This window comes from Melospiza melodia, chromosome 3, assembly GCF_035770615.1.
Source record: "Melospiza melodia melodia isolate bMelMel2 chromosome 3, bMelMel2.pri, whole genome shotgun sequence".
Taxonomy (NCBI): Eukaryota; Metazoa; Chordata; class Aves; order Passeriformes; family Passerellidae; genus Melospiza; species Melospiza melodia.
In genome coordinates this window covers 60,550,661-60,838,244 of record NC_086196.1, presented here as the reverse complement: position 1 = coordinate 60,838,244, position 287,584 = coordinate 60,550,661, and the positions used below count along the sequence as shown (strand labels likewise).

General features: G+C 47.1%; 1 protein-coding gene across 1 annotated transcript; it reads left to right on the top strand.

Moving 5' to 3' along the window:
- Positions 1-54,896: 54,896 nt before the first annotated feature.
- MDGA1 (MAM domain containing glycosylphosphatidylinositol anchor 1) lies at positions 54,897-202,679 on the top strand. Its single transcript, XM_063152001.1, has 17 exons — positions 54,897-55,071; positions 102,005-102,144; positions 104,872-105,046; positions 109,386-109,582; positions 112,377-112,509; positions 117,203-117,472; positions 117,863-118,192; positions 121,479-121,772; positions 146,467-146,736; positions 150,463-150,614; positions 167,484-167,661; positions 168,715-168,738; positions 176,023-176,175; positions 177,355-177,489; positions 191,645-191,775; positions 192,425-192,533; positions 193,655-202,679. Exons 1-17 carry the CDS (start codon positions 54,945-54,947, stop codon positions 193,744-193,746), a joined length of 2,910 nt encoding a protein of 969 aa, XP_063008071.1. The 5' UTR covers positions 54,897-54,944; the 3' UTR covers positions 193,747-202,679.
- Positions 202,680-287,584: the final 84,905 nt, after the last annotated feature.

Sequence of the window (287,584 nt, the reverse complement as noted above, 5' to 3'; positions counted from 1 at the left end):
CGCTCCTAGGGAACATTTCGACTGACCTATATTAAGTGCCTGTTTAGGATGAATCATGCCCCAGGACCGCTATGTTTTCTCTGCCTTGACAACAAAAGGCTCACCAGATGATGAGCTCAGAGGGACACCTCTGTGTCTGGTCAGATGGGGCCCAGGCTCTCAGCCTGCAGGAGGGACATCAGCTGCTGAACCCTCCAGGTGATTTAAACCTTCCCAGGCTGATGAGAACTGGGGATCTGCCTGTGTTGCAGAGCCCTGGTCCCAGGCTGGCACGAAAACCCTCTGCAGGGTGTCTCTCCGTGTCACAGTCCAACCCCTGCAGCCTCTGGATGCAGTGCTGACTCCTTGGTCCTTCCCTGGGGCTGATGGGGACAGGATGGGTGAGGGTTGTATGGGAAGGCCAGTCCACAGTGACCAAGGTTGTGTGCATGGGTGATAATAGTGGGACCCTACAGAGACAGCACCAACCCTTGGAAAGGAGTTGAAGAGGATGGAGGGGAGCAGAGACAAATGTGACAGGAGGTCTTGGAGGCACTGATGGGAAAGAGCAGCAAGCCTTAGTGTTGTGCCTGTGGAGGGGCTCTGGACTGGAACACCAGCAAGGGAGGGAACATGACTGGGAGCACAGGGACCGAGAAAGCAGAAAGGGGCACAGGAGATGAGGAACCCAACCGTGAAGGCAGCAGAGCAAATACCAAGGAGAAAGGAAATACTGAAATGCTATTTATTAAGTTTGTGCTGCCTACCTTGTGTAGTGAATGAAACAGGGCCCTGCAGGGAAAACACTGTGTAGCCACATAGTTAATGCATAAGGGAGCAAACTAATGGTTGCCTGAAGATCTCTGCCTTTCCCTAATTTTTCAGTGTTTGACTTTGTACTGTCATTTTAATAAGTTTTGTTATGTGTCAGATGTACATACTCTGCTATAATGTTTCTGGAATGAGTGATGTGCATCCTCATTCTCACCCTGTTGCATCTCACAATGTTTCTCTGTTTAATGCTTGGTCCAAAAAGCAGCTTATCCCTCCAGCCTTTTCCTGCTTTCCTACTAGCAGGTATGAGCTTGAAGGAAAATACGGACCTTCAATGCTGCTGCCTAAAGGCAGGAACATTGCCCACTGAATTTCGCTGTCATTTAATGCCTTATCCTGGATGCAAATGCTCGCGTGGTTTACAGAGCATGAACCAGAGCAATAAAAACCAGAAAGAAATCAAAGACGTATTTCTGTTTTGTTTTTGTGTTACTGGTTGTGTTTAATGCAGTGCACTTAAAGTGCCTCTAGAATACATTAGAGTGGTTTTGGTGGTAAATTTAACTGCCAAACTATTGCCTGCCTCCCTGGGATTCCTTCCCATCTTCAAATCCATATACTCCATGTCTCACTTCACTAATGGGAGAAGGGTGACACGTGCTGCCAGCCTAGCAAGAGCAAAGCCTGAGGAGCTTGGAATTGTTCCTGGGCTGTTCAATATCACCCAGGAGACAAGGCTTGTGCCTGTGCACCAACCATCACCCGGTTAACGCAGAAGGACTGATGCTGACCTGTTATTTTCTTCCTTGGCAGATCTCGCTGAATCACACGGCACAGAAGTTCACCTGGTGATTTGAGAATTAGCAGCCATGATACCAAGCATGGCTGACCAGAAATGGAGATAAGCGGCCATCGATATCTCTTCTTCCCCTCATGCACATAGAAAACCTGTGATGAATGTTTTAGGTTCAGTAACTCTGGCCCAGGGGCCACTATTTTGAGGGAAGCTCCAAGGCTAGGGCTTAACCCTCAGTCCAGGTTTTTCTTGCCCCATAAATACCACAGACCAATAAAAACATAACACAGCAATTTATTAAAAACTTCCAATGAAACAAATGTTCTTAAAAACAAGGAAAAATCCCCTTTTGGAACTTGCAACACAAATGTTACTCTGTTAGTGCACAAAACTCAGAGTAAACCTGACTAGAAACTGAAGTGCAAGCCAGATGTCTGTTTCCATTGTCCATCAGAGAGAAATGCCAAGGAACAAGGAAACAGCAGAATGTGAAAAGCAAATTGGATTATAAACAGCCTTGCAAGTATAAGCTTTTGAGGGATCCTCTATAAATCTGAGTACACCATGTTTAGCATGCCAGCATCCATTCAGGTAAATTAGACTGGAGTCCTGTGCCACAAGCTGTGTGAATAACCTAAACTACAACAAATGAGTGAGTGGTACCCAGATGTCATAGGAGAAAAAATACAAATGTGAGTGCAGTGGGGCTGGTAGGGCTTGCACCTTCACAGAAAATAAGGATGACACTTGCATGCAGTGGCCACTTGATTGTGGAGGAAATGTTTCTCACATGCACAGCACTTTTAGGAGTCCCAGAGACCAACCTTTCAGGCTGTACTGGTAACTTTTTGCCTTTATTATTAACAGATGCATTAGGAATTGCAAAGGAGAACTGTTCTGCCTGGGTAAAACGTATCTGTGAATGGCAATGCAGAAATGAGGGTGTAATGCAATGCAGCTCTGAGTGCCAGAGGGAGATGAGCAGTGGCAGGACTGGACACCAGGTCTTGAGGACTCTGCCAGGCTGCCCAGAGATCTGAGGTGGCAGACTGGGTCTACCACAAGAGAGGGGGAAGTCACATAGCCCAGGGATCTTCAGAAGCAATCATATTTTGGTTAGCACTGAGGAAAGAAATAACATTTAAAGTTACTGCCTTCTCTCTAAATAGAGTTTTAATCATTGTGGAAGTAAGGTGGACAGAAGGACTGGATAGCTCAAGGAAATGGTCTGAACTGAGTCAAACTCAGCAATGATTAAAAGCTGCTACCACTTACAGCAGTTCAGGGGATATTTGAGATGAGCCGATAGATTTCACACCACAGGCATTCACATCTTTGCAGCACCACCTAATTGGCTCCCATGTTGGCAGTCTCAGCAGTGATGCCGTAGTTTAAAGGGGTTGTGGGGGGTAAATCCACTGCTCTGGGTGGGGAACAACCTGGGATGCTCTGGAAAAACAGGGGATGGAGGCATAGGTAAGCTAGTCATGCCAGTGGCTTTTTTTTATTGCTTTGAGGAGAAATAAAAGCTCCCAGCAATTCCAGCCATCAGCCTAGTACTGCTCAGAGTACTGAAATCTTTCCAATAAAGCAAGCCAACAGCAAGGCAAGAATTTGTAGCCCTGCTCCTCTAATTGCAAGGCTCTTCCCCAGCCCCATTAATTTCCTGTGAAACTGAGAAGTTTAGTCAGCATTAAATCTGGGAATGTTGCCTTCCACTGGGGCTCTCTGTTACACAGCAGACAGGCTTACATTTTTGCTGTGACAAATATTTTATTGACATTGATACAATATATACATTGCAAAAGCACATTCAGGATAAAGTATTTCTCTGTTTCAGTGGGGAGACACGTTTCGTATACAGATGGCTGGAGTAAATCTGGCCTCACAATTAAAATCTGTTTAGAGTTTGTAGTGAAGTGACTGATGGATTGGGCTCAGTGCTCCATCAATCCCCCCTCCCCACGTCTCTCCTAGAACAACATTGATGGCAGGTCATAAATAGCCATTTGTACAAAGTGCAGGAACTCTTTAAGTATCATTTTATAGCTAGTATATATATTCCAAGTGGCTGGCAAAATGCAAAATGCTTGGGGTCTTAAGTAGCAAAGGCAACAGACTGTGGGTGGACAGCAGTACCTTTCTAAATAGGTACCAAGGGTGCCTATTTGAACCTTATATTTGTGCCTAATATGGAAATGGGAAAATTGTTGATATTCTGGTAAATTCTTTATTTGTTACATACACAAAATGCAGGTCCTTTTCTAAAGAGAGAAACCACTGAACAGGGGTTTCCTGTCCACATTGATGCCTGTATAATTATATGATCGTTAAATCTCTCCAACACTTCAGATTTGTGCAGATTTTCACTTTGCTTTTTGTCCTATATCCTTGCAGCATTTTAGTGGACACCACAAACAGCCACTTTTTCTCTTCTCCACAAGTTTTTCATCTCAAGGCTGGGGGAAAATCAGGCTCTGTTAGAAGGTTCTACCAATTATGAATTATTTCAGTGGTGCCTAACACCGTGATGGAAGGGTCCAGTTGATCATCAAGCAATGTTAGAATTAAAAGCTGTATAAAAAGGTAAAATACTAAGGTAAGAGCTCTCTGCAGTAGCAGTAACCACATGTTATGGACAGGGGGGTAGCAGAGGCATGGAGCAGAACTGTGATGCAGCCCCTTGTCTCACCAAGCAGAGGAACATCTTGGGCAGCCCTGAGCAGGGAGAGATGACCTGGGCACCTCCCTTGCTGCAGCAGGACAGCTGTGTGTCCTCACAGGTGCCCCTCTCATTACCCTGTTCCTAAAGGCAATCTTAGCCAAGAAGACATCTTGGCAGTGCCCCTACAGCATGGCAGCTTCAAGCGCAGCACCAGGGGCTACTGCTGTGCTACAGATGGATGGTAGCAGTGCCTGTGTCTCCCCTGGGGGGACACAAGCCAGGTTCCAGCTGCACATCTTCTGTCCTGCTGACAGAGACCATGGAGAGTGCCCGCAGCTGCCAGAGAGGAGCCTGCAACAGAGGAGGAGGTTGAGCGCTGTGGAAACCTCTCCTTCCAGGGTTTGCTGTGCAGAGGCAATGCTCACATGGCCAGGAAATGTCCTTGTGCTCACCTGAGATGTGAGGCCAAGAGTAAACAACTGGTGATCAGAGCCTGGACAACAAGGTAAGGAGCTTTTCAAAAGTACCTATGAAGGAAGAGGGCTGTGGGTACCAGCAGCTCCTGTTGCCAGCATGACAGAGGAAAGGAGAGCTTCAGAAGGAGGTTGTGGTTTGGATCTCATGGCTTTGGTGAGGCAATGATCTTCTGTAGAGCACCCCCTCACTCACTAACTCCTCCATGGGTTAGTGGAGTTAGTGAACTTATGGGTTCAGCTCACAAGCTCAGTGCTTCCAGGCACATTGTCCCTGCATTTGCCCCAAAAGCCAACAGTGACCTTAACAGGTGAGGGAAAACCTCAGTGAAGTTATGAAGATTTTCATGTTTTATGAAGTAGTAATGATATTCCAACCACTTGTAGTTAAGAGACAGAAATTAAAAAATACTGAATTAAAAAGAGGGGGGCACATCCTTTTCGTGGAGGAAAAGGAGTTCTGCCATTTATTAATTTTCTGTAACAATGAGTAGTATTTTCTTTGAGGCAGAGAGAGAAATTGTCATCCTTGACCTGTTATGGCCTGACAACAGCAGCAAACCTTAGCTGAGGAATAAACATGGAATTACTTATTTGTTCTTGGTTCAATTAATTTCTGGCTTGGAATCTCAGTGCAGAAATCAGGCTATTTTCACATGTCCAGTGTAGTAAAATGGTGTCAGGCTGAGCCATTCCTGGCAGTACCTCCTGCCTGAGAATTAGGAGGGAACCACTATATTTGGAAATAGACAGAATCCTGTTATGGCACTGCAAAATACATTCCCCTTACAACAGGATGCAGAAGACTCCAACAGTGAAAAGCCTAGGAAACCTGATGCCAGGAAAACCCATCTGCTTTCCTAGGATTCCAGTCCAAGGCATAATCATGGGTGAGGTTAAAAACATATCTGCAGAAAAACATGGAAACTGAATTTTAGGTCCTGTCACTTTTAATCATTTTAGCCAAGCTCAGCTGCTCAGAAACACCCTGAAATCTGTCTCCAACAAATGCATCTCTTTTTAATTTGAATATTTTTATTTTTAAAGGATCACTTTTTTGTTGGTAGATGAGCAATTCAAACACAGGTGTGGGTGACCTCCTCCTTACACACTTTGTTACAGAGCAGGCTTTAGAGATGACACCCATGTGAGCAAATGTCTGCTCCAAATACCTGTCTTGAATGGAGGAGCTGGAGGATGGGGAGCAGAAGGCTCCATTGCTCCAGTGATGGCTTTCAATTACAGATGCTTTTGCACCAAGAACCTGGATTTTCTGCTTTTCCTTGATGTGAGAATGAAAATCAGATTGCTGTGCTGGTTTTTCATCCTACCAGAGTCAGCTACATTCTAGTGAAAGGAAGAAGTAGGGAAAAAGAAGGCAGGTCATGAAGGGACCAAGTATGAGGAAAGGATTGTACAAGGACAGGTTGGGATGCCTTCCAAGCAAAAGTACAGATGTATGGATGCACACTCTCCTGCTGCTTTGGTTAGCAGACAGAAAGCATCTAGTCAGATGCTGGTCACCTTTAATTCTGCTCCCAAACCATACAGCAAAGAAAAGGCTGCATGACACTGACCTGAGCACTTCTAGCTATTGTGGAGATGGGGCCTGGAAGCAAGATGGTCTCAAACACTGGAGGTTTTGGAAGTTCACATAAAAAACAAGCATCCTAAACAGCCCTTTAGGTTCATCTTTGCTAAAAAAACCCCAAAACAAACAAACAAACACCACATGAAAAATGCTGGCAACTCTCTGGATCTGTGCATTCTGGATGGGTCACCTGTCCATTGCTATCACTGAGGTAGCCAAACCTGTCTTAGAAGCAGTGGCAAATTTGGGCCAAAAAGGCTTTGGACAGTACTTGCTACTAGGTATGTTGCCTCATTTTTTTCAGCTGATAGACTCTGAAGGGGCCAGGGCAAGGCTCACAGTGTTGCTGCTGCTGTTGTTCATTTCAGGCTATTAGCATGAACAGCAACAGCCATTTCATGCTGATGCCACAAGATTTTCAGCCATCTGTAACATTTAAGCCTTTCTCAATCCACTATGAAAAATAGCTCAGGGAAGACAGGTAGGGGAACAAATCCTTCGGCTCATTGTAACAGCCAGGAAAAGGTGATAAGGCTTGGAAGGAAGGATTGCAAATGCTCTTCTCTTCTTTAATGCTTCACTTCTACCAACCCACTGGGGCAGAAATCCAACTGAAAACCCCTCTAACATCCACAGTTGTTAGTAAAAAGGTCATCTCTCCAGCTTGCCAATTCCCAAGAGACAGAGCTCCAAGGGATGAAGGACCCTTTATTCTGTCAGCTCGGGTAGAGGAGGAAATGACTCTGACTATTTCCATTTTTATGGATTCCCTACTCATAGTGCTCTTTGTGACAGGGCAATAAACCACTATTACCTGGGATTATAGATTTGTAAGATAAAGCAATATTGATTTTCAGTTGCAGAAAATGTTTGTGTTTGGGGGTAACAATTAACTGCCCACTCACCATGTCTCCCTGGGTGCAGGTAACAGGATAGAACTGCTTCTAACTTGGAGCACATCGTGTTTACTCATGTCTTGCTCCTCACCTGGGAGTACCAAACCCTTGATTTCATCGATCTCAGTCCTTGCTTGGCTAAGCACTTTTAGCTTTCATCCTCTAAGTTTTTGCTGCAGAAGATATAAATCAAGGAATTCAGAGAGCCAACAGAGATGGAAAGCTTGACAATGACAGCTGTTACAGACTGTAAGGTGAGAGTTGATGATCAGGGCATTGTTAAAGCAGAAAAGACTCAGGCAAATCCTCTCTGTATGAATGCTAATTGGGGTGAATAATTAGCTGGATTAGCTTTCAGACAGCAAAGGCAGGTTATTCTGTGGGAACCTGGCTGGTATGCCTAGTCATGAGTGGAGTTTGGGAGATGGGTGTCCAGAAACCCTAAGGACATCCTCATCAGTGTACAAAAAAGTAATTTGATGAATTGACCCTGTCATTAGGGATCCTGGAAAACTGGGGGTTTAAGTCTCTGCTGGGACTGGATTTTCCTCAGATTGTGTGTGTGTTCTTTCTCTAAATAAGATTTTTGCCCTTGAAGAGCTAATGTCAAGGGCCAGCACCTTTAGCTTTATGATCACCAGGATTGCAGTGAAAAACTGGCTTCCTTTGGAGGTGCAGATCCACCACCAGAAGGAGGAGGAGGGCCTGGTGCCAGGAAAGCACTGGCCGGCAGCAATGGTTTCCTCCTTTTAGCAAAAGATCCCAGAAGGTGTGACATGAGGAGGTTTTGTCTGGCCTCCAGGGCTGAAATTCTGGCCAGTCTCTCAACACCTGATATTACACATGGTCAGAAAACATCACTGAAAATCTAGGAAATCTTGCTTTTTATTACCCTGGTGTTTTCAGTAACAGCTGTGCAGTACCCTGGACAGAGACATATGGTTTACAGTAGAATATCCATCTACATAGATTTTCCCATGATTATTTATCATATTTGTCCTATTTTTAGCAGCACAACCATCAGTTATAAGCAATGTAAAGGAGCAGGTAGTAAAGTGCCAAGTGCTATGCCCTTGTCTTGCCAGCATCAGGACTGCTGATGGGACCATCTGGCTCTAGGGCCCTGTTTATTGCATTAGACACCAAGGGACACCTCAGGATGAAAGTTAAAGTCCCCAGTAATGGACAAGTGTGAAACAGCAGGGCTGAGGCAGAATGGTGGCATTCCTGCCCCAAACCCTCCAGGCTCAGGGGTGTGATGTTACAGAAGATGTTACTGATCTGTTCTCCCCTTCTGCCCTTCAAAACTTCAACACAGCATCTTTAAAGGTTGATATCAACCACAATTCTGGTACTTTATCATTCAGACACTGCACATTGCCTTAGAAATCTCAAGGCAATGTATCTCAAAACAAGCCCATTTTTTCCATCTTCTACTGCTCATCCAGTAGTTCTTCTATCCCAATTTTAAAAGGTCATGTGACTGTTCTGCTTCTTCTCCACCATTGTCCAATGCTTCACCGAGGAGCTCTCATCCATTCATCCCACACTCTACTGGTCAGCAGACAAGCTTCATGGCTCCCAAGTCTTAGCTCCATGGCTCATCAGGTTACAGGCAAACATCTCTGCTTCTCTCATAACTGTCTCCTTCCTCCAAGAAACTAACAGCATTTCTAGGAGTCTGTTTTTTATGCATTAAGAGAAGGAAGGAAAGGAAGGAAAGGAAGGAAAGGAAGGAAAGGAAGGAAGGAAAGGAAGGAAAGGAAGGAAGGAAGGAAGGAAGGAAGGAAGGAAGGAAGGAAGGAAGGAAGGAAGGAAGGAAGGAAGGAAGGAAGGAAGGAAGGAAGGAAGGAAGGAAGGAAGGAAGGAAGGAAGGAAGGAAGGAAGGAAGGAAGGAAGGAAGGAAGGAAGGAAGGAAGGAAGGAAGGAAGGAAGGAAGGAAGGAAGGAAGGAAGGAAGGAAGGAAGGAAGGAAGGAAGGAAGGAAGGAAGGAAGGAAGGAAGGAAGGAAGGAAGGAAGGAAGGAAGGAAGGAAGGAAGGAAGGAAGGAAGGAAGGACGGACCTCAGTCTGTGTGTGACAGAGAAAGGCTAGTGGTACTTTTCAGGGCTATAATATCAAAAACAGAAGTAAGAAGTTATATCCATATTTAGTTTGTTCTTTATTTTTTCTAGAGTTTTTTCTCCCAAGTTTCTTGGGAGACTGCCTGTAGATATGCCATTATCCTGGTGACCTCTGGATTTTGGTGCCTTTTACATCTGTTGTTCTTAGTGCTCTTCTGCTTTCTTGTGTGTCCACACCTAGACTTTCCTACTCATCCTCCAGTCAGACCAGTCTCACTGCCACAGTTCTCTACACTGCAACCAGCACACAATTTTCCCTCCAGCACCACTGGGGCCATGTCCTGTTATTGATGTCCTGGGGCAACCTCAGCCAGTGGCACAGCTTCAGTCTGTGGCTTCCAGGCTTTCCTGCAGATGTATCCTTGCTATTGACTGTCCTCATTCTCTGCTGTCCAGCCCTGAATCTTTCTGAAGTAGAGATTGGCACCACAATGGTGGCCGAGATGAGGCCTGGCTCTGGCCAGGACCCACATATGCAGAAGGAAAAGGCATTAACCTCTCCTGGCCACGAGCTGGCTCTCATTTCAGGCTTGGTTAGAGTTGCTACAATGTCAGTAGGTGAACTGTCAGTTTGCTTCCCAGCTTCCTCTTGATTCCCAGCTGCAATTTGCTGTTTATTCAGAAGGACAGAAGGAACCAATAAACAGATTGATATGAGAAGAGGCAAAACCCCAAAACACTATGCAGCCTGCCTGAAAATAAAATTGTGGGTAATTAAATTGGACTCTGGGAGAAACACTGAGACACAAGATGAAAAAAAGAAAAACCAACTGAAAATGAAGGTAGAAGACTGCAGGAAACATTTAGATAATAGGGGGAAAAAAACTCCACACAAACCAAAATGAACCCTGGAAGCTGGAAAGGAAGGGAGAGTGCAAATTCTTTGATTCTGAAGATGCTTCTGAAGATAAGGTTTATATTTGCTGTGCTTGTAAGGTCACTTCCCTACTTTCTTTCTAAGCATTTGGTTTTGTCCATTGATGTTTCTCTGTGGAACATCAGTTGCGAGACCAAGAGGAACATTTGATCATAGTTGTGGTGTTGGTAGTGCAAGCAGAAGAGACAGAGTATCTCCAGGAAATTTGGGAGAATTGCTCTGGCTTTACATCCTTACAAGCAAGAGTAAAATCTTGCAGATGGAGACTTCGTACAACAAATGGTTCCATCTGTGAGTCAGATGCTAGGCAGGAGGCAGGTGTGACATACATCTGAGCAGTGGCAGACAGCCAGTCTTAGGGGGAGAGGGTTTATCTGCCAGCAAGGGAATAGAGAAGACCAGAGTTCATTTTAGAGATCTAAGAAATTCTGGGAATGGAGATGAGCTGGGGTAAGCCCCAAAACAGAGTCTGAGAAAGAGGAGGAAGAGAAAAAAGTCAGTCCAGCAAATCCGGGTGGGAGAATACTGAGAGAAACTGATTCTAGAAAAACATCATTTTTATGATATTTTATTTACCCCCTATCCACAGCTCAAAAATCAATTGGAAAGTACCTTGTTGTGACAGCTCTCATGCAGTATCATGTGAATGCACTTTTGAGTCGAAACTGGGCTGAGTCATACGTAGGTCTAGACTTGCACCAAGCTGAAAGATATTTAGCTGATTTAGCTGCAGATGGAGGTAAGGGAGGAACACAGCCACCACTGTACCTATTGCTCCTTGAAGAAGTGAATGAAGTCCTGGAGGCTTGGCTGCTATAAGACCTGTGTCCTTTTTTTGTGTAGAGAAACCTTATTGGACAGCGCTGGTGGGAGGAAACCACTCTTGACTAGAAACAGGCTTTCTCTCAGGGTTGTAAAGTGAGATGTTTGTTAGCTGGAACTTCTGTTTTCCTCCTCCTGAGAGTCTCCTCTCCTCCATGCAACGCTGGTATGGAAGGAAGCTGTTTTGTCATTTAAAAGAAAGAAACAGATGGAATATGTGGCAGTGTTAAAAAGCTCCAGCTTGTTGCCACGGTAACTGAGGGGGATATATTTTATAATTATTATTTAAAATTCTTCATTGTCTTCATTAAAGGTAACAACGATAGCAGAGAATAAACAAAGTGATGCCCTGCTGTGCAAATCAGTCCCTCAATAAATAAAATTAAAGAAGTGCTTTGCATTGCAAATGCTGATACAGTCACCAGAAGGGTGGAAGGACTGCAGGTTATCTGAGGATGATGAATTATGCATGCTGGCACATTAAGGACGCAGCAGGGTCATTTGGTACCTCTACCCTTTAACTTCTGCTGTGTGGGTTTGAACAAGTCTTCTGGAGCACTGGACAAAGACTCAGCCAGCTTGCACCATGGAATTGACTGATCAGCTTCAGGAACCCCCAGACATTTATCATATTGCCCCAGCAAGCAGATGCAGTAGCTGCAAGGTCCTTGTGAGCCCTTAAGCACTGGCACTGTGGGATGGAGGATGTCTGACATCCTGAACTGATTGTCTAAGGAGTTGTGTCTCAGTGAATGATGAGTGAATATCTTCTACCCAAGCTGTCTCACGAACTTCACCAACTTATTACCTACCTTGAGGTACCATTCTGCCCTGCATTGCGATCTAGTCACAGCCTTGCTGTGAACTGCAGCAGCTGCCTTTCAGTTCTTAGGTACACACCAGATAAGTGTAAGAAGGAAAGAGTTGCTCTTGGCCTTATAAGATAATAGGATAAATCCAGAATGGACTGCAACTTTCTGACTTGGTATCTGGTTCAGGCACAGAAGTAACAAGATAGTGATCAGACTCAACGGCGGTTTTTATGGGACATCTCATGTTAAAAGACAGCATCTCATGTTGCTTTGACCTTACTTGTTGACTCAGAGGGAGTAAGGCATCGACAGATTAAAGAGGTAGTTACAAGGGCAAAGTGTTTAGGTGGCTGATTAAAGGACACAGCTGTGACAGGCCAACTTTGAAAGAAAATGTTTTTCTCTTGATGAGCCCAAGGTCAGTAAAGAGAATGTGTGAACACAGCTCTAATTTGATCGAGAGATTACATTTCATGATAACAAGTTCATACACAGAAAAATCCCTGTTATTACTTCTTCTGACCGTGTTTGTTATTGCTGATGGAACAGATTAAAAATACATCCAAGCCTGAGGAGATTCTCCCTGGGGATGAGATTGCACAGAGGTCCTCCAGCTTTCCTGCCTTTGCCCCCAGTTCTTTCTCAGACTTTCTGTGTGCCCAAGCATCCAAGCGTGAGAGAGACAGCTCAGATGTGGAATCCGGGGCACAGGCAGCTGCTCACTCTTCCTTCAGACAGCAGAAACGAACGTCGTCTAAATTTAACACTGCTTCTGCTCCCTGTGTTTGCAGTGAAGTCTGAGTCTCCTGGGGCTGTGGAGTTGCCACCAGCAGGGACAGCACAGCAGCCCCAGCTCTCCCCAGTCTGGGTTTGCCTGGCAGCTTGAGGCAGAAATTCCCTTAGTTAAATAAATGGACAAGGGAGGCCATGACCTTCTGTATTTGCATCCCCACTGGGATGAGAGTGAGTAAACATCAGTGGATTATCATCTTTTCTCCTCTGCAGATATCTGTATACTGGCAGGACCAGGTCAATTATAAAGGCATAAACAGTCTTTGGAAGATGATAGCTGTTTCTGAAATAAAGAAAACAAGAACAAATCTCATAGTTTTTACTGGTTTTACCAGTGAGTGACCTAGCTCTTTCAAGTACAGGACTGAGACAGAGATGTCCAAGGGTCCCCTTCAGTCACTGTCTGGGTCCTACTGTATTCACCACTATAGGTGGCCACTACCCATTAAGCAGACAGAAAGAAGCTCTAAGCTGCTCTCCTTCCTCCAGAGACAGAAATGAGGAGGGATCTGTCTGCTCAGTTTCTCATGACTACAAATGCATCAGCCAGCCAGACCATATCACTCTGGGAGTCTTCCTGTCGCAAGGGGAATAGTATTATCCATTTTGATAGCTGTTCACATGTCATTTAATCCTGACTCTTTTAGTAAGTCTAAGTATAGTATTAAGCATAAGAGAAAGTAGGAAATATGATACAATAATCATTAGGAAAGGAATATGATAGGAGTATAGGTAGTAGTTTTGCACGTATGAGTACCCATTACCAAGACAGCTTTTGTCGGCTCAGCATTAGGCAGGCTAAGTGGAAGTTAAATGTCCAGGAAACATTGGAGGTGCAAGACAAATGATTTGAGGCTTTCCACAAGCAAAAGGTCAGAAGGAATGGCCTCATTGCCAAGAAGCAATTTTTCACTAAAGTTGCTTAGATAAAGATAAGATGGTCTGATTGTAATTCTATCGTATTGCTCCTGATTTACTTGCGGTATCACATTGTAAGATTGATAAATATGTTTCTTTACACAAATTACAGGAAATTGTGGTTTCATAGAGGAATTTCTTTCACCCCTTTGCTGCTGATATCTGTGGAGTCACACAATGTAGCTGGGTCCAGCTCTTCTGAATGATGCAGTGTCTGTCCTCACATACATTCTGCTGCTCTTTTATCTAAAAACTCATTTGTTTTTCACCTTATACCTTGTGGGTTTTTGAGAACTGGCTGAAGGAGGGGATTCAACTCATATCTGTGACAATCAAGTCATGGTTGCTGATGGGCTCTTCCCACAGCTACTGATTTGCCCATTGCAGCTTCTGGAGGCAGGTGGTCCAACTGTCAGGAAATGTTATTTCATCCTCCCAGCACCTTCAGGATTTTGGAAATACCTCTGCTTCATGGGAGAAAAAGAACAGAAAGGTGAACTTCCAATCTATCAAGCTTTTTTGGTGAGAGGTGGCAGACTGGGAGTGGACACTCAAAACAGAGCTTATGTGCAAGAGGCTGATCAGCACTGATCATGGATGAGTAAAAAAAATGGATCAGGTTCAGGTTTTCAGAGTCAATTGAAAAAGCCATGGTTTTGACAGCTGGGTCCTTCCCATTGAGCACTATCTTGTGCTGAGCATTCTGAGCATTGCATGTATTCATTTGTACTGTTCTTCTCACAAAAGTCTTCCTCTTAGAAATGTCCAGTTTAGAAATCTCACCCAGGAGCCAAGAGACTGCTTCTGAGTTTGGGATGTTCTTCTGGAGATATTCAGTTTTTCAGAATTAATAATTTGTTACAAAAAATTTTTGCAGTTGCATTATTCATCCCTCCAACAGCTGATTTGAACTTCGATACTGCTTTAGGAATTGGTCTAACTCCTGCAGGGTGGAAAAGATCACATCTTTTTCTTTCTCTGAAACTAGATTTATTGTTTATCTTATGTATGCATGTTTTACATGTCTAAGACATATGAAACACACATTATACAAAAGTATATATATATCTAAAAAACCCTATTTATATACATGTACTGTAAATATGTGTAAACACACAGAGTCTACACTGAGATTGCCCTTCCCTGAGATCAGCATATGGTCCTCTGTTTCAGCATTCCCCTGGAGCAGTGGAATAAGCTCTAGAGACAGAGATGGATTAGTCTTGGTATAAATGTTTTTTCCTGGTCTTTATTTCCTGGAAGGCCCATCCTGTGCCTCCATCTGCCCTGTGAGCTTGAAATTTTCCATGTGGATTCATTCCCCAGGTTCTTCCAGAATGGTGCTTACAGGGAAGTGCAAATGAGTGAGCTGAGAGAAGAGAATGCATTTTTGATCTCCTTTTTCCCCTGGCCAATTTAAATGAAAGAGCAGTTTTTGGAGGGTGGAGCATCTGACCTGTCTAATTTTATCTGTAGGGATGCAGATCCATCTTTTCAAAGCTGTTTTCAAAGTGACTCTGATAACAGGACTGCCTACAGATAGGGCTGCAATGATTATTCAGAACATTAATCAGGGAAAAAAATTATGCCAGTTACTGATTAACTAATTACTGCAATCAAATATTCTCTTCTCTCTTTGGAACGTTGGGCATGGCACTGGGAAAAAGCAACAACAACAACAAAACCCCTCAACACAGAAAATAGTTTCTTTATTCTTTTGTGAGCTGGGGGAGAGTTCCAGCTGCAGGAGACAAGGAGGGTCCCAGAAGACCCCAGAGGGCCCAGCTGGGGCCCCTCTTTCCTTGTTTCCATTCCAGTGCATCTTTGCCTGCTCCAGCTTGTGATTTAATGAAACACCAGGAAGGAACAGCCAGCATTTCATTAAGGGAGAAGCATTTGAAAGTGACCTCTGATAATGGCCATGAATTAAGATTCAACAACACCGCTCAGCTCCCTGCTTCTGCCCCCTGGAAGCCACAGCAGAGGCTGCATCCTCCCCCTGCACTTGCAGGGAGAAAACTTTCCAGGAATCTTCTTTTGTCCAGATTTCCCGCTGTGGCCTCTGGAGGGTATAAAGCAGGAATAGAGGGTAAAGGACAACTGACTGGAGTCTGTGCCACACTCTGAAGGCATTGTCAACACCCCTGGTGGCTTCAGAGGAGGTTTGAAAAGTACACTTGGAGGTTATACGTGGAAGAGGGGCAGAGTGTGGTTTCCTTCGAGCAGGCAGCAGCTGGTGTTGGTCTATTTGCATCACTTGCTTGGTGAGGTTAATGCATTTTAGGATCAAGTGGGCGGTGGTACTGCTTCCTCTTCAGGAGCAAAACTCCCATCAGTCCTCCAGCAACAACACTTTCTATTAAACAGAGGTTAATAGTGGAGTGTTTTGTCTATTCCAAAGCTTTCATATCTGGCTGAATACGGGTCCAACAGCTGCTCTGCAGGTGGTGTTCCGTTCCACATACATCACTGCAATCGTTTTCAGCCTGAGCTCTGCAGATTCCTGGAAGTTCACAGACTGCTCCCACAGGATGTTCAGATGATAACAAAGAAACATGAATGCAGTCTTACATTTGTTCTACAGGAAATAAATAACACTTACACTGGATTTTTATTTAAGGAGCTCATAAACTGAAAAGAATGGTTTAAGTCATTGATGTGGATGTTTCATCTCATGTTCAAGGCTTTTTTTCTAATTGTAGATGTTAGACATACTGACTGAAGACATTAAGGGAAGAAGATGGGTCAGACAGGATTTTCTAGTGAAAGAAAAATATACCACCTGAGAATTAGGGGTTTTTTTCTTTGATAACTACATTTTCACTGGTTTTCTGTGTGGTGTCTCCTACATCAGTATCACAGATTAGGAAGGGTAACCTGAAGCTCCAGCTCTCCATACTTCATCTCCACACTGCCTTTTCCCACTTTCCAGTCTTGGTGAGAGCATCCCACATCTTCTGATTCAGGCACAATTTGGAGACTTAGCATATGCTCTAGTATCACTGTCAGTGAACCACAGAAAGTAGAGCTGTTCAGGTACCACTGGCAGTAGAACATGGTCTGCAAAACTTTGCTACAGGTCTTATTGTACAAACAAGGGGATAAAAAAGTCTAAACTTGACAGTGAGGCACTATAATGAAAAGCTAAAAAACAAATCAGCTGCAAAGTCAGTATGAGATTTGCAGGCATTTGACACTACAATAAATGACAACCCACAAGTGGTCAGTTCTTGTCAGTCCAGGAAGATAAAGCAAAATCTCAAAGCTGGATAATGTGCTTTGGATTTTTTTTTCATTAGTAGTGATGTAGAGATCTTGACATTCTCTTCAGAGGTATTTGAATTTCAGAATGGTTGAAGTTTGTCAGTTATCCAGAAGTTGGGAGGCAAGAAAAAGAAATTAAAGGAAATAGAAAAGCCTTAGATGTTAATTGCTATTTATTCAAAATGTAATAGCTGCAGAGTCTGAAATTCATACCAGATTCAGAAATGAGAACATGCTTCGTAGTAATTGCTATTTCATACTGCTTGATCCTTAATGTTTTTTATTTTAAAAAGCAGTAAGAATTCCTTTCTAGTGTTACTGACACCCACTCAGCTACCTACTCACATCCCACAAGCATATACACACATTTGGCCCTTAAATTTTACTGGACATTTGAAACCTCTTCCTTTTTTTGTAGCTTTCAAACATTAATTATTTCATGTGTTTTAATTTTTTGTATCAAAGGAAATTTTTTCTAACACTCAGCAGTAAGTTTTTCCTTTTCTAACATGTGTGCAGTGCATAGAGCAGAACTGCAGAGAACACATCCGTGGTGTGCCCCATTTATTAGGGGCAGATCTGGGAAGCTGAGCTGACTATCAAGCTGGAGGAAGGGATCAGTCCCTCCATTTGGCACTCATGAGGACATGCCTAGTGTCCAGTGTCCAGTGTGAGATTGCTCTGTGAAAGAAGGAGCTTGGCTAACTGCAGGGAGTCCAGTGCAAGGCTGACAAGGTGCTTGGAAGGTGCAGCACAGAGTGCAGAGAGAGAGGCTGAGGGAAACTCAGCTTAGGCTTAAGCAGGGAAGAGAAACAGGAGATGCAATTGCTGCCTTCTACTGCCTAAAGGCATTGACAGTGAAAATGCTCTTCCCAGAGGTCAAAAGGCACAAGGCAGTCATCACACATGAATTGCAGCACACAGCATTCCAGTTGAACAACATAAGGAAGAAATTTTTCACCAGGAGGATGATCATGAGAGAGGTGCCCAGCAAGGCTGTGGGAGCCCCATCCTTGAAGATGTTCGAAATTCACTTGCACAAGACCTTGTATAACCAACTCAGCTTTGAAGTTAGCAAGAGTTAGAAGGTCACTTCCAACCTGGATTATTCAGCAATTCTTCATTTTGCTCCTTTCTCCATCCAAGGTTGCCATTACACAGTGCTGCATTCGTGGTTGCACAGAAACTACTGAAAAGATGCCTGTCTGAAATGCCATCCTGTCTTCATCCTGGGAGGCAGGACCTGAGACTGAGTTGTATAAAACCACCTTGAGACCACCTTACAAAGTGGGAGCTTTCTCCATACGCATGGTTGATTTTGCAGAAAATTGAAAAGGGTTATGTAATCCAGAGAACTTGTGAAGAGAATGTGGTTCCTTTGTCAAGTCTCTGGAAGCTAACACAATCCCCGATAAGCCTATCAGATCCCAGAGTGAGATTTATCTGAATCCATCCTTTGCAATTGGGATTTCTTTTTTCCCAAATACACTCAAGTACTCTCAGAAGCAGAGATGCAGCATGTTGGTAACTTCTTCCCTCTCCTACCAGTTGCTTGCAGCTAGCCTTTGACTACTGAGAAGGAAAATAGACCAAGTTTGCTTTTAGAGAGTGGAGAAGGCTGCAGATGCTCTGCAGGTGGCCCATTCCCATATATATATATATATGTGAGATATATATATATATATATATGCGTGTGTGTGTGTGTATGTGTGTGTGTGACCTTTTGTTCACAGATATTACCTGCCTAGAAGGAGCATGGCTTGTTAATTTTGATTATAATCACAACTGTTCATCAGACAAAGGGAAAAAGGTTTGAAAATCAGACTGTTGAAATCCTCCCCTTTCTCCACACTCAAAGGAAAATGTTCCCACTCCAAAATATCCAGCACATATCCTAGGTGCATATCCAGCATCCTCCATTAGGAACACACTAATGCCTCTGCCTGTCCTTCCCTCTCTCTGGCCACTCCAATCCATCAGCAATCTGTCTGTCCTTTCCCACTGTCCTCAGTTCCCCCTCACCCAGCCTGGACATCCGTATTTTTCATACCAGCACTGGTATGTGCTGGGAATTCCTGAGTGGAGCCTGACACTTGAAAATGCCTGGGCAAGAGGAGGACAGAGAAACTGTCTGGGTAATGCAGAGGTTTCTTGAAGGGAAGCTGTGATCAGTGCACCCTGTCCCCTCAAGAAGAGTAACTTGCTGAGCCCCAGGGAGACAAGGACATGGACTGTGCTGCAAAAAGTGTGAACTGTTTTTTTTCAATTTTAAACAGAGCATTACTGGATTCTAAATCCATAATCTCTGCATGATCCTGCCTGTGCAGTCAAGGGGAGTAAGAATATGAAATATAGCCACAGCTACAGCTTAAGCAGAATATATCCTTCAACAGAGCTCCATGGGGGTACATCTGTGGCTGCCCCTGACAGGACTCCCTCATGTCCTGGGTATAGCAGCACACTTGCCATCCCACTGGGGAGGAGGGAGGATCTTGGCCTTTTGGAGCCACATTTGGCATCTGCCCTTTCTGCACTGCTCCCTTTTGAAAGGCGCTGTAGAAACATTAGGGATTATTAGAGAGGATGAAACTGCATGAGGGAGTATTAAATATTTATTCCCTTCTATTCTTCATTTGGATTATTTGAGAATTCTTTCCTTAATTGTCTTATTCTGCTCTCAAAAGTAGGGCTGTGCTGCTGGCTGTGGCTCCCTCTTTACTGTTCTTCTTTCTGGTTTCTCCTGTAGAGCAAGGCCTTGGTCAGAGCTGGGGCAGATTGCACAGGAGACCCTGTAGATACAAGTAAGAAGACACTGCCCTTTTGCTGCTGCTACAATTCAGACTATAAAAACAAACAGATGGAGCATGGCAAAAGGGGTCACAGTGTACAATCAAAGTGATCAGAGCTGTTGCTGGCAGCCACAGGGACAGCATAATCATAGACTCATTTTGCCTTTTCTTTTCCCTAAAGATACATTTCCATTGCCCACCATTTGGAGTGTTTGCCTGTATTAGTCAGAGACAGAGAAGGATGTTCAGGGACACTTGGAAGGAAAACAGCAGAGAGAGGAGATGCAGGAGCAGGGAGCAATGGTCAGGATCAGGTAACCAGCAAATGGACAGAGCTAAGGAGAACTAAGGCCATGTTCCAGCTGCCAAGGTGAGTAAGGCAGCTGAGGGAGTGGTGATGCTGGGCCTGCAAAAGGCTGAGAAAAGCTGCCAGGTTCAGTACAGCTCATTCTAATGGACTTGAGAGTCCTGGAGCCTCCATTTCATGGTCCAAAGCTGCTTTTGGCCAGAAACAAGCACGGATGTGTAATTGTTCTATAGGACATCTACCTGCATACAGGTTCTGCCTTGACCCTTGGCCCAGGATTATCAAGCACAGTGGTAAAAGCCCATGAGACTCCCTCCAGTTGTGTTGGAATGTGCAAGAGCACCAAAGTCTTCAGGCATGGTGCTGTGCATGGGACAAACATGGACCCAGGGGGATGAAACAGAAGGGAGTAAGGAAGGAATAAACTGGGCATTAACTCAGGTGAAAGGGAACATCTGAAGGAAGGAGGTAAAAGGACATGGAGAAGTATCACACTGAGGTGAATGGGAAGGCTCTGCACTCTCACCCCAGCTGGGAAAGACTGGCAAAGTCCAGCGGCCAGGAGCTGAAAGGGACAGTGAGTGGAAAGCATGGAAAAAGCTGGAGAGGCAGAAGCTTACTGCAGTAATAAAGAGGAAAATGACAGATGAAAAATAAAGCCCTAGAGAGGGATGAACAAGTTCTTTAACTAATCAGCTTGTCCAGATGAGCAGGAGGGTTAATCCAGCTATGACGGAGTGAAAAGGCTAAATACATGGGGCAGGGCCAGCCTGGCTGGAGAGGCACTGTTTAATTCCCCTCCAAGGGAGAAGATAGTGGGGAAGGCAGAGCCAAGGCAGGGCTGTGAACACCTCAAAGACCCAGAAAATGGGGGTCTTCTTCTGCTCTCTGAGGAGCATGTGGCTGCACCATCACAATGTGGCTATGGCCCTCCCTGCCTGAGCAGCAGGCAAGGCAGAACTTTTCTTCACAGCTGGGAGAAGATGTTCCTCTTCTGGAGTCTCTTGTAGCTGCTTTTCTGGGTTTCTTCCTGGGCAAAACAGAAGTTACACCTTGTAAAATCTACCTCATGCATTATAGGGTAAATGATCTATTTGCCCGGGGTATCTGGGCAGTGCAGCTGATGGAGTTCTTAATTCTCTGTGGTAGCTGCAGGTAGCTGCCTATGGGCTGGGCTACCATCCCAGCTGCTTGTACAGACATGGCAGTGCTCAGGTAACTCCAGGACATCTCAGTTTGCAGTGGTTTCTCATTTCAAGCACCTAGGACATGAAACCTGGCAGATGGGAGAAAGGAGGGATATGTAAGAGTAGTTCACAGTGGATATAATAATAATTGTTCTCACACGTGATAACGGGTTTGGTTTGGTCATTCTCCTTTACAGAGTTCTCCTTCATTTCCCCAGAGAAAAGTTCAAGGACATAGCCTCAAGCTGTACCAGGGGAGGTTCAGACTGGACATCCAAAGGACTTTCTTCACAGAAAAGGTTGTTAAGCATTGGAATGGACTGCCCAGGGCCCTGGTGGAATCACCATCTCTGGGATGTTTAAGACAAGTCTGGACATGGAATGCAGTGTCATGGTCTAGTTGACAAGGTGGTATTTGACCGTAGGTTGGACTCAATGATCCCTGAGGTATTTTCCAACCTAAATGATTCTGTGAGGCTAAAGGGGTCCTATATCAGTCACCCTGATATCGCTCCAGATTGACTTCAGATTGGTAGGAGGACTTGGCTGCTTCTGCAAGCAGGACAAAAACCAAAGGTGAGGGCACAGGAAGGAGCAGTCTCACAAGACAAAAAGGAGAAGGGAAAAGGCACTGCCTTTGGAAGGACAGTTGCCAAAGAAGAAATCTGACAGCCAGTCAGTCTGCTATTTCTCTGGCTCTGCAACAGCCAAAGGGAAGAAATCCTCCAGCAGGGAATAGGGGAAGGAATGGTTATAGTTTTGTTGCTCTTTTGTTTTTTCTTTTTTCTCTGATACCTATTATCAGCTGCGTTGAAAAGGCAAAATTTACAATCCTGACTCAGGATATGGGCTGCATCCAGGTGCATAACTATTCCTAATGCTGAAAGGTAAGATGTAGGAGATATAATTATTTTGTGTTATGGTATATTTTTACATTTGCTGCAGGAGATGTGTCAGAGAACTGGAAGGCTGAATTCTGCATTCTACCCCCCTGGAATATATCCATCAATTGCCAGCAAGACTGCTGCCCATCTGCACCACAGTTAGCAGGAGCAGCTCCTTGGTACACAACATTATGGCAGCAATGAGGTGGGCAGAACAACACAGTGAAGGAGAGGAAGCACTGTCTGCAGCAGCTTGAAACAAAGAGCTGGATCTCAGTGGCCCGAGGCTGCAGCCCCTGCGTGCACAGGGGACAGGGCCCCGTGGGTGACTTTTAACACACGAGTCACTCACCAGTAGATAATGCACAATTTTCTAATAATGGAGCCAGAAGCCATCCACAGAAATGTTTCTGAGCACAATGGCATGCTTCTGTAGTTGCAGCCCAGGAGGCATGAAGCAGTGAATTAGGATGAGAATCTCAGCAAGAAATTCTCTCTCTGGAAGGCAGGCTGCAAGAGAGACAGATCCTCTTATTGCTGTTAGTACAGCCTCTGAAAGGTTATCAGACCTTCTGCATCCTGTTGTCCTGCCAGTGGGGATGGGTACCTGACTGCTGAGGAGTTCCCCATACCCAGCAGGCACAAGTCTCATGTATTAAGTCATCCTCAGTCTGTCCCTGGCACTGAGCATATGAGGGATATGGGAAAAGTGGGAAATCACCGAGGTTTCACTATCCTCTGCAGGTGGATAATCCCTAAGGGATTACTTAAATTTTCCATTGTTAGTGATCCCCAGGGTTTCTTCTCTCTGCTCCAAGACTACAAGCAGTGAAAACTTGGTTAGAGAATTACTATGGTTTAGCCTCTCCTTCACTGTCTGAGTTGTCAGAGCTCATCTGCAAACCTGGGTCAATACATTATCTGCCCTCCCTTCAAAATCTCTGTGGAGAGAATACAAGCAATGCCATCCTTTTCTTACAGAGGGAAAAACAAAGGGCACACTGTGTTTTTGTCTGATGTCATCTGGGAAGTTGGTGACAGGGCTGGGAAACAAGTTTTGCAGTCTGGATACAGCTTCACCATCCTCATGACATGGTCCTTGCACTTCAATTAGACGTGGCAGACAGCAGGTAAGAGGAATGAAAGCCACAGGGATTTCAAAGGAAAAGCTCCCTGTCTTTACATTTGGTCTTCAAGATTTTTGTGACAGTTAGGAACAACACTGAGGTAAAAATGCCTGGACCAGCAGGGCTGTGCTGCATATGGACCTCTGTCCATTCTGTAGGCATGAAGAGGTTTAAAAGAGTGCAAGTATGACATAGCAGGAGATGGGTCACAGGTTGACAGTGGAAGCTGCATGGCTATAAACCACTCAGCAACAGCCAGTTAAGAAATGCAGCTAACAACTGTTCTGGAGCTGTTCAAAACCAGTGATCTTGGGTGACTAAGAGAACAAGGAACAAGTATCTATACACACATAATACATTTGGATGTAATGCAGGGGGCAGACCAATGAAAAAAGAGCAAGGTATAAAAAAAGATGTGTAAAATAGACCCCAACAGGACCCTAGAGTGAGGAAAAAGGAAACATCAACATTAACATCACATTTTTCTGGTGAAGCACTCCAGATGTTGAAGACACACCATGACAAACCCTGTCATTTTCTACCAGAGAGAAAGCACCACCATCAAGACCTGGAAGAACAATGGAAAGGGGAGCTCAGGAGCAGGAAAAGGGGTGCCAACTCAGAAGTTGTGAAGTGCATTATTACTATTATTGAGGGCTTTTTCTGTACAGAAGTAAGCTTCCTTTTTGTGTTGCAGTCAGATCTGGAGTGTTATTCTTGGATTACACTGTTAAGACTTTGATTATACCAGCAACGGATTCTTGGGTTTAAACACATCTATAAAAATACATGTACATGTGCTCGCATTTCCGTTGTGCCTATAAACAAGAACTAGCATGTAATATTTGATTTAAATTTCCTGCAGATGGAATATTTTTCTGGAATTTAAATTTAGTCTGTTTGCTACAGTCTAACTATTGCATTCAGCCTACGGGAAAATCCAAAGAGGCATTACATCACTAAAAGAGGAAAACTGGAAACTGGAAAGAACTTAAAAGGTAAACTTTACCTGCTCCCTTTTTTTAAGAGAATCGAATAGAAAGTGTGTCTCAGAGTAACCTTTGCACTTTCTCTGAAAAAACATGGCTAGATAAAGGTGAAAAAGAGCAAAAATCATCTGCCTAAGAGCTTAAATGGAATAGTCTCCAGCCTTGTGCAAATTGAAACATATGCCATTTAGCCAAAATAAATTCCCTAATACTCTAGTTATTTTGACATTTAAATCCTCTATCACATGCATCTGAAAGTTCTTCTGCCTGGTGCTGGGAGGAGCCCAGCTACATTTAAGCAAGGTATGCCAGAGTCTGCAGTGGGCTTTCCAGGACAAAAGTGACTTAAATAAAGATTTTGCTCTGTTGCATTTCAGTCACTGAGTAAGGGTCTATTTTTGAGTAAAGGAGGCATAACTACAAACACCTCCAAACACCAGTGCTTCATTAAAGATTGCTCTTCTAGATTATCTCATGAGTGGGGCATCCTTACTGCCTTGCAGGAAGCTGCTCCCTGACTCTAACAGCTCTCATCACAAATTTCCCTGGTTGGATTTCAGTGCTGTGTAAACTGACTGCAGTGAAGGCAGGGACTCAGGGTTGGGGCACTTTGATTTCTCCAAACACCCTCTCTCCTTGAGCTGACTGCCGAGGAGGCAAGTGGCTTGTGGGGGTAATTGGACCTGTTTGCTCTCCATCCTTTGCTCCGCTCCTCCTTGCTCTTTCCCTGGCTGTGCCCTGCTGCCGGGATGCGGTGCGGGCAGGTGCCTGGGGATCGCTGTCTGTGCTGAGTACCCGGGATCTCTGTTGGTGCTGGGTGCCAGGAATCACTGTTGGTGCTGGGTGCCAGGGATCTCTGTTGGTGCTGGGTGCCCGGGATCTCTGTTGGTGCTGGGTGCCCGGGATCTCTGTTGGTGCTGGGTGCCCTCCCTGTGGCTCTCCTGTCCCTTCTGGAAGCAGCCAGGCAGACGGCCCAGCCTCTCCCGCCTCCGAGCAGCCACCCGAGCGCTCGAAGCGTGCCCGCTGTCACTGTAGCTGTGTGTGGGAGTGGGGGAGAGGCAGGAAACATAATGTTTGGGCTTATCAGAGAGGCTCGGTGTGATAGCAGCTGAAAGGGACGACGTTTGTACACAGAGTGAGCACACACTTGTTGCACTGCATGCATTAACCATGAGGTGGGGAGCAGGGGCGTCCTGGCGGCTGATGGATGGATACCGGCTCGCTCGGATGGAGAGCTGCTCTGCCTCTTCCTTTTGAAGTGTATGATAAGAGGCTGCAGTGCTTGGTGGTCCACAGAGCCAGGCAGCAGGTGAGAGAGTCAGACTCTTCCCTTAGCCCTGCTGCTGAGTGACCTCGCACACACCTGGTCAAGACCACCCCTCAGTCATCCAACTGCATCATTTTGGGGGGGCTGGCTGCATGGAGCCCCGATGCTTGCTGGGTGTCCTTCCTTTCATACCGGACAGCCACTGCAGCAGAACCTGGGCTTTTAAAATAAGCCTTTCTCTGTGTGCCACAGTGTACCACTTGTCAGCCAGCTTGAGAGGGAATGAGCACTTTTCAGCACAAAGTGCCTTCCTTGAATGTGTGTGTACATGTGCACGGGAAGAGCTGCTAGGCAGTGGCTTATACTTCTCAAAAGAGAAGCCATGAGCTATCTCAGAAAGGTCTCCTTAAATCTCTAGGTAAATAAAGACTCTAATGTCTGTTATCTGACTTCACAGCCTTTCAGTTTCATTAAGTTAATAGCCTCCACCAAGGGGCCAGCCCGGATGCTTGCAGTTGATTTAAAATGTGTGAATTCATCAATCTTAAATTGCACTTCAAGCAAAGTCAGTGTACTGCACCCTGGGGACACATGGAAGCCCTACTGCTCAGTGCAGGACTTTGATACCAGTATAACAGGGACCAGATAACCAGGGTCCTTTGTGCAACCTTTATCTGGGCTTCTTCAGCTGAGAACTTCCCTTGCTGTGCTGGTTGGCCACGTTTCCCTGGTAGACAGTGGGATGTTTTGTCTTTGCAGGCAACATGCTAAACAGACAGTCATGGGGGGCTGTGCTTGGAGACAACTACTTCAGGAAGCATGAGCAGAGGTGGACATGTCTGGAAGATGGGTCAAATTTGTATTTTCTGAGTCAGCTTTTTAGTTTAGATCTGTCCAAATTAGCTTTGTCTCTGACAAAGATAATGCTCTCTTCTCTCACCACATAAAGAAGGCTAAGGCACCTTTGTATTCTGTACAGGCTTTGAGAAATTATTCTTGTACAGATAGCAGTGTGACTCTTTGTCACAGGATTTCTACAGAGATGCAATTGCTGGGACCTAGAATGAGGGACAACAAGGATCCTAGAGAAACCTTGGAAAGCTTATTATTCTTGGTTTAGCTAGGCATACCAACAACACAAACTACATGCCCTTTGGATAAAGCTCTGTACTTTTAGATCTGCACCAGCAGGTGAGGCCACAGCTGGATTGTGGCAACCCACAGATGCCAATGTCTTGTCAGTCAGGACATTACAAAGACAATTGGCATTACAAATCCCTTTCTTAGCACATGGCAAGGACTTTTAGAAGAGAAGCCAAGTTTATATATGGATACATAGGGTAAAACATTAATTATAAGTGACCCCCCTACTTAGTTCAATGAGGAGGATAGGTTTCTGCTGACAAACCTTGTCCTAACTTGACTGAGACTTAACATTTTTCACCCCTTCACTTCTGTATGTGTGCACGTCCTTCTGACCAACTGGATGATTGAGACCCAGAAGAGAGATCACTGCAATCTAGCAGAGGTCCCCCCTGTTGACACTGAGGCATTTTGGTGCTTGTACATGAAGCCCATACTGCCACTATGAATACTAGGGCTACAAAAGTAATCATTATCTTGTCCAGATCCTTTCAGGATCTATCTCTTTTGCAGAAATTCTCCACCTTCAGTCCCACTTCACTGATGGATTCAGAGGCTCAATCTAGGTTTTTGGGTGCACTGCAGAAAAAGAGTCAAACTGCAGACGGAGTAGAAACTCTGGAGTGACTTCAGTCCTGGGTCCCTTGGGCTATTGGTATTGCATCTTTCAACAGGAACAGTGAAACAAAATCTGAATTGGAAGAAGAAAGAGATAGAGAAAGGGAGGGAAGGGGTGAGAGGCAGCCAATTCCGTATCAATCCATGTGCAAAACTCATTATGCGAGCTCCAGACAATTCTGAAAATGTCCAGGCAGAGAAGAAAGAAGGAGTGGTATGTGCCTATGGTTTTACCCCAGGTCTTTCTAACTTGTCATTTGTAATGGCATATTTTTTATACTTGGATGCTTTCCCTCCTTGTGGAGTCCTTGGTATTGCCTGCATTTCATAGCAAGGTCCTCATCACATCAAGAATTCATAATCATCTAAAAATATTCAATAGGAATATAAAATATTTACATGTGAAAGACTGTAAGACAGAATGAGTCACTTGTGTTACTCTTTTGGAAATCGTTCACTTGGAGAGTGCATGAATTTTGCCAGGGCACAAGGCAGTGTGACTCTGGATGAGCGCTGTGGGTGTGGTGTGGATGAGACCCCAGGGTGGTCCTTGTGGCTCCAGTCCTTGGCTGCTCTGTGGTGCGTGAGGGTGGCTGGGAGCCAGGCCCAGAATCTCTTCCAGGATGGGGCAGCTCCAGGTGTCTTCGCACAGCGAGCCAGACCTTGTTCTGCCGAGTGCAAAGTAACAATATAAGACAGAAGGAGGCCAGGTGGCCAGGCTTGAGTCGGATATCTGACACAACCCGTATTTGCCACCCAGATTCTCACCTTCTTTAAAGTACCTGGCTGATTCTTTTGCAGCATAGATTCACTTCCAATATCCTTCATTTCTTTGCTGAATCTGGCCCATGCACATACCTTTCTCCTGCAGACTGAAATCCCAACAGAGGCTGTCTCCGGTCTTAGTCTCTTTTCTAAGCTCTATTTATGCTCTAACTCTCTTGAGCCAGCCCTTCTCCTGTAAAGGCTCCTCAAGACTGTTGCATCCTCTTGTAATCACCCTCTTTTTTGATAACCATATCTGGATGCTGCACTGTTGTCATGGCATGAGCTGGGAGGAATAAAATGACTTTGGCAAGTGACCTGAGGGCACGTCCACACTGCAGAGTGCACTGCTGTGCTGAAGCGCTGAGGGAGCCCAACAGCAGGGAGTGGCATGGAAACATTAGGTCAGGTCATGGAAGTGGCACAGCAATGCCAGCACACTGCTCCCAGCAGGACCAGCTCCCTGCAGCCAGCACCACACAGTGAAGCTCCAGTGCCTTTGAAACCAAAGCAAAATCATGGCGTGCAAGCCTGGAAATTTCCGCATGAGATGCACTGCGTGATGGGCATATGCTCTGTAGTGTGAGAGCAGAAGATGCCCTCTGTTTTTGGGCACGCAGTCTGGGATCCATCCATGTGCACTATCACAGCAATAAATAAATCAGTTGTAATTCCCTGACTGAACACACTTGGTTACTGCTTGACACTGGCCAGCTGAGATCCTTTTATAAACCAGATGTATACAGTTAAATGGCAGGAACCCAAATGCTAATCAAACTGGATCATGTCTGGGACAGTAGTCTTGGCCATTTTATATACTGGTTATGGTATTTTGAAGTTAAGGGTGTTCAGAGTGCCTCTCTGGAGGAAGCTAACCAGCACAGATGTGTTTCAGTACAATAACTGGTAGTCTGATAAGAAAGAGTGAATGGTAATTGCTGCTGACTATTGGAATTATTTGTAAATACATGATTTCAAAACAGAACGAAAATGCATCTCTATAAACTGGTCATCTATAGTGCAGTTCCTGCTCCCATTCCCATTCATGTATTAAATAGTGTGAGGGTGGTGGGGCAGCAGAACATGTTGCCCAGGAAAGCTGTGTTCAAGGCCAGGTTGGATGGGGCTCTGAGCAATCTGTTCTGGTGGAAGGTTGCCTATGACAGGGAGGCAGGAACTAGAGGGTCTTTAAGGTCCCTTCCAACCCAAGCCATTCTGTGAGTCTATGAATGTACAAAGAGAAACAGCTGTCACAATTCTTTTCATGAGGCTATGCAGGCTCCTGTTTTCATCTGTATGTTTGACTTTGACAGAGAGAAGGATGCATTCTGGAATAAATACCCTCATGCTACAATATGGAGGCAATAAATCCCATCAACATGTAAGGGGAGAAGGGGCCAAGAGGAGATCAGAATTCCCAGATATCCATGCTGTGTAGGATTTGAAGGACTCCTCTGTTCCTACTGGGCTGATATGGGACCAGTATTCTGTCATGGACAAAGATTCATCAGTAGTTGAATTTTACTCAACCAGTCCCCAGAGAGGATTTAAGCATTTGGTCCCGAAGGCAGGAGACTCATTTCACCCACTGTAAGCTTGGCCAAGTCCCTTAATCCCTCTGTGCCTCAATTCTCACTGTTTAAACAGATCCAAAGTTGCTGTGATAAGGTCTAAAGGTGCTCTGCTGGTAAAAAGGTGGTGATCATTCAGACACTACCTATAGTGCATTAGTATCAGAGCAAGTTAAAGAATGGGTTTTTTCAGGATGCTTCTAGGGGGAAAATCCTTGTTCCACAGAAATTGGTATCTGATATTTTCTCAGCATCTTCCCTGAAGATTTCAAACTTTCTTTTGCCCTTTCTCTAATGAAGTCTGGGAGCCTGGAAGATGCACATGCATATCTTCATACTCACACACATGGGGGGGTTTTTTGCTACAATGTCAGTAAAAAAGAGACTGTGCAGCAAAATGGAAAAGACCAAGGGATTTATATTTAAGAGCAGAAGAAGAATAGGGGCGGTGGAAATCACTCAAGAATATATTATAATGAACAATCCTGTGTTGACAGAGGGATGAACTAGTTGACCTAATAAAATCTGTTGTTACAGATTTTTTCACTTCTGTCACATAATAGAGGACTTCAGCCTCCACAGCTGTCAATCCAACAGCTTTCACTGGCAGAAGTATTCACTCAAAAATAATCCCGGTGAAAGGAGAGAACCTCAGTTAACTGCTAGCCTGGGGCAAACAGAGCGCAGCCAGGAGGCTTGTTCTGCAAGTAATTATAAATGCACTTTTGCTGCCCAGGTGCAGAAAGCACAGCTTAAGCTTTTACTCATTAACATCATTAAAATTTCCATTTCAGCTGTTGCTCTGGCAGTGACAGTGTTTGCAAAATTGTGACCAAGTCAAGTCAAAATTGGCAGTGAGGCTGATGCTGGGCACCATGAGTTCAATTGCTTAAAAGAGCCAAAAAGCCACCAATAGAAATGTTAAATGATTCAACTGTACCTCCATGCACTTTAGATGACAGGAAGGTTGGCCTTGATGACAGAAAGAAATAGAGGAAAAGAAGGTTCAAGAACACAGGAAATGCCACGTCTGATCTGGGCAATTATTCATTTTTTTGGTATTTTGTCTTTGATATTGATGTGTACCAGAAGTTACAAAGGAAGGCTCACAGAATCTCATGCTGAGCAGTTAAGGATAACCATGGCTTAGGGAAACAGCTTCCCTAGCACCCTCATTAGTGGTTGTCTGACATGCTGTAGTGTGAAGCCGTGAAGCTTTTATATTAATCATTTGTATCTTAACTTCTATTGTAAATCTGGAAAATTTCAATATCCACAAATATCTCTTTCTTATTTGAATCCTTCCACATCCTGCACCTCAGAGATATCTTATAGAAGAGATTTCCACAGGTGAATGAGGACGCCTGAGGAAAAGTATTCCCTTTGATGGAATACTTTCCCTATCTCTCAGTTTAATGAGATGTGCCTTTGGTGCTAGAGTGTGAAAGACAAGGTAAATAGGAACATTGAATTTTCTTTTCTACATAATTTATTCTAACTATTTTGAATGCCTATTTTATTAATAAGGTTTCTAAAATAAATACACCTGCGATTTAATTTGCTTCGTACATGGAAGTCATGCTATTCCTTGAAACAACTGTGTTGACTATTTCTGGACCCTGTTGATTTCTGCTATAATTTTCTTTGAATGCAGAACTGAATACAGCAATCCAGACATAATGCTCTTTCCTACTGATCTCACACCATTTTTAGTAGGAAACTCCACCCTATTCTCTATTCATGCCCCAACAAATGGAGAGCACTGTTTGACCCCAGAGTAGCATGGTGCTACAAGGATGTAAACTGCAGCATCAGAGGACTTCAGATCCTTCTGATTTTGAACCTAGGAACAGATATGGATACTTCAAATGAATCCTCCCAATGTGCATTTGTTACCAGGAAGCTCTGCACCATTAAATGTTTGATTACTCACATCTTTTTCTAGGTTTAACAAAGAATATTTACCATTTGCAAATATCCCCACCTTACTGACTTTGCCATTACCACATTGTCCATTAATCTACAAACCAACAGAGATATTTCTCAGAGATAGATGCATGCTGCTACTAGTATTTTTCTGCATTGGAAATGGCAAACTTGATGCTAAATGACGTAGTTGTTTTCCTGGATGCTTAGCCAGCTTGTCTGTTTGCCACGGCATGATGTTCTCATTAATAGAGTACCTGATTGCCTACTCTCTTGTTTGGATCCTGTCGAGAATGCTTTGAAAATCCAAGTGAAAACAGGCAGACAATTTTCATTTGTGCCATGTTTGCTGACACACTCAAAGAGTGCTAATAGATTGAAGTGGTTTTGCAAATGCCCTTCCAGAGTCCCTGTTATATCTGCAACTTTCTGATATTTTGTCATTCCAGTCTTGTTTTCATCACAGGTAACTAACACTTCCTGCTCTGCTTTCCCAACACCTATTGCAGAGGGCTGCTGCAACATCTGCCAGCCCCTGATTCTCCTCAGAGCTGCTATCAGACATGCTGCATACTTTCTTTTTAGCAGCTCCCTCCTTAAATTCATTCAGACCATTGGGTGTACTGCTTGACTTTCATCAAATTGTTTAACTATTCTGTCTTGTTCTTTCCCCTCCTTCCCCTTTGTATAACAAGGGACAAGCAGTTATCTCCCTCACAGTGGGTTGGAGAAAGTTCCTTCATTCATTTCTGTAAAGTTCTTTGAGTTCTTCACAAGGAAGTTGCTACAATAGTGCAAAGTACTATTATTCGAGGACTTACATTGTATTCCTAAAAATATGTATTTATGTATATATATTGGAAAATTTCAGTCCACCTTTAAAAATGCGAGTGAGTTCTATATGAAATGATTCTATGATCAGCTCTGTTTCCAATGCATTCGCATAATACTATGCTTAGGAAAGAATTGCCTCTATTTGGATGGATGCTCTAGATTAATTGTTTTATCCTAGCCTTTCCCTGCAAACATCCCTTACATATTAATATGTAATAACAAAGGGATTATGATCCCAGGCCAACAGCAACCTCTGGTTTCAATTTTTTTTTTTTACATAATCTTTTCCTGTTGTTTTGGGGTTTTTTGTTTGTTTTTTTAAATTCCATTTTTAACGTCTTTCCTTTCCTTTTCTGTTATTTTGTGCTGCTGTGTAGATTATGTGTTTTCCCCCCTGAATTTCCAGTGAAGATGAAACAAGAATATGATTTTTGCATTTGCTAATGCCTGCGCTCTCACAGCAGCATCCATGACAGTGTTCAGGGAACAGGGTTTACTGTGCCACTGTACACACTGGTTCCTGAAAGTTACTCTAGCCCAAATCAACATCCCTTCTGCAGAACCTCCTCACATTATTCTTCTCTTGCTAACGGCATGTTCCAATAATCCCTCCTTTGTATTTACACATTGCCCAACAACTACTTTTTAACCCCAGGAGAAATTTCTTTTCTGTTGTCATCTCTACTTCTCTGATAATTGCTGTGGTAATTTTTCCTGAGACATCCTCTTGCTATGTAGTAGAGACACTGACGACCATCAGGTCAGATCCCTGAAAACTTACACCTCATTAATCAGATGAATAGGCCTATTGCCATTCTCTGAGTCTCAGACAGATGTCCAGTCGGTACAGATGATCTTCCATCCAGCTACACCCATCTCTGGGGCTTCTTCCAGAAGCCATTTCTCAGCTGAAGGCTCTTAAAACTGGAAAATAACTGGCTTGTGTGCCCTGCAGTCCTCTCTGTCTGGGCTATTGCCCCTGGCAGCCAGGATTAACCGTGATTAACAAATCATACTGGCACTGTTCCATCACACAGCACTGCCCAAGACCAGACTGCAATTTAAGGAGTTTGTTCCACCCTCAAGGCTTAGCTTGGGCCTTGCTCCACAACAGCTTAGCACTTTGATTTCCCTCCAGTGCTCTGCAGCAGCTTTCCAGACCACATGTTTTCTTCCTGTTGCTTGAGAGGGGAAGTTCCAGTTGTTGAACTGAGAGCTTATTGATGTGCTCAGACTCTCTGGGCTGGCTGCAGGGAGACCCTCTGCTCCTGAGTCCCTGTGCCACATGCTCTCCTTCTCACACCATCCCAAGCCACACAATCCTCAGGGACTGGCCAGCACCAGCTTAGCAGTTGCCTTTTATGGCTTTTTTGTGGTAATTCAGTTAATGATATCTTCATCCAAGCTCCTTGAAGAAATGTTTCCTGATCCATCCATCCCTCTCACAAGTGGGATAGATGGAAGCAGGAAAAGCCAGGTGCATGTGCCACCACGAGGCAATCTGTGAACTGTATTTTGTCTGTTTACTTGAAAGCACAAAATTTGTCACTTGTGTGAGTAATTTACTGCTAATTATGAGCTTACAATCTGCAGATAGAAAAATCAGAGCCAATGAGCATTTTCAGAGGAAAAGGAAAATTACTCCAAGTACTATGTAATTATGCACTTAGCTGGGACCTGCTCCTGAGCCTTTGTAGAACATTGGTTTTCAACTGGAGCAAGCCTACATATAATTGCAGTAACATGTATGTGGGAAGGGAGGGTAGCATATGCCAGAGAGAACAAAACCCCAGAAGACTAATGGCAGAAAACCCAGAAAAATGAAACTCAAGGTGGTAAGCAGCTAAAATTTCCTTCTCAAAGCCCAGCAGAGCAGTAATTCTTGGCTGAGACTGAGCACCACTGTGCACCACTGCTGTACATCCTGCAACCCATTCACCTTTTGCTATTCCAGCCCTTAGCTCCTCATTGCACAAGTCTTCCCCCTCCTCTGGCCCATGCCACAACCTGCTTCTTCCCATCCCAAGCCATGAATGCACTCTGCTAAACTCAGCCCCATTTGTTGTACCTAGCCTGTGAACACCAACAATGGAAGGTGAAACCTCATTTTCATTGCTGCATTCATTTAATGCAGCATTGAACTGGGGTCATCAGAGCTGACAGAGCAGCAGGGTTAATCTCCTGCAGCACACAGCTGGGCAGTCAGCAGCTGGGCTAGGTTAATGCCCTACACTGCAGCTGCATTTTGTGTCTCCTTTGCAAGAAAGAGAGAATCCAAAATATTTCAGTGGATTGAGTCATACACCTACTGAGTTAATAGTCTAAGGGCAAAGAAATGGGAGCAAGAGAGGCAAGAGATGTTGTCAACTGAGATTTGAAATGGGATGAAGAGTCAGTGAGGCAGGGAGCTACAGGAAGGAAAATGTTAAATACTTAATTGAATTTGTGTGAGTGATTCCTTAATGATAAACTAGGGATAGCAGAGATAGGTAAAGCAGAGAAATTAGAGATGGAAAATGCTTACTAGGTCCTCTACCCCCATAAAACTGTTCAGATAAAATAGCAGATAAAATTTCCTGCTCACACATACCCCCACTGTGATTCATTATTGCTCATTGTCCAGTTTGCCTACATATACGAATCCCCTAGATTTCACTTGTGTTTCAAATCTAATGGAAATATTTTCAGAAGTTTTTATTATTTATCATTTTTCTTTAAACAAAGAGAATGTTGTGCAGAATTAATCAGCATCCTCAGAGATGGGTGTTCTTTGCTTATTCCTACTACCAGAGCAGAAGTAACATTATTTGTGCCTCCTTGGCTGTCTGTCCCTTCCACTGCAAAACAGCTTTCCCTGGATGTGGAGACTGAAGTGAGCAGGAGCCTCATGGCTCGGGCCTGTTGAGATCCCTGGCTTGGCAGGCATCTCAGTGCCAAACAGGGCTTCTGCTTTTGCTACACAGACATTTATCTACCTGGAAATGGGCAGACAACCCAGACAAAAACCATTAGGCACAGGCCTCTAAGAGCCATAAAATAATCAGGATTAAGGCTTCCTGCTGAGTCAGTCACAGGGATGGTTTCTGGGCACTGGAGCTCTGTTGTTACACAGGGATCATCATCCCTAGACCCTTGCCAACAGCTCCAGCCACTCGGAGAAATCTGGTTAACTTTTGCAGAGGTTTCATCTGGGAGCCTGTGGGAAGGGCTGTGCCAATTCTCCTGGGCATCTTTCATGAGCCAGAGTCTCTCTGGGAGGCTCTGGGTCTGCACAGCAGAGCACATATGTTTGGGCACTTAGCAGAGTCTGCAGGGATATTTTTGTTTTTCCCAAGACAATAATCAGCGTCTGGATAAAGCATCATCTGTCAGGTTTCGCTGCAGAAATATGAATGACTTTAACAGTTCTTCTCCTTCCCACTCATCAGAAGGGCAGTTTGGAACAATGCCAGCTTCACTGGGGACAAGCTAACACAATAAACTAATTTTTCATTAACAATGGTCTGAAATTTTTAATGAATCTTCTTCATTCATGTTCACTCCAGTTTTGCCTTCTACTTTGTACCCATGCTGGGTAAGTGGGGTGAGCTGCCAGGTCTACCTGGGCAAGAAGAAATTTTTAGCAATTATTGCAGAAGAATGATGAGATGTTAAATTTAGATTCATAGAAATAGTACTTGAGGAAGTAGTCTGATATCAGAAGCCCACTGGGAGATGACCTCCCCATCCAAACCTGTTCCCATTTTGTGCAGTGTCTCCTTTCAAAAAACTGCCCATGCAAGGGGAACCATGGACCAGGTTTATTCCAGTAACTTCAAACTGTAAGTGCATTTGCAAAAAGAACAATCTGCCCATTAATGGCCTGAAAGAAATAACAAATTAATTGAATGAATGATTGATTATGAATTATTCTCCCAGTCCTTCAAATCTCCAAATGCAGTGTTAGTCCTTTCTAACCAATCTCCTCATCAAATCCTCTCCCCTTTAAAAAGCTGTTGTATTATTTGCCTAAATTATTCATGTGCTGAAATAAACGTGCCGGTTATGGAGTTCCCCCATCTCCCTTTCCTTCTGCTGAAAATATTATTTAACTTTAAGGCGACAGTTATATAATTTAACCCTTGCCTTTCATTATTAATGAATTTTAACATGAAATATGTAGGCTTTTTCCCTATTCTGCCATATAGAACCCTGGCCATAATTATGTCAGATGGAATTTTTTCTCTTTTTTTTTGACAAAGTACCTATTAGAAAGTGTCGTCCATGGTGCTGACAGAGGAAGTTTAAACGCATGAGTTATTCTGCCTCCTTATTTTTAGTCTTCTGGTTGGCCATTTTCAATAACAGACCTTTCCGCTGCCTTATGGCTTGTTGGCTTGAGTCCTACTGATCTTTCTGTGGTGATGGATCTCGGCCCCTGCAAGAAATTCTTATCAAATCAACAGGCACGGTAGTGAAGGCGAGTTTGGCCGGACCCTTTCCTGAGTTCCCTCTGTAATTTTCTTACTTGATACAAGGATATGGTCCAAATTTTATGTGTCTGAAATGGAGCATGGGAAAGTGATATGCCCACTCACAGTGCTGGCAACAGCACCTAGGATTTCTTGTGACCCATCTCCCTCTTCTCATGAGACCACCCTCCTTTTCCCAGCTATCAGTCTTCCCAGGACCTGGAACTTTCCCCACTGATCATCCCTTTCACTCCTGGTGCCTCTGTGCTGCCACAGTCTTTTCCTCTGCTTTCTAATGTGATTATTCTCACTCCTGTTTGCACACATAGATGGAGCTCAATGGATCCCTAATAGCGTCATTTACTTAATTAACATGCAATTAGCTTAATGAATATTTTAACCTCATTATGTAGTTACTAATTTTTATCTGTTGTGGATAAGTCTAGTGCCCAGCTCTGGACTGTTTATAAGGACAAACCAAATTAGTCCAGTTCTCCAATTATGTTCAGGGGGCCTCTTCATACAGTCTTTTCTCCCTCCCTTTACACATCACATGGATCAATGGAAGGGCTGGTGTTTATGGAAGCAGAACATGTCTTTTTCTTCATCTTCCCCTGAAGAAATTTCCTTAGAGATGACAGAGAAGCTGAGAGTGGTGATATTGAATCCTTTTGGGTGGGTACATGGTCTGACTTGGTCTGGATGAAGGCTCTACCTACGGGACGGGCTTTCCTGGCAGAGACATTTCCCAGCTGTGTGTCTTTCCTTTTTTCAGGCTGCTGTATGGTGTACTGCTGTGGTGCTCACTTCACAGTTGGCAAATGCCCTTCCCCATCACGTTCCCCACACTCAGGATTTGTACCTTGGCAGAAGCATTATCTGTGCCATGCAGTTGTGGGATTGATGCCTAGAGAGGCTGACCCAGAACAGAGGCTAGAGAGAGTTAAATAATAAAGTAGGTATTCATTAAAAAGCCTTCAAAGGATACACCTTGGGCAGTAAAAAAGCCTGGCCAGGGCTACATCCAAGATGGGCACAAGATGCACGACTGGTCACTGGGTCTCACACTTTTCTAAATTTTGGTCTATGTACATATTTGGTTTAATAGTCCAATTACAGCTTCAGCTTACGAAGTCCCGTCCTCCCAAATTGCTCTCCTCAATTTGCCATTGGTTGCACTTTTTGGGCCCAAAGATGTGACGGTGTCCTTGGTTCTCAGGCTGGAAAAGGATGGTTTTTTCTAATTAAACTGTGAAGAGAACTTGCTAACACCCCACATGAAGTTCAGAGTCACACACAAAGGCAGTACAGAATCTGAAAAATATAAAATCTAAAACTTAAGGTGTCAAGATGGTTGTCTGTGAAGCCACTGACCAGCATGTGGAAGCACACCTAAGGCTGGCAAGGAAAACACAGTCCTTTGGGCTCAGACGAGGGAGGAGATAGACTCTTGTCCAGAAGTTCTGTAGCAGGAATGGAGAAAGGAAGGGTGTCTGCCTTACCTCAAGTGATCTTGTTGGCACATTTCACCTTATTCTTCCAGGCAGGTATCTTAGCAGAGCTTGACATGAGCCTGCCTTAATGTGAAGTTCCTATCACCTCCTTCTCCAGGCAATCAGTTTCTAACTGCAGTCAGGGGTGAGGGGAAACAAGTGTGTGTGGGGAAAGAAAATTTCCTTGAGTCAAGAATGACCTTTTGACTTGCTCAGTCTTACTGGATGGGCAGAGCAATATCCTAATAGATGATGCCATCATTTTCTAACTGGGACATGTGAGGGAAGATGTTACTCCCACCATCTTCTGGGAAGAAAACAAAACACATCTCTGTGCTCACTTGTTTACTGCTGTCAGCTCAGCAGCCCCCTCACTGACTCTTCCTTCTTGCTTTCACCTGGGGAAGGCAGCCATGCTCCCCACCCCATGGAGGCCTGGGGAAGAAGGCTGGGAAGTCATTTGGTCTCAGTGGGAATCCACACAGAAAGAGAGGAATGGACTTCAAAGGTCTTAGCAAAAAGAAAATATCTCTGGGAAAATGCCATTGGAAAGTTAAGAAAGCACTGAGCACTATTTCCTTCAGGCTATGCTTTTTGTTATTTTGAGTCAGCAAGGTTAACCAGAGAAATAGAGCAGAAAGTTGAGATTATTGGGAAAGGCTCCAGTTGAGTTTTCAAAGTCTTTCCATGTACTTTAAAGAAAAACAACAAGCTTCATTTACACAATGCATTCTCCTTCCTTCTTAACCCAAAACTGGCTGTGCAGAGCAGAAGAGAAGTGAAATACTAAGGGGGTGATGGCAAAGAACAAGAATAGAAATAATGAGGAATGTCTTAATGAGCTCCTCCACAATGCCAAGGCTCCTGTCCATCAGGGCTGTCATGTTCTTCTTGAGGCTGCATCTTTTGACAGGATGTACCTTCCTGCCAAGGCAGGCCCTGAGCTCTCAGTCAGCTCTTTCCATCTCTGACTCGGCATGTCACGTTCGAATTCTGTCGAGGTATCACCAGGCTCCTGTCCTCACAGAGCAGCAGCCGTGTTCAATGAGGTAATGAGCTGAGAAGATTTGTGGGTGTGCATATTGCAGCAGGGTCAGCCCCTGCAATCCATGTAAAGAGCACTAAGTCTGCATTATTTGTCTTAATCTGGTGCTCTTACAGAAGCAGCTGTTGCTGGGCCTGAATATTTTATCGAAAGGACAAACACAGCTAGAACAGGCATCCATCCCAAAGTCAAGTGGACAGACTCCTATTGCTCAGGGCTGCGATTGCTGAAGCCTGAGAATCCAGTTAACATTCCTTTGTCCTCATCCTTTGGCTTGACTGAAGCAGCCTTGTGTTCCAGGATTAATTCAGTCCCCACTTCATCCTGTAGATACTGTGAATAGTCCCCTGTTCTTCCCCAGAATTAGGGAGGGGAAGGCACTCTGTGCCCTCACTCAAGGTGAAAGAAAAGTATCTTTCCAGAGACAGAAGAGGTAAGTGATAAGATCCACATGTTGCAAAACTTGAAGACCATGATCTATCCTTGTCATTGATTCCTACATGGGGCTTCCCAAAATGTTCCTGCTAATGTGGTGTGCCTGAAACAAATTCTCAGTGGGGGAAACTGAAGTAGAACAGTCAAGTTGCTGACTACAGCGGACTTGAGACACTTTAGTTCCAGGCAAATATTTTTAACTTAAGACACAAGGCAAGACACCCTGCCACAGTAAGGAAAAGGACTGAGTGTGTTGCTGCTGGAGACAGGGCTATATCCAGCTGGCAATATTTGTGCACGTGCCAAAGGGAGCAAATACCCCCACTCTTCTAAGTCAAGAGAGTAAAGATCTTCATTTTGGGTGTGAAGATCCCACCATGCAAGCTGTTTCATGAACCTTGGGTGTGACTCCAGAACCAGCTAGGTGCTGCAACCCTTTGTCTGTGAATGTGACCCAAAAGAATTGCTGCCTTTTTAAGTGATTTTAGGTTGTCTGTGTAGAAAGTTCACAGGGATTCCATATTCATAGCTCCTCTATACATCAGCTGGCAGGCTCAGAGGATGACGAGGGCTGGCATCCTCACTGCTGGCCCTGGCTGGGGAATAATGGCAGAGCCCTGTGTGAGAAGCTGTTCTTCTCCTACCCTCTTGATAGAGAGAGGATGAGATTATTTTATTCACCAGGGTTGTCAATCTAACACCTTTCAGCAGCAGGAATTCTGTTTAGAATAAAACAATAGACCCAAAGTTGATAATCAGATGCAAATTATGTACCAGTATGCAGAAGATAAAGATAAGATTTGCATAAAATGTTTGTGTGACAGCAGCTAAGTACCCCTAATTTTTTCCCAGAAGGTATCAAAGAACAGAAAACAATAATTCCTCATCCAGATCATCTCCCCTCCTTTACTACAGCCCTCAGCCTGCAGTCCTGTATTTGAAGGCAGACACCTTTATCAGAAAGGTGCCCCCTTTCCTTCCCACCTGCTGAAGGGAGCAGCCTGCTGCAAGGAAGCTCAGGTCAGGCTTGGTGGCAGAGATTGTTTGCTTCTTTCCTCAGGAATCTCTTTTCCTGAAAGGGAAGCCATTAGCTAGGAAGGCAAAATGAATTTGCTACTGCTCTTCTGTATTTACAGAGCTTGTTCAACAACTGCTCTCTGTGGAGCAGCTTAAAATAGTCTTTTGAGGATAGGAGACATCTCAGCTTCAATCCAACATCTATGTCTTCTGTAAAAAAAAACAATCCAGGGTGCCAGTGCTGGCATAGTTTCTCTTTTGCAAGCAGGCAAGAGCTTCTCACACTGTGGATGCTCTTTGGATGCTCTCACGCTGTGGATGCTGTTTGGCCAGGCTCCAGCTCAAAACACTCTCCTTCTGCTTCCACTGCTTTGTTCAAGTTTTGGGCCACTGTAGCTCAGGGGCTGCAGTGTCTCCCAGAGCCAAAGGGGACTATTCACCAGTGCCAACAGGTAACACAGGTTTCAGTGTGTTGACCAAATCCTGAGGCTCTGCACTGTGGATCCTTGGGTGCAGGTGTTCCCAAGGAGCACAAGCAAGATGGCTCCAACGTGGGTGTCCTCAGTGGCTCCTTCTCTGCATCTGGGCATCAGCTGGGGACTTTTGGTGCACCACTTGGAGGATGCCAATATCAGCCTTGCTTGGAGACAGTAGAGATCCCTCCTGCCCTCCCTGCTGCGCTGGTCAGGGCTGGCCAGACCTTGGGCACAGGGAAAAGTAAGTGCAAAGGGAAAGGGTGCTCCTAGGATGTGGGGGCTGTGTGACTCTTTTCAAACCCTGAAGCAGTGTCACACAAACGAAAGGGAAAAGCTGGGGTTCTCCAGAGATGCCTGCACACACACACGAGTCTGACTCATCTGTGGCTGCCCAGGGGCCCCTCTGTCAGATGGAGCAGAGCTGAGCTGTGGCAGTTGCAGCAGCGGCTGCGGCAGCAGCAGTGCCCTGCTCTCGTAATTCATCGCCATCTGCTTCTCCCAGTCAGAATCTATAGCTATTTTCCCCCCACCAGACGGCTAAAAACATGCCCTGATTTTTGTCTTCCATGCAGTATTTTGTTTATGATAGTTCTGGACCTATCTTAATTATGGTTCACCAAGGGAATTGTAGAGGAGTCCCACCTTCTCCAGGTCTAGCTCCACATATTAGCTATTTTCTTCCAACAATAATAGATATGTGTAGATGTAGCCTCTCTCTTCCCCTCCCTTTCCTTTTTTTTCCTTTCTCTCTCTCCCACTGGATGTGTGTATTTATGTGAACCAGGGAAAGAAACAAAAAAGCTGATGCTTGAAACAGATTAGTTTGCATTACACAGCTGACCGGCTGTCTTAGAGAAGGCTGGATACTGGGAATTCAGCATTTCCCCTTTGATTGATTGCCTCTGCATCTTGGGAGATTAGAATTTGGCATTTTGAGTCACTCATGACAACTCTAAAAGTAACAAAAATGCACCCGTGACATAAAATCAGACCTAAGATAACTTATCCTTTCCTTCCTTGGCTTCATAAATGTGCCTCTTTCATTTGCATTGCTGTTTACTTATGTAAGGCAGACAGGGATTGTGGCATTTCTCATCACAGAGCATTTGATAAAGTACTTTACAAGAGGTAATGCAGCGGTTGCCCAGGATGGACAGTGTGCCCAGGACTACAAAACTTCCATTAACAGACACTGCCTTCCAATGACTCCACTGACAATGATTTTGTATTCTTTCTGCCACACAAAATATTTTTAGATTGGTATTAACCTCTCTGTGCTTGTGTGGGTGGATGCATATGTGTGTGTATATTATTACCCTTGGTATTAACAACTGCAAAATGTACCTGCTCACTTTGCTTTATAAACAAGCAGAATGCACTGAACATCAGTGAGCTCTGTGCTGAACGCAGGACAGGCTCTGTACCTATGAGGAAAGAGGAATCCCAGCTATGAGAGATGTGTAGTCATGCATTCATGTTACTGCTTTTAAAATGTAAGAATGAGGTTACAATCTGTTTCTCTTTTAAAGGCCATTTCAGTTCCTCTACAATTTTGTCTTGTGAAATGTGTTTGGCTTGAAAAAGACCAGGCTGGCTCTGAAAGCAAGAGAGAATATTTGTGCAAAATCTGAAGGAGAGCTTATCAAACAATATTGGAACAGTAGTTTATTAAAGATTTAACCCATTTGACATTTTCATTTTTGTTTACTGTTTATTCACATCCTGCTAGCTCAAGGATATACTGTTTATTGTCCTTCAGATTTTCTGTATCATTAATTCTGGCTGGAGGCTCCAGCAACCGCTGTATTTGAAGAAACTAGATTATAATTGAGAGAAATTATTAATGATTGTGTTGATGCCCTCTTACTTTCTTATTGATTTCACTGGAAATCATCATCTTGATAGTATTCCCATGGAGCTCAAATGGAAAGGGGTCGTGTGTGTGACTGTCATGGTCTCCTGGAGTTTGGCTGTGTGTGCCAAGGGCAGAGAAGTCCTCTCCTGCTTGGGGTGAGCAAGCCACCCCCAATTCCCAAGACTCCCCTTTCCACCCTGGCACAGTGAGATCCCATCATGTGTGCTGACTGCTGTTTATAGGGCAGCAGAATTTGTTTTCTACCAGATAGCCCAATTATCTGCATCCTTGCATTGAAGTGGGAGGCTCCATTTGAGCTACAAGATAATGATTCCAGACTCAGCTCTGCAGATACGAGTTTCTCTACCTTATTACAGACAAGGCTGGTTTACAAGCATGGGCAGAGCTCTTGGCTGCCACAGGCAGGAGCCTGCCAGGGGCTACCAGCAGCCTTGTTTGCTTGGCTGGAAGAGCTGGGGATGGCTGTGGCTGCAGCAGGCGTGACCACACTGTCCAGCCCTTCCCCTCCAAGCTGCGTGCTATAAAGAGGGTAGAAAAGAAGAAGCATGTCTAGGGAGGGACCAACTCTGCTGCTGCCACAAAGCTGACTTGCTTGCCCAAGGGTGAAGTGAAAATCTTTGGGCTGCAAAATTAAATTTTACCTACCCTGCTGATAAGCCTTGAGCCAACTCTGACTAGAGGTGTCTTCACCTTCTTCTATTTTGACTACAATGAGAGGCTTATTGAAAGCTTGATTTTGATCCCTGTTAAGGAAAAAAAGTAAAGGAGAAAGACAACAAAATTCTTGCCCCAAGATTTTAGAGTTAAGTCTAACTGATAATACAATACATTTTGAAAGCATTACTTGAGGAGAAATATTTTGAACCTAAAATAATTTATATTATCTCCGCTGCAATATGTTCACCACTTTTTTGTGAGCTTCTCTGAGTCCAACATAAACACATTATCCTGCAAAATCTTAAATAAAGGTAGGTTAGACATTGTTTCTGCAAGAGGCAATTTGCTAAATCAGGGATGATAAATGTAGAACTGCGGTTTGAAAATGAAATGTGATCCTCTAGCCAGACAAACAAGGGGGGGAAAAGTGCTCATATGAGAAATTTTTATTGGTAATTCCTTGATTAACCAATGCTTATTTTCCAGAGAGAAAGGCATCTATTGGTTCCTGTAAAATATTTTTTCTCAGGCATCTTTTATCAATATGTCTGCTATTTTCAGGGACTCAGAGGTATATGGGGAATGCAGAAGAGTATTTAAGATGAGACATCTCACACAGGATGTTTGGAGCAGGGATGAGCTCATCCCCTGTCAGCTGCAATGACCCAACTCCATGTTACTCCCAAGACTGGGTGTGCCCAGGACACCTGGATTGGATCTTAAGGCACAAGGAAACACTTCTTACCTTATTCTTTCCTGATTCCCCCTTCATATCAGCCCTTCCTACCCCACTGGCTTCATTGCAAAGGCAGGACTGTAAGGGAATTAAGGCAGGGTGTGAGGGAAGTGAGGGGGTGCACAAAGATGGAAGGGAGAGAAATAAGGGCTAGCTGGGCAGAAAGGAGGGGCAGAGCTGCCAGGTCCTGGGGACCCTGCCCAGCCTCCCCCCAACAAGCCTCTCCTTGCCAAACCCGTGGCCCAGGACCACATTTCAGCCCAACCACTCCCTGCCCCAGGAAGCAGTGCCTTCTTCATTCCAGCTTTCCGCAAGCTTCAGTTGTGTACTTGCTCCCAGAATCTTTCCAGCAGTCCTTGTTTCCCCTTCCATGCTTCAAGCTGCACCAGTGCCCCTCTTTCACCTCTCCCCCAGGCCATGTTCCAGCCCCTCCTTTGTCTTTCCACACCATTAACTCCCGAGTCAGTGCTGCCTGACTTCCCACCAGCTCCTCCCTCTCACCTGGATTTCGCTGGTTCCTCCAGTCCTCCCTGAAGCTGGGTGGAGTGCGGCACCTGTCTCACTCATTCTTCACACCAAAGACCAGGAAAAATCAGAGTGGGAAAGTCAGAGACATCAATTCCTCAGTGCCAGCTTCACATGCCATGAAACCTTCCAGCAAGTCAGATACTGTGGTCTTCCTGCAAATCTGAGGGCTGCTGAAGAGCTGTAAATCTGATTCCAAATGGGTTTTGTTCCTTCAGAATACTGGTTTGTGCACCCTGATGGAATATGGCACTGCTCTGTGTGAAATAGAAATGAATGGTTTATTATTGGCTTATCAGAAATCAGTACTGGAGGTTGTTCCTCACAATGCACTTTGATTAGAACAGGAGATCAGACCAGCAGTGTTTCCTTCTGTCTGTAATCGAAATGATTTGCTCCATCTGAAAATTATGCAATTTCCCACTTATTTTACTGATTGACACAGCTAATAGGGAAGTTGGTTGCTGCTGCTCAAAGCCCTCGACTGCTCTGCCTGGGGAAGTTGGGATGCAGGGCTTGGTTCGGCACGGAGGAGCTCCTCACCCTTGAGTGGAGGGCAGCCACCAGGGGAGCTGCATGGACAGACCTCTTTGGGAACCCACAGGGTGAGTGTGCAACACTTCAGACATGAACTGATATGCCTTAAAACACTGCAGTGACTGGTTGGCCCCTAGAGGGAGGTTGCAACAGAGGGGATTAAGTTTTTAAGCTTTAGGAAAAGGTCACCTAAACAATAGGTAAATCAAGCCCTGTCTTGGTTCCAGTGGTCCTGTATTTGCCATTACCTCAGGCTGACACTCCATACCATAGTCCTCTCCATCTGTGAGGTTCCAAGCAGTGGTGTGTGGTAAGGTTGGTTGCTCCCAACATCTTTGAGGCTTGGTACAAGATCACCCGTGGGCCCAGCACATCACTCTGGAAGCAGCAGTAGCAACAGCCATCAAAGTCCCTGACTTTAGTGTCAGGCTAGCATGATTAGCTCTTTTCCTCTTTCTTCTGAGGACTAGATGTAACTGAGAAGTCAATTAAACTTCAACCTCTGACAGGCTACGAAGGGTGGAGAAGGTGGAGGTTCCCAGCAGGTTGTATGATCTGGCATTTCTCTGGTCTGAAAGGCAGGAAGAGGAGAAATGTCTTTGTTCCACATCCCAAATAACTTTCTTGGCATAATGAGCCAGCCAGCTAATAGGCAAGTAATTATACATTGGAATACACAGTTCAGTGGCAATGCTGTCTGTCTGCAGCCATGCTGAGAAATGAGGCAAGCAAGCACTCTGCTCCAGCTCTGCTCATCTCTCTGCCTGGCTGTCTGAGCTTGGTGAGTCACACCTCAGGTCTGTGTCTCAGCCCCCTCCTCACACAGGCCAGTGCTCCTTCATGCTCGCCTTTGATCAGAGTTGCAGCTCCTGGCAGAGACAGCCATGCCAGCAGAAGCCCTCTGTGGGAGTGTAAGTCGTGCTGATTGGAAGCAGGGAGGAGATGGAGATGGGTGATCCTGGCAAGAGCAGCTCTGCTGGTAAGCTGCCTCCCCAGGAGCAGCGTTTCAGTGCTGCACACAACTCACACACCTGTCTGGTGTCCCCAGGTAGCTCCAGCCCCAGCTCCTCTAAAATGATCAGAGCAACTCCAATGAAAAATATGTTGGTAAATGGGGTTGGTTTTTTCTGTAATTTGCTCTCAGTAGGGTTTTTCTCTTAATTTCTTGCATGTAGCATCTAGTGTTACTTAGTTTTACAGTAATGGTTCTTCTAACTCTGAATTGCTGTACAATTGTATTATAAACATGTGAAGTTTAAAGAGGGTATTTCACCATGGATCTACTAAAATGGATCCATTTACATAGGGAAAACAAGGATGCTGCTGTGCCTTAAGGATGTGAGAATATTTAAGCATAGAGGCAACATGGAATTTTGTTTCAGACTCATCCCAAAGATAAAGAGGGAGCAGCAATCCTTGGTGCATGTGTGTGTGTGCGTGTGTTTGTGTGTGTGTTGTGTTTTATATCCTTTCAACAGTTCTGAATATTTTCTCTTCTTTCAACATTTCTTTTGCAACTTCTGGATTTGTGCAATGAATTTTAAAGATATTTTCACTTCAACAGGCAGTTTGTTAAAAATGTAGCTGTAGCATATCACTGGACAGAAGGGGAAAGGGCATGTGTGTGTGTGTGTGTGTGTGTGTGTGTGTGTGTACATAGAAGTTAACACAAAAGAAAAGAAAAAAAGTCACTGGGTCCTTGAGTCAAGTACTGCAGCAGTGGCAAACAACACCTGAAAATGAAGAGGCAATAGCAACATTTAAGGGTAGCTCATGGACTGTATGTAATATCCAACAAGGAAGCTACTTCTGCACAAGGTAACTGTAGGGGCTTTATTCTCAAACTCACTCAAAGAAGCTGAGCCTTGTGTGCTGCTTTTGCACCATGAGCTAGATTTGGGTCATGAGAAGGGAGTGGCTTTCAGATTAAGTCAGAAGGGCCAACTAGCCATGACTTTCTTTGTGTTCTCAAAGCACTTGGACTTCAGGCATCCAAGTCTTCCTAATTCCTTCAGGATCAAAACACTGAGATGAAATAATGTTTTTATACAAGTGGTGTATGCACAGAGACTGCTGAGGAGCACAAATGAGAGCTGGGAGACCCTGTCCTTGCAGAGGAGCTCAGAGCATCCTCCCTGATGGAAGTAAGATTTGCAGCCCTCTATCCCTCCAGATGTCATCAGCTCACAGAGCCAGAGCAAAGAAGTTCAGTGGCACTGGGACATGTGTTGCCCAGTAAGGCAGCTCTTTGCATTCTCTCCTTAAGCCTGGAAACCCTCTGATGCATTCACCTGCCACCCTGAGCTATGGGTACGAGCAGAGCAAGGAATGACAGAGAAACAGGCCATATAAGTCATTTTGAATTAAAACATAAGTGTCCACATCCATCTTTGGATGCCTCTGGAAGAGATAAGTACACAGAGACCATTATATTTCCTACAAGTACTCTGGCCTCAGGATTTCCAAAACTCAGGTCAAAGCCGTGTTTATTGATAGCACTCCTGGAAGGAGTTTGGGCAGTGGGAAGATGGGTCAGCCTTGGAGAGTGGATTTGTGATAGTGAAGGAAAATAGCAATGGGCTGGAGAGCTGCCAAGGAAAGAGTAGGAGGAAGCCTCCACCAGGCACTGGGCTGACTCAGGTGTCTCCAGTCAAAACAGCCAGGTGAGCTGGGGACTGCACAGCCATTCTCCTGGGTGGAACAAAGCCCATCCCAGCCTAGGTCTGACTGCCCAGGCTGTTCAGACTCTGGCAGTGCACATTGGCTTTGGCAGCTACAGATTTCCATTTTATTTCATTGTTGTGCAGTGAGAGGCTGGTGGAGAGCTGCACCTCTGAACAGCAGGGTATAGTCTCCCAGGAAGCAGTGGGGCTCCTTCAGGCATTGAATGGGATGTTCTTCTCTGCAGCCAGCCTGGCACGCTGTTGGATCTTTCTGCAACCAGCTCTGCTAGCTCTTGTGGTCTAGGATGGATAATGAAAAGGGATTCTGGCAGAAAAATCGTTTACTCTGCAGTTACTTTTTAATATCCAAAACACAAATGCTGAATTCTTGAAGTGAGGGTGGTTCTGTCTAAGGACAAAAAGGGACTGAGGAACTTCTTGTGTGTTATTTTAAATCACTGTGTGCTGATAGTATCATCTTCCCAAAAATGAGTGTGGCCACTGGGCAACTGAAGTGAGAACACCAGCTGGAGTGTTTTCTCACCAACTGGAGGTTTCAGGACATGCGAGCCACAGCCTCACCTGAGTGCTTCCACAGAAATGACTCTGCAGGATGGCTTCCTCCTCTCACCAGGGAGACATGATGTGCCAAAGGCTGCCTCCACCAAAGCCTGAACAGGAAGGTCCCATGAGTTTATTGGTTCATATTGTATGACCAATAAACCCTCCCCGTGCTGTGAGTGGTGTTTAAAACCCCTCAAGGGAAATTCAAGCAGCACATTCTCCTGGGAGTGCTGACAACTGGCTCAAACACAGCCCTCTGAATGGAGGCATCTACTTCAGGAGTAGCTCCTTTGCTGTCACCTGCCCCACCACCTCCACCTCAGGGCAGGGATCAGCTGCCTGGCCCTGACAAAAGCTGCAATCGATGCACCTTTTGCCTGTAGTGGCAGAGGGCAGAAACAGGGGAGAATCATGCTTGAACCCTTTGTCTCTGCTCTTTGTGGAAAAGTATCCCTCTCCAGCACAGTCTGGGAGATGTGGACTAGGAGAGGGCACCGAGGCAATAAAAGGAAGTGAAAGAAAGGAAGAACAGGTTCCTTTGACCAGCACCAGCTTGACATTTTCTCAACTTGCTTTTTACACATGAAAGGGAGGGTGGGAAAGAAGAAGAAAGCATGAATGTAGAAGGAGAAGCAGGCAGAAGAGAAAAAAGATCAAAGAAAAGGTGAAACAAGAAAAGATGTTCCCAGTGATGCTGAGACACTTGTCTGCGCCCCTATACCAGCCCAAATCTGTCCTAAAGCATAAGAGAAAAAACCCCAACCCAGCAGGATCTCTGTCAAACTAGATATATAGGCTAAAAAGCATAGAGATTGGTAGGAAATGATGTGTTAAAAGCCTCTGGGTTTAGTGCACAAGCAGGAAGCGGGAAGCGGGGAGGGCGCAGGGTGAGCACTTGAGCTAGGAAGAGTGGCCACACATTGAGATCACAGGGGCAAGGGATTGCAATGGCTTTCAAATAAGCTTTAACCAGGAAACAGAAGTGTGTCAAAGTATAGCTGGGTGAAGGAGGAGGCAGGAATCTCATACAATAGCACCCAGCTGTCAGAAATCCCAGCACAGCCCCATGACTAACAGTGTCTGGGAAGTGCAGGGAGGAAGGGTCGTAACACTCAGGTAGGATGAATACCTTGGGTGAAGAACAGAGATGGACTCCCCTCTCCATCACTCCTTTCAGTACCAAACACTATCTGTGATGAGAGGAGATAATAAAAAATGCAGAGAATACACAAGAGGCTCAGAGGCACCACTAGTGGTGTAAAATGCATCTGGGAAGAAAGTGAGCACAGCATAGGTCTATTCCCTGGAGTGCAGATGAGGAGAACTGAGAACAGCAAAGCAGAACCCTTGGGATTTATAGCCCTATCTTGGCATGCTTCATGCTGAAAGCAGGAGATACCCAGGAGAATCTAGGACTGCAACAGCACCAGCTTGGTGTTATGAATAATGGGAAACACTGCTCTAGGCCAGGGGAATTTTTTTGCACAGAGATTCTGATTCCAGCACTTCAGAATGAAAACTAGGATTTTTTAATGTAATTTTTTTACAGTTTTCCTGGGAAGACCAATTAAACAGAAAGAAAAGGGACAGCAGACTGTTCAGCTGTATCCTGTCATTGTAGCTTTGCCCAGCTTCTCATCTTCCAGGAGTTTGTGTGTTGCAGAGTTCCTGATGCTGTTGTGGCTGGTTTGTTTGCAGCAGTTTGAGAGGGCTCCCCTTCCTCACACACACTGGCTTTCCCTTGTCTTTCCCAGTTCCTGCTCTTTGGCTCCTTTGCTGCCCAATTTCTCTGCCTCATGTCAGCCAGGTGCCCTGCTCCACACTGCTGCAGAACCTGCTCCAGCTCAGAAGCAGCACAGGAACAACTCTGTGTGCTCAGCTCCTTGATGCAGACGTATGATGCAGTTAGAATTCCCTTGTTTTCCCCTCTCTCTGCTAACATCTCTGCTGCAGTGCTACAGAGTCCTCCAGCTTTCCCCTTCCCAACTCTCATCTCTCCTGCAGCATTTGGAGTCACCCTGGCTTTGCCCATTGTCTCTAAGGTGCTCCATTATGTTCCTTTTCTACTCCTGCTTTCTATTTCTACTCCCTTTCAGTAGGCACAGCGAGAGTGATGTTGCGGTAAAGCTTCCATATATGTGTGGAAGAAGGGAGGGGAGGAAGAGATCAAACTTCATAGATCCTGGAGGCATTCTTGGATGGGTTGCTGAGACGAAAATGAACAGGAAAGAGGTGATAGAAATGTCAGGCCACAAGCTGAAGAGATCACCAGGGCCCAGAGACAATTGCATCATCCCAGGAAAGAATGAAATGACAGACTGCACCAGAGTACAGCATGAAAACATTGACACAGAGATAATTAATGTTCGTGCAACTGGACCTTGGCCTCACACAGCTCCTCAATCGCTTCCTGCCTGGTGTCATGCTTTGGATAATTTGCTCTCTTTGAACACAGCAGCTGTCCCAGACTGTCTACCTCTTAACAGAGCTGTGAAATATAGGTGATGGAGTATGTATAAATATTTCAGAGACAGGACTCATTTGACAAGTGGGGTCTTGAGAAGTGACCGGAGACACTGACTCCCAGATGGAAAGATGGGACAAATATGTTCTGTGGAAGCAGTCAGGGGGAGGAAAGGCATCCTTCATCTTTGCTTTCTGACAACTAGAATCACTACAGGGTATGGTTTCCCTACAACAAGTAGCTTGCTTAGCAAGTGTGCATGGGAGTGCTGCCTTGCTGTCACCCACTGGAAACTCCATAATTATGAATGCTATGATTTATTAGGCCTCAAGCAATAATTATTAATTACCTTACTTTTAGCAAATGCAGTTATGTTCTTGTGTTTTGGCAGTATCTTTTCCTACTCGGAATATACTTTGGCAGTTTACTTTGAAATTCATCTTTCACAAGCATTTGTGCCAGTGAAACATGAGCGTGTGCATTGAATACTAACACAAAAAGGGGTGTGAAGCATACATTTTTTGAAAATTTTTTTACTCATTAGCCAGATACGTAATTCATACTCATTCAAACACCGAGGCACTAGTCCATAATTCAATGAGAATCCCCGGAAGAAAATAATGGAAGGGCTACAAAATGCCACATAAATATCCTTATTTCAAAATTATGCATAGAAAAGAACAAGACTCATGTCTCCACGTTTTTTTTTTCATCACCACGAAGCTTCCTGGATCTGCAAACATCTCTTCATCTTGTTTTCCTTGGGTTGCCTTCAGCCTGCTTTGTGGAGATGTAGACAATTTTATTCTGTCTCCTTATCATCAGCTCCTGCTTCTCCTCACGTTGTGGCAAAGAAGTTGATCCACCTGTCCTCCTGGTGCTGGCTGCCCCCTTCTACCTCTGCACCCTTTATTAACATTGCAACCACCCAGTGCAGGAAGGATTAAATACTTCTCAGATAAGGGTTTATTGTGTTAAAGAATAAATTTGCTCATATCAGGTGCTTTCACAGGTGCCCTGCTCTATGCTATCAGCTTTGGAAAAGGCATCTTAAGAGTGTGAAAAACACAGTTTCTCTGCAATTTTTCCCTTAGTTATAGCAAAAAAAAAAAAAAAAAAAAAAAGAAAAGAAATACAAAGGAAAAAAACCCCTAAATGACCACAAAAACAAACAAAGCAGTTTTGTACTGGTGGTATCCTGATAAGTGATAGAATAGAGTCCAGTGGAAAATTGCTTCCCACGTGCATGGATGCCGGGCGCTGCGGGGACCCAGGGCTCTGGGTGATGCTGTCCTCTCTGTGTCGCTGCTCTCTTCCTGGGGCAAGCTTCTGCTTCTCTTTCTGACTGAGCGCCGTTTACAACAGGAATAACTACTTGCTAATTAGGGGCTATATCTATTAATTGCCTGTTTGTTAGAGCACGACTGAGCAGCCAGCCGCTCTTTGGGCCATAGTTTTTGATTATTTTTTTTAAATTACATTTTTATCCAGGGAGTGACCTGTTCACACGACAGCTCAGTGCCTGCCGGGTCCCGCACCCCTCCCTGGACAGCTGTGGATGGGAGCCCGCGGGGCAGCGCGCCGAGCCCACGCGTGGCCGCGGCGGGGGCGCGCAGGGGCCAGCCCCGAGGAAAGCCGGAGAGGAGTCGCTGTCGCTAAGGGACACCCGCACCAGCCCGGCCCGGGAGCCCCAGCTGAGCCAGCGCTGGGCTGGAGCCGAGCCGGAGCCCGGCTCCCGGGAGCAGAACGCGCCGCTGAGAGGGATTTCCACGGCGCTGGCTCATTGCTACGGACCCGGGACAGGCACGGGTGGGCTCGCCAGCTAGGGGGCGAGCAGATCTGGGCTTCCCAGAAGCAGCGTTTTATCTCCCTAGCAAAGCAGACGGAGATAGAGATGCTAAAGCAGGGCCCCGCGTAGCCCGCGCTGCCGGTGGTGATGCTCGGGGTCGGTCAGCATCCTCCTCCTCCTCCTTCCTCTCTCCCGGGCCCTACGCGGGGGCGCAGGAGCGGGGCATGCACAGATTCCCCGCGGCCCGGGCCGGCAGCCACGCACCGGGCTGGCCCCGCACAGCCCCCCCGCTCCCCAGCAGCATGCACCAGGCAGCCCCGCCAGCTGCAACCTACCTGGGGGACCCCAAAAACTCTGCTGGCACCAGCGAGCACCAGCACGGGAGGCACCCCGGAAACCTGCGCTGTCCCCCAGCCCTTGCCACCTCACTCAGGCGCCAGCCGGGAGAAGCCGACCTTGCCGCGAGGGTCCTGAGGATGAGAGAGAGCACCCCGGACTGACAATCGGGCTCCCGCCCGAAGCAAGTCCCTCTTTCTCCCATCCCTGCGGGCTTGTCCATAATTGGGCCGGGGCGAGGCGCGGGGAAGCTCGCGGAATTGGGCAGGAGGCAGGGCTCTCCCAGCACGCCCGCTTTAATTAGCTCTTTTTTTTTTTTTTTTTTTTTTTGGTAAAGGGTAATGAAATGGTGAAGAGGGTGGGGGGAATGGGGGGAAAACCTGGAAAGCCAACAGAGTAGAAAATCAGGCGCGGCTGGCAGAGCCACAGGCAGGAGGGAGGGAGGGAGGGAGGCGGCCTCGGGCCAGCCCCGCCGGCGGGCGCGGGAAGCCCGGGACGCCCCGTCGGGGCCGCCTGGCGATCCCGGAGCGGCGGCGATCCCGGCAACTTCTGCGGGAGATTTTGGCGCTTCAGGAAACAGGGGTGGAGCAGAGACCTCCCAAGCGGTTTCCAGCTGGCAGGAGTAGCTCAACTTTGTCCGTCTTCTTGTCCCTCATTGCCGGCTACCTTCCAGTTGCAGCCCGTTAGTTCCCACTAGGAGCTCCGGCAGCCGTCGAGGGAGAGAGACACGGGCCCCTGTGCAGCTGCAAATCCTCTGCGAGGCGGGCGGAGCAGGCAAGCACGGAGGCGACGCACCCACACGAGGCTGGCACACAACATCAGGGAAAGTTTTGAAGGGCGAAGGACCTGGCAGGCTGGGGAGGAGGCGAGGAGTGCCGGGCTGAGCTGCAGGCGCTGCGAGGGTGCGTGGTCTCTCTGCTCCTCGGCTGCTTCTCCCTTCAGGCTGGTTGGGGCGGTGCAGTGCAGCTGGGCGAGCTCTTGGGAGCCGCTTTAAAAAAAAAAAAAAAAAAAAAAAAAATCCTTCCTGGATTTGATTAATTACAACAATCCCCTCCTCAGAAGATCTGGAAAAGAGGAGCGAGAATCACCTATCCCTTCCTCCGCCTTTCAGCAGCTGGCTCCTACCCCCCACCCTCGCTTCCCCCCTTTTTCTCCACCTCCTTCTCCTTCTCCCCGTCCGCTCCGGGGGCTGCGGCCAGAGCCTCGTCAGGAGGAGGGAGGGTGAGGACTCACTCAAGTTGGCCCCAGTTGGCAGCACTTGGGGCAGCGCGGGACCGGGGCAGCGCTCGGCAGCTCCCGCGGAACAAAGGAGCCCGGGCTGGCCCGGGTCCCGCTCCCGCCCTGCCCGGTGCCGGCCCGGTGCCCCCGGGCTGGCCTTTCCCCGTACCCCGAGTGCGGGTGCGGCCGCCTGTTCGCCTGGAGATCCTCGAGCAACCTGGAGAGGGGAAGCGGGAAGTGGTACTCCGCGTTTCTGCCCTCCTGCCTGCTTCTCTCGCTCTCTCCCTCCCTTCTTTCTTTATTTCTTTCTTTTTTTTTTTTTTTTCCTATCTCCTAAATTTTAAATTTTACCCCCAGGTGGCCCCTGTGTGGGGGGTCCCTTGCTCCGCCCGAGGGGCGCCGGTGCCCGGCGCGGAGCGGGGCGCATGGGGCGGCGTTTCGGGAGGCTTTCGGCTGCTCCTCGCTCCCCCGCCGGATGCTGCCTGAGCTGTTTTGGCTGTTTTTCTTCGCCGGCGATGAAGGCTCTGCCTTGAAGATGGACATGATCTGTATTTTATTCCTGTCTCTGGTGCCGGTGTACAGCAGGGGACAAGGGGTGTACGGTAAGAGACGCTGTCGCTGTTTGCGAGGGAGGGGTGGGGGGCGAGGGCGCAGACGGCGGCGGTGGGATCAAAGTTAAAAAGCACCTGCAGGAGAAAGTAAATGATGCCGCCGAACCTCGCCTCAGCCTGAGCGGAGAGACTGACGCAGCAATAGGGCTTCCAGCGCCTGCAGCTACTTCATAATTTCTCGCCGTAACCTCTGGCCGCCTCCCATGTACGAGTGGCCGCGATGGCACGGAGGGAGCGCCGGTGGGACCGCCGCGGGGAGCGGCTGCCGGAGCCCCGGCCCTGCCTCCCCGTCCCTCCCGCCGCGCCGGGGGACGCCGCGCTGCTCCGGCGGGGGCGGCCCTGGGAGCGCCTCGAGTTGCCTTGTCTTTGGGGCAGGGGGAGCACGGAGGGTCCCTTCTCGGCGATGCGCTCGCAGGTTCCTTTCTCTCAGGAGCACGGGAAGCAGGGAGAAGGGCGTGCGGGCTGCTCCCTCTCGTTCCCGGCGTGCCGGGGGCTGCTCGCTCTCGTTCCCGGCCTGCCGGGGGCTGCCCGCTCTCGTTCCCGGCCTGCCGGGGGCTGCCCGCTCCCGCCGCCGGCACGGCTCCGCCCGGCTCGGCTCGCCACGGCCGGGCTGCCCGGGTGGGGGCGAGGCGAGGCCGGTTTTGCACCCTGTGGAACTTCGCGGCTGATTTTCTTCTGAAGGTGATGGAGATGGGTGGATGGTGGTCTGTGGCAGGGATGATGCCGAGCTGCTTGATTTTTTTCCCCCCCTTTTTTACTATTATTATTTTTGCATTTACGGAGCTTACTTCCTCTCCGTGTTTGCAGGCAGGGTGGCGAATGGCGAGCTCGGGTGGTCTCCTCGGGAGAGGTTCGGCTCCCGCAGCCCCTCAGTGCGAGGGCAGAGGCGGGGGATGACGCCCGTGCCGCCGAGCACAAGCCCCGGGCTGAGGGAACAGCCCGGGTTTACTTTAGCCAGACGTGCAGCCCCCCTTTCCCTCTCCCAGCCCCCCCTGAATTCTTGCTTTACAAGATCTGCATTTCCAATACACTGGGAAAAAATAAATAAAAGCAACCCACAAGACTTGTCTCTCATAACAAGCCGGCTTTATCTTGGCTTACAACTCAGTTGTGCGTTGCTGTTAAGTCCTCCTGGAAGGCATGCCGCTGCCTCTAACAAGCCAAGCTCTCTGAGCTCTGAAGAGAGACCCCAGTGAGAGAGTCCAGCCCCCCCGCTCCCTCTTTTTTAACAGCACGCAGCCAGTCTCTTGTGTGAGCTCTGGCAAAGATCAGTTCAGTCTCACTGACTATGGGTAAGTCTTTGTAGGTCACTTTTTAATGATGTATTTCTTTAATGGAAACAATTCCTCCTTTCTCCTTGAAGACTGGGATGTTAATTTGAGTTTGGGTCTGTTTTGTAAAATAACCATTTTAAATAGAGAGTGTTCAGCTTCCTTTATTTTTTTCTTTCTTCTTCTCAGTATTTGTGTTTTGTTCTCCCAGTCTGTATATCCAGACAAAAATTCTATGATCCTTGAAACGCTGGAAAGATGAGGAATAGAATGAGTTTGTGGTACAGAAACCTGGTCAAGGCATGTAATTTTATCTTTTAAAACAGGTAATCTGCTTCTAGCTGAACTTTTATTATTTCACATCAGTGTTTTTGCTGTCAGCTGCTGTAGAATGGACTCACTGCCTAGGATTGTAGCAAAAGGGACAGAGCTTAAAACCAGGTTTGCTTGAATGTGCTTTAGAGTGTTGTCTGTTGTATTTTTTCATACACTTCAGTGAACTTGCATTTGACAGAGTTGCTACTATTAGATCTCTAGAATAACTTACTGATGTTTTTGTTTTTTTCTCTCAGAGAGAGATTGAAGAAGCTGTGTACAAAAGAAAGCACAGATGCACACATACACTGAGATGAAGGCATCCTTTTAAGCCAAAATGGTCCACTATTTCTATCTGTTCTCTTACTTAACTCCACAAAGGGGAAATCTAGTGTCTCCCTTCCTCTTCCCACCCCTGCCTCTTCAAACTGTGGAACAACAGGAGCGTTAATGCGCAGTTGTCGCGGAGTGCAGCCCAGAGCAGTGTCTCGTGGAATCAGCACGCTGCAAACTTGGACGGTGACTAATAGTTCTCATATTGTCCTCACCAATTCTGCCTTCAGTCCACTACCCTGGGCCGATTCCATGCCTTCTGCAGCCAGCACTGTTTCTTTGGATGTGAGGTTGCTGTTGCTGATGGCTCAAGCAGAGCTGCATTAATATTGTTATATGTGCAAGGATAAATAAAAAGCAGGATTAGAAATTAGTCCCACTGCCCCCCCTCTACTTGGGTTTTTCCTCTGTATTGGTCTCTTGCCATAGCTTTAAGCTGTACTTCAGCATTCTGTGTTGTGAATGTCAATCTCATGTGGCACCTAATGTAAAAATTATGGGAACTCGTGTGTCACGGTTCAGATCTCTTTTCCTGCCTTTGCCTATTGGCAGTGGAGAATGGGGGAGGCATCTATATGGGTCTATAAATATATTTTACTTTAGCAAATCTCCTGAGATTAAATCAGATTAAACAAGATAAAGTATCCATGTGATGTACCCTTTAAATAATACACCCACATGGATGCACACAAAAGACCTCTGTCTGGGAAAGCAGAGTCGTTGGAGAGGTTTATTGAGATGAATGGTATAAATAAAATGTGGATAAGGGGGGTTCTGGGAAAGAAGCATTTGCAATTGAGGTGCAATTTAATTAGGAGTCAAGGTGCTTTTTGCCTGCTACCTGAAGAGGCTTGTTATATAAATTGGCATTTGTTGTAATGACTGAAGTGTGTCTGAAACCCTCTTCTCATTAGCTGATCCCATTCTTTCAGCCTTGTTTGTTGCAGTGAGACAAGGCTGGCCTGATGGGGAAGGCAATTCAGCAGGCTGCCAAGAGGCAACTTTTATCAGCCTTTTGTGGTAGCCTATTTCCCAGACTGCATGTGCTTTTCAGTCCTGGTGTGTTAATGCTGCTGGTCAGGATGAGAAGCCAACTGTAATAGATCTCTAGAAAATGTCAAAATTGAGGAGGAGGAGGAGGAGGAAGAGGTAAAGAGACAGGGGACTTGGCTTTCAAGGCTTGTAGTTATCAACACCTAAAGACTGTATGTTAGACTGAGAGGGGAGGATTGGGGCATGGTGGTGGCATTCAGAGGGAAAAGCCTGCCTCTTGCCTCCCACTCTGCTTTCTAGGTCCAGGACTTGGGTAGCTCTGGTTTGGTGTGCAGTGCTGCCGCTGTGCTTGCTCCATGTGCTGGGTATAATTAACATTTCTGGGTTGTCTTGCAATTGGCACAGTCCCATGGATCAGCAGCAGCCTTTCAGGCAGAATTAGAAAGTGGGATGTTTTGCCCCCTGCCTCTCCTAATTCACCTGCAGAAAAGACATTGCAGGAATGGGCATCGCTGTGTGTGGTGAGGGGCTACATACAGCAAGGTGATGGAAAGGGAATGAAAGGAAATGTTTAGGTTGGGCAGCAAGGAAAGCTGCCTGGCACCATGATCACAGGGATTGGATGGGCTGCACTTGAAACTGGTGGGATAGTCCTGCCCTTGCCTTTGGAGATGGGGAATAAATGACCTGTTAAGGCTCTTTGTTTTAAGAGACACCATCACATTGAATCATCCCTGAGGTGCCACTTCAGACAGCAAGAAAACCCCAAAGTAGTGGAAGACTGTTTTCTTGTGTCTGTGATGGAGGAGTGTCATAGTAAAACATATCTGGTGTTTAGGCTATAAACATCCATACTTTTTCATTTCATGTACACATGACATGATTTGTTTCCTGCTCCTTTTACCTGTTTTTTTTTTGTTTGTTTGTTTGTTTGTTTGTTTGTTTGTTTTTTAAGTAAAAACACTTTTCCTAGAGTTTTTTTTTTAACATAGACTGCCTCACACCCTCTTGCGACCTATATGCACCCATATCTTCTGCTGACAGGGGCACAGGCACTCTAATGTCACCGGGAGCCTGCTGATCTGAATCCATCCCTCTCAGGTTCCTATGCCGAGAGCTATTTTGCCAGCAGTAACAGGGGGCCAAGAAATGGAGCTCCTCAAGTACCTTGCTATCATCTCAGTGCACCCTGTGTCTTCAGAAATAGCTGAAGAGATTGCTGGCTAAAGGGATGATGGAGCTGGCTCCTGTGAGCCACTTCCTGGCTGATTTTGTTGGGAAAATGCAATGCTTGAGCACAGTGGCCCTCCAAACTAAATATGTGTGTGTGTGTGTGTGTGTGTGTGTGTGCATACACACATATATATATATATGGATGTACACACATCCTTTGTGCTCAATCATTTCTCTTTGCTGTCCAGCTCTTAAATCTGTGTTGGCCTAGGCTGTACAGTCTTTTGAGGAATGAGTTCTCTAACTGCAGCGCCATAGGAGTAATTTCACCAATGGACTGGGTTGGTCCAAGGTTTGCATAGTTCTTGATCAGCTCTTATAGGTCAAGGCATTAAATCTGTCCAGCCTCAGAATACCTTGCTGTTCTTTAGTTGTAATGTGTCAGATTTACTATTCTGTGACACTAGAGCCTCTGGTTTTAGGTCAGGTCAGTAGCTTCACACACCAGATAAGCCCTCAATTGACTTTAATATGCAGTTCTAGAAAACTGACATTATCCTCTTGACAGGTTGTTTGCAACTTGCTGGATGAAGTCAAAATATTTCACTATAGGTGTCATCAGAAACCACCATCCTATGCTAATTTTTGTGGGAACATGAAGACAGATGTTGAATAATTTGACATGAGCAGCACAGCTTTTAAAATTATCACCGTGTCAGGTTCACACTGGAGTTTCTGATATATATATATATATATGATTTCAGATGAGTTTGAAAGAGAGGGGGAGGTGGGTGTAGTAAGTGACTCCCAGTAAGTGGAAGATGCAGCAGAAGATGGCCCTGGAGGTTCAAGACAGTAATTCAGCAGTGGCAGAAAGGGGTGCTGTGCTGCTGAGGCTGCTGTTCTTATTTTGAAGTAAATATAAAAATGATTTCCATCCTGGTAACTCAGGGATCTTGTGACACTTCCCATCAACCAGAAGCCTTACAGTTTTGCCTGTGTTTTGATGAGTTACTGCCATTCTGCTTGCTTGAATAGTGTGATTTCAGGCTTCCAGTCCCTCCCTCCATACACACTGTGCTCTCTTGGTTCATTAAGCATAGTCTATTAGCATTAAGCTAAGAACCATGCCTGCATGGCTATGGCTTCTTATCAGGAGGGCAGAGGGGGGTGGGGGAAAATTGCCTTCTGCCCAGTGTGCTGATAAAAGCAATAGAGAGAGATGCCTTTCTACTTGTGGAAGACAGCTTGGGGTGGAAGGTGTTTCTCACTCTGTTCATGGAAATGTCCCAAACCCTAACTGCAGAAGGCTTCTTTAGGTATAAGGTAAGCCCACAGGCAACTGGATTGTGTGTGAGCTCTGCAGAGACAGTTCATAGGTAAAATTCTCATCAGGTGAGATGTTGGTGGTTTTTGTGCAGAGGAGTTGCTGTGTTGTGTTGTCAGAAGGGGCTGTGCTTTGCTGTGGGGAAGATGAGCCCTCTAGACAAGAGACAGTGGATAATGATGGTTTGTTCTTGGAAAGGCTGTGGGTGCCCACATCTGGTGATACAGTATGTGTTTCTTTAGGCCATCCCTGGTAGCCCAGAACTTAGGTATGCTGAAACTGTTAAGAGAACTTTGAGACCATTTCTGCTTTCAAGCAGTCAAGGTGAACACACCACGTGCCTGTGTCCGTGACACTTTCTGCTGATCATCATCCTCTGGTGTGGGACAGGTTAAAATTCAAAAGGGTAAAATGTGCCAGTGTCCCCTGGGCTTGTGGAGGAAAGGGGAGAGCCATGGCATTGACACCACCCAGCAGAATGCTGATCTGGGGAGGCCTTCAGGATCTACCAGAGAGAGTGATGTGTTGAGAAGTGGAAAAGGAGAATCTGTGCATTTTATGTCTCTGTGCCCATGTTACACTGCTGAGATCTCTACTCTGGTAGGATCCATAGTACTTCAATTTGAAAAGAAAAAGGGCTCTCATCTGTCCCTAATTGGGGAAGATGACTGAAGAAACAACAAAAGTTTGTTTCTTGTAGCTAAGCACTTTGCCTACTGTTTAAAAGAAGAAATTAAATGTGTGACAATCCATGCAGCTGAGACTCAGAAGTGCTGCATTAAAGAGCTAGGAAAGAGCTCGAGAAGTGGAGGAGAAACGGAGATCCCGGGCTACGGCTGATCTGGTCCCAACGAAATTCAAGCGTGAGAAGGCTGTTACCACCAGGTTAGCTGGGAGAGCACATGATGGGAGGCCGGGAGCCTTTGTGCCCGGCGTCAGGCGTTTCTCGGAACGAAGGTTTAGACTCCCGCTTATTTTCTGTGACTTCTGCCCACGCAGAAAGCGCCGCCGCAGGCGGTTCCCGCTTCCCCTCCCACCCGAGGAAGAGGCTGCCCGTCCTTCCCCGCGCTGCCGGCGCTCCCCTCCAGCTGTGGCTGCGGAGCACATCTGGCGGCGGGACGCGCCTCCAGCGCCGCCCGGCAGAGGGAGGCGGAGCGCGGCCCCGCCGGGCTGCCCGCCCAGCGCCCCTTTCCCGGGAGAGCGGCCGGGATTGCCCGGGACACGCTCCCCGTGGGGCGGCGCCGGTGCCGAGGGGCGCCCGCAGGCGGCTCTGCTTCCCGGGGCCCTTCCCTCCGGGCGGGACCGCGCTGTCCTTCTGTCCTTCTGTCCTTCTGTCCTTCTGTCCTTCTGTCCTTCTGTCCTGCTTCCCGGGGCCACCTCCGGGCGGGACCCCGCTGTCCTTCTGTCCTTCTGTCCTTTTGTCCTTTTGTCCTTCCGTCCTTCTGTCCTGCTTCCCGGCGCCTTCCCGGAGCCTGTGGGAGCGAGCGCCCGGGACGGAGCTGCCGCGTCCAGGTTTGGCGCTGGCTGCCTGCGTGTGGCCTTGCGTCTGTCCCGGGTTTATTTGGGATCTGGAGCCCTGTCAAACTGTACCCAAGCGCTACATAACCACCCCACCCCCCGGGTATCTTTTTACCATTTCCTCTTTTTTGTTTATTTTCCTCTCTCTCGTTCCATTTTCTCCTGGATTATGAATGTGCTATTCTTCCACTCCTTCTTGCCCATTTCCAAAGAAAGATGTTTCAAAAAAGTGAGTGCAGGCCTCTTAAATCCTTCATTAGGTTTTCCCTCATTTTTTTCTTTTCTTTCTTTTCTTATTTTTATTTTTTTTTTCCTTAACATATCTGTGAAGTTGTGGTTTGGAGACTTATGTTTTGTTGTTTTTTTCGATGTTTTTTTGGTTTGGTTTTTTTTTTTTTTTAGGCTTTTATTTGGTTGGTTTTTGTTCTCAAAAAGGTAGGATTAAAGCAATCTGAATGGATATGAGGGAAGAGGGGTACTCATGCATGGCCTTGCTCTGGGAGAGGAAGAAAAGACAGCAAGGTGATGTCTGACTGTTGGGCTTTATAAACCTCTGTTGAGATCATTAGTGCTGTGAAATATCTATAGCCCTGATTCTGTGATGCAGCAGAGCTGAGTGGCCCACAGCAGAGGTATGGAATTGATGCTGGTTCTTTGGCCCTTGGAAAACACGGCTTACAGGGGCCCTAGCCTAGAGCAATGGCATCTTCTGAGCATTGTGGCTGCCTGCAGGGAGTTCTTTGCACCACTGTATTTGCCACACTCTATCCAAGGTCAGCTTCTGACTACTAAAGTTTTCATTTTAATGCCCAAATACTATGGCCCGTGGCTGGCAAAAGGAGACACTCAAAGTTAACCAGGGAAGTAGAGAGGCAGCTGAATATAAATAATCAGTTCTTTTAATTTTCCATTTGTTCTTCTAGACTAGGCAATGTGGTTACTCCAGTGTGTGCTTGTGACTGTATTCCCAAAGTGAAGAGAGAGCTTTATGGTTCTAGTAATGCTTGAACTCCTCTGAGAAGGATGCTCCTTCTGCAGAGCACTCAGTGTCCTCAGCATTGTGCTAGCAAGGAACAGCTGTGTAGACACAGTTCTGCATTTCAGTGGTTGTGAACAGAGCAGGACAGCCCACTGGGGACAGCTGTGGTGCTGGAGTGGCCTGGCGATGAGAAGTCACCAGCGCTGCTGTGTGAGCAGGTCACGGCTCTGTGCTGGGCTGCAGGCCTCCAGGGAGAGGGTGCATCGAGGCGGCAAGCAGGGACCTCGAGCAGCTTTCATTGCTTTCATTGCTCCAGCCAGCCTCTTGCTTCCTTGTGGCTCCTCTTTCACTCCTGCTGCAAATCACTCATGGCTGTTACCCTTTGCTTTAGCTTGCATAAGGGAGACACCACCAGTGTAACTAAAAATCCTCCTGGCTGTCATCTGCTGGCTTGTAGTTTGTCTCCACTGTGAGCTGTAACATAGGACAAATGGCATCCACATACTTTTGCTGGGTTCCTGTAAATGGAAATGGCAGGGTGAGGATAGCAATTGACAGAGGTGCAGTAAGGACGGCAGTTTCTGAAGACAAATAAGCAAATGTTGCCTAAAGAAGAACTGACAAAACATTGAAAGCTGAAGTCAAGCTGTGAGAAAAGCTTTAGGATGTCTGCAGGTGGACATTTAATACAAGAGTAACTGCTTGCTATTGCTGCTCCTGTTTCAGAAGGAAATGGTCCTTCCCTAATTAGCGTAAATTGTTTTAAAATAAATGTGGATGGGAATCTTGTGCCTCTCTTGTGTGCCTTTGTGATGATATAAAAAGGAAAAACAAAGATGTGATTCAGACAGATGTTTGAAAAACGTGTCAAAATGGGTTTTGCTTACAAATACTGTTTCACCTTCTGGTGCTTGTTGCATGCCTTGCATAGCAGAAAAAGACATCTGTAGATTTAGAGTGAAGAATGAGAGTCTTTTCCTAAGTTTAATAAATGGATTATTCTGACTTGGAGCATTCCTCAAAATAGCAGAGCAGTGAGAACTTGAGGCTCATAAAAGTAACCTGAGCAGCAAGAGCCAGCTGGTGATGGGATGCTGAATTCCCCTACCAGTCATGTGAATACAGCTGGGGTGTTAAGAATATTTAACTGGTAGGGGCATCTGCAGTTGATAGACCTGAAAATCCCTCTCACAGTGTACATGTAGGATTCCTTGTGGGCTTATGTGTCTCCCATCCCTTTAATATCTATGAGTTCCACCTTTACAATGCTTCTGCTGCCTGGTTATTCCACCATGCATGTGGGGAAATGAGATGGAGATAAAGTGATTTGCCGATGGCAGAACGGAGAATCGAACGTCAGCAAAGTTTTAACCATCCTTTTCTCTCTGGTGAAGTGCAGTTGGTATTAAGTGCAATCCTTGTGCCTGATAGATCCAATGTAAATACATCCTAAAAAAGAGGGCATTGAAAATAGGCTCTTATCCAGTTATCACTAAATCAAGTTTTTTTAGTAAGAAAACAAAACCATGTTTTGTCATTCACTACCAATTTAGCTCATCTTTGGCATGGCTTAGAATTTATTTTAGGACACCCTTTGGAGGTCTTCTAGAAGTTGAGCACCAGAGAGACAGAAATGTTTCATTTGTGGGTACACACATGGCTTTGCTGTGCTTGGATCTGCAGAAGGATCAGTTTTGGAAACTGTTGACTCACGGCAACAATTTAAATTATTTTGCACTTGATCAAAGAAGCACTGTTTCTTGCTATGGAAAACTTCTGTCATGGATGGAGGAGGTTAAATGACTGTTGATAGTATCTAGTGGAAAGACAGAAAGGCTGTGTTTGTCATGAAGGAGCCAAGATTTGGGATGGGAAGAAAAGCAGGTACATGATTAGGGACAGTGCCTAGGACAAAGGAGGAGTTGTGATATCAAGTGTTATGACTCTAAAATATGGTTGGGTGCCAGAGCAGAGCTCAGCTTTTGAAGAAGCAAAAGGGATATATGAATATTCCAACACATTTTGTCATTTTAGGTATGTACTAAACCATATTGTTAGTTTTCTTACAAGTATGAAGACAGGGAGAAATTTCTAGTGTTTGTTTCCCAAATGGTAATGAAGACCAAAAGGACTTGGGGTCAGTGGAATTTGTTTGACAATTTGACTTACAGTGCACACACACTAACGCCTACGGAGAAGTAGGGCTGCGACTTGTGGGTGCACTCTTGAGCTAGCTTTAAATTCACAGTTTTGGTTGCTGATGGCAGTGCAGCAGTAGCAGCTTGGAGCTCAGCCTGGCCTGTGCTCCAGCCCCTCCTGCAGCACCCTGAGTGAGCCCCAAAGTGTGTGCTGAGCCCCTGTGCCTGGGGGCAGCGACGTGCTGTGCTTGACCCTTGATAAATAAATCTGGGGCACCTGCACCAGGTCCATGCTTCCTCTGGGTTGCAGTGAGAACAAGCAGAGTCGACTCAACTCCTGCTTGTGCCACTGCATGAGAATCCTGTAAATCCAACTAGCTGGCGTGTTGTGGGGTGCAGTTGGAAGTTTGATGGCTGCAGCGGTTTAGCTGCTGCAGTCCCACAGCTGCAAACCCCAGCAAGACAAATGCCAGGGTTCTTCTTGATCTAGGGTGTCTTTCAAGCAAGCAGAGATGCAGGAGTGTAAACTGGCTTAATGCAGTTTGCCGCATTAAGTGGTGAAAGAGAACCTCTGAACAGCAGGTCTGGAATTAATCTTTAATTTTGAAAAGCTATTTCTGAGTAACTCCTTGCATAGACAAGCCCTGCATTTAGCTGTGATTAAGTTTCTAAATTGTTTTTTCAAAATAGGATAGTCAAGCTCCTGTACTGTGTCGCTGCATATGAAGATGTTACCCATAGAAACTAAGCCCCAGCTTTGGTTAAAATAGCACAATAATAGTTTGTGTTCTGGCTGGTCAAACGATAAGCAGCTCAGCACTTTCATCCTTATTTCAGCAGAAAAATGCAATTGACAGTAGAGAATGACTGTTTACTATGATGTGCATGATTAATACCATAAATCTTTCATGTTGGGATGTTGGGTGAGAGGCATGAATATCACCACAACAAATTGAAAGAAGCAATTTGTTATGTATTTGTGGTTGGTAATCAGGCTTGGAACTCCATGTAGAAGAAGAAATTAGCCAGAGTGGATGTTAGTTACTGAAACCAGAAACCACTCTGGCATTTGCTAAGCCTTGGCAAAGATGCCATGCTGATTTTTGCAGATCACAATGAGCATATGTACCTACTTGTGGCTGATGGTTATTCCAAGTGGCCAGCAGTAGTGTGTGTGCTACTTGACAAACAGTTCTGCTTCTTGGATTATCATGGAGACATTTCAGAGTATGTTTGCAGCATATGGCTTGCTGAAGGAGATGGTTTTAGATAGGAGACATTGGGTAAAAGACAGTAGATCAGCTGCTTCTCACTCAGCTTCACTTGGGTCAGCAGGGCATTTTGTGCAGACACTTAAAAGAGCAGCAGAGAAATATGAGGAAGCAGCCCCACGTCACAGCATTGCAAACTTTGTTTCCTTGCACAGAACAGTGTGCTGTAAAGCTCCAGCAGAACTGATACTAAGAGACAGAGGTTAATTCAAGAATTACATTTGATTGTCTCAAAGCAAGTCTAGACGAAGCAGAGAGTGAGGATGTTGGGGGAAGGAAACCGTGCTTATGAGATTTCTGCCTGCTCTAAATCAAAACTTTGCAGAAGGAGGAAACAGGGTAAAATGCCAAAAAGTACAGGATCTGTGATATCCTTGGTGAGGTGGACAGGGAAATGAGAAGGAAATGTTTCTAGCTATTGCTGGATTTAAAAAAAAGGAAAGGAAAGGAAAGGAAAGGAAAGGAAAGGAAAGGAAAGGAAAGGAAAGGAAAGGAAAGGAAAGGAAAGGAAAGGAAAGGAAAGGAAAGGAAAGGAAAGGAAAGGAAAGGAAAGGAAAGGAAAGGAAAGGAAAGGAAAGGAAAGGAAAGGAAAGGAAAGGAAAGGAAAGGAAAGGAAAGGAAAGGAAAGGAAAGGAAAGGAAAGGAAAGGAAAGGAAAGGAAAGGAAAGGAAAGGAAAGGAAAGGAAAGGAAAGGAAAGGAAAGGAAAGGAAGGAAGGAAGGAAGGAAGAAAGGAAGAAAGGAAGAAAGGAAGAAAGGAAGAAAGAAAGAAAGAAAGAAAGAAAGAAAGAAAGAAAGAAAGAAAGAAAGAAAGAAAGAAAGAAAGAAAGAAAGAAAGAAAGAAAGAAAGAAAGAAAGAAAGAAAGAAAGAAAGAAAGAAAGAAAGAAAGAAAGAAAGAAAGAAAGAAAGAAAGAAAGAAAGAAAGAAAGAAAGAAAGAAAGAAAGAAAGAAAAAGAGAAAAAGAAATAAATGGATGCTGTTGATGGTGTGTAAGTTTGAGGAATGAGAATATTTCTTTCTTTCATTGATCTCACGATAATACCCATGGCATTGTTGCTGTTGAAAATGAAGGATTGGAAGAGCAAGTGAGAACTGCCATCCCCATCAGGCAGAAGCCTTCCCTGAACAGGATTGCACATCTGCCAGAAAGCAACAGCTGTAAGTTCAGGGTCACGTAAAAGGGGTTTTATCTTAGCACATCCATTGCAAGAAAAAGGGGGATAAATGCAGCATTTGTGTATGTAATTCTAGACACGTTTTTTAGGGTCCCAGATGCTCTGGGAGCAGTGCTGCTGTCTGTGGGTAAGCACACGTGGGTGACACCAAGGCTGGAGCCCAAATCCCAGGGTGGTGTCAAATGGGTGATAGTTTGTAATTAAGGGGATCAATGGCTGAACTAACTGATTTTTCCTGCAGTGTTTTTCTCCCTCTTTGTCTGATCCAGTGAGTCATTGTAGTTAGTTTTGGAGGCATGTTTGGCTGATTGGATTTTTGCTGATATCTTAGCTCTCATATGTGCTTTGTCACACCTGCTCACCTTGATGACATGGATGACTTTTTGTTTGTTAGCCCAGGAGTGATGCTGCTGTGGGGGTGTGAGCAGGCAGCCCTTGTGCCTGTGGTCTGCCAGCAAAAGCTGCTGGCCAAACTCTGACTCAGGCTTCTGCTACTGCCTGACCAGGAGAAATGCTTGAGTTTCCTCAGATCCTCAGGGAAAAAAGAAGTTAGAAAAAAGAAGCAGGGTGGAGGAAATCTTAGAGGATTCACTTTCCTGGATATAGTTTTTGGCTTTGCTGTGCTACTCTTGTAGATAGTATTTTAACTCTAAGACAAGGGAGTTAAATCCGACTGAGCTGTTGCTCTCATAAAAATGCTGGCCTGAAATGCTGCACATAATGACTTAGATCCTGTTGCTGTCAGTCTTTCTTTATGACATTTTTATTTTAAAGACTTCAGTGTAAACCAAGTAGAAGAAAACCCCAAAACATAACAACAAGCAGAAACAAATAAAGTCACTTTAAATCACAAAAAAACGTTAAAATCTGTTTGTTTCTTCTGCCCTTCTGCCTGTGTGAATGGAAGGTGGTGTGCCATTTGTCTGCCTCGGAGATTTTGGAGATGAAGTTGGTGATTTCAGTGAGGTCATTTCATCAGGATGGGAAGGGAGGGGGCATAGACAGGGCAGCCACAGTTTTTGTGTGCTGTCCTGCCTTAGTAGTGTACAGTTTTCATGGACATCTGATTTTTTTTTTCCCCCACCCAATCATCATTAAATTTTCACTGAAGACATTTTTAAACTTCAGTACAGTTTCCACTTGGCTGATGTTTCCATTGGTGAGCATCGCTTCATCACTGCCTGGTTGCTGTGGTCGCTGCTGTGCTGTCACTCAGGCACTCCCTGAGCTGCTGCTGGAGAGCCTGACCACAGATGTGGCATCAGAGCTCAGCACATCCTGCAGTGTGATCCCCCTTCAGAGAGGGTGCTGCCTTTGGCTCACCAGAGCGCAGTGCCTCGAGGCTTGGCTTGCCAGGAACGTGCTGCCAGAGAGCCCAAGCACTGGCATCACCAGTTTTTGGATCTGCTTTCTGAGATGGTCATTTCTGCAGGGGGATTTCTTGGCTTGAAAAGTGTCTGGGCACTTGGATTTCAAACACCACTACTCTGGAGGACTTGGATTGTGCTTGTGATTATTCCAGAATGGGATATATCTTATAATTGAAATACAGAGGTTAACTCTCTGCAGGTCATGCCCCCACTGCCATTGGCCAGTCGGGAATAATGGGAAAAGCAGTCTTTCCTACCCCAAGAGTTTTTTGGCTCTTTTATCTGATATGTGATGCCACTCAAATATCCTTTTCTAGTTATTGTAAGCCTATCTCTCATTGATGTTTTGAAGTGAATTGGAAGTTGCTGGCGAGAGTTATTTTGGATTTTCTTTTTGTTTTCTCCATCCTTTGCTTTCCCACAGGATTTTTATGCCAGAATAAGAGGAAATTTTCCTTTCTATTGATTAATTGCACCACAGTTGTTGAAGTTTTTTCTCCTTGTCTTTGTCACCTGTGTTTGTTCCCTAACTTTTCTGGTGTCCTTAAACAGTGTAGCTAGAAGGAAGGGACATAAATAGAGCTGGTGTTCAGGATCTCACTTTGTTTTTGAGATAAGGGCCTGCTGGGGGGGAATCTTTGTCCCATTGTCAGTGCTGTCTTCCCATCTGCCTTCTCTCTTTCCTCAGTTCCTGTTGCTTCCCCTTTGGAATTCTTCCTGAATTCACTGTGCTTAAAATAATACTTGTTTGAACAATAAAAACTGTAATAAAGGGGTACATTATTTTAAATACACATATTGGATTTGTGAGAGAGGGGTTTGCAAAGGAGGGGACTGTATGCTTTTGCACATAAAATGAGTATGTCAACAAAATCCTGTAAGAGGTCCGCAACAGAAGAAAACCCTTTTCCCCTGCTTCCTGCATGCTAATTCCAGATACAATGGAAATTCCTACAGCTGAAGCAGCAGCAAAGAAAACCCAAGTGATGCCTTTATATTGAGTTGCAACACTGAAGGCAAACAGCAGCTGGAAGCTTGGTTTGATCTTTCTGTATGAATAAGATTAAATAGCAGGCACGGTGCTCATGAAGGGTATTTCCCTGACCCTCTTCCACAAAGCTTTTGAACACTTGTGGAGAAGCACAGAGTGTCTTCAGCACCTGCTAAAGGAATGGTGACTGAAAAGCTCAGCACAGCAGAGGAACAGCTGAGAAAGACCCAGGAATAATGAGTTTATATTGCCCTGCTGACCAGAGTGGATGGACTTCTCTGCTGTGTCCATCCATGTCTCTTCTTTCCTTTCTGTTAATGTTTTTGTATTTATTTGAACACTTTTGACATTAAATGTCTCATCTCACTGGGGTGAGAACCTGACCCCGCGGTCATGAAGGAGCTGGGGGTCTGGGCTTGAGGGCTCTGGGTCTCTTGGGGACTGTGTGTGAGATCAGATGTGATCTGAGGCAGGGCTGAATTCTTCCAAGGCTGCTTCTGTAGCCACAGCAGCAATCTCTGCTGTAGTGTTTGCTGGTGTGAGCTTTTGTCACTGCTTCCATTTTAGAGCAAGACTGAGAGAGCAAACTTGCTGTCAGCTGCTTTGGTTTGTTTTTTTTTCCTGTCAAATAGCTTTTCAGATTCCCAGTGCTCTCTTATTCTGCCTTCCTTCCTAGAGACTTATCAGCTTCACCTCCTTCCTTGTCCAACTAAATGTGTTGATTTACATGCACAAATTCATGTGAAGTTCATGATATTCCTAACACAGGCATTATTGCTGCTCTTGACTTTATTTTATTTTAAAAAATGTTTTTGTTGCCTCTTTCTTGGGCAGATACATTCCCAGGTCACTTGTCCATCATCTCATCACCCTCCAAGAGGAAGTGTGGGCTCTAGGTCTGTGAGTGCTCCTGGAGCTGGTGTGTCTCCTGTAGCCCTGCCCTGCCTGGAGGGGCTCAGCTGGGCCAGGATACCCCTCAGCCCAGTGCTGATGCTGGAACAAAGCCAAAACTCAACTTCCACATGTTCCAGGACAGCTAATGTTCACTGCAGCTGGATCAGTGTGCAGTTGTTTCTTGGGTAACCAGTGAGCAGTCCATCCAGATCTGCAGTTCTGCTGCAGCAGCTGGGGCTGCTTGGGTTGGGTAGCGATAAGCGCAGTCCTTTTCGCTGGAGAAAAGAGTTGCATGGGGCTCTCACCTACTTAAATCACAGAATGACCTTCCTTTTTTATCTTCCAGGAGCCTCAGGAATGTGACTTTTCCCCTTTCCTAGCTGCTCTGCTCTTCCTCCCCAGTGTTTGGAGGCTCTCCCCCAGGGATTGTGCAGCCCCTTGGATAGGAGCAGCCAGGTGCCTTGGATGAGCAGTGCAGCTGCAGGGACTGCAGCAAAGGCATCACTCATCCATTTGGGAATAACTGCTTTTGTCTCTGATAATCTGCTAGATTTCTCTAGAATCCCTGCCTGGGGAAAGCTGTGACATTTTGTGTTGTGTTGGGAGCTCTGTGGCCACCTTCCCAGAAGTTCTTTCTGCATTTTATGGTCCTCAAGGAGGGATATGGTAGAGTAACTTCCTACTGGGGAAAATCAACACTGTAAACAGAGCAGGGAGGGAAATATATGTTTGTTTTTAAAGGAAAAAAAGTTCTGTTTCTTTGTGACTCAGCTTGCAGCTAGTTAATGGTAATTTTCCATTCCTCTTCAGTTTTTTCTGGGAGATAGCAAGGTCCCGAGATTTAAATCTGTGGAGATTTAAATCTCCACCAAAGTAATGGTAATTGAGGCCTCAGTCTGAATCTCAGTGTAAAGGACTGACAAAAATTCCTGCTGCCTGGATTGAAGCTTGCTTTAGAGGCCCTAAACTATAAAAACCCTTGTTAATTTCTGATAGAATCTGCAATAAGGGAACAAATCTTAAAAATCAACCAAACCAAACCAAGTAAGTCATAAGAAAAATATATGCTAACAAGTCTAATGTCCATGGTAATCCTCTTCTGTGGTTTTGGTGTTTACCTTTTTTGATACATGACTGAGTTTACAGCTATTTTGTGTGTGGTTACTTCATGGAATGATAAAGGTTGGAAGAGACCTCTGAAAGTCACCAGCCCTCTGCTCAAAGCTGTGCTATTTTGATGTTTGAAGGTAAGATAGGATGTTAAATACCTCATCCCGCTGAACTTGATCTTCCCCGAGGAGGGAGGGTCCACACGCTTTCTGGGCCCCCTGCTGGTGTTTGACCAACTGCATGGTGATATAGATTCTGTCTTTAGAAATGGAGATTTCCTGTGTTGTGTCTGGTGGGTTTTGCCCTTCTTTTACCATGCACCAATGAGGAGAGTCTGTCTCTGTGTCCATCTTACCTCCACCCACCCCTTCCCAGTTAAGCAATACCTGTAAGTTTTGCCTTGTCTTTTTTAAGACTTAGGAAAAAAACCAAACCAGCCAACCACAGAAACCCACCTACATTTTTCTCAGCTTTTCTTCATGCACTACATGCTCCACCTGCCTGGCCATTTTGGTGGTCCTTCACTGGACTTGATCCAGTATCACATACTGTAAGTGCTGCTTTCTGAAAAAATGTCTTTTCTATTTTCTTTCATTGAGATTGTCTTTGCTACTTGGTATTTATGGCCTATCCTCCTCTTTAGAGTTCCTTGATTAACATGCTGTAATTAGCAAACTCCTGCTGTAGTCTGCTACAGACAAAGAGGGAAACTGAAGATGTAGACATTTGAACATATTCCATTATGTGCAGCATAATGTGTGGTGACGGTTACACTTAGTAGTCTTTTGTGAGCATAACATAAAGATTAAACAAAATATGGGGTTAGAGACAGTGGGGAGGGGTATTAAACCCCTTGACCACATATCACAGGGAGTAAAATATCTCTGTGTGTATGTATCAATGTCCTTACATGTGTATTTGCCTGTATATATAATATATATATATTTACTTATTTGACACACCAGTGATTTTGCAGTTTTGCCCTTGGGATACCCAGTCTGTTTCCTTGAACAGAAAGCAGGGAGTGTCCAGCAGGTGCTCTGTGCTGTGTGCCAAGTGAAAAGGAGAGGGTCCAGTCCCCAGTGGGTAGGAGTAAGTGGCTGGGTAGGAAGAAAGACATGCAGTTTCTCAGGGAAGCATTATAAAGAGGATAGTGTGAGGTTCTGCTCAAACTGTTTAGTTGGAAGCCCCTTGTGGTGTGTTAATGTAACAGGGGGACCTCAGCTCACGTTGAATGCTCTGGGGTTTCTTTGCACTTGGAGTTCTCCATGGGTGCCCGGCTGGTGGCTTTGCTTCACAGCGTGGTGTGCAGGAGCAGGAAGCTGAAGATTGAGTCGTGCTTTCTCTCTTCATTTGACACAATTGTAGGTGGCATGGAGAGTGGGATGCTGGGGTAGGAAGTAGAAGGAATTATTTTACTCCCACTGAATTTTATCTGGGCAGCATGCCCTATCTGAACAGTTGGTTTGGCTGCTTTTTTTCTTTAATGTGCTTAGTATCTGTGATCTATTTCTCTGTCTCTCCCCTTCTTGTAGGGCCATTCCCAGATTAAAATGAAATAGGCTCTAAACCAGCAAGAAAGGATTAGGAAGTTGGGGTGGTTCGTGTGTTCAGCTGTCAGAAGCACAGCACTGAGTCTCTGTGAAAGGCAGCATTTTACTTGTCCCTTTGCTGGTGAAGTCTTTCAAAGAACAGGATGACTTCTGGTGTCTGTGTAGCTCTCTCTGCATCTGAAATATTGCCCAGGTGTGGTTACACATCCCTGTTGCTACCAACACCGAATGAAAGGACTGAGCTGTTGTTGTTGTTGTTGTTGTTACTATTATTATGTTAAATTCCTGGCACTGAAACCTTGCTACTGACCTCTTGAATTTGTTGAGAGGGAGTGTGCAGCTGAGTCTCCATCCTACTTTGAAGATTTTTTTTTTAATTGTTTGCATATGGCTTTTTTGAGGGGGACGTATAGAAATCTCGCTGTTGCTCCTGAACTGTTCTCCTCTGAGGGAGCGGTAGCGCTGCAGTGTCACTAGAAAATATTAATGCATGTAAACATTCTTCAAAAGGCATTACATCTTCCTGCACGTACTTTATTATATTCCCACAAATCTGACTAGATTTGATAGATAGGTAACCAGGGAGCAAGGATGGGGGAAGCATGCTAGAGAGGGAAGGAGGGAAGAGGGAGTGAAATAAACACAAACCTGCTGTAATTCAAAACAAGGTAAAATCAGATTGTGTGCTTTGGCTAATTTTCTTATTCAGGTATTGATCCAGTGGCTGCTCCAGAGTCTATTAGCAGTCAGCCAGTGAAAATATTTCCCATCGGGGGCTCTGACCTGAGACGGGGGTGAATCTATAGCAATTTGTTCAAACAGAGGAAAGCTTTTTCCTCTGATTTGTATTCCAATTTGCACAGCCTACAGAGGGGGGCCCCGTTGTGGGGGTGTGCTGGGTGGTGTTTCTCAAGTGGGAATCAAGCTTGAGCCAGGTAACTGGCTGAAAAAAAAGCCTGGATAAACTCTGGGCTGGGCACCCCCCGTGTGCCTCCCTGGCTGTGTGGGTGCTGTGCAGGCTTGGCTGGGAGGGCAGGGGGGCAGCTTGCTGCATCCCCTCTGCATGGGGAACACAGGCCTGGGAGGGCAGGGGGGCAGCTTGCTGCATCCCCTCTGCATGGGGGACACAGGCCTGGGAGGGCAGGGGGGCAGCTTGCTGCATCCCCTCTGCATGGGGGACACAGGCCTGGCACGTCCACGCTGCCCTGGAAAGGAGAAGGCTGCCCTCCCTGCAGCCTTTTAAAGAGTGGGGAGGGAGGGCAAAAGTGGTTTCTGCCTCGTGCCCGTCCTTCCCTCCACGTGTGGCCAGGAACAGGTTTCCTGTGAGGGGGCTGGATGGCTCTCTCCACAGCTGGGTGTCAGCCTGGTTCAGCTCTGCTCTGTAACTGGTTTGACCCCAATTTGCTCCTGCGGGAGAGGGCCAGTGTGAATGGTGCTTCTCAAGTTAAGAGCCTGCTGCAGGGGTTGTTGGATCCCCAATGCTTTCTTGGAGTCTGACAGAAGCCGCCAGATAACAAGAAGCTTGAGGTCCCAGCTTTCACCCAAAGCTGTGCTGAAGGGGCCATAGAGTCATGGAACTCCCCTTCTGACTCTTCCCTGTTGGCTGCCTGTTCCATGGTTGCTTTGGGAATAATCCAGACAAGGAAACACAGTCTCAGTGTCCCTTAAATTCCAGAAATCTCGGTGGTGAAAAAGCTGATGAGGTTAGCAAGACTCACGGCTTCCCCTGCCTTTTGGGTCTGATGCCACCTGCTTCCTGCCAGCTCATGCCAGCTTGGATATCTCCAGGCTTGGTTTAGCCTGTCTGTTGTGGCATCAAGGCAGTTGTAGAGCTGTGGTTGGAGGGATGTGCAAATGTTTTGGAAAGACCTTTATGTGCATACAAGCATCCGCTCTGCCTCTGAGAAGGCCTGAAGCAACAGGGTTGTGTCTTGAAATACGTAAGAAGTGTTTTTCACTTCTAAACTTAGCTCCCTGACCAAGCTCCTGGTCCTTAAGTCTGTATTGGGCTTCCACATTAATGTGTGACACCATGCTGCCTGTTTTCCATTAATTGCCCAAATGTGGGAGCATGAGTTGGAAAATCTGTTTAGTAAAGGTGGGAAGAGGGGGAAACCACCCTTTGTACAAAACACAAGGATTAGAGTAGGAGAGAGTAACGGGGTAGGAGAGATGTTGCTTTTAGCTTTCCAAATTAGCTGGAATTCTCCTCAGCCTTGTTTATACTTGCTTTAATTTAGTGTTGGTCACAGAAACACTTAGAGGGAGGAAGGAGGCAGGAAGGCAGAAATAAATAATGACTTTAAATCTTAAATCTGTGCGATTTTTAAGCCGCAAATTTATTTTTGACTTGGCCATAACTTTCAGGGAACCAGCCTGAGTACCAGGGAGAGCAGTAACTCCAGCTTTGAGAAAGAGTGGGAAAGTTTATGAGATTTTAAAGCAGTCAGGAAGAGATCCCTGCAGTTGATGGCATGAGGGGAATGTGCATGGGGACAATGACAGCAGCATTTTGTAATATTTAGGAGAGTATTTAACAGTGCTGGGGCTGTGGAATGAGCTGATGCTGCTTAGCAGAAGGCTTGTTATGGTGCTGGAGGGGAGGGTTGGCAGAGAACAGGCTCCTCTGCCCAGCTGGCAGGGGTGCTGGCTGCTGCAGGAGGGCTGCCAGTCACATTCCCAGGGGAAGGAGAGCCCCATTCCTCCAGCTTGTATCATGGCTTTCTGGACAACAGGCAGAGCAACTGCTGTGCCAGGCTTTCTGAGCAGGCTACAGGGAGACAATTAAAATCCAAGGTACCACTTGCTTGACATGCACCAGTGATTGGCTCCCATTAGGTGCTGGATTTTAAGCCTTTCATGCCAGCTAATTGGTCCAGTGCCTGCCCTAAGCATGACCAGTGCCCGGGGCTTCAGCAGAAAGGGGAATGACTCATGAAACAGAGCTGTCAAGCTGCAGGTCCTTGGCCTTGCTTTCAATGTGCTGCCCTTTCATTCCAGTGTCTCCTTCCTCCTGGGCTGTAGCACAGGCTGTAGGAGGGAACTGAACTGTCTCTGTTAATTTTGCAGTTTTGGTTCCTGTAGCAAAGCAAGCAAGCAAGCTGTGCTTTGGTAGTGTGCTGAGGAGATGGAACTCAGCTGGTATCAGGTTATCTGTTGCTTCCATGGGGGAATGTGGCAGCATCCCAAGCACCCAGCAGCAGCCTGGCAGGAGAGGACTGCTGGGATAGCACCAGGCAGGAAGGTGCTTGGGGACTGCTTTTGTTGTAGGGAGAAAATGCTGGGAGTGATCCTTGCTGAAGAAAGGGGGGTAGGGAGGGATAGTGCTCACAAGTTATCAAAACTACTTAGGGAAACTGTTTTCTCCAATTAACATTTAAAGTTTTGTTGCATATATTGTGGAGTATGGCTTGGAATGACTACTGGGAAAGTAATATGAGGTGTGTACAGGAGCCAAGTGTGTCCCTGGGATGCACAGCACAGTTTGTGACAGGCCCCCAGAGGAACACCCTCTTGGTGTTCCTCCTGCTGAGCAAGACAGATTCATCATATTTCTCCTAGAAAGGGCATCGGGCTCTGTCTGGTTCAGGACTACAGCAAACAGCACCTGCTTCCTCCACCACCCCTGCAGATGTCTATTCATGTGTCCCTTTTAATGTCTTGCACGGTGTATTTCTTTTTTACGAGGTGACACCACTGGCAGGGTTCTTTCCCCAGGAATATGAGAGGAAGTCTTCCTTACAGGCTCCACTCACATCTGCCTATTTATGTGCTCGCCGGCCCACATTGCTGGGGATGTGGTGTGACTCAGGGGGAGGGCACTGCTCCACTCAAAGTCTCTTCCAGCTCTGAGTCTCATGCTGCCCAATATGTGTATGCACATGTGGGGCTGCCTCTCCTCCTTGCCCGGGTCTGATGCCATGGCACCAGAGTGATAAACTCCCTTCAACGCCCTTGCTCCTGACCCTGTGCCATGGTTTAACCCAGCCAGCAACTAAGCACCACAAAGCCACTCACTCACTCTCACTGTGTAGGGAGGGAGGGAGACCTGGAAGAACAAAGAGGAGGAAACTCATGGATTGAGTCAAAGGCAGTTTAATAGGGACAGTAAAAACTGTGCATGCAAGCAAAGGAAAACAAGGAATTCATTCACTCCTTCCCACGGGCAGGCAGGTGCTCAGCCATCCCCAGGAAAGCAGGCTCCATCATGCATAATGGTGCCTTGGGAAGGTAAACACAGCAACGCCAAATGTCCCCAATTCCTCCTTCTTCCCCCAGCTTTACACACTGAGCACGATGCTAGATGGTGTGGAATGTTCCTTTGGTCACTTGGGATCAGCTGTCCTGGTTATGTCCCTGTCCAACCCCATTGCTGGTGATGAACAGGAAGGACCTTGATGTTGTGCACTGATAAGCAATGAAGAAAACATCCCTGTGTTATCAACACTGTTTCCAGCACAAACCCGAACCAGGTCATACCAGCTATTATGAAGATAATGAACTCTATCCCAGCCAAACCCAGCACATTCTTCATCCTTTAAAGATACTGTTTGTCATGCTCAGGTCCCATACCATCCATTGCACCCCCCCTCCTACCCTTTGGTATAATTCACAGTTACCATTCCCATAGCTGATGGACCAGCCCCATGAAAGGTCTGCAGAACGTCCATAAATGTCTACACATTGTCCATTGAGTTCATTCAGTCCATGACTCCTGGCTCCATCTGTTTCAGTGGTGGCTTGGGACAGGAGATGTGCTGTGTTCCATGGATTTACTGGGCACCAAAGCCAGCTCAGGTCATGGCACTGCTTCATTTGCCCTGTTCCTTGAAAGGCTTGTCTTCCATTGGTTCAGGTAGTAATTCCTGTTGTAGTGATTCCTCTGACATGCAGCTAGAATCATGTTACCTTTAAATCGTTGCAGCCCATTGTATTTCCATTAGAATCTCTATCAGAGCTTTTTGCTCCCAGCTTGGATGCTTGCTGCTTCTTCACCAGCCTTGTATCTGCAGAAGAGGCATGATTTAGTTGTGGAAGGGATTGTGGGCATGGAGGGAAGAAAAAGGTTGGAGAAATGTAATCCAAAGAAACTTAAGGCAATTCTCATGCTACAGGATGAAACTTGCTCTTTATACTACATTTATTCTTGTCTTAGATACAGAGCACAGAACTGAGTTTTAACTATTCTCTTGTCTTTCAACAAAATATCATCCCCCTGGTGAGCAGAGACCTGCTTTTCCCCAGGCGGGTCTGATGCTGCTCCCTGTTGTTCTCTCTCTGAGAGTAACCTTAATTCTCTCCAAACAACTGAAGCAGGCTATTCCTTTTTTTTTTTTTTTTTCACTACTCTTTGCTGAAACTACCCACTCAATTTCCAGCCTCATTTGGGCTTGGCAGCCAGCAGCATTAGGCAGGAAGGTATTGGAAGGAAAGCAGCATGTTTGCCTTCAGCCAGATGAACCTGGAATTTCTACTTGTCATGGTGCCCTGAGAGATCTGTTTACAGACCTGGCTGCTTCAGTGGCCTCCTGAGGTGAGTCCTTCCCAGAGCACTCACACACCCCAGGAGAATGAACAGCTTAGGATGGGGCTGTGTCTGGGCTGAAATTCCCCACTGCTTCCCACCCTCCTCAACCCCTGGCACCAGCCATCCCTTAAAGCTACAGAAAATGTGCCTTCCCTGGGTCTGTAACTCAGGCCTTTTATGAAGGAACTGGTGTCAGGTACCTGCCCAGCAGCAGCACTGCCGTGGCTGCATAGGTGAGGGCACTCCAAGCCTTGAGCCATTAGCTGCCAGGTTGGTTTTTCCACCCTTTCTTTTTTCAGCTGTAAGAAACCCATTGCTGAAAAAATTGTGTGGGACACCTTGTGTTTTCCCTGGTGAAGGATCCAGCCTACTGTAATGAGTGTTATAAGGTTACTGGGAGGGCAGTGCTCATGTTTGCTGCGGGCATGGGCAGTCCCAGCAAGTTCTCATCGCTGGGCTGACCATGTGTCTAGCCAGGGTAGGGTAGGTAGCTCCTGCATCTCCAGCTGCCCTTTCCCCTTGAGTCCTTCCTCCCTGCCCCTGGGTGTTTCAGGCAGTGCAGCCCTTCCTGGCAGGCAGCATGGCCTGCAGAGCTGTGGGGATGTGAGACAGGGCTCAAGGAGACTGAGATGCTCCATGAGTTTGGGCAATTTGGAAGTGAAAGACCTGCAGCCATGTGGGCTCCCACCTGGCATTCCTGTGGGAATCAGGTGTTTGCACCAAGAGTGCTGGTTTCTGCCTCAAGGCAGTGCTTTGCTGCTTAAATGCCACCACTGCTGAGGAGGTGACTAGCAGACACTATTTTAATAAACACCAAGAAGGCTTTCTGTCTCAGTCTCCTACTGCCTGCTCATCACTTCTCTCCCTTGTGTTATTCCTCAGGGGCTGGATTTCTCCAGCAGCAAATCAGGTTGCTTATGAGTGGAGTAACCCCCCTTCAATCTCGTAGCACCTCTTTTTCTTGGCCCTTGGGCTGCTGTGGGGTGTGAGCTGTTACCATAGGAATGCACCAGGCAGCCTTTGCTAACCTGTGCTGGAGAGCAAACAGAAAACAGACCCTGGGGGCCCTGTTGTTTCCTATACTGTGATTCCCTTTGTGGAAGGCTGGTAAACGTGTGACTGGGCTGTTGGACTGGAAATTGCAAGGATGAGCACCAAAGTGTCTGTTCCATGCTGTTTGCTGCTGAAGACTGCCGTAGCCATGGGAGCAAATTAATACAGTGAGCTCCTGGACTGAACAGCTGACTCCCTGAATATCCCATCACAATCCTTAATCTCTCTGTGCCCAGTTCCTTTACTCATGCAGCTGCTGACCAGCCTGCCAGGGGGGCATGAGCATCTGTCCCTTTCCAAAGGACAAGGGACATCTGTCCCTTTCCAAAGCCTGTAAAAGGCTGAGAGGAAAGGCAGTGATCTGAATCCCTCCAGTCTAAGCACTTGCCCTCCAGAGAGGAGAGGTGATGTGTTTGTTTCCCTTTTCTCCCACCTCCCTTTCTCCAGGTGTGATGCAGGCTCCCCCCAGGTGCCACAGTACCTCTTTCAGCTGTCTGCCTTTGGAGAGAAGCAGTAGGTTGGGAGCAGGATTTTCTCCCTGGAAGCTGCATCCACTCTTGTCCCAGTGGGCCACCATCACTGTGGCCCAGAGCCAACAAAATAATGCACAATGGTGCAGTTTGTGGCCAGTGTGCTGCTAAACAGTGTCATTTCTGTACAGCAGGAACAATGTCACACATGGTCCATAGGGTCCCCTGGGGAGGAGTTACTGCAAATGGACATGGGATGCTGAACTGAACAAAGTTAACACTCTCTGAATGCTCTGAAGGGAGGAGGAGACAGAGGCTGTGTTCTTTGAGGGAACAGGGATTGCCAGCCAAAGTCTTGCTTGAACACTCTTAATTCGTCTTTAGGACTCTAGGACAGCCTTTGGGTCTGGAACAGGCATTGCCATGGGATTGCCCTGCTAAGTGAGCCCCACTGAGCTCCCAGGCTGTTGGCCAGTGTGGCTCCAGTTTCAGCTCCCCACTGGTGCTGTGGGGATGCCTCGTGCTCTTCCAGCATGTTGAGTCTTTCCATGACACAGAAAAGAGTAAGTATTTCAGGAGAAAATGTGTACATGCTTCTCCTCATGCCTCAGGTTTTTTCTGCTCTCTCTGTTGAACTCCCTCAGCTGCCAGGCACCCGCTGGCTCCAGCAGCAGCAGCCTCTTGCCTTTGACTTGTGCTCAGAGGCTCAGCAAGGGGAGTGTGAATAGAACACAAACGGGAGCAAAGCTGAGGAGTCTTCCCATTTCCCAAGAGTACTTTGATCAAGGTGCCAGGATCAAGTAGTGAAGTGTATCTCTATGACCTTTTGCAGCCCCTGTCAGGCACTTCACAGCCCTCAGTGTGGCACTGGCTAAGCTGCCGAGCTGTGTCTCAGCAGGTGACAGCTGCTCCTGCTGCTGCCTCACTCCTTCTGTCTGTCTGTAACGGGATCTCCTGCTACACATCGGTGCCTTTTCACTGTGACGAGCAGAGCTTGCAGCGTAAAGTCAAGCAGCTTGATGTGAAGCTTGGGCTCAGCTCTTAGGTGGAAATTGTAGCTCTGTGTACACATAATGCCTTTTGCATTTTGCCCAGGAGCAATACAGTAGCGATAAAAACATCCCTTAGGTGTCAATTCTCATGACGTTAGTCCCTAACCTGCCTGGAAACATCCTGATCTGCAATGCTTCTGGCCCAGGGTAATTTAGCAGAAGCTTGTGATTGCACTGAGCTCCAAGCACATCCGAGCTTTGCTCAGTGAAGCAGTGTTTGTGGAATCTCAAACTTCATTATCTTGGGGTTTGCTGGATTTTTATCTGAAGTTATGTGGGCTGGAAATCTTGCAGGTCCGGGCATGTGGGATCACAAAATCAATTTGTCTGTCTATTAAATAGGTGTAATTCCCATCAACTGCAGTGACAGTTGCCATTTTCCAGCAGAAGGTGGAATTGTATCCATGCATATTTGACACGGAAAACCAATCCTGGGCTTCCACTGGGCCTTTTTCCAAGGTCAGTGCACTTTCCAAGTGTCTGTGACTCAGTCTGCAGTGGACAGTGTCTCCCACCACCCTGCTTTACCATTAAGTGTGGCAAGGTGGAAAGCAAAGGCTACATCCAATAAATTTTGTTCCTTTGTTTGTACATGGGTTTTTAGTGTTAAGTGTTTTAGTTTCTGACAGTTTCCATTCTGTGAAGGCTTTTTTGAGGTTTTATGGATTTTTTTATATTATATTAAGCATTAAAACTGTTGAAATTATTTCCTCCTGGCAGACCTCTCTATCCCCCCCAAGCTAGCTCCAATCCCACCAGAGATGTCGTCAAAGCTTTGTGACTGCTACTGAATAGCAGAGATGGTGGTGGTGTCCTGCCTGTCCCCTTGTAATCCTCCTGGTAGAGGACTAATCTTCAAGCCCACGTTGGCATGGCCCTTGCAGTGCCTGTAGCTTGTGATATCCACTTATTTCCATGGGCTTAAACACTTGGTGCTGGTTTGTCTGTGTGTGCACACCTTGCTGTAGTAAAGCACGGGCATGAATTTCTTTGCAGATCAATCAGCCTAAATGCTCAATCAGCCCAGCATTAGCTCTGTCCTTGCTCTTTAAGAGTGGGACAAGGCTGACATTAAGGAGTGGATGAAACAGGCACTTGGCCAGGACAGGTAGGGATGATGAGGGCTGTGGCCTTGGTGATCTCTTTGTGCCTGTCAAAGCTCTCAAAGTTAGGGCTGGCAGTGGCAAGACCCTCTTCAGGGGAACAGGAGAAGTGGGCTTTGCTCTCCATGGTCTTCTGTGCTCTCCAGCTTGTTCCTGCCAGGTCTGCAACGGGAACAGCGAAGGCTTCATCAGAGCTGCATTTCTGGGTAGGCTGAAGCAGAAGGGGACCAGCCTTGTCTTTACTTGTTCACAGATACTTGTAATGCTCGAGGTGGAAAAGGAGCAGTCTGGCACTGCTGACAGCTTTTCCCAAGCACTGTTTTAGCTATGACCTGTCCCATATGTGGACTTCATGTGAGCTGCGGGCAGCTGTGCAATGTTTCAGACCTGTGTGGGAGTCTGCTCTTTAAAACAGACTGGGTTTGGCTTGGATCCTTCTCACAATTTGTAACATACCAGGAAAGCTTCAAAGTAGCCATGTGCCAGAGCTAATGAGAGTGAAATCTTTCCTGCCTTGGTAATGCACACTTCTCTGGTCTCCTCTCACTGTGCCTCAGGACTGCTGGGACCTGTACCAACATTGCTTTGGGGATTTGGGCTTTGAACAATCCTTTTGCCACCAAGACCTCAGCCAGGGCACAAGCCCAGGCCAGTGCCACTGTCCTGTGCCATGGATCCAGAGCTGTGCAGCTGGCACCTGGCCTTAGGAAACCTGCTGTTCTTGCATGGGTGCTTTGTGAAAAGTCTTGTGGTGGCAGATACAGAATATTCTGAAAAGCGTTTGGCTGCAGTTGGTTGTTAATGTGTATTTGATTTATTGAAGATTTGGTGGAGGATTTCAGAAATAGTGAAGTTCAAGGACTGAAAATCTGCCCATTCCCAAAGCTGAGGTCAGCTGTGCAATGTGAGACATGGTGTCCTCTGTAGCATAGTGTCACAACGTAATCAACAGCTACTTTTGGTGTAAAGCCAGTGCATTTTTCCTAACCTCAAAGCTGCTTCTTAAAGAGCATTGCTAGTGTGAACAAAGTTAAATGTATGCCTGCACCACTCTGGAAAGGAATGGAACACCAAGTTGCAATTTGTTTGTGTTCATGAAAAACCAGAATCACTTTTTTTTTTTCCTATTTCCCATGAGTCATGGCCAAATTCCAACTTAGGTTATTATATTCTGTTCCCTAATTCCCTCTGAAGCTTCAAATCAGTTTAGATTGCTTTTCCCTTTCTAGCCTGAGCAATTAGATAATGTTCCTGAGCCCTGTTAACCAGCTGTGCTCCACCTCAGAGGAAGCTGTGCTCTGTTTCTCATGAGAGCAGCCCCTCTTCCCCAACCTGTGTACATATGAAGTCTTTTTGATATGACAAATTATAGGAAAATATGAGAAAAAGTGACCACTTCTCACAGCTGGGGTGTCAGGCATCTCCACAAGCTGCAGAAGGTGCTGAATTCTCTCATGGCTCTGCAGCCTGCACAGCTGCCCTGGATGGTTTTGATCACAGTAACTGATGGGAAAGTGGGGGATGTTTCTGGGGTGGAAATGGTAATTTGGGGTGACAGGTGCAGAGGAGACAAGAGTTAAAAGCAGCATTGAAGGGGAGTGCAGTGCTCATGACATGGGGAATGATGAGCTGCAATATGGGGAGGTGCTGGTGCTTGAGGCAGTTCTTCCTAATGGCTCCACACTGCATATATGCATCTAATTTTCCTTGTTGCACGTTCCAGCAGAGCAGCTGGTGATGCTAATCCTTTGCCCTTATTGCTCATGTGTAGCAAGGATTAGGAGAGCTTCCTGCAATGAAGCATGCCCCCTCCAACTTCTCCCCTGTAAAACCAAAGATGGTGAAGAGACATTTGGCTGGATCCTTTGCATGGGGCAGGGAGAGGAGGTGTGTTACACTGCTCTGAAGCACCACATGCTTTGGATTCCTTTTGAGCCTCAAGTGAGTCAGTGTAAGTGGTTTCTCAGGATTTAAAAGGGAGTAATGAGGGAAGTCCCACAGGTGAAGAGAGGTGTTTGTTTAGTTTCTCATGCTCCCATCCCATCCCATCCCAGGGACTCCTGTGTGGCTGTTGTCATTCTTGCTGTGGTGCAGTTTGCTTCCCATCACCGCTTGGTGGGAAGAGAAGGGATGTGTGTCTTGCTTGCTGTGGTGGTGTATCAGGCACCACCACGGTTATTGGTAATCATACCTATTACTCTAATACCTGATGTGAGCTCAGATCCCTTGCTGTGTGCCTTCAGGTGGCAATCAGAAAAGATGTCAAGTCTCCTATAGACAGGGCTTTGGGTGCTGTTGTTCCAGCCTCCCTCGGTAGGGACAACTGGGGCTGAATGCAAGAACAAGGTCCTGATGCAAACGTGAAAGCAGCTGTGGAGATGTTTCTCTGGGGATATTTTAGAGCTTGGTTGGGCTGATCACTGTGGAGCAGCCTGTAGGGAAGTCTTGCAGATGACCTGGCAGTATGCTGGGGCTCTGTCTGAGATGTGTGTGGTTCCTTGAACTCTTTCTGTAGCTTCTCTGAGTTTTACTGTTGGCTTGGAAAGTGTTGACATATCTCTATACACATATTCAGGGGAAAGCCAGTATTGCTTTCATCCCTTTGGCATTAACCAAAGAGAATTGGCACCAGAAGCCCGTGGCATGTGGGCAAATGCAGTAAATAAGACTGAAGCCTGATGAACAGTCTTCAGTGCTTGGACATCCTGTTGATTTTGGAGTCTGCCAGGGAGCTACTGTTGCAAGCTGTGTGTGTAAAGGCAGGATAGCCCATATCATTTTATACAGTATACAAATAGTACACGTACAGGATATAAATAGTACCTATCTCCTCCCAAATACAGGGATGTGTGATGTGAACTCAGTCACATGAAACATCTGGAGGACTGTTTGCATGTATGGACACACTGGAGGGAGGTGCCCTGGCTGCATCTGCTGTGCTGGGGAGAAAGCTGGTACTTAAGGAGTTAAAGCAATTGCCAGCAATTTTCCTTCTCTGGTGGTAATTGTTCTTCAAGAGACTTTCCAGATGCTTCTCCATCTATGTGCACTTGGGAGTAGCTGTACTGCAGAGCACTTCAGCAGCCACCTTTCCCATGCTGAAGAAATTTGAAGCTGGTATGTATTTTTGCAGAGCCACTGAGCTGGTGGCACTTGATGCATAGGACTGTTAGCTGCTGGTGCTGCAGGGGCTTGAATCCTGCACAGCCTCAGGAGGGAAATTTCTCTGCACCTCCAAGCTAGTGACTGGAGACCAGAATTTTGGGTGTATGGGAGTGGGACCCTGTGGCTTTACAGCTTTCTTTCTGCTCTCTCCTAGGTCTCTGAGCATATCTCTGAGCATATCTCATCTCTGGTTGCTGTCTACCCCAGCAGCAGTTCCTCTGTAAAAGTTGTGTGGTCAGAGCTGTGCTGCTTTAGATGTGTTTGGTATTTGTCACTGCATTGAAAGTGTTTCTGCAGTGCTCAAGAGTTCTGGTTACCCAAAATCAGCCTGAAATTGAATGGTTATCACCAGACGCAAGAAAATATTTGGCAGTGTCTTGGAGACAGATGATTTTGGGTTTAATTAATGGAGAGCATTCTGTCCCCACATGCATCTGTCTCTGCTTCCTCATCCTTCCTATTGGTATCAGCTTAGGTTTGTTTTTAATTATTTTTTAAAGTGTTGCACAGAGCAGTAAAACCCACATCAGATTACTGAGGATATTAATCCTTCACACTTCTCTAGCACATTACATTTCATCCGATAACAGAGATTTGCTTTACAAACATTAATTACAAAGCTTCATAACCCTCTTGTGAGGAAGGTAATAACCACAATAAGACTTAGCATTTATATGATTTTTGCATGTTCAAAAAGTTGCATAAACACTAAGCCTTAAAGTACCCTGCATTACACGGTAGTGCAATCATTCAAATAATGCGTGGTGAGACAAGGATGCACCAAAAAGGGGAGAAGCTGCTTGCCCAGAGTCACACACCAAGGCAATTACTAAGTACTCATTGTAGATTATTCTTGGTTTTGGGGTTGTTTTCTCTCTGTCTTCCCTGGTGTCATGTCTGAGCAGGGGTATATGAAGGTGGTAGAGGGTGAAGACCATAATCTGAAGACCATTAGGTCTGTGGCAATGAACAAAAATAGTGGAGGCCATGTCTCCTGGATGGAGTTGGGGTAGTTTGAGATTAATAGGGTCCTGAAGAGTTCACATCAGTGCTTGATGGTGACTGCTGGTTTGGAACATTGCTGCTGCAAATGAAATCTTTGAAGGGCATTGAGCAGCTCTCCAGCTTCCTCAGATGACTTTGTGCCTCCTCTGTGGCAGGCATCAACACAGAAAGCACATAGCTGATAACAGCCTGTTGTTCCCCATGTGTTCTGATATGATATGATCAAACAGGGAGTGAAGTCTGGAGGCATGGTGGTTGTAAGATACGACAACAAGCCACAAGAGTGGCTCATTTTTGGGTGTTCAGCAGCATGTGTGCTTGTTGGCCTGTGGAAGGAGCAGAAGTCCTGGTTGTACCCTCTGCAGGAGCAAGACATGACCTCTTTTTTTCTGCCCTAGTCAGTTTCCTGAATTTGTCCAGGCTAACTTCTGTCCCTCCAGATGAGGATTAGCAAAAGTGGTTTGCAAGACTCAAAATGGTTCTTGGTCGTTTCCCCAAAATTTGTACCAAGCAACCTTTCATCACGTTGAGTTTCGAAGTGCCCCAAGACAGGTGTGCAGCCCATCTCAGTGATACCAGCTGGTGGTGCCTTGCTGGTAGGTGACATGTCCTGTGGGACAAACTCTGGGATTAGCTTCACAGTCCCTGTCAGCCATGTGGGCTGCTGGAGAGCTGTGCTCCTCTGGGGCATAACCAGATCCAGAGTCTTTACCCTCAGTGCAAAATTGGAGTAGACTGATGCTGGGGCCAAAACTAGAGTTTAGAAAGTAAACCAATTCTTTGCCTGATGGGCAGCACCCAAAAAAGGATTTGCTCATCTAGAGGATGGAAATTCCAGTAAATTCACATTGTCAGAAGCTGTGCATCCTTCACTCTGCAGACATTTAGTCTTTTAAATGGGAAGCCCACTCCCTAGTTTTGTGTTCATTTGTCCCAGGGTGTTCTGCAGTAGGCTGGGTTGGTTGAGGTCTTCTAAGAAAGGAGGCTGGTTGCAAGACTTTGTGTGGTTTGCTTTTCTCCTTCAGAGACCAAGGGGTCCATTTCGTTCTCCAAGGGATGGACTGCTCTCTGTCCACATGCAGCTGAAGGGCCAGAAGTGTTTTAAATAAGGTGAAATTTCTTACTAATATCAAGAGAACATCAAATGGAGCTGAAGATAAGTGATTTCAAAATATACTGAGGTCTTAGCCTGCCCTTGGCCTCGCCTAAGTAGGCCAAAGCTTTTTCCCTTGCAGAAGAGAGCTTGAGAACAAAAGTCTTTAAAGAGCTTTCCTCTTCAGAGATGCTTCAGCTTTGAGGCTGGTGCCTGTCAGCATTTTAGTCTCTCATAGCTTTATTTCCTTCGTGTCAAAGATCATCTTACTTCCCTTGCAGAGCTGTCAGCCAGACCCTGCCTGCTTTGATACGGCTGCATTAGTCCCCGAGTCCCCTGTTGAACAAGCTGCTCGACAATGTTTGCACAAATGCATGATCTTGGGTAGAGAATTAATCCCTGTTCTTACCCCCTGTGCAGCCAGCCAGCTGAGAAATTATTTTAAACATTATCCCATGTGGATTAGTGCTTTCCCAATTTCCTCTGCAAGTCGTTGGTGTTTCAGACGATCTTTTGACTCTGCACAGATGCCGAGTAATAAATTCATAACCTTGCTTTGTGGAACTTTTGCTCCTAAGTTCATTGCTGTTGGTCTCTCACTGGGGAACAGCCAAGCCTTCATCAGCCTGCCTGTATTTCAGCTGTAATCAGATTTTTTTTTCTTTTGCAAAACTCTTTGCTAATCTGTTTTCATTTTTCCTTTTTCCCCCCCTTCTTCCCCCAGTCTGATTGTCTGAGCTGCTGCAGCTGTTTGTCAGAATGAATTCCATCAATATAGCCAGGATGTGGCATTGCCAGAGTTACCCTTATTTTGCAGGGTTTGGGGGATGTTCCAGAGGCCAACATCTGGCACTTGTGGTTGAGAGCTCTTTATAGTCACAACCCAAAGTTCATCCCATTTGAGATGAACTTCCAGTAGTGTGTTAGTTAATCACAGTAGTTCCAGTTAATTAGTCACATGTACATCCAGAGTGTGGCCCCATCTCACTGGGAATAGCTGCAGGTGGAAGGGAGACTACTGTTATGATCCCACTTCTCCCATGAAAATAGTGCTATGATACACCAAAATAATGTTAACTTCTGATTATTAAAAGATGCCTCTGCCCAAATTAAGTTGCAAACGAGACTATATGCCAAAGTCAATAGTACAAATTTTATTTAACAGTAAATGTGAGGTAGAGAGAGATATAGGAAGGGGCAGATGGAGGGAAGGTGTTAGAGAGATATAGACACAGTGTAGTCACCACCACAGGAGTTCCTGCTGGTCTTTTCTGTGGTGGGAGTCCCCAGGTTCTGTGCAGTCCAGGTCACAGATATCCAAGAGCTGTATGTGCCACTCCCACAACTGGGGAGTAAGTCTGTAAGCAGCTGCTTCCTTTCCTCACAGTTTGCCATGATGGGAATTTTTGTCTGGACAGGCTACCCAGATCCACCTTACCAGGCCTGGCATCTTCCTGTGTTGCCATCTGCACTTTCACCCCAGTATGCATGGTGGAATGTCATTCATTGTGCCAATTCCAAACCTTTCACATCCATGGGGGCCTGAAATTAACACCCTCCTGTTTCCTGTTAGCCAGTTGTGGTGGTTTATCCTGAGGAAACTTCCTTCTTTGACAGTGCTCTGAGTCAAGTTAACTGCGTTCTTTGAGTCCTGACAAGTACACAGGGCCAGAGGTGGCAGCTCAGAACTGAAGAGGCTGCAAGTGAACCTGGGTTTTATCGCCTCTGAAAACGCCTGGAAATGCCACTTGTCCACTGGGCATTTGCTCCCTTATCACCTCCTAAGCCTCCTGAGCAACAATAAATGGAAAATTGGAGCAAGGAGTGCCTGCCCAGGAGAGGCAGTGAGCCAGATGTGCTGCACAGCTGGAGAGGAGTAGATGGATATTCTGTTAAAGGGAAACAATGCAAACTGTTGTTACGGTGTCAAGAGTATTTCAGTGCACGAGCTGCATGTGGTGGATGTGGGGTGACGGAAAATGCTCCCTGTGCAGAGCCTTACAGAGCCAAGGGGTGGCTCCCCATGTTCTGCCAAAGCGATGGGCCGGGGGTAACCAGAGCCCAAGGGGGCTGTAAAAGACCTTCTTCTAGATTTGTGTGTGCAAGGGGAGATAAAGCAGCAGTTCCTGCAGCTGAATTTCACCACCTTGAAGTCAGTGCTAAAAGTATGATGTGCAGCGCTGCCTTCTCCTGTGCGCAGGGGGATGCTGGTGTGTGAGCAAGGCTCTGTGTGTCTTGCACACCCCTGTCACTTCTGGACAGAAGGACCAGTGCTCTGCCCTTTCCCATGGTCCTGAAGTCCTTGGGTGCCTTGGCATGTGAGGACACCCTTTGACATGATGTCCTGCCTGGCAGCTTCAGAACAGTGGCTCAGTGTTTTGTGGAAATGCCCCTAGCAGATCTGGTAGTAAGGATAAACTCAATTTTGCGCATAAACTGTGAATTTGATATTTTTGTTATGTGTGAAAAATGCAGCTTTCCCTCTACAGATTTACAATGCGTAGTCCTCTGTCAAAGAATGAGTTTGCACAGAATTTGCAAGTCAATATATTAATTGACTTGAATTAAGATTAATTTTTTTTAAGTATCCTCAGTAAGGAATTTAGTGTTTGTCAGTCTGTTTCTTTGGCTGGAATTAATAATGTAATAACACAGGCTCTTCAAACATGGCATATAATTAGAATTCATTGAAATCTTATGTCTAGGCTAAATTTGAAGAAAATAGGTTGTAATTAAACTAAGTTATTAACAGTTTCTATATCTAATTATTGTGACTATGTGGTTCTCCTCTGGGTTAGGTGGGAAATCATTATCCCAAACTCAAACCAATTGAGGACTTCAAGTGAGCACTAATTCAGAGAGGAGGTATGCACAGTTAAAACATTCCAAATAATAACAATATTCACACCAGCAACATTATGACTAAGATGTATTACTGCCATCGGCTCCAGCTGAGATGGAACTGAGGTTTAAAGATACCATGTATTTTCCCTCTTATTCTGAACCTTTGGCATAATGAGCAGAAGAGAAATGAGTGCTCCCTTACCCTGCTATATATGGGATTTCTTTTTTTTTACCAGAGTAATATTCAATTAATTTTCTGAATAAGCTATTCCTGCCCCAGGGAATAATTGCAAGATTTCTGTGCTGTTTGTAACTCTTCAAATAGCTTTGTGCACTGCTGCCTTTTAGCTCTGTTTTCACCTGGATACAGGTCTTGCAATAATGTATCAGAAGGCTTCTGCATCCACATCTACAACATTTCACATGGGTCCTGGCGCTTCTTATGGGGAAGGATTTTCATTCTACCCTCTGCCCCTCCTTCCACTCCCCTCTGTCTTTACTGGGAGAAGAGGAGAAGGCAGAGAAAACAAAGAGTTGACAGAGATGAATATGCCCTATGAATCGAAGCTTCTGGAAATGGTTCTGTGGGTTATTTACCTTCCTGGTGAGAGTAGGAGACTTGTATAAAATTTCTGTTGAACTATTCTTTTCCATCCCTAGAAAAATGCCAAGGAACTTGGACAAGAGTATTTTAAATGGTGTCTATCTAGCACTCCTTTGTTGCCTATTTTGTTACAGCTAATTAAAAGAGAAAAGCCTTTTAATATTTAAGCACCATTAACTCGGCTGAATTATTAAATGTCAATTTGCATTATGTGCATAAAAGGATCAATAAACAAAGAGAATAAAGCAATGGAGGTGGCTGGGGCTAGAGAGATGTCAGCTCCTCTTATCGGAACCAAAGGGAATCGCTCGCCTGTCTGCCAGTTTTTGGTTGTTAATTATTGGTTCTCCAGAGGGGAAGTACCAGGGACTTTCTAGGGCTCTGCTCACCAAAGGCACTGCAGGGACGTAGAAGATGCTGTCAAGATAAAACATTACTTGGCTTGATTTCCAGGGGTGTCACTCAGCCTCTGTTGCCTCGGTTCTGTTGACAATTTGCTGGCATTTGCTTTTGATGCTCTCTCCCTTCCTTTCGGGTGGAGCTTGGCCTTTGCATTGTAGACTGGAATTAGGTATGGATTGATCCCTGGCTGTGCTTTAGGCTCCTGTCCAAGGATGGCAGAGGGCAATAGCAGCCCTTCCCCGCTTAACAGCACTGCCTGGGGGATAAAAGCTTGGGTGTTTTGTGAGAGCCTGCACTGGAACTCAGTCAAGCACACAGGCTTCTCCCCACGGAGGGGCTGTGTCACAAGCAGCCTCCATGCATCATCAGCAGCCTCTCCAATCCTTGATCTTGTTGGGAGCAGATGGGTACCCAGCAGAGGGGTGCCAAGTCTCTGTGGTGCCCGTGGTGCTGGGCATCTCTGCCAGGTTTGCCAGTGAGTGGCTGTGCTGGGGTCGGTGCCATGGCTGCCTGTCCTGTCCCACCAAGTGGCTTGGAGCTGAGAGCTGATCTTTTGATTTGATCACCTGGGAGGTGACTTTGCTGCAGGGAACCTGGGGTGTATGTGGGGTGGGCACCACTGTTCCTAGAGCTTTGGAGAGAGACAAGTCCCTGCTTCCCACCATTTTTCAGTAGTAAAATTGGGCTTTAGGCAGTGGAATTAAGGGAGTAGCGTTTGTACTTCCATCTCTTTCTATGTTTTGTTTTAAAATGGCTTTCAGTGGAATTTTCTTCCAGTGGCTTTTTCTTGTGCCTCTTGCCACTCTCTCCTGCTCTCATTCCTCTCTCCCCCCCTCCTACCCTTTGTTTCACAGTTGAAATAGCCTTTTGCTTTCCATGGAAGATGGGGATAGCAGAAGGTAAACAAGGACATCTGTTGAATCTTTCCTCTCCTGTGTGAAGGGAATGTTTGCACTGCCATCATGGTGTGATTGCCCTCACATCCCCAGCTCTCTCTGAGACGTATGGATGGGGCTCTGGCAGCAGTGGAGCTGTGACAGGTGAGGATTTAGCATTGATTCAGTGCTTGAGTATTTACCCAGCTTCACAAAGCCGGGCTTTGTGGTCTGCACAGAGCTCTGTGCCTCTGCAGAAACTCTCCTGGCAGTGGTGGGTCTGCTTTGGTCACGTACAAAGGGAGGTCTTTGGGAGAGTTGGGGCACCAGGTAGTCAGTGCCTTGCTTTGCTGCCCCGTGTCCGCCCCTCTCTGGGGTGAGCAGCCCTGAGCGTACATCATCCCCTTTGCTCTCCACATAGAGAGAAGTTCTCTCCTCTGAGACCTCTTCTCTGCCAGTCCTCCTCCTGCCCACCAGCCTCCAGTTTCCACCTCAGCACTGAAGAATTTGCACCTCAGGGTTTAGCATTTTGAACAGCATCAGCTGGTGTTGCGTGGAAATGATCCTATTCTTACACAATTTCTGATAGTGTACTTTGATTCCATACTGGTTTGGTTTTTCTTCTATTTTTTCTGTTATGTTTGGGGTCTTTTTAGTATACCTGGAGCTTGAATTTGTTTCTCTTCCTGTGTTTCCAGAGTGGGTTTTAGGATGAGGGTGTGACTCTGGCAGAGTCATCGCCAGCAGAGTCTGGAGCATTCTCCCTGTGTCCCACTAGCTGGGGAATGCAGTTTGAAGCCACTACCTCTGCTTTGCCTTATTTTTCATGATTCAGGAACAACAGCTGTCATCTGATTTTTTTTTCTGGTTTTGATATGAAAAGGATCCTGTAGTTATTCATTGATTTGAGTTCATGCACCTTTGCTTCTAATCTAGTTGACAGATGATTAGCAAATTGACTTTTTTTTCCCTGTTTTGAAGGACTGTCTGTGTTGTGCTCTCCTTTTATGTCCTATGTCAAATGGTCCAGCCATGAAACAACAGATGAGTTTCAAAGTACTCTGGTTTAAAGATCTGTGCACATGGACCTCTTTGTTGAAGAGTTTTGTTGTACCAAAGGAGTTCAAAGTATAAAAAGGGAGAAAAAGCAGAAGAAGCAGCACCAGTGGTGCTTCAGAAATGAGCTGATCTTGAATTCAGGGGAGAGAGGGTAAAGCCCTTGGGACCATTCAAACAAAGCCCATTTGCCTGCACAAGTTATTAGCAGCAGATGGTGGACTTTGCTACCAGTGCTGGCAAGCTGCAGCCTGGCTCTGAAAGGCGTTTTTCCTGTCTGAGTGGGGATATGCACTCTCAGTGGCTCCTGTGTGCTGTGACAGAGAGGTAGAAAAGGGGGAGCAGAAGTGAGAGTTGCATCTCCATCTGAGCTGGCCTTGGCTCTCTGGTGAGCCAGCTACTTGGAGGCCCCTGGGGATGGGTGCAGTGAAAGCTAAAAGCAAAGGCCAGAGGGTCTGCATTCCTTCTGGATGCCTGTAGTGTTCATTGCCCTTCAGAGGGTGATGGGTACATGGAGCAGCTGGAGATTGGCTCAGGGGACTGGAGATCTAGTGTGAGCTCACATAAAGGAGACAAATGATCCACCTACCAAGGAGCCTGGTGCTCAGCTGTCCTGCAGTACTCACCTGTTCCTGCAGCACAGGGGTCAGATAAACAAGTGTCTGTGCTACCCATGTCCAGTTGAGTTCCTCGCTTTGTAGCCCTTTTTTCTCTGACTGGACTGTTTCATTTTTGGGTATTTTACCAGCTGACAAACAAGTGGTTCTGTTAGTGGTCTACATCTCCTAGATTAGAGGATTTCTCCCCCAGGCTGCTTGCCTGAGTTGTATTTTCCCCTAAAATGAATGCTCAGGAGATTTAAGTGGCAACCAGAAAAGAAATGTGCAATATTTTGAGCAATTAGCTTGGCAGCATCGCCTCACCCAGTGTGGCTTTGTGGCTCATTGGGTTTTGCACCAGGATTGAGAGATACACGTCAGGCTCTGTAGCTGGCACAGCAGGAAGTGGGTTGGGAGAGATGATAAACTCTCTTTTAGGGCCATTATGAGACAGGCATGCTTTTTTCATTTCCCAACCAAAGCTGGAATCTTCCAGGACAGTGTTGCTGAGGTGCAGGCTCTGACTGTCACTATTTGGAGCCCCTAAATATTTGAAGACAAGCTACTTCATATTGCTGGCATTGAATTGTCTTCAGAAATTCCACTCAGGCATAAGAGTTGGGCAGCAATGTAGAGTTTATGCCACCATAATGCTCTGTGTGTGTAATCTCTGTCACTTGGTTCTTATCAAACAAAGCTGCTGATCAGTTTTGCTCTTCTACTTAGCACTCTTGCAGTTAGGTGGACCTATATTTTAGAATACAAGGAAAATAAGAATATTTTGGGAACATGTAGGAAAGCTAGTGAGCTGCTGCAGGCAGTGGAGTTGGGGATTGAGGTGATCAGTGATGATCTGGTAACTGATACTTTAGTAAAGCCCATAATCCTGTTTAAAGTTGAACAATGGTCTCAGGAACAGGTGTTGCAGTCTCTGGGGGGTGTACCTGCTATTCATGACATCTCACATGATTTTATTGCTGATATTTTTCTAAAATAAAATTATAGAGATGCTTCAAGGAAGTGACATTGATTAAGCAAAAAGTTATTTTAAGGCTGTGGAAATCATCTAGCTGAGCTTTACAAAAAGAAACTTGGTTTCTGGAGATGCAATCAGACAGAGATGTAAAGACGTAGTCTTGGTCTCTTCCAAGTGAAAAAAATCCCATGCTATTTCAAGTAGCCAAGTTTCGTGTTCTGTGATTACTTTCCACACTTCTGTCATTTCTCTGTGCACTTCTCATTGAAATTTTTTTTTCTTCTTGCTCAAGAGTAGCTGTGAAGTGTTGTGTGGGGTTAGACATGGTTCTTTGCATATCTTGTGAGTGGATGTGGGTTTTTTGTGGATGAATTTATGTTTTTTATCATGATCAGTGTACAAACACCAAAGGAGTCAGTCGCATTTTGCTACTGAAATATGATGTGTTTCCTGTGGCAAGTTTAGGCTGGGTGTACAGTAAGGAGATTTTTCTTCTTTTTTTGAGCATATTGTGGTTTGGGCTGCGGTGAAAACACTGGGGTGTGAGAGGCAAGGAGCTTCAGTGGAGATCTGCCTTGTCTGGGGTTGTACCCCTTAGTGTCAGTAGGCAGGGAGGGCTTCCTGATGTCTTTTGGTTTAGGACAGTGCTGTGGTAGCACAGAGCTGCCCAGGCAGCACATGACGTTGGAAGAGTCAACAGGAGGAGCTTGGACAAGACAGAAGTCCAAGGAGTGTGAGGAGACTCAAGACTGTGGATATGCTTTGATCCTCTGCTGTCCCTGGGCCTTCTGCATTGCCTCTCTCTGTGCTCGGGACCAGCCTGGCCTTGTGTTAAAACCTGGGGTTTAATCAGACTGAACTGCACAAAGCTTCCCATGGGGAAAGTTCCCTCAGGGACTGGGCTCCCTTTGCACTTCACTGGGCAAAGAGGCTGTGAGGAGCTGGGGTGAGGAGAAGGAGGCCCCTGAGGAAGTGCCAGGGAATGTGTTTGGAAGATGGTGGTGGCCCTTGGTTTGGAAAGTGGGCTCCCCTGGGCAGGCTGCACAAAGACATCCAACGCTGAGCTCGATTACACCCACCCACTGCTGCCTCCTCTCCCTCTGCTCTTGTGCTGGTCCTAACTGCTGACTGATGGCTATGGCTGGTTTTTCTTCAGCCATTAATACAATATTGATCCACAGCCCTGCTGACAGTGTTAATGGACACTGATTGTGTATTATTATTTCCATAATTGTCCTCAAGCAGGAGTGAATTCTCCTTTTCAAATGGCCCATCGATATCATGCCCTGCATTGTGGGCTGGATCTGGCCTGGTTAATTTGTTTTGTCTAAAGTTTCAGCAAAGCCTGTGGTCTTCATCCCTAGTGGAGCAATCAATGAGACCAGCAAAGCAGTGCTGGGGCACACATCAAGGCAGTTTCCATCCCCTCCTGGAGCAGGGTGTTTGGTTTGGCTGTCAGGATGCTGCCCCTGCAGACCCTTCCCATTGCATGAGACCTTCCTTGCTGCTGCCAAGTGTTGCCAGCTCATCTCTTCCCTTTAGGCATGTGCTGGCTTTCCTTTGTGCTCTGCTGAGGGGACACGACCCCTTCCTCGTAGCTCTCCATGTCTGTGTGTCCCTGCTCTCCGGGCAGATCTGGGCATTGCTGAGCAGAAGGGATCAAACACTGCCTCCAGCAGCGACTTCCAGGCCGGAGCTGCCCCCTGGGTGCTGTGCCGTGGTCTGTAACTGACAGTGCTGCAGGGCAGTTCCTGGAGAGGCAGTCACTGACAGTGTCTCTTCAGCAAGAACTTCCACATGTGGATTTCCTTAGCGAAATGCTTATTCAACCCCACCGTGGTCTATAAACACCGTGTGTTTTCCCATTTCTGGGAACTCCCTTCATGCATCTGTTACATGCCACTTGCTCAGGATGGGAAAGGTGAGGAAAGGAGACAGACAGGCTCTTGAGAGGTTTAAGGTGCAGATTAGCAGCTGATGCCCCCCTCTTTTCAGGCTAACCAAGCAGTGTGATTCTGGGCAGCTTGTGAACAGGAAAGGGAAGGACCTTGGCTTCTTTGCCTAGGCTATGTGCAGGAGAGGCTGAATTATATCTGCACCAGATGCATGGAAGATCATTTCTTGCCTTGCAAAGCAGGGTGGTAGGTGCAGGCTGAGGAAGAGGAAAGCTCTGGGTGCAGCTTCCCTCTGTCCCCAGCCTGGAGGAGGATGGCAGCAGAGGTGGGTGGATTCAGTGCCCCTGTGTTTGGTACTGGCCCAGCAGCTTTGGAGATAAATGCTCTCCATCCTTGAGGCGGTCACAGGACGTGCAGGTGGCAGGGGTAGTGGTGGGACAGAGTCAAGCATGGTGGCTGCTGTTGGAGTGCTGGGAAGGCAGCAGGGAAGTGCAGTAGGTGCTGTGCTGGAAAACAGGGGAGCAGCTGCCCCTGTGGGTGCTGACAGTGACTGAGGGAGTGTCAGTGCAGTATCTGTCACTCACCATCCTTTCTGTGAAGGAGCTCTCATCATTGTCATTTTACTGATGAGATCTGAGGTTCAATAAGATGGATGGATAGACCTGTAAACCAAATACAGATGACTCAGTCCTCTCCAAAAGACCATTTCTCTCTCCTTTTCTACATTTTCATGGTATTAGCAACCTCTAAGCACCAAGAGTCTCATAAAATTTTGAGGTTATGGTAATAATAACATTGTACAGTACACTGCACTGGGAATAAAGTTATTTTATCCACTTCAATTTCCTTTTGTTTTAATGTGTAAATATATCAAGTGAAAGCATAGTAGGAAATCTAGATGCAGAGGGCAAATGCATTACAGGTCAGCCATTCTCTGAGCAAGGGCCTAATGCTGCATGTTCACAGTCTGATTTTTTTCTCCCTTCTAAAGCATCTGACACTCAATATGTGGCTGGCCTAGTTTCTCTAGAGGACTTTGTACTGAGAACCTTCTCTAAGTTGATCTCTTACCTGGAAGTTGAATAAAAGTGATGATACCTCTGTCCCACAAAATTTCTGGGAACAATCTGTCCCTTCTTCCCCCATACAGGCCATCAGAGGTCTTCCTTGGACCTCTTCTTTGGGGTTGGCTGGCCTGAGGTGAAGGATTCTGCCCCAGAAGGACTCAACAGGGGAGGTTGTCTCTGTTCAAGAGAATGGCTGTGGTTACTCCTTCATCTCCAGCCTTTCTTTGCCTTCCTAAGGGCCTCCTGTGGAACTGTTCCTCTGACAGGCATGGTCCTGCCATCCTGTTGTGCTGGCAGTGGGCAAGCTGTCTGCATGCTGGAATCCTCCAGGAGACATGGGACGATGTCACACAATAATGTATTCTTTCTGTTCAAGCACATTGAAAGTGCAATTAATCCTTGCAGTGTCTCTGCCCATCTGTAAGACAGCATGAGGTGACTTTCCCCGCCTTCGTGTGCTGTGGCAGGCTGAACTTGGAACAGAGACCTTCCCAAGTCCCATCTTAATGCAGTCCCCAAAGAGCTGGGTTCATTAATTGCTCAGCCCCTACCTACTACTGTCAGGTTATGACCAAACCAGAGGCAGTGTCTCAGGCTCCTGTGCCATCTACCTGAGTGCTTTTCTTTCCAAGACAGCCCCAAGCTTTCTGAGTTCCCTTTTGAGAGGTGTGGGTTCACATGGGGTTTAAGACATTACAAAATGGTGATTGTTCTGCTGAGGACCTGGTGCTGTTATTGCCAGAGAAATGTTACAGCTGAAGCAGTGGAGGTTCCCTTGATGTCCCTTTCCAATGATTTAGCTGAAAGGTGTTAGGAATGGTGACACAAGGAAGTTCAGACACCTGCAAACAAAGCCAGGTGTGTATAGCCTTGCTTGTCAGCTTCATTACAGCTCAGTGTGTCCAGGGAGAATTTGGGAGCAGAGGACCAAATGACGACCCATGGCTTATTCCCAGGGCTGTTGTTTTGTTGTAGTCTAGTGCCTTACAAGGATTAGTTTAAATAATGTTCCTCTCAAACTCAGGGATATGCCAGCAAATCACACCAAGGTATATTGGCACCAGAATAGTTGCACAAAAGCCTTCTAATCTTGTTCCACTCTACCTAATGATTTTGTTGTGGAAGTTCCCCATGTGGAAGTGCCTCTGGACAAGTGGTAGAAAAGGGTTACACAACACAGTGAAATAATGGAAGTGGAATAGACAAAGGGAAGAGTGAAAGTTGCAATGGAATCCTGTGTGGGATACAGCAGAGCAACTTAAGAGCAACATTTAAATGGGAGATAGAACTGCATATAAATATTCTGATTGTCCATGGGGTGTCTGGAAATTAGTTTTTACAGCAAAGTCCTGTTTGCAAAGGGAGAATAGAGCCACCAGCTGGCAAATGCAGCCCAGAGACTGGCAAGAGAGGCTACCAGAGTTTTGCTGCTTCAGGGTGCCAGGACCCTGCTGAAATGCAGGTAGCACAGTTTGGGGACTGGGGGGAATGTGGCACAGGATGGGAAGGGACAGAGTCTCTCTTTTAATCAGCAGAGATCAGTCAGCATCACAGCCTGTGTCTCAGCCCTGTAAGGAGTGCTCTGCAGCAAACTGGGGCTAAAGGTGTTATGGCAGATCTGCAGAAAACTGATCTGAGGGCTGAAACAGCACAAGAGGCTGTCGTTTGGATTAAGGTGTATTAGCAAAGGTTATGTAGGCTTCTGAATTTCTCCCCTGTGACTGTTGGCTTGAGAAGCATTCATGATGTCTTTTCCTTATAAACCCCTATTTTAATTAATGTATTTACATATCTGCATGCATGTCCACACATGTTTGAGTGTAAGCACATATACCGGTTTGTGCTTTTCTCTGGATTCAACAGGACTCTCTGCCATCCAGGCAGGGGAAGGTCACTCACCTGCTCAGTTGTATCAGTGAAGTTTTATCAGTCAGTTTTGGCATTCCATGATGCCTGAGTGATGGCAGGCATCTTGGGAGACTTGCAGAAGGAGAAGACAGTAGAAGCTGAGGGATTTTTCCATGTTTGTGCCATTGTATTCTTCAAATGAACATGTTGCTTCTGTTTGTCAGCAATTTGGAGAGTAATAATAATTTTTAAAAAGTGCCACCACACTGGAAAGATGGAAGAGATGGAAAATGAGAGATGAGCTTGCTGTATGTGCAGTGCTGCTGCCTGGATGTTGGGTGGCCATGGCAGGCAGTAAAGCCCCAGCAGCAAGGGCAGTTTCCCACTAGCCCTGTGTCCACTCTTGTGTCCCTGCAGCTTGGTCAGTGCATTGTGGTGACACCAGTTTATAAAGGCTGATCTCAAAGGCAGATCTTTTCCACTGCCTGAGCCCAGACTGTACTGCTGGTGGATTAAACCAGCAAAAACCTGAGCGCTTCTCTTGCCCAGGCGATTTGGCCTAGAGCATTTTGGTCATGCCAAGGGAGTGAAAAAAAAGGCAGTCTTTGAAGCTCAACTAACCTTCAGGACAAAGTGGGTGCTTGGTTTGGCTTCAACAGGTTGTGCAAAATTCATTCTTGCTTAGGAAGGCTCTCTAAGGCTCATTGCTTTAAGCACTTTGATCATCTCCTCTGTGGTTTGTTTGTTTTTGTTGTATTTCACTAATGGGTGCTAGAGCTGTGACTCCAGAGTCACCTGAAAGCATTCTTGCGAGCTGGGTAAGTATCCCAGGGGACTGTCAGGGAGACACCAGCTCTTAGACATGCTTGTGGGTTTCTCTGTACCTTGAAGTGCAACTGGAGCTTCCCCTTCAAACAAGTGCAGGTGTGCGGCTGGGCTGTGCAGTCACCTTCAGTGCAGCTCAGCCACTTCTCTGATCACACAAACGCTTGTGAGTAGGGAGCCAAAGGCTGTTTGCACAGAGTTTCAGAGCTGAGGCTTTTTTACTTTATAAAATCCTGTTCTACTAGAGCTCATTTCTTTCTGCTTCCCATGAGGGTTGTTGGGGGATGTAGGTGCTGTTTGGAGTCGTTGGGCATTTTATAACTTTGTTTTGGGAACTTTCTGTCTGTGTACTTTTCCACTGCACTGGTCTTCACCCATTTTCCTGGCTGGACTGGCAGTAATTGGTCTCCATTAGCAGCCGTAGGTGGAGAAATCTCTACAGATTATGGGGTCCTCTGGTCCTGCAGAGGCTGTTTCCTCTGGCTCAGGGCTGAGACAGGCTGCTATTTAAAATGGGAAAGACATGTTTTTCCTGCAGTGTTTGCTATGCCTGTTCTAGGGATATGTGCTAATAGCTGTACAGAGCTTCAGGGCCCTTTCTTACTCTGCTCAGTAGTTATCCCAGCCCCCTGCAAGGTAAATCATAGTAATCAGCCTTATTTTAGACAGGTGTGGAGCAGTTGTGATTTGACCAGGTCCCTGCTATAGCAGCTTGCACATACTCCTTTCCAGGAGAGATGACAGCAGGAAATTTTTAGTCCTCAACCTATGCAGGAGGGTCCGCCCCAAAAAAGTGCCATATTCTGCTTTTCAGTGTCTAGAAAAGCTCATCCCTACAGAACCAATGGTTTTTAAGTAGTAGTTGATATCAGTCACTCAGGAAATGGGGAAAATTGCTTAATAGTATATCTCCTAAGAGCTCCATGATTCATTCCCAGATCTTCTTGGCTCTTCCCCTCTGTGGCTTATGAGGTGGGGGAAGCCACCCTGGGCAGCGGGCATCAGGAAATGGGCTCTGCTCGTTTCCATCTTTACCTCTTCTTTCCTTTCTACAGCTCCTGCTCAGGCCCAAATCATCCATGCTGGGCAAGCATGCGTGGTGAAGGAAGACAACATCAGTGAACGCGTTTACACAATTCGGGAGGGGGACACGCTGGTCCTGCAGTGCCTGGTCACAGGACACCCCCGGCCACAGGTAAGCCTTCAGTCTTGCCTCTCAGCCATGCCACCCCATGGTACTTTTTTGTAGTGTCCACAGAGAGGAGAACTGTGGGCAGTGAGGTGTCCAGCTTCCTCCGACACATTGGACTCGGGAAGGGATGCCCCATTTTGCAAGCACTTAGCTTGTTTAGCTGTGAAGCATTTAAGCTTGCTTTCATGAAAACAGTCCACAAAGCTTGGCAGAAGCTTACAAAAACCTTCTACTTGTCTTCAGTATGTGAAGTCTCTCCAAAAACCTAAAGCCCAAACTGAAATCTCAAATCTTTAACCCTCTTACTACAAAGTAGGAACATCCTGGAAGACGCTTCCCATATGAGCTTACCTTAGGAGTGCGTCCTTCATGGTCTGTCCATTTCTCAGCTTCCCTGGATGTACAGCCAAGGGGATGCTGCTTCAGGAAGCTGTTGGCAGTGCACCTCACTGAGCCCCACACAGAACCTGCTGTTCATTGCTTTGAGACCACCAAGCAGAGGCAGAGCCAGACCTGCAGCACAGGACTCATCCATGCTGTGGTCAGAGACACAGCCCAGTGGGGAGGCACAAAGCTGAGCTTGGCTGATGATTGCAGTCCTTACTTGGGTGCCCAGAGGTTTGCACAGCCTCAGGCCCGTGCAGCCACCTGAGCACCCTTCAGATACTCCAGCTGGGCAGTTCAGAGTTGTTGTGGAGGTGTCTGTAGAGGTGCTGGCCTAGAGCATGGGTCTGCCAGCTCTGGGACAGAGTGCTAGGAGTGACAGCTGGTGCACACTGCGAGGCTGGATGTGCCAGAATACCCTCAGGGGAGCCACGTGTGATAGCTGCCTTGGCCCCATTCCTCAGTCCTGCCAAAGACACTTGTGGCAAGAAGCCATGCATCTTCTCATGCCAGTTAATGCCTCCGTGGGCCTGCTTGTGAGGAGCTACTTGGCAATGAGGTGATGACAAAGGCAAGGATTTGAAATGGTTTTTACATCAAAATATCCTGGAAACAATAAAATTACCTGAGCCAGATCAGCAAAAACAACCAGCCTAGGCTTGTGACAGTGATGGACAAATGATACCTGTGTGCATTAGAAATGGGGAATTTGGTAGCAGTGTCCCTGCCTAAGGTTGTTGAATGCATGGAAAAGTCTTGGCACGTTGCAGGGATTTGAGCCTGAGTATCTAGAGAGATTTCTGGAGCAGAGCCTGTTGCAGAGAGCGTGATAGTGATCAACACTCTGGCTTGTCATTGCCAGACCTGCACAGGGAGCACCAGAGCCTAGAACCAGGCATGACCAGGGAGACTAGAACCTGCACATATAAAATGTGGCATGCATCCCATTTCTGCCCTCCCTCCTAATGGATTGATTTTTTCCCTAGCTAAGCTCTTATCCTAACCTGTGTTTAATCTTCTCTTTCCCTTTCTATCAACCAGTCATTAAAGCATGAAAATGTGGCCAAAATACTAAAATGAGATGGTGATTGAGAAGATTAAAGAGCTGGCTGAAGTGTCCTTCAAAGCAGGAGACTCCAAGAGTATTGGAGCCCTCAGACAATTTCATAAGCCTACAAAGGCTGAATAAATCCATGGTCAATAGCTCCAAAAATCTGCTCAGCCTGGTGCTCTGGGATGGGATGTAGACACTCCTGTTCGTTCTAGAGCATCAGCACCAATCAGGTGATGGCAGTGAGCTTTAGTCAAAATCTAAAGAGTGGTGAAGGTATTTGGTCTGTGGTCATTGCTGAATGAAAGTCTCTCTTCTTTCTGCTGGCTGATCTTGCTGGATCTCAGTTCCAGAGTCCAAATTATCCCAGAGCAGGAGGGCAGCAGTCCCCAGCCTTTAGAAGGGAGGTTGCTGATATGGAAAACCAATGGGCTGAGAAAAGCTGTCTCTCTCTTTCATTGTGTGGAGTGCACAAAACAAAGGGGAAGGTTGTACTGTTACTGCAAGGGCTGTACCTCATTCCAGACAAAAGAGAAACCCTTCAGTCTTCGGGATTGCTGTCTTCTTGCCACCACTCATCATGAACTATCATGCAGCTCTCTTGCCCCTTCCAGCCAGGATTTTGAGACATGTAACATAAGGAAAAACAAATAAAAAGATGGCTTGAAATCTGAAGGGATTTTTTTTTTCTTTTTTTTTTTCTGTATCTTTAAAAATGGAGGAAAATCGTGTGTGCTGTGAAAGGATGACTTAGAAAAATAAAATACACAGGGGTTCCCAGTGGGAAAGGGGAAAGAGTCAGATAGCAACTGCCTTTTCTCACTCATGGAAAAGCAAAAAGTAGAAATAGCCTTGCTGTCCAGAAAAAGATGAGTGTGGACTGCAGCAAAAGCTCTGTAGCTGTGAGCTGATGTCTGCTGTAGTGTCCTGGCCTACCAGCCACGTGGGGTCTCAAGGCTGAACACTGAAAGTTCTGTGCTGTGCAAATGGTGGCATAAAACTGAGCAAGCTGCTGGGTTTGCAGGATCAGAGCAGGAGTGGCAAACATGCAGTGTGTGTCTGGGTGAATTGAGGGGTTCCCCTGGACACTTGGATATGGGGATTGGCAGTGAACCAGAATCAGTGGCTGGGCTACTGAGGCATAGTGAGATCAGTAGTGAGCTTTGGCAAGTCTGGCAGTGCTGTAGGACCTCTTTATGGAAGTAGCTAGGGAAGAGCAACAAAGAGAGCTCTGCTGAATCTTGGGATCTCTGTTTTCTGTCCCTGATTTCATTTCTCTTGTTCTTCCCACGCAGGTGAGATGGACCAAAACTGCTGGCAGCGCGTCGGACAAATTCCAAGAGACGTCAGTGCTTAACGAGACCCTTCGGATTGAGAAGATCCAAAGGCTGCAGGGGGGCCGCTATTACTGTAAAGCAGAAAATGGGGTTGGGGTCCCTGCCATCAAGTCCATTCGAGTAGATGTGCAGTGTAAGTCATTTAGCGGCAACCCAGACCTTCCCACAGTTCTACTGCGTGTCTCTGCCTCGCTGCGGGGCCAGCAGGGAGCTGCATTGCCCTAGGACCACCTGCACCTGACTCAGGAGCAGAGGGACTGCCATCCATGCTCTCCCAAGGGTCTTTCTTGCCTAGGAGGTTAGATCCATCCCTGCAGCATACAGCTCTGCTGTTCCTGTGATTCATTCTTACCTGGGTGTTGTGATGTCCGTCACTGACAGGGTTCCCTAGCACGTGTCCGGGATGTAGCACTGGGCGTGGCTTCTGCTTTCTCTGTCTTCCTTTTGAAGCTGGCAGAGCTGGAAGCAAGCAATGTTTCTTGAAGTTGGTAGCGCCCCGCATACTGGGGGCATTTCTGAAACCAATGTCCTGTGCCCAGCATTGCTTCTTCTGTAGCATGCTGGAAACAGAGCTGAAAACTCTGGAATGCAGCTGAGGAGGCTGAGCTGTTATAGGGTGAAAATGAAGGTGACTCAACATTGCCCTGGTTTGTCATAGTGCCCATAATGTGAAGGTGATTCAACATTTCTCTGGCTGGTGCCCATCCTTCTTGAGTCCTGGAGATGCTGCTAGTGGTTTGCCACCTTGGGCTTCAAGTTTTGAGGGCTTCTCCTAATGTTTGCTTCTTGGACTTTAGTATTTATTCTTGGGTTGCTGTGATCAAAAGGGAGGGAAACTAAACTTACTCTGTAAGGCCCAAATGGGAGAAATTCAAGATTTAATATATAGGCAACTTGTTTTGCTCTCTTGGAGAAGGCATTACATTGTCCTTGACTATCCACTATTCCAATTTTCTCCAGCCCAACTAACACCAAGTCCCTCTCCTCACATATTATTTGAGAAGACAAGAGGTTGATGCTAAAAAGTTGTAAAGTATGATAAAGCAGCTGAACCTGTCATGAGCTGTTCTACATTCCTTCTGGTTGTTCTCCTCCCTTCTGAGCTTAAGGGCACTGTGGTCATCTGTCAGTGGTACAACCTCCAAGATTCAAAACCTCAGTACACACCTGGAGTCTGGGCAGACCTTTTTGCTGCCAGCAGCTGCTGCCTGACTGCTTCCTTTTAGTCCTGCTGTCCAGGCCAGGCGTGATGTGACTCTCACAAAATGTGCCACAGACTTGGGCATCCTTGGCTTTTGGTAGGTTCATGATCCACTGTCCTACTGTATGGCTGGAGTAGCTCCCATCTGTTCCTGCCTTGCCCTACCCTTTACTGGAGTAGTGTAGTGTGGGCACTATCCTGTCTAGGCTGTGGAAGTGGATTGCTTCAACAGCAGTCACTGTGGATAGCATGAGTGTGTCCTCATTGGCATTGCATCACTTTGTTTAGAGAAGTTCTGGCACCCTCCCTAGATCTGCTTGGCTTCTCTGCCTGTTTCTTCTCTTCCATTTAGTGGAGGCGTGTGATAAATCTCCATTGCAAAGGATACTTGGTTTTCTCAAGGCTTAGAGTGATACCTTGCCAGGACCTGGGTCTCTAGGAGCAGGACTGTGCCCTGAATCTCTTCATGCCCTGAGGGTGCTCCCACGGTGCAGGCTGGAGCTAGAGTGATGTAGCATCCCGTGGTCCCTCATGCAGCTCTGACCTGTAGAACTGTGGGGCTAATGGGGTGGCCAAGGGCTTTCTCATACTAACATCTACTCTGCAGATGGACTTGGTACTGCACCTCTGTTCTGATCACTTGGTTTTTGGGGAGGAGAGACCATTTTCTGCCAGTATTTGCAGTAGGTACAAGGGAACACATGGGAAAAGCCACGGTTTTTGTTGAACACTCACCCAGGCAACCCTCAGCTGAATGAACCAGAATTTGAAAACAAACCCCTTCTTTTCCTGCATCCCATTTTGTAGTTAGAGGTAAGTAATCACTCTCATGTGTACCTTGGTGTCCTTGACAGATGCTGCTAGTCCTCAGTCATACTTTTAGTGCTTGGCAGTGAGGTTGCGCAGAGAGCACCGTTGGTGCCAAGAGGATATTAAACTGAGAACACTAACCCATGTAGCATCATATTCCTCTGCCCCAAGTGGGCATCAGTGAGGCTTAAAAGTGTTGGTTGGTACTGGCAGAGAGGCGGCTGCTCTTCTGAGTATTTCCATGTGGGAGAGAGAGAAGGTAAGGAAAAGAAAAGAATGAATGTTTACAAGCTTTTATTGTGCATGAAACGTCCCATGTGATCATCACCATGAACTGCCTTGGGCCAAATTTATCATTGGAGCAGCTCACTGACAGCAGTGGCATTACTTGTACATCAAGGACATACACATTGTTGTAGGACTTATTTTAGCTTTTCTCAGAAGGGCTAGACCTAGAGCTGACTTCTGCAGAAGAGCGCTGAAGAATTCAAAGGAGGAAAGTTTTAGCAACCAAAAAGAAGATGTTGTTTTCTGTGTGGGGAGTAGCTGGGAGCTAGGAGACTGGAATGGTGAGCTGCTTCTTCAGTTAGTAAGGCAAGTGTTTACCGAGAAACAATCTCAGAAGGATGGTAGCTACAGAGTCACTCATGTGAAGTTTGAACAAATAAAGTAAGGTTAAAGACAAGGAAGGAGGAAAAGAGGAGAGATTGTGCTCAAGGTCCTGGTCCAAAAGAATTTGATGTTCAGTCATCCTGTGGCCACATGAAGACAGCACTGTATGGAGAGGAGGCTTTTTTTTCCCCATCTGCATATGTTTTTCTTCAGCCGTGGGTGTTTTTAGGTGGGTGGAGTTTTTTATGGGATATATTTTGTGTCTTGTCATTATTCATTAATGGCTCTACTCATATCTCTGCACTATGGTCAAGCAGACAAATTTCAGGTCACATAGCAATTGCTGTCTGCCGAGCATACTGCTCATTAAAAGAAGCAAACCCACAAGTTGACACTTGTGATTCAGCAGAGAGCATACATTGTTTGGGTGGCATGTTAGCAGAAACTCATCCCTGCTTCCCTCTTCCTTTCTGGAAGTCAGATCTCCAAACTTACAAATCTGTAAAATAAAATATTGTGAAAATTAGGTGGCATGGCAGGGCAGGAGGCGATGAGCCTGTGAAGCATGTGCAGAGAGGATTGTGCTGGCAGCACAGGAGAACACAGGGTACAAGTGCCTCAGTTTCCTTGCAGCTGAAGATGGCATCATAATGCTCCTGAAGATATAGAATTGCTTCATCTTGAGCTCAAAAGGTGCCTTGTAGACATACTTAAAGACACAGGGACTGATTCCCATTTTAGAGAGCCAATTCTTGTCGAAAGGGATATTTACATTTAACCTCAGTCTCAAAGTGCTTTCGTGAGGAGAAAGATCCACTGCCTCTGAAGTGTCCCTCATGCTACCTTGATGTTCAAACATTGATATCTGCTGCAACTTCTGAGAAAATCATCCCTTTTTAGCAGGTGAGCAACTGTAGTGGGGCAGTATGCTCTGTGTGGATGGAGAAAATTCTCTTCCTGCAGGGTTATTTCTTCTGTCCTTGAAAATATAGCCACTGATAACCATTGATGCAGTCATGGTGGCTGTGTGTCTGGTGCAAGTACAATAAGGAAATTGAAAGGAACATCTTCTGTAAAGAAAGAGAACAAAGAAATCTGATCAGTTTAGGGAGAGATAATAGTGTTGCAGTAACTAGAAGTTGCCAAAGGACAGTTGACACAGACTTTGAAGAAAATACACAGAGAATATTTAATAGGAAGAGAGAAAAATTATGCATACCTATTACAGTGTTTTGCATCGCATATTACTGTGATTCCTCACAAGATTTGCTCTGTCTAGATGACTTTCCAACTCAGCTCCTTGATTTTGTCCTGATTTTTTACTTTCATTCCTTGTCTTGAAGGTTTGTCATGTCATTTGTATGGACATCTTACAGTCCTGGGCTTAGTCCCATGATTTCAGGAGAGATTTGGGAGCTAGAAGATGGAGAAATGATGGAACAGAGTTTCCTGGGATCCTCTCACTGAAGTAGAAAGTAGTGATTTTCTGTAGGGGGGTACCATTGAGAAATATGAGGCAGCCCACTGCTCTGAGACACATGTGGCAGGCAGGTGGGTTTTTTTGAGGACTGCATGGGGCTCTGCAAACCAGAGACTGCTTTCTATTCCCTGAAGGTTTGTGTGGCGAGCGGGAGAATTCTGGCTTCTCCTGTGTGTTCCCTTTATATATTGGTTGTACTGCCTGCCCTCAGGTAGTAAAACTGCTCTTAAATCAGCAGTTGTCATCAGCCAGGTGTGTGGGACCTTCCCCTCTCCTCAGTGGTACCTGGAGCACCATCTGCCCTGCAGGCTGTGCACGCAGACCAGGCTTTGCTAACAGCGGCTGCGACCCTCCTTGCCTCCCTTGCAGATCTGGATGAGCCTGTTCTCACCGTTCACCAGACCATCAGTGATGTGCGGGGCAGCTTCTACCAGGAGAAGACCGTCTTCCTGCGCTGCACGGTCAACTCCAACCCGCCCGCTCGCTTCATCTGGAAACGGGGAGCTGAGACACTTTCTCACAGTCAGGACAATGGGGTGGACATCTACGAGCCCCTTTACACGCAGGTGAAAATAAGCAAACCTCTGCCAGCTTGTCTTGAGTGTCTTGCTGATGCAGGGCACTGTGGTGGGTGGTGTTTCCTTCCCTGCATGGATTGTGAAGCTGGGGAGAAGGTGCAGGCTGTCTCCAGAAGGGCAGGTAGACCTTCCTTCTGCATGCAAATTCTGGAGTGCAAGAGGAGCAGAGTAGTAGGAGGGAGTGTGGCCTATGAGGACCTTTCCCTTTTTATCACTGTCCCTGAGAGCAGTGACACAGTTCCTCTACTAAGGCTATGCAGCTGCTGGATGACTGAGACTAATATCCAAAAAATCCCAAGACTGCATTTCCTCTATCTCCTATAGCTAACTTTTTTTTTCTTAATTGAGTGCCCAGGCTCCATATATCAGGGAAAGGCTTCTTGTTTAGCAGTGTGAGCAAATGGCAGGCATCGCTGTGGGATCCATGAGTTTTTCTAATGGCCACAATAATGGGGAGCCCAACGCCTGGGCACTTGCTGATTTGTCCTAGGACAAGGTGTCCATGTCTTTTCTCCTTCTCCTGCCTGCCTGTGTTGGACTTGCCCTGCACATCCAGGTTTCCCCTGTAAACACTTTCTTCACAGTAATTAGTCAGCCTATGCAATGGGAGATGGAAGGGAACTTTTCTTTTGCCAGGGCACTCTGAGCATGTTACCCTGAGCTGAGCTCAGGAGCTGAATGTACTTTAGACACTAATCAGCCCCAGTACTGCCAGCAAGGCTGCTAGGGAGCACATGGCAGGGATGAGTGGGAAGGGAGGGCTGAAAGGGCAGCTCTCCAGGGCTCCTGTTTCATCCCAAGCACCTTCCTGCATTCCCAAAGCTGGGCCCAGAGCACATTCTGGCTGAGTTTGATTTCTGAGCAATGCTCCAGGCAACCTTTAAGTTAAAGTAGTCATGTTCATATTTTATTGAAACACGCCATCTCTGTAGGTCGTGAAAATGGGCATCCAAATGGAAATATTCAGGGGGATGAGGAGGGAGGAGAGAGCTGCAGGTTAGTGGCAGATTTGCAGAAACACTGTAGGTCAGAGCTGCTGTTTGGCCCTGAAGACAGCTTTGTCTGCGTGCTGTGTGCCTCCCAACTAGGACATCCCTGGCCTTGGAGGAAGCCACCATGGGCTCTTCCAGTTTTCACTAGGCTCAGTGTCATTAACAGGAGATGTTGCCTAATGAGAGGATATCTTAGGACTTGGGATATTTTCTCTAGCTAAATAAGGCATCTGGCAAAAATTCACCATGTTGCAGCATTAATGTTTAAATGGCCCAGCGTGCTGCAGCTCCTGTCAGGCAATGCTGCTGACATGATGGGTCATTCCCAGCTCTGACAGAGGGTGTTGGGACTGCTGTGCTCAGACAGGCATGCCCTTGCAGTCCTCTCCTTAACACCAGCACAAGCCTGTAAGTTTGGGTTGGTAAGAGTTGAAGTTAACAAAAACACACCTCCGCAGCACTGTTGGAAGGGGAAATCTGGCTGGAATGTTTAACAAAATACCCTTCACTGGAGTTTGCAGTGTTGTCTTAAAGATGATCCTCTATCAGTGTCATGTTTGAATAGGCTTTTACATTAAAAATGAGGTGAAGATTTCACTGCTTAAGCTTTTTAAAACTTACTGACACTGAGGGCTTATACCCATGTACCTAAGTTCACTAATCAATAAACAGGAGATACATATGACCCTGACAGTATGTAGATGACACACATATTGTAAATGCCATCATCTGTGTGGCATAGCAACAATTCTCAGGGGACAGGACTCTCTTGGGTTGCTGGTGCCCTGGGTTTTTTCATTCTAATTTACTCACCCCACGTCCTTGTTCTCTGCATATTAGCATTCCTGAGCTCATTGTCCAGTCCCCTGAGGTTGTTCTCTGGAGGATTTGTCATGCTGACACCTCCTCACACTTGCAGGCGGTTATGGAATGGTTTCTCCAAAAGAGATTTAGACAAACTCAAGGAGAACAACAGCAACAAGCTGTCAGCAGAAGACATACGAGTTGCAGGGTGAGCAGACCATAGGATGATTCTCAGAGCTTTCTGCATTCCATAAATAAAAGTCTACAGAACACGTCTGTCGTTAATGTAACAACTTGGTTCTGTTTCTGTAACAAGCCAGTAACTAATGGAGTGCAGGCAGTGATTTTATTTGTTACCTTAGAATGAGAAAAGGCTATCAAACTCTCTGCAGTCACTCTGGATTTACATCAGCATAAATGAGATTAGAATCTGGAGAAGAGGCCTCAGAAAGTTTTGGAAGTTCTCTGAGTATTTCTCTGAATTTTTTTTCCTCCTGTACTGCAGATTTCTAGAGCACAACTGTTGAATTTATCATATTTAGGCCAGTATTAGTGCCTCAATCTGCTCTGATTTACTTTGGTATGGCAATGTTGAGTCCCCAGTGACTTCCTTTGGGTTCCTACTGACATATCGGAGTTAGATCTCAGGGTCTGTTCTGGGGTGGTTAAGGTTTGTCATGTTCTACAAGATGTTTCTGGCAGTAGTTAATGAGAAATTATGCCCAGACCTGTTTGGCAGTGCTCTCAGGTCATGTCAGTCAGTTGCTGAGTGTTTTGTGAAACCCTGGAGGTGAAATGACCACTGCAAACATTTTGTGTCTCCTTTACATAGAGCTATGGGGGGCTTGAAATCTGCACAGTTCCCTCAGGTTTTCATGGGAGCTGCTGGTAATCTGTAAACTTTGGGACAGGATATAGGCTTGGACTGATGATCTGTGCTTTGGACACCTGTGTCTTTTCTTGCCCCTATTTTTCCCAAATCCCAGGGTGAAACCAAAGTCCTGAAGCTGAAGAACCTTCGACCTCAGGATTATGCCAGCTACACGTGCCAGGTGTCTGTCCGCAATGTCTGCAGTATTCCTGACAAATCCATCACCTTCCAGCTCACAAACACCACAGGTAAGAGGGGACAGGAAGGGTCCCTGCAGCCCTCTGACCCTTCACCTCCTCAACAGCCATTACTCCTCCAGGAGGATAACCCAGCACTCTGTCCAGGGCCTGCAGCACCCCGACCTCATTGACATGGTTCATGGGATTACAGATCCTTCCCATGGAAGTCTTGTGGCCAGGGCTGCTCTAGTTTCTTGTAGCACTGCATGTGGCCAGGCCTGCCATGAGATCATTAAAACAGACTACGTGTAGGTGTTGAGGCACTATGTAGCTTCTAATTCATACACTGTTTTATTTATTTATAATTTTAAGTGACTTTAAAAATAGATTTGATACAGCCTAGAGTGGGGCAGTGCTGCAGGAGTTCTTACAAATAATTCATCCATGTGTGACTCCAGCCTGGTTTGCCAGGCTGTGCTCTAGGCACCTCCCAGGTAACGAGCTCCGCTGGTGCCAGTTTCTGCGAAAAGAATACCTATCCAGTGCCTTCCTAATAAATACATTTTACACTTATATTTGTACTGGCAGTGCTTGAGGACATCTCCAGTTGTGAGCAGATTCACTTTGGTGCCTCTTGCTTGACGTGCAATAAGTGAACGGTAACTGAGTGTCATGTAGCAAATACTGGCAAGGACTGGATTGCAACCTGTCCATTAAAAAAACCCAAACCAAAACTACACACAATAAAAAAATCCCCACCCATAAAGCCCTCATGTGTGTTGAATATCCCATAAAGCCCTCGTGTGTGTTGAATATTTGCAAATAATAAGTAAATGTCAGGAAATTGCTTCCAGCCCTGGAGTATTCCATGATCAGAGAGAAAGGCATTGTAACTGTTTGAATTATTCACCTCTCTAATGTAACACAAAGCATTTTGCATCCCTTGTGTCATCTTTGTGCAGTGGAAACAGAACTTTTTTTGATGTTGTTAACTGTTGACAGGATACTGTGGATATTTTTTAAATTATGTTTATTGATCTGAGTTGAGTTCCAAGGTGCTGAACAATAGTTTCCTCATTTTATGTAGGAAGAAGAAAAATAATGAGCTTAAGAAAGCAAATTATAGCTAATGTCAGAAAAAAAGTATTCTCTTTGTAGCAAGATTTCTAAATATGTCTTGAACAACTCACCGTATTATCTGAATTTCTCAGGATGAGAGTGTAGCAAATGTTGAAATATTCCCTCTAAAAACTTATCTTCTGTTCATGATGAAGAAAAGGATCTTATACAGCTCTTCTTCCCTGTGTACCTTTACCTTTGAAGAGTTAGAAAATCAAATTTCTCTTTATGTCCACTCCCCCTGCCAGCCCAAGCACAGGGAAACTACTCCTTATTTCAATCCATCCCCTGTCATGGGGAAAATTTCTTTTCAGGTTGTACTTGATGACAAGTCAGCGATATGGCTCAATTTACACCAGTTTCTTAAGCACATCTATCTAGAGTTTTTTTCTCCTGTTTTTAATTATAAATGCATATTTATACATAGTTACAGTGGAGCCTGGCACTACAAGCTCAAAGGGGCCATGGAAAATGTGTTCTTAGCAAATTGTATTAAAAGTTGGCAGTGAAAATGAAGCTGGCATTGCGGTGGGAGCAGGGTTTATGTTAAATAGCATGGCTATATTTAACATGAAATATTATATGGGTTACTTGCCCTGTAGGTAGTATTGTGCATAAGTGAGGAAATATTTAAATGAAATTCTTTAATTCTCTCCTATTTTGCCTAGGTCTTTTCTCTTCCCCTTGCGCTTGTGCTTTCACAGTTTCTCTAGACCTGGCTGTGCCCAGAATCCTGAACAGCTTCACTCAGGATGCCTTTGCCTTTATAACTGAGAAGGGCCCAAAGGATGCTGAAATGCTTGGAAATTTCTCTCTCTTAAATATTTATAGTCCAGGCACTACAGGCCTTGAGGTGAATTGGTGGGTCAGGTCAGGCCAGGCCAGGGGAATCTCCTCAGCTCATTTGCTGTTCCTCAGCTGGCTCCTCAATGTCCTTTGGGCAGATCATAGTCTGTGGTAAGGAGATGGACTTCTCCTAAGCTCTGCTCAGCAGCTTGGGCCTTGCAGCAGGGAATGGGTTGTTTGTCTGCAACCTTAGTGGGAAGGAGATGTCCCTGCTCCCTCTCTGTTCTGCTGCTGTTGCCTGGCTCCAGAGCAGCAGGTTGGGTCCACAGAGCCACAGGACCAGCTCAGCAACAGGCTGCCATCACCCGCTACAGCAGGGGCAGCCGACTTTTCCCCCTTCCTCAATTTCTGCAATATTAACCAGCCCAACTGGTTAATTCTTCTGGAGTTTTACTGCAGCAAATTGGACTTCAAAGGGAATTGAAAGCGATTCTTTGTTTTTAATGGTCCCTCGCTGCTCGGCAGACTCCGCCAGCAGGTTTTCTGAGCCAAGAACAAAAGGAATTGCCACAGGTTACAAATAAATGAGAATCATCTCCTGCATAACAATGTCGGCAGTCTGTTAACCTCTGTCTGCTGTTGGGAGTGGGAGTGGGGAGTGGCAGCCCACGCAGGCTGCCACAGCCAAGGCTCCATCCTGGGGCACGTTGTGGGAGCTCGCTTCCTGCAGATTTGCAGTGTCCCTGCCTTGTTCATGCATGCACACACAGCCTGCCCTCATGCAGTGCTTGCATGTCACCTTTTTAACATGTTGCCTTGCCCAGAGCTGGGCAAGATGAGTGTGGGTCAGATATTTGCATATCCAATCTCAAACCTGCAAGAGCCCTAAATCTTAACCAGAGCCTGCAGGACCTCTGCTTTGTGCTCCCCAACTCTGACACCTTCTCTCTGGACATGGGCTGGTCTCAGGCTTTCTCTGTCTCTGACAGGGATGGATGGAGATTCCCAGGCAAGATGCTGCATCTGCCAGTTTGTCTGTGCACTGTGAACCTGAGACCAGTTCAATGTCCAGGGGCAGAAACAGCTATTTGGTGTCAGCTACACTGAGTTAGTGACAGGAATGTGTCCTGCCCAACCATGGTGAGTTGAGCTATTGTGTTTATGGGCTTCATACTATCTCATGAAACCATCTGGAGCTTGGTGAGGATGTACAAATCCTTCCTTTGCTGTTTAATAAGCATTAATCCTTGCACACTATTTACAAGACTCCTGCAAAGAGATCTGACAAAGTCTGTTTGAGTGCAGGCTGTGGCCTCCCGAAATTCAAAGGCTCCAACCACTGGCCTCAAAATGGCCAGTGGAGGTAGCAAAAGAGCCACCTTGTTCCTTAGGCATGGCTGGCCATCTCTGACACAAATAGTATGTGCAGTGGCCAGGGAGGACATTATATTCAGTACACCAAAGCAATATCCCAGCATGGCAGTAGTTGTGCCACTAAATTATGGCACCGATGCTGAGGAGAGGAGAGTCCTCCTTGCCTTGTTTGTATGGGCTGTAATTCAGAGATCCAACACAAATCCAGCACAGCTCATTAACACAGGGTCCAGGGAGAGAAGAGGCAGAAATAATGATGCTGTTAAATCAGGCTTCATGAATATGGAACAATGTCTTATTTTGCATTATTATGGCTGTTACTTAAAACATACTCCCAGCTTTTTTGCTGGGGACTGCTACTTTCTCAGCTCTGTCTGGATGGAGCCAGTGATAGTGCTCATAGAGGCTTTGAAAGACTTTTCATGGAATGAAATGGAGAATACAAAGGGAAGGATTTTGGATCAGTTCCTAGAGGAGGCTGTAGTGAGAAATAAAATAAAACCAAAAGAACAGGCGCCAAGGCATTCAAAGGAGAGGTTGTGTAGACACTTTGAATCAGTCTCAACTCATCTGAATGTGAAGGAGAATTGCTCTGGTTGTGATGGCCCCCAGGTGTACAGAAAAGTATATTAAACACCTGAGGAGGTGAAGGAGATTAAGACCTGGGTCAGAGCTGCTGTTAATCGTCTGTTAGGGTGCAGACAGGTCCTGGTCCTCCATATCAGTCTCCGAGCTGCAAAGACTATCTGCTTGGCAAAGCCTTTGCCTCTCAAAGATGTCCAGTTGGGTGTGAGAGATAGAGAGTTGTGTCATGGGATAGCTGAGAAAGCTTTTTTTAATGATAGACCTTCCCTAAAGCTCACTCCTTGGGACGGAAACTCTGAATCAGAGGAGTGGTTTCATGCCAGCTGTCCTTGAGCACAAGCAGTGGTTGGGTTCAAGCAGGCTCCTTTGAGGCTATCCTTTCTTCTTCTCCTCTCCATCAAGGCTACAAAGGTTTCCATTGCCCTTAGGCCTGGCTGCAGTTGTTCAGTGGCCTGAAACTTCAGGCCTTGGGTTTTTCACTGCCAAATGTTGACTCTTTGCCACCCCTTTATGTGTAGAATGGGTTTATTTGGCTTCTCTTCTGACCTACATCCTAAAGCCATAGAGAACCTGCACTGAGCACTGATAAAATGTCATAGCTGCTTTGTGCTCCAGTCCTAAGCACTACTGGTAGAGTGTTTTCTGGGGCAGTGTGAGGTCCTGCCTGCTCTGTTTCCTAGCCATAAAAGAGCAGAGTGTTCTTACTCAAAGATGTGATAATGATCATACATTAGATTCACAAACACTTCATATTTGTAGTCAATTCGTAGATCTTTCCAGCTGTCCCTACTCAAACCAGCCATCAACAAGAACAAATCATTAAAAGTATGAAGCTGTGCACAGGCAGGTGGGTGGGTCTTTCTCAAGCCCTGAAGTGTCCCTCTTTGTGCTTTTCCAGCCCCACCTGCTCTGAAGCTGTCAGTCAATGAGACGCTGGTGGTCAACCCTGGTGACAACATCACCATGCAGTGCTCTCTGACGGGTGGTGACCCACAGCCAGAAGTGCTTTGGTCCCACTCTCCTGGCCCCATGCCTCCCAACAGCCTCGTGCAAGGAGGCAACCTCACCATCTGGAGGATCCGCGTGGAGGACTCGGGCTACTACAACTGCACGGCCATCAACAACGTGGGCAACCCGGCAAAGAAGATTGTGAACCTGCTGGTGCGGTGTAAGCTGCTGCTTCTCTCTGAGCGTGTGTTTTCAGGGATGGGGGAATTGCATTCCTCCTGGCTGTTCTTGTTCAGCTGAGGGCGAATGTGATATCAGTAGTAATTAATATTCTGGAGAAATGCCTGTGCAAGTTTCTCTGCTCCCAGACCAACGGCTGTGCAAGCGCTGCTTGCAGCTTCATCCTGGGCTGTTGCATTATCCTGAATTGGATGAGCCCAGAGGGCCAGTGGGAGGCCCTTGGGACATTTTGTGGGAACATAAGTGGGAGAGGTCTTTGGGCAGATTTTGCATGGAAATATTGCCTTCCTGAGGAGCAAAGAACTGTTTTCCTGTCCCATGCAGGATACTTTGATGTCCCTAACCAGTTTTGCGCTTCTGTTCATCTCAGCCATGAAGAATGCCACATTCCAAATCACGCCTGATGTGATCAAAGAGAGCGAGACCATCCAGTTAGGCCAGGACTTGAAGCTCTCATGCCATGTAGATGCTGTGCCCCAGGAGAAGGTTGTCTATTCGTGGTACAAGAACGGAAAACCAGCCAGGTTCTCAGACCGGCTGCTCATCACCCGCAACGACCCCGAGCTCCCACCCGTGACGTGCAGCTTGGAGATTATTGACCTGAGATTCAGTGACTATGGCACCTACCTGTGCGTGGCTACCTTCCAGGGAGCACCCATTCCTGACCTCAGTGTGGAGGTGAACATCTCCTCAGAGACAGGTGAGCCTCTCTCCGGCAGGGGGGGACCCCAGAGGAGTGTTTGGCATCACTGGCTGCCCCACAGCCCCTGCCTCTGGCTTTTTTGAAGAACTTCACATGCATGTCTTGAATGCTAGTGGAGAAAGGTCTTACATCCTCAGGAAAGCACTTGGCTCAGATTGGAGATGGGTAATAGTTACAACTTCTCTGTCAGATGTATTATGTACTGAGTAGATCTTCCTTTATGTTTTCTCCCTATGAAAAGTCCAAAGTGCACTCCAGCTACAGAGGCAGCTTTACAGTGTGATTGTTCAAACAAACCTCCACACTGTGAAGGAAGGAAGAAGTGGTGGTATTTCAGCAATTTTCGAGTGTCCCTTTGCTTAGAAGTGAGTAAAAGAGAAAAAAAGCTGCTCTTTCTTTTCTTTGGCATTGTTTCCAGGATACAGTTTCCGTGAAGACTTTTAATGTTTGCTGGATGGCAAATGCAGTCTGCCTTGGGCCCTCTCTGGAGGAGTGTCAGTGTCATAAATGCCTCCCCCCTAAAATCAGGGTCAGAGCTTCACTCCATGGCCCAGTGAGGATTGGACAAATATGTCAGTGTTTGTCAGTCATGCTGGGGACTAAAATATAGAGTCTCAGGGCTGTCTTTCTCTTTCTGTAGAAGTGGTGGGTCCGTCTGTGCTCTCCATTTCATCCCTGTCATTGTGCTGCCTTTCCAGGACCATGAGGGTGCAGCACAAAGAAGCACTGTGTTAGTAATCTGATGGAAGACTCCTCAGGGGAGTCAGCTGCCCACAGATTTTGACCTGCACCTTCACAGAATGTTACTTCTCAGTCCCTGGTTGTGCTGGATCCACAGGCCAGGCTGATCTCACTCTTTATTCTGGATGCTGCTCACTTCAGCTCTCCAGAAAAAAGTGCTGCAACTACTCTTGGTGCTTTGGGAAGCCCTTGTCTCCCATTAGAAATTTTGGGGGCAGCCTGCTCCTGGTAGGATTGCATCCAGCCCTTGTTGGCAGCCTGGAGACTGAGCCCTAGCTGTGCCATGGATCCACTCAACACTGAAGAATGATCCTTCCTTTCTGAGGACAGCCATGGAAGGCAGGACCTCTCCATGCCAGCCAACACCAACCCTGTTACACCAACAGGGAACAAAACTGGGGGAACTCGCCAATCCTGGTGCAAAATTGGCTTTCCCAAACTTGTATGGCTGATACCACCTGGAACAATTCTTTTTGCCCAAGATCACTAGATGGCAGAGTGCAGTTGTGTTTAACGCTGCAAGGGTGGGAGGCTGTGAAGAGCTGGGACACCCGGGATGATTCCACCAAGAGGCTTGGCAGTGTCTGACAGTGCAGGTGTTGGTCCAAGCACCAGCCAGTTGCTGTCTTAAAGAAGTGTCTGAGGTGATGGGTTGCCCTGTGCGTGTCTGGAGGAGAGTGAGTCCCATATGCCCGTGTGGATGCTGCCAATGAGGAAGGGAAGGAGGGTGGCCTGGGGTATTTTGAAGCCTCTCTTTGGCAGTCTGGGCCAGCAGGACTGCTTTGTGTCCCAGGGAATGAAAACAGCCATCCCTGCTGGAGCAGCCCTCCATGCAGCAGCCAGGGCTGTCCAACATGCAACATTCCCATAATCAGCAACAAGCCACCTCCAGCATGTGATTCCCAATATGTGATTCCCACATAAAACACCTTGCTCCACAAGATGAGCAAGAGGACAGCAGCAGTGGCTCCATGTTTCCCCACTGAGCAAAGCCTGAGCTCATCAAAGTGGCTGCCTCCACCGAGCAGCTCCAAGGTGATAGCTTTAATTAAAAAAAAAAATCTTCAAATGCAATTTACAACTTTACCTGTGGAGAAAATTGCTGCTCACCAGGTGAGCAGCTGCTGGCAGCGTTTGCTCTGAGAGTGCTGCTGTCCTTTCACACCGTGCAGGACAGGGTGTGATGAGATTCCCCAGCCCACGGGAGACCTGCAAATTGAAAATGTGCCCTCCGTGTTGCATAGGGAGGTCATTGCAGAGGGAGATTAGGCTGGATCCATCCTAAATTTGTTCATAAAGAGCTGCAGGCTGCAACATGTACAATTACCATAGCATACTCTCCTTTGCTGGAGCTGAATTGAGCTAATGTTGGTCAGACCAGCTTGTTACAGCTTCTGTAGTCCTGTACTTTGATTTAAATGGAAACGAAGTACATGGCCCTTGCAGTTATGGAAGTGTCAATCCAAATGTTGCCACTGTCAGCAGGAAGGGCTGAAAAAGGAGCTTTCAGAAAAGATTGTGACCATATTTACCTCAGCTGAACTGTTGACTCTGAGGTCTAGCTCAAATAAATTGTCAATATTACGTGTGGTTTAGCACAAAAATCCCCTTCCTGGGTTCTTGGTGGAATTGTGGATGTGAACAGCCAACCTCCTCCCACAGACATCTCTGTACCCTGTATTCAATGGATTTCTTTTAAGCTTTGTTTATCAGCAAAGTTTTGGTTGTCAGTTGATGGCTGGGTATTTCTTTTGAGTGTTACTGTGCCTCCAACTCTAGCCTCAGCTCGGCAGCAATTCTGCTGGGTGAGCTCTTCCCAACCTCGAAGGGATGCCAGGAGTGATTGTTGCTGGGACACATCTCTCACTCAGATGAACCAGAGGTCTATTGGTGTGAGAATTTCACAGTGCATTCACCAATAAAAACAAAATAAATAATAAAAGTAAAATATGCAATAAAAGTAAAATAAGCAAAGACGCTTGAAAAGAGCTGATTCCTTGCTGTGGTTTAGGAACAAACAGGGATCTTGGACCTCTGAGAAGGCTGGAGATGGGATCTACAAGTACTTATCCTTAAAGTCTTGGTTTTGGTCTGACCTGGATAAGGTGTCTAGATACCTCGGCAGATATGACTTCTATTTTTGGCCAAAAGACTGCAGTTCCACTTGAGAAATTCACTGACCAGAAATTGAGAAATGGATCAAAGAGGCTTTTGCCTTTGTGTTCCTTGATGCTATCCCTGCAGCTGGATAGCATTTTGCAAATAGAGGGATGGGAGCCTGGAGTCTGCCCCAATACAACTGGCCCTTGGCAGTGATATTGGGGGACACCGCTGGAAAGGCTGAATCCTCCTTGGTGCCCTGAAGCTCCAGACCCTGCAGGATAACTTGCATGGACAGTGTGTTCATAGAAGGGCTGCAGCGTGTCGAGCGGAAACCTTTGGGATTCAAGGCTGTTGCTGTGATTTCATCAGAAGCATCTCAAGACTATTCCTTCCTTGCTGAAGATGCAGTGTAAAATGATTCCCTTCTTGTCTCTCTTAGTGCCACCAACAATAAGTGTCCCCAAGGGTCAGTCTGCCGTCACTGTGCGGGAAGGCTCCAGGGCCGAGCTGCAGTGCGAGGTTCGAGGAAAGCCCAAGCCACCCATCCTCTGGTCCCGGGTGGACAAGGAAACCCCCATGCCTTCAGGGACAATGACAATGGAGACCTACGATGGGAAGCTGCACCTGGAGAGCGTGAGCCGAGAAATGAGCGGGACCTATAAGTGTCAGACAGCCAGGTACAATGGATTTAACATCAGACCCCGGGAAGCCCTGGTGCAGCTCAACGTGCAGTGTGAGTACAGCCATGCAGCGCCGGAGCGCCTGCCTGAATGCCTGTGTACACAAAAGCCTGGGGGCTAGACAGGGTTGACCTTTCTTACTGGGCTGAGCAGACACATCTCTTTTGTCTGGGGACCTTTGAACAGTTTATATTTAATTGGTCAGGCTACGTGAGGCTAAGGGCAGGGTACCATATGGCAAGCATGTTGCACGTGGAAGGGAGAGGTGGTGTGTGTATTTGTGTACAAGGGTTTCTATTTCCATGTCAGGGGATGAGTGCATCTTTACCAGGTGTGTTTATGTGCATTACATGTGTGTAAAATACCTTCAGGATATGTTAGTAAGTTTGTAAAGTCAAGAACTCAAAAGGTGGAAAATGAATGTTATTTAGATCATTTCCACACCACAACACTTTCTTCAACTTAGTTACCCCTGGATATGCCTGAATCATTTTGCCTGAAAAGCAGGGATAGGTTACAGGGAATCTGTACTCCCAAATGGTTTTCATACAGCCAGGCTGTGAGTAACAGGAAGCTGATATTTAGCAGGTGTGGGGGGTGATTTTGGCTATGGGTGGTTCTCCCAGTCCCACTTAAATGCAGTATCTGTACACAGAGGTGAACATGGAGGGTGGCACACTGCATTGGGTGACATCTCCATCCTTTCCCTGCAGTGGATTCTCCCTCCAGAGAAGTGAGAGCCTGCTCAGCTCCCTCAGCTGTTGAGGTGTGTTTTGACATGCAGCACTCTGTGCTCTCTCTCTTACAAGACTTGAAATTAGACTGGGGGAAGGCAGCCAGATAAAATGCCTTGGCTCTCCCTGCAGATCTTGTCCCATTAGTGCAGTGTGATTGCTGAGCACTGGCAGAGTGCTGTGAGCAGCACAGATCTGGCAGGTGTGGGGCGGGCAGGGAACAGGTTAATTTACACCTGGGCATGCTGCCTGTGAGCTGTGAGTGACAAGCCTCCAGACACAGCACAGCAGCACTCATTAGACATGCTGCCACACTTCTCCCAGCCTCGCTCCCCAGGAATAAGAGAAGTGAGACCGGAGCAGACAACCTGGCTGAAGCCAACCAGACAAACTGCTCACAGATATGAGCTGCTGGGAGCGCAGCAATATCAGAGGTGTGTGAAATCCTGCAAGCACTTTGGGTATTTGAAGAGCCCCTTTCAAAATTATCTCTGTCTATTCAGGAGCCTTGCAGGTTTAGATTACAAGATGAGATAGGGAAATGTGTGAATGCTGGTAAGTACATGTGGAGAAGTTTCCTTGAGCAGGGTGAAAATGGGAGTCTTGGTTTGAGCTGCTGAGGAAGACAGCCTGGTTCAATTATACGGGACTTGGAAGGACATGGCAGGGAAGGTGACTCTTGGTCACACCAAGAGACAACGACAGATACAGCAAAATTTCACTTGGGAGCCAAGAACCATCAGACTGGCTGGTGTCCCTGATTTGGTGTTGCTGTTTGAAAGCTGTGTGGACCTCGCTTGACCCTCCCTGCCCCTGCAGAGGGAGCAGCAGTGCTGAGCTTGGGATGAATTCACTCATACTGGGTGGTCTGGAGGGGGATCACAGACCTGAATCTTGGGCTGAAGGGACAGGGCATGATTCCCCACATGAGAAAGATGGTAGGTACAAGCCAGAAGCTATCTGGGGTGGGGACTATGATGTGACCCTCAAGAAAGCAAAGATGCAATGAACTTCTGTGTAAAAGGTAGCTGAACACGCTTTTCCTATACCTCATCCCATGGCCAAGCAACACTTTATTGTGATTTTGTCCCAGTAATGGTCATATAGTCCACATGCCAGCCCACCCAAACAGCCCCCTTCCCTTGTCAATCTGTTATGTGTACCTTAGTGGAAGCTGGGTGCATACTGAGTGTTTGTACACCTGAGCTATCTCGTCCTGCCTGGAAAACATGGAAAGACTTCATGTTGGCACCACTTGTTCTGTGCCTCAGCAGGCAGCTTTGGTTTCAGTGCTGTCGATTGCTCCTTGCATTAGTATGAAAATGGAAGAAACCAAGAAAATAGGGCAAGAATTGCCCTCACCCCTTTTACACCTCCTCCCTTCACGCATAAAGCAGACCCAGAAACAACACAGTCCCTGTTTATCCCTGTCCTCCTTGTCCATGCTGCTGGAGGATGTGGGTGCAGCAGGAGCTGCTGTGCTTAATTGAAACACAGCTTTCCAGCGTGGGCAGCTCGTTAGTTCGGCGGCTGGCTCTGGAATTCTCATCTTGCTGGAAATGGGGATCGTGTGGCTTCGGCCGCCTCGGTGATGAGCGCTTCTCCCGCCCGGCGCAGGCGGCGCATCCCTGCGGAGGGGCGCGCCCCGCGGGGCCGCGCGTGTGCGCGCATCAGCCCCCCCGTGTGCGCGCATCAGCCCGCCCGTGTGCGCGCATCAGCCCCCCCGTGTGCGCGCATCAGCCCCCCCGTGTGCGCGCATCAGCCCCCGCCGGTGTGCGCGCATCAGCCCGCCCGTGTGCGCGCATCAGCCCCCCCGTGTGCGCGCATCAGCCCGCCGGTGTGCGCGCATCAGCCCGCCCGTGTGCGCGCATCAGCCCCCGCCGTGTGCGCGCATCTGCCCGCCGGTGTGCGCGCATCAGCACGCCCGTGTGCGCGGCCGCCGGGAGCGCGCCGGGGGCCGCGCGGGAGTCGGGCTGCTCCTCTGATCTGCTCCAGAGCCAAAGTTGCAAAATCAATACAGCAGATCTGATTAGATGTCAGAACCGGTTTCTGTGTTTCCCTTCTCCCTTGGTTTTCTCCCTTCATCCTCATGCATATGGTGCTCTGTTGTAACAAGCTAGTCCAGAAATAGGTTCTCCCAACTGCACTGCAATTGTGGAAGGAGAATAAGAAGACAAAAAGAAAAAGTCAGCTGTCAAAAAAAGGTGTTTGGACTTTTTAGTATTTTGTTTTGTATTTAGAAAGCAGAAAAAGTTGCTTTTCTTTTTGTACTTAGAAAGCAGAAGAAATTGCTTTTCTGTTAGCTTATGAGCTGAAATTGTCTATCATCAGCTCTCTGACAGGATGGATGATCTGTTCCCTGGACTTCTTGGTCTGTAGTGTAGAGCTTTGAAAGATTAATAAGTTTATGAAAGTCTTTGCAGCCGTCTGTGTTTAAGATGAAGAAATGTTGTACAATGGTTATAGTGAGAGACTGGGCTTGTCAGAACTCCTGGGAATCTACACTTGGATTGGCAATGTCTTGTCATTTTTTCCTGTACCTTCAAAACAGGATTAAAACTGACCCATCTAATCAAAGATTTGTGGAACAAATAATAAACATAGCACTTCAAAGTCTTGAAAAAAAAATATTAACGGAGTGGGGGAGTGCTGTTAATAATATCAATGCTATCGTTGATACTGTTATCAAGGGGTATTTTCAGTACCAGGTACTTGCAGAGAATCCCATCAGAAAAATGAATCCTCTGCAGAGGTGTGTTTAAAATCTGGGCTGGGCCACCCTGTGTGGGGGAACTAGTCCAAGGCTGTGAAACACACACTGGGCTTGAAAATGTGCAGCAGTCTGGGTTTTGGAACTCAGTAGTGTCATTTGAGCTGCTGTGTATGAGAAGAGGAAAGAAAGCAGGCATGTGTGGATCAGTGTAAAGGATGCTACTTAGATATTAATTTAGCAAGTATGTAACGAAAAACTGGAAGATGTGTATTAGCCGTGTAACCTAAAAGGCTGCTCAAAGCAGTATTTGCAGGAATTACAAAGGTTGGCAGTGACTTTAAGCACTGGCTGTTGCTAGAGGCAGCCCTTGAGATGATTGTCTTACAAATGGTGAATATGACATTTGCTCTGTTAGAGCCTCATAAAACAGTATGGTGAAAATTGCAATCTTACTACATTTTCCTGCTCGAGTAATATCATGTCATCTCTGATGCTTTGCCAGTCCTGGACAACATCTCATAAACCACTGCACAGCTCCATCCAAGTCCAGCTCAGCCCTGCACTCCTCATCCCACCTGATCCTCAATACATCTATTCCCATATTTTCCTGCAGATGAGTTTATCCTCCTTCACAGCACTCACTACGTGCTGTCTCAGGGCCACACTTGACATCTGAATGGCTTCTCCCTCTTTAGATAACCATCAAAGCCTGGCAGAGGAGCACCTGTGTCCTCTGTTGAGTTGTTAATTACTTCACCAAGTTCTGAAGATGAGATGAGCAGATTTTTGCTGCTGCCATTTTTGTCTTTTGCAGAGATTTTGGTGTCTCTGAGTGCCCAATGAAAGAATAGTAGGAGGAAAGGGCAATAGTTATATGGGACTGACTTTGTTTTTATAGTCAAGCCTGAAAGTTGGCCCTGTTTCCCATGTTGGGATCACACAGCAGGTGAAATCTTCTCAGGAAGAAAGACTAGAAAAGGAATTCACCCGAGTAGTTCCTTCTCTGCAATAACATGGCCTGTGAATTTACCTCGTCTGGATCTAAAGTAATAGCCCACAATCATCTGTGACTGATCTCCAAAGGATTACGCTTACTGCCATTTAGATAAAGTTCTGCCACATTAGGCAGCAGGTGGGTTATTGTGCTTTATCTTCAAAGCATAGTGAATGTTAGGTGTAATCAGGAGAGCAGAATGGCATTCCCTTTGGAGGGACTGGTATGAGGACTTCAGGAGCCATTTGCAGTCCTAGACACAGGCACTGCACTGGTGGCTGGCAGGTCTGGCTCTGCCCTGACCTGGAGGACTGCCAGAACAAGTCCTGCTGGGGCATCTGTTGCCACTGTCACTTTAACTAATGTTCAGGTGGGCACAGATATGTTTTCCTATTCAAGCTCACACACTGGCAAATGTTATTCCTGGTCACACACTGTTGACTCATTCCTCTTTAAAATCCTGCTGAAGCCATCGGCTGTACATCAGGCAGGCGATAGTCAGCATCAATTCCCCGTGTTATCTGTGTAGCAAACACAGGAGCGGGGAGCAGGGGAGGGGGGATACTGTAAATAAGTAAGAAACATTGCTGGCTCCATGCAACTGGAAATGGAAATGCATTAAACTGTTTCGATCAGCTGTTGGAGCCATAGCTCAATGTCAGTGCTTCTTGCTGGGCCCCTGCCCCCTCCTGAAATATAAGCTTGGATATTAACTGCTCTCTTAAAAGTGCTCTTGAGACGTGTTTTGAGCATGGAGATGTTTTTGCAGAGTGGCTAAGACGGAGCTTTTGGCTGCTAAGAGCTCCCTGCAGCTCTCCCTGCTATGAAGGGAGTCTAAGAGAAATGAGGCTGTCAGGGGCCAGAGCTGACCCCTCCGTCTGTGGCTGAGCTGGCTTATCTGTCCTGCTGCTTGGCCATGTGAGCTGCACTGTGGAGCCATCTGCTAAGAATTTTAGACCTGGTTGGTTTAATTTCTGAGTGTATTTATTTATAGTGATGGCTTTGTTTTTCTTTATTGTTTTCATTAGTGAAATTCATCCTGATACCCTCCCCCAAGATGAGGAGCACAGTTCAGGAGCTAACTTGGGGGGCAGAAGATGCTTTTTCTGCTCTTGTAGAGAGTGGAGCTTTCCTGCTCTTTCATTCATGTTTCATTATTGCTGTTCTCCATGGTACACGTGTTGTTGGCAAGAGAGGGGAACCTCAGGCTCTCCTGCCAGCTACAACTCTGGTGTGTTCTGGATCATTTTACACCATCAAAGGCTTAAGAATGAACTGATGCTCTGGGGCACGTGTGTCTGTATTCAAAGGCAAAGGAAAGCTGTGCCTTCTGCAAGTTCAGTGTTTCCAACCTTAGAGACTTTAATTGGTAGAAAGAATAAAATAACTCATAGCAATGGGCATGATATTGAACCACCAGTCTGAACAAAGCCTGACCTGGTAGTTAGGTTTCACTTTGATGGAAATCTTCCCCACTTCTCCCCAAATAAGAGATTTATGTGACTGAACTGAAAGTACACGTGTAATTTCTGCATTTCTCTCAATACACAGCACCCCTCTGCTCCCCTTTTTAAGAGCAGAGGATTTCATTCCTGATTGTCAACACACTTTTTTCCTGCATTGCCTTGTTTGGGATTAAGCTCCTTAGAGCTCGTGTTGGTGCACGCAGCCCTGTCCTGGGTGATATGGCACTAGGATTGCTCTCTCTGCTTCCCAGTGCCCAGGCTGCTAACAACTAATTAGAGTTGTCAGTCTCAGGACAGGCTGAAGTTTTACTCTGTCATGACTGTAAACCCAAATGGCCACAGTTCAGAACAAAGTAATAATCACAGACACTTACAGCTGGCCTCAGATTTGTCATAACAATTACCATGTATTGGTCCTGGGGCCTGATAGATGGAGTCTGTGACGGTGCTCACATCAGTTTAGGACTGGGTCCTCACATGGGGTTGTACCAAAAGTTACTGTGAGGGACTTATTGGTCCTGCCCTCCTGCCAGCCTTGTGGCTTTAAGTCTGGCAGGCTAAGGATGCTTAGCTAAAGCCTTCTTCTTTGCAACACCTTTATGTTCATACAGCAAAGCCCCAGGACTCTCAGTGCTGGGGTTTTTCTGTAGCATTTGTTATATCCAGCTTAAAAAAAACCTAACAACAAACAACCCATATTTCACAGGGTAAAGCAGTTGTATGAGTTTTGGCTGGTCTGAATTTTTGTCATCAGTGTTTAACAGTTGGGTCTTACCCTGCAAGAGCTGTGGTCTCTTCTCTGCTTGCTGCCTTGTGGGGATGGTTCCCATGTGCTGCCACTCACTCGGATTTCTTGGGAAGGGAAGCCTCTCTTGTGCCCTGAGAGCTTTCCTGATTCACCTCTTTGATTGAAATTGGTCTGACAGGGCATGTCTGCACCCTGTGGTGGCCAGGAGATACAAGAGACTTGAGACATAAAGCAAAAGGCCCAGATGGCAGGGGGATTTCGGAGGCCGTGGAGCTGATTTTGCAAAGCTGGCATGTCCAGTCTGTGGCACCACACATCAGATGCAAAGTGCAGTGAGGCCTCCTCGCTGTGTCCTGCGTAAAACACCATGAAAGGAGAGAGGAAAATCCCCAGATATGCACGTCAGGAAGGTGGGAGCCTGCCTTAAAGCTGGAACCTGGGTCTGCTGTGTGAGACTGCAGCCCATCTGCGCTGCCATTCAGCTTCTGTGCAGCTCATTGCTCATTTCTCAGCACCTCTGTGGTTGCAATAATAGGCTGAGTAAAAGCTTGTGTGAGAGCTCGTCGCCTAGAGAGATGAATTTGTTTGTTCAGAAGAGAACTGGTTTAAATCGGTTAATCCATTTCTCAGATATTGTTGGGAGAAACAAATACAGTTCCATAATCTGCCATTATCCTGGGTTTTGGCCAGACTCTGCAGGAAGAGCAACTTTATTGAGAGAGACACATTCACACTGTACAGTTTTGTCAGGAAGGGAGAGACAAGAGCTGTATAGACGCAGTGGATGGCAGACAGTCTTGGTCATCTCTCTGTAAATGTTTGCTCACCTGTGGCCCTCTCAGGGCTGGATACCAAATCTCATACTGTTCTAATGCAGAAATTCCTTCTAAGGTTTTCCTGCCATGGCAGCTATTTTCCCTGTAGGACCTAGGTATATATCAACTTGTTGGGATAAGAAACAGCTCCAGAATCCTCTCAAATGCTTTGTGCTGAGCATCCTGCAAAGCTGTGCATGTTTGGGCTGTGCATGTGATTCTCTTTAAGTCACAGGAGCATACTGCTGCCAGAGGACTGTCAGACACTTTCCCAGTGCCTCCCATCTTACCATTCTGAGGAAACTGCTTTGCTTTTGAGTCCTGTTGTTGTCTAGGCTTAGACCATGGGTAAAACCACCTGTATCAAAGTTCTCCAAAGTGCAATACAGCTGATTATTCCCAGATTGCATCAAGATAGCCTAGCTGGAGGGAGAGGTTGTCTTGGCTCTGCTTCTGTTTGCACAGGGATGTAACAAACACTGTGAGTACTTTTGCCATATGCTTATCTCCAGTCACTAGGTCAGACACAGTGAGTCTGGCACTGCAGCTCTCTTGTTTTCTCTTTGGGCCCATGCAGCACCCCTAAAGGTCTAGGAGACATGGGAACTTGGCCAAGGCAGAGAAAGTTTTGTGGATCCTGGAATGTGGGGTTATGGGATGTTCTCTGCTAAGGGTGATAAATAGGACTGGTATCTGAGTTTGTGGGGAATCTCTTATGGATGGAAGGAAGATCCAAAACCAAAAAAGGTAAAACGTGTGGATTGAGGTAGGAAAAATTTAGTGATTGAAATAAAGTATTATATTAGTAGTAATGATAGTAATGTAAAGGGGAGAGAGATGGGAAAAAAAAAAAAGTAGTAAAGCTCAAGAAAAATAAGTGAAACACAGTACAGTTACTTACAGCTCACTGACCAATGCCCAGCCCATCCCCAAGCAACAATTGGTGCCTCAGCCATCTCCCCCCCCAGTTTATATACTGGCCATGACATTCCTTTGGAACATTCCTTTGGTTTGTTCAGGTCAGCTGTCCTGGCCATACTCCCTCCCAGCTCCTGATGCACCTGCTCACTGGCAGAGCATGAGACAATGAAAAGTACACGAGTTAAAGTGCTGCTTACCAACAACCAAGACATCAGTGCATAATCAAAATTATTCTCGTCCTAAGTACATCACTCTACCTAAATCAAAAACAGAGCACCATACGAGCTACTATGAAGAAAATTAACTCTGTGCCAGCTGAAACAAGGATGCACTGGCTTTCAGCAGTCATGGGGCAAGGGAAGCGGAAGGATGGAGCAAATTATAAACCTGCTGTCAGCTCTCATGTTTTGAGCCAGGGGTCACAGGACAGGAAAAGAGGGAATGGCTTGTCCCTATCAAATTCTGCCTCTTGGTGGTGGAAAGAGAAAGAAGTCATGGACCAGAACTCATTAGGAGAACCAGGAAGTCACCAAGCAAACAAAAATTGTGATTCATTTTCCCATGTTAGCTCTCAGCCTCTGCACAAGGGCCTGAGGCACAGAGAAGTGAAAACAGCTGTCCACACCTGCATAGCAGCATGGGCCATCAGACCTGACACAGGAGCTCTGCCAGGGGAGCAGAGGTCCTTTTCCTCCAGCCTCTTTTCCAGAGAGAGCTATGTGGTGCTATGGCATTGTGCCTGTGCCTTTGCTTGCCTATCAGAATTTTTGGGCTGTAAATGTAGCATGTAGCACCCATGACCATGCAGGAGCACAATCTCATGCTACTTTTCACCTGCTCTCTGGGTTCTGGCATTGGAGCAGAGCTATTTCCTCAAGCCCAGGAGGACTAGAGGATTGTGGCAGGCATGTGGAAGTAATGAATAGAATAATGGTGCCACTTTTGAGGAGAGGATTTATGCAGGGAAGCCCCTGAGACATTTCTGATATAAACAAAAGCCCCAGTAGAAAGCTGTACATCCTGGATATGTTCTGAATTAGCTGTGACCATCCTGACCTCAAGCTCTGAAACAGCACTAATTACATTCATCCCATAGGGAAACTGTTTAAATGAGAATTAAATTTCAGAGATGCTCAGGCATCTCTACATCCCAGTGAGTCTCCCTGTTTCCAGTTCTGTGCTAGGTTGCTTTACAGGGAGGCTGAGGGCTCTGTTTCTAGCAAGGTCATAGAACTTTTTGGAGCTTTCTGTGGAGCTGCTCAGTGACTAGTTTTGGGCTTTTCTACTTGGACCAGTTTCTGAGCAAGAAACTGTTTTTTCTTTGAAGCCAGGAAATAGTGTTTTCTCAATGAGCAGAAATCATATTTCCAACATTCACCCCTTTCACCCTATTTCACTTCATATAGTTCCTGATTTCCATTCTCCTCTGCATCTCTATTGCAAACACAAATAAGCACAAGTGTGCACACACTCCTTCCCTTTGTCAGCTATTACTTCTGATTCAAATATAATTGGCCTCCATTACAGGAGGTAGAACAGTTGGTTTTCTTTCATGACCCCAGTAATGAACCTGCAAATCCATCATTGGTCCCAGGAATTGACAGACATGCCTACATTTCCTATTTGAATGCCTACCTGTTGCATTTTGTTTCATTTTGTAGTCCTTGTTTCTAGGGTCACATGTGGTCACAGGAAACCGTGGAAATTTTTGTTGCTGTTGATTGGGAGGAAGTTGACTTCTGAGACTGCTCACTTAGAATCATAAGATTGGAAAAGACCTTCAAGATCACCTCTGGGCTAATACCACCATGGCCACTAAACCATATCACAAAGTGCCACATCCACTTATTTCTGGACTACTTTTAGGGATGGTGAATCCACCACTTCTTTGGGTAGCCTATTCCAATCTTGACCACCCTTTAGGTGAAAAAATTTTTCCTAATACACAACCCAAACCTCCCCTGACACAACTTGAGGCTGTTTCATCTTCTTGCTGTTTCTATCACTTCATGCCTGGAGAAGAGACTGGCCCTCATCTTGCCACAGCCTCCTTTCAGATAATTGTAGGGCAATAGGATCTCCCCTGAGCCTTCTTTTATTCAGATGGGACAACCACAGCTCCCTCAGTCACTCCTTGTGGGATTTATGTTCTGGACCCTTCACTAGCTCTGTTGCCCTTTTTGGGCACACTCAATGTCTTTCCTGTAGTGAGGGGCGCAGACCTGAGACTGGATTCAAGGTGAGGCCTCACCAGTTCTGAGTTCAGGGGGACAATCCCTGTCCTGGTCCTGCTGGCCACACCACTGCTGGTACAGGCCGGGATGCCATCGGCCTCCTTGGCCCCCTGGGCACAGCCTGGCTCATGTTCAGCCACTGTAAACCAGCACTCCCAGGTCCTTTTCTGCTGGGCAGCTTCCCAGCCACTCTGCCCCAGCCTGCAGTGCTGCAAGGGGTTGCTGTGACCCAAGGGCAGGACCCGGAATTCACTTTGTTGACCCTCCTACAGTTGGTCTCAGCCCATTGATCCAGGCTGTCCAGATCCCTCTGCAGGGCTTTCCTATGCTCCAGCAGATTGATACCCCAACCCAAACTGGCGTGTCTGCAAACTGACTGCAATCTGACAATTTCAGATAATTGATAAAGATTAAACAGAGCTGTCTTTGACGCTGAGCACTGGGGAGCACCACTTGTGACTGGGATTTTTTGATTCCTGGAAATGCCGGCTTTCCAGCCCCAGTATCCCTGGACCTGTAGGCATTTTTTTTCTCTGAACCCTACCACTAATTGCAGCTTTGGACAGAGCCTGAGGCCCCCAGTACCATGGGTGGCACAGATTAAGAAAGATGTGGAGAGATCAATGTTGGTGCAGTGTTGTGGTGTACTTGGCGTGCCTTTCCAGTCCCAGTACCCCTGCAGCTGTAGCCTTCACAGTTCCCTGTACTCTAAACCTACTGCTAGACCGAAATGGCAATTTGGGATTGAGATTGAGATCTCAAATTCTACAGGTAGTCCAGATTGAAAGGAGGTAGAAAGAAAAATAAGATCCTTGATCTATTGTGACCTGCTCTCACAGGCGATGAAACCAGTGCTGCAAATCTCATGCAAATATGCTACAACTTTGGGGCAAATTCAGCCAAGCATTTCACAGGAGGAATTGTTGGGAGTGCCAGAACCAATAGAGGTTCCCAGCAGTGGCTGTGCTTGAGGTCAAGAGAACAATGAGTGACAGTAGAATTTGCACTGAACAGGGATTTTCCTTAGGAAGTGCTGATTGCAAGGAGATACTCTGCTGTCCTAATCACAAGCTAGAACACAGTATCTAATAACTGAATGCAATATAGATGAGCTTAATAGCACTGAGTCTGCTGGGATTTTCTGAGCAGTTCATTATTTATGCATAATACAGGCCCTTCAGCCAACATTCTGGCATGCTGTAAAACAGAGAAATGGGGCTTGAGGGAAAGTGAGCAGCCCTCCATCTAAGGTGGTTGCTGGAGAGACTGTAGTAGATCTAAAGGGACAAGAAAATGGCAGCAGTTGGCTCAACCAGAGGAAAACAGAGCAACTCAAAATAGGGTTTTGTGATTTGGAAATCTTTCTTTTCCCCTTTGGCTGCTAGTAACGAGGCTCTGCAAAAGTCCAAACTTATGCATGGAAGTGGGTAAGTTTTCATACTGATTCACTTTCTAGGAACTATCTTACACATATAAATGAAAAAATGCAAATGAAACTATTTTAAAGAAAGGAAGAAAGAGTTGGGTTTTGTGTTGGGATTTTTTTTGTTTTTTTTTTTTTTTTTCAAAAACCCTTTAGGGAAGCTTATGTTCTCCAATCTGCTTATCCAAAAAGCCGTGACTCCAGCTTCCCAATCACTATGAGAAAACAAGAGCTCTTTGAATCTCTTTCTTACCATTTTGTGCTGTTTGTCTGGACAGGACACTTATTTATATGCCAGGCAAAGTCCCTATCACTGACGGAGCTGAGGAACAAGGAGAGTTTACCTTTGTGCATCTAAACTTGGATTATTTGTACATTTTCAGTGCAGCATCTCCTCACACCCTGAAGTGACAGAGAATTCAGTGTGTTGCTCAGTAAGTTGTTCCAGTGTTTTTTTACTCTTGTGGTTCTGTTGTCATCGCTTAATCTAAGCCTGTCTCATTGCAGTTTCCAGCTACAAGCTCTTTTTATGCCTTTGTCTTCTCACATAACGAGCTATTTGTTATCAGCAGTCTCTTCCTCATGTAGTCTCAGACACCAGAACAAGTAATCTCTTAGCCTTTTCAGTATGCAATCCAGAAAGAGTCTCTTTAGCTATTCACCACAAGGCATGTTTTCCAGCCCTATATTTATTTTTATAGCCCTCTTCTCATTTTTTCTCAACATCATTCCATCAGCATGGCCACATGTATTAAACAGTCTTTCAGAAATTATCTCACCAGTGCAGATGTGATGCCCATCTCACAATATATTTAGTGAGCTTTGGCTTAATCATCCAAGGATTTGGACATCTTTGGACCACAGAATTAAGCTGAAAGCTGATGTTAATGGGTTACGTTAACTCAGGCTCCTCTGAGTTCTTTCCTTGCAAGAGTGACACATTCTTTCCTCAACAGTTTTCTTTCAAGAACCTTTACATTATGACCTTTAAAGGTCCCTACCACCCCAAATATTCTATGGTTCTGCCAATATCCAGGACAAATCGAATGAAGTTCCCAAAAGACTACTCCATCAGGCAAGCCAAGTTGTCCTGTAAGAGGTACTTCTTTATCTTTTACTGCTACGTGTTTTGTATCTTCTAGAAATGTTGGTTCTTGTATTGACACAGGAGCTTAGGGATGGTGATTGTCACTTATCGCTGCCTTTGTGTGGGAGGGAAGGAAGCACAGCCCAAGCCACGTGCCACAAATGTGCCAAAGTGTGCACCCAGCCACACCAGCTGCTAACAGATGTGAGGTCATTCAAAAACTAAAGGTGGTCATGTGTGATGTTGGCTACACAACCTGAACAGGGTGCTTTATAATTGATAATACTTTAGCTTTGCCAAGCTGCTCTCTGGATCTCTGACCTTGATGGAGATGTGAAACAGCATCAGTTTAAGAGGTTTGTGTGGGTTCTTTCTAGACATGTCTTCCTAGAATAGGCGTTCCCTCTCACTAGAGAGATCCCAGTGGTGCATGTAGCCATTTAAAATTTCTTTTTGAACTCTTCCAGTTAATGTGTTTTTAATCTGCTTAATGTGGGCTGCATTTGAGTAGTATTACATCTTCAATTAGTCTGTCGTGTGGAAGCAAGCCAGGTTCTTTCCAAAGCCTGAGGATTTTATGACAAGATAGTTACTTTTCTTGTTGCTTTCTCAAACACTACTCGGTTTGTCTGCCAAGGACCCATAAAACCATATTAATCATCATTCATTTTTAGCTTGGAAGGTTGCATCCCACATTCATCTTCCATGAGTTTTTTTATGGAATCAGTGAGGAATAAAAAGGTTTATTGCTGCTTGTTCTGAGGGTTTGTCTGCTTAGGTTGACCCAATGATTTGGTCCACTCCATAGACAGTGCTTGCATGGAGGGTACAGAATAATTTTATCTCCTCTGGTGTTCACAAGGTGCTGTCACAAACTTCCCCTCAATGGTCCAGCTGGACAAAATTTTCCCTTTTCTGCAGAAAAGATCCCTTTTCTACATAAAGTAGATATTTTACTACTTTCTGTGTCATTTTTAAGATTTTTATGATCCGTTGTTAGTCTACCATTTTTGTACTGATGAATTCAGATCAGGGTACATAGACCTAGCCAGAGTCTTAAAAACAGACTTAGGCTGTCTTTCCTACTTCTCTGGCTTGTATCACAGATTTAGCCACAAGTATTTCCAGATTTAAGTCCACGCATGTTCTTTCCAAAACTGTATGCCGAATTATATTTAAGTCCTGCCTACTACAGTGGGATGTCTCAGCAAATGTTGCCGAAGCCGGTTTAAAATGTCCTTTTTACCTGGGATAGCTGATTCTGGGAGGCGTTATTATTTATTACAGAGAGGGCAGAAGGAGCAGGATGCTGTGCTGCAGTGTGTGCTGGTGCAACCCCTCAGAATGATGATTATTGGTGGATTGACTCAGGCCAGGATCCACTTTCAGATCTTGATGCAGTGAGTCAGAATGAGGAAGGTAACAGCCTTAACTTTTGTGTCTCAAGAGTCTTGAGAATGAGAATAATGAAAACGAATGGAACCAATTTCAGATCTTTATGTGTTGGACCAAAATCCAAGAATTGGAAGAAGAAATAGGTTGTCCTTCCCACTTGTCCTGTATTTCACTTTGGCTGGAGCTGAAGCTCTCCTTGGCCAACACAAAGAAGTGAATGTAGGAGATAGGCCTACATTCCAGGAATGCTGCTCATCCAAAGAGTTCTGCTGTACTGGCCCAATTTGAGGTCAGCCATAGAAAATCGAATGTCAGATCAGATTTATCCTGTGAATGAGACTGTTAATAAACTTTGCTCTCCTGATCCAAGTCCAGAGGAGATGGGACAGAGCCGATAGCCAGATGGGGAGGTTGAGGAGCAGGCTGCTGTCCTTGAATGGTTGCCAGCTCTCTCACTGGCCTCCTTTCTGTGCCTTCTGCTGCAGAAGAGACCCCAAGCCCTGAAAAGGGATTCCTGGGAGCCCACAGCACCTGTGAGTTCAGAAGTGAAAGTGGTCTCCCTCCTGCAGGGACAGACAGGGGCTACAGGGCTGCACCTACTTCAGCAGCAGGGCTGCTGTGCCTTGGGAAACATGGAGCCAGCATCAAGAGAAAACAGAGAGTTCCCAATGCAGGAGTAAGTCCTCTACAGCTTGAGTCCATATAGTTCTCTGAGGTGGGTGATATTACCCATTCCTGAAGAAATGGGACTGCCAGATCCTCTGCTGCCTCCAAAGGCAGGCAGCATCTTTTGGAATAAAGCACAGGGAGATGATTCTCTGTAACCAACAATCTGTTGAAGGTACGTTCATGAAAAACTATTACACTACTAATAGGACAGATAAAGTATTTTTTTAGTAATTAATTAATAGAAGAGGAGTTGGGCAAAGGTCCTTATGGATGTCACACCTTTTAAATGTATGCAGGTGATGGTGTGAAGGATGGAGGGGAAAAACAGGATGTACAGATGGCAGAGATTGTGTCTGTTTGGCAGCTGGCTTTTTGAAGTCAGTCACCATTCTGAAAGACCTCAGCCATTTCATCTGAAGACCTCCTGAACCCATCCTCATTTTTCCATTCTTTGCCCGTGATTGATTTTATCTACCTTGATTCATCCGAAAATGATGATGACAATGATGAAGTGGTAACCATCCAGAGAATGACAGTAAAAATGCTTACAGTAAAAAATGTTCTTGCCTCTCCTTTCTCTTTTCTATATATACTGATCCCCTGTTTTTAAATTGCATGCATTTCTTGAGTTCCTGTATGCACTGCCCCCCTTGTTACATTAATTCTTATGGGAAAAATTGCTTTGATATCTGTTGACCTCAGCTGTTTCATCTATGAGCCTGAGTGTTTGCCATAAATCTTTTAGTTTGAGCATCCTTTCAGCCTCTTTCTGAACAGTTATGTTGTAATTGTCGTCATCTTCCTCAGATGAATCAAGACCAATCAAGGGTGAAGGGTGGAAAGGTGGGGTAATGATGGCAGTTTGTAGAGCAGGATATTAAACAACTGGCAGCAGAACTCTGAGGTAGCAGATGGAGAAGTGATGGAGAACTGAGCATCGCTCTACACAGAATTCTTCATCCTTGGTCCAAATTCCCCACTAGGCCTGAAGGAGAAGCTGAGGAACAGCCTGTTTTGTGTGGGGAAGCTTGTCTTCTTTCCACTCTGTAGATAAATGGTGAACCCCTGTATTAAGTCTTCCTGGTCCTTTTTGTTTATTACTGTGAACAAAGATTTCAAAGTAAACATATTAAGGAGTGCTGGTTAGTATTTGATTATATTAATTGCTTTGGATGGCCTTCCTTCCCCTACTGGGCTCTTTCTGACTTGGATCTCTTCCCTTTCCAGCTCTGGTCCCACCTCACCAACATTAAAGTAGGTCTGATTTCTTAATCAATGTTTCTGATTCTGACTGTGCTGCCTCTCACTTTGCCTGCCTGTTTGGAAAGCAGCTGTGGAGGGATTGTCTTGTGGTCTCAATTTAAGTTTTCAAACTGAAAACAGAAGATGAGGTAATGCTGTGGTCCAGCTGTGAGCAGAAGACTCTCATGCCCTGCAGCCCTGACAATAACTGCATTTCTAAGGCAGGGGCTCTTCTCTATTTTGACAGGATTGCAGTCCTCAGAGGTACTTTTCTCCTGCAGCCTCCCTGCTTTTAAATTTCAGTTCTTTTATTAAAGGGGTGTAAATATATGGAAGTAATTGAATTGTTATGGCAGCTGGCAATGGAACAGGAGCTATTGGATTGATGCTTGGAGGCAGCAGTCACCTCTGCCCAGTTGCTGCTCTGGTTGGGGGTGCTCTCGCCTCCAGGAGACAAGGGGGAATTCAGACAATTCCTTGTAGGAGGCAGCTGCATTCTCTGGACAGGAGCCCCGGTGGTGGCACTAATTGGACGTTCCCTGGAGTCCAGAGATTTCTCAGTGTGTTTGCTATGGGGAATGTGCAGGCTTGTGCCTGTTTTCCTGCCCAGGTGAGCTCTGCTGTGGCACGCAGCACTTGGAGCACAGGAGGTGTCTCCTGTCCAAGAGCAGGATACACTGCCTGGGTTTCAGGTGTGTGTTAGACTCAGCTTACTGATCAGCTCATCAAACAAGGGGCACTGGGAGCTCGTGAGAGGTTCATGGGGAAGGGGGGCACTGGCCACATCAATGCATTTCCTTCACTCTGCATTCATCCCACCTAGCAGAGCTGGGAGGGCTGGCATCACCTTAAGATCCCTGTGCATGTGCAGGACAGAGGCTCGTATGCCAGCTAGGAATTCCTGCCATCTGAGTCATCCTCTGGAGATGTCCCTCTCACTTAACAGCCTTGGAAGAAGGTAGCATTCCTAAGATGAGTGTTTCAATGAATGTGATAAATTTGGGCTTTAAAATCCTGCTTCAGCTAGCACCAGCTTTGCTGTCAAACTTGGGGAGGGGAGGTTATCAGTCCTTTCCCAGTTGTTCCAAATCTTTCTCAGGAATGTGGAGGGCCTGTACTAGGATGATGAACTTCATAGATTAGCTGTTTTCCCTCTATTTTCCCTTCTTTACACCCTGGGGATAGTACAGAGTTGATTACTAGGACATGAAAACATCTATGGGGAGGACTTGCAGTAGGCTTAAACTGCAGCAAGGGAATTAGGTTAGATGGTAAGAAAAATTACTGATAAACTCTGAAGTAAGAGGAAAGATGTGGATTCTTTGCTTTGGAAAAATCTCATTTATTCTTTTTTGTGGGGTTGGTTTTGGGTTTTTATTCTTTTCCTTAGTTTGCACTGGCAATGAGTTGCTTTATTCCCAGAACTGCCCAGCTGAGTAGCTCACCTATGAATTATTGAATAGTAAGATAACTGTTTCTCTGCCAAAAGTTAATGCATATAGGATGCTTTTGGGCAAAGAATATCATTGGTTGGCTGTTAGTGAATGTTTGCATCTAAACTATTTATACACTGTTGGGAGTGGCGTGTCACTGCCAGCCCGATTTGTTAAACAGAGGCATTTAATAACAGATGCATGGGTATGAGGTGACACCTTGTTATCTTGTGGAAGACTTGCAGAACCTGAGTGAAGCATTGGTGGTCTGGCACTGCTACACATGGGAGGGCTCTCCTCTTGTGGGTATGTGTGTGGGCAGGAGAATGAAGGCTGGGCAGATCCACACTGGCTGTCATGTTGCTTCACCATGTTATAATTATCAAACTTGGTTGTGAGCTAGAGATAATATTTTCATGTTAATCTGTGGAAAAAAAAAATCTAAGTTTGGGGTTATGCCATTGGTCTGGAAGTACTTTGGGGTATTAGTTTTGAAATGTCCACTCTCATCCTCTGTATTTCTCCAGTGAACAGCTTGGCTGGTTGGGTGGTGTATGGGTGGGGGAAGGCTTAGCAGCTAAATGTGCATGTGTTTTCTGTCCATGCAGCATCTTTTTCTACTTATCTTTTTCAGTTAGGGAAGTGCACTGTTTTAAAATGAGACACTGGAAGGTAAGTGAGGCATGGGAATGGGGTGGCTTTACACTGCAGAAGAATACTTGTCTTTGTAGCATCTTGTTAGTGTGAATTAATTGGGCAGTGAGTCTGAGTGGCATTCCAGCATGTCTGGGACAGATCTTTTTTTGAGGAGGCCTATCTGTGAGGCTAAAGGTCTGGAAATTCCCACCCAGGATGGACTTTCTTCAAAGCATTCTGTAAAGCAAGCAAGGGGTCTCATGTCTTAACCAGCATAGTTCATCAAGCAGAAGAGGAAATCCTTTAGTAAATCCCTCTTTATTAATAGGTGAAGACTGTTTGAGCTAATTGGCTTGGAAAGTTCAGGGAAGAGGAAAGCAGAAAAGCTGGTAGTGAATACATTTAATTTGCTCTTCTTTTAAGAGCAGTCAACTAGCACAGAACTAAGCATTCTCTGAGCCCTGCCTCTTCAGACCCTGCACTCACTTGTCTAGCAGAAAATTCACTCAAACAAATTTGTTTTCTTTGAAATAACAATATTTGCAACTTGGCTTTCAAGCACTATGCAAAATCCACGTTTTATCTCTTCATGTATGGAGAGACTGAAGTGCAAAGGCAAAAGCCATATAAGATAAAAGAATGAGATTTGGCTTTTAGCTGAAATAGGTTGAGTAAGCCTTCCTGTATCTCCCTTCTTCAAACTACTCAATTATATATTAAACAAGCATATGAGACTGGGCTTGTAAATATGGGTTGGATATTTGTCTCCACATGGAAAACTGTTGGTGCCTAATGTGTGTTCCTAGGGTATGGGGTGTAGGTGCAGTTGCAAGGAACAGAATTGCTCAGTTGTGATTTCCAAGCCCTGTGACAATAAAAGAGCTTCCCTTTTGTTCAGGTAGAGAGTTCTGGTCTCTCCTAGAGTTGAAACCATGGAATTTTCTTCCTGCTGGGAGAAAAGGGTTGCAGCATCTTTGCTGTCTGTGATATCTTTCTTGCCCCAGGTTATGGATTGGGGGTTGGAAAAGGGAGGCATCCTTTGCTGAGGTTGCTTTGGTTGCCTAGAGAAGATTAAGGAAGACTGCATCCAGCAGTCTGCAAAAGGATACCTGTAAGAAATTAAATGGATGCTGGATAGACTCATATAGGTCTCAAAAGGTCCAAATAGCTGCCTGTGCTGATTTGCTGTCTAGAGAAAAACGACTCCCTGTTGTCATTAGCTTCTTCAGATAACGAGACACAGCTAAGAACTGTAACTAACCACTCTGTGCAGTCTTTCATGCCAGGTTATCTGTGTGTTGTTTGCAATGTTAGTCCTACAAATGGGTGGTCAGCTGGGTCTCACCAAGGGACATGGTGCAGACCAAAGTGAGGAGTCCCACTGGTGCTGTGATGCACGGCTAAGCTTTGAGGTAGTCAGTGGGTAGGGTGGGATGAGAGCTGCTGAAATTAAGCAGCTTTCTAATCCAGCACAGCCTGCTATTTTCATCACTCGTGTCACATACTGCACTGTCTAGATTTAAATAAAAAATTAAAGACTGGTTCTGGAGGATAGAGGAGAGGGTGTTTCTCACAGACAGGGAAGACTGGGCTAAGAGTGGAAGGACCAGGATATGGGTCCCAATGTGCAAGGTATAGTGAAAGCAAGGATGAAGGACTCCTGCGCTGCTTTTGTCTGATCTGTGTGTGTGTGACCTTGATTAGGACATCTTTCTCTTCATGCCTCTCCTTTTCCCCATGACATTGCTGTGCTGTGGTGGTCTCTGCAGCAGAGGAGGTGTTGTGGGAAGTAAATTCCTGTAGCAAAATAAGAATTTTTTGCTACAGGAAGTAAATTCCTGTAGCAAAATAGCAGCCCATGGCAGCTGCAGACACTGGTGGTACAATGCTGGCAGCTCACCACCCACAGAGATGGCTGTTGTCAGCTGTACATGGCTACATGGGGGACAGGGCTGCTTGAGTGTCAGAAAGCAGATTATGAGAGAGCTGCCTAGCTCTGACAACCTTTCCAAAACAAGCCAGCATTTGAGATTTAGTCAGGTTATGCTCTTCACTGTTACCAAAATGCAGTGGGGAAGCAGAATTTGCATGTGTCTTGCATGCTGTCCTGTGATGTCTGGGATGTTCAACCTTCTCAACTATTGCCTGAACAGTTTGTGTGATGTCCGTTCACTCAATGCTCCCCTGTTCTGCAGATCCTGGTTTGTCTTTAAGCTTGTCACTGATTTCTATGCATAAGTCCTTTTCAACAGGAGCCTTTCTTTGCCTTTCATCCATACTGGATTGAGCAGCCTCATGACAACATTGCCAGTTTCTAATTTAAGGGAATTTTTTTTCTCTCTATTTATCCCACGAGTAAAAAGCTTCAAAGTGCATCTCTGCTATCCTGGGATGCTCTGACTTCATCACTGGGGAAAGAAACATCCCTGCCTTCTGGAGGGCATCTGAATTTGATGGGAACCTGCAGCAATCTGAGAGCATTGCAAAGGCCAAGTATCCCTTGCTGTGCTATGCCCAAGCAGGACAGCACAGTGACAGTGAAAGGAGACACTGTGGTCTCTCCATTGAGCTCTTGTAAGAAAAATCCCCAGTTTAGTTTTACCTTTTCTCAAGGCTAAAACTAAAACAGACTTAAACCAAGCAGCTATAACTATAAACTGTGAGAAGACACTTCTGACTCACCTAGCAGGATCAGCATTTCTGTTTTGGTTATTTGCAGTAAAGCTAAGAAAATAAGAGGCTATTGGGACACAAAGCAGCACTCCTTGGTGCTTGACATCTCGCTGTTGTACTTCCCTCTCCGCTGCCCTTCCTCACTGTGAGCCACGTTAGCTCACCAGCCCTTGGGTGCAGAGCATCTGCTCTGGCTCACAGGAGGAGCTGCCTGCAGCCAGCTTTGCTTTAGGGTGCCTGGAGTAGGTTGCCTGTGTTTGGCTCACTGGAATCGCTCCTAACCAGCTAATTCTGCTGCAAAGACAGAGCACCCTGCCTTGTGTTCTGCAGCAGCAGCATCTCAACAAGGCTGGTGAAGGACCCTCACTTCAACACTGCCTCTTTACCCCTTTCATCACTGCTGTTGCCAGCAAGCTCTTCTAGAGTTAAGCTGTGTGCTGAGAGAGAACAGTAATTGTCTATAATTGTTTGCTGTGTTTCTTGCCAAGCTATCCTGAAGTTCTCTATGTGCACAGAGGGTTTTTTTACCTTCTGGAAGCCTAGCAACTTGCTGCCTGCCATGTGGAAGCTACTTAAAAGTGCACTTCTGATACCGGTGCTGGATTTCAAGGGAGATACAGGAAGGAATTTGAGGAGTCTCTGGATGAGGACTCACCTTTGGAACTGGGCTAAAAACTTAAAGAGCATCATAGCAGCTTAGCAAGCCAGAATAGCCAAATACAACTTCCTTATAGCCAGCAGAAATCTGCTTCCCTGTGAGTGTAAGAAGCACCTTGAAAATCGCTATCCTTTTTGCAGCTCCCTAAAGGTGTCTGTGCAGGGCTGATGTCACAGGTCTCTCCTTCAAGACAGCCCCCCATGTCAGGGTTACTGGAGCTGTTCAGTTCCCAGTTCTGGGGAGTAGCAGCACCAGCTCATTTAAACAAGCTTTCTTTTGCCTTTAAGCTAGAGAAAAAGAGCAGAAACAGAAAAGGCTGTGTTGTTAGCAGTCAGGTTTTATGGACTGAACCCCTGCCTTTGTGGTGAGTCTGCCTTTTGTGCTTAACCTCCTTGAACAAGTGTGAGCTCCCCAGTAGGCATTGGAGGCCAGAACTGATGTCTGGCTCTGTAATTGCTGTTGACCTTCCTTTGTTTTCATATCCATTGGGAACCTTGGGGAATAACTGACCCCTGGTGTAGTTCTCCATACTTTGTAGTGATGGGATAACCTGCTTCAGCTCTCTCTCCAGAAAACCCAGGAACTCCAGGACTACCTGGAGAGTTAATATTCATTGCGTGTTTTCTAGTGCAAGAGACAAGAGGAGAAAATATAATCAATTTTTAATTGATAGACACTCTTTGCAAGATGGTAACATAGTCCTGGAGCCTGTCCCAGTGCAAATCAAGTAAATCCCATTTTCCAGCTGAAGAAGACTAAATATCTTCTGCATCCTTGGCTGCCCTGGTGTTCCAGTGACCTAAGGAAGCCTCTGGAGCATCCCAGCCCTGTTTCTCTGTGACCCTTTACCAGCCCAGACACTCCCACAGTGAGGCCCAGGAGGGCACTTTCCTTGCAGCATGTCCTTGCAGGTGGCACATTGTCCAGTTTCAGACCTTTTCCTCTGTCCCAGCCCCATACCTGGCACAGTTAGATTCAGTGAGGGAAGCTGCTTTCCAACCCCTCTCTCTCCTCCTCAGGAGACAGACTGCTCTGAGTACATCTGAAGTGGCTGTGCCATTTTTTTGAGTCTTCTTTTTTCTCTTCTATCCCCTTTTTCTCTTTCTTTTCCCTATATCACCAGCTGGCCTAGATTATAATGTGAGACCCCACTGGCTTCAATTAAGGATCAGATGTGACTGAAGAAATGGGATAGCAGCTAGGGATGGAGATGATACATGCACGGCACTAGGTCTAATCAAACAACTTCTCACATAATTCTCACTGTGAGGTGGGAGACGTGCGAGCCAAAGGCAAGTCAGCACTCGAAGCACTGGCAGAGACACATCCCCAGGAAAGCCTTCCCTAATGAGCTGACCGTGCCGCTCAGCACGGCAGCCCCAGCTCAGGCAGGGCTGCTTTTAATCCACCTAAGCACAGCAAAGGGCCCAAAGACAGAGCTGAGAACAGGTACCTGGAAGGCAATCAGCCACATCAAACAAAGGCTGCCAGGTGGAGGGGATGATGGGGATGGTTGTACACGGGATACCCACAGATGCATTTGTGCCCTCTGGAGATGGGACACTGCGTGCCCACATGTGGGACAGTGCATGCAGCACCTTCATCTGTGGTGAAGATAGAGATGTCACTGGTGTTACAGAGCTGTTGGGTCTTGCTGGGGTCAGGCTATGGGAGGAGACTCTTTTGAGGGCAGCAGGGATGCAGAGGGACCCATGGTTGTTGGTGCACCCGTGTCTGGGGCACTGCAGATGCTGGGTGTTGCATGTTTTTGGGCCGGGCTGTGCTTGGCAACTCTGTGGGCCTTTAGAGGAGGCAGATGCTCTGTGGATCTCTAGGGCATAGAAACTGTGGAAGAGCACTTGCTTTGAACCTGGAGAAGGTCAGCGATGATTGTGCTGAAACTGCTATAAATCAGTTCTCCCTCTTACATTCAGGCTAACAGCTGTTTTGTTTTCAGGATGCTTTTCTCATTTTAGATGGAGAGCTTCTGTTTATTCCCACACTTTAATGTTTTAATTAAGAGTTTATTGCAAGTGAAACATGTCTATCAGAGACAGTGGGGATTTAAGTCCTTTCTCATTGCGTTAAATAAGGAATAACCCAAACAGTACCAATCCGACTTTCTCCTTGCTGTGCCTCAACCATGCCCAAATCATGAGATTCCCATAAATTTTTACAAGTGCTAAAAAACTGCAAAAGACATAGTAGTCTCCCTTTGCTGAGGAGATGAGCACACATCACCATTCCCATTCTCACACTACTGGCAGAGAAGCTGACATGGATAGATGTGACTCACCTCCCAACATCAGGGAATTGTTGCTAGAGATAAAAATAGGACCCAGAGTCCCTGTAGCCAGTCTGTGATGTGTTGTATCGATGTGTTTGGGAGGGGCCCTCCAAAACCTTTTCAGGTCCGTGGGGAGAGCCGGTGCAGATCCCTCCATCTAAACACAGTGTCCTTGATAACCCTGCCAAATATTGACAAGAAGAAATGACTGCTTGGGAACTTACCTGCCTGCTCAGGGAGTGCATTTTGTGCTGTATTACAGGACCAGTCGTTCTGGTTAGATCTGAGGATTGAATCCAAGCTGTGATGCAGCTGCTGGTGCTGCAGTTCTCACCTGAGAGAGCAGAGCTTGGAAACTCCTCCAAGCAGTGCTCAATGTGGGATGAGTGCTTGCTGCTAAAGGTTACCCCTGCCTCATAAGTGGGAGAGAGGTAGAATGTGGCCCCAGCCCAGTCAGAAGGGAATGTCAGACAACTTTTGCTTTTGGTGTGATGGATCCTGGCTCCAGCCCCTTGGAAATCATGGGTACCTGTCTTGTCAGAGGTGCTCAGGGTGGCCGTGCTGGGTGAGGCAGCTGCTCCCTGATGCATGCCTGTGTGTTGCTCTGTTGGGTCTCCAGTCCCGCCCGTGGTGGAGCCAGCCTTCCAGGACGTGCGGCAGGGCATGGGGCACGGCGTCACCCTGCGCTGCACCATGCTCAAGGGCAGCCCCATGAAGGTGGCCACCTCCGTCTGGCGCTTCAACGGGAGCCTCCTGGCGCAGCCCCTGGCAGAGCAGCAGGACTACTCGGAGCTCAGGGTGGACAGCGTCAGCCGGGAGACCAGCGGGAACTACGAGTGCAGCATCTCCAATGACGTGGGGGTCTCCACCTGCCTCTTCCAGGTGTCTGGTAAGTCACAGGATGCACATCAGAGCAAGCTGTTGGATGGAGTCATGTATTGATGCAGGGGACCCCCAGCCAGGGAATAATGTGCTCTGGCTCCATGATTCAGGAGGCCAAACAATTGCTTTATTAAGCTATATTATATTACACTAATACTATACTATAACTATGCTAAAGAGATTCTCAACAAAACCCCGAGACTATCTAGAGACAGCCACAACACAGCTTTGACCTAATTGGCCAATCAATCCAAACCATCACCTTCAGGAAACAATCTCCATAACACATTCCACATGTGCCAAACAACAGGAGCAGCAAGTAGAGATAAGAATTGTTTTCTCTTCTTCTCTGAGCTTCTCACTGCCTTTCCCATGAAAAATCCTGGGAGAGAGAATTATGTCTCTCTCTGTTCAGAGAATGTGAATACCACAGTCATGGGAAGCTTGCTCTTCATAAACTGGTGCCACTACAATGCCTTTATTGCTTCCTGTGTGCCCCGCATTCTGTTCAAGAGGAATAATTTTCCATAAGCCAGCAGGGAGATCTGTCTCCATCATTCAGGCAGATGGACCTGGAGCAACTAAGTGCTCACCCCTGTTAGATTTTAGCAGCGTTTGATCACTTACAGGACTTAAACTCAAGGCCACAATCAACTTTGAAGCTTTGACAACCTCTATCATCGATAAGTATTGACCAAGGGGAAGTGAAAAGCTCTGTACATCCCTCCAAGAGGCTTCAAACCATCTGATTTCCTCTTTAAAAGCAAGGAAAGAAACAAAAAGAAAGAAACAAAACCTGTATTATGTATTCCCATGCCTTCCCTATGACTCCTGTCTGTTTGTATCATACAGTGCTTTCTAGAAAAACGTGAGCTGGGAATGGTCAGTAGTACACAGTAGATTTGCTGCTCACAGTTTTCTTTGAATCCATCATCCCCTGTAACAGGGCTCTTCTGCAGCACCTGCATCTGCACAGAGGGATGGCAGACTTATAGCATCTAAAACTGCACATCTGACCTGGCCTCTCCAGCTGATCATTAAATCTGCTTTTCCCATGACCCCACAACTGACTTGGGCACAATTTTCTAGAAGAGCTCTCCCATGAAGTTGCCTTAATGAGCAATAAATTCAGTCCAAATACTCAGGTTTGAGTCCAGGGCCAATTTATAATACTTTTCAAGCCTGGGTTGAAAAAATGAGAATGAGTGACATCCAAAGAGGCCTGATTTTGAAGCAGGCCTTTCCTAGGGTTTGGGAAAGCTCAGGTATGCTGTAACTCTGGGATGCTTACAGAAACGGGGAAACCCAAACTACTTCTACTATTTGGGTCCCTTTTCAGGATCTTGCTCTCACTCCTTAAGATTTCCTGGCATTTGTCTTGCAGTGAGTTTTGCTTGAAAGCTTTGGCCCCTTCCCTCTCTACCCTTTTCATATGCTTGTAACTCTCACATCACTAAGTGACAGCAAACCAAATCCCTCTATGAGCCATCACAGAAAACTGCATCCCTGTCAAGCCTGGGAATGCTCCCAGGAATTTCTTGCTGGTGGCAGCAACACGTACTCCTTGGCACCCCGTGTGCCATGCTGTGCCTCAGATAAGATCCCCTCAGCAGAAAGCAGGATTCATGCCTAGAGACACTGATCAGGAAAGCAGCAAGCCTTTATTTTTCCTGCATCCCTTCTCCTTTTCCAAGACGTTGATATCTGATTGTAGCTGTTCAACTCCAGATATCTCTGCCTGTGTCCTGGACAGTTACAAATTAATTAGGCCTTCTGAGCCTGTAGAGCAACCTGAAAAATATTCCAGTGACTAGACTGCTCTACTTGGACTCAGGATTGCTGGAGTTTTAATTCCCATCAGCCACAGCCTTCCTATTTGAAGAGAGAAAGTGGCATGGTCTCGTTTTGGTTTTGTTTCTTCTCTGTGGAAAAAAATACTAAAACCTTCCTATGTGACAGAAAGTGCCTAATTTTTGACTTTGGGGTGTTCAGGTGCACTGAAAATACAGTACATGTATGACCAGGATAGGATTATTTTATTCTATGGATGAGTTATTAGCTTTCCAAAATGTTTTGGAAGGATAGTGAAACATCCAACCCATTCCTCTTGAGGAAGTTATCAGGGCAGCCCCTGCTGTTCATGATCTGCTCCCTCACTGGCCACAAGCACAGAAGAGCCTCAAAGAGAGACATGGATAATCTTCAGCTTTTCCCATCAGCTGTAAGCAAAAGACAAAAGTTTCCAGCAGTAGTAAAAGCTTCCAGAAGGAAGTTCTGTAAGTATTTTGATATGCGCAATTCTATCAAAAAGCACCTGTTTTTTCTAACTTCTATTTCTATCTTGTAATCAATTAATAATGAATTAATATCATGCAAGATGATGATTATCATCAGTTCTGATTTTATTCCAAAATCCATTATAAAGCTTGACTTCCATAGTCAATACAAGTTGAATAAGCAGCAATTAGTCTCTGAGGTGGTTCTGAACTTCTTGCTTGCGCAAAATTCAAGTCAATAAAAATAATAAGAGAAAAAGGACTTGGAAATAAATATCAATATTATACATCTGAGTTCATAAAAAATAAACATTGAATCCTGTCGAGCCTAATTATAACCACACAGAATGGCAGGGCCGGTGATTCAAGTGGAAGGGCGCAGCAGACCTCCTGAGGAGGTGGTGTTTATTCCTGTTCTGCTCTCCAGCATCCCTTGCTAACCAGACATCTTTCTGGTCTCTGCTGGTTCAGACTGGAGCTGAACCCAGAAACTTGTCTTTCATTCAGGTCCAACTCCTTCCTGGCTCAGGACGGGACCTGGCAAAAATTGAAGTTCATTGGGTGAAATGATTGTGATTTCAAATAGGGCAAAACCAGTTGTGGGTAAGACCTGTGCTCCCTGTGCATTAGTCCTCCAGCTGCTGGGCTGCATGGCAGGAGCCTTCACATTCTGTTTGGTCGTGATTCAGGACAGAAACTGCTGGGCAAATGACAGGTACTCCCTTCTTCTCTGAACTGCTCGTTTTCTCTCTGGTACTTCTTTCCTTCTGTGTTTCCCTTCTCCAGCTGCACTTTTTTTTTAAGGAGAGACGTGGGTTTGAAAAAGACATCTCCGCCCCTGCCAAAGCTCCCACTGCTTTTACCCAGGCTGAGGTCAGTGTCCTCTTTGCTGCCGAGTTGACTGTTGTGTTACAAAGAGGCTGGAGCACTGTGTTGCCAAGGCAGGGGAGATGCAAAAGGAGCAAGGTCTCCTTTTTAATGCCATGGTCTCTGTGTGATAAATAACACTTTTCCTATGACCTACTGGCCAAATGATCTTTCCTCGGGGTTTGTTAGCAGGAGTCTCTGTAAAGCAGCAGATGAAACGGGAGAAATGCCAGTTTAAAGCTGTTACTTCAATCTAAACTACAAAGCAAGAGAGAAAAGATTAGAGCTGGTTCCAGCTGGAGAACTGGAGTTGTTCCCACCTTCTCAGGTGCTGGTCATGTCCCACTGGTGTGGCAGGGCTGCTAATCCTCCCAGCAGTTTAGGCTCTGAAAGCAGTAGTGATTCACAGAAAACAGTGGCACATTTGTGCAAAGTAAAGGTGTCCAGGGACACCTTTACTTGTGTTAGAGGCAGGTCGATAAGCTGGGTGAGTGGAGCTCCTCCACTCTCACCACGTCTCTTTGTAATTTCTGTTCCCCTTGATCCCACTCTTTTACTTTCCTCCCTCTTTTTTCTTTTTTCCCCTCCAGCAAAAGCTTATAGCCCAGAGTTTTACTATGACACTCCCAACCCCACCTTGAGCCAGAGGCAATCCAAGAATTACTCTTACGTCTTGCAGTGGACCCAGAAGGAGCCTGATGCTGTGGATCCCATCCTCAAGTACCGCCTGGAAGTCCGTCAGGTAAGGTCTGCTCTCCTGCAGCCCCAGCATATGGCCTTTCAGGAGGCAATTACACCAATGTTTTCTTGCTGATTAAGAGCTGAAAGTGATGAAATTGGCAGATCCTGATGGTCTTGCACCATCCCCACTGAAAGGAAGAGACAGGCCAAGTGCACAGCTCAGTGTTCACTTTTACCTCTGGGGCTGGGCACAGTTGAGGTCTTTCAAAGCCCTGTGGCCCCAGCTGGGCTGTTAATGCTCAGTGTTTTGAATGAGATTTTAGTGGGAACAATGCCTTATAGTCATTAGTTGGTGGTGTAGATTTTGTAGGCCAAAGATTCAAACGAGTGGAACTCCATCCTCCTCACTCGTATGGAAAAAAGGGAATAAGCTGAAGAGCTCTCCAGGCAGGAACTGCAGGAAGAAGTCAATGGCTGTTTGTGTTGTAGAAGGGCTTTCATCCTGTCACACTAACTAAGCTATTTGGACTGTATGAACTCTGCAGGGGAAGAGAAGTGGGTTTCAAGGTTTCTGAGTTTGAAGGAAAATCATACTGGGGGTTGGGGGCTGGAGTAGAGAACTGAGTGAAATCTGAAGACATCACTGGTTGGAGAAGGTTAGGGGAAAGAGTTTGATGTTTTTAAGGAGCACATTATCTTAGCAGGATTGCCAGGTGCTTTCATCCACGTCCAGCAAAGCGCCCACATTCAACATTTTTGAGAAATGGGGACACGTGAAATTGGTAGTTCGTACCATTCACTGGTAGCTGAGAAGCAAATGCATTTTGCAAGGAAGATTTTGTTTACTGTAGATAGAAAACAAAATAATTAAAAAGATTCAAGTGTCTCTTTCCTCCAGTTCTGCACAGTAGGCTCCAGTTTTATGTCTCCATTTGATTGTGAGCTCTCTGGGGTGGGACAGCCTTTGTTTGTTACTCACACCGTATGGTGCACGTTGTCAGTACTTAATAATAATACAGGACCCGGGGGAGCCTCTAATAATGAAGGCAGTTTGTCATAGTAGATCTTCCCTCTGAGCCAAGTTTTGCTATTATCAGCACTGCAACTCAATGAACAAATTTGTGGGTTTTATCCTTCTCCAGTAAGTTGAGGTTTTTTCCTTTTTGCACAGTGTCTAAAAGTAATCTTGGTTCTGTCCTTCTTTGAGCTCCTACTAAAAGGGATCAAGAGAAGGGAAAATCACTTTTCTGCTTTAAGTAATGACATGGAGGGAGCTGAGCGCCGTGCAAATTTAAACACACACATCCAGTTTGGTTCATACCCCACTGGTTACCGCTGCTACTGTTTTGCAGCATCACGATGTAGCTGTGACTGCTGAGTGTTGTGTTTTAGAGGAGCATGATACTGAGGCCCTGCTGTAGCCCAGTCATGTGTATGGGAAAGCTCTTGGAAATGGCTACAGGTGTCATCCTGGTGTTCTGGGACTGAATAAGGAAAGGCAGAGAGAGGAGGAGAGAGGGAAGCTTTGATCCCACTTCCGCCAAGCACGAGAAGGAAACACTTTGTTGTGATACTGCTGTAAAAAATGAACCCTTCCCTGGCTGAAACTAAGACACATTGGAAAAGGTTTTCCTGGTATTGCCTCCTCCTGGCTTTTCTCCAATGAAAACACTTGCATTTCATGGTGAGGTGTCCACCTCCATGAGCCATACTGAGGTCTTATGGAGTCCTTTTCATCTCCTTGTCCCAGAGGATCACATCCCCCCTCACATCCAGCCTGCTGCTTCCCTCTGCTCATGTGCTGCCTTCCTGGTGTTTTCACTGTGGCATCTCACTTGGGCTCCAAGCAGCCTTGTGCCACCTTCTGACCTTTCACTCCTTCCCTTGCTCCATCACCCTCTCCCATGCCCTGCAGATTCTGCTGCTTTATCACATCTTCCTCTCTGTGCTGGGGCCCCTGGACTAAGTAATCCACCCTTCTGTTCCATTGTTGGACTGCAAAACTGTAGTGGCCTTAGTGAATATAACTGAAAAGCCCATAAGCCTAAAAGTGTTACTGACTGGAGAGCTCTTAAGAAAGGGGATTTGTCTGCCTGAGTGTAGAGCTGCTGTTTGCCCGTGCACACTCCTCACTGGACATGCTGACTTTCCAGGCACCAGGTGTGGTGGCACAAAAATCCTCCTAGAGAGCTCGGATTGGAGTGGAATATTCTCCTTAGGTGAAACAGGCCTTACACGTGGCCAGACACAAGTGATTTATTGCCAGCATCAAGCTGGGGAAAGCTCACCCAGCCAGCCCAGCCCACTTTCTCCCCCAGTCCCTGGAGTTCTGCAGCCCCAGTGGTCATGGCAAGGGCTCTTCAGGATGAATCAATGTGGCAGCCTGCAGTCTTGGGTTAGTAAGGGGCTGTCAGGGGGAAGAGGGGATGAAAAGATGAGAATTAACTCTTGCTGAGCTGGAATCCAAAAGGCAACCTGCTGGGATGCCCACTGGTTGCAATTTAGTTTGCTGGTTTTCATTTCACACTCCCTGGCTTGCCCAATGAGCTCTTGGCATATGTAATGTGAAGATGCCCAAGTAGCAGGATGCTTTGCAAGGCACCTGGGAATGCTTGAATTAAATTTGCTTGCTGCAGCTGCTGAAATTGGGGCTGGGTGAGAGTCAGAGTGCTGCTTATTAATTGGCTGGCGCCATGCCTCCTCCAATTCTTCCTCTTCAGAAGCTTCCAAGGGCATTACTGGGGGGATTGCAAGCAGTCTAGGGGAATTTGGTTTCCTAAGCAATGTGTGGGGGCTCCCAGCAAGATGGGCAGATGCCCTTCCACCAGAGCTGATTGTTCCCAGTGCTGCAGAGCAGGCTGAGTGGCACAACAGATGCCCCAGTGCCAGCAGAATAAGAATTAACTTTTGATTAAAACCATATAAGCAGCTTGACAGCTTGGCACCACTCACCCAGGAAAGTGCATATGATAGCAACCTGGAGCAAGCTTCTTGTGAAGCCTCTACTCTATGTCCCAGCAAAGAGGCTGTAATTTCCTGGAGGGTACAGTTCAGGTGGGCTTAGGCAGCGGCATTGCTGACGACAATTCAGAGGGGAAAACGTGCCCAGTGAAGAACAGCAGGGCCCTCACAGCCATCTGTCCTGACAGCTTGGGTGGTTTTTCCTTCTTGCTGCAAGGCAACTGATCCAAATGCCAACCACCTTGCTCCACCTTACCCAGTGACCTCGATGAGGTCACAGCCTTGGTGCTTTGGTTGTGGGCAGATGCCACAAGGCTTTAGGGCTATTTGTTTGGTCAACTTTTTTTTCTTCCATGTATTCTCGCAGTGTAGAAAAGGCTCTGAAGTACTGCCTTCCAACTGAAAATTATTTTCATTGCTTGGGGATTCAAAGCAGCCTCCCGAAACCAGATCTTTGCTTAAAAAATAAAAAGCCTTTTAAGTTGCTTGTTTCTCTCTATGTATTTTATACCCGTCCCAGGGCTCTGCTCTAACATTAAAGAGAAATGAGAAGCCATCTAATACTGCAAGCAGGTTGCATCATGGAGGAAAGATCTTAGTTGGGCTGGTGGTTATGGTTTTGGGGGATTTTTGTGGCAGAATAACTGTGCACTTAATGAGCTGGAACCCATCTGTGACCTGAGGCTGCAAGAGAAAGAGAAAGGAGAAGCTCTTGGTGCAGCAGGAAAGTTTAATCTTCATTGTTCCCCTCAAGGCGACCTGAGGCTGCTGTCTCCTCTGTACCTTCTCATGCACAGGCTCAGGCCAGAACTGGGCCAGCTTTATATATTCCTGGCTTTCCCCTCCTCAGAGCAGGCTGAGTCTACATGCCAGACAAATTTCAGGGGTCTCCCTGAAATTTGCACTGGGCCAGGCCCCAGACCTATTTGCTAAATTGCTCCCTGGGTTGTCACTTCAGATTAATTCCTGTCAGGGAGACCATCTAATGAGACTGGCCCTGTGCAATGCCTGAGTAATTGTATGGTCCCTCTTTGTTTGTACTTACATCCCCTCCATGTTGGATAAACATTCCCTGCTGTCTACAAAACTCATCTGGGCTTGGGAGCCGGCTGCCACTTGCCTCATCAGCCAGCCAGAGCAGCATTAATGAGAGCTGCGGCCGTGGGGAGCCTGCATACCATGTGGAGAGGTGACAGATAACAGAGCTGTTGGGACAGACACAGGACAGGGGCGTTAGCAGGAATTTAATGACTGTGATTAGAGTGGAAGGTTAACTCTGCTGACCGCCATCCCAACACAGTGGGAGAGGTTTTATGCTGAGGTCCACGGACTGTGGATCTGTATCACTTCATTTCTGCCTCTGAGTTGCTCTTTTTCTCTCCCCTGAGCCCATTTGGGCAGTGTCTGTCTGCTGCAGCCTGTCTTTGGCTTCATGGGCTCCCGGAGGCGGCCAGCCCTCGGAGGGCAGGGGGGTCTCTCCCTCTGAGCACTGAGCAGGGGTGGTACTGCACCACAGGGAGGGTGAACAGCAGTGCACCTGCCCACACTTTCCCATGAATGTCTGCTTAGAATGCCTTTGGGTCCCAGGTTAGAAATGCTGTGGCTGCAGAAAGGTGATGTACTTGAGCAGGGGTGGCTCTTGCAGCAGCCCAGCCGCGTATCCTGGGAGGTGAACAAAATTCCTTTTCTTGAACAAGATTCCTTTTCTCCTGCACATGCAGCCATGGCTTCAGGCAAGGATGGGAAAACGAGCAGCTGGTGCCTTAGGGGGTGCCTGGGGGCTGCACCTCAGAGCAAGGAAGGGGAGGACGGGACACCAAAGGCTCGGGGAGGAGGCAGCTCTGCACAAGGCAGAGTCCAGTGTGGCAGAACTCGCTTTACAGAGGCTCTGACATTTTGCTGCCTCCACAGCACAGTGCTGCCATTGCCAAGGCAACCGCTGCAGACCAGGTTGGGTCCACAGCCCTCATCCCAAGGCTCTCTGGTGCATTGTGACCCCACTGGCCCCATCCTGCGCATTCCCACAGTACTATTGCAGGGAGGTTTTCAGCTGGGGGATGCTGCAAGAGCTAAGGAGGTGATATCTGCTTTAGGACTTAACTAAAAAGCAGTCAGGGCTATCCTAGTTTTCATACTAGAAGATGAAAAGCTTAAAGAAGAGTTGCAGCTTGTGAGCTAGGGAGGTATCCATCCTGCTCTGGATGAAATATGCTGTGTGGTGCACTGGCCTGGTGTTACCTGGAAAAAGGGAATGTGGTGCCACATCCACCAAAAAATCCTCCAGCTGACAGGCTGCTTAATTGGACAGGCCAGTTTGATGTCCAGGGTAGGACACAGACTGGGCACATGGAAGAGGGATGTGTGAGTCCCTTTACCCAGAGCACCACAGTCACACCTGGCTGCAACCAGGAAGGGAGTGTGGCTTTTCCTGAAGCTGCACATGGTGCTCATCATTGCACTTGATACAGGCTCTGCTGGTCCTCTCTCACTGGTGTTAGGACTGGGGGCTCCAGTGACTTGGCTTCACAGTGTTTGCCCAGCACTGAATCTCAAAGCAGACCTTCTGTTACAGGATGGCTCATAAGTCATATCTGTCAGAAAGCTTCTCTGGTCCTCTCTTCTTCTTTTGCCTCCCCTGTCCGCCAGTTTGATGTTTGATCACAGGCTGCTATAATATTGGATATCAAATCAACACAATTCCATCTACCTGCAGAACCATCCTCTGTAGTGGAAAAGGTATTTTATCCTATCTCCCTATTGATGCTCTTTTTTTTATTTCGACTTTTGTTCAGGCAGTGAGAATAGGCAGATTATATCTGTGCTCTCAAGACAATTGCATTCAGTTGTGCTAGTGGCCTACGTGATGCTGGGCAGGATTCATCCCTTAGGAAGAGGTGGAAAAGGATGGAGAAATAAGCCAGTGCCAGTGGGAGGTGTGCTTGGTGGATGGTTTGAACAGTTATCGTGATGCAAAGCCAGGGAAAGCAAGAGGGGGGAGAGGAGGCTCTGCCTGTCTAGGCTGCAGAGGAGGAGGGGTTTGGGACTGAGTGTCAGCTGCATGCCCCTGGAAGGAGAGCTGGCTGGTCAATAACAAATGGTGGACAAGCAGTCCTTGAAGCTTAATAAGATTGCTGTGCAGGACCTGGAAGTGAAGCAGTGACTTTGCCACGGGCATGTGGGAGTGAAGACAGCAGGATCTTACCTCAGCTGTGCTCTCTCTGCCTGGAAATGGGACACACCATCAGTCACTGCAGCTGATAGCACATTGAGCCATCTCGCTTCTCATCCCTAGCAATCTGTCACAGAAGGTGCTGCTAGAACAAGGTCTTCTCCACCTCTGTTATAAGGGAAGATCCCAGGATAGCTGAATGTTTGGTGGGGGTGGAAACAAGGAGCTTTTTCCATGTTTCATGTTTGTACTCTATGTTGGCTAAGTCGACAGCAGCAGAGCCTCCACCAGCACAAAGGAAGGGAGTTTTCCCCTGGCCATTCCCACTCACTGCAGGTGGAGATGTCTGCCTGGCCGTGGCTGCTGTTGGCCCTGTCAGCCAGAGGATCAGAGTGTTTTCTACAGGGATGGCCAGGAAAGCTTGGCACAGGCCTGACCACCACTGATGGGTCAGGTGTGATCTCAGTGGAAATGATTGGTAGCCATGGGATAAGGTTTCCCCCTTTGGAAGCCTGACAGTTTCCAATGCCACAACTGGGACTTCTTCCCTTTGCCCGTGAGAGCTTAGGAAATGATGCTTAACTACTGAATTAGTTTGATTAATTCTGTCTTTTTGCATTCACAAATTGCTCCTCAGTATGATATGTGGTTTTTCTGAGCTGGTTTTCCCTAGTCCACAGGTCATTTGTAATCAGTTAGTTGGAAAAATTAGTAATATGAGCAGGGGCAGATCAATTATGATTCAGTCTTAAGGTATCATTTCCCTTCTGTGATTATCCACAGTAAGTGAAGTGTAGTTGGTTGACCTTGGCTGGATGCCAGTTGCCCACCAAACTACTCCATCCTCAGCAGTACAGGGGGAGAGAAAATAAGATTGAAAAAGCCATGTGAGTCAAGATAAAGTCAGTTTAATAACCAACTTCTAAAGCCATGCGCAGAATCGAAGGAAAACAATAGATTCTCTACTTCCCAGCAGCAAGCAATGTCCAATCCCTTCGTGGGAAGCAGGTCCTCAGTACATGCAGCAGTTGCTCTGGAAGACAAACATCACAGTCATACTTTCATATCCCTTTGGCCAATTTGAATCAGCAGTCCTGGATATGACCCCTCTCAAGATCTTGCCCACCCCCAGCCTGCTGGGGAGGGGAGAGTGTGGAGAGGCAGCACTGGTGCTGTGGGAGCTCTGCTTAGCAGGAGCCAAACCACTGGTGTGTTACCAAGTTCTTTCTAGCCACCCACACAAAGCACAGCATTGTGAGGGCTCCTGTTGGGAAAATTACCTCTGTCCCAGCCAGATCCAAAGCCCAAGGTAACCTGCCCAAAACAGGGTAGTTGACAGTGTTCAAGGTGTCTGGCCATTCATCAGGTGCCTGGCAGAGAGATTTTGTCTTTGCATTAATTTTTTTAAGGACTGCTCCTAATGCCATTCAAGAACTTAACTGGGCAAGAGGGAAAGCAGGATATTGTTTAGCTTTCCTAGTACAAGGGAATATTTCAAGCAAATGTCCCAATTTTAGCTGTGTTCAGAACAGTTACAGCGACTGAGAAGAGCAATTAATGTAATCTTGCTGGAAAGGCTCATATGACCTTAAAACACATCTAGAAGGGAAATCTCATGTCTTTCTAGCTCCTAACACCACTGTTCTGTGTTCATTTTGGGTAAGAAAAATGTGAGAGAGGAGGTAATCAGATTCCCCAAACCAATAGACTCCTCATAGCAGCTTTGCAGGATACAGAAGTTGTTTCCACATCACTGTGCTTGTTTGTATCCAGCAGGCTCTTGGCTTGTGTTTTACAGAGCTGAGTACAGAATGAAAGATGCTTGCCCAGTATCAAAGTCAGTCCTTTTTGTGCATTTCTTATCCACAATCCTTCGGTGGCTTCAAGGGGTACATGCTTGAGTACTGAGTCTTTCTGAAAGTCCCTGTTGATAGGCTGTGATGTGGCTTCCTCCTGTTTGCTCATCTGTTCTTTTCCACAGTCAGTCTGTGTTCCTCCTGCTGCTTCACCGTCTTTTCTTTGTGGACCTTTGTGCTTTCTCCTGCTCCCCTTCCTATATTCTACCTCTTCTTTCTTTTGTTTCTGTTTCCTTTTTCTGGGTTGGTTCTGGTTTTTGTTTCTTTTTTCCCCTGGCTCTCACTTCCTAGAACACATTGGAGATAAGAGATAAGAGTCTGTGAAGGGGAAGGGCTTGGAAGAGAGATGTAGTCTCTCCCATAGCTAGTCACAAATGGAAGGAGTAGGCACTAGATGGATGTTTTGGCTGTGTATCATAAAGAATGAAGTGGCCAGCATGGAGCAATGTGAAGGGCTTTATGGGTCTCCCTGCATGTCCTGTCCTGTCCTGCCTCTGCCTCTTCTTTATAGACAGCCTAGAGGCTCTGGAGTGATACTTACCTACAAACCTTCATTACAGGTACCAGACTGGAAAGTTCAGAGTCACACAAAAAAGTTGTTTCTGCTCCAGGAAGCATCAGCCCCATCCTTTATTAGTTGTTTTCAAGGGTGAAGGGGCCCTAACAGAGGGCTCTGCCAGGGTTTGTGGGGAAGAAATGAAGCTTTTGTTGGTGGAGTATGTCCTGCTTGCAAGTTACACCCATATTATAGGCAAAGTGGCTCAGAGCTCAGCCTAACTGCAGCTGGGCAGACTTGGGCTGTGCAGAGCCAAATTGCTTTTTTTTTTTTCTTGGAGTCAGAAGTGCTGACAGAACAGTGCACAGACATATGCATGGGTATGGCTGTAAGCAGCCAGTGTGTCCAGTGCAGGGAAATTGGTGGAAGAGGAGACTGTGCTTACTGACGTAGGGATGGGTATAAAGTTGGATCAGTAAGGCACCAAGCAGTGCTGATTTTCAGCTGTGAGGCTCAAAAGAGTCTGGCACCATTGCTCTCTGCAAGAGGGGCATGTGGAGGAGCATGAGAGATGGTGTCTCTCACCCAGCTCGTGCCCATACAACACAGAAGTGATCGCAGGCTCTGCTGCGCAGTCAAGAGTCAGTACAGGCAGGAACTTGCAGCAAGAGTAGAGAAGCTTCCAGTCTGAAACAGAAGGACTGCACATGTCCTCAGGGTTGAAAATAAGGCTGTGAGACAGTAGGAGAGAGGCTCAGCTAAGGCTTGTGCTTGACTGCCTCTCTGACAGAGTGAAGGCTAGGTCTGTTCTTCCTTAGACCAGGGAACATACGCTAATAAAATACATATTGCTTTCTGATCAGATCCTAATGAAAGACATTATTGAAGAGTGTGGAACAAGCACTTACAGTAATTCATGACAGCACCAATTTGGCTTCTCTAGGAAGCCATAAACTGCTGCTCTTGGCACCTAATGAGGATGGGCAGCTGATTGCCTGTGCAAGAGGAAGAGAGAGAGAGAGACTGCCTCCCAGCCTTGATGGCTCCAGCTGTCCTCAGAAGCCACTGAAGGTTGCAGTTGCTTCTCTCTCTGGAGCTGGGAATGTTTCAGCCAAGAAACTGGGCCTCCTGATAAAGGACAATTCAGTACAAAAAGCTTCCAGGACTCCTCATTTAGGCTGAATAATGGGTTTGGGTTGGGCATCCATCCTTGCTTAATCCCAGGATCTGAACCTGTGTGCTTGGCTGATGAAAAACATAGGCATGAATTTCAGTTCACTGATGTGCTTGTCTGAGAAATGCCAGCTTTGTGCTTGCAATGTGGTTATTTGTTCTGGAAACCCCTTAGGAGTTATGGCTATCAAGCAAAGAAAATGCAATAAATCCAGCTTTAAACTTACCTTAACCCTTTAATTGATGAGGTTAATGCTTGACATCATTTCTATCCAAGATAGTGATTAAGTACTAAGCAAAGAAAATATTTTAATTCAATGTGACAGGCAGAGAAAGTTTGATGAGAGATTATAAAGAAGCATCACAATGACTATCTTCATATCCAAACCAAATGTCTTCCCACAACTTACCCAAATAGTTTTTCCAGAGTCGGCAGGCATCCTCCCTGCAGCTGATACCAGCCAGAGTTCAGAATCCCCTATTAGGATTGTGCTCTTGAAATTTTGTGCAGCTGACAGCAGGCTGGGAGACAATGCCACCTTGGTGAAGGGTTAGGAAAGATTGGAAGAAAGATCTGAAAGATGGAAAACCATTTGAGTGGTTCTGGTGGGATGAAATGCAGTGGTACAAAGGCAGGGTCATTGATGCAGAAGGTGCTGCAGGCTGGAAGCTCATCTTTGGAAAATGAGTGCAGTGCTCAACTGAGTTGACTTCAAGGAGCTGCTGATGAGATGCAGGTGTGAGAAAGGGCAAATGTACTCCTAGATGAAACTAGAGGTACTTCTGGGCAAGGTGGAGAAGTGCCACTACATCCTGTATGCAGGCCAGGCACTGATCCAGCAAATGGGATGGTGCAGAAAAACACTGTAGAGTCAATCCTGGAAAGTGAGAGTCTGTGTTACAACAGCAGTCACAGAGTCTTAGCCCAGCAAAGCAGAGGCTGAGAGGTGGTGAGATTCCTGTCTGTAAAACATCAGGGGGTCAAGCAGCAGCGAGGGAAAAGAGCCACTGAAGCTAAATGACACTGCTGGCACAGGATAAGTGGGTGCAAGCTGCATGTGAATAAATTCAGTCTGGAAATGAGAACATTAGGGCAGTCAGGCTCTGGAACAGATGTCCAAGGGGAGGAACAGGCCCAAAAGGAACAAACCACTTTTAAGATAAGACGTGATACATACATAAAATTAATAAGCAGAGGCAGCCCCTCTGGTGACAGGGGACTAGCCCCTGTCAGGCAGCAGCGTGCATCCCTTGCTGTGTCCCAGATTGTAGCCATGTTTTGCTCTTCTCTGAACTCTGGGATTTTATCCCTCTGCCAAAATACAGAGATCAAGCATCCAATTCATAGTGTTCAAAAGGAATGTCAAAGACATCTTCCTCTGCTCTGCCCTGTGGTGCCAAGGTGACATCAAGGATCACAATCTCAATCCACTGCTGTGTGTCAGAGTGAATAGGAAGAAGGGGAAAGGAAGGGCCAGATTTATGGCACATTTTTCCAGCTGTGTGGAACATATTGGAGCCTCACGTTCAAGAGAGTTCCCTAAAATTTCCTATCCCCACCTCCCTCCTGACCCTGTTTCTGAGCATTTTCATTCCACTTTCCCAAAAAATTCCTTCTACCCATGGAACTTACATGCTGAGCTCTCATTCTACAGCAATGGAGAACTGAATAATTTTCTTTCAATCTTTGGTACTATAAACTCCAAGACACATAAATTCTGTTATCATATTTCCTTTTTTTTTTTAACTTTAAGAAGTCCATGGCTTCTTAACTCTTTGAGGTTGCCTCTCTGCCGCATATCCTGTGCCTTTGGAGGCACAGTTGGGGCAGGAATTGAGGACAGGGAATGTCTGATGAGGTAGCAGGAGGTTTGGCATTGCAGAGCCCCATGTTCATCCCAGGAGCTGTTACCAGTGCCATAAACAAGCTTCAGTACCTTGGGAGATCTGTCCTGGCTGTCCCATCACAGTGAGGGCAGTGGTGTGATTGTTTCTGGTGCTTGTGAGCAACACTCCCTCAGGAAGGGAGCAGCTGTATCTTAGCTGGGCTTTGTTGGGATGAGGTCATTGCGGCCGCAGCCGCTGGGGAAATCTGATAAGAGATGATGCCTACAGCACTCTGGGACAAAGCTGTGTAAGGAAGCCAAGATTCTGTGCAAACAGGCTGAAATGGTACAAGTGGGAGGCTCTGTCACACCCTGGGTGGTATTGCCTGTCAGGAGAGAAGTGCCCTTCTGCTACTCTCACTTCTCCTGACCCCCTGCTAAACAGGGATATCCATGTGTGCTGAGAAACTGGGCAGCTTGGCACTGAGCTTTGAAGACCACCTTGATTGCTGGTTGCTTGAAGAGTACAGCCCACCAGCTGCACAGGCAGTTGAAGATTACTTTGTCCAGATTATTGCCCCATGCTTCTTTTCAGACCTTTGTGAGATAGCTGTGCTTCCTGCACCACCAGGCTCTCCACAGCACCTAGTCTGGTGGATGTCTGCTGTCCAGAGTGTCCTCACACTCACAGACTGCGGGGGAGAGATTGGGGGAGGTTACGACACCCTGCCTTGCACACAAGCCAGAGACAGCATTTGTCTGGTGTGCAGAGCTGCACAGGGAGCAAGGAAGAGCCTGTCAGAGGGATGGAGCCTGCGTGCAAGGCTGCTGTGCCACACCAGCCTGCCTTTATCTGCTGCCTCCTCTGCCTGCAGAGGCTGGAGAGGCTGCAGAAGGAGCTGGGAGCTGTCCCTGCAGCCCATATCTGCAGTTAGGGAGGCTGGAGAGGGAATGCAGACAGCCATCCCTGTCTCTTTTGTGCTGCAGGAAGGAGCAGCCAGGGGAATTTGAATGAGGCTGAGAAAAAAGAGTGAAAGAGCGAGCATGTGTGGAAAGGATTTGAATGGAGATATTGGAAAGCAGAGCTGGTGCTTGTGCCCTGAGCTGAGAAGTTTGCTGAAGAAGCGGGACAAGTAAAGAGAGAGCATCAGGAGTGAATTGCAATGCTGGGAAGCTGGATGCCTGCAAAACAGTCACAGTGTCTTTGCTCCATTCAGTTGTTGGGGGGTCTACGTGATTTTAATGTTCATTTTTCTAGCTGTTGTTTGTTAAAAATACCTGGGGACTTGGTGATGAAACAGATTTTCTGTCTAATTTCTTCTTTCAAACAAGAATTAATATGCAGTTGTGAGACCACATGCATGGTCTCAGCACAGGTAGATTGTTGTGGTGGTGTAGAGCAGAACCACAACAGTAACTCTTGACAGATGTGTTTATTAATATCCTTCAGCTTTATCAAGGCTTCTAGCTGGTACATATCTGCAATAAACATCATTCAGTCTAAAAACATCATCTTGGTTTTTTCCTTTAATAGCCTGTATAAACAGAAAATGAGGATGTGGCAGTGTCATACCTTGGGCCCTCTGCTAAGACAATGCCCCAGCTGGGAATGGAAGCAGGGACAGGGGTACTGTGGCATCCTGCTTTTGTCTCTGAGACTCTTGGTGTGTGTTCCTGGTCCGTGGGCCATCTTGGCTGGCTACAGTGGGACAAGCACCTGCAAGCATCACAAGCTGGCTCAAATGACATGACAGAGCAAAGGGCAGACAGTGCCCACCAACAGGGCAGGTGAGGGTGAGGAATGAGGAAGGGCAGCCCCAGTTTGCAACTCCCAGAGGTTTGGTGGCTGAGTGCATGTGAGAGAGTTCTCCCCTGGTGGCTAATACTGTTTACAGTGACAGGGAAAGGGACAGGGACAGGGACAGGGACAGGGAAAGGGACAGGTTGCTTACACTGCACGTGAATACACACAAACCACACGGGGCTGACTTTGCCCTTTGTAAGGTGTTTCTAGAGAGCCCATTCTACAAGAACATTCTCACCTCTGCCTCCTGTGTAATATTCACAGCCAGCTGGTAGGAACTGTGGATTTGTTTGGGTTTTTCCCTTTCCATCCCCTTGCTCAGATTATTGGGAATGGAAGGAGAGGAAGGCAGAGGCGAGTGTATGCTTTGCGCAGTGCTCTTGTTCTGGCCCCTGGGCCAGCCTGCCGAGCCTGGTGATGAATGAGCTTGTAGCATGAGCTCCTCCACTGAGGCTTCAGCGTCTCTAATAAGGTGGCCAGTGTTTCCCTGTCCTCTGAGCCAGCCTCTGCTTTATTAACTGCACTGCAGCAATATTAAACTGGAGCACGGGGTCAGCGTGATCCGAGGAGAGATGCTGAGAAGGGGGTGGAAGGGAGAAGATACCAGGATAGCACAGAACACATGGAGCAGGAGACAGGGAAACAGCTGGCAATTGAAGTGGATTGAAAAATGGGTTCCTGCTGGACTGATGCACGCAGCTCTGCACGGACCTGCTGCTGGCAGCCAGGGACACAGAGCATGTTCAAGGAGGGGGATGCAGAGGCAGACTTTGGCCTTTGTGTCTCTGTCTGCTGGACCTGTGCTAGTGACTGTAAGCCAGCACCTGCTCCACATGCACACAGCAAGCAGCTGGCTGGAGCTGCCCCCTTCTCTCCCTGGCACTAATTTCATGCCCTTTAAGCTGTGCTGGCAGCACACCTGGCTCTTTCTACTGACAGCTGCAGCTAGCTCAGGGCCCATGCTGCTTTTCACAGAGAAGCCAGTCTTTCAAAGACATCCAGGGCCAGTTCTGTTGTGATGCCAGGACTGTAGAGAGTGTAGTAAAGATGTGCAGAGGGCAGTCTTGCTGGCAGCCAGTTTCTGTGTCAGTCCAAGCTGCATATTGGATAGAGACAGGACATACGCTGGGAGAAGATACAGCTACAAAGTATTTGGTGGAGGGAAAAGACCTCTTAAAACTTTACCTCTGAGCACCAGGAGGAGATACATGCTGAGCCTTGGCTGTGCCTTTCCCATTACCTAGTGATCCAGGTCTCTTCTAGAAAGCAGGGAGGTTGCAACCCATAGGAAGCATATGTGCCTTTAATTATTTCTGTTTTGCAGCCAAACCTGGGTGGCAGCCTGTTATTTATTTGGTTACACAAGTCCCTGAGGATAGACTCGACTAGGAGATCCAGAGCTTTGCAGTGCAGACTGGAGGCTGATCTCTCATTTTGTCCTGGATTAGATGATGTGGGAGAGTATGTGATTTGACCTTGCTCCCAGAAGCTTTAGATACCCAAATTCCACCTAACTCCCAGCTGAGGTGGAATTTGCACTGGCTGAGTCTCACCCTCAAGCTTCTCTCTGACTCTCCATTTTCCTTTCTCTTCTAAAGGTTATGTCTAGACAACGGAAATGGCTCCTGACCTCCTCCTATTTGCTGGCTGCCTTCCTAACACCCCAGCAAATGGCAGCCTGTGGGGAGGAGCTGCTGCCAGCCCTCCCAGTCACACTCTGCTCCCCAAAAAGTCCCAGGCTAGGAACTGTACCACTCCAGCCTTCTGCTTCTGCCTTCTGACTGCTCCTCTTCTCCCAGATAATTGGGTGTCTGGTGCTAACGAGCCCAGCTTAAGTCCCTGTCCCAGGGAGCCAGCTCTGCCACTGCTTGGCCAGAGCAATGGTGTGCAGGGCTGGCAGATGGAGCAATAGGAACACCAGCTGGGTCAGAACCCAGCTGGCATGTGTGCAGGTAGGGCCTTGTTGATATGAACAGATCCTGGCAGCATCCTGGTGCCTCTGGGAGCCTCTGCCTGGGTCGTGCCCGCTAGGACTGCTCCCTAGGGCAGCACCAAGCTGGGGGAAGGCACCAGGACAGCTCCCAGCTCTCTGCTCCAACTTGCCTGGGGAGGAGGAGGAGAGTGCAGCAAGCAGTTCCTCAAGCAACTTACACCCTGATGTGTGCAGGTACAAAAGTCTGGTCTCCTTTAGGTGGAATCTGTAAGGCAGGTGCAGAATTGTTTTTCACTGTGAGAACCACATGCAGCCACAGATTCCCAGGGACCAGTGCCTGCCCCTTCACTTGGGACCAGCATCCAAACTGTGGGCAGATCAAAGAGGTGAGTCAGTGAATCCTGACTGTGTTGGAAATGAATGGGGCTTTGGCACAGAAAGCTCTACAGTGGCGGCCATTTCTTCTGGGTTTGAACTTAGAGTTACATATGTGAGATCTGGAGGCAGGCAGAGCAGGGATTGCATGCACTTGTTTTTGAAAGCACCACATCAGCATTGCCCCCTGCCCTGCTTTGATAGTGGCCTTCACTTCTGCTGTGCCCTCACTCCATCTTCTTGGCCCACTGACACATTTGCTGTAAACCTTCCTCCATGCATCCCAATTCCAGTAATCCTGCAACTTCAGAGTTAATGATGAACACTGAGACTGCTGGGCAGGAGAACTGCTTTTGCTGTGGAAACTTCAGCCTAGAGGACATATCAGAGGCAAGGGAGAGCTTAGTTAACGCTGGACTATGGAAAGTGCTGCCAATGGTCTTTTTCCCATCACCAGCATCCCCAGTAATGTGTCTTGCCACAAGGATCCAGGCACTGCACAGCGACAGGCAGGAAATTGTATCTTCACAATGCAATCCTCGTTCTTGTTCTTTCCCAGCCAAGCAAGCATGACCATGGCAGGGAAGCCTCGCTGACATGTAATTCATCATTTTTAGTGGTGGTGATTTTGATAACGATATTTTCACTGTTGTTTTCTTGAAACTTCCCTGCTGCCTTAGCAAACTGAATAGTGTTTAGCTGGTATGGTTCAGCTAACATAATTCAGCCCCTTCCCATGGGAAACAGAGAAGGAGGGAGCCTGTGAGTGACCCCAGAGAACTATCAACTTGAAATAGACCCCTTGCTCTGGTCTGTGGAGTTTCTCCAAGGATGGACCCTGTGGAAGGTTTCTGAGGCAGTGTGGTAGTAGATTGCTTGGCAGCAGTGAGACACCAAATGAAGTGCCACATGGCCCAGGCAGCAAATGAATGAATTCTGCAGCAGTGATTGTGAACTGAAGGGTATCTTGGTGCAATGCCATGCTGTGTTTGCACAGAACCTGAGTGCACTAACAGGGGTGAATTGGGTTCATTTTCTCCCTCCTGAAACCATTGCTTCTGACACAAAGTTGGTTCAGGACCCGTAGTTCAAATTGTCCCTACAGTCCCTCCCTTGGAGGACACCAAGGCTTCCCTTCAGGGAGAACTCAGGCTCCTGATCTCTGTTCTGTACCAGGGATGGCAATTTTCAAACCAATACTGCATGAAGATCTCATGGAACAACTGGGTATATATCTGTGTAGAAAGAGGAGGAATAGGGTGTTAGATGATGGATACGATTGCTCAGGTTTTCAGTTTCAGGATTTTCATAACACTATGGGTTCTTTTTCTGTGCAGCTGTCTCAGAGAAACACCATCCAGACCTTCATTCCTGTGAAGAAAATGGAGAAAGGCCTGCTGCTGGAGCACATCTTGCCCAACCTGAAAGTGCCTCAGAGCTATGAAGTTCGCCTGACGCCCATCACCAGCTTTGGGGCTGGAGACATGGCCGCCCGCATCATCCGGTACATGGAACGTAGGTGTCTCCTCCTCTGTCCTGCCTACGAGGGCAGGCCCAGCCTCAGGGGATGTGGGCATGCAGAGAGGTGCTCTTCTGTCACCCTTGGGTGGGGCTTTGTGCTCTGAGGAGTTCTGATGGCACAGAGCGATCGCATTCCACTGTATTTTGGATGCTGCCATCAATGCAGAGCACTAGAGATCTCTGAAGGTCAGTCTCCACTCATCCTTCACTCAGCAGCTCTGACTCGCACTCTGCACCCTGTGGGCAGGAAATGCCCAAAACCCCAGTCAGGCCATGCTGCAGCTCCCTGTGGTACAGTGGCTTATAATACAAGATAGCCACTGGATGCTGCGTGTTAGCCACACTCCCATAAAACTAAGAGAATTTCAGAAGAGTTGTTATTTCCAGAGCTGAATGTATGATTCCTATCCTAACTAGTCACTCCTAAAGCTGTAGCTCTGTCTAGTACCTTGAATCCCAGATTATCTCATTGGTATGCATTGACCATACTTCTCTTCCCATCATCCCAACTGCTCACAACTCTCTCTATTCCCACAACTCTATGACTCCTACTCTCCAACAGGAGTTTGAACCCTCTATTTCAGCAGAAAGTACAGATCCTTCTCCTGTTATGTTTGCTTGATTTCACACATCCCTCCTGTCCCATGGACTGACAGCATGTCCGGTGTCCCCAGCATACCTGTCCTGTCACTCTTCCACAGTGCATCAAACAACTTTGATGTCCCCCTTAGATACCAAGCTTTGGTATCTAAGTGGGTGCTATCCCACTGGGTGCTTCAGAAGGAAACTGTTTGGGTTGCAGAAGGGTTTTCCTATGATCCCAAGATCACCCCTTTGGTGGGATTGTCTCAAGGTCTCTTGCTGCTTGAATCAGAGCGTCCACATCTTTTTCCATCACCAAAACAGGCACCAGGCATTGCTTTCTCACAGGGATGCTGCCACGAGACTTGTGTATTTGTGACCTTTCTTGATGTGTTTATTTTATTTTCAGACTTTGATTATGATCTGTGCTTTTGTTTTGACTTGTTTTTCTATTTCTTTTTCCAGCAATCAACTATCCCAATCCTACAGGTAAGCAACAAGACCTTTGTGTTGATGCTTTGAATGTAATGTACTTTAGTCAAGTGCTCCAGCAGATCAGGCAAGACAAGCAGCTGGAATACACAGCTGACTTTGTCAAATCTTTTTTTCCCCAAAAGAGCATGAAATTGTATACACTGAAGCTTCCAGTAAATATTGCCATTTGTTGTACCTTGAGTTATTGCCAGGAGATTTATGCTAGGGATATGCCTCTCACTCACACCTGATGTCTTTGTGATGGGGCAGACTGTGATCTTGAACACCCACTCCCATGCCCCAGCACAAGCAATCTACTTCCAGTAAGCAGGTTACCAAATGTTCCCCAAAATATGTGTGTTTAGGAGTATTCCCTATCCTCTTCTGACCAGGAATGATACCACTTGGTATCTCTGCAGGCTTGTATGGAGCAGTCTCCAACTCAGATATCTGTTCTTACAAACTCTTTGAAAACAGTCCCTTTCTTCCTCCCCGTCATTGTCATCACTGTTAACTTGCTTTTTTACCTTCTGGTTATTCCTGGCAAGATGCAGGTCCCTCTCTATTGAGCATCCAGGGTTCCCATTGATTTTAAAAGCTGAATACACAATGTCTAAGAACGATGTTCTTTAACACCAAGATGACAGTGCCCATTGAGCATAAAAAAGGAATTCTACCTTGCTCTAAGACCCCCAAAGTCTTCACTTTGATTATAGAATGTAAGCCCAGGCAAAGCTCTTGGGCAGAGATGGGCAGACTACTTGCTAGTGCTCCATGGAGAGCATGGGCTGTTCCTCAATTTCCAGCTGCTGAGTCAGTATTCAGTGGTTTTATGTATTACTCTGGGTGTAGGTAAGTGCTGTTGCTGCACTGCAGGGTACCAGGAGAGAGGAGAAGCCAGGATTAGTGATGGCAGAATAGGGAGTTCTCTTGTTAAGGCAGCCACAAAGAGTTAATTCTTGCACGTTCACACTCTGAGGATGGTTTGATGAACCATACTCTGCCTGAGAGCTGGAGTTTCTTACAGAGTCAGAGGGATTTTGTGCCTCTAATTCCTGATTCCATTTGTTTTCTTTTCCTCACTTCCTGATTTACTTTCAATATTCTCCATAGAAGACTCACTGGGATACACAGAGCATATTGCCAGGGACCTACTCTAGAATGTTTCTCTCAGTACTTGCAGGAGGAGGTAAGTATCCCAGCCCACAGGTGGAAGTGACAAAGTCTGGCCTTTTGCCACTTGCTTTTACACTGCATAAATCACTGGGAAACCCAGAGCAACTTCAGTCCTAATTGTGTCAGTCTCTTGGGGTCTTTGTAAATTGAGCCTTCAGATTGCCTGCCTGGGGTATCTTTGGCAGCCTTACTGAGTCCAGAACAGCTGCAGGAGATTTGCCTGTGGTGGAACACAACTCAGCCACTCATGTTTTTCATGCAGTAAACCCAACAGTTAGGATTTCTTCTTGATGTAGATTGCCCAGCCGCTGGTGGCTCTTGGGACCTCTGGGCCACTTCTTGCCTGTGTGTTCACATCTCGAGACTGACTGCCTAAAATCAGACCTTGCTCTCAGATATGCCCTTTCCTTTCAGACCTGCTGCCAGTGAAACATAAGCTCAAAAGCTTTTTGCTCTTTCTTTGGACCACAGCTGAGTTCCCCAACTCTTCATCCCAAAAACATGGAAATCCCTCCTGCTACCTCTTCTTTTCATACTTCCCCTGCTACGGTCACCCCCAGGGAAAAGTTCACAGTAGGCTGCTGAGCCAAATTCTGGGAGCAAACATTGAAAGCTCTGGAGTGAAAGGCAAAGATTAGATGATTAATGCCTCTGGCAGCCTGATCCAAGGGCATGCACAATGGTGATTAATTTACAAACTCTGAGAGTCACTTAATACAATTACTTCTTCATGCATTTTCTCTCTCAGCCTAATAAGATGTTAATAACATTGGGGCAGGCATGCATGTGGCATGGCTACAGAGCCCGGTATTAGGTTAGAAAGGAAAAGCAAAGGAAGAACAGAGGAAGTGAACAAAAGACATTGGGAATTTCAAATATTTAGAGGTTACCAGTAAGACTGGCTCTTAAAAATCAGTAAATCTGGTTCTAAAAAGCAGAATTTGTGTTTTAAAAACTGCCTAAGAATTATCGGAATTCTAAGATATTACCTTAAGGTTATCTTAGAATAAATGATTGGTTTAATGTTATGACCACATTCCAGTGCTGGGGAATCTGCTCTGTCCTTACCTCCTCTGTAATTTTTTTGGATATAACGTTTGCTTTCTTTGGAGTGCCATTCCAGCTTTGGAGAGCCATTCCAGCTCCTCCTCCCTGGAGTGTTTTGGTTTCCCTTGTTTTGTCAGATGCAACCTTATAACCTTGGTGATGATGTCATTAAGAAATATATGGGATTGCTGGTTTAATATTTGGTTGGCCAGCCTGTCTTGCCCTTTCAGAGCAGCAACACTGTTTCTCACATACCTGCAGTCTGGCTGTGTGTGGTGCTAAACCCATGATTTTGGGACCATGGGCAGGTACAGTGGGTGGTGATCCGTGGCAGATATTGGCTGTTGCAGATTAGCCTGGCTTGTTGCTTGCCATCTATTGCTGATGTCTGGTCTCTGGTAATGCTCAGAGTCCAGAGGAATCCAAGTTTGTTCAGGTGAGAACATGTGGGAATGAGATGTCAGCCTGTGTTCAGAGTTGGATTACTCAAGTTTGTGCCCATTCTTCAAGAATGTTTTGTAATACAAAGGTTTAAAGAGGTGACAGTTCCTTGTGTCTTGGTGGTGGCAAATAGGATGACTTAACCAGTTACAGCATAGTGAAGCTTTCTCCCATTATTGGTTATAGAATCCCTAGAAAATTGCAATGGGAGAGACTGTTAAATATTCTTTCTTAGATCATTACATACGTTGAGGTTTCAATATAGTTCTCATTGTCTTCAATTTCTAGATGGGGAAACTGATGTCCAAAAAATGATAGCCTGTGGGTCACACAGCAGGTCTGCAACAGAGCTGGGGCTCAGAGCATGGTCCTTTATGCTCCAGGCCAGTGCCAGTTGTCAAACCACAGCTAAATGATGAAGGCAATTTTATTCAAGTGCACTCCAACTGCTATTCACCCATAGTCTGCTGCTAGAATAGGAGTATTATTTTTTGCATTCGTGTGGCAGCCAGAATTTCAGAATCAGGGATGGCTTTCCCCTAAGGACTTGAAAGGAAAACCTCCATTATGTTTCTCAAGAAGGCAAAGCAACAAGAAATGCTAATAGCCACAGCAGAGGGTCTCTCCCCTGGGAATGCATGGATGTGTCTGTAACTGAGAGCAAACATCTCTGCACTCTGAGCTGCCACCACTGCAAAGCCTGCCAAGGAAATCTGTGTGGTGAAGACAGCACTAAATCCAGATTTTGAGGAGCCAGCTCCCCTGCCACCTCCACCTTAGTTGTTACAATCCAGATAGCAACTTTTGTGTTCAGTATTTAAATCCACTGCTTAAATTTTAAACAGGAAGCTTCATTTACTCCTTGAGGATGAATCAGGATCCCTGGCAAATGGCAAAAGTCTTCAAGAAGTCTTGCATCACACAGTCAAGGTCAAAAGTCAGATCACCTCTGTGGTCTCTGAGGTACAGCAAGTGATATAAAGATTTTTTTCTTGGCTGGATCTGCCAGGTTTGTCCTGGTGAACCTTGTTGATAACCACCAAGAGGTGACATGCTGGCAGTGTCCCAAACCACACTGAACACTTCCTAGTTATTCATGGCACTTCCATTGTAGCTCAGAGAAACCACAGAGCTTTGCTTTCCTGTGACTTGTTTTATACCAAAGGACCAGGAGTCAAAGCACTTGGATTCTGTTTCCAGCTTAGGCACTGCCTGCTGTGACCTTAAATGTGTCTCCCTATACTTTGTGCATCTATTTCCCCCATGTAATGCAGAAGTTACATAGAAAGAGGCATTACTATGCCACAGAGAAATTAAGAAGCCTTGTTCATTGGTTGTTCAAAGTGCCTTAGCTCCCAAGCTAAGCAGAGGCGATGTGCTGGAGGTTCAAACTCTTGCACAGCAAGTGGTGTTGCACATTAGATGGATCATGTTGATTAAGCATTGCTTGATCTGTGGTGCACAGGACTCTTCTCTATTTTGTGTGCTCTGCTAGGAGCATTGCATTCTGGAAGAAGCTGCATTGGAATGAGAAGATAAAATGCACTCAGGGCTCTATTTGGATGTTAAAAGAGCTGTCTATAGACTTTTGAGTCTATAACTTCTCTGAGCAGTCTCATCCCACGTGTGTGGCTTCTTAAAAATGAAGGCACAGGAGTCCACCACAGTCCACAGGCTGGCACAACCAGGCCTTGGGGCTAAGATTGGAATGCTGTCCTCAGGTCCTCTTGTCTTGCACAACTCTCTCTGATACCCACCTGAGCTTGTGCTTTCTCCTTAATCTGCCTTTCCTTTGATTTCTGTGCCTCCTCATTTGTGGTTTGTTCCCTCTCAATCTGTTGCCTGGCTGACCTCTGTGTTACAGCTTCCAACTCTGCTTTCCACCTGATATTCCCTGTTAAGGTAATTCTGTGTTGGAGAACGATGTCATCTTTCTTTGGAAGTCTGTGTTCTCAGCAGGGTCAGAGGTGCAAACCGCCCTGGAGCTTTTGCAAAAGGACAGTCATTGTGGATCCTGCTGTGTGAGATAATGCCATTCTGAGAGAAAATGTGTCTCTTGTAACTGCAGCTGGCAACCCAGGAGCTGGAGTCATGCAGATGTTTTTGGTGCAGTGGAGAGAAACCGAGGGTATTACACCACCCAGCCACATCAGCAAGCTTGTGGGCTCCAGCGTCTCAGCCAAAACAGCTGAGGAAGACCCCTAGGAGCTGCCTTCTGACTCTTTTCTCCTTCCATCTCTTTGTTCTGGGAATACAGGAGGCCCCCACATAGTTAGCCTGTCTCAGACCCAGCAAGCATCTGCCCTGTCCTCTGCTCCCTCTCCTCCAGCTCCAGATGCCATTCGGCCCCCTGTGTTAGGCACTGCAGAGCAGTGGCTAATTTGGATTTGGATGCTAATTAGAAATGAGCAGATTGAATGGAAAGCACTTAGCCAGGGTTAATCAGCAGTTAAGTGGCCAGCCCAGACAAGCTCCCGATGGCTGTGCTCAGCCCAGGGGAGTGGGCATGCAGCGTTTCCTGCTGAGTTTACTGAAAACCCAGCTGCCCTGGTCTGTGAAACAGCCCCTTGGCTTGCCTCACATTGTCCAGCCTGTGCTGGCAAAGACATTTCTGCAGGTCACCTCAGAGGGCTGCATCCTCTTTTCTCACTGCTTGGATGGGACGCTGGAAAGAGACGGGCAGGAAGGGGTACCCAGTTCCCTACCACAGGGGTGTGCAGACCTTTGATGTCCATTTGGATTACAGTCATTTTCATTTCCAAATGGGAGGGGATGGGGAGGATCCTAGCCACCAGAAGGTGCAGCATCTCAGAGTCAAGATTCTGTTCATTTCATGAGTAGTCTCTTCTCTGGTACAAGAGAACAGATTTTGTTGTGTATGGTAGATGTGTGAAGCTCCTGCCATCACATTGTGCTGATTCTGGAGTTTTTGGCCCTGGCATTGCAGAAAACTTCCCTTGTGTGTTCCATCCTTGGCACTCAGCCCATAGGTTAAGGACCCTGCTCTGTCCTACATGTCCTGCCAGAGCCATGCATGCTAGGAGAAAAAGCCTCCTGCCCAGGAACCAGAGCAAGGCATCACTGAAGATACAAGAATGAAGGAGCCCCCAGAGGCATTTGGGCTTCTCTTCATCTAGGCATGATAAATAATAGCGGGAGGTAAACCCCCAGAAGTTGAGTCTTGCACCAGCATGCCATGAATGTGGTTCCTAGCACATTCCAAGCCCTCATGGAGAGCTTTGTTTTCCTTTGTGTATGTGTTCTTTCATGGCTTTATCTTTCAGTTTCATAGCACACCTCCTTGCTCTTACTTAAAAGCAGCAATTAAAAATATCTGTGATTGCTGTATCTACATCACTCACAAGGTCCAAGATCCCACTTCCAGTTCATTCTGCAGCTTTGGTTTCTGCCTTTTCAAAACACACAGCAGTTTTCACATTGGTTCTTGGACCTGTTTTCTCTTTTTTTTTTTTTTTTTTGCCTGTTTTATCCATCCCTCTCCTATTGTGTCAGCAGTGTAAAGCAGGTTCTTGACCTTTGCATTTGTGACACAAAACTACCTTTTTAACACAAAGGTTACAATCTTCAGCCTGGTCATGTCCAATTCATTCCAATCTCTGCCAGTCCATATTGGGTTATGTCCATGCACGAGATTTTTCATCTGTCTTACAATATTGCTGTAGGGTGTAAAAGTCTTGTGGCAGCAATAAAAGTGAGCCCTATTGCACATATGGTTGATCCTACATAAAAATCTTTTACCTACGTGTTTTATTTTGTTAGAGGAACCAGCATAAGCTGCAAAATCAAATGTGCTTTTTAGCTGGTATAAATTAGATGTACTCCGGCTAAATGACACGTTTGTCATGCTGAGCTGACCTCTTCTCAACAGCTGATTTTTTTTCATGTGTGTCATAGTTTAGTTAAATATATAGCCTGAAGGGAGGTCATCTGCTGCTACTTTTTCTTCTCTCCTGGGGAAATTATTCTACCATCAAGTTGTTCTGATATAAAAGCCCTTGTAGCCAGTTTGCCTTTGGTGATCTTTTTACCTTCCTCTACATTTGCCCCTTCGGATCTCTCAGAGAATCTCTTTAGCCATAACAGCTTTTTTCCATTTTGTCAGACCATCACATTTATCAGGCTGGATTAACACTTCTGTAGTAACACTGATCACTGGTGTATTATGGGCAGTGATAGGAAAAGGGGGAACATTTTTAAATAAAAGAGGGGACATTTAGATTAGATTTTAAAAGTAAATTCCTTACTTAGAGAATGATGAGGCACTGGAACAGGCTGCCCAGAGATGTTATGGGTGCCCCATCTGTAGAAGTGTTCTAGGTCAGGTTGAATGGGGCCCTGGGCAACCTGATCTAGTGAACGGCATCCCTGCCCATGGCAATGGGTTGGGAACTGAATGGACTTTGAGGCTGCTTCCAACTCAACCCATTCTGTGATTTCTATGATTTCTATGATGCCTTCCTTTTCAGCCTCCTCTTGAGGCCAGGGGCTGCCCATCTGCCCTGGCTTGACACAGAGCCTCAGTGGCGGCACAGCGCTGCTGTGAGCACCCAGGCAGCCTGGGGAGGGTGTTGGAAAAGCAGCAGCTGAGCAGCCCTTCCCTTCCCATCCCCGCAGATAACACCTGCCGCTTTGAGGACGAGAAGATCTGCGGCTTCGTGCAGGACAAGATGGACAACTTTGACTGGACGCGGCAGAACGCGCTGACGCAGAACCCCAAGCGCACCGTCAACACGGGGCCCCCCACGGACATCAGCGGCACGCCCGAGGGTCGGCACACGGCTGGGCTTCCTTCGGCTTGGCAGGGAGGGGAGGGGCACACCATCTCCTGTCAGGAGCCTCCCAGCTCTGGGAGAAAGCTGATCTGCTTTCTGCTTCACATGGGGTGCAGGGAGCAGGCAGTTAATTTGCATGTTGCTGATTGGAATTAAACACCCAATTAAAACACCCACAACTTTGTTGAAGGGAATAGGGTGAGCATTAGTTCTTGTTGTCAGCTAATTGCCTGATGCCTAATGCTCTTGCACTGTTTGATGCTTGTTTTGAAGAAAAACATCGATAAACAACTAGGACAATATCTCTAACACCTAGAAATGGCCCTGTAGGTTTTAGCGAGCTGTTTCCTTGAAGAAATTTTCAGGGATGCAAACAGATCTCCTTAGTACCAAGTACAGAAGCATTGAGAGCCCAGACAGGAGCTGCCTATGGGGCAGGAGGAAGCTTCACCTATAGCTGGAGGAGACTGGTGTTATGTATTGCTCACCTTAGCTGTGTGTGGAGCATATGCTCCCCCGTTAAGTGGATACTACGTCCCTCTTTCTGTAATAAGAAAAGTAAATTTGTATGCAAACACCTGTCTTTGAACTCAGAAAAAAATGGGAAACATCCAATGGCCTGCTAAGGAAATGGTTTCTCCCATTAGTGTTCAGTACACCCAACCTGACTGAGCATTGAAAATGCTGTTAACAAATTAAATGGCTAATCTCTTCCTCCCTGGGCTGTTAACAATTGCTTTGGTATTGTTCTCTTTAGACAACAATATTGTTCAGGCTAGACGTACCAAACCCTCTCTCCCTCTACTTGAGGCAGAGAAATTAGTCTGGAATGGTTTCTCTTCCTGGTGTTCTCCTTGCACAGTGCAGCCAGCTCTGGGGCTCTTTGTCCACCCAGACAGATGTGCAGTGGTTCACCTGCTACATGTGCCCACAGCAGCTCTGCAGATGCCTGTCTCTCCCATGCTTCCCTAAATACTGTCAGGGCAGGGAGGCACTGGGAGTATCCTGCAAGTGTCCCTGGCTGGGACCACAGTGGGTGCAGAGCAGGTGGGCACAGCAAGGCCGTGTCTCCCAGAGGAGGGGTGGTCTCCCAGCCACATTGGCATCCCATCATTTGGAGGAAGGGACACCCAGTGCCTGCTGCCTTTGCCCACCTTTCCCTCTCGTTCTGCAGGTTATTACATGTTCATCGAGGCGTCCCGGCCCCGGGTGACAGGAGACAAAGCCCGGCTCATCAGCCCCCTGTACAACATCACTGCCAAGTATTACTGCGTCTCCTTCTACTACCACATGTACGGGAAGCACATTGGTGAGTCCCCTCTGGGCAAGGGTCAGCTGAGCCTCATGTGGGCTCTTGGGGAACATCTCCAGCCTCTTGCTCCAGCAGCTGTGCCTGTGACTAGCAATTCCAGAGGGTGGGAGTCCTACTCCAGTGCTCCAAGCAGCAGGGTGGGCTGCTGCGCCCAGATATTGTCCCATAGCCCAGCAGTGTCAGGGCTGTGAGGCTGTCACAGCCTGTCCTTGGGGCAGCACCTTATAGTCAGTCTGTCCATTGGACAGGAGAAGAGGGTGAAGGGGCTTTGTGAACCAGAGAGCTCTGGGGTGGCCACAGCTACCCCGGGGTGTGCAGGATGTGTGTTCCCCCAGCCGGGTCAGGGGCTGCCTGCTCTGCCTGGCTCCTGCAGGCCTCAAGTGCAGCGAGCACCACAGAAACGCCTGGCACACTAATGAGTTTCCATATCCAGTCAAGGAGTAACTGCTAATTCGTCACCTCTTGATTATAATTTCATTAATTTGAATAATAGATGCACTCTTCGCACAGCACACAGGGTTATTAATCACCTGCTGGACTAGAGCCTGACTGCAAAATCAGGGCCCATGCAGGAATGTGTCCACCCTTCAATAAGCGGGGTTAATTAACCTCTCTCTGCTCAGCACTGCAGATGTCTTTGGGAGGGAACATGCTGCTGAGTCTGGCCACATCTCTGTGCGCATGTGGCACGGCTGGGAGGTTAAACTGCAAAATCTGGGCAAGGCTGAAACCCTGACACCATGAGTGTCGGGGCTAGGAGCTGGGCTGCAGTTCACTGAGCAGGTCTCCATCTGTGTCTGTGTTTTGAGGGCTCATGTCTGCTCTCTGCACTTGGAATTGGGCTAGGTCAGAGGTGTTTTCACACACCTGGATTCCCCCTGGAGACAGGCTGCTCCATGTTGTAGTCATGCCATCAGTGGCAGCTTGCTCAGGCAGAGCACTGTCAGTGTTGGCTCACACCAGATTTTCCTGGAGCTGCTGGTCCTGCTTGGCTGACAGAGTCCAGCTGCTAATGCTAGCTGGCAAACTCAAGTGTTCCCTGCAGCTGGACCTTATGGTAAGTCAGCTCTGCTGCCTAATTCCTGCTTGTCTTCTCCTGGAGCCTGGGAAAGGGGTCTCATTCTTTGATGAAGAGTGGCCCAGACTGGTGGGAGATTGGCAAAAAAAATGATGTGGGGAGAGGAGGCCTCTCTTGCTTTTTTTCTTGTGTCAGATTTCCATGTTCATTTCACAGGTGAAGTAAAAGGTCATCAACATTTTCTTGATTTTTGAAAAGAGCTCGATTTAACAGTTCTTTTGTGGTGGTCTGTCTGGAGATGGGGTGGACTGGACATGCCAGAGAATCAATTCATTACAGGGTTTGTTTTTTTCTTTTATCATTTTAACTCCTTACTAATTTGCTCTACCCACAAATTACCCAAAAGTGATGGTGACTCCTGAGACCTAAGAAAGCCTCTAAGTGCCATTTTCTCTTCCTCAGCTTCAGACACCTTTTATATCTTTTGGTTTTTCCCTTCATACCCAATGATATAGGCCCTGTTTGATCCCCATTTTTCCTCTTGTTGTACAAAGGCTGATAAATTTCTGTGAGGTGGATAGACTCCTTAATGCCATATGATTTCCATGGTGGGTGCTGCTGAGCTGAGAGCAAATTTTAAAATCAGACTGATTAGACAGAGATTGAAAGAGAATGAAATGAGAAAAAAGTTCTTCTTCTCTGTGAAATATATGACTCGGTCCAGCAAACCCACCATCTATCTGCCTGCCAGTTGAAACTCAGTGCCTTGATACCAGGCTTGATGCCCTTATTGGCTGATGCCTTATTGGCTGAGAGAACTCTTAGGGCAAAACAAGTTTATTCAGCTCTTCTTCTTCAGCCCTGGGTTAGAGGGGGGTATAGGACTCAGTAGGACCTCCCCTGTCCTAGGAGGGGGAAAGGAGGAGACAGACCCTGCCCTCCCATCCATCTCACATGTGCAGCAATGTGAAGGCACAGGTGGGGTTGCTGCAGTCCTGAGCCATGTCTTGCTTCCCATAGACCCGGCTGTCCCTTGTGCAGTCACAGCCACAGCCCCTGCCTCACTAGTGCCAGCACAGTCCTGCCAAGCCAGGTGCCAGCAAGACTGTATCAGATTGCTCCTGTCAGCAGAAAATGCCAGCAAGAGGGTGTCTCCCATCCCAAGCCTCTTCCAGCAGCTCCAGCTCCATCGTGGAGCAAACTGAAGCTCTGTCGCTACAAAAAGTAGCCGTATAAAATCTCGACATTTATTTATTTTTTTAATAACTCTTTTATTACCTTTTTTTCCCCCCACTACAGAACTTGAAAGCTGCTTTACTCTCACAATTTGACTATAAAATATCCGTAGCCATCCAGGCAAATCTTCCCTGGGAGAGTTCCCAGACACTACTCGTTTATAATAGATATGACGAAAGAGAGAAACAGAATACAAATGCACCAGTTGTAGCCATGATATAAAATATTCAGTGACTAGCAGAGTAGGATGCTGTTGAATATCTCTCAGCTGATGAGAGAGCAGGATGAAGGGGAGCTCCCTGGAGGCAGTCCCCGTTCTTCTGAAGTTATTTGGTCATCTGTTTTTCTTCCTCTGGCCTCCTCTGTAGCAAGCATTCACATTGCCCCATGATCCTGCCAGCCCCAAAACAAAAATCAGGGAGAGGAGAAGAAAAGAAATCCCATTTCCACCAGGCATTCAAGAGCAAGAGTGTCTTACTTGCAGCTGGTGTGGAAATGTCAAATGAGGCTCAGTTGGTTGGAGCCTGGTGCTAATGATGCCATAGTCGTGGCATCAATCCCTGTGTGGGCCATTCACTTAGGAGTTGGGCTTAATGATCTTTGTGGGTCTCTTCCCACTCAGAATGTTCTGTGTTCCTGAGGAATTGCTTGCTTTCTTCAGGGGAGGAAACTAGCCATGGCGGCTAGCAAGTATTTGCCAAGTTCAAAAATCCTGTTTGTCAGGTTGGCTGGGAGCAAATCCTCAAGTCCTTGCTTCAGCCATCAGACTCCTCTTCCTCCCTTCCCGGGGGCTGCCTCAGAGGGGGATGCTTTAATAGGACAGTTTTCCTGACAGACTAGTTCCACCACAGTCTCCTGCCACCTTTCTTTCATGCCTCCTAACTCAGTGGTAGCCAGGTTATGATCTGTGCAGCCTCCTGCTCACTGATGGATGCTGCTGCAAGCAAGAGGTGTCTTCATGGTCAGCTCACAGTGTGAAGGCTGCTGAGAGAGACGTGGAAATTTCAGCCACTGAATGGAGAGTTAAGGGTGTGATTGTTCCAGTGCTGACACAGACCTTACCTAACCACCCCAGCTAAGTCTGGTCTGTGTATAATCTGGATGGGAAGCTTCCAATAAAATTATAAAGTTCTCATTGCTTTCTACAGCTTCTTGAGGAAGGAAAGGGGGTGAAAAGGGCCAATCTATGAATGCCATGACAGGATGCATGGGAATGGTTCAAAGCTGCATCAGGGGAGGATCAAATTTATTTTTTGAAAGGGTCGTGAGACACTGTAATGGGCTTCCTGGAGAGGTGATCCAAGTGGTCAGGTGGTTGTAGGTCCTTTTCAATTTTTCTTTCTTTTCATTTCCCTTTTCTTTTTTTTCTCTTCTACTCTATTCTAAGATCCCATGAGGAACAGTGCTGGCGAGTGATTGAGAAGGATTTTGATTCTGAATCACTGGAAACAATGAGACCTGATCAGATTGCTTGCTGCAGCATCTGAGCTCAAGAAAGTCATGGCTGTTTCACAGAGGGAATTGTGTTGTGGGCAGGCCACTTACACAGGCAGTGCCACCACTGAAGCCCTCCTGCTGAGGAGGAATCACAGGTCTGGAAGGCCTGCCAAACTGAATTGCTTCTTTACTTCTTCAGCTCAGATCAGACAATCAGTGCAAAGTGTGTCTAATAGGCCGTGGTGGATGATCACACGTAGGAGCCAGTGGGTGCCATGTGGCTTGTTTCTGACAAGTCATGTTAGCCAGAGCTGTCAGGTCACACAGATTGAGAGGTACCAGTTCTGTCATTGAAAAAGCAGCTTGAACCACAAAGGCATCATTTTTGTGAGATTCACCCCCATAGGTCCCTCGTTCCTACCCAAACTTTGTTCATAAACACAGCACCTTGCCACTGCACAGTAATGCAGGTGGCACTCTGGAGGTAGCTGTGTTCTTTTGGATATTTGAAGTTTGCCTTACATAGAAATATAGAAATATAGAAGTTTGCCTTATATAGAAATGTGTCATTCATTAAATCCATGCCATTATCTCAATACAATTAACTCTACACAATAGGGATTACATCACTGGATTGATTGAGGAGAGGCTGATTTTCCTCATGAGTATGATTCACTTCCCTCTAGGCTCTTGAAAACAAGTTGCAGTTAGAGTTAAGTGAAGAGTTTGTAATGAAAAAGTGCATTCAGTTTTTTTAATGCTCATCCTTTTTCCACTTACTCATGTGGTTTTGGCCATTGATAAATTCCTATTTGACTAATGATCTATAAGAGATCCAGCACCTTCCTGTGGGCTGTGGTATGGACACTTTGGAAGGATTGTGGTCTCTTTTAGTAGTATCTGCATGGGTTTTTTGGGAGGTTAGTCAAATACCATGATCATGAGCAAGGATTGTAAATACCCAGCAAGAAGACCATGTATTTGTAAAGTGTCATTCAGCCTCTGTAAGTTCAATGCAGTGACTCTGAAGCGAAGACAGATTAAGTCATTGTTTCTCTAAAGAATTCTGTGAACTTTGGATTAAAGGCATGGATTTAAAGATTATTAAGACCCAATAGCACTGATACATCATCTAATCAAACTTCCTGCATAACCAAGGCCAGAGAATTCTCTTCACTTACTTTTGCTGGAGCCCAGTAAATACTATGTGTCTATACCTTCATTAGATGTTTACTTACAAAGAGCACCAATATTTGATATGTAGGATTGGATCATCCCTAAGCCAAAGAGTTTAACATCTAAAGAAGAAGACATGGAGGTGAAGGAAAGGTGTTGAGATGTGGATTGGCTACATGTAATTTTCATTCCACAAACATTGTGTCTTCATGTTGATGCAGGCATTCTGTTTAGTACCTTGAATGTGGGTTCACTGATCCCTACCTTTCCTTGTCCCTCACTTAAAAGGGTATCACTGTATCAAGTTCCCAGCACAGAGAGGCACTGAAATGTTACTTTCTTCAAAAACCCTCCTCTCTCTTACCAGTTGAATGTCTGACTACTTTACTGCTGCAGACTTTGTTGGGAAGGTTGCTGGAGCACAGATTGCTGGCACCCATTCATTTGTAGCTGCCTTGAATCCCCACAGATTTTCTTTGCTGCTGATCACCTGATTGGAGACAGTTATTCCTCTGATGGACACTTGCTGTGATCCCCCCTCCCTTCATTCAGCAGAGCATCTTTCCATTCAGACTTCAATCACAGCAGCAGCCTTCTGCAAAGCTGAGGAGCTGTAAGGATACACTGCAACCTGATCATCTCCTGAGACATCAGGTGTTGCATCAATTATTCAGACTCTGAAATTGATATATACAAAACTTAACACACTCTGAAGAGGAAACAGGAGCTCTCAGAGCATATCCGGCTACTTCTTCAGCACTCCCTTTTCACTCTTCTATTCTCTCCACAGACCATTAATTATTTCACTGTTGGTCATTGCAGGTGCACATCTGGACACTCCCCTGGGTGTTCTGACAGGAGCAAGGCTATGGGGACAGAGTGCAAACCATGATACCCTACTTGTGCATCCATCCTTATCTGTACTTGAACTTCAGCCAGACGTGATTTTGTAATGTATGGAAATGCATCCCAGAAAATCAAAGAAGTGCTCAACAAGTGTCAGTCACCACCATCAATTCTAGGAGTGACTTTGTCTCCCAAAGAGAGCTCTGCAAGGATGACAGGCACCCCAACACTTGAAGGAGTTTGCAGTTGCAGGTTTGGAGTCTCACTGTCTCAGCTAGTTGCCTTGGAGTTTCGTGGTGCAAAACCACAGGGCATGAAGTGGGGAAAGTCTCTTGCTACAATGCATCCTATAATGCATCCCAGCTATAAGGAGCTCAAAGCTGGGAGCGCAGCCTATTCTAACAAACAGCCTTCCTGCAGCAAATCACTTTCAAGGCCTGAACCATTCATCCTCTCACATCTCCCTGGGTCAGGCAGAGGATGAGACCAGACAGCTTTTGAGTGGCGTCCTCAGTTCAGCAGGAAGAAATGTGATCTCAGCTGCTCCTTCCTGCTGTCTCACTGGCTTCAGCATTTCAGTAAAACAGCCCATCTGCTCCAAGCCCTGCAGCCCTGCAGCTGCTGTGCTTGGCTTCCAGGACTGAGACACCATGGACAGGGTGATGATGGGGAAATAGGGAAATTGTTAATAGGGATAGAGAGGAGACAGGCAAAATTTTCCTCAGCATAAGTACATCATGTCTGCAGGGGGTTTTTGTCAGCAGCCCTTTCACACACATCTTTTGTATTTTGGGCATTTAGGAGGCTCCCTCCTTTCTTGCTGAGGTCTTTGCAAAGCCTGTCCTCAGAAGGGAGACAGGCAGAGTCCCCTGTCTGGCTGTTGTGCTCTTTTAAACCTGGCAGTGTCTATGAAGCAGACTTTGTTTCAGCTCGTTGGAGAGTGCTGAGCACAGTGCGTGCTCTCAGCCTGAGAGCTGAGCGCATGAATTCCGCAAAGGACCCAGCTGTCTCTGGTGCCAAAGATCAAAGGGCCCCTTATCAAAGCTGGGAGGAGAGAGAGCATTGCCTGAAGGCATCTGGGCATGTCATGAAACAGAGGGTGAACAAGGAGCAAACAGACCTCACAAATGCACTATGGTTCACTCTGCTTCTTGAGTCTACAAAATCGGTGGGAAAAGTTGCCTATACATGAACTCCTTCTTGCTAAGTTTATCTGTCTTGGTTTGAAAAGGCAGATGTCTGCTAAAGAAGGCAGGAGCGCTCTTGAATTGGAAAATGTAAACCCCCTCCCTCCAAATTATTACAATTTTGAACTTAAGGAGCTGTCAGGCAAAGATATGGGAGTAGGAATAACAGTTCTTTGTTAGGAAAAATAACAAAGGAGAAAACAAATAAAAATGCAGTAATGCCGAACAACACTGACAGAGCCAGAATATGACCTGACACTGTTGGTCAGGATGTTGGTAGCGGTCCGATTAAATGGTGGCTGCAGTCCTCCTGTAGTGGCAGATGTGGTTCTGTGGGAGCAGTGATCCTGTGGAAGGGTGGAGTTTTCCTCTGAAGGGCCAATGGTGGTGCTGAGGGGCCTGGTCTTCCTCTGGGAATCCAGTGGAAAAAGGCTGCTCTCATGTTCCAAATCTCAGATTATATCCAGGTAGGAATGCTTGGCCCCTCCCACTGGGTGGAGCATGTCACAAGGGGATTATGTAATTTTATCAGTCATGCAGTGAGACTCAGTGGCCCATTAACAGAAGATATCTCCCCAGAGGGAGGATTGGTCTGGAAGAGATAAAGAAAACTGCCCTACCTGTTTTTAACACTGGCCCAATTAACAGATGACTGCCCCACCTCCAACAGATGGCAATAGAATACATCCCGCCCCCCCCCCCCCCCCCCGCCCCGGCCACATCATGCATTTGTAACCTAAGACATTATCAAACTCTTATTTTTAATGTTTGGACTTGATATTGAGGGTCTTTTCCAATGTAAACAATTCCATGATTTTCCCCCAGGCTGGCCTCTCCTCTGTAAGGCAGCACTTCTGGGAACCAGCAGCCACAGCAGGAAAGAGGGAAGGAGCTGCTCCCATCAGCGTCTTCCCATCCTGCTTGCCAGCAGCTGCACAGAGAAATGAATGAGCGCATCCATTTCCCTGCCCAGCACCTGGGTCAGCAGCAGCACTGGGCTCCTACACAGCCATGGCCCAACAAGTGACCAGCTCTGAACTTACCGCTGAGTCACCCTCCCTGTGTCCTCCCTCTGCTTTGTTCTAGCTGCATATCAGATGGGCCTTTGTTCTTCTGAGATAGCATAAATTTAACATGATGGAGTGAATGGAGTGTGGAGATCTTTTTTCTCCCTCTTTTGAATTTCTTAAACCACATCCTGTTGCCCACACATAGAAAGCCTGTTACTGGTCACAGTTTCTCAGGGAATTTTCCATGAAAAGGGGTGCCAGGATTTTGTTCTATAAACACAGTATCAAAGATGGAAGTCTTGTATCATTCATCTCTCTATGCTAACAGTTTCTCTAATTAGACTGGTGGATCAAATGAGCAAAGGAGCTCAAGCATAGCTCCATTGTGAGTCTGCTCCTGCCATATCACCATCTGCTCTCTATGTACACAGACAGGTGGGGATATGCTGGAGAGAAAGAGCTATAGCTGTAGCTTCCCTGCCTTCCTCCCATTATTCCCTATCATGAGACAGCCACGACAATACCACTGCACTTACCCCACTGTCTGCAGGGCCCAGGTCCCACCCCCCCCCCCCCCCCCAGTGTGTCTCCCCAGGAGCCCAGCCATATGTCTGCTTTGCCTTTTTAGAGTGTTGTTGCTTCTCTGCTGGCACATTCCCTCCGTCCCAAAGTTCCCGTACATGCCAGACTGGTCAGATAGATAGTGATGGATCATAGATCAATCTGTGCAATTGGCTTTGCCATGTCAGGGAATATTGCTTCAAGCCCAGCCTCATTTGATGATGGTTTAGGAGGTCAGAGGTGGAAATGTGTTTGTTTCTATGGGTTTTTGAAATCCACAGTTAACTCCAAAGAAAATTCCCTGTAGCCATATATAAGTAATTTTCGCAGGTTTGCTGTAGGGGAAACATTGCCAATCAAAACTTACTTTATTGCTGTTTATATCCCCAGAAAGTCCTAGATACAACAGGAAACAGGAGGCTTTGATTCCCCTGATTCCTTTCTCCACAGCCTCCCTACTGTACCAGAGCACTGAGTGTCCCACAGCAATCAGCTGGCAGCACAGGCTGAATGTTCTGCATGCCCCAATGCAGATGCCTTGGGAGTAGAGGTGGGATCATGGAGCTTTCCAAACTCTGACCAGGATGAGCTCTCTGAACCCTCCTGCTCTGAAGTTAGCTAAGCAGTGGCTGCAGAAACAGGTCTGTGTAGTGAGCCTAGGACTGGACAGAGGGGACCCTAGGACTGGACAGAGGGGACCCTGCACACCAAGCTGAGAACAGTGACATACATGTAGAAATAAAAGTTCTCTGCAGTCAGAAGTGGAAAGCAGCCCAGAGGCTTTAATTGTCTTACTCCTCATATGTTAATGTGTGAAGCATCCTGAGAGACTGTGAATGAGTAAATACATCCTACCATGGCACAAAGACAACTTACATTCCTAGAAATTATGAGTCAGTACCACTTGGTATTATTTCTGCATCTCTGTCTGTGCTACAATTGTTTTTCTACCCTCTGCTCTCTAGCTCTCAGAGCAATAACTTTTCCCCCAGCTCCTAACCAGCCTGATGCTGACTGCTATTCATTAGCATCCATTTAAATGAGAGGGAGAGAGACCTGTGTTTGTTGTGGAGATTATAAACAGTAATAGGTTCTTTCTGGAGACTGTCACTGACTCCTGGTATTTGCCTGCACTGAGCTTTGGGCTTTTAGTTTCTGATCAGTGGCATTAACATTAAACACTCAAAGAAGTGCTCAGAGCCCCTGTTAGAAAATGTAAGAGCTCTTTTCTCCCTGGATTGGTTTTAACCCTCATTTTGGGTCTACAGATGACTCTGCTAAGCTATGCAAGGTCTAAGTCCTCTCCACACCGTGAATCTCTTTCTAGCTACTGGATGTCTCTTGCAATCAGTCAGCTTCTTGCCTCAATCTGTCTGGCCTGGACTGGAAATGCCATGGGAATTTCCATGGGGGCTTTCAGCCCTTAGTTCCCAGTTGGGTGCCATATCTAAACTGGAGCTGCAGCTGGGAATTCTCATCCATAGCTGATCTCCTGAGACTGCCCCATACTGGAGCAAGGATCTTACAGGAGAGCAGCAGGCAGATGCAGTGAGACCAGGCTGTGTGCCAGCTCCAGGCCGTGACTCCAACAGCCTTCCCTACCCATCCCACAGAGCTCTGCTGCACTTGGCATGGCACCCCATCTCTCAGTGCGTAGTGGCATGCTCCCTTTGCTTCCTGACTGCTCCAGCTGCCTGCCTTCCATCTGAGCCATGTAAACTGAGCTTTTCCTTAGCCTTTTCCCCACCCCATCCCCTGCATTAACTCCCCAAGAGAGCTCCTGAGGAACCCTCTATCTTCTCTGCCATCCCACACCGACTGTGCTGATGGCCCTGCCCCTGCAGGCCCTGCATCCCTCCCAGTGCTCCCAGACCAGCTCTTCTGGAGCTACTATGCAATTCAGCGTGACAGTCAAGTCCCTCTCCTGTGGAAACTGAGCGAATACTTTTTTTTGTTGTGAGAAGGTAACATTTAAAGGCATCCCTTGGGTTATTCTATCTGGCAGCACAGCTGGTCTTTTGTGTGAGTGCCAGTTTTTTGAAATGCCAGCTCTGGTCTTCAAGGCAGCCAGCAGAAGGTACAGCTGGCTCTGCCTGTAATTAATTCCTCATCACTCATCACTTGCCTTTATTCTCCCTTTTGACTGGGAAGAAAGAATAATACAGATTACAAGACAAATGCAAAGATTACCGTGTATGGGAAGAGGTAACAACAGGATTCTTGGTGTCCTGGGATTTACCTTTTGTTTGTCTTTCTCTGGTTGGCTGGAGAAATATAGCAGCAGATAGATGGTCTAACTTGGTCTAACTTTTTGTGTGCCTCACCAGCAGGTGCCCTTAGAAAGTGCCAGGCAGGGGAGATGGAGATGGGGCAACAAGAAGAGAAATAGGGAACAAAACTGTACAGCTGGCTTTGGACTCTGATAGAGGAAACCAGGCATGGCTGCAGTGTGAAACCAGGCAAAAAAGGTGACTGCAGCAACTGGCACTGATGGGTCTTTCTCACCTCCACTGATGAGGAGTTGGAGAGCAGGTCACAGTTCTGTTTGTAGGCACTGGAAAGGAAGATGACTTGGAGATTCCCATAGTCCAAGTCTGCAATGTTTCATGGCTCTGCCTAGAGTGCAGATCTGGAGGTTCATTTATAGGTACCTCCATCACAGGCTATGTGCCCTTAGATTTACTGGCAACTGGTGGCAGACTGACAGGTGGTAGAAGGGTGTAAAGTAGAAGAGCTGCACAAATTTAACAACTACAACACTGTGGACTCAGTTCAGATGGGATAGATGTTTCATCACTGTTTCACATCCAGGAGCCTCTTCTATGCCTCCCAGAGTTACTGGAAAATGGAGGTATTGTAGTTCCTTCCCAGTCTCAGGAAACCTCTGTAACTTAGCAGGGATTGCAGGTAGGGCTGTGAGAGCTGGCTGCCCTTCACAACTCTGACTGACTTCTAAGACAGCCATGGGATTGCTGCTCCTCTGTTTTGACCTTCAGTTTTCCATGTGTAGACAGTAGTGAAACGCTGCATGTTGTGAGTAGATAAGGGAGATTCCTTTCCAATTGTAAACCACTTGAAGAATGCCTGCTCATATTCAGTATTGTTGTATTAGGGAATTCGGGGGCCAAAAGGTTGTTTTTCCTGATGCTGCAAGGACACAGAGCTGTCAGCCAGGATGTGCTCAGGCTTGGTTTGGGTTTAGGCCAGGCATTCACAGCCAGTGCTTTGGAGGCACTAATTTGCATTCCAGATGCTTCTCTGGGTTTCTTTCTATCTCGCCTTTGCTTTTTTCCTAGGGCATCAAAGTTCGTTTGCTGCGTGATTTGTCCCAGTGCTGACTGCTCAGCCAGGCTATTGTGCAGCAAATCCTAGCTACAAGTCCCCAAATGAGGATAGAATAGACAATGGTTGTTTTTAATCCTTGCTTGCTAGCAGCTCCATATTAATTCTTCATTTGCTCTCAATCCCTCACCTCACGGGCCCTGGTGTCTGTAATTAGCTGCTCTGAACACACTCCTGTTGACATTGATCTATGGGGTTATGCAGTTCCTGCCTGAGCTGTCAGTTTGGACAAGGGGCTCCATGAGGGCTGGGTATCCTTAGAGAGACTTTCCTTCATAGGAAGCTGCTGAGGGCATGGAAGATGCCAAGAAATCAGCAGCTCAAAGCTGGTTTTGCCAGAGATTCCTATAGTGACTTCTCTTATCTGTGGCGCCTTGGGTTTCCAGGAGGGAGGTCTCACTGGCTTGGATCCCCCGAGGTTGTGCAGTGCCAGCTGGTCAAGAGAGAGAGAGAAAGAAGCTATTTTTATCCTTGCCCTAGGGTATGGTGTGCATCCCAAACTGAGTACCACCAGGGAGGGGGATTGCGTATGCTGTCTATGTCCTGTCAGGACTTCATCTAGTCTTCTCACCTTGCCTTTCAGTTAGTGCTTTTGAATATTTCCAGAAAATAATGTGTTTTCTATACTCATTTCACTAAATTATATACATATTTCATTTTTTTAACCTTTCCTTGCAAGTCATTCACTAAGAATCTAAACATTTCATCATCTTTATCATGACCTGAACTCCCTGCAATGTATCTCTCAGTTTTTGACAGCCAGGTGCTTGATGGGAGTGTTTCCAGGTGCCTGTCCTTCACACAGTGCCCCTAGGGTGGATGTGCCAAGAATGAAGGATTTGGGGGAATCGTATAGGAGGGAGGTTATACAGGAAAGTCTGTTTCCCTGTCTCTTCCTCTGACCTCATTCTGCTGCTTTTCCAAAGGGCAGAGCCATGTGGGAAGGCAGCATCCCAAGTGCAGATAGACTACAGATGGATAAGTAAGGGTTACTATTTCCTACATACTCTCAGGTGTAATATAGCTGTGTATGGAGACTAGAAACCCTGATGAGCAACAGCATGACTAGACTTGTGATTGATTGATTTCTTGAGGAAAAAAAAAGTGTTTCAGGTCAACCCTGACTGAATGTTTAACTCTGAATGTTTTTCACTGAAGCAAAAAAGGAAAATAAGTAATCTGAGGGCATGCTAACAAAATGTTTCAGTGAGACAAACTGAGATGGTTTTGTGAGTGGGTGTAGGGTAGGAAGCTGTGACACTGTTTTCAAAGTGAGAACTGGAAATGCTTTGAGATTTGTTGGCTTTGATTTTGGTTTAATGATAGACAAAACCTTTTGGGAATTGTTGTTTTTTTTTGAAAGAACTTGAAGTCGGCATTGAGTTGCAACATCTTTGTGAAACTCTGAAAACATTGGGCTGGGATGGTACCAGGTGGTGTGGAACAGGCAACACTGTCTGGTGCTTCAAGGAACAGCTGCTCACTCCAAGGCTGCTCCCAGGGCAAGTGGTGAATGGGGACACTGGTTATATTTCCATAGCTGATGGCCAGGGAAAGAGCAGGGAGAGCCCTGTTAGCTGCACTGCATATTTCAGGCGTCAGTGGTGAACAGGGGGAGGCAAATACAAGTTCTGGGCTCCCCATTTCAAGTGGAATGTGGAGAAATTGGTGAGGCCCAGCAGAAGGGCAGCAGGATGGTCAAGGGCCAGGAGCAGAAGCCCTTAGGAAGAGAAGTTAAGGGAGCTGGACGTGCTCAGTCTGGCAAAGAGGAGGTTGCTGTCAGCCATTGGCCCCCCAGCTGTTTCAAGGGCAAATTCAAAGATAATGGAACCAAAATCTTTTCATAGTATCAGATTATATGATAAGGAACAGTGTCCACAACTGGTAGTGCTAGAGGTTCATACTGGATAGTAGAAGAACTTGCATTCCTCAGGGAAGTTCAAGATTGGCCAGGCAAAACCATGCTGCCTTCATGGAGAGCAGGAGACAGCTTCAAGCAGGAGGTCCCTGGCAGCTAGCATTTCTGCCAGCCCCTTCTCATGCCACCGCAGCCATGCTGCACACTGCTTCTTCCTCATCCTGCCCCTCTTTGTCTGGATCTGTGCTTCCCTAGGAAAGGCCAGGTGGATGAAACATTGCCAGTGGCACTTACCCATGGACACGGGAGGAAGCTGACTCCCCTCAGAGATGGCCACTGCGGCTCTGCAGGCTGTCCCTGGGCCAGCTGGGGCTTACAGCCATGGATTGGGGCTGAGCCCAGAGCTGTGCCAGGAGCCAGCCCAGCAGGCAGGCTTGGCTGCCTGCCCCAGCACGCCAAGAGGGCTGTTTCTCTCCTACAGGCTCCCTGAACCTGCTGGTTCGCGTGCGGAACAAGCGAGCCATCGACACCCAGGTCTGGTCCCTCAGTGGCAATCGGGGCAACGTGTGGCAGCAAGCACATGTGCCCATCAACCCCCCTGGGCCCTTCCAGGTAAGCCAAGCCCACAGTCAAGGAGCCACCTGCCCTGTCTGTGGGCCATGCATGTAGATTTCCTGGCAGACATCTTCCTCTGAAGCACAGGGGCTGGTGGGGCACAAGGGAGGGCACTGGGAGCTCTTGTGAAAATGAGCTGGGCACTCTGCATGTGCTCATCGAATTGTTCATGTGTACCCAGACAGTGAGCTGCTTTTATGGCTGAGGTTTTTACCCAACTGGCTACTTTGCTGTTGTAGAGTTGTTTGTGAGAGCTGCCCTGTACAGGCTGCTTAAGTTGTGGCACTGTGGCAAAATGCCCAGTGTGCTTTTGGACACTTCAAAATAGTAAATAAGAATGTAGTTACTCTTGAAAGTTCTGTTCAGTATTGGTTGGCTTGTTAGAGCAGGACATGTAATAAAGCAGAGCTCTAATGCTCATTTATTACTGCACAGACGCTCAGTACAAAGAGGTTGGTCCCATAAACAGTGGGATCTGGCTTTCCAGAGCCTATGAATGTTGGAGAAACGGGAAGGAAATAATTCTCTTAGGGGCCTGATAAGATCTGCTCTGTGTCCTGCTGATTTCTGTGAAGCCCTGCAGTGCAGGAGGGGCCCTCCACACCTGCAGCCTCACGCTGGGCTCTCTCCCATGCTCTGCTTGTAGATCATCTTTGAAGGTGTCCGGGGCACCAGCTACGAGGGGGACATTGCCATCGATGATGTCACTCTGAAAAAGGGAGACTGCCCAAGGAAGCCAATTGGACCGAATAAGGGTGAGACTGTGCCTGCCTCAGAGGCAAACAAGCTGGTAGGAGTGCATTCACACACTGCACAGCTAATTTCAGAGCATGCTGATTGTTGGTGGGACTCAACGGGGTGGTTGACCCCACCAGCAGGAGTCACCAGAGGGGCTATCAGACTCTTGGGCTTGTTCTATGCAGTGAGAGTTAGCAAGAGTCAAAGGAACAACCACAACCAGGAGGTGTCATCCCCAATAAGAGAAGGACTTCTGCAATACCTCATTTCCTGGAAACTCTAGTTGTGGAAGCTTTGAAAGGAGAGGGACCTTCTGCAGTCTTTAATGGCCTTTGTAGTGTTAAGTCAGTCCTACTCTAAGAAAAAAAAACAATCTGCTCTTTGGAACAAGGGAGGACTCTGCTGCTTTTCATTGCTATCTGAGCAGAGCGGCACAGCCAGGCTAAATCCCACCAGCCCCTTTCCAGTCCACCACATAAAGTGATGCCAGTGCTGCAGTGATGGAGACAACTCCACTGTTGGGTGCACTGTGCATTGCACCCACGGCGAGGTGTGTGTAAGCAGTGCTTAGGCATGGGGTGGGAATTCCTGGTGTGCCTTCTGCCCTAGTCCTGCCTGTGCCCTTGTTAGTATGCCCCAGCTGGGCCAGAGAGCAGATGTTCAGGGTACGCAAACCAGAGCCAGACTGGCACCTGAGAACAAGCTTCAGTTTGGTTTATTTTGAAGCAAGAAAAACTTCAAAGAGTCACTTCTAGCAATTTTCTTAACTCCAGAGGTGAAGAGGGAAACAAAAGTCAGAACACTGTAAAATTTTCAAAATTTTAGGTGCAATAAAGTTTTATTTTAGCCTAGAATATAACCATAACAGAATAAGAGTCTTTTGTTTGACTCAGATTGAAAGCTCTGGGGAAGAAAGGATTGGACTGCAAAAGTCCAATGAGTCTGAGACTCAATCTTTTTTCCAAAGTTAGTTTTGGGGAACCTTGAAAATGTCCAGGAAAGTCTCAAAGCATCTTCCAAAAGATCAGGGAACTCTCTGTCCTTGAGGCTTGTAGAAGACCTAGATGTGTGCTGACTTGTGTGATGAGGTCTGTATCTGTCCCATCACTAATTCTCTTTCTCCCTTCTCGGCTGGCAGCTGTTGCTCTTCCAGGAAGCGGTGTCCCAGCCCTGCACAGCCCTTGGCTTTGTGGCCCATTGACTTTCTTCCTTTACGTGCTGCTCAGATGATGGCAAGCGAGCGCTCCTGTCTTCGGACCAAGACATTCCTGCTCCTTTCCTACTCAGCCACCTCTGCTCCTTCCTCCCCTCCTCACTGGCACACCAAAGTGTCCATATGTTACCAAAGACTGACAGGCATGACCATGCAAAGGGATCTGGTTCAGAATTGGAGCACTCCTTGAGAAAGTCATAATGTCTAGAACAAAATTTAAAAATAAAGACAAAACTTTTTTTAAAAAGCACGTGCACGAGAGAGAGTGAGAGAGAGAGAGGAAGGAAAGAAACACACACGGAGAAAAGAAGGAACGAAACACAAAAAAATGGGAATGAAGAAATGTGAAGAGCAAATGAAAGAAGAAAAAAAACACACCCATGTTTCCTTGGGAATGTCGGACAGGGCTTCCTCAGGGAAGTGAGAACTTGTTTTAAACAAACAAACAAAAATATATTAAAGCACAAATTTCTACCAGAACAGTTACCTTCTTTGCTGCAGAGCCCACAGCTTGGTGGATGATATCCTGCAGTACTCCCCTTGTCTCCTCATGCTTTCCCACTGGCTGGGGCTGCCCCGCTCCGGCTGCAGCACCGGCCCCGTCTGTGGGGCAGCAGCCGCCCCGTGTGCCGGCAGCCGGAGCGCCTTTCCTCGCACCGCATGTGCTTCAGTGTCTCCATCCATCCACATCTCCCAGGCTCTCATGTACTTAATTGCCCCCAGTGTGGTTTGCTTTGGCCTTTCCCCACCGCTCTGTGCTTCTCCTCATCCCCCAGCCTGAAGAAGATGGAGCAAGGAAGGGACCGATGGCATGGACCACGCTGAGTGGGGAAGTCCTGTCTGGATCCAGCTGAAACAGGGGCCTCCAAGAGCCTCTGTCTGTCTCTCAGCACTCTTGCTGGATAGGGATCAGGTCTGAGCTGCAGACAGAAAATCTGGTCTCTCTGGGGCTGAGGGATGGGATGTGACAGGATGGGACTGGAAGGGTGGAGCAGTTGCACATTGGCTTCCCCCTGTGAATATTGGGATGGCAACTGCCTCAGCCCCAAACCCACAATTGCTTCTCTGCCTGTATTTTGTTACCTATTTATTTTGGTTTTTATTCCATTACTTCCTCCACCTCAAGTTTTCTGGATTATGGGAAGATTCAGGCATTTAAATGTTCTTTAGCCAGGCAGCAAGTCCTGTACTCATGACCCAACCCCTGGGCTGGCAGTTCAGGCAGCTCCAATGCTGCCCTCTCACCTCCCAAGGCCTTTTACATGCACAGTGCATTCACTGCAGGGTGGGCAAAAGGTGGCAACAGCATCACTGCTCAGGGCTGAGGTTGCTGAATTTTGTCAGCGCAAGAAACTGCTCCAAGAAGGATTCATGCAGGAAGTTGGCCCGAAAGAGAGGCTTGTGCTGAGCTGTGGTGCTGTTTGCCACTGAGGAACAAGGGAGCAGGGATGGGGGAAATTCACCTTTTTCTTGATGGTATCATGAGTGGGTAAAGGTGGTATTTCTCTTTGCTGCAGACCTGCAGCAGATTTGGCCCAACATCCTCAAGGTGGAGGCAAATGAACCTCCAGGAGAAGGATTTGCCCTGCACCAGCCAAACAGGAGCTGTGATAGCCTTGTTGCATCTGGTGGCAGCTCTGGGCATGACTTACGTCCCTGCACAGGGCAGAGTTAGCCCCACAAGGCTGTGAACTAGCCCACGCTCACAATTAATTAAGTGTGACTCTTCCTCCTAAGGGATACCCCATCCAAAATCCCTATCTGGAGCACCACAGATAAGATAAAGATAGCTGTTTCACTGCAGTACTCATGGCACCTTAGCCATTTCTGATTAAATATCAGCTTCTCTAAGACAGCCATGTTTGTCTGAAATCACCTGAATGTATTAACTGCCTCCTGCATTGCTCAGTGTCCAGCCATGGCTGGGGCCTCATTGCCTTCACTGATGGAGGGGGAAAGCTCTTCCTTAACTCCCAGGAGATCCAGCCACCATCAGAGAGAGAAAGGACATCAGCTCTGAGAGACAAGGAAACCTTCTTCGCAGGAGGCCTTGTAAGACAGTAGAGGGCATGATACAGGTCTCCCCAGCTCATTCTGCTTTTCTCCATTTCCAAGAATTGGGACTGTGTCTTTTCTGTCTCCACTCCTCCCTCCCGAGCCCAGGCCTCAATCACAGTGCACATTTGACCAGGAAAGCCATGGCTGTTGCCCAGGGCCAGACAGTGTCACGGGGTGCAGAGGGTGCCAACAGCAATTCTGTGTCTTGCTGCCTGTTGCCATTTTCATGGGCAGCCAGGGCTGCCTTTTTAGGCTGAGGTTTTTCAGCCCTGTGCTCCTCTTTTCCTCTGTGCTTGTTGGAGGTCAGAAGTCATCACCCCACTCCTGGTAGGAGTCCACTTTAACCCCCAGGAGAGAGACCGTGCTTTCCAGTGGCGCTTGGGTGCTTCACAATGGCTCCTGATCTGCCAGCAGCAAAACATTTGTGTTGCATTGCTGGTTGCAGGAGGATTCTGCTGGGCAGAAGGTGGAGACAGGAGTGCTTCCCCATTAGTAAGAGATAGCCCAGGGCAACCATCTCACCTCCAGAGCTCTGAGGCAGAGGCCTTGTGAGTTTGCTTCTACAGACTGCTCAGCCCAGCTTGCGCAAGCACCCAGGTTTTGCTGGTGTTTAGTGGGCATCAGAGGTGCTGTGGGGCTAGGGAGGTGCAGCCTGAAGGTTCAGGATGATGGACAAAGCATTACCTGTGAGGCAAGTGTCAGCAAAAGGGCACCACACAGGGGTGCCTGCAGGGAGGGAGTCCATGCCCTGTTGCCAGCCCCTGTGAGGAATGCTGTAAGTGCCTCACCACACCAAGCCATGGCACAGGGGGCAAGAAGCCCTTTGGTGGCTGTAGGTGCCGGGCAGAGCAAGGAGGTTGTCCCAGCCAGAGATGAAGCCTTCTCCTGCTGTCAGGTATCCTTCAGCTTCAGTAAAAGTCTCAGGAAGCCCCTTCCCACTTTGACCTCTGCTCTTTTATCTCTGGCTAGAAAGCAGCTGGCAGTGAGTTTGGGTTAAAGTCATTAACACAAGTGCCCCTGCTTTTCAGAAGTACTGAGGACAACAGGAGAGACTTCATTTCCCTGGCAGATGTGCTGAGAGATGGCATGAGGGGAAAGAGGCACTTCAGCAGCAGGGATGGGAAGATGTGCAGTGATAGGGTGGAGGGGAGGCAGGGTCCCTCTTCTTTGTGGTTTTCTACCCCATGATTGAGAGGCAAGTCTCCTTGTGGAGGTAATGCATCCCAGGTGAGATGTAAAGCCATGCTCCTTACCCCTTCCAATTAAAGATCCCTTCACATTTTTCACACTGTTCTGGCTAAATTACAGTCCTTAAACTTAATTACTGTCTGTCTTCTTAAATATCTGCTGCAGTCCCAATGTTATGTTTCTCTTCCTGATGTTTTATGTTGCTCTGTGCCTATGAAGTAGCTGCTTTATTCCATTCCAGAAGTGGCTGCATTTCAACAACGGTGGATATTATTCCTGTATATAGTATGAAAGTCCCTGCAGAAGAAAAGTGCAATATAAATTTAAGAGACTGCTTTTATTTACAAGGAGACCTCTGCTTGGTAGTTGTAGAAATACATTAGGAAGAATGCTGTGTGGGTGTTAGCCAATATATACTCAATTTCATTTTTTTCAGGGTGTAGAACAGAAAATATGTGAGTGTGCAGGCTCCTGGGTATAAGTTGTAGATATTAGAAGTAGTGAATGCTACTGTGTAGTTACAAGTGGGGCTTACAAAGAAACTTTACATTTGAAATCTCTTTTTGTAGTTGTTCATCGTATTCTGAAAAATATACTTTTTAATTTTAATTTTCTACAGTTCCGTGCAAGTCCAAATAGCAGGTCATCAACAGAACTTTAATCCATGGCTTTTAACAATCTGAACATCAATTCCTGCTGCTTGCCCTGAAATGCAGTTCCTGGCTGGTAATAATAATAGACTATTTTTCTTCCACAAAGATCAGCCACTGGAAAGTGATGGACATAATATGTTCCATTTGATCTGGAGTTAAGTGATTAGGAGCACCTGAGTGCAATTCTTCCCAGCTGTATGAGAGTGAAAAATTGTTTCATGTATATGAAAAACTTTGCATAGTGCACAAATGGTTTGGGAACTGCTCGTGGGTCCCTTTCAGCTCAGCAAATTCTGGGATTCTGTGATTGGCAGGCACACAGAGCTGCTCCAGCAGAGCTGCACAGTGTGCTGCCTGGAGAACGGCTGGAGCAACAGTGATAGGGAGCCCTTCTTCTGGGAACTGGTTTTCTTCTGGAAAGAAATATGGGAGCAATCAGGAAAAAATTGCTGGGTGGGGGGGGGCTTCAGATATTTAGGCTGGTAATTTTTTTGCAAAAATAATTTAGAGATATGAGAATGAGTTTAGTAAACGTGATACAAATCGTATTTTATTCCCTATTGCTATCCAAAGTATTGAAGTTTAATTTCCATCTATACAAAATCCTGTGGGTGCACTACTCCAGAATTACAAAAACACTGCTTTACCACCAAAGGGAGAGCAGAGTCTGGATTCCTCCTCCTCAGCCTGTCCCTATCACTCTGTGCCAGGAAGGGCCCAGTTTTTGGGTTGGTGCTGGGTGCTGCTCAGCCTGGGGGGACAGTCAGTGGTGCTGGTGGAGAAGCATCTCTACACCACTGCCCTGAGCCCTGTCTCCAGCATGAAGGGGTCCCCTCAGGGCACTGTCAGGAGCAAGGCCTGCTCCCCATTAGCTCTCAGCAAGGCTGAGGCAGGGAATTTTATCCATGGGAATTGCCAGGGGGTCCTCATGCTGCCCCAGGCAGGGACAGGCAAAGGAGCCACGACATTTTCCCTCCTCCATAGAGTAAATGGTGTCACCTCACCCCACTTGGAGACAAACCTTTTTGTTAAAGGAGAGAGCTCAGGAAGCTGCTGCTTCAGGATGTTGCGGTTTTAGTCAGCTTTGTCTGTCAGCACCACGCAGATATCCATTTGTCCCTGGAAATGCTGCAACATCCCTTTGCCTTCTGGGTGCCTTTGGGTGTCCTAGCAATGGCACAGAGGAGCATATCTGTGGCATGTCACTGGAGCATGTCACATGGGCTCTGTGCCTCGAGCTGGGCATGGTGCCACTGCCCCTACTGATGCCCAGCTCTTGCACCCAGGGAGAAGGACCCCACTTTTCAATGATGACAAGCAATTGCACTGTGAGTATTTCCTGTGCAAAGGATAGGCTTCCTGGCATTCCTGGCTTTGGGAAAGACCATTCTTGGTCCTTTAAACTGCCCCAATATGTTGTCTTTTCCAGGCTGCCCTCAATGGGGGTTCATCCCTGTTCATAATGACAAGTGTGCAGCAGCAGGACCCTCTGCAGGCTGTTACCATAATCTGTATTTGCTTTGGCCCAACTGATAGCTGCTCATCCTGAGACAACAGGCTTTTACAGAAGAAAAGTGCTGGAGAGCTCTGGATATTGCATTTTAACCTGATCAGATGTATACTCCATGGTAATACCTGGCAGCTGTTCGTTTCCAGCGGGGAGCTGAATGGCCTTGGTACCTCCAGCATCCCAAATGATGGCTGTGGTCCATGGATGTTTTAATTTCTTCCCTTGGGATTAAGGCACATGTCAGTTTGGTGACCATCTGCCACCACCCAGCACACCACAGGTGGTTTTGGGGTCTTCTGATGGCTATTTATAGTTTGGTATGGTCATATCAGACCACTTGTGTCCTGGAGGGTTTAAACACCCCAAGGAGCACTGTGGGACAGCCCAGGGCCCCTTTTGACCAACCCACCATCCCAGAGAGGAGGAGGACGCAGCTTGCAGGCAGCTGTAGTCTGCAGGACAACCTCCTGGCCATGGAAAAGCAGTGCCATCCCACTCCACTTTGTCTGAGATGTGTGCTTCACACCCCGACCCTGGGCTGTGATTCAGGTGCATGCTCAGTGGCTTTGCCATCAAGGGTCCTTTCTCAAAAAGAGAGAGACCTCCAGAGACAGACAGCAAGTCAGCAGGACATACTGTGTCCCTGTGCTGCGTGGCTGCAGGGAATGGGGGCTGGGTCCAGATCACCTAGATCTGCTCTGGCACCCTCTGTTCGTGTCTGTATACAAACTGCCAGCCTAACATCCTGAGACCAGATTTCCCAGTAAAATGCACTAGTCCAGCTCCAGATGCTCAGCACATCTGTACATGAAGAAGTCAGGCAAGCCACTGTCCTCCCATGGGTGATCCCTGAGGAAAGCTGCAAAGGGCTGGTCCCAGCTCGTGAGCACTGTCCTTCTCATAGTGAGGGGTTTCCAGCATGGGACAGAGAACAAAGGAAAAGGAAAGATGCTGACTTTACTGTTGCAAAGGTAGAGCTGGGTGATTAGAGATTTTTGTAGAGAGCTGTGCAAGTCTGTGGTAAATCCAGGTCTTGCTGGCATTTGCTACAGCCTATAAACAATTTGCTCCTGTGGAATGAGACAATATTTTGTGCTTCCATTAACTGTTTTTCTAAAAGCAAACTGGGCTATGAATATTTGACTTAGAGTAGGATTTTTTTACCCCCAGGATGGCCTAAACTCAGTATAAGACAGGGCCAGCTGGACAGCTGTTATACAGTGCCTGTCCCCAGGCAGTGCCAGTGCCCAAAGCCCATAGTGATGGATGTGCCTTATGCTGTAATGGCTGGGCCCTTGCCTGAAGCTTGGAGCCAAGTGAAGGGTACCTGTCTGCTCTGCCAGCCATGTGCATCTGTCCTGTCTGCCAGCCAAGTCTGTGGGAAGATGAAAGCCCCATTGGTGGTGCTGCTGCTGTGAGCCAGTGGGGATCAGCTTTGCCTGGGGGAGATGGGCTCTGGTCCTGCTGTTCAGGCAGTGAAGTGGCTTCCAGTTGTGTAAAGCCCAGCTGTTACAATTGAGAGATGCTCCAGGATCTTCAGAAGTTGCATAACTACAGCAAGCCTCAATTCATCAGCAAAGGCAGGCTCTGGGTATGGCTAGAACATCCCAGATGTCAGCAGTGCTGTGCTGCCACTGAGTGAGCTGCACCTCCTTTGTTCTCAGCATTCCAGCAGCTCAAGGCTGAGCCCAAACCAGCCAAGAGCAAGTGCAACCCCCCTTCCTTCTCTGCATTGCAGCCTCTGCAGGCAGGCACCCACAGGTTTTCTTTTGGTGGCCCTGACAAGCAATGTGGTGCTGGGATGAAGCTGTTTCCAGGTGCTGCTTGCACTTAGGTCTGGCACTGGTAAGGTGTTTATCTTAGCAACTTGTAGAGGGATCAAAGCCAAAAGCTGAGCTGTGGGTATGTTGCAGCTGCCAGAAATGCAGCAGGGAGGGGATAGGACCCCTTTTACTGGTGGAGCACCTTTCCCTTTCCCACAGTCCATGCTCCAGCTCAGAGTACGTTCAGAGCTGGGGCATTTGGTAAATTCTGTCTCACTAGGCCTTGTTCTCAAGAACCAGCTGTGGGTATCAGTGAACAGAGTGACAGCCAGGCTGTAGCAGCATGGTCAGCTCAGGCAGCACCTAGACTGTGCTGAGAGGAGAATATAGATACCATTCTGTCTATAAAATGCCACAGGCATTGACTGGACTAGTGTTTGGGTCTTTTGTGTGGGTGGCAGCACGAACAACACAGAGACTGAGCAAGGGACTGGTGAACACTAGACATTTCCCTGGGAAAATTCAGATGCTGATGAGGAAAGGTATTTACAGACTTGGAGCAAAGCTTCCCTATGCATGTAGCATCCTGAGACAAGAAGACTCAGAGTTTGCTGGAGGTGACCTTTTCCTCTCGTCAAACTTTGTTCTTCTCTGCTGCCCATCCCCAGCTTCTCAGCACATTAATGTAATTGTTGGTGTTAAAGCTGGGTAAAGTGTCAGTGCTTTCAAAGTTTGGCCTGCTTTCCACTTTTTGGGATCTTCTAGTTGTATCATCTCATTCCACAGCAGGGAGTTCCACAGCATGCATTCATCTCAAGACATTCCCTAAAAGCTGAGAATGCTGCAGATATGTGGTTCTTCTTCGTGGTTTTAGTTGCAGCCCTTGCCTGACAGCGTGGAGACAATTTCTCATCTCTGGACGGACTGGAAACTTTGTTTTGGTCAGCATGGGGTCTTTTCCCCAGTCAGAACCATCCTGCCTGTATCACAATACACGCAGCAGAGGAAAGGGGCCATCATCCAAGATACAACTGGCTTATGGGGAAACAACTGTGGCATCTGCCTTTGGCCAGAAGTGAGGATCAGACAGTGATTTCCACACTCCTTCTCACTCCATCCCCCTGCTCCTTATTTACCCTCACTGAGTGTTTCATTTCCAGCCTGGAGAGACAGCAGATTTCATCCCTGGATCCCATAGAAGGGGATCACACCAAAATCCCATCCTCAGTTTCTGGGGTGCAGGGAGAACCAGCTCAGGCCCAACAGTGAGCCACTTCAGTGGGATCTAGTTCCAGTGGGATTGCATCACCTCACACGTCCTACCAAGGCCAGTAAGAAAGTGTTGGTTGACCTGACAGAAGTGTGGAAACAGCCCCACAAAGTCTGTGTGTGTGGGGATACTGTGGAAGAGGGAGGGGGTCCTCTGGTGTCTCTTGGGTTTTTTGCTATCAGTGTCCTAGGTGGGGATCCTGGGACACAGCCTCATCTCCACCCACCCCCTCATTGCCACCATGTCGTGTCCCATCCCCACCCCACATCTCATAGCGTGCCATCGCCACACTGAGTGGAGCTGGGGCCCTCTTGCCACCATGATGCCAAGCTGTCCACAACGTTAAAAGCACAAAACACAAAGGGACTGAACTGAACCTTTCAAACAGGGTGAGATGTTTTATAAGCATTGCCTCATCCACCACCTCCTCCAGCCCCAGTGTACCCACCGTGTAACCTACAGACTCTCAGCGTGGATTGTTTCATTCAAATAAAGCTGCAGTACTCCAGTGGGTGAGCCTGTGTGTCCCTCTCTCTGGGGTTGGGGTGACAAGGTGCAGCCTGCAAGTGGTGCTCACAGTGGCTGGGGCAGGGAGGAACTTGTATTGCTGCCCAGCACTGAGGCATGTGCCAGTGTTTGACCCCGAGCCTTTCCCAAAATATCTGATTAGAGGTCCCTGGGGAAGGCTTCCCAGATTTGCTCAAACCCCAGCACAGGGGCTGGGCCTAGGACATGGCACAGGCAGGTTTGGGGCAGTGAGTGCTGGGGAGCCCTTGTGAAGGGAGTGCCTCAGAGCCCTCCCCTGATGTTCCCTTACCCAGCGCTCCTGTCTTTTCTAAACCTCTCCTTCCCATCCCAGACCTGCAGCTCTTGAGGCTGCTGGCTTCTGATGACACCACTCAAAACTGGTTCTTTTGCCCTTTGCTCTTGACTTCTCCCTCAAGAAAATGGGCCAAGGCAGCAGTTCCAAAACTAGTAGGTGTGAAAAAAGCCAACAGCCCAGGGCTGTCAGTGGGGTGCCAGGGCCCCTTTTCCTGGCACTCCTCTCCACCTCAGGGTCTCCAGCATGGGTCCAGCTGCTCCATGGACCCATCAGAGAATGGGCAATGCCAGCCATGTAATGCCTAAGATGTTCTTGGGTGAATGTGTCTCTCTACCATGAGATCTGCAGGGCTACTCAGCTCAGACCCTAAGTTAGCTTTGCCTCATCTGAGCCCTTAAGAGCAACACTTAAAGAGAACTGTGTGTGAAAGCCAAATATAATTTTGTTTTACGTGGCACAAGCTGCTGTTGGCTGAACCTCACCAGACTCTAAAACAAAAGCCTACCCTGAGTGTAGGGCAGTGGATCACATCAGCTACTGCCATACCCCTGCCATTAACACCACCTCATCTGGTGTAAATGGTGATGACTCCATGGCATTTGAGCTGCCAGGAGAAAGTTTGGGGTAGGGCTCAAAGCAATGCAGAAGGGTCTTCCAAACTAACCCAACATTTCTGCCTCCTCTGCTTCCCTCACAGCAAGCAGTTGTGAAACCCACTGGCAAAGAGGATGTTTGGTTTTATCATTCTATGAAAGTAATCACACCTAGCAAATGCTTCCTTTTTCCCTCTCATAATGAAAAATAACTGTTCCAGATGGGAGTCTGAAGGGAGCTGGATACTGGAGTTGCTGTGGTGATTCAGGTCAAAGTACTGGAAAGCACTATTAAACAAATACATGTGTGTGTGTGTGTGTGTGTGTGTATGTGTCTATATATATGTAACATATAAATATATTCTATATTTGCATATATATGCATGGACATAGCACTCATCTCTGTCATTCCTGCCCAAGTTCAGCACATCCTTGTCATGCACATGTTGAGACACAGAGTCCCACTCTGCCATGACTCCTCCTCAGAGTTCCTCTCCCTTCCCACACCGGCCAGAGCAGCTCTGAGGCTGCACAGGGACTGGGCAGGAAAGCAGGCTGTATTTTGAAGGAACAGGCACTGGCTGGGAAGGAAATGAGGTAGAGGGGGGCAGCCAAAGAAGGAAAATGTAAGTTTGTTTAAAATCACCCAGAGAGCTGGAGTCTACTCCAGCTGCTTACCTTTTGTCCTGGAACATTGCATTTTGGTCATTAATTGTTAATTCTTGCTGTTCTAGTTGTCCTCACACTAGGTCTGCATTACAGAAGCACTCAAATTTTTTAGTGTGTTGCCAGCTGTAAAATTACACATACTGTAAAAGCCTGGGCTCTGGCTCTCTCAGACAAGGCACCACCATTGGGGATTATCTCTGATAACCCAGAATTTACTGTTTAGTTTGTGTTTGCCTGACACCCCATCTGTGGTCACTCTGGCTACCTACACACTAATACATTCCCAAGCTTTCTGTTGCAATTCTTCCCTAAGGGAGATGAGGATGTGCTGGCAGATTAGGAGCCAGGCTGAGGTTCAGGCTGTTCCTGCAAGGTCTGTACTATTGATTGTACAGCTGCTACAGCTCAGTCCCTCCTGTGTGCACTGCAGACAGCAAAATCACCTCCAAAGGTAGAAGCAATGCTAATTTTGTTAAAGGTGGATCACTGGGAATGCCCACCAAAAGGGCCACAAGGGAGCGAGCCACTTTTGTCTTTGGCTTGGTGATTTGATGCTGTGCAATAAATAAAGCCTGCAGCCAGACAGTGAGTGATGAAGATGGAAAGGAGTATTGACTGCATGCTCAAGTGAGTGGAGTCCTTTGTGTGAAACCTGCAGAAACGCGAGCTGTACAGTCATTAAGAAGAGAACTATAATGCAGACACAAGGATGCTTCACTGCATATCTGTGGGCTCCAGGCTAGCTGAGCATGGAGTGCTGGCCTTGCACCATCACACACGACTTTTTGGCAGGCTCCCGATCCCATGCAGGGCTGTCCTGGTGCTTGGCAGAGGCCATTTACTGCTGTGCCAACACAGGAACCCAACTCTCACAGAGTCTCTCCCCTCCCTGGGCAGGCAGCAGAGGAGAGGTGCTGCTTCTGCCAGGGGAACACCCACCAGCACCTTGCAGGAAGGGGTGAGGAGCACAGCTGGGTATGGAGGTTGCTGAGAAGTAGCTCCTGATACTGGGGAGGGTGTCAAGGCTCAGAGCACCAAGCTGGGATGGCAGAGACCGGATTTGTGTGAATGGCCGTGCTTGGCTAGGGAGAGGATGGGCACCACTTGTTCCCTGCCAGATGCCTGGGATTGGATGAGGGTTAGAGGTGGAGGGACAAGGTGTAGCTCTGATCTGTGCGAGGCTGTGCCTCAGCAAAGAGAGGTGGCAGGTGCCAGCAAGGGGGTGTGTGTGTGAAAGCAGGGAAGATAAGGATGCCTGCACATGGGTGCATCATCTGTGCCAAGCACATACATGGAATTGTACATGCATGCAATGGCTGTGTGAGTGGCAGATTATTTCAGCATGTCCTTTGGAACCCCTTTTCCCTATTCCTCTCTTCCTACAAATTCCTAAGCAAGGCTGTCTGGCCACAGGTCTGTGGCATTTTCCCAGAATAAAAGAGAATACTTGTTATGAGCAAAACCCACAGAAAATGCAACAATCTGGATTTTAAATATTCTGACCCTGTTATTTAAGACCAGAGGAAAAAATAAATGGTGCTGACTGTAGAGGGAGATTTATGGTTTGTAAGACAAGACCAGGATTTATAAGCAGAACAAAGTGAGCTAAAAAGCAGAGAAGATTTAGAGATACAGGCTGCAGCTGCAGCCCACCACATTAGCATCCTGCCAGCCCATGTGAGCCCCAGAGCAGAGCTGGGTCCAGAGTCTGGCTGGGAAAGCCTGGTCCAGCAGCTCAGTGGGGACAGCAAGGAGACCTGTTGGATTAGCATATGCTTGGATATCGGGTGATGGAAGGGGCACCTCCCTCCATCTGCATTTCTCCCCATTGTCACACTCTTCCATCAATGTGTGGCCCCATGTACATGCCACACATTCATCCCCATGAGGGCTCAGACTGAACCTGATTTCCCACCCCAGCCCTTTTCTGTCAACAATAGCCCTGTGCTGATGCTAGCTACAGATTGTTCCTGAATTTCTGGTACCGCTGGATCTCTGATCTCTGGGGAACTCTCCTCCCTCTATGGGAGCACTGTCCCACCTTGTGTGAGGACAGCCACTTTGTCTCCCTTCAGCCTCCCCTGGCTGCATCCTGATCCTCCTTGCTGCACTCAGGATTTTTAGTGGAGGGAGGTGGATGGTGCAGTCTGGTCCCTGGGCTCGCTGCCCTGTGACTGCTGCACCCAGGGCTGGGGATGCTGTGCCCTCCTCCTGCATGGCTCCACTCATGCAGCATAAGGCAAGAGCACTGTCTGCTCCTGTTTGCCTGCTCCTGTAGCTCTGCTTTGGCACTGAGCCAGGGCTGCTCCCTGCCATGGAGAGGGAATGGGGATTAATTAGCTAATTATTTCACATTGCCTTGAGAAGAGACAGGCTAGCTCAGAGTCTGGTAGCTTGCAGCTGCTGGCTATGATGGGGAATGCCAGGGCAGGCCAAAGGGTTTGGCAGCTGGAGCTCAGAGATGACCTATCCATCCCTGCAGGGCTTTTCCACATCCCATGTGAGGCCCTGGGCACGAGGGAAGGCAGATGCATCACAGATTGCTCCACGCAAAAGCCAGACTGACATGCCCCTGAAGGCCTTTCTTGAGAGCAGACAAGGAGGAAGGGCCAGGGCTGCTCCTGCAAGTTGTTGGGCTGCAAGTGAAGCCTGCCAGCAGACCACAAAGCAGGTCAAAGGTACCACCTCCTGCCTGTGCCAGCATCAGAAAATGCTCAACACCACTGAGAAGGAAGGGGGCCCCCATCCCATGCCTGAACACTGAGCTGCAGCCTCTGGACAGACTCCTGCCCTGATTCAGCCTGGTTGGCATCTCACCTGTTCAAAACACCAGGACCAATTTTCATGTTCTCATGGGTTGCTCCGGATGATTTTAACTTCATCTGCCTCTGAAAAGAGCTACACTGCAGAGTAAAACCTCTGAGGTGTCCTTCATCCAGTAGATTTACACTCACAAGACTCAGCCTCTTCTAACCCAGTGTCCTGAATGGGCTTTGCAGCGAGCCAGAGCCCTGCTGTCAGTACATGAGTAGTGCCTAAAGCTCACTGTACGTCCCTGTGCAGCTCCAGCTGTGCCTGATGTTCTGGGTGAGAGCCAAAACCAAAGTCAGAGCTAAGCCAGAGCCAGGCAGTTTCCTTCAGCCCCACAGCAAAGTGCAGTCAACAGGCACACGGCGGGGAACTGCCTCTCCTTGCCCCAGATATTGCTGAGAGACCTCAACATTTAACCAGAAAGAACTAAAGGTTCCTGAGGAGATATGGGAGGCTTGGACAGCTGCAAGTGGACAAGGATCTGCCTGCTGTACCCTTCAGGGAGTTGTGCATCACACCTACAGCACAGCACAGAGATACCAGAGCTGAGCACAAGCAGCAGAGCAGCAGAGGAGCCATCGGTGCCACACGGGCTGCCCAAGGGGAAGGGCTGCAGCACACCTGGCTGTGCAGAGCCTCCCTCCCAGCTTCCTCAAACAGCCCCACCTTCCCCTGCAGACAGTGCTGTGCATTGACCTCCCCACCTCACCCAAACCTGCCTTCTGCTTTTGACAGGGAAAATACTGCAGTCCCAAGTCCTGGCTGGCCCCTGCCTCAAACATGGGTGACTCCTGGTATTTTGGTGCCTCACTCCAGCCCTGTCCTTGCCTTTCACTTTTGCCCTGCAGGTCTTGCCCATGCTGTTTCAGCCCCAACTCCACAACCTTTGCTCTTATCAGGAGCAACCTGGAATTCATGCCTGGGTCTTCAGGAAATGGGAACTTAAAATCATTTGGTCCCTTCTTCTGATAAAAATGACAGCACTGCCATAAAAAAGAAAAATTCTTAAAATAACAGAATGTGTAGAAGCTCTGTACCTCTGATGCCCACCGTCTCCCTCCTGGCATTCCTGGCTGCACATACTCTTCTCATCAGCCCTTCCCATGACTGTCTCCATGATTTATGGTCTTAATAACTGAGCCTGAATCCTGCTGCCCTCCCCACTGGGGCTCATAACCAGCCGCCATTCACACTCGTTGCATGGCGGATTCTGTTGCAGTCCAGAGCATCTTTTCAGAGAGGCTCTGAACTCATCCCTTTCTGCTCTCCCCAGGAGGAAACACCTTTCCTGCAGGAGACCTCTGGGCAGTTATTTCCCTTTCCTTTTCCGAGGATGCTTCTGTTACTGTTTCATGTAAGCCACCATGAGCCTGCAGCAGGAGGGAGAAGGGGGGGCCTCTCCACGTGGATGTGCATGTTCCTGCTCTGCAGCACATTGGCAAAACAGCAGCTTCCCCCACATGCATAAAGGTCTCTCCACACATTTCCATGGAGGAGAAGTGTCGGGTTCGGCTGTTTGTCTCTGCCTGGACACACGTAGGATGGCTCTGGGACAGCCTGCGCTGCAAAGGACGAGTCTGGATTCTTCAGATTTTCAGTCTTCAAATTGTTTATTATTTCTTATCTATAGAATTTTCTTTCTGCCCGACAGAGGTCTGACCAGCAAAGCAGCCAAGGGCACTCTGACCTCCCACTGGGCGGTTGTCTCTTTTTATACTAAAAACTACGTACATCATATTTACCTTTTTTTCCCAATACCTTTCACCCATATTAGCAAGTGCTCCTTCACCAAGACTCAGTCCCAAAGTGCCAACATCACCACAGAAAATGGAAGACAAGAAGAAGAAAGAAGAAGGACAAGACATGCCCTGATCCCTCCATCTTTTCTCCATAACCCCCCTGTACCAAAATCCTAAAATCCATATTTCACCCTGTAAATATATCATTCTTACACCATTCATTCTCAAGTGACTCTCATGTCCTCAAACAGGTGGCACATCCCTCGAAGGGTCAAAGCCAAGCCACCAGGTACTTCTGGCAACATTCCAGGATTTCCGAGCCCCCCAAGGGTTGTCTCGGTAACTCTGGACATCCGGAGTGATGTGAGAGTTCCCACAGAGAAGGTACAGAGGAAGGCAGGTGGTCCCTTACAGGTTGGATGAGCACCAGCCCAAGGACCTGGGCACAGAGATGGACATGAGCAGGGAGCAGGGAGTCTCATGCAGGGTCGGAAAGCTGGGGATGGGGAGCCTCCCTGCTGGCTGCCACTGCAGGTACCACCTGCCATGCAAGGTCTCTGTCCTGCCACAAAGCACTTTATTGAAACATAGAATCATTTAGGCTGGAAAAGACCTTTATGATCCCTGTGTCAGACTATTAACCCAACATTGCCAAGTCCAGCATTAAACCCTGTCCCTCAGTGCCACATCTACACGTCTTTTAAGCACCTCCACAAATGGTGACCTCACCACTTCTCTGGACAGCCTGTTCTTCCAATGCTTGACCACCCATTCAGTAAATTTTTTCCCATTACCCAGTCTAAAGCTCCACCGGCAGAACTCATCACCATTTCCTCTTTTTCTGTCACTTGTTGTTTGGGAGCAGGGGCCAGCCCCTATCTCCCTACAACCTTCTCTCAGGCAGTTGTAGAGAGCAGTAAAGTGCCCCCTGAGTCTCCTTTTCTCCAGACTAAACACCATAGGTCCTTTTCTCCAAGGCAGCTTTCCAGATTCTCTTTCCCCAGCCTGTAGTACTGCATGGGTTGTTGTCAGCCTTGGTGTTGTTGAACCTCATACAATTGGCCTTGGCCCATCGATCAGCCTGTCCAGATCCCTCTGCAGGGCTTTCCTATGCTCCAGCAGATCAACACTTCCATCCATCTTGGTGTCACCTGCAGACTGACTGAGGGTGCACTCAATGCCCTCATCCAGGTCATCAATAAAGATTAAACAGAACTGGCTCTGACACTGAGCCCTGGGGAGCAGCACTTGTGACCAGCCACCAGCTGGTGTGGCTCCATTCACCACTCCCTGGGCTTGGCCATCCAGACAGTTTTTTCCCAAAAGAGTGCACCTGCCCAAACCATGAGCAGCCAGTTTCTCCTGGAGGAAATATTGTCAGAGACTTCAGTCCACCAAACAGTCACCTTGTCACAGAAGGAGATCAGGTTTGTTAAGCAGCACCTACCTTTAATAAACCTGTGGTGGCTCCGAGTGTCCCATACACGCTGCATGGTGGCATTCAGGATGACATGCTCCATGACCTTCCCATCAGGATTACAGGCATGTATTTTCCTGGATCTTGCCTCTAGCTTTTATAGATGGGTGTCACATTTGCCATCTGGGACCTCCCCAGTTTGCCAGGACTACTGGTAAATGATTGAAAGTGGTTTGCTGATTACAGGGCTGTGTCTTCCAGGTCTCTTTCTATCATCCCTCAGGCTCCAGGGAATTGGTAAAGCCCTGCTGACTCCCTGGCAAAATAAGCATCTGTTCTCCTGTTTGCACTCCAGACTACATTGCTGGCAGCAGCTAAAAGGAGGTGAAAGACCCCAATTAGTCTCCAAAGAGTCTGCTTGCAGCTTTGAGAGCTGCTCCTGAGGTCTCTGGCTACTTGGAGGTAAGGCCAACCTCTTGTACTAATTGACAGCAAGGGAGAGGCACAAGACAGTTCTCCCATCTCTGATCCAAGCTGCACTCCCACCTGCCCCTGGGAAACCACACTTCAGCTGTGCAACAGCAGTTCAGCAGCTGCTGCTCCTCCTGCCCTCCTTTCTTGCAGATTAATGACTGTCTAATTGTTCTTTATTTTGCCCTGGCAAAGGTGGAGTCCTTTGCTCCTCACAGGGGAGAGAGAGCAGAGGAAAGGCACAGGGGCATCCCTAGAGAAGCAGGAGCTAATGAGCCATCTGACTACAAGAATTTGCTTTGCTTGTAATACCTGGTAATAGGTATTGCCTTGGAGGCTGGCTCAGGAGAATGAGGCATGAAGAGGGTTGAGGATATTATAATCTTCTGATTTTGAACAAGTGCTGTTTTTACAAAAGCCAAGTCACCACCCAGATGAGCGTGATGCTTTGCTGAGCAAAAGAAACAAAAAAGCCCCAGCCACAACATGGAGGGTGACCAGTTCAGCCAGAAATCCACCCCTGAGATAAGAGGCTGCATGTCTGTGATACAAACCATGAGCTCCTGCACAGGCAGGAAACATGCTGGGGGGGAGTCTCCCTGTCCTCTGCAAGGAGAACCGTGGGTGCAAAGGGGAAAGAAATCTCCTCAGAGCTAGGGGTGAAACAGAAGCAGTTCCCTTACAAATGGATTCTCTCTGTTCCCCAAACACTGAGTCATGGTGGGGCTCTCCTGTCCTCCTCACTGTCCCCCTGCTCAGGAGGGGTTCTCCAGACCCATACACTGCTTCCCCAGGGATGCTGCAGGTCCTGGGCTCGCTCTGGGAGCAGCCTCAGCTGCAGCAGCACAGGAGACAGGCAGCCAGCTCGAAACAGTTAACAGCTCTCCTCAGTCACCACATCATGATGGATGAGCCCAGCCCCACGGAAATGTCAGTGTCTGAGCAGAGCGTGAGCTCACTGCTGTCCGCCTCCCATCTCAGCATGGAGCCAGCTGCACAAACAGCCCCCTGTCCTCCAGAGAGGGCAGCCTGGCCTGGCCTCCCACCTTCTGATGACAGTGTTCCAGCGTAAGAGACAAAAGGAGTTTTCAGGGTGTAGTCCCATTCACCCCAAGGTCTGCTGATTAATAGGAGAGGGGCTCCCCTCCACTGCAAAGGAAAGCAGGAAATGCAAATGGATGAAGAATGATCTGGTCAAGCATTGAACCTTGTTATCTAATTTGAAAAACGGGCAAATGAGGTAATTATGGTGAGATATCGATTCATAGCAACATGCTCCATAAATGCCACAGCAATAACTCTCAGTGCTGCCACACTTCTCCCCCAGCCCCTCCTCGGCTGCAGAAGGCAAGTTCAGGCTTTTCACTTTAGCCTGTATTGATTTGAGAGACAGAGCCAGCCAGTGTAAGCAAGGTTAGGGCACCTTCCACCCCAGGGTGAGCTGGTCTGCTGGCCCCCGCTGGAAAAGCCTCTTCAGGAGCTTGGCTGTGATGGTCTGCTGTCCTTGTGTGTGCTTTCAGCCAGATCCAGTAGAGGCAGTAAGTGAAGGAAGGAGTCATGTTGATGGAAAGGGTCAGGAGGTAAGACAGAAGCAAGACAGAGGTTTCACCAACACAGAGATTTTTACTAGCCTCCTAATAGGCCAGTAGGTTGTGGCCAAGCAACTTAACTGTATCCTGTGCAGTTAGGGTCTGAGCTTTTTCCCACTGCAACAGGAATGTTTTAAACTTCTGCTCTGCATCTGGAGACAACCATCTGCACAACTGTGGAAAGCTGCCTTTTGGGAAGTTGTCTATTGCATTGAAGCTCCCAGATAAGTTCCTAGTAGGCTTCTAAAGATATACACAGAGATGGGAAATTCCCTATCAAATTTCCATTTAAATCTGTATGTATTGTACACACTACAGCATATAGAGCACACACACTGTGTCACTCATAGCTGTATGGACCTGTGCCCCTTTTCTTTGGTGTGGTAGCTTAAAAGCCAGCCTGAACCTCAATTATAGCCAGAGAGACATAGCAGACCCCAGATATTCTCCACACTATCAGATCACACCAAACACCCTTGTTGACTTGTGAGTTGTCCTCTGTGAGTGGGTGAGAAACCAGCCTGGTATCTGGGAATGAGGGGAGAGAGAGCTGAGGTTCACCCATGTAAATCAATTTTTCAAAAACAGGTCTTCAGCTTGAGCACTTCCAAATGGTGCTGGGATCCAGGCCACAGGAGCCAGGGCACCAGAGAACCTGCCTGGCACAACACTGAGCCTGCTTGGCTCTGCCCTCATGGTGTCCAAATATCTGTCTTCACATCACAGTCATATCAGGAAAGTTCAACAGGTGCCTCTCAGCATGCTCCTTGGGATGCCAGGGGCTTTTCCTGGCACTTGCTGTAACTTTTTCCTTTCCGACCACTGGCTTGGGAACTTGATGCTGAGAGATAACAGTCATGGCTCTATTCACAGCTCAGCTACTTGCCCTCTGTTTCACCACCTGCAAAGTGGGTGAATATGATAATCCCCTCCTTCCCTGAGGACACAAAGAGTCAATGAATAAATCACAAAAAGGAGTGTTTTGAGATCTTTGGATAGAAAATATTCCAGGGCTGTTATTGTTATTGGTAATGGCACATATTTATTCCACTTATCGGTACTTCAAGCTAGATCAAAGTAATTCCCTACACACAGGAGACTTAGAAAATAAAATGTATGACCTTCTGTTCCACAAGTACAGGCACGTGTCAGTTGTGCTGAAGCAAGTATTACCTTCACAGGCACTGTCTGGTGTGCCCATTTTTCAGCAGCTCCTGGGCTCCATCCTGCCCCTCCAAAGCGTCCTAACCCCATTTTCATGACCAAATATGAAAGTCTTTACCTCTTTCACATCTTGCCAGTTTTCTTCACTGTAACAAATCCTCCATAGCACTCTCTTTCTAAAGAGAATACCCCCTCTCTTTACCCTGTGCATGTACCTGTTGACATCTCTGTTTGTTTCCTCAGTTGGTCCTTTAATATATATTCCTATACTCTGCTCCCCTGCCATTTCTTCCTCTGCAGAGAATGTGGAGCTATTTCATCATGGGAAGATAGCATGCCTGGTTCCTGGAGGCAGTTTAGGATGCTGCAGAGACACAATATGCTGATTATGCTTTGGAGCTCTAGCATCATGCCCCACCTTCCAGAGGAAAACATAAAGGATTTGTGTTTTATGATTCAAAACAGTTGTCCTGCTGCACAGGAAACTTCCTCAGAGGGCAAGTCCTAAAGGATCTACACTTGTCTGATCCCACTGAAACAGCTACAGAAAAGCAGATGGATGCACTCCTCCATTGCAGACCCTACTCCTCTGCCAGGGAAGTCTGTCCTAATGATCTCAGGTGACCTCTTTCCCTGGACTCAGACCTGTCAGCCACAGACAGCCCTGTGCACTTGTGCTGTCCATCTGTGTACTTGCCTGGCCACTGCAATGTCTTTTCTCTCTTACTGTCATGTGAACCTCAACACAGCCATGGCAAACTGCCTAGGAAGGACTGCCAGCCCTTCTACTCACAGCCTCTGGTCACCAAGAGACGTATCCATTTCCCTATCCCATACAGGCACAGCACATGGATACAGCTCTGTCCCCAGTCCCTCTGTCCTCATCATCCAGGTCCCAGTTCCCCAGCCTTGTCCCTCCCTCCTGAGGAAAGGGACACAGCTCTTTACATGGCTAGAACAAGCTGTCCCCACTGGACTCCTGTAACCCTATTGCCACCAGGAAATGTCTTTTCCTTCCCAGTAGCTCTCCTGTGGACCATGCTCTGATTTCTGTGCAGGGACATGTCTGCAAACTCACAGCTCCATCTCATACTAGCAGGGCTTTCCTGGGGAACAGGACAGGGACAGACCCCTTACCTCTCTTCAGATGTGTAAAATTCAGACATTTAATCTGGGATGGCCACTAAGGTGCTCTGTCTTGATGGAGAAAGAGAGGAATCTTCAGCAGGGGGCTGGCCTCACCTCTCTTAAACAATGTTTGGGTGGGAATGAGCCTACTTTTCCTCCACTGACTACAGCAGGAGTGCTGGTCTGGCCTCTGGACAGTTGCTGTAAGGGGGAAGGAACCAACACTTGCCACCCAGCAGGTACTCACATCCACTCCAAAGCCTAGAAAACCTTGGGCAAATACAGCTGCTAGAGTAATTCTCCCCACAAAAATTAAACCACCAAAGGGAAAAAGCTAGGAACTGGTTCCCTCAACATTACAGGGGTGAGCACAGCAGTTACTCAAATGGTTATGCTCAAATGCCTCTTCAAGCTCTTTAGACACTGGCTGATGTCTGTTATCTGAAATTTTAAACCTCTAAACACTGATTAAAAACTACCCACTGGCAGAGAAAATATTTGTTAGTTTACTCCAAGTTTATTAGATGTTAGACCTAATTAAAAGTTCCAATGCATGGTAAATGCTTCTTTAATTACAGCGAGACAGGAACATTAGAATTGTGGTTTTGTGGAGAAAGTACATCTAATTAGCCCAGTTATTTAGGGCATTATTTCTATCTATTTGAAATACATTGCACTACAAGCTGCTTATTCCAGCCAGAGCTTTACGGAAATGTGTTCCAATAAAAAAAACACTTTTAAAAATTTTTGTTCTGTAATTTTTTTTTGTTGTTATTAATACTTCATTTATTCTTAATGAAAGAAACTAGACTCAGAGTCCCTGGAGGATGAATTCTTTTGTTTATGCACAGAATAAATAACAGGCACTGCATGGATCACTACTGGGATCTTTGTTATGAGTAATTTGGGAGCTACAAATCCATCATTCAGTCCTCCATCTCAGCGTGTGCATCAGCAGCATTGGAGGCAAGTTTTTTGGACACAGGCACATATTCTGTAACACTGAGATGATCTTATTCTATTCAGCTAAACACATTTCTACATGGTTGTATTGCCAGAGGCACAATTATGCCCTTCTCCCATCTCTACCTTTTCTGACTTCCTGAGTATCCAAGCTCAAAATCCAAGGTTTTGTTCCCAGTTCATTTCATAGAAACAACCTTCACTCCCCTGGCACCCCTGCCCTGCTGCAAACCTTGGAGAGCAGCAGTGCAGAGCTGGCTGGGGCAGTCCCTGAGCTGTGGAACTGCATTGTGTGGGTAGTGGGGTTACCCTAGCTCCAAACTGGGCTTTTACTTTGGAGGAGGAAAGGGAGGGAGGGGTAGTTATAATCTATATGAAGGGGAGGATATTTTGTGGAGATTCTTTTAACTGTATAAGGAATACCTCATGAATCTGTGCTCTGTATTAATAGCAGACATTGCACTTGTAAGGAGGGGTGGTGAAGTCCAGGGTGCTTCAGTAACCTCTGTCAGCACATAGCTGCCTTTGCATCATTTGTGGGTTTTCCCAGCCTGATTAAAGGTGCTTTTTTGTTTGTTTGGGAAGCAGCTTAGAAATAAGCATTGCTACCTCTAAAAAACAAACCAAACCAACATAAAAACTAAAAAACAAACAAACAAACCCTAAACCAACCAACCAACAAACCAACAATGAGTATTGAAGAACAAATTACATTAAAGTGGGGATAAAGTTCCTGAATCTCTGTGGACTGGAAAGCTCCATGTTGACACTGTGAAAGTGTTAATTTAAAGGGAAAGAAAGTGCAAGCATTCATGTGGTCTCTGAGCAAGCTTTGCTCCCTGCTCTTTGTTAGGCATTATAAGCCACACTACAAACCAAGTACCAGAAACCACAAAGCTCACATGAACAGAACCAGGAGCCATTAGCAGCTCAAGAAGTATTACCTATTGCTGTCACCTTGAACTTCAAAGGGCAGTGTGCAGAGCTGCCACTGCTCCCAAGGAAGGGCAGTGTTAACCCCTGGAGAGCAGTGCTTTGTGTGATGAACACTGTTGCACTAAAGAAACTGTGAAAATACAAGTGTGGTGTCCCAGTAGCGAATAAAAAAGAACCTTAAAAAATCAGGCAGCATAGGCCTACAAGTGTGAATCATAGATTTCAAGTGTCCTTATTTACCTCTCTGTGATGCTGAGAGTTCACCACAAAGGCCAGGAGAAAAAAGAGGGAAGGGGCCAGTACATGGAGAGATCCTCCCTGGAGAGCCATTGATTTATCTGCCCATGGACTTTAAGGCAGCTGGAGGAGCCAGCCAAGTCCCACGTGCTGGCACTCCTGTGAATGACCTGCTGTGCCCAGCTGGTCCCACATAGCATGCAGTGACAGGGCACAGCCAGCACAGCCGTGACCCCGCGATGCAGCCAGTCAGGGAGGGAGAGCCGCCTCCTCTGGGGGCTGCAGCAGGACAGGGAGGGCAGAGGGGACATGGGGACAGGCGTCCAGAGAGCTGGCAGCAGTGAGCAGCCAAGCACTCACCTCACCTCCCTGGGGCTCCTCCAGGAGCGGGGACAGCGAGGACAGTGAGATACAGCCCCTGTCCCTTGACCGTGATCCATGGTCAAGGATGTCACAGTAGAGACATCAATGAGTAGCAATGAATTGGTGCAGTGTGTTCCCCAAAATCAGTTATTTGAGGGGGAACATGGGGAATAGAACAAAACCACTTCTGCTGGCAGGGTGTGTAATCCTGCAGCTGGGGGAAATCACAGATTCAAGCACCTGGAAACCACTGGCACTTGTGCACATGTATGCATGTGTGTGCATGCAAGGGACAGGAGGGCTGAAAACAAAGTCCCACACCTCCCAGTGTCACCAGCAGTCTGTCAGAGGAACTGAACTAGCTGAGAGCCAGGAGGTCCCCTGTGGTTTATGCTCCAACTTCCCAGGCAGTGCTGAGGAGAGGGAAGGTCTTTCTGAAGGCAGTCCCAGGCTCACATCTAATCACATCCATGGGGAGGACTTAGTCCAGAAAATCTATTAGATCAGTGTTTCATCACCTGTGATTTTGTGACCATCCAAGCTGATGAGAAATTCTCCAGAAGAGCATCATGTGCAGAGAGCCAGGAGAAATTCTCATTTACAGCCAAACAAAACTTTTAAAGCTCTTTTATTCCATTTTTATTTCTCTCTCATTGTTTGGTCTCCTTGTACTTTGAGTATGAACAGATAGTGTGGGTTTTCCATTAGGAGATCTATGTACAATAGGTCTGTAGATTATACTCTGGTATCTTATGGAATGTCATCTTAGGGCCTGTCAAAGATCTTTTGTGACAATGCTGCACTCCATCAACTGCTCAGCAATTGCCAATAAATCCCAGAGAGCAATTGTCAGTAAACCCCAGATGCTTGTCCTGCGTTCCTGGGATCCTTCCTCAAATTTATTTCCTCTATTCATCAGTCCTGCCAAGTGCAGAATGAAGGCAGCAGACTTAATGCCTCAAGCACCTGGAAATGTTGGCATACACCCTCCAGTTGGGCCATGGAGCATTGTTGGACCTTCCATTACTTCCATGGCAGTGGTATTTGGATCACCTGGTTTGTCCTTCACACTCCTGCAAACCCATCCTTCGGGAATGGCCCTCCACAGAAGGAAAGAGTGGCGGCATGCTGCTGCAAGGTGTTTAAAACAGCAGGATGCAGAATGGGCGAGCCCCCAGCCCATGGCAATTAGATGCAGCTAGAGAGGGTGTAGTCCACCTTGGGCTGTGCTTGTCTGCAGGCACGTGGGAATAGGGACACAGCTCATGGGTCTGTGCTCGCCACAAGGGCTGAGGGGCCCAGACCACACACAGAATAGAGCAAGTGGGCAAGGAAACCAGCTGGGCTAGCAGGCTATGTTAGTGAAAGTCCTTCTGGCTGCAACATCAGCCAGAGCAAAACTGACAAGAGCTCTCAGTCTTCTGATTTCCATGTGTAGGCTGATCAGCAAATGGGGTCTGGCAGGAAGAGCCCCTCTGGGGATGCTATCACACAGATGCCCAGATGTGTTGTGAAGATAGTTTTTGCAGCTTTCGCTGGAGCATCTGATATCAGCCATAGTCAGGGTTGAGATAAGGGCCTAAAGGGACATTCATCTTGTCCAGTGTGGCATCTCACAGTGGCCCCCTGTTCCCCCTTCCCTCACCCCTTTTGTTTACTGCTTGGATTCATGGCTCATGTGTTTTTCTCTGCAGCAGTTGTCAGTTTGTGTGTCTGAGCAGGACTGGGCACACAGAGAGCTTTGCTGCTGTGTGGGTGATGTCCCCTGCCCCACACACCTCCTGCAGGAGGAAGCTCTGCCCTCTCCCACGGCTGTCCCCCTCCCTCCCAGGGCTCATGAGTCCCACTGCTCCCTGCAGATCTCTGCAAATCTTCCCATACCCCATTAACTGTCCCCCACACCTACAGCTCCATTTTACCCACAACATCTTCACCCAGTGTAAATTCCCTAAGAGCACAGCTCCTTCCTCATATTCCTCAGGCCCATGTTGCCTTCCCTTGCATGCCAGTGCCTATGGCATCACATTCCCATTCAGCACAGTCCCTTTGATTTCCTCTTTCTTTCCCAAGCCATCTGTCCTATGCTAACCCTCTCTTCCGGGGAGTGTTGGTTTCAAAATTCTCCAATTTAACACAAAAATATTGTTTGCTGGGAAATTTGCTTTGGATGATGCCATGATCTGAGGGATGCCTACACTCTGTGAGCTCGTTTTCCATCTCTTCTGCCCTTCAGGTGAGAATGCTCAGCCTTCTTGGTACAGTTTCTCTTCCCATATCAGACATACAGCCTCTCTTCACTTGTCAGGAGCTCATCCTGAGAGGGTTATCATTTATTTTGAAGACAAGGCTCTAAATGGATAATGTCCAGCTTTGAGAGTGGTCTCAGTACTTGAATGCACTATAAAACATTCAGCAGACTCAATAGCTGCCTTTCTGCTCAGCTGCATCAGGGCCTGTGGGCTTCCCACATCTCAGGCGTGCTCTGCTTTAATCCCTCTCTCCCAGGACTCCAGGGGCCTGAATGGTTCAGCAGAGACAGCTTCAGCCCAGAGCAGAGAGCTCTCTGGAGGAGCACTGAGACTGGGATGGCCAGTGGAACCTCAGCACCACTGTCTGAAGAGACATCAGTAAAGCCCTCTCCTCCTGCTTCTGTTGCTTCTGCCTGAGAGACCACTTGGCCATCCCAGCTTCCATCCTACATTACAGGAGTGAAGGGATTTTGTGTCCAGCTTCTTGATGCTGGACAGTATCATAACTCCTAGGTCCCACCCTCTGCAGAAGACACTGAGGATATGGATCACAGACTGCTCTGTCCATCCAGCTCCTGCTCCTGTCCCACTCCTGTCCCAAAGCCTCCATCCACTGAACCGACTGCACGCTGCAGAGAGCAGAAAGAGGAGAAGAGCTGACCAGGAGAAAAATCCAGCTGTCAAAAGTGTCATGTGGAAACAACGGGATCAGAAGGCAGAGAGTTAGAAGACAGTAAGAGGATTTGGAAGCTCTCCTGGAGCTGTGCTAATTAGCTCAGCTAATTGGCTGAGCATCCTCAGATCCTCATCAGCCAGCCTATACAATTGAAAGAGGCAGGAAGCTCTGTCCTGGCTAGAGATGTCCAGGCTCACAGAGCAGCCACAGGAGCCAGCCAGCATCCAGCCTTCAGGAAGAAACCTGGGCCTGGGGAAGGAGGTATAGGTAATGCCTCACCTGCTCAGTTTGCAGTCATCCTCTGCTTCAAACACAGAGGCAAAGCCCGCACAGAGCCCAACAGGCTGTCCTTCTTCCAACACAGAAGTGTCAGCAGCCTGATAGCAACCTTTCTGCAGATTGGTGTTTGAGCCATGGCAGCTGGGGTGCCAGCCAAGCTGAGGGTGCTGGCCCATGCTGGTGTCAGCTACAGTAGAGTTCATTTTTTTCCCAGTAGCTGGTATGGGGCTCTGTTTTGGATTTGTGCTGAACACAGGGCTGATAACATAGAGATATTTTTGTTATTGTTGAGCAGGCCTTGCACAGAGCTGAGGCCTTTTCTGCTTTCCATGCTGCCGTGCCTGGCAGGGAATTTGGGTGTGCATGGGATGTTGGGAGGAGACACAGCTGGGACAGGAGACACAGCTGGGACTGGTGCCCCAGCTGACCAAAGGGATGTTCCAGCCCATAGGAGATCCTCCTCAGGATATAAACTGGGGGAAGGAGGAGGACAGTGGGGGGACACTTGCAGTGAAGGTATTTGTGCCCCCAAGTCCCTGGCACCTATGATGGGCCCTGCTCTCCTGGGGATGACTGAACACCTGCCTGCCCATGGGAAATGGTGAATGAATTCCCTGTCTTGCTTTGCCTGTGTGTTTGTCTTTTGCTTTCCCTGTTAAACTCTCTCTATCTCAATCCACGAGTTCTCCAGCTTTTACCCTTCCCATTCTCTCCCTGGCCCTGCTGGTGGGGCAGTGAGTGAGCAGCTTGGGGGGCCTGGCTCCTGGCTGGGGTTAACTCATAACATGGTCCATGCAAACCCATTGCAGGATTGGCCAGAGATTCTGCTGTAACTCTGCAAGACAGAAAAGATAGAGGGAGACCTGGGTAGCAGCACAAAAGGTGAAGGCACAGTTCTTCCCCCCATATGGGTGCACAGAATCATCTCTTTGCAAAGCTGCGGATACAAACCAGCCCTCAGGACTTACAGCCATTTTCTCCCCACTCATTTTTGCATCTCAGCTCAATCCTGTTTCCAGGCTACTGGTGAATGAGGAGAGCCACAAAACCCCCTCATTCAGCACAGGGCAGGAGCTGCACAGGGCAGGTACAGCAATGTGAGGAATTCACCCATGCAGAGGGCAAAGCAGAAAGGATTAAATATGTTCAGCTGTGGGCAAAACAGGCTTTTCCAGTGTCTTGGGAGAAAACTGCTCACCCTATGCTACGAGAGGAAACAATGCATAACATCTAAAAAAATTCTGGCAGTTTACTCACCATAATCATGGCTAAAATTTATAATCTACTGCATAGTTTAACAGTGTCTATTAAATCTGCAGACAAAGCATTTGCTGAGATTGTGGAAAATTCATAAAATCACCTATCCTCAGAGTCATTGGAGATGATAGAGGAGCTCTGTTTTTATAAAGAGAATCTGAAAGAAAATGATCATTTCTGAAAACGTGGCTGGAATAGAGAAATGGCCAGACATTTGCCAGGGTGCAGGGAATATAAATGATACATGAAGGAACTGGGTACTCTGTGTTCAGGGAAATAAAACAACCCCCAACCAGTGATTATAGAGTGAGGCTGATTTGACCCCAAACCTGCTCAAGAAATTGGAATATCCCCAGAAACAAGCACTAAAGATGCCAGGGATTTGTGATAGTATCATATGATCTGTGCAGTGCATTAAGCAAGAGTCTTGCAAAAAGCTTAGAGTGGACAACTGTCAAAAGCAAAGTGCTCTCAGTGCAAGAAATGATGCTGGTAGCAATGGCTGGGAACTGTGTCCAGGTGAGTGCTGAAAGCATCCAGTGATGGAAGCAATTGGCTCTGATTGCAGATCCCTGAACTCCACTCTTAAGTTTCAACCAGTCAAATGAAGGCTCTCAATGGCAACAGCCTCAGTGTATAGAAGGGAAATATCCCTGGCTTATTGCTGCTTTAATCCCAAACCTGAAAGTATTGTGAGGAGAAAACAGGGTTTTTTGTGGTGCTGGCTGCAGGGAGAAAAGCAGTTAAATGCAATGAAGAGGAATCAGACAGATGAGCCATCCTCTTGTCATGGTGAAAAGGCTGCCATGAGGAACACCGAGGAAGCCAGAGTGGGTTCAGCTAGGATGGATGAGATAATGTCTGTGCACTAATGACTGCCTTTGTCTTTGTTTGGAAACAACAGTTAAGTGTATGTCAAGGTTGCCTAATGCACAGTGCCCGAGCACATCGCTCTGTAGTGCTCCAGCACTGGGTGTCTGCGGGAAGAGCACAGCCAGGAGTTTTGTGTGGTGGCCACAGACTGACATGGGAGTGAAGAAAATGCCCTGCTGGAGTCTGGTTACCCCTCAAAGTCTCCATACAGGGGTTCCAGCCCATAAGGCCACCCCCAGGACATGTCCCTTCCAGCTGCCTGTGCTTCAGCTGGTTCAGCACACTGTGTGTACTGTGGGGATCAGGACTCCAGGAGGAGAGATTCCCTAGTGGGCTGCAGCAAAGTGTAGCAAGGGGACAGGCACCCTCTCAGAGCAGCTGACACTGAAGGGATGAAGGAGAGGACATGTTACAGGGCTTGCAAGGGTCTTCAGCGTGAAGAGAGAGACGAGAATGTTGACCTCATGTTCAGAAGGCTTGATTTATTATTTTATGATATATATTCCATTATAACTATACTAAAAGGAATAGAGAGAAAGTTCTCAGAAGCTAGCTAAGCTAAGAATAGAAAAAGAAAGAATAACAAAGGAGCTCTCTCTGATTCTGTCCCAGAGAAAGCTCGGTCCTGGATTGGCTACTAACTATACACATCCAACGTGGGCCAATCACAGCTGCACCTGTTGCATTCCACAGCAGCAGATAACCATTGTTTACATTCTTTTTCTGGGGCCTCAGCTTCCTAGAAGGGAAAATCCTAAAGAAAGGATTTTTATGAAAAGATGTCAGTGACAAGGACAGGTTCAGCAGCAGGATGTTTTGTAGCAAGGTCACTATGGAAAGGAAGCTGAAAGGAACACAAGGCATGCACAAGACTCATGATGTTCCTGCAAGTGGTCATCACAATACAGAGTGGAAAATTGCTTCTGTAGCAACAGTTGGAGAAGGGGAATATCTTCCACACGCTGGTGCCATGCCTTTAAGATGCAGTTGATGGTGATACTGTACATCTCCTCTCTGAGTGCTTTCACCTTCTTGAACAATTGCTCTATCCATCCTTTTCCTAGGATGGTGGCTTTGGAGATGAAGTGTCTCCCACCATAGCCAGCCGAGTTTCAATGCTCTGAAGCAGTGGCAGGGAGCACCAGGAGGCCAGAAGTGCTAGGACAAAACACCCTTTCTCCTGCTCTCAGAGACCAAGGCCTGTTCTCTGGTGAGGAGAGCACACAGCATGGTGTGGTGCTGACATCCATGCAGCTAAACCAACACCTCCTGAAGCAGGATGGCCTCATGCATGCATCCTGCTGGCAGCAGTCCTGAGGCCATGGTGTTCCTTGAACTGAGCACAGAAATACTTTAAACCTGTGAGCCCTGCCAATTGAAAATGCAGAAGAGGTAATATCTGAGAGATGTTTGGACTTCAGAGGGTAAAAGTCAAAGAGAAAAGGAAAGCAGTGCCTGGAGCTGACATTGCTTTTGGAGTCCTACCAGCTTTGGAAGTTTCACTGAATTAAAGGCGTTTTTATTTAATAAAATGTATTTGCACTAGGGCTGCAAACAGAAACAGACATATGGCAGAGAGGGAGAGCAGCTGGTCCCCAGCAACATCCCCTCTTGTGCCACCATCAACACACTGCTGTGGCATCTCCCCTCTCCAGGGACTCCCAAAAGTAACAGGGTCCCTTTGTGTTGCAGTGCAGCTGCCCCTGGGGTGGGCTGTGAGGCAGCACTTGCAGAAACCAGGCAAGCAGCAATGAAAGCCCCAGTGGGAACTATGGTGCACAAAGCAGTTTCACAAACTTTGTGGTATGGTCATAAAATCAGGGCTGGAAATTGTCAAGGCATCACTGCAGCTGGCATTTCAGGATTTAACTACAAGACTGGCCATCCTGCATCTTGTCATGATGCCTCCTTTCATGTCACACCATGTCAGTGATGCTGAAAGCCACTGCTGTTTGGTTTAACTCCTTGCACATGCCCTGCAGGCTTCCCATAGGGACACTGACCAGGCAAAATCCTGGTCATTTTATGAAATCTGGTGAAATCCAGGATTTGGTAACACCTTCTGGTGAATTCAGAAGGCTAGAAAGACCTAGTCAGCTGCCCAAAAACAGAGAAGGGAGAATAAGTAGATTTCACATCTATTGCCTTAGCCTGAGATATGCAGTCTCTGCAAAGTGGGAGGAAAACAAGCACTCAGCACACAGAGGAGATGCCTTGATGGGTGAGGCAGGACTGGCAACAGGCACCCACAGGAATTCAGAGCTGGGATTCAGCTGGCCTCCTCTGAGGCAAGGGGGCAGGGATGGGAGAGCCTGTGCTCCACACCCTCTGCACCCATGGCAGGGAAATGGGCTGTGGGTCAGCTGCAGGCACACACAAACCACGGCAGAGTGGGATCCCTCAAATGAACTGAGCCACTGAGAAGCTCTTGGAAGACACTTTGAAATCACCTTTGCTTCCAGGAGAAGCTGGAAGCTCCCAGTTCTAAACAGGGACTCACTGGTTGGGTCTGTTCAGGAAAACACCACGTTGGTTCCTGCTTTATAAGGCAGCAAGTAGAAGAGCTGGGTGACAGTTCTCATCTTTGTGATCTGCTTCTGTACCCAGGGGCCAAATCTGCCCCCTCCTGCTCTCCCTCTGCATGTCTGCTGTACAAATGCCTCCATGTGAAATATTCACCCCAGCATCCTTTTATTGGAGAAGAGCAATTTTAAAGACAAGAAAAATCTTATCTATTCCAGATGAAGAGAGCAGATGAAGCACCCACTGAAAATTCTCTTTAGTTCAATGAATAGCACATTGTGCTATTGAGACCTTGTTTGGTTGTAACCTATTTCTTTGTTCTAACCTATTTCTTTTTTTCCTTTTTCTTGATGCTATGTGGAGTCTCAGACAATCCTGCTAAACCCAAGAAACAGTGCTCCTTCAGATTGGAGGAACCCAAACAGGACCTATATGGAGGAAAACAAAAAGAAGTTTTGGAACCAGATGCAAGTTTTGAAGGAGGCTGCAGGAGTCTGAGGTTCCCAGCAGGGAATACCCTGATGTTCCTTCTGGACCCCAAACTTTTGTTCTAAGTGGCTTTTGTTCAACTGGGAGCTCAGCTGAGGAAAAGGTCTGCAGGAAACTAACACCATTGGGACACATGGCACAGGTGGCTCTGTAATTGTGGAATAATACAATGAATAATGAAGTTTTCTTTTTTTTTTTAATTGCTGCTTGGGTTTTGTGATGAAGATTCATAGTTAGCAAATATAACTCAGGTGATTAATAAGCCAGCACACAGGTATCCAGAGGGACACACAGCTAACAGTCAGTGCATGTGAATAAAGAAGCACAGTCTGAGAGTTTTCAACTCATTTGACCCATAGAAAGAAGGGAAGCAGACAAAAAGATATCTGTGGTCTCCAGTGACCCAAAGATAGCTCTGCTGTCTGGCAAGGGGGTATGCTAATAGGTACAGGAATCATTTGGAAAACTGTAGTTGAAAACCCAAATCCTACATGAAACTGCTAGTTAAATATCTGACTTTCCAGGTCCTGAGCTGGTGTCTTCAATCCATGCAGCAGTCAGCAGCTGAGCTGTGAGGAAAGTCTCACACTGTCTGGTGAGAGGCAGGTACTTGGGATTGTCATAGATCCACTCCAGCGGGAGAAACGGCCTCCAATTCCAGCCACAGAACACAAAGAGGTCTGTGCACACCAGGCATTTATTAACTTGTTCTAACATCAGGCTCTGGTTTCTGAGCTCCACCAACACTATTTTCTGTGCTTTTTCAACATGATGTAAAATTTTCTGGTGTTGCTTATGCACCCTTCATTCCCTAGGCTATCTCAAGGCAATCTCTCCCCCTTGCTCCTGGTCTTAAGGCTTTTAAAACCTTAATGTAAAATCAGAAGAAGATTTCTCTCCTGTCTGCTGTGGTATTCACTCCCTGTTGTTCCCTGTTGACCTTGAAAAATGATTCAGGCCCACTGTGGACTCCCAATCCCTGAGCAGACTTTGTGAGCTCTCTTTCAGCATACCTATTTAAAACTAAAAGCAAAACAAACACACAAGAGTCCACAGAAGCTCCATGTGTACCTTGTTACCTAGAAAGCAATTAAATCCATTATATTTTCTGCATTAGTTTTAACGTGCTGTGTCTCCGGGGTTAGTGCAATGAGCATTAGTCATAAGCTAATCAGAAACAGAGGTGCTTAAATAATTCATGGGCTGCCTTTCTTCACGAAGAACCTCAATACACAGCCCTGTCATACCATGAGTGCAGTGTTTCCAAAAGGCAGCTCACTTCACAGAGGGTGTCAGTCAGCCCAGAGACAGAGGCAGTTCCTGTGAAAAGCCATACTCACAGAGATGTACAATGACCTGGGAATGCCTGCTTAGGAAAGCACATCTTTCTCCCAGAGGAGCCAGGGGAGACCTCTGCTGCACTCTGCTCTCCCCAGCACTTAAATGGCTCTCTGAAACACAAAAACAGAATAAAAACCTTTGGGCAAGGACCCAGGCGAGTCTGCAGGGATCACCTACGCCTTGGGAACTGGGAAGAAAAAGAGGGAGCTGCTCCCAGGGGCAGCACTTAGATGGCATTAGTCCAGGTCTGTGTGGAATTTCTTGGGAGGCACAGTCATAGAGCAGTGCCAGGCAGGAAAGGGAGACCCTTCTGCTGCCCAGGGCAGGGCTGGGGAGGGACCCCCAGCTGTTGTGTGAGAGCTTTTCCATGCCAGCCCAGCCTAATGACCCTACATCCCTAATGCCTAAGAAAGGCTGCTTGTTTCTGAGAGACCTGGCTTTCATGATGGCAAAATATCTGCTTGCTGACAAGAGAATAATGTCTCTGACAGGGCAGGGACACTTCTGACCTTGTGGGAAGAGTTGCTATAAGGAAAAGTAATGCTAAAATTAGACCCTAAGCCCAAAAGGAGTGGGTCTGCCTGCGACTTGCAAGGAGGGGAAGTCTCATGCTAATGGGTGTTCCTTGGACTGTGTCAAGGGAAGGGATGGCTGGAAGTGGCATCTAATGAGGAGAGGCCAGGGAGAAGGCATCATGGCATCAGAGAGGTGACAAGGACACAAATGATGTGCAGTGGAGGGGAAGGAGAGGACGAGAGTCCAGCTCCCACCAGGGAGCACTGCCTTGCGTCTGCTGTGCAACCAGGGCTAGGAAGGAGGCAGCCAAGCAGGCAGCAAAGAGCCTCTGTTTGTTCCGAGTTGATGGGCAATGTCTGACAAGTTCAAAGCTTGGGATGAGGAAGCTGGGGTGTAGACAAAAAAGGACAAGGAAATTCTCCCAGCAGAAGGGTCAGAACTGAAGAAGGTCACAAATTCTCCCAAACAACAGCCAGGCTGGTTAAGGGGCTTGATCTGTAGGATGGTGTTGTTGGATTTACTGACAGCTCTGGGAAGGAAAGAAATCACATAGACTCCTGTGAGCTGCATTTCTGATTCAGGGTACATCAGCCAAGCAGTATCCTGCAGATTAAAAACATTTGTTACCTCTCTAATCCCCTGCTACAAAATTAGTGCAAATAGAAGCATGCATGTAGCATGCATATAGCAAAGATGTATGTGTTCAGCAGGCTGAAAAAAACAGCTGGGAAAACCCACTAGACCTAACAGCTAGAACAGAAACTCCATCTTATACTGTAGACCAAAATATTATTACTAGACATGCTGGTTTGCCTATCTATGTGTGTCATCAAGCTTGGTGAAGTTATTCTCACCATTAATTTCTTGTGTCAAGGAGTTCCACAGCTTAGCATGTGCTGAGTGCGTCAGCACAGCTTGATTTGGGGTAGTGCTTTGCCTAAAGGAGCTGAACTCGCTCTTATTTACACAGTGCATTCTCCTTATTCTACACATGCCAAGAATAGAGGTGAATGTGAGACATCCATTAACCCATGAACCCTGTTGGACATCACAGTGTAATGCCCTCAGACCTGCTTGCTTCCCAGCACTTGCAGAGCAGGGCCAGCAAGGAGTTTCTGCAGGCCTGCTCTCATTACATGAGGATGCTACATGCAGCTGGATAAAAGCCTCCATATGGCATTCCCACTAATCATAGCAGACAGCCAGTACTTGCCCTAAGAAGCACCTTTCAGGCTGGAGGTTCCCGTGGTCTCCTCCATAAATACTGCTATTCTATCAAGCACCAGAGCCATCCAGCACTCAGGCTGAGTGCAGTCATCAAGCTTCTCTTGTGAAGGAGCCGTGTTAGTGTCATTCTCAGTGCTGGCACGTGGGCAGTGAGTGCCTGAGGAGCCAGGGCATCCCATCCCTGTGTGCTCATGGTGGGGTCTGAGGCTTCACACACCCCATGGCTACACCATCCATGGCTCTCTAGTGGAAGAGGATGGGCTGGGAGGTTGCTTGTGAACACATCATGACTACCTGCAGCATCTGAACACAGCCTGTTTTGGCACCTGGGGACGCTGTTCGTCCTCCTCTTGCTGAGCCCACCAAAAAACCCAAAGCTGTGCCTTCTCATTGCAGCATCCTCTCTGGAGTCCAGCTTCCTCTCTGCCTAATGTCAGAGTCAGATTGATATTTCAATCCACACAACCTATAATGGACCTTGGTAAAATCAATCAATACACATTGCCTCATTTCCCCATGTCCACTTGCTTAATGGAGGAAATAGCTGCTGCCCAAGACCTTGAAATTCAATGGGTCTTTTGTCCCCTACAAATGTACTCGACTGTGAATTTAGAAAAAAGTAAAAGCAGATCCTCATCATGATGTTTTTTTTCTTTATGTTTTTCAAAGGGAGAATGGAATAGGCAAAGTAATTGGTAGAGCATGACTACAGATCTTCATTGGGGTAAACCCAGTAGGACTGCTCAAGGATTTTCCCTGCAGCCATCAACCTGAAATCCCTCAGAATTAAGGAACTGGAAAAGCACCAGAAGTCCAGCAGTTCAGAGGGGTTTGCAGTTTGCCTTATCAGCTGTCACCTGTTTCAGAAGGGTGAGTGGCAAGAAGTTCTTCACTTTCTTTTTCTGTAGTGTGGAAGAAGTGTGCTTATAGGGACAGAGGCAAAGATAGATTTGCAGCCCTGTCACTTTGGTGTTTCTTATCCTCTGCAACTTAATAGCTAGGACCGTGATAGAAATACCTTTCCTCCTTTGCAGAAACAAAGCTTGATGACAAATCAATGGCAGGAGTGAATATACAAGAACAAGACACAAGCCATGGACATTAGTCTGTGCTTTGCTGGGAGAGTCTTACCCTGAACAGTGGGATGTGCAGAAGGATAGGGTAGGGTAGGGTAGGGTAGGGTAGGGTAGGGTAGGATAGGATAGGATAGGATAGGATAGGATAGGATAGGATAGGATAGGATAGGATAGGATAGGATAGGATAGGATAGGATAGGATAGGATAGGATAGGATAGGATAGGATAGGATAGGATAGGATAGGATAGGATAGGATAGGATAGGATAGGATAGGATAGGAGCAAAGCTCTCAGATCATGTCAAGCAATAGAGTTAACTCCTGAAATGTTTGGAAAATTCAAAGGAAATCTATAGAAGGCAAATGCTCAGCCAAAATGCTGGCTCACGCTGGACCTCATAGCAAGCAATACAGCAGACAATACAAAATCAGCATCTATGAATTAATAAAACAGCAGAAGAAAAATAAAAGAAATGTAGTAAAAAGACTTGGTGAGCAGCTGGGACTAACAGAGGGGAGCCACATCAGAAGAATGTGTAGTGGCCCTGCAGGGCTAAGAGGATGATGGGACCACCAATGTCAGCTCAGGCAGTTGCCTGCTGAGCCTAGGTGTGCAGCCATGGCAGCAGCATTGTGCAGATGCTGTACACTGAAGGCAGTGGCCCCAGAGTTTTCTATTTGCACAGCTCCCACTTTTCCCGTGCCTTTTCATCTCCACCCACAGGGTGACCTCTCTTACCATCCCCTTTCTAGGCCAAGAAATGCTTTATTTATCCAGGGCCATTTGATGCCTCTACCCACATAAATTCAGCTTCCCTTTATTCTCTTGCACTTCTTCATATTCCCATTAGCACAGGTTTGAAGCAGAACATCAGCTCTTATAGCTCTTTACCAGGTTGTTTACTGCAGAATCTCTCTGAAGTCAGAGAAACGGCAGCCCTGGTGCCAAATTCCATTTTAACTACACAATCAGTTATCAGCCCATTACCATAATAAGGAGATTAAAAGCGCTGAGAAATGCACAGTTTACTCATGGCTGGGGACTTTGCTGCTGTCTTCCCGAGTCCCACAGGTTTCATTTTGTTCTGCTTGTCACTTTCCTCTAGGATCCCTGGGGAGGGAAGCCGGGGCTGCAGGTAATGAGCAACACCATGTCCCAACCAAGGCTGGGGCAGGGGATTCCTTACACCCAGAGCCACTCAGGTGAACTAAATCAGGCCAGGACACCTATCTTGGGCCCTTGAACATTTCATTTCTTCCTTGAGTGTCTAACTGGAAACATTTCTCCACTGGCAAGGTTTCAGACATCTGTTCCCCCTGCATTCATTTTTCTGCCCATCATTCTTCTGGGACCAGACTGGGGATGGTTTCAGCCGTCCAGAGTAATCCTCCAACCCCATTTCTGCCTCCTATCTGCAGAGGGCAGAAGATAGGGTTTCAACAGCACACACTAACTCCCAAGTATTTCTATTTCTAAGAGGCTCAAAGGATATTTCTGAAGTAACAGATGTGCTCCATCACAACAGCAGGAAGGCAGGCAGAGACCAGGATGCTGATGGATGCCTCCTGTGAGCACTTCCCAGGAGTCTGCAAGTCAGACCTGCCTCCAGACTGCAGCAGCTGAGTGCAAGCACGGAACAGAGCATTAGTTGCAATTCTGAGTCACCTGCCACCAAAAGCAAACATCTCATCAAGACGAAAGCAGTGCCTGCATCGACTCCAAATTTATTCATGTGGCATCACCAGGAAACCTTCAACCATTACATTCAAATCCAAGCATTTTACAAAAGCAATTATCTAACTACAAGGTTGCTGCTATTTTGTATAAGATCAGTAAAAGCCAGATTTAGTTCCTCTCCCCAGAGTCTCTGGTTTTATTTTCTGATCAGCTGCTGTCTTTCATTCCCACTGCCCAGACCAATTGCTAATGACTTCAGCTTCTCGCTCCAGGAGGCAGGGAGGCCTCTCTTCAGGGATGGGAGGCTGAATCAGGGCAGGAAGGATGGACACTTTTCCCTGCCTGGGGGCTAGTAAAGCTGCTCAGCTCCCTGCCCAGGTTACTGACACAAGCAAGCCAGGTGTGCTGGCAGCAAAGGCTCTGTGAGTTTCTGCCCCTGAGGTGTCTGAGCTTGGGAGTAGAGGCTGGGAGTAGCAGGGATTAGCGGGAGGCAAGGGCATTTATGAAGCAAACACACAGATGCTGTAACTATAGCAATGGGAACAGAACTGGGAGCATAGGAAGACACAGCCTCTCAATATTGACCTTGTGTGTTGAATTTTTTGTGGCCTGCAGACCCAGAACACATTTGCTGCTCCAGCATGAGAAAGAACAGCATCACCTCAGGATCCAGATCCTGAGCCAGGATGGGAATTCACATTATATTGCATGGACAAAAGGAAGCATTGTAATGCTGCTGTACTACAGAGAAGGCACAAACCTTAGGTATTGGTGATCACTAAGTATCCCTCCCCAGTTTTACAGTATTCTGCTTCACTCCTGCCCTGCTACCTCCTGTCCTGTCCTTCCAAATCAGCTGCTGTGCTCCAGGCTGCAGTCCGCTGCATTTCAAGAGTCAGAATAGCAACCCATAAACACACTCACACACGCGATTGTTGTGCTGACCCAGAAACTTCTGGCTTTTCCTGCTGGCAGAGTTTGAACCTGCCTGCACTAGTCACACAGTGCATTTCTATCACTCCCAGAGGTGGTGGGTGTAGGAAACCCCCACACTAATGAGAGATCCAGCAGAGGTTATGCTGGGAAGTGAAGCTGCAAGCAGCAAGGCAGTTAAGCTGCAAGCAGGTGCCCTGAGCCAGGGGCTTCGCCAGCCTCTGCTACACTACCCTTACACACACACCCCCAAGTTTTGACTCGAAACTCACCCCCAGCAGCGTTTGCTGTGAATGCAGTTTCATTCCCCAAATGTCCTGCAATGGCTTGGGGCTTGGAGCATTCCTATGAGACTGCAGATACCCTCTGAAAGCACTGTGATAGGGTATCACCCCAGTGAGAAGAGTCTCTGGGTGAGAGACACTTGGAATAAGCACTGGGTATGGATGAGCTGTTTATGGCTGTCCATGTAATTGATATGAGACAGCAACAAGTCAGAGGGAGGGGAATATATTTCCAGGGTCCCTAAAGAACATGGCATCTGCTGCATGTCTCCCTCTGCCTGGATTAACCACTGCCTGGTTCCAGTAAGGGCTCAGAGCTGGGGGTGGGGTGTTGGTGTTCCCTGGAGAGATTTTCCTCCTGCACCTCTCTAGTTAAGATATCAGAAGTGAGATTTGTCACTTAACCATCTGGAATAGGAGATCACAGGAGGCTGCTGCTCCTCAGTCTGTCACACTCCTTAACTGTGCTAATGTCATTCAGATGTTTCACAGAGCAGCCCTGACAAGCAGGCATGAAATTAAGATGTTTGTGGAGCCGGCCAACTGGGAAATGACAATGGCAGACTGGGGAAAGGCAGAGGAGGGGGGCACATCCAGAAGGAAGAAACTGTGCTGGAAACTATTTGCTTCCTCTTTCTCCCATGGATCTGCAGCAGCTTGGACAAGTTCAGACAGGAGGGCTGATGCAGTGGCGTGTCCATGCCAGGGAAAGCCTGGGAGCAACTCCCCTGCTTGCCCCTTGATGCTCTCCTGTTGTCCAGCCTCAAGACTGAGCCCAAGACAATCACTCATGTCCTCACTGACCTGGGGTTTCTAGTAGGAGAATTTCTATGCCAGGGAAGGACACATATCCTGTGGGACAGCTCTGTTTGGAAACGGGCTGAGGGAAGATGAGTTAGCCAGAAGCAGAGGCCACCCTTGAACCCCACAACACCACAGCCTGGGGGCAGCCTGGGCTCCTGCCTCTGTCCTAGCAATGCTGCAAGGTGCTGGAGCGGCTGGATCTCATTTCACACTGCAAAGCAGTTTTATCAGCAGGGAGTTGACATGGGGCTTTAAAACACTTTCTAATTAAGGAGCAGGCCAGCCTGGAGAGCAATTAGGTTTGATGCATCCCGTATTTGAAGAAGTCTGTGTTGCAAGCTCTGGAAAATATACTGAGTTTCAGCAATTAAATCTTCTTCCCATTCCTCCCTAGTCTCCTCATTTGCAGAAATATCCTTGCTGGACAGCTCTCAACCAGTGTGCCCACTGCCCTGAGGGCAAGGCTGCAGCTGAACTGGGGGTTATGCAGCTGGAGCAGGTGAGGTCAAATATACTGAGGTTGGTGGGGAGACAGCACGGTGCAATTCAGCCTGAGAGGAGGTAACTGTTTGTATGGCAAGTAGGCACAGCTGCCTAGTTTAATCCAGCCCCTCTCCCATTCCCCCATCCTCAGGGCAAGCAAAACTGTGGTTCCCTCTACTTCCTGGGCTTCACAGAGATGTTGAGCTGCTGGGCTGAACGGGATTCATGGCCAGCAGGGAAGTCATTTCAAGTGTGGCACTGCCTCCGAGCCAGGAATGATGTTTCACTTTCCTACAGACTCACAGCTTGCCTTTGAGTCAGCCCATGAAGCTGGGCATGTCTCAGTTTCCCCTGCTAAAAGACAGCAGTGAAACAGCTACAGTGAGGTTATTTTGCTTTGTCTATTCAGAATGCCAGCAGAATTTGTTAAAATTATCTTTTTTTATCTTTTGCTCTACAACCACAAAAAAAGATTACTTTCTTCAAAAGAATCCATGAAAATACTTCACTTTTTCAGGCATGTAATTTTTCCCTGTGTGGAAATAGAGGAAGAGAGTAGATATTTGTTATACAAATTTGTGATTTTCCTCCATCTACAAAGCATGATATCTAATAGAAAAAACAATCTGCCCCGCCCCTCAAAAAATGTGCATAGGAAAGAGGTTGCTTTTATTTTTTTTCATAAGAAAGTATTTCCAAAGAAAACAAGTGAATTATTTCCAATTAGAACTTCATGAGAGTACAGACTGTGATGCTAAGCTCACTCCACTGCTGGTCAGCTCCTCCTTTCCTTGCTCTGCAAGCAGCTGCCTGCTTCCCACCTTTGAGGGTAGGGAAGCGGGGGATGGAAAAGAGACTCTAGGATTTCAAAAGCAGGGAGAGACATAGAGAGGGGGAAAGAAGGAAAGAAAAATGGAAGGAAGAAAAACTAAAAGAAAAAAAAAGGAAAAGAGGATGAAAAGGAGTAACAAGAAAATAAAGAAAGAAGGAAAATAGAGAGTGAGTGAAAGAGACCATGCTGCTCTCACTGCTGTAAGAAATTAAAATAAAAACCTCCAAGGTTAAAAATCTGCCAATTCAGGGGAGGGAGATGGCTGCAGAGTGCTAACTGAGGAGATAAACACTGAGAAGGTGACACAAAGAGCAGGGTAAAAGAGAGGGAAGAGGGGTGGAAGAAGCAGATGGCCACAGGACCTGAGCACACACCAGGGGAAAAACTTGCAGTGCTCCTGTGCCTTACTTTGGTAAGTACCAGGGTTTTTCCCTCATCCTCAGACATGGGGGTGTTCTTCCTCCATCACATCCCCCCACCTCCCTTGCCCATTCTTGTCTCTCTGATCTTTCTTCTTCTTTTTCTACTTTCCAGATACTTCACCATATTTCCATCATATTTTGCCCACACCTTCCTTCATTCACTCCTTTTCTCCTCTTCTGCTGCCTCTCCCCACCACACTTCTCACATTGTCTTCCCTCCAGCTCCCTGAGGAATTCTCTAATGACTTAAATGAAACACCAGCCTTCACTATCTCAAATAACCCTCCTTGATCCCCAAGAGGACCCTGCCGTGCACAGCAATTAGGAAACCCATGCCTGGGGCTGCTGCATTTGCAGTGTCAGCATGGAGATCCTCTCTGCCCTCTTCAGGAACAGAAGGAGGTCTCCATAAAGTTGGGAGCACTGTCAGCACAGGGACAGACACTACTGCAGAGTCTCAGGAAGGCTTTCCTGAGCCATCCAGGTCCCTTTCCCTCTGTTCCTGCCCTCCCTCAGCATGTCTCAGCCCAGCAGCAGTGCAGCATTTTTTGTGTTCCTCACACCCAAAGAGCCCCAGCAGACATTAACCCATGAGGGCATCCAAAGTCTCTGGTCCACTTGGGATGGAAGCAGGGAGTAAGACAATGCTTCCATTCCAGACTGTTCTTCTTCCTTTAGAGATATGGGTGGCTTGAACAGAAGTCTCTAGGGCCTTCCCAGACATGCACAAATTTTCTCCCTAAAGCCTCTGGTTCCATTAAAACTCCTCCTTTCAACCAAGCTATCAAAACCACCACCAATGAATGTTCTGAATTTCCAGAGAACTCGGCTCCAGTGTGACCCTTTCAGCTGTGGTTCTCTCCAAAATCTCATCTCTTTGTAGCCTCATTCCTCTTAGTAAAGTATCCCAGACAAAGGCAGACAAAGGCAATGCCTCTCTTGTGTGCTGATGAAAAGCATCTTTCAAAAAGCCTCTTGGGAAACGCTTCCCATCAGAGTTAATTCTGCTGCTCTTTGAGCCTATCTGCCCCTCTCCTCTGCTTTGTCTTGGTTAGCCTCTGTTTGTGGGAAAACAACATCTCAGAACAGGATTCATTTCACTGTTGTTTTTCTTATCTCAGCAAGTAACCCTGTGGTCTCTGCTTGGTCAGGTGAGGAAAACAGACTCTTCCATGACATCATTTGTCTCATACTAAGGTCAGTGTTTAAACTTAGTCAGACAAAGCAGGTCCTAAAAGCACCTGTGCCCTAGGGAGAAGGGGAGCAGGGGGCTCAGAGACAAGCAGGCTGAGGCAGGCAGTGCCCTGAGGACCAGCCTGGGAGCCTGAGGATGCCTGTGAGGGGAGAATGGATCTGCAAGGAAGGGGCCAGAGTGAGACAGGGGTGCACATGAGCACAAGATGCAGGGATCACTGGGAGTAAAAAACCTCAGGAGGAGAAAATGAACTACACACGTTCCCAAACCTCTGGTCCCCAGCAGCCAACAGCCCCCCTCCACAGGCTCAACCTGTGCAGGGCTGGAGAAGGCAGCCTTGGTTTCACTGTAGCAACAAGACTGTCTTCCACAACACACCATCTGGTGGGGATATTTTGGGGGGTTGTTTGTTTGTTTGTTTGTTTGTTTGTTTGGGGTTTTGTTTGTTTTTTGTTTTGGGTGTTTGTTGTTGTTGTTGTACTGTTTTAGTTTTTGTTGTTGTTGTTGTGCTGTTTTGTTTTGTTTTTTCCCTGCCACTAATGGGTCATTTCCGGGGGATTTAAGACTTTAAAACTGGTTTTTATCTCTCCAGCATGCCTTGGTGAACTGAGGCAGCAGGCTCACTGCACGCAGGCACTCCCCGAGCAGCCCCAGGATAAGCAATTAAGCAGCCACACGCCAGATCGGGATTAACTGCTTCCCTCTTTGTCTTGAGACCTTTCTAATTGCTCTTCCCCATGCCTCTCTTCAGTCTCCCTTCATCCAAGCCCTCCCATCCCACCACCCTTCTCACCTCAGGCAAGCCCCCGGTGCCTGGACAAGGAGTTGAGGAGCGCAGGTGACACCCCAGGGCCTGCCTTGCCAAAACTGCCCCATATCACAGGGGTGGCTCTGCTGGCAGGTGTCACTCACTTGTCCCCAGCTCAGCAAAGTGAGGGATTTCAAGGATGGCTCTGGTGTGTAACACTGGGGTATTCACCAAGAGAAAGGTGCTCGTTTCGTCTGGAGGAGAGCAGAAAGGAGGAATGAAATCCCTATTTCAGAAGCTCATTGTAGGGTAATTATCAAACAGCAGCAGTAGGCTGGGATGCTTGCTAATTAGGCCACATTCTTTATGACTAGTTATTCTAAGCTGTAATTTGACAGACTTGGGGAGGGGGGGAGGGAACGTGCACATAAATTTGTTTTTAATTACATTTGGTATGCTAATTTCTGATATAAAATAAATATTTACCAGAAGCAATATTTCTTCATTTCACGCTGGCTGCACTCTGGCATTTATTGAGGGTTACAAACAGACTGCTATCACCCAGCCCTCCTTGCTGCCAGATCTTCCCCTTGCCTCCCCTCAGCCTGAGAGGGAGAGGGATGGGTCCAGCTGTGGCTTGGGAGGGGAAAGCAGCAGGGAGAGGGAGTCACAGTGTCTTTCCTTTTGTCCAGTGGAAACGTGTCCTTTTTCTGCCAAGTGCCCCCTTGGACTGGGAGCTCTCAGCCAGCTGCTGGCCACCACTCCAGGGCTGAGAGCCTGCCCAGGCACTCCCCTGAGGAGATGGGAGACATTGTTCTCCTGACAGGCAGGGAGATATTGTTCTCCTGCCTGGCTCTTGTGTGGCAAAAGTGCCTCTCCAGCAGCTCCAAGGCTACAGACCTCTATTCATGCAGCCTCTTCAACCTTTACTGTTTTCAAGGCTTTTTTTTTTTTCTTCTTCTATGTATGAATTAAATAACATTTCAAGAATGGAAAGCTGCTGCAAACTGAAAGCCACAAATATTTCACTGTGGTTTTGACAGTCTAGGAACTTTTCCTTTCCTACAAATGTATGCTCTTGCACATATTTTTGTTTTTCCCATCACTGAAGTCAGCTCTTATTGCTGCACACTCTAGATTTCAATAAACTGGATCTTTCCCGTGGAAAACACCATTGCTGTGGCACTTCTTGATCAAATATTAGCTCAAACTGCTCAGGTTATTGCAAAGTATACTTCTATCCCAATCAGGTAACTTCTGACCTGGTGCAAAGTACGATCTCACCACTTGACCTGACCTAGGCTGTCCACCTGGAGCCAAGACAGTCAAGAGACACTCACAGACCCATGTCCTGATGTTCTGGTGATACACCATGGAAGAAGTTGGAGTGACCAGGCTTTCAGACACTTGGATCACCTGGGGATGTGTATTACCTCCACCAATCCTCCATATGGATTATACCCAACCCTTAGGTCACTTTGATTTTTTTTTTATAAGGTATGGACTTCTGTGACATAAAGGAAGTTCATACTACCACTGTGCCATGTCAGATGCTTTGAATTACCCAGCAACTGAAGAACCACCCCATTATAGTCAAAGAATCCATTTTTTTTTTGTATATGTGAGCCACCTCTCAGAAAACTCATGTCCTTTTGTAGTGCAGATATTTGAAATTAAACCCTTCAATACTTTAGCACCTCAAGGGACTAAGGGAAAAGACACAGAGTTTGGGGGTTGAGAAAATTGTGTATGTGAGGTCAGAAACAGCAGGAGGAAGCCCATCAGAGGAGCAGAGCTCTGGGCATGGTTTTGCCTTGCACAAGCATTAAATCTGCTCTGTTGACACAAACTACCACTGGGGAGATCATCCACTGATTTGCAGTTACGTGAGTTTGCACACCCGAGATGGAATTTTTCAGAAGTGCTTAATGGCCATGCAGTATTTAATATTTAACACATGCTCTTCCTTCCCTTGCAGGTTAGTTGCATTTGGGCTGATGGCACAAGCTGCCTGCTCCCAGCCCAATGCCAGGTTGCACAGTGGCCAGGAGCAGGAGCCGTGACGGCCAGCAGCATGGAGAAGGGTAAGCCAGCTGACACTGTCCTGCCTTGTAGCTTGGCACACAGAGTACAGCCAGGGCTTGGTGGAGTTCCTCTTTTAGTACCACATTCCCACAAGAACAGCCATTTGTCCTTTAAGCTTGGTGCTTCTTTATAGGTGGGAATTGCATGATGGAATGCTGTAACAGAGATGATCCACTTATCCCATCTGGGGATCCCATTCCTGAGTATCAGTATGGTTGTTCCTCAACACTTCCAGTCTTATCACCAAGCACCCCCAGACAAGTATTCCCCTGTCTTCTCCCCTCAGAGGAACCAGGGAGAAGGTTTCCAGGCTGAGGGAATGACAGACAGTCATTTTTCTTTGCTCATGGTGACTCCCACTGCTCCAACCCCCCCAGTTTCCCCTCTGCCTTTCTGGCTCCAGCTCATTCACAGCCTTCAGCAGAGTCAAGATCTTCCTCAAAGCCTTTCCCAAGTTCTGCTCATGACAGCATTTGAGTGCCACAGGTACTAATGAATTATTCATCAGTGCTTCCCCTGTTGAATCTGGTGGCTTTATTATCTTCACACCTGATGAACTGACGGACACAAAAAAAGACAAATTCATTCAAAATTATCATTAATTTGGGATGCTAGATTTGCAAAGATCTTGAAGTCTCATTTTCCATGGTTTACATGGGATTTTATGTGTTTGAAGCATGAATCCATCTGGTTATAATAAGGAACAGCACAAATCAGGCTCATTATTCAGGAAAGCAGAAATGAGTTGCTCTCCATGAATGTCTTACCTTATGCCACCTTTCCCTGACAGCAAGGAGCAGAGTGACAGAGGAAGAAAAAAAGCCACTCTCTTGGGGTGGGCAGCATGAGATCATTCTTCTGCATCTTGCATTTCCTTCCTTTAGTACTGCCTAATATTCACCATGAGCTGTAGCTAAGGCAGCACTTGGAGGGGGAGCCTCCTCCAGCCTTACCCTCACCTGCATCCCAGGGAATACTCCTCTAGAAAATGGGGAAGTGGGGAAACAGCTTTCAGCAGTAGTGCTATAGGATGCTTTGTGGGCTGAAAACTTTACCATGATACAGCAAAGTAACAGCTGCCCCAGAAAAATCACCCTCTGGAAGTGCTGTCAAATTGGGCTGCAGGAGCTACAGGAAGGCAGAGCAAGCTCAGCAAACACAAGTGCTTCTGAGGACAGAGCAGTCAAGATACAGCCAGTCTCTACAGAAAATAGATGGGCCATGGAGTTTGCAAAGATGCATGGCTTTTCACTGGGGCAGTTCTAGATAGGCTGAGTGTAATTTTACAAACATTGATTCCTGTCTCCAACATGTAGGCTTGCACTTCCCAACCACCCATCTGTCAGAATTTTGCTCAGTGTGGTCAGAGCAGTGGTGTTTGTTTTTTCCCTAATCTTCTCTTCAGAAATGAATGACCCAATTTAGATGAAACATTAAAACAGCCCAAGGCATATTTTCAGCTTTGAAAACCCCAGCTTGCACAGTTAACATATGGATCAACTTTGGAGAAGGCACAGAGGAATCAAGGTTTTGAAACTAGTGGTTCTAGTGTAGCAATGAGTCTGGATGTAAGGAAAAGATACCAGATCCAAGCTAGTGATCAAGCCATGGGATTTCTAGCTTCTTCTTTTGTTTTGAGTGCCATCATGCTGCTTTTGGAAGTCACAGCAATGACACAAGACCTGTATTGCACCTGAAATCTTCACTGGTAGACTTTGGAGATCCCTAAACCCTCTTCCCTTCTTCCCTTCCTCTCCCAAGGCCAATGAAAGCTCCAGCCCTCTCGTGCGCCAAACATGGACTAATTTTCATCTCTTTTCTCATTTTTCAATATGTAGGAGAGACCTTACCATACAGATTCTCACACTCATCCCTATCTTCAAATTTCATCCCTTACTCCTTTTAGAACCCCTTTAATCAGAGTCAGAAAGCAAGCCTTTATCAGAAAGCACCCACTTTCTCCAGACAGGAATCTTTCACAGCAGAACTGTGAGGCCCCAGAAAGCCTCTAACACATCAGTCCTGGCTCTACCAATGTTAACACTTTAAGCACATTCTGAGGGTCCACACCAAGCTGCTTGTGATTGTAGGATAGCAAATGTGTGACCAAACCTGTGACTCAGTGATGAACTGGACAACCGTGTGTCAGCTTCAGGGAGGGAAATCTGAATCTTCCTTCATTGTTTGGGAGGAGGAAAGAGATCTAATCCTGCTGACAAGCTTTCTCCATACTCCTGGAATACTTTCCCTTGGTTTGGAGATTCTCCATCCCCCACATTTTTCTTCCACTTCACACTCTGCCAAGTCTCACTCCATTTGAATTAATTTTAAAGGCACTTTTTAAAGCCTCTCACAAAGGATTTCATAATGTGTTCCAACAGGAGCCATTGGAAAAAAAGAATCCCCTCCTTTATTATCCCAGCTGGAAAATGCTGTTTCAGTGCTCTATAAAACGGTTGTGTATCATGCCCAGAGGGTCTTTGCTGCAATTTAAAGCCCAGGGTGGGTGAAATGTCAGCTACAGTTCAGCCAAGATGGGATCCCTTAGGCTTGGAAATGTGGTCTGCGGCTCCCTTAATGTCACCCTGTCCTCCTAATGGGTATGAAAAGGACAGGGAGCACCAAATGATGAGAAATTAACATCAGAACCTGTGCTCACTCTTCCTCAGTCTGGAACATCATCACTCCTAAAACATTACAAACTGACAGACCAGAGAGGGATGGGGGCCAGCTCTGTTGGTAGAAGCATGAAAGGACATGGAGAGGACACATATCATTGCCCCATGTATGCTGGAGGCTAATTTTTTAGCAAATCTCATAGAATTTTACAGGTACTGGCTGGTGAAACCAAAAGGATGATGACTGGGATCAATCCCACTCCAACTCTTCTATCCACAGACCTCAGCCACTCTTCTCCCCAAGCAGGATTGTTCCACACAAACAATGTGGAGAGCACAAAGCACTTTGAGGAGAGGTAAGTTGCCTGTAACAGCCAAGAGGCAGGCAAGAGAAGCCAGGAGTTATGAGAGCTGAGCTCCTGTCCTCAGCACAAGACTGGGGCCAAATGAGAGCCCAGGTACTCACTCCCTTGAGTCCGGCTGTGACGTTTTCCTGTCTGACACCTTGCCCAATGCATTGCCTTGGATGTGTGCCTGGCTAATGAGATGACAGGAGACAGACATGAGGAATGAACCTCACATGGCTAATCCTCTACCTTTCAAGTGAACAAAAAGCTCTGTCAACAGCCTTCAAACAAGAAAGAAAAAATAAAAGGATGGTTTATATTTAGCTGGTGTTGTGGAACCTGCAGGCTGCATGCTAATTAGCTGGGGAGAGTAATGAGCTCAACCTGAGGCATGGGGAAGAAGAGAAGGTCTAAATACAAACATTTTATCCTAACTGTTGAGATGGCAGAAAATTATTTCTTCTAGGTTGTTTGTTTCCTTGTTTTTATGAGAAAAAAATCATAGAAGGGACTTCAATGGATAGTGACAGCCTGGTAAATATCTGGTCTCCAAAGAGCTGTTCCATTTGACAATTACTGTTCCTGATTGGGATTGCTGCTGGATGCCTGTTGAGTGGACAGCAGCAAGGCCATGAGTTGGTGTTGCTGACTGCGATCATGTAGCACAGGCACAAGGAAAGGCACAAAGCCTCCTAATCCCTTCATTCCGATCACAGCTGTGTGTCACCTCCAGGCAGGAGGAAATCCAGGTTAGCTCTGGTGTCAACCACAGCAGAAAAGTGATAATAGGTGCTGTGACAACAAGAGAGCATTTCCTATGTTCTTTCCAGAGATTCCTAAGGAAGTATATACTGGGTAAGGACAATTCCCTGCTTTTATTTGGCTTTTTCTATGGATAGAAAAAACATCCCTGCTGAAATACTGTGGCATTGTGGCAAGTTCTCTAAGGAACTCTCTCACCTTAGGGAGCTCTGCGCCTGAGCAGAAGGCCCATTTATCTGGGAAAAGTAGAGCAGTTTTTCCTGGAGTCAGTAGATGCAGCAAAGAAAATGCCTTTCTGCCCAAGAACATTTCTATTCCCCCTAACTCAAATACTAATTCAATTAGGTTTGGTCAAGTTAAAGTAGGTCTCTGGTTTGCTCTGGTTGAGGCTGATCCGATGGGTCTTTTTGAATCTGGTCTGGTTTGGTCATAGCTTAGAGTTTTTGGATTTCACATGGCTTGGTTTAGTTTGATTTGCTTCAGCAGCTCTCAGCAACTCATTATCAAAGGTTTTTTGCCAGGTTGGCAGGTTCTGCCACATGAAATCCCAATGAACACAAAATGAAAAAGAAGTTTTTGTTCCAAGCAGACTCAAAATTATAAGAAGGAAAAACCAAAAATCCTTAGGACAAATTCAGATCGTTGCAAGCAGCCAAACTAACAGTGGGCTCAGCGGCAGCCTGGGAAAACTCGGGCTGATCTCCTAGGAATGACAATAAGATCAGCTATGCTTTAATCAACAGACTGAACACAGTAGGGGGGCTCTTCCAATTTGCTTTAGGCTGACAGCTTCCAGAGACTTTTCCTCAGGGCACAGTGAAGCCTAACCCCTCTGTTGCCTGGCAGAGGATGATGGACACACCGTGAGGGTGCCAGTGTGGGATTGTGCACAGCTCAGGGGGAGAAACCCCTTGTCACAAAGGCTGTGGTGAGACCATGGAGAGCAACGCAAAGGGCTGAAAAACCCAGCCTGGTTTGGCCATGCAATGGGCCACATCAGAGTGCAGCAGGGAAGAAGATCACCATGTATCTGTGATCTACCACATATCAAGTGTTATATCACCAGTCAACCTTATCAGGTCCCTGCCTTATCCCAGCTCTCAACCATTTGGGGATTTCTCCTGCCCCTTTTTCTCAGCTGCCATGGAAGCAGGAAGGAGTCTCTCCTCTGGGCATTAGAGAGGAAATAAATGATACAATAATAATGACAATAAAACCAAATCTGCTAAAGAAATGATGCATTGTTTTAACGCACCCATTTCAGGACTCAGACAGCTCTAAAGTTTGCAGAGCTGCCTTTTGCACTGTGTGAATGTGGGCCACATCAAATACACACAGGCTTAGGAACTCCTTGGGTTGCAGTGACCTTGCTGTCTGTGAGGCAACAGTCCCAGCTCAATTTGAGATGTTCTGGCACTTTGTACACCGGACCAAGGGAAAGGGAATTGCAGTCTAATGAGATGCTGGTCCCAACTGGCATGCTGCTCAAGGAGGGAGCGGGCAAAGGAAACTCTGACAGTAAAAGGCAGAGAAATTAATAGGAGGAACAGAAAGGCAAAGTGACAGACCTGTTGCCTCCCCAGATAACAAGGGGGCAAGGAATGGAAATGAGGAATGGAAGGGATGATGTGATCAAGGTTAATGTAGCCGGGATGCTGCACTGAACAGATAGCACAGTTAAAACCAGGTGAGCAGCTGGTGCTCTCTAGAAAACTCCACGACTGCTGAAACAAGAGACATTGTAGTGCTGGAGAGGCCACCAGGAACCTCAGGTCATGGGCTAGAAAACAAGAGCCACTGTGGGTGGGAAACTGCAGCCCTGTCACTGGGCACTCTGGGTTACACCCCTGTGGGGCTGATCATCTGCCCAGACACAAAATCTCAGCTGGGTGCTCTGCCACAGCTCAGGAGATCTCCACAGGACACAGTGGTGGGTAAAGGGGCCAGGGGAGAGTGGTCAGTGAGTCCAGGATGGAAGTTCCCTGATTCCATCCAGACAGGTGTTGAGAGCAGGGGCATTGCTCAGGGCCTGGAGTGACTGTCAGGACAGAGTGTGGCCAGTGCAGAGATCAGACCTCCTGCATAAAGAACTGAGGTTTGGACAGAGAGACCTGGGTGAAGCAAGGGAAAACCATGACTGGGATGAGGGTCACACTCACTGAGCCCAGGATCCACCCCCTGTTGCCATTTCTGGCTCCCAGACCTCAAAGCCTCCTTCCCCAGGATCCTGGGCCAGCAGGGTCCAGAGGAGCATTTTACACCTTGCAGACCTTGTCTGCAGCAGTGACTGTGCAGAGCCATATCCAAGCCATGACTCCCCCTGCAACCTTTCTCCTTCCCTCCACACCGTCCCTTCCACTTCACATTTGCTGCCTGGCTCCTTTCCTGCACAAATAATTTTCTTGAGCAAACACAATTTAGAGGGATGGCAAGCAGGGGCTACAGAAAGGAAGGCTATTATTGTTCTCTCTGGGTAAAGTTGGCTCATTATGAGCTCTCTCCACAGCTGGTCAATATTGCTTCCCTAGAGGCTGAGGGACATTTCATTAATCTTCACATTACTTTGTTCATCTCCTCCACTTTTCAGGGGTATTTATTGAACACTTTATATAAGCAGCTTTGGAGCAGAGCAGTACACGTGAAACACGGATGGAAAATATTCTTGACTCACCTGGATTAAGCGAGGGGGGTCTCCCAGCATTGCCCCCCAGGCCAGCAGCTGCCAGAGTATGCTGTGGGTGGTATCACCATCCTTTTCCCACACTGCTGGGGAAACCAGGTTCTTCCTCCTGCTCTGCCTCAATGCTGAATGTGGAGACAGAGGCAGCAGTGAGGATGAGGGAGCAGAGTCTCTTTCTGGCTTCAGTTCCAAGCCACAGGAAAAGTATTTTGTCTACATCACAGACACACCACGAGCCCCAAGATGGAGCTGAACACAAACTCTTAAAGCACCTTCTGTTCAGATTACAATAAAATGTGTTCAACTGCTGCTCACCATGATTATTTTCCAATTACATTTCAGTTTAGCTCAATTACTTTCCCATTACTGCTCAGTGAATCTTCTTCATTTTTTCTTTTAACTGGCTGCTCCATGCTTTTTCCTCCCTTGAGGCCAGCTCTGCTGTCTGACCCTCTGACAGAGGAGCAGAGACCAGGTCTCCAGCATCCCATGCATCTTCAGTTTAGCACTTGATCCCAGGGGACTGTGATGCCACATGGGCTGGCTCTCTGGGGCAGGAGCTTCCTTTATTCACCCCTACTTAGGTCTGGGTGCTTCCTCTTTGCCCCACTCCTGACCCCACATCTCTCCTTTCTCTGGCACTGGATCCAAGGCCCTTGTTGCAGAACTGCTACGTGTCTGGGAGACTCAAAAGACCTGAGGGCTCAGAGCAGCCCTTCCCTTTGCAAGGCAACAACAGAGCTCAGTGGGCATTTTAATCCCTCTTTCTTTTTGTTCTGTAATCCTCATCTCCTCCTCTCCCTGCCTTTGCTCAGGCTTGGGAGACATAGGGATCTCTCTCTGTTTTGGATACATCCCTATTTAGGAGGTTAATTACAAAAACTGTAATTCTATGGGCCTCCTAATGTTCAATGGAACAAAGGTTAATTGATGTGATTACAGCTCATAAGCTGAATTGCAGTCCTTAGTGGGATGGATGATTTCAGCATACGGGCTGCAATTATTTCTCCCTCTTGGCTCATCGGGGTTCTGCTAAACCCATAGTAGGGACCTAATGATACCTAATGGCATGAAGATAAAGCAGTTAATAGTCACATAACTTTCTGAAGTTGAGTGGTCTGAGAGCTGAACTGACTACCACGGGGTGTTTTTTGAGCAATGGACATAGAAATGCAATAATGACATATTGGGTAGTACCAGAGACCCATCTCACACGACAGCCTGCCTCAGAACGGCAGCAGGTGAGGGCAGGGCAAGCATGCCACAGGATTTACCCAGATTACTCTCCCAGCCACCTTTGGCTTCCAGACATACATGTGTCATTCCTGTCTTTAATACTTCCTGGATTTTTCACCACAGAGTTGTCCACTCTGGGACGTCCACATTTGGGATGCTCCAGATTCCTGCTGCCAGGCATTTCACAGCTCATCCATGCCCCTGTCATGGAGTCACATCCTCTGGTCTCTTCTGAAACACCACATGCCTGTTCCTTCCTACCCCCAGCCCAGTCCTGCTGCTGGGACAACAATTGCTCTTTGTTCTCCTTCTCCGTGGTACTCACAATTCCACATCTCCTCACCAGCCTCTCCCACACAGGGGAGTCCTAGCCCAGTTAATAATTTTCCACACCCAGGTCACTTCCCACCTGTGGTCATCTTTGCTGCTCTGGGCTGTTTTTAGCTCTACTATATAAAAGGCATTTGAGCTGGAGAAGCCAGAGCTGTATATCCTACTCAGCACGTGGGCAGTGCCACAATGACATTTTCTGCTTTGCTTTATTTCCCTTCCTGTGGCTGGGCTAGCAGGAGCTTCCTCCAACTCTGAACCATCTTATTGAACTGCCACACAACAGGCTGAAAAGTGTGATACTGAGTTTGTAGCAGTTACATGACCTTCTGCAGTGCAAGATTTGGATGAAGAGCCTAAAGAAATGTAAAGGACCCTCTTAGCACTCAGATTCAAAAAGAAACTCCTACACTCAGGTCTTCCAAATCAATTGTGTCCTCACAAACTGCTCTTTCATTGCAGTCAGTTCTCCATTAGAGCTACAGAGCAGGAGAATTAGAGCAAAAGATACCTTACTGATGCTGAGTTACACCCAGGTATAATTCTTACAATGTGTGGAAAGCACACAAACTGATAGCTTTTCCTTGTCCCTTTCCTCTCTGCTTTAAAATCCTCTCTGGGCAAAGACCGAGCGCAGGAGGGACTCTAAGCCTAAAAGGAATCAATATGCAAGGAGTAAGAAAAGCTGATAAACTGTACTTTCCCTCACAGTGAGCACATTTCAGCATTACAATTGCCATCATTCTGGATATACAAATATTGAAATCCCACACAGTAATTCCATGGGTTGCTGGAAAGACCATTTCTTCCAACCATGCAGTAGGATTTCAAATGTGTTCTCTGAATTTCAATGATAACCATGCAGATGAACAAATAATGCACATTTTTGATGGCACATTTGGCAAGAATGACATATTAAATTTACAAGAATAAATTCAATTAGTAGAACCATTCATTCTTCAGCATTTAACTTATTTACACTGAATAAACACATCAGACAAGCCACTCTCTAGAGATTGTGTGCAAACGCCTGGCAATGGCAATGTACTTCTTGGTGCATTTGAGTATAATGGAAAGAAATTAATAATTTTTAAAATAATGATTATTTTGCATTTATATCAAACGTTGTATCCAATGATCTCAAAGCACTTAACAGATGGAGAGTGATACAGTGATGCCTTTTTGGAATCTTAGCATTTGCTTACATGAAATTGTATCTATAGCATCCCAATATTTCACTGGCTGCAGTGCACAACCCCAGAGCAAGAACTCAGCCATCCTGCAGGCACCCTCTCTGTGCCCAAGCAAGGACACTCCATGACCACAGATGCCACGGAAAGAGCAAGCAGTCCTGCAGGCACACACTGGCTCTTTGCTGGGGCAGAGCTTTGTGCAGGGAAAGTGCTCAGATGGTGCTGGGGACACAGCCAGGCTTGCTTCACTGTTACAGAAAGAACAGTAGCACCCAGAAGATCCTGCCAAGCAGTTCCAACAGAAGTTGTCCCTAAATCCAGACATCATTTTAACCTCAAAGGGCATTAGCACAGAGAGGCAGAACTCCAATCCAATCTCATTTTCCATTCCTATACACAGACCTTCTTTTGTCACTGCCAACAGTGAGGAAGAGGCAAGAGAGCTTCACAGCCAGCCCCTGATAGTCAACAAGGCAATGTGTTGTTGTTGGGACAATACAGTCATTGTCACCTGTTTCTAACAGCCTAAAAGAGTCAGGAGCTTGCCAGCCTCTGCTGTCGCCTCTAGATTTCTCTTGGGTCCCTTCTCATGTTACACATCTTCCTCTCACCTCCTGGTGAGAGCCAGCCTCCTCCAGAGGAGCAGAAACTCCAGCAGGTACCCATGCTTCCCATAATGGAGCTGAAGGGAGTGGGCTGTGATGCAGCTGGGGCTCTGTGAGTCTCTGTCTTCATTAGGGAATGCAGATGGGAATGCTCGAACTCCTCACAAAGGGCTGTCACAGCGTGGCTGAGTGATGCCTGGCGAGGGGGGTCACTCTGGCTTGGCAGTGAGAAGAGCTGGATTGTACAGACCAGCTCTTCCCTCCCCGCCCTCCACCGCAGGCCTCCGCTTTTCCTGCAGCTAATGGCTCCTTCAGCGAGTCCCTTCAATAGGCTGCTTGAAAGGCACAGCTCCACTGCAGAGGGAGGATGAGATCAAACACAAGGGAGAGACAGGGAGGATGATAAGGAAGGCAGGTAGAGATCAGGAGGGAAAGATGGAAGTATGAGAAAGCAGGGTGCAGAAGGCAGTGAGGGGGAGACAGAAGGAGCAATGGAAAGTTTATTTTCAAGTTTTTAATAGCATGGCCCTGAGCCTACCTTCCTAAGTGTGCCCAGAGACACTGGACTCTTCAGCCATAAGCAGAGAGGAAAGCAGAGAAGTGGGGCAGATGAGCAGTCCCAGCAGCTGGACAGAGCATACCTCCCAAAGAAATTCTGTTCTTGACCTTGTAAGTGAGTTGCTGATCACTCCACGCTCTGGTTTCCCAAATGAGGACTCCCTTCATCCTCCCCACCTGGAAAGCTTTTCCTGCTCTCCTAGGCCCCCAGCAGGAAAAGTGCCCAGGAGGCTCCACTCCTTTGGGTGCCAGCAGTGCTTGGTGGGGAGGACAGCCAAGGCAGAGCAAATTCATGCCATATTCTGTTCTCTCTCTGAAGGTTCATTTGCTCAACCGAGCCTTGGCCATGGTTTAGCAGAGATGCCCAGGGTCACTTTATCTTCCCTGGTTTTTTTGGGGGGCGGCCAATCAAGCAGCTAGCAGCAGAAACAACAGGAATTTCTCTTTTGTGCGTGTGGGCAAAATTAAATGAGGTTTGAACTCGCTGCTGGACCTGCACCAAATGAGCCCCCCGGGGCACAAGCTGTCAGGCAGCGAGGCGGGGCCGCCAGCGCAGCGAGAGCTTTCCCTGCCGGAGCAGCGCAGCCAGGAGATCGCCCCCGCTCCTTCAGAGCAGCAGCTGCCAGAACGCACTGCCTGCCGCACAACAGGCTGATGAACCCTGTCCTGCTGCCACCTCCACAAGTGCTGAGAACGAGAGGCACCACTGCATGCCTGGGGATACATCTCCAGGCCACCCACCCCACCCAGACTTGCAAGGGATCTTGGCTGTCCTCCAAAAAACTCACTGGATTCAGGGCTCACTCATGACTTCTGCTTTGAGTAAGCTTCAGGACTATGAGGGTCTCCTTGGTCAGCTCCAGGAGGAATGCTCAGCATTGTTAAGCCACAGTTTGTCTTGCAAATATGCTGGGAAATGCAGCTCCTGGCTGTCTCAGCAAACAACTGATCCCTTTCTCTGCTGTGCCTTGAAATCTGCAGTGAATGAGAGATACTAAAAATGGATCTGCTCTGCAGATATGACTGACGTTCCAGCAGGGTCATCCTGCTCTCTGTGTGTGCTCAGGACTTGCTTTTCTTAGCCCACTGTTTTCCCCTGCTACTGCACTTCCAATCCACCCACCCTTCTGCCAGGCCTCCCTTATATGAGCATGAAGGTAATGAAAGCTGTTCCAATTCTTAAAAGCACTACTTGCACACAGATTTCCCGTTTGAACCATCTCCAGCAGGTGCCGCAACTTGCAGCTCCTGCCCTTTCCCAGCTACTCTTGGTCCAGCAGGCAATTGAGCCTTACCTTTCCTCCTGCCCACTCTTCTGGCTCCAGGTCAGGTGCAGAATGACAAGTGTAACACCCACAGTGCTGGACTACCCATGTGCAGGAGAGGAGGAAAGGCAGGAGAAGTCCTCTACAAGTAGGGCTGCTACCCTAATGTTGTAGCTGGAGCACTTATGGACATGGGTTTAGCAGTGGACTTGGTAGTGCAGCATTAATGGTTGGACTTGATGATCTTAAAGGTCTTTTCTGAGCTAAATGGTTCTCTGATTCTAGCAGTCTGGACAGGCTGCATCAGCTTCTGCTGAAGATGCTTGCTCCTTAATCTCAGCCCCGTGAGGTTGCAGTGTGGAGCAGCTGGCTGGGAGCAGTCTCCTCCTCCAGCCTCCTGTGCTGGCTGCTGGCAGAGGGGCCTGAGATCTCCATCTCTGGGAGTGCTCACACAGGAATCAAGGACTGACCAAGCTGCCAGGCTTGGCTGGAAAAGGAGCACGGTTTGCCAGCATCATTGCCTGGAGAAGCAGTGCCTCATTCCCCAGGGCTGGAGGAGGAAGGGGTGAGCAACACCTGGCTGAGCCCTCTCTTGCCCCCTGCCCACCTCACAGCACAGTGCCTCACACGACAGTGAGACCAGGGCTTTTCTAGGGCACATGCCACATTTCCAGGGCAGGAAGGCTGCAAGCCTCTTAGAAAGGGCTACAGATACATCCTAAGGCAAAGCCGCCTGGGTCAACGTCCGTGGGCTCTGAGGATCCTACCCTATTTCCAGGAGCATCTGGGGAAGAAGTTTTGTTGGAGAGAGCAGCACTTCGGAGAAGGAGAGAGGCAGCGAGAGAACTCGTTAGGGGGAGAAAATCAAAGCGGTGTGTATGCTAATGGAAGGATGAGGTGAGGAAAGACAGCATTCCAGAGTGGCAGGAAGGTCCCCTCCCTCTCCTCCCTCGGGGGTTCATTACAGGCTGGTATTTCCGAAAAGGCACAGCCATCCGATCCGATGTCACCCCGCATATCAACAAATCCCTTCCCACGGGATCTTAGTTAATTTGCTTCCCATCTATTGATCCCTGTGGCAAGTTACCATTAGCGGCAGCTCCGCCTGCCTCTTCCTCCTCGCTCCGCTCCGCGCTGGGGAGGGAAGGGAGCGCCGGGCTCATTACTGGGAGAGACATTTAGAGGCTGGATGACTGGAGATGAAAGGTGCCAAACTGCTCCCTGGGCCCATTCCCCATCAGAGACACCCTCCTTATTTATAAGGCCGGCAGCAACCCCCTGATTAGCCAATGCTTTCAGGCTCCCTCTCCCCTGCACTCAGCATATTGATTAGCCTTTGTTCGCTGCTTTATGAACCCCTTCGGTAATGGGCTGGGAGCTTGTAAACGGCATTGGATTTCCTTTTACATCTGCCTGAACGAAGGAACCGCCGAGTGTTTGCATGGCGGAGAGTTACAGCCCTGCTGCCACTGGCAGCACCCTGCACTGGTGGTTGGGAGTGGAGTCACCCCTTCCCACATCACATCCCTGTCCCACTCCACCTTAGTGCCTCTTGGACAGGGAATGCTCTGCTGAGGTAAAGAGGTGATGGACCAAGGAGATTTGGGTGGCTCCTGCCCTTGGTACCTTACCCCACAGCGTGGTGTCTCCCAAGCTGCATCAGCCAGGGCTGTGGAAGGGACCAGGGAACACCACAACAGGTGACACCTCTGTGCTCTGCCTGTCTGGTCTTGCTCTGATAACTCTGCCCATCAGTGCCAGCTCTGTGGTGCCTCCTGAGGGATGTTCTTCCACGTCTTACTGACTCATCCCCATGGCTCTGTGTAGTATCAGCAGCATCCCCCCACTGTGCTCTACCCCTGATACTGGAAGGAAGAAGAAGGCACCAGTCCCCAGTGGAGGGCAGATGGACAGGTTATATAAGGCAGGCAATTTTCTAAGTAGCCAACAGAAGCAAAGCAGACACCACATGTGTCTAAATGATGGCAGGAAAAGTTTACAGAGCCTTGCCACAAGCCATGGCAGATCAGAACCTCACAGCTGGTCCTTTTGCTGTCACTTACAAAAAATGTGACCATTTCCCCACTCTGCAATGATGCACCCATTATTTTGTATGCTAACAGGATCTAGTGAAATGGCAGATGGCTGGCATTTCCCCCCAGGAGGAAAAGAGGCTGAGTTGCCTGATATGAGTTGCCTGATATGTTCAGTTCTATTTGCTCAGCTGTAGATTTGCCTGTCCTGGAATGTACCAGGCCATCCATTCTCTAACTATCAGACACAGCCAGGACACTATTGCTTGCCCCTAAAAATTTGATAAAACTGATCCTGAGCATTCTGGCTCAAGGTGCTCCTTCCATTGTTTATACCCTCCAGACTCAGACTGCAGAACCTGCACTTCTTTCCTCACCACAGTTTGATTTATGAAGCTGTAAGGTTTCTTTTCAATGTCACTGAAGTGGGTATTTTAGGGTCATTTTGATAGCAGATTTTCTGGTTTGGAAGTGTTGGAGTGTCCCTCACAGAGCTCCCAGCAGGTGCTGGTACAAGGGAACCTCCCTTGGCCACAGATACATCTCTGCTGTTCGAGCCAGGAGTCATTCTTCCAGCAGAAAGTCAGTGCAAAGCTGTTAGAGCTGCCTGAGCTGGCTATTGCAGCCAAACAGTCGCTTGTACAGAGCTGATGTGTTGCTTTTCTTGCAATGCTCTGATGCACTGCTATTGCTTGCAGTTCACTAGGACTTCCCAGGGAGCCACAAGCCTAAACTAACATTGCAGATGTGTTTTCCAGACACTCTGCTGCTACCTGCATCCCTTTTTCAGAAGGCAGGAATGTAAAAGGAATAGGTTTGATGCAGAGTACTTGGCACAGTGAAGCAATAATACAACCAGGATTCTCCAGCCTCCATGTTGCTAGGGAAGAGGAAATCTGAATTGTACCATTTGAAGTGAAAGAGGTTCAGGATTTATAGCACTTTGGAATATGTCTTGGAACTCTTGTCTGTGAGACCAGGGAAATATTCCAGGGTATGAAAGACATGGGAGCAGAATCCCTGCTAGCCAGCACAGTCCCACCTCATAATCTGGAGTCTTTTATAGTGCAACAGGCCCCAGTTTGACTGAATTCTGTTTGGTCCAAGTATTCACTAGAAACCTTCTGCCTTCCAGGCATCAGAGACCTTCACCCTCATACATTTTTCTCAAACACTGCAGGACACAGCATGTGGCAAAGAGCAGAAATCCCACCTGAAGGGACAGGAATATCCACAGTTGTGTCATTCTTTTCTCCACCAGTTGCCATATACCCGGCACACACCAAAAAGCAGAGCCATTCTACCCAAGCACTTCTTCCCAGCTTGCACCCACCTTCATTACTGTGGCAAGACAAAATTCCAAAGGAGTTTCACAGAGCAGAGCCCATCCTCTGGCTCTTCTGTCTTAAAAATCCTGCTGAGGAAGTAAAGGAGTTGATATTTTCTCCAAGGTTGCATCTACTTGCTGTTCTCACTGAAGAAGGAAGCTTGCACTATCCTCTGGAGCATGTGTACACACTGAGGCAATGCTCACACCCTCAGCTAAGTCCTTGGCTGGCTCTGGGGCAGGAAACCTTCCAGGAGAATCCAGAAGCCGCAGGTATCTGTATTTCTGGGGATCCACTAACAGGTATTTCTAGTCTGCCATGATTTGTGCATCCCAGATCAGCTTTAGAGAGAAACATTCTCCTGAAGTTACAGCACTGATAGCTGACAATCATCCAGGTTCCCCTGCTGTTTTCTGGACAAAGGGCCTCAGTGTCCTCATCAAGGTACAACTGAGGTGTTGACCTCCTAGAATCCTGAGGATTGTCACAAAAGCTGCAGTGTTTGCTGGAACCCCCCTCAAATCAATGTATGATTATTCATGCATGGAAAACAGGGTAGAACTCACATCATCACTAGGACAAACATAAGCCAATGCAGAAATCATTCTGTGGCTGACAGAAGACTAACAAGAAGTGTTTTATCAGATGACATAGCTGTTCTGGGATTACAGATGGTACTCAAATGCTCAAATTAAGATTCTCAACTCACCCTGAAACCCAAAGAGAAAATCTGATGAAGAAGAAGCTTTGATGATCAGCAGAAAACAAAATCTTGTGGGGGGCTTTCTACTAGATCAGCAATGTCCAAGGGGATGACATGAAGACTGATTCTCCAGAGACAGAAATACAGAGCTGGAGACCTCACCTGGGGATTTTTCATTTCCCATCTGTAAACATAATGGAGTAGAGACCCACAATGCCAATTAATTTAAGGTTGGTATAGAAATTTCCATTCATGTGTAGCAGAACTAGTAAAAACTCATCCAAGGACTTGTACCAGGAAGTCAGATAATGGACTTGTAGCTCTCTTCAATGAAGTTACATGTGTTTTTCTGTCTTTCAGAATTTTCAAAAGTCATAAAAACAGCTGACACCTAAATTTTCCTTTTCTGGGTATATGACACAAGGAAGGGGTATGTTTGTGCATACAATCCATGGATAACCCAAAGCCCAAAAGGTACTGAGACACTCCTTAGAGGGGTTTTGGCTGGAAGCCAATATAGCATTTTTATGGAAGGTTTTATCTCCTGAGACTTTAGAAAACTTGCTGCATTCCCTCAAGAGTAACTCCTTCCCTAGAAGCTGCAGCAAGGTCTCTGGAATAAACCACACCAAAGAATCACTGTAATTTGTCAGTGCCTTCATTTCTGTCTGTAGCCTGTTCTGCTGCTGCAGCACCTCAATCCATCTACTCACATATCTAGTCACATTCAGGCAGCAAAATGATTACACAAGTTCAGGGGACCTTCATAGCTGACTTTCTGAGGAAACAAGTTTGTTCTTTATATCCATTTATTTTTCTTTGCATACATGAGGCACAGAGGCCCTTCTGGCCACTGCCCTTTCTGCAGCAGCAGCTGACAGCAGCACATTTTGCCTGAAGCCTTTGTCCTTCCTAAGGGTGCTTCAGAGTTGCCACCATGGGCAAGGCAAAGGTCAAAAACATGCAGGGTGGGGAGGGAGTAAGTAGCTCAGCTGCTGTAAACAGTGAAAAGGGGAGAGAAATACCTTTTCTTCACTGGATGTGACCCCATTCCTGGCAGTCCCATCTCAGAGGACTCTGGCAGCCTGCTAAGGTGCTCTGAGCATGGCTGGCACTCTGTCCGCATCATCACCTTCAAGGGGAAGAGGCTCAACTCAGGACTCTGCTGTGGTGCCTGGGGACACAAATCACATGTCCCTGGTCAGCCTCGAGCCAAAATTAGGAGTTGCTTGTCCTGAAGTGAAAAGCAGGCAGTACAGAGCCTGCCCTTGCATTGCCTTGGAAATGTCACACAAACACTGCCAGTCTCTCGAGGGACTGCTTCCCACCCGTGAGTGATGGAAACACAGCAGGACATGGATCCTGGAAGATCTGAGGAGATGAGGGATAGCAAAGGAATAGATGAATAGCATAAAATTAGGGCATAAATTGGACTGAGGTAACACAGAGGTATCCTGAGTGCTATAAAATTCCACAAAAGGGGGAGGCAGCCACATAAAATGTAGTGGCAGTGTAAAAATCAAAGTCTGCCGCTAACAGTCGTGATCTTTTTTAATCTATTGATTAAACCAGTAATCCTTTGTAGCTCTCAATGCTACTAATCTGTTGTCCTGGGAATAAAGTGGGAGATGGGAAGGAGAAAGTTGTACTCTTAGAAGCATTTTTCAAGGTTTTAGTGGTTTTATCATGTTGAAATAAGCTTTTGAGCTTTTTCACAAAGGGAAAAAAAAAAAAGAAAATATCACAGGAAAGGTGACACTCCTCTAATAGCTGGAGGATCAGAGTACATGGAGGGGAACAGAGCACCCCAAGTTTAGTTAGTACCCAGCTGCCAGGTTCGGGCACACTGACTGAGCCCTCAGTGTCTCTCCCTGTGGAGCTGTCCCACGTGGTAACAAGGAGAGACCCAAGTGACACAGCACATAGATAGAGACAGAGACACAGATAGCCTGGTGAGACCTTTGCTGCACCTTTGAGGTGTCATGCCCTGTTGTAGGTAGAGCTGCCATTTGCAGGTGGCAGCTGGGAGGATTTGTTATTTCCCATATTACAGGAGAACCTCAGAGGCACATGGAGCCTGCATTGGAGAGGTGCCACCCCTTGCTGTGGCACCTTGTTCTTTCTACAGGCTTGCTCACATGGACAGAGGCTCAGGCAGCAGAGCATCAGAGTGAGGCTGAATTGCTAATCTCACCCAGACAGGAAAGATGTAACATCTGCAACAGCAGAGATATCTTGGGAATCATGAGAAAGAAGGAGACTGGAGTCAGCCAGGCGTGGAACTGAAAGTCCTTTCCTCAGAACTGAGTCTCCATCCAGACATTGGGATCATCCCTGTGGATGTCAATGTTGCTCAATCCGTCCCAACAGCAAACACACGTGTGCATATGTTGTCCAGCATGAGCAGTCCATATTTATCTCCTCCTTATTCCCTCTGAATCATCCCCCATACAAAGAAAAGATTTCTCTCTCTCTCTCCCTCCACTTGTTGTAATCTAGAATTGCCCCAGCTCTCTCCCTCCCTCATGTTTGGGCCAATTTAGAGAGTTAATTAGTGATTAATTAGCAGCACAAATCCCATTTGAAGCCCCAGACCCACTATGATGAATTCCTATGAGGGACCTGACAAATCCTATGTTAATATCGTCCTTTTCTCCATGAAGCAATTACTTCTCACTTCATTTGTCTGCAAAGATTGAGCCCACACCCTCAGCTCGGCTGCTGGCATGTGCAGTTCAAAGTTATCAATTAATTATTGAATGGCTTAGTTCATGCTGTCAGACTATTAAAAAAAAAGAAAAAGAAAAATTGAAAGTAACTCCTTAATTATTAAATTTCAACATGTTGGGCATGAAAGCTCTTAGAGGGAATGCTGACACCAACCTTTCCCCTTCTAACTCTTCCTACCATCACCCCTGCAGCTGGGTGTTTTAATCACAGTGGCCATGTGGAGACCACAATGACTCCAATCCTGATCCAAAGACTGATGAAGCCAAGGAAAATATTTACATCATTTTCAGAAGGACTTGAGTCCTTCTGATGTGCTTTTACACATCAGTGATTTGGGGATCTACAACCTTTCTGGTAAGAAACATTAGGAGACTAACCAGGGTAACTGAGGCCAAAATCTTCCTCCATTTAGGGTGTTACACAGAGATTCAGGGCACAAGAAACTTCTTATTATCTTTGCCTTTCTTAATAGCATGGTTTGTTGAACTGCAGACATGCTGTCTAGGCTTTTTTTTTTGTTGGTCAAAGTGGCAGTCTTAGTCTTAATTGTCCATACCCAAAGGGAAACCAAGTCTTTCTTCCCTGCCAAGTTGCAAAAGTGAAGGATTCAGTGCCAAGCAGACCCCTGTTGCCAAACCAGAGACCCAGGTCCTGGTACCTCTCCCTTGGGCACTTCTGTTCCACGAGGTGAGCTCTTGGTTTGAGAATTTCTGAGCTTAAAAAGAACAAGGGCTGGAAGCAGATGTTTTGCTTTTGCCTGTCAGCTCTGCTCAGCATCCCACTGGGGAGCTGTGGGCAGAGGACTGACTCAGTGTGCATGAGCATCAAACAGCTGACCCATCTCTGGTGCTCTCCAGCTGACTGCCAGCATGACTGGAGCTTCAAGTGATGGGATGCCCCAGGAGACTCAGCAATAGTATCCTACCCTATAATCTCTTTTCCCGGCTTCCTCCCATGTCAGCAAAGGAGAAAGCTCCCCGACAACAAGAGCAGTCTATGTGCCTACTACTGAGCTCACTCTCTGTTTTCACCCCTTCTCTCTGGAGCTCTTAGCAGGAGGAGGCACCTCAGGATTCATGATCACCATGGTCTTGCATGCTCACCTCCCTTTAGCAACAGTGATGCCCACACCACAGCCTCAAGAGTGGGGCAGAAGCTCACACCTCCTGCTGGCATTTGCTCAGTCTCAGCCCAACTGGTGAGACTACCAAGCTGTATCCATTTTTATGGGGATTCAGACCATACAAGCTGTTAGGAAGCCTGCTTGGCCCAGCAAAACTCCAGTGAAGGCAGCACTTAAGTTCAGAAGAAGAAACTAATATCAGGAAAGGCTTGTGAGGATACCTCCAGCCTGGTCCTGGTTGGAGGTATCTCCACAGCCATGCAAGCCCCTGCAGCGCAGCCAGCAGCAGAGCCCAGGGCATCCAGCCCCACAGAACTGCAGCCAGCCCTGCACTGCGCTTCAGGGTGCCAAAACCAGCTACATCATTTGAGAGCAGAGAGTGAGAAAAGCAGCAGGACTCTGTCTGGGAGGAAAGGGGAAAAAAGGAGCAAAGGCAGCCTAAGCTTCAGCAAAGCCTCCTTGCCTCTCCCCGGTAATGGATTAAAGGCTCCAGAGCTGTCTGCCTGCCTGCCTGGAAGCAAGGAGCATCTGGCGCATAGGCGCCAGAGACTGCGGGGTCTGTAGCAGCTTCGGCTGCTGTAGCCGGGGCTTGCCGAGCCTTTCCTTTCACTGACATCCAGTCTGCAGCAATAAAAATGCCCCTCTGTTCCCTCCAGCTGACTTGCAAACCACAGCCCAGCACATCAGAGAGAAGTGAGCAATTAAAGAGACAAAGTGCTGAAAAATACATAACAAAAGCCCTACAAATGGGTACCAGGAGCCTGGAGAACAAAGGCAGCGCATGCTAATGACGAACAGGATTCGCTTAATTTTTAATAGTCCATAACAGAAGCGATGGATTGGAGAAACCAGCGGGTGTCAGAAGGAAACTCTTCGTTTCTTCGCAATGCCCTGCCCATCCAAGATGACAGCTTGCACCCTCTGTTCCCTACATGGACTGACTTCACATCTCTGACACAAGAGGCTTTCAAGAGATGCACTCCAGGTGAGTTTTCGAGTTTATATTTGAGCTTCCTGCACCCAGAAATGCAGCCCAAGAGCTCTAGGAAAATCTCAGAGAGAAATCTCATTATGCTTTCAGGAGGTTTAAATTCCAGGACCGCTTGCCAGGGATGAAGGTGCGTGTGCCACAAAGCTTGCATGGGCCCCTTGCCCTGCTGTGCCACTGCGGGAGAGGCTGTGCACATGCTGAGATGCAGGAACTGGGGATGAGCATGTTGGCTCCTGGCTGGCCAAGTACATGCCTACCCCTGAGTTTGCACTGGCATATCCCTGAATTCGCATCAGCTCCTCCTTGGTATCCACCAGCGCATTACCTGGCATGCATACGCTAAAGCAGCACAGCCCCTTGCTCACAACTCCTACTTTTCACAGACATCAACAGAATGCCTGCAGCATGCTGGGCTGGGAAAGGAGGGACAGAGTGACCCTGAAGACATTCAGTGTTTTACACAAGTCCACAGCTTCTCTCTGAACTACCCTTCATTCCCCTACCCTCCCCCACTCTGTCGCTGCTGTCTTCTCTGTAACAGCTAATGAGGCTCCTGACCCTGATTCCTTCCTGCAAAGCCCTTTTACTGCAATCTAAATTCCCTACATGAAAATTCCAGACAAGCTGAAGCAAACTGAGCTCAGGAATTTTGGGCTGAATCCCTCACCCCTCTGCTGAGGAGAGGGTGGTAGGGGGAGTGTTCTCTTGTACTGAGTGACATGAGCAAGCCTGCCTCTCCACACACAGAGTTCAATCTGCTTGAGTCCAACACACCTATATTCTCCCTAGCAGTACCTTACCCATCATCCCAAGCCCTGCTGCCATACAGGAGAGCAGGGACATGGCAAAATGTGCTTGGGGCAAGGGATGGGCAGCTGGGCATGGGCTGGGCTGGTATGGACCAAGAGCTGCTTTTGGCGGTGAGAGTCTCATACTGAGGAGCCATGAAACTTGGGATCATCGCTGAGTCACTCAGGTCAAGCAGGAGTCTGGCATGGTCATCACAGCCAGCTCCTGGGAGACAGGGCCCCAGAGAGAGCCCATCACCCTGGCATGAGATCCATGATGGCATGAAGCACTCACAGGTCACTCACACAGCTGCTTGTGCACCCACATGAGCTGAGGAGGCCCAGAGGAGCTCCAGCATGTGTTGAAGCACCCACCACACTTGTCCTAGCTCTCACCAGGCACCCAAGACTCCAGGAGCACAGGTCCATAAGGCAGTGGGGTCATCTCACCTTCACAAAAGGAGAAACTGGTACTGCAGGTCCCAATCAAGGAATGGGATTGAGATGCAGCTCTGTGCTTTGGGAACAGGAGAGGGACTGGACACATCTTCCCAGAAGCTGCAGCCTGGTGAGATGCTGGGGAAAAGACTGTCAAAAACTAATTTAAAAATGTAGCGCTCTGCTTGATTTGGTGTCTGAACATGTCACTTAACAGCAATTTAGTCATTCCCTCCTGCCTTTCACTGAGGCACTGACACTTTTTTTAATAAAAATACGTAGAGGAACTTCAGGCACTTTATTAAGAGCACAGTAAGGGTGCTGGTACCCATGTCTTTGCCCACGATGCTCCCTGTTAGTGTAATGAGAGCTTGCAGGAGCACAGAAGCCAGCAGAGCCCCTTTCCAGGCACCAGCTGAACACTCACAACCTGATTTCCCAGAGCACATGCTTGGCTTCCTCTAGAAATCACTCCTTCAGCTGGTGCCCAGGGGTGGGCCCTGCCTAGGAAGGCATTCAACAAACCTGATCCTGATCTGCCACCAAGCTTACATAATTATTAGACTTTCTAATTGTTTTTCTGTTTATTTTTTTGTCCTTTGTCCTTTTTCTTTTTTCTTTTTTTTTTTTTTTTTTTGGTCCCCAAGCCATGTTGCGATGCAGAAGCTGCTGCTGCCATGGTTACAGTCCCAACCAGCCAATATGCAGCTCCCAGCTACATCCTCCGGAGTGAGCTGAGCCTTGGGAGCCTGTGTGCCATGCTGACCTCTTCCCAGGGGACAGGGCAGCCTGACACCACCTTCCACTGGCGACCTCTCTTGCCATCTCTGCACCAGCTCCCTGTATCTGCAGACTTCTGGCTTTGAGACACATCTCTGCTGCACCGAAGCACTGAGCACATCCTGCCCCACAGTGATACCTGCACCCGAGGGAAGCAGCAGAGGGACTGCTGGCAGCCAGAATAAGCAGGTCTGGCTGATGCTGGGGCTGTCCATCTGCAGGCAAGCCCCAGCTGACATGCTGTGGATGGCCACTGGTAGGCTGGAGCTGAGCAGGCACCTTCCAGGGCCCTGTGGTTCATTTTGTAGGCTGCTTATCTCTTGCATGGGCATCTCTCTCTTTACTCTTTCTAAGAGGAAAAGCCAGCTAGTGGCTAATGAGGTGTCACTGTGCATCAGCTGATGTGATTAAAAGGCTTTTTCTTGATGGGGAAAAATGACTGCTCTTTTCTCTGTAGTCACCAAGTAGCATGACTCAAGCTTCTGGCTGGCTTTTCTGGGGTTCAGACTCATACTGAATACAAGTAAAGCATGCTATCCATGCCATGTCATTCCATTGACAGCTCAAAGCACAGCTTGAGTTGGGGCTGCATAATCATCTCTGTGCATCTCAACCATCAATTTGCTTAATCATCCTGCATGCACCTCTTCCAATGGCCCTAAGGAGATCTAAACTCAATCCCACAACCAGACTGGGAGATGTCAATTATCCTGCCCTGCCCTGCCCTGATTCCAGTCAGGAATCTCAAGGAAATCCCTCTTTCCTCTTCAGTTTCCCAGGCCCATATCTACACAAGCATCCCAACTAAGCCTGCAACCAACCTCTGGATACTCTTTGCACTGTTGCAGCTTTGCCCATCCTTTAGCAAACCCCTGCCCTGCTCCTGCCTGCCCAGCTGTGCTCCACCACCCCCAAGGCTGCTAGCTGTCAGGACATTTCCCTTGCTCAGGACAGCACAGGTAAGGGGTTAAGCTCAGGACAGCAGACTGATGCTCCCCTCAGCTGACTCCCACTGCCAGCAGCACCCCTGGGCTCTGGGAGCCCCCTCTGCTCTGTGTGCCAAAGCAGTGGGCAGCTGCCTGAGCCTCCCTCCTCGCAGGGATGGGGAGTAACTATGGTAACTGTCTCCGGCTGCATCCCAGCTCCATGTTTGCCTCTTCTCAATAGTGCTTGTGTTTCTCTTCCATGGTCTGTTTGCAGCTTACTTCTTCTTTCTCATGACCAAAGGCAAAAAGGGAGGTCTTGTAACAGCTCCCAGCCTCCTTTCCCAGAGACTGTTATCCACAGGCAAACAGATCCCCGCAGGTAAAGCACTACCTCACTCAACACCTTCCCTGCTCATCACCTGGGAGTCCCTATGGGTCCTCAGCAGAGATGGTGAATCACCAATATATGGTTAATTACCAAAGCACAACACTGGTGTTGGAGGCCTGGCAGAAGCCTGGAAGTGCCAGCAGGCATCAGCAAGTGCCACACGAGAGGCGTGCTGCGAGGGCAGGTGGGGTGGCACTGCTGGCTTGTGCACACACACCAGCCTGGGTGGTTTCCAGGACTACCCAGGAAAGCAATATAGATCCCACCCTTAAACCCTGCATAACTTAACCCCTAAGATGTAGAACAGGGTGCCTGAGTTTCCTCCTGGATGTTGACCAAAACCTTTGGGGCACGGCCACTGATCCGTGCTGCAGTGCATGGCACCAGAATTTATGCTCCAGTGTCAGCTGTGACTGCTAAGGTAAAAATTTTCAAAAGCATTTTAATGACTCAGATGTGGAAATCAGATTTGGGTGACACTTCTGAGACTGGATCTTAGGTTCTTGACACTTTTGAAATGTTCCCCACAATAATTTTAGAATGTCTAAACTACCAATTAGTGCTTGATTAACAATGGTAAATAGAAGCCTTGTGTTCTGCTATCTCCCTTGCTGCTTCAACTGTTAATGACAACTACACCGGGAGCTGCCAGGGGAAACATTTAATATGTGAAGCCATGATTTATTTTCCTTCTGTGTTTTAAAAAAAATATGATGACATTTCTTTTCCCTTCTTTCTCTCTGCTTTTTCCCCCCTTTGCTTTGTCATGCCGAGCAGCACATCTGACACCAGCTGAAAACATCTGGAATGGTTCTGATAGGAGCAGAGCCAGCTGCCTTTTCATATTTCTCTAGGACTGGGAGATATATATCAGATGTGAGTGTCTCTCCTCACTAATAATATGTTATCTGAATAAATAACTGGTGGTGGCTTAGACCTGGCTGAAGTGTTTGCTCTCTGCCTCCTTTTGCAGAATTTGATTTACAATGTCTTCTCTCGCTTCACACTGATTCTTATTTTACTTTAGGGTTTTTTTATTCAATCATTTCTTTTCTTGTCCTCCTCTCCTTCCCTGCCCTCCCCTCCTCTCCTTAGGCATTGAATCCTTAGGCATTCAATCACAGCTGCCTGCAAGGGTGGGGGCGTTTGTAACCCAGCTTTTCACCTGCTTGCACTGTAAATGGAGGAAATTTGAGAAGCAACTGTATAAATATTTTCTACCTAGTCCCTGCCCAGATCCATCCTGAGGATCAGGCTTGTCTGGGAGGCATGCTGTGGACCTGAGCCTGCCAGCACAGGGGATATAGGCCAAGGTCTTGCCGTGCCCAGGCACTGAGAGATGGCATGGGAATGCAGTGTGGTTATCCATGGGCATGAGGGCATTAGCACTGCAGTCCTCCTGGGACTTGCTTTCCTCTGCTCCCCACATCAAGGGTGCTCCTGCCTGTGACTGGAACTCTCTTTGGTGCCACAGGGGACCCCAGACACCCAGTGCTGATCCCCAAAGGAGTCACTGTCGTGCCCACTGCACCTGGAGCACACCTCTCTGTGTGCACAGCAGAGCTGCCCAGCACACAACTAGCAGGAGGTTGGGCTGCACAAGTACACAGAGTCCCAAAGGCATTCCCATGTGTCCCTGGACCACCAAGGTTTCCCATGCCAGCTTCCTTCCCTCATCAGAGCTATTCAGTCACCTCTGCCAGGCCAATCCTGCCAACCTCAAATCTTCCCTTCTTCCCACAATCAAAGTAATGCTGTCAGGAGCAGAGGCATCCTCTCAAGGCATCCAGGGCCTCTGCAAAATTACAGAGACACCTGACTCCAGCAGGCCATCCCTGGCTGGGCACCAGCAAGGGAAAACACCTTGGGATGCCAAGGGCATTTCTGGCAGCAGGAGTGATTTCAGGCAAAGAGGAAAGCAAGTTATGTGACAGTGATGAAAAGTGAAACCAGCTGCTTTTAAGGCCTTTCATCCATCATCCTTGTGAGCCTCTGACAGTGACAAGAGGAAAGGTGGGATGAGAGGAGAGCTGAGAAAGAAGCATAGAGAAGGAAGTTGGCTCTGAAAACTTGGCATTGATTAAAAATAAACAGCTCTTCCCACACGTCACTGCACCTCCAACCCCTCCTGTCTGCACCAACAACCCCCTGAGAGTGACACTTCCAGTGTCACTACATGGGTCAGTGACAGCAGCGAATGGAGTCTAACACACTATCCCATCCACCCCACGGGTCTCCTCCCCTCCCAAGTCACTGCCTTTCCTCACACAGATGTTCCAAGATCTCCATACAGAGAGTGTCTTCCACTGCAGATACCACTCCAGACCTTAGCCCTTGGGAGTGACCCACACCACAGCAAAACAAATCCCACCACGATATATGGTAGAGAGTAGAGCCCCTTGAGATCATTGGTTGGGAGCTCTGAGGAGCATGGCAGCTCGGGCTGCTCCTCATTGCCACCAGAATCTCTGGAGAGGGTAACTAGATGTGGCTAGTGACCCACACCACAGCAAAACAAATCCCACCACAACATATGTTAGGGAGCAGAGCCCCTTGAGAGCATTGCTGGGAGCTCTGAGGACCGTGGCAGCTCGGGCTGCTCCTCATTGCCGCCAGAATCTCTGGAAAGTGTGGCTAGATGTACCAGCAGGGCCATATTGGAAGAGGAGCCTGTTCTTTTTGCAATGTATGTCCTCACAGAGGTAGGGCCTTTACCTGCAGGACCACCATGCTTTCTGTTTGTTAATGGCAAATGTGGGTAAAATCAGGTTCTGCTTTTTACTGCAGAGGAGAAAGTGTCTCCCAGCCTGGAAATGCAGCTACTCCCAGCTTCTCCCAGTTCAGATCGGCAGTCCACTGGGTACAAAAATATCTTCTCCTGAGGATCAGAGCACAAAGGACACCCCAGCTGCCTAGAGAAAACCACCCTGGGAAGCAGCCTGCAGCAGGCAAGGGTGGTGGGGCAGACAGCAGTGGGCACGGCTCACTGGCTGAGATCCTATTTGTTGCCCCTTAAAGAGCTTTTGCTGGATTAACTGGAGATTCGAGTGTGGAAGTGTATTGCATCCCCTGCCAGAGGACAGTGAAAAGCAAAGCAAGAGGCATGCTCCAACTCAGGGAAAGGCTTCAGATGAAAAGAAACCATGGAGTTGTCATGAGACTGCTTGTTTGTGTTATTTTGGGCTCAGATATTTGCAAATACAACCTGTTCTAAACCGATCACTCTCTGTTTTTTCAGACGGTGTGTGATAAATGTGTTCATTTTGCATTCGTCTCTGGGAAGTGAGAGGGGGCTGAGAAGGAAAAGCAGCTGAGAGAAGGGACTCTGCTTGCCTGGAACGGGGTTTAGCAAGTGCCTGTATCCCTGTGACCATGGGGGCATTCACAAGTGACTGATCACCACCATGCCCTCCCCAGAGCCTTCCCCACAGCCACCTCTGGGCTCCCCATGGACACTGCTGAATTCAGCCTCACTCACACCCCCTGGAAATGGGTTACCCTCCCTGTGCCACTCGAGGGGATGGAGACAAGGGAGGAAATCACTTTCCTGAGCACATGCAACCCATCTGCAGCAGAGCACGCAAAATCTCACGCTGCCCCAGCTCACCTCCCCCACCTTCATCACCTCATGGGCTCCAGCTGGCTGTGTCCTTGCCAACCAGGCTTCAAGGATAAGGTACAACCAGGGAGTTTGTGCTGGCATGCAGAGTAAAGCCCCGAGCTGCCATGATGGCATGGACATACCCAGAAGTCCTGCCTGTGCTTGAAATGTTCCTCTGTTGAGTGAACCTCGAAACCCACAGCTCCATGCACCCCACTGCTCCATATCCACCTGGCACTGCAAGATTAAAAACAAATGCTTAGCATCCACTTTGTCCTCCCTTAAAGCAGCTGAACCCAGCTATGGGGATGTACACTACATAAGCATTGTAGCATCCTAGGACCTTCAGCCAGATGATGTACCCACTATCACCCCTCCTAAACAACACAGGTCTCCATAAAAGTTTTGCAACCTTTGCTGTTTTTGCCTTTTTTGCACTCCATGTCAAGCAGGAAAGCAGGGACCACAATAAATGCTGTGTGCTGTCCAGCTGAAAGCACACCTAAAGCCACCCAGTCACCTCAGGAAAAAAAATGATGAAGACCCTTGAGGAGGGGAAGGCTGAAATGAGGCAGACAGCACTGTAACAGCTTATTTTTTAGAGAACCTTCACCAGGCAAGCTGTCTCAGGGATGTGCCAGAGAGCTGATCAGTGGCAAGGACAGCAGTGAAGCTGCAGCAATTGAAAATCAGTGTGGCAGGAGCAGGAGGACATTTTAGGGGTGATCCTGAGGAGGAGAAGGAGACAACTTTCAGGGTCACTGTTTCTCACTGAAAAATTCTGCTTTGCATTGATCAAACCAAGTCATGCATGGCTGCAAAAATCAGTGAATTATTTCAACTTAGGGGAATAAAACTGAGAAGTTCAAAGGCTCCAATTCAACATTTTCTGAATTAGCTGGTTTAGCTTCTTGAAATAGCCATTTATTTTTACAGACTTCTAATAGCCCATTAGACCTTTCTTTATATATCCCTAAGCAGAACATTTGCTTTCAAACTGAGTAATTTACTCAACACAAGATGATTTTTCTGCTTTTCATTTCAGCAGGAAACCGAAAAATAATGGATTTCCCAATGACCCCCAGTTGTGGGCTTGTTTTGTTGGGGTTTTTTAATGCTGCTGTTCCTGTAGCAAGCAAAAGCAGCGCTTATTTGCACAGCAATGGTCAGATGTTACATCCCTGAAAAATCTCAATAGAGCAGGTTAAGAGCCAGAGACTGCACAGCTGCTGGTGGAAGCAGCACACTCTCCCAAGAAGCACGGAAGCCCAGGCTGCTCGTTGTCTTAGCTAATTGTGTGACAAAAGACAGAAGGTTTTTATTTGCCATTGCGCAATAAAGTGAGTTTTGCAGTGAGGAAAATGCTATACCCCCCCTACAAGAACATCTGCATGGTATCCCACAGGATTCCAGGATCGAGTCAGGGACCAGGGGCCAGGGCAGAGCAGGACAGTCATGTACTAAAACTTGCTCCTAATCCCTTTATTTTCCATGCAGTTTCAACACAGAGACTTGCTGAAACAGAGGTCGTTTTGTCATGCTTAGTAATTAGCTGTGGGCTCTCTTCTTTTGGATTTAGTGGAAACTTTATCATAACCTCCTTCAGCAGAGTCAGGGAAAGTAATTATCTCTTTTGGGAAGAGATGCTTCTTTTTGCTTCTTTCAAGCCCAGCTCCCGCTAGCTTTATTTGATGATACTTCCTCTTGAATTAGAGGATAGAGGGAACAAGCCAAAATCTGGTGGCACTGCTCTTCCTCCAGAGACTTTAGAGAATATTGTGACCTGATTCCCAGACCTGCAAAGCTCCTTCTGGGACACCTGGCTGAGGTGAGGGTGGTCTTGCCTGCAAGAGAGCAAGGCAGAGTCTGGGAGACCAACACTTGGGAAGAGAAATCTGCCAGCAGCCTGGGCATTGGGAAGGAAGAAACATCTTCCTTGACTGTGTTTTGTGTAAGGGTGACAGGAGGCAAAAAAAGTATTGCTTAAAAACAGGCCCTGTCGGGAGATCAAGAGAAAACTGTTACAAGAGCAGCTGGTTATAAAATGTTGCCACCAATAAATGAAAAATGTAATAATTCATGGTGGAGAGCTCTGAAGTCTTCTAGTCCAGCCTTCTGTGAGTTTCTCTCCAGGTACCTCTTTCAGTGCTGAGACCACTCTCACAGGGAAGATTTTTTTTCCCTTTGTATCTGATCAGAATTTTCCTGGGAGCTGTTTTTGTCCCTCATCCTTTGCTATGTATCTCTGAGAACAACTTGGCATCCTATTTGCAATGGCTCTTTACATAGCAGAGGATAGCAAAGAGCCCTGAATCTCCAGACTCTCCTCACATGCCAGGTGCCCCAGCCCCGAAATCATGTCCCCCCTCTTGGCTCATTCCACTTTGTTGGTTTCTCTTCCTAGGGAGCCCCAAACTGGACCTGGTGCTCCAGATGCTCTCTCCAAGTGCCAGACAGAGGGGACGGATGACTGAAGGCAGCACGCTTTCCCTGGGCTTGCAAATACCATCTTCACACTTGCAGGAGCTTTCCATCATGATTACTGCAGGTAGCAGTGCAGCCTGCCAGCCAGCTTTGTCTGCCTGTGCTGTGAGCTTGGCACCAGCCAGCTCACACCCAGAAGCAGTGTAGATGGTTTACCAAGGTGTGACACCGAAATTCCTGAGCCATGCCGCAGAGCCAGGCAGGGCAGGTGCAGCCCAGCATCCTGCTAGCAGGGGCTAGCAAGAGGGGAGGCTGGCTCTCTGTAACCTAGAGGGGAGAGCTGAACGTCTGTGCTCACCTCCATCTGCAAGAAACTGCACAGACACCTCTGTCCTTTGGATGTGCAGTCAGATAAAGATTTTATTCCATCTGACACGAGCCTTTCGCTCACTCAGTGGTGGAGATCAAAACATAATGCAAGAGTGCAGTTTCTGACAGGGAAAGTGGGTATTTTAATGAATCATTTGAGATGCAGAGCCATGAATGTCCAGACATTCTTGAAGATGTTTTAATAAATAACAATGAAGATAACCATTTAAACATTGTGAGCAGGAAATGCATTATTGAACATGCATAACACAGTACAAAGTTAGAGCCCTTTCAGGGCCTTCCAAAAACAGCCAGACAAAATTCAAATGAATGGAAGCAGACAGGCACAGTTTTGCTTTAACGTCTGTCCGTGGCTTCCAGAAAGCAAGTGCTGTAACTTTGACATGCTCCTACTTTATACATTCATGCGCCTGCCTGCTCATCTCACCCTTCTGCAGAAACATACGTGCCCTCAGATGGGCCGAGACACAGGAGATGGGTACATGCAGCAGTTTTGTGTCTGCAAGGTGGGCATCAGCCCAGCCCACCCATCAGCCAGAAGGAAGGGGTGTCAGGACCAGGCTGGAGCACAGGTCCTCCTTGGGAGCTGCCTCTGGGTCCGGTCTCTTTCAGACCCATATAAACTTTGGCAGCTTAACATCCTCTGGTGAGAAATTCCTCATCTTCAAAGCCCCACAGATCTTCACTGCATTGGGTCCGCTCAGGAAAAAACAGACCATTTTCACATTTCTTTGGACTCTACCATTCTCTGGGCCTCATGTGGGTGATAAAGATCACAGGGACTCATTCTTGAGGTGTTTTCAGAGGGAAGGAAGGGTTGATACCAAAAATGCAGGGAGGTTACTAATTGCATGCATACAAATGCCGGACAGGCTGACTTTCAAGAATGTCACTTTGATTGCATGGTCTCCTAGGGCAGGGTGGGTGCAGTGAATGATGCTCAAAAGAGCCAAGGCCAAAGCAGAGAGCTCTGCTGTACCAACAGCCAGTGCAGCTTTTAGAAGAAAATTTCAACATTTGCTAGAAGTGCCAAGGGAGCTGTAATACTATGCAAGAGTGATGCCAAATTAGAGCACGATCCTTAGCTTAGGATCTCACTCTTGACATCCAAAGATCAGTGCAAAGTGCAGAGAGAGAGAATTAAAATTTTGCAGTAACACCAAGGAAGGGGAAATTCTGAAAATGGCTTATGGTCTCTCACTTTTTATCTTTGGGGTGTTTTTTTAATGACTATAAAACATGACCAAAGTGATTTAACTCAACACCTGTCATCAGCCAAAAGCTCAAAACCTTAAAGAAACTGAGCCAGCCACACCATCTCTGTAGGTTTTCTTCCTTGTATCTGCTATTATAGAAAAGCCACATTTCCATACATCTGCTTTTAATCACTTCATGCTTCTCCCTCTCTAGAGTAGGTGGAGGTAGGAGGGGACTGTGTTGCCAAGAAGAAGGAAGAGCAATGGACACCGAAGCTTGGAAGTAAGACAAGTGAGCTTGGGCACCAGCTGTTTGCAGGGCCAGGGGAAAGAGCTGAGGTGGGAAGCCTGTACACAGCTGGGCAGGACCACAGAGGTGCTGTTAAACCCCCTCACTGCTGAAATCAGTGTGACAATTTCCTGATGGACAAATGCCTCCGATGTCACAGTTTGTATCAGCACAGCTCTGGTCTGACTACATCTGCCAGTGCTGGCTCTCCAAGAGGGGGATCACTAGGTGGACAAGAATTTAGGATCAGTCTCTAAATGTTCACTGCATGTTTAATGATGGCAGAGGCGCTGGGGGTTTTAGCTCAGGGAAGCTGGTGACCATTAGGCTTCTCCAGCAAAAGGCACAGTGTGCACAAGGTATAGTGAGCTTCCCTCACAAGTCCTATCTGAGGTCTCAGTGTAACCATTCCAGCTTTCATAACATCTCCACAGGGCTTGTGGAACACTTCCTGTGGCCCAGCTGGATGCCTTCTCCTTCCTTTGCTACAGACAAAGCCTAGTACTTCAGTGGCTGGAGCTAGATAGCTTCCAATCACTTCTCTCCCCAGCAGGCAATGAGGCCAGACTTCCAAAAATAGAGGTACAAGGTGAAATACCAGGAGCGTATCATCCCCCTGAGTTGGAATTCTAGCAGGTAATGAGAGAACCACAAACTGATTTTGCTCTGAACAAACTTTTCCCAGTTCTCTGGATGCCAACTTCCAGGCAAGGCTCTGCTGCATTTCTCTGTACTTCTGAGGGCTCACAGCTAAAGGCTCTGCTGTGGACACATCAAGCATGAAACAGCTCAACTCCCAACAGGTTTCGGGTGGTGAGATGACACAGGATGCTCCGATTCAAAGCACCGTGTCTGAGTCACTCATGACACTGATTCTTTTGAAATAATTTCTCCTTTGCTGGAAGGTTCAGAGCTGCCTGTTTTCAAATTCCACTTGGTGCTCAAACCAGCCTCAGGATCCCTGGTTTCTCATCAGAGTTGATTGGTCGCACCGAGTCCTCCCCTCAGAGGTAAGAGATTCCCACAGAGGCTGCCCTTGTATTTCAAGCCTAGCCCTGCCATAGCCTTGCTGTTCTCTGAATAGTGAGGAAGTTTTTATTTAAACTTGGCTTCTACTGTCAGAGGCCCTGCTGCCTGGCTTGACAGAGAATATTCCTCAAGTACCTACTGAAGCAGCAATCTCCAACATGCTTCCAAAGATTTTAACTTGGCCAATTCTTTTTAGAAGGGGCATGATTTTCCTCTCACTTACACCTGCTTCACAGCAGGGTAACTCCATTAAAAAGACTCCTCTTTTACACCTGCGGAAGGAAGAGAAGAATCAAGGCTATCCCCCGCAGGAAGAATGCACATAAAATACTTGCTGCATGGTGTGCAGGAAAAAAACCAATCCCCCAGCTGTTTCCACCATCTCAGCACAGAAACTCTACTCTCCAATGTTGTTTTTAATAAAAACCTTATGAAAAGGAAACTGCCTTCCCGAGCCATGCTGCACTGATTCAGGAGAACCGTTGGGCTGGATCATGACAGTATAAACTGGTTTATTGCCAGAACAAGCAACAGATGCCAGCAGTGAGACACAGAGTGAGGATTTGGCAGTTTGTTCAAACACTCTGACAGCAGCAGGCATTTTAGACTCTGAAAGATAAGAAATTGGCCAGCAAAATGCATTGATGGAGTATGTGGACTGTGCAATCTGCCCTGCCACCTCCCTGAAATTATGCAGGACTCAGTCCCATAGGAGCGTGCATCTTTTCAGGCTAGCAGGACTGCTGTGTCCCCTACAGCAAATAACTTTGTTTTTGCAAGGAACCTTTGCTTAAAAATACAACATCTGTTGCATATTTGTCTGGAGTTTTTCTGAGCTAGAAAATGGTTCATCACCATATTTCACAGGTGCAGAGCCTTTCCAAGACTTGTCTTTTGTAGTTAGGTGATGGCATGGTACTGTAATGACTGTCCCTACAGAAACACTGCTCAAAGAGGGACATGCGACCATCAAACAGTGTAATGTGGAATTTCTCTGTTAGAGAGGGATGGATGGATGGATGGATGGATGGATGGATGGATGGATGGATGGATGGATGGATGGATGGATGGATGGATGGATGGATGGATGGATGGATGGATGGATTGGCGTGCCTGTAGAAGAAGGAAGGTTGGAATGAAAAATAGGTAGGTCAGTAGGTCAGGGGGGGAAGAGAGAGAGGCATTCATTCCACAATTTTTCTTCTCCTATTTGCCATGCTGGCTGGCCAGCAATACCTTGGCAGGATCTGTCATTTTCTCACAGCCAGGAATCTACTGACAGGGAAAGGAGACAAAGTGGAATCATTAGGTCAGGAGACACAGTGGTTCATTAGGTCTTTCTGGTTTGAACCCATTCTTCCTTGCAAGTAGAGACCCTGGCAGGGTTCATAGTTCATGCTTCAGATTCTCCTTGAGAAGCTGAATCCTGTCTACTTGGGCTAGCCTACATCTCCTGCCATGGATCACTAGAGGGGAGCAAAGACAGCAGGATCTTCAACTACTGCTCAAATGGACAATGAAGCTGGGTGGAAAAACGTAATGTTCTATTGAACAAAACTGTACAACATGTCCAGGTGCTTTGTCTCTTAACAAAAAAAAAAAAAAAAAAAGGAATTGTAGTTCAAAAGCTTCTCTGCTCCCCTCAAACCTCCCCAGTTTCTACATTCACCTCCACCTCGTGATATAAGCAACCACTGAAATGTAAAAGTCCCTGCAGCCATTGGATCCAGGTTTTGCTCAGTGCTATGTTCTGCAACTGTTGGCAGAGGCTGTTCAGCCCTGTAGCACATCTGCACAATGTTTCCAAGAGAAACCAGCCTCTTCCTGTGGCTGAGTGCAGAACCTAAAGCTGGACCAGTCTGAATCCAAACCCACACCCCTCTCCTTGGTACCAGACTATCACTTTCCAAGTCTTTCTGCCCTTCCTAAAAAAATCTTCAAGCAGCTCTCTGCAGCAAGCCTCTCACAAGGCCCCTTTCACATTGCCTCAAACAGCTCCTCTTCATAGCAGGGACTGTATTTTTCCCCAGTGCTGCAAGATGCAGAGCAGCAGCAGCCCAGGGCAACCTGATCCAGCATATGCAAGTGCTGCCCCATCCCTACCATGGCCACCCTTGGCACACATGAGAAACATTCATCCTCTTTCTAGCAGGATCCTCATCTGTTCCCCAGGCTCTGCTGCAGGGGCAATGGCACAGCCTGGCACAGCAGCAATGACAGGCAATTACTGGCTTAAAAAATTACCCCCTCCTCCCAGGTGAGTGGGTTGCCCAGCTGCTGTCAGACTGATTTCAGGTTAGGCTGGAAATTGTCAGCCAGCTGACAGAGCTCCTGGTTAGTCTCTGCTGCCTGGGAAAGATGTTCCAGTGCTCCTCGCGCTGTGCTCCACTCAACTTTTATTGCCAAACCTGGCATTTGGAGAAGGTTTTGGAGGGGAGATGCATGACACCTTGTCAGCTACACTGGGGAGAGTTTTTGGGCAGGGAGAAAAACCTCCCTTCTGCCAGCAGCCAGGGCCAGATGGTGACAGGAGAATGCTGGGGAGCCTGAAAGCAGAATAGCCAAGGGTTGGAAGAAGGGAGCTACTGCTGGAAGGGGGCAGGGGCAGAAATGGCACAGTGGGCTGTAGCCATGGGCAAGGACAGGGAAGGGGAGTCAAGCAGCATGGGCAAGGCTGCAGCAGCCACACAGCCAGAGCCCCCTAGCAGCCAGACACAAGGAAATGGGGACAGAGACATTTTGGAAGAGAGCCCCCAGAGCAGCTCTAAAATGCAGGTGGCTGTGGGGTTGTCAAACACCATGTGAAAGAGAGCACCAGAAGTGCTTTATGAGGCACAAGAGACATTGTGGGAGGGGACTGAAACCACAGACGTGGACAAATGACCCTTGCAGAGCAGAGCTTCCCAGGAGGGAAGTTTGGGGTGCCTGGTGGATTCTGGGGCATCAAGGAATTTTGGGATGGAGATGCTGAGGGCTAGAGCCACCTGAGGGATACACATGCCATGACATGGAGAGAAGCACCAAGCCTGTTTATCCCCAGTGTTCAGGATGCCACAGCAGCTGTGGAGGGAGTCCACCCAAGGGCAGAACCATTGTGGCAGCATCACCCACCGAGTCTGGCTGCTGCCCCAGCCAGGAGCAGACACTTGCTGCACTTGCTGTGCAGGGCTTTCCATTTCAGACACTGTGATTCAACTTTTCTCTCCAGATAAAGTTATTAAGGTAAATTTGATCAAAATGACACATGGATTAGAGTGTGTGTTGCAGACTCTAATTCTGTTTACTGTTCTGGGGGAATGGGCAATTATTACAAAAGCTAGGACAGAGTGTTTTTAATAACATTTCTTGTTAAGATTTAATTACAGGAAATTGTATTTTCTTAATCACTGAAAACTCAACTGCCTGGGAAATCTTTTCATATAATTTTGTTTGCAGTTTATTAAATCCTTAGGTTATTCCTTTTCTGAGGCTTTTAGTCACTTACTAAGTGCTTCTTAACATGTAGGAGCAGATTGCACAGGAGCACAAAGAAACTGAAGGCAGCAGACTCTGGGAGGCAGGGCTGGCCTTTGACAAAGCAGATTTCCATTTAGGATTTAGAGGTTCTATGGTACTCTTTAATTTTATTTAAAGAAAAAAAATACCCTTTTGGCTGCCAAGACCTGCCCTCCCTGCAGCCTGACTGATGCTGGCACCAGCTGCTCCCCACATCCCTCACTCCCTGGTACACCTCTCTGAAGCAAGGGTACTCTAGGGGAGTATCTAAACTGAGGGCAAACTTCTAAAACATGTCAAAGCAGGGAAATGAATGATGGAAGAGAGTGAATGGAGAACCTGAGACACAGGGAAGAGTAAAGAAGAGGTTGTCCTGAGCAGCAGTGCTTTATGAGCCACGCTGTCACATAACACACTGGCCAGGGAGAGGGGTTGGATCACTGTTCCCTATCCCTGAAGAGTGAAATGGCACACCAGAGCACTTTTCCCAAACAGGGGGTGCCACATCTTGGTTATCAGGTCAAAGCATTGGGCTTGGCAGGGCTGCTGAGCACCTGTTGCCCTTCTGGGTGCCAGCACAGGGAGGTGCAGGTGACAACAGGCAATGACCCCAGCTGCTGTGTCACTGTTTCTGTGCTGCAGCTCTTGGTAGAAAGAGCTGCCTATCTAAAGGGAGCCAAGCAGCTGCTTCAAATAACCAGGGCAGCAGTTCTCCAGGCCAAGGGGTCCCCATTCCCAGGCTCCCAGTGCCCCAGGGTCTGCTTCCAGCCCTTCATGGAGTGCAGAGAGGAGCAAGGCAGCTGAAATCAGTGGAAGAGCCAATTGTGCTGATCAAAGGTTAGGCTCACTCCTGCTGGCATGCAAAGCAGCCTCCCTTTGTGTGCAGGGAAAGGACAGGAGACCCCGGGAGAGATGAGCTGCTACTGCTGCTGCTACTCTGTGAACAGGGCAAGGATGCTTTCCCCCCAGCCACAGCCCTTCAGACTGGCTCAGTCCCATCAGCTCACTGCCTTATCTCTCCCTGATGCACATGCCAATAAGAACAGGCTTATCTCTGCATCACACCTTGTCTGGGGCAAGGAATGCAAGCCCCATGAATGGCATAGCCAGACTGGGATCCTATCTGCTCACCAGGTGTCAGTCAGACAGAGAGCCTGCAGGAGCAAGGGGGCTGCAACACCAGGAGCTCACAAAGCTTTGGTCTCAGCCTGTCCTCCTGCGAGTTCTGTCTGCAGAGCAAGGACCTCTTGAGCAGCCTGTGCCTTAACCCTGGCATTTCATGGCAGCAGGTATGTCTGATGAGGTCTCCCTTTCTTGCTAAAGATCAAGCTGTAGGGTAACATCTGAGTCCAGAAAACTGAAAATTCTAAAAGTGATGGGCAATCTACAGCTTGCAAGCTGAATGTAGTCTAAGCCAGCCCTTAGACTTGCCAGGATCTAGGGAAAGCCAAGCAGATCTCAGTGCACCTGCCAAAGACAGAGATGTTCACTGTCCCTTCTGCTACCAGAACTAGGGGGACCCTCAGAGGGAAGGGGCTGGTCTGAAGCCAGAAAGAAATGGTGGTTCTTCATGCAGTGCTCTCTTAGGCTTGGGACTCCTTGCCACAGGGCGTTGGGGATGCTCAACAAGGCTACAAATGACACTGGACCAAAGTCAAGGAAGAGAAACCTACCAGTGGCTTAACCAAGCAGCCCTGATCAGAGAATCCTGAATTCAGGTCTCTGGGATCTGAGGGAGTATTTTGGAGAGGCTGCACTACACACTTGTCTCTTTTCACACTTATCCCAAGCACACATGACCAGCTGGTGAGATGCCAAGCTGGACTGCCATTTATCTGGGTCCTGCACATTGCGTGGCATGTGAACCCTTACTTACGTAGGGCATGAACACCCCATTGTGCCTCCTTCACAGCAGCCATCAGTTCTGCTCTGCTGGTTGCTCCTGCATTCAGTCTCCACAGGAACCACACATCCTTGCAAGCCTGGGGCAGGCAGGACCAAACAAATGCTCCAGGATTTGAGTTGAGCCAGAAATGTGTTCTGGTTTTGGCTGGGATAGAGAGAGTTTTCTTCCTAGTAGCTGGTACAATGCTATGCTTTGGATTTGGGATCAGAATAATGATGATAAAACACAGATGTTTCAGATGTTGCTAAGCAGTGTTTACATGGAGTTAAGAACTTTTCAGCTTCTCACCTCACCTCACCAGTCAGGAGATTAGGGGGCACAAGAAGCTGGGAGAGGACACAGCCAGGACAGCTGACCCCCACTGTCCAAAAGGACGTTCCATACCATATGACATCATGTTCAGGATATAAACTAGGAGGAAAGCTGGCCAGGGGCCACTGCTCAGGTACTGGCTGGATATCAGTCAAGGGATGGTAAGCAATTGCATTGTGCATCACTTGTTTTGTATATTCTAATTATTTTTCCCTTCTTTTTCCGTCCTATTAAACAGCCTGTGCTTCAGTGCATGAACTTGTCCGATTCTCTCCCCATCCCACTGAGGGTCTGAGAGTGAGCAAGCCACTGTGTGGTGCTTAGTTGCCAGCTAAGGTCAAACCACAAAAAGTGGCAAGTTTATCAAACCAGCCAAGCTTTGCTCTGGACAGCCTGACAGCCCCATGGTCACTGCTGTACCCTTCACGACATCCATGAGTTCTGCCATGGGCAGGGAGCAGAGAACTGAGAGAATGGGAGGCAGAGGGGTCCATTTCTTCCTTGCCCTGATTGCTGCAGGTGGCACTGCCCACTCCTTGGGCCTTGTAACTATTTGCACTCCCTTCAACATATTGATGCTTCCTCTCCAGATACTTCCTCTCATTTACTGCTAAAACCTTTGGCTACCACCATTTTAGGACAGAGCCATAACTTTATAGCAGCATCCCCACTGCAACTGACTGATTATTCTGAGTACCATTGGCCTCTGTTCTGGGCTCACAGCTCTGCCCCTACTCCAGGACAGTGACAAGTGACAAGTGACTTGTCAGCTTCCCCAAAACACTGCACCTTTCATTTCAGGACATAAACATTGAAAAGAAACAATACCTAAAAACAAACATGCCAAAATCTCATGCCAAGCCTAGCATGTACTGCAGATCAGCCCCAGCAGATCCTGACAGGAATATCTCAGTTCTCTGTTCCAGCTCTATGGGTTTTTCAGTCAGGTCTGTTTCCCTAAACCCATTACCATATTTCTGTGTCTGCTTTTTTAAACCAAAGTAATTTCTCCCATGAGAAATTTCTCCCGTGTTTGCAAATTACAGACTTGCATTAATAAAACAAGGTGGACTTACTTGAGAGTGTCATAGAAAAAGGAGGCAGAGCTCCACTGCTTCCATTACCCTGCACATTGCTTGTTGCAGGTGGTAGCAGGGGAGGAGAGCTGTGCAGCAGCCTATCTGCTTCCCTGGCTGCAAGCCTGCTGTCCCACTCCTTCCCCTCTTCCCCCAACACACTGTGTCCATCCCACGGGGCTGAGGAGCCCCATGACATGTGGCACTGAGGGTAGTGAGTATTTCCAGTCACTCTGTGTGTGCCTGGCACAGATCACATCTCAGGGTAATCATCTTTGAAGGCTCCTTGCTTCTGAGGTCTTGCATCTGTCACAAAGGAGTATCTCGCATCTGCTGGGATTTACTCCAGGTTCCTGGGACCCAGCTGATTCCTGCCTACCCATCCTCAATCAAGAGTAGTCACATCAATCTCTAGTGTGGCTTCAGCTAATTTCCCCAGGGCAGCAGGGAGCACATGGGCTTGCACATCAAGAGTTTCAGCTGGTAACTCTGCACATGACTTTGCTGAGGCCATGGCAGGCTAAAGTCACACCAGGGATTCCCCTGCTCCAAGACCTGGTGTTTGGAGCTGGGTGGCTCCTGTAACCCAAGAGGGTGGGTACATACAATGCAGAGAAAGGCCAGGCTCAGAATTGTGGGATGCTCTGGGACATGTACTGGGAAATCTGAGACCTGCAAACCTTTTGACTCCCCAGGATGGAAGGATGGCATTAGGAACAGCCATGTTTCCACACCAGGCCCTACCCACCATTGTACGGCCAGTGCTGAGGAACCCAGTGGCACAGGCGATGCCACACAGATCAGCAATGATTTTCAGTGAACCTTTAACTCCACCAGGTTTAACCACAGTGACCTTTCAGCACTCATCCTAGCTAGCTGGCTCCTCAAGGCCCACTGCCAGCCATCCAAGAACAGCCTCCACACCCTTATCTTCACTTTCTGGAGCCCAGGGAAGAAATAGAAGGCCGCTCTGAAAGTGCAGCTCCCCCCAGACACTCTGGACTTGTGGGCTTCCCTCTGTGGAAAGCTTTGCTGGGAGACTGCAGGCATGCAGCAACATCTACAGAAATTCAGGGTGTACTGCAGGCTCTCAGAGAAGCAGAGCCAGCAGCAACAGGGAGCCAAACCAGAGCTCTTTAAATATACATCAGCTTTCCACATCACCACCTTCCCATGACAGACAGAAATGTGAGAGACACATCTCAGGCACTGAGCAGTAATTAGAAAAGGCGAAGCTTGGATTTGTTTCTATATTTTGCGTATCAAAGCTCTGAAGCAAGGGAGGCTTTGGTGCAATGAGTCTTGAAATATTCTCTACAGTCTCCTGAATCCTAAGAAGCAGCAGCTCAGCCTGCTTCTAAGAAAGAGAAGCTGATGGGCTCAGCGTGACCAGTTCTTGGCACTGGTTGGTGCTGTACTCTTCCAAGAGAAACAGAAGAAACCTGAAGCTATAATGTATCCCTGAGGAGGTTTTTCCCACTCCAATCAGCCTATATTACATGCTGTGAGAAAAGCAGTTAAGCGATTTGTGAGGGTGACGAGTCCTTAAGGCTCTGTAATCCACGTGCCTTTGCTCATGGTGCTGCTGGTAGTTCAGGCTTAAAACACCTGCAGTGCCTGTGGGAGGTACCAAGCTTGGGACACCCCTTGTACCAACACGGGCTCCATTTATCCAGCATGTAACAGCAGCCTGCTGCCTGTGCTGAGGCACTCTCCCAGCCCAGGCTGGAGCTTACAGTGCAGCTAGGGGACAAGCCAGGAGTGCCTTTGGGCTGCAGCTCAGTGAGGCACAGACAAATTTCAGACTCCGTCCATAGAAACATGATTTGAGTGCAAATGAGAAGCTCAGGCACTGCTCCTGTGCTGCTCTAGTGAGCACCAGTGAGCCTCGGGGTACATGGGTGAACTTTGTTCCTCAGTTAAGCCCCTTCTGAGCTAAGCTAGGAGATGCAGCAGCATCATAGGCTGTTTGCACAGTCTTTCTGACCTGGAAATCTTTTGTGTGCTCCTATGCAGCAGCCAAGGATTCAGACAGCTTGCAGAGAAATGCTGAGTTCATGGCCCTGGTGTGCACCCATCTTCTGAGGAGCACCCAAGAGAGTGATAGCCCCTCATGCCCATGCTGGGTGCCCTGGCTCAGGGAACAAAAATTAGCCCAGGAACACAAGATCTCAAAAGGTCCAGCTTCTTCCAGAAAGCAAACACTGCCAGGTTCTTGGGTTGCTTCCTCTACATTCTTGTGGTGCACAGGAAAGAATTGTAACTCTCAGCCCCCTCTGCTTGAATCCCAGCTTTGACAGGGTTCCCAGAGTAAGGCAAGGCTGGGAAAAACTCTTAGCATTGGCTAAAAAGAGGGTACATCTTGCAGCATCTCTCACCAATGTGAGCTTGGCCAGGTGGGACTTTGACCACAGTAAAAAAATGCCATTAGTGTCAGGAGCAATGCAAGCCAGATCCTTTCTCATTTTTCAGTTTCTGTGTGTTCCCAGCAGCACTCGGAAGCTGAACCAAAAGCCAGTTTCTCAGCCTCTCTAAGCCTGCCTCAGCAGCTGACCAGAACATGAACCACCTGGGAAAGCCTGAATGCACACAGCATATTCACAGAAAGGAGAATATCTCTGAGTAATAGTTATGAGTGCAATGGCATCATTACTCTGGGCTGCAGCAGCTTTTGTGGTGCTGTTTCTGTTGGGCTGTGGAGATGCACTGTGGCATTGCTGTTATCTATGATGCAGGAAGCAGACAGGCACAGATCCCCAGCATGTCACAGATTATGGACTTGTAGCACAAACATCTTTCTGCTGTTCTTTTACAGCTGAAGCTGTCAGTAAAATACACACATACATTCCAACAGAAAAAAAAAAACCCTTATCCTTCTCCACTGACAGATCCATCAGTGTTCCCTATGGCTTGCAGCTAAATCTATGCCACAGCTCCTCCATCAGCCCAAAATAAGATGTTCTCTCTGACCAGCACCTGAGTGCAGGGCTGGGCACTAGTGCACACCCATCACATGCCTGCCTGAATGAAGGCACCTGAATTTCACCTCTCTTCCTCCTGTGTTTAGAAATTTCTAGCAATACACAGTGGGCTGGCCTAGAGTTCATGGCAGAGGCAGGGGTGGGTATGTGCAGACCTGTCTGGAATCAGCTTTTCTCCAGGAAACCTTGTCTCCCTAATGCTCTGAGCAGGCTGGCTGGTGCTCAGGAGGCCCTGCATTGCAAGGCAAACACCAAGGCTCATGTCAGGCACATACAGAGGCACAGCAAGCAGAGAGAGGAACATCAGAGACCACAGCTGGGAGTCAGCCCACAGAGATGTCCCTGACCCTCCTCTCCCCCAGCTTCTGTCATCTCTAAGTGGCACAGACCTACATCCTTCACCTCTCTTCCTCTCATCCTAGCCTCCCAGCAGGCCAGTGACAACTTCAGGAGAGCAGAGGTGGGCGCAGAGCAATCCATGAAGGGTGTGAGCCACCATGTCCGAGCAGGAAAATTCAAAGTGGGAACGCAAACATTTCCTGATCCAATGTGCAGAATGAGGGCCTTGAGCTCACTGTTCATATCCCTAAAGAGCTACATTTCTTAGCAGGTGTCCCAGAAATGTGAAACTGCTGAATGGAGTAATTTTCCCAGAGTGCACTGTTAAATATATTTGGAATATTATTATAAAAGATGACTCTCCAATAACAGGAAATACTGCACAAATCTCTTGTGGAGAGCAGGGAGCATCAGGGAGGCAGCCCAGGCCAATTATAGTGACATATTTGACTTCCCAAAACCTAGGCTTACAACAACCTAGAAAAGCACAGAAGATTGTATTTTAAGTCTGTGATGCCTGTACCTTTTCCCAATTTAGGAAGTGTCACCATGATATTTTCTGAAAAATCCCTTCACCGGGATTTCTCCTCCTGGGAAGATGAGAAGCCTCAGCTTCTCCATGTTTTCTGCTCTGGAATGTGGTCTGGAGACTGTTTATCCAAACATGGGAATTGTTATTAATTAATGGCCAATCATGGCCAGCTGTGTTGAACTCTGAGCCAGTCACAAGCTTTTATTATCATTCTTGCTAAGCCTTCTGAGGTATCCTTTCTCTTTCTTTAGTATAGTTTTAGTATAGCATGATATGATATGATTAATATAATATAATGTAATGTAATGTAATGTGATGTAATGTAATGTAATGTAATACAATACAATACAGTATTATATACAGTATTATAACATAATACAATACAATATAATATAATACAATACAATACAGTATTATATTATATTATATTATATTATATTATATTATATTATATTATATTATATTATATTATATTATATTATATTATATTATATTATATTATATTATATTATATTATATTATATTATATTATATTATATTATATTATATTATATTATATTATATTATATTATATTATGCTCTCTTTCAGCAAGAGCTTAAAAACTATAATCCAGAAAGTGAAAGAATATATCACACTGCCTGCTGATACCAAGGGACCCTCTCTGAAGCTTCAGGTTTGGCAAAATACTCTAAAAGGTAGATTTTCCCTTCTGGGCAGCTTAGAAACACAGGCTTACACTTGCAGTATCTGGGCCAAATCCCCTGTCCCCTCTGGCCAGCCAATGACCAACCTCTTCTTACATGTTGACAAAATTCTTCTTGGATTCCACTGGAGCTTTTTCGCCCCATTACACCAGCTGAGAAACCATTCCAGAACCTCTTTCGGCTGCCCACAAAGCCTTCCTTCAGCCCACTCTTATTTGCGAGCAGCCCTTCTGAGAGCAGTAGTAATTCCCACTCTTTGCAGGAAGTGCCTTGTTTGAGAGGACTGCCATTGGCCCTTCTCCAGGCTGTATCATTTTCACACAGACTCATGGAAAGGCTGTTTGGAAGAGAGAGTGGCCCTGCTCTTTGTCCAGACAGCTTCTAAACATCTGCAAGAATAGAGGCTCCACCACATCTCTGGAAATCTGTGCCACTTCTTGGACACTATCACAGCAAAAAAGTGTTTCCTGCAATTCAAGAGCCTCCCATGCTCCAGCTTGCTCCCACTCTTGTCCTGCCACTGAGCATGACTGAAAAGAGCCTTGCTCTGCTTTCATTGCACCTTCCTTTCAGATACACGTGAGAAACCAGTCTTCATTTTTGACACCAATATGATGCAGCAGCACCCCAAGGATCTCTGTCTTCATGACTCTTTCAAGGACACAGACCCCAGCCAATAGCTGAGCTTTTCATATGCGTTTTCTCAGACTTTCTGACACTGCAATTAGTAGCAGTAGACTGTAAACTTCTCTAGACTTGAAAGTAACCTAATTTCTTCTGCATGATATTCTGATCTTTTTCTGCCCTGTTGATTCTCCTACCCTTCCATAAGTATTAATTTCTACCAGAGGACACCACTGTTTCTGCTCATGAAAACATTAGACCAGTCCTTAGATTCATCCCTAAGGAACATCTCTACACCCTTAAGCCTGGTCAGTACACTCTTGTAAAATACTCTCTGCTGTCATCTCCTGTTCAGCTAGTTTTTTACCTTGTCAGCTCTACTGATTTCCAAATACTTCAGTTCCACTGGTTTCTCAGTGGCATCCTATCAAAATTGTATTTGAAGAATAAATAGATCTTCCACATCTCTTTTGTCTTCTCAAAGAAAGATATCAGATTGATCTGTCATGATCTGCCAAGAGCAAAACTCATGTTTCATTGTATGACCTTTTCCCTTTACCTCTGCTAATTTGTCCATCCTTCACAAGTGGCCCAAAAGTTTTAAATATTGCTGAGGTAAGAGGTGGCCAAGTCCGTGTCCAGAGAACACTTATCACCCTTATTCACTAGAGATCCTACCTTTGCTAATCTCTAATCAGGTGTTATTCACAGTTTGAAGGATGCATCAAAGCTCCATGCCAGATGCTTTTCATTTGCATGCAAGTCTTTCAGAGCTTGGAAATGCAAATTACCCACGCTGACCACATCCAGCCTTTGAAGTCTGCTTCCACTCTGATGTGATCACTGACTGCCTGGTACCTAATGCTCTCTCTCAGCTGGTCATCTAAAGAGGGAGAACATGCTAATGGTGTAATACAGCTGCTTCAAGCTGAAAAGCAAATTGAGAAGGGCCAGAGTGGGAATGAGATGGCAGCAGCCTCCAGTGGCTTATGCCCAGAGGGTGCAAGATGTTCAGAGCCTCTTCCAGGTGGCATCAGGGCTGCCTTCCCTACAGGCATCACCCACAGGTTTGGTCTAGGGCTTTCAGGAGCTCCAGCACAGAAGGAGATGTTTTATTTTATTTTATTCCCTGCATTAAGAATGTTTGTGCAGCTGGCAGATGGGTAACTGTTGTGGTAAAAGGTTGTGCTAGAAATAAAGTAGGTTAGGAGTAGTAGATCAAATTAAGAGAAAAGCATGCTAGTAGCTTGGCTGAGGAACAAATGAGGACAGCATGTAGCATCGACAGTTAAAATTAAACACACTGTCCTCATTCGTCCCTTAGCTACCCAAGCAGGTTTCTCACATGTTGCAGCCAGATTATTTTCTATGCATACACAGAAAGCAAGTCCATAAAGTATCTGTGCAATAATCCATCTCTCCAGAAGCTGTGTCATCAGTATATGTCCTCGGGACACTGACTCTGTGCAGGGATTAGGTGGATGGGTATATAAGAGGTATCTGGCACTTTGCTGAGGATATCAGAACATGACTTTATTTTATAGCTTTCCCCCCCACTTCTGAACTAGAACTCCTGTTGAGAAAAGAAGCAGATTCTGATGCTTGTTCAGTGCCTGCAAAAATCTGTGTTTCTATTGGCATTGATAAGGACTCTCTTGTTTAAGTTTAAGAGCTCCCTAATGTGCATTTTTAAAAAATCTTTTCCTCTCCACACCCAAACCAATTTGACACAATGGAGCAGGGTGAAGATGTTCAGATACCATTGTCTGAGTTGATACCTTGAGATTCTACGAATGCCTTCTGTCATTATATCAATATCTATGACCACTCATTTTCCCATCTCAAAATCAGTCTGAACCCAGAGTAAGAGTTCAAGTTAACATGTTTCCCACATGGTTGAGCTATTCACTACTCTAGCACAATGACTTGTGGACTTCCAGCCCCCCTCAGCAGCTCCTAAGGGGGCTCTGGGTCCAGTGAGAACACCCTGGACGCCCCAAGGTGTCTCAAACAGCTCAAGCATCCATCTATACTTCAGCAACTAAATCTTACCTTTGCCTATGCAGCTTGCAGAGATGCATGGCTCACTGCATGGCATTTTCCTCCAGACTGTGCTGGCTGCCTTTACTCCATTTATTCTGGCTGAAACTGGATTGCTGAGCCCCTGTTTGGCACTGAACAATTGGTGCCTTCTCCATCCCACTGCTAATCATTAGACAATCCAAGCTATCAACAGGTTGCCTCCTGTGGAACAGCAGATGATACCATTAAACCACGTTTGCCCCATCTCCAGACAGCACTGGACACAGAGGTTTGACACTGCTGATGATCAGGGTGTGATTTAGATGTGATATTAGTCACCACAGCTTATTCTGTGCCAGCAAGACTGAGTTTATGCTTAGATGTCATCCTCAGACACGCTCACTCAGGTCTCAGGCACATTTACTGAAGTCCCTAGGTGTGACATTACCAGGAAAGGCTAGGAGAAAATTCAGCAAGAGGTCACCAGAGTCACTGCCTGTAAACCACCATCAGATCTGTGATTTCTGACATAGCACTTTACAGAAATGGAGAAGGCTGTTGAAAGGCAGATGCATACATACACAAAATCAGTATATTAAAAGGCAAAAGAGCCATTTGACAGATAGTGAGCATGAGAAAATGAAAAGCAAATGGGATGCTAAAATATTTTATGCTACATACTCATCACAAAGAAAGGGAGTTGTGTTTTTAATGAGCAAAGATGTATCATTTCACTTACTGAGCCTTCCAGCTGATGATAAAGAGACTTGCTTTAGAGCAGCAAGATTAAACAAGGTGCAGATAGGGGTTATAAATTGCTATGTACCAAATGTGAACAGATTGCCCTTAAATGTCATTCTTATGTAAATAAATCAATCCTAGTTGAAAAGAACAGCATGGGAGGAGGTGAAAGAAAAAGCAGTGTACCTGCCTCCCCTTATGCCTCATAAAGGATCCAGCTTTACTAAGAGATCTGCTCCAGGCTTTATTCACCAGTGAGGTTATTCACAAGGCCTCAGCATGTGTATCATTCCTTTGTGTGCTGAGGGAAGCTGGGCAACAACAGTCTCTGCTAAACCCTGATGTGAACCATGCAAAGCTTCTTTAGCCTCCTGCACCTGGGCTTGGAGGCACCGTGGATCACCTTGAGTCCCCAGAAGGAAAGACTTCTGTCTTACCCCACAAGCACTCACAGCACAGCCTTTGTCCTGGCTTAGAACCCCCAGCAAGCCCCTCAGCCCTTCACATGAGTCAGGCACCAAACCCTGCAGGCTTCAAATCATGAAGCCTTTTCTTGTGTGGGGCTCTTCACCTCAACTCATGAGAACTCAGCACTTCTGAAGGAAGCAAGAAACAAGACAGCAGCAGCCTGAAGACCCAGAAAGTGATGAAAGCACATTATCCTCTCTTTGCTTCCATTGTCTGAAATGCAGATCCTGCCTTGTGACCAGCCCACAGCAGTTCTGCTGCCATGGGGGAGTTGAGACAAGGAAATGCCAACCCCAAAAGGTTGCAGAGAACCATGAAGTGACAGCAGAAACTCAGCCTTGGAGAAATTAGATTTGCAACAAAGCAGTTTCCCCCCAGAGCCTTTGTGCTCTCTTTGAGGAAGTAAAGAGGGTTGAAGAGTGCACACTGGCCACCTGAGACCTTACATCTGCTGGGCACTGCACCGCCACTGAGGGACCACAGCTGTCAGTCCATGGATCAAAATGGCTGGGAAATCTCTGTTCAAGGCACTGCCAGGAGCAGGGAGCACCACCAGGAGTCAGCTGCAAAAGACTGAGAGAGATTGCTA

Excerpts from the sequence above, each read along its gene's own strand:
- MDGA1 (XM_063152001.1), top strand. The coding sequence starts at position 54,945 with ATGCTGCCTGAGCTGTTTTGGCTGTTTTTCTTCGCCGGCGATGAAGGC. Across the intron at positions 105,047-109,385 it reads CATTCGAGTAGATGTGCAGT|ATCTGGATGAGCCTGTTCTC; the intron begins GTAAGTCATTTA and ends CCTCCCTTGCAG. Across the intron at positions 117,473-117,862 it reads TGTGAACCTGCTGGTGCGGT|CCATGAAGAATGCCACATTC; the intron begins GTAAGCTGCTGC and ends TGTTCATCTCAG.